Below are 288358 nucleotides of genomic sequence, written 5' to 3' on the forward strand. Positions count from 1 at the left end.
TCCGAGGACCACGGAGTTCATCTGCTCCAGCGCCAGCTGAGCCGCCTCCGGCATCTCGTATTCCACGAAGGCAAAACCCTGCAGAGACAAGCTGCTGATGTCACACCTGAGGACCAATCAGAAGTCAGCAGTTTGGACCAATCAGAAGTCAGCAGTTTGGACCAATCAGAAGTCAGCACCTTATGCTTCATGGTGACTGAGTCCCAGGACATGTCGATGCTTTTGATTGGTCCAAATGGGGCGAAGGCCTGTCTGATGGTGTCCTCGCCCAGCTCGTAGTAGATGGATCCGACGTAGACCCGACACATGATGGCGAGCGCTCTCTGCCGCTGAGCCGCCACCTGAACCGGATCACATGACCACATTGAAGGCGATCACACGGCCGCGGCCAGGAAACACAGGCAGCCATACTCACCGACTGCAGAGGAGACAGAGCGTCTCCCAACCCCATCGTCAGGGACGCCATCTGAGACGGAGACAGGAAACGCTGGATGACATCACCAGGATCAAAGCAGAGACTCACCTGAGCGACGCTACCTGCAGGCCGCCGAAGGTCTGCTGCTGCGCCAGGGTCTGCTTCACCAGGACGCTCCGGATGCTCTGCTCCATGGCGTACTTCTTCGCCTGCCGACAGGGGACAGTGGCAGAACCGCTCCCGGACCGGGTCCCGAGCTGCGCTCCCGGACCCGGTCCCGAGCTGCGCTCCCGGACCGGGTCCCGAGCTGCGCTCCCGGACCGGGTCCCGAGCTGCGCTCCCGGACCGGGTCCCGAGCTGCGCTCCCGGACCGGGTCCCGAGCTGCGCTCCCGGACCGGGTCCCGAGCTGCGCTCCCGGACCGGGTCCCGAGCTGCGCTCCCGGACCGGGTCCCGAGCTGCGCTCCCGGACCGGGTCCCGAGCTGCGCTCCCGGACCGGGTCCCGAGCAGCTTGCTTGGCGCGTGCCTTACCCTCTGCAGCGCCTCCTGCTGGTGGGGGGTCAGCGGCGGCAGCCCCAGTTTGGTGGGGGTCTGTCCGTTCTCCATGGTGAGGACCGGCCCTCCCTGTGGACAAAACAAACGCACCTCCTGTCTGGTGATCAATAACTCCCACAGGCTGGCTGATCAATCACACTGATCTAACAGCGTGACGTCACAGGACGGGATCAGTAAAGTCCACATGCAGCCCCTGGGAACCAATCTGAATCTGATCAGTATTGATCACCCCCCCCCCCCCCCGCACCGTTAGCTGGAACATGCTAACTGATCAACCTCGGCGTTGATCAACCTGCAGTTCGATCCGAACCAGAAAACCCGTTCAGTCCCGATCCTCCGATCAGTTTGATCGATTACCTCTAGCTGACCGTGCTGGGGTGGGGAAACTGGTTTCTGACAGAAAACCAGTTCCAGGCCTGAATGGTTCCAGCTGTTAGCATGAGCTTAGCAAGTTTCCTCCAGGACGGTTCGTACCGCAGAAACAGCCGCCGCCATGCAGCTCCTGCCCGGCGCTCCCGCTCCTCGTCCCGGGTGTCCGCCGGGTCTCTCCCCGCAGTCTGGCTCCGGGAACCCGGTGCTTCAGTCCCACTGCAGACCGGAAGCGTTAAGCGCTCGCTCTGACGTCACTTCCCCTCGATTGCACGTCAAATTAAAGAACCAAGAAAAAAGAAAATGAACTAGAAAAGCGCTTTTCTTGCAATAGAGCAAATGTGAATGTCCTTTTATGCTGATTGAAATGCAATTGCATAACCATTTGGAGAACCAGCAAAACTATCCAACTTTATGGGAATGCATCAGGATTTAAACCCATGAACATCTGAACAGGAGCCCAATTGTGCAATGTGGAATCGGCAAAAGAGTTTAAGATTTAAATGTGTAAAGTAGCACACAAGATCTATTAAATATAGATCAGAAAAAGGAGAAGTAGTACAACCATCTGATATGATTTATGAAGATCCAGCACCTGAATTTGAACTCATGACCTTCAGAATGAGAGGCAATTCACTTTACCACTATCGCACTACAGTTTTTTCACACCCCTGGCAGGAGCGCTAATATTTTTTTTTTTGCCATTGGTATGGGATTGCCTTTGCCACCAGTGTGTCATCAGCAGAATTGCAAATGGATGTGAAAGGTTGAACTGCTGTCAAGAAGCCAAAGATTATTTTAAATAGTTTGTAAATACAACTAAAATTCTGAAGACAGTAGTTAAACTACATCAATCATTGCAGAAAACCATTAAGAACTGCTTGTGTAATCAGTTAAAGACTTTGTTTTCAACGTGTGTGGTAGAGTGGTAAGGCCTTAACAAAAATAACTGAACAACAAAAGGTAAAATGAGAAAGTTAACTTTTATTTAATACTAATGCCGGACAACGCCACCTGGGGCACAGGGCTCCAGGAAATAAATGCAGGGTCGCTCCTGTTGAAATAAGAAGAGACGTGGGGAGTTTAAACTATTAAACCAAAAAATTTAAGGCTAAAATTAGTTGGCTATGAAAGCCACTGTTAAAACCAGTTAAAAGCAAATAACTATATAAACTAAAGAAACCAGGCCAGCTGGGACCACCAGTGGAGGGCAGCCGACAGGGAAGGAGTGTCCCGGTGTGTTGCCACCTCTTACCTAATGAATGCAATCACACTTCACTGCAAACTATAACTGTGGAGCCCTCATATGCCCAGTGCATCAAACCAAACCAAATGTGAGGGTCCCCAACCAGAGTGCCTAGCCCCATCCACCAAATGGTTCCCAGCTGCCTAAAGGAAACAATTCAAACAAAAGAAAAGTCAACTTACAAAACTAAAGCAAAAGAAGCAAACAGAACTGATAAAAAAAAAATCACTACAATAAATTATGCCAATAAAAACAGCAGCAGGTGGATCTATAATCCTGGATCCTGTTTCTACTCACCACCAAGCCAGGAGGAGTACAGAAGGCAGCCAGTCACCACCACCAACACACAATCAGCCAGCAGACAAAAGAAGATCAGCAGGTGTCTTTTATAGGTACCTGCTGATTAGCAGGTACCTATAAAATGGAGACCGGGACCGAGACGAACCAGACACTGTAAACCGGTGCAGAGCTCCGAGCCCCCGATGAAGCTGTTTTCAGCTCATTATGCAAAAACCGACCAATCGCCGAGCTGAACTTTTTCAATGTCCAATCCAGATTTGGTTTGAAGGACTTTCATCCAATCACAAGGCTGAATTTATTTTTACAAAATGCTAAATATCTCAAAAACTACAAAGATCTGAAACGACAAAAGTCGTAGCACACATCTCCGGAGGATCTGCAGGGTTTGAGATGTGAACGGTTGAAGTGACTTGAATGGTGACCTATGGGCATTCACATTAATGCCAAGATATAAAGAACAGGATCTCAATAATGTGAATGCCCCATGGGCAATCTACATTAATAATAATAATAATAATAAGATATAAAGAACCGGATCTCAATTACTGTAAATTCCCAATGGGCCCATGGGCATTCAAAATGATTAAAAATGTGAACGCAGCCAGATCTGGGTCAAGGACTAGGACCAGTCCCAGTTCTAGGAACAGGACCACAACCAAGATCAGGATTCAATTCAATTCAACTTTATTTATATAGCGTCAAATCACGGCAATACCATCTCAAGACGCTTTACAGACAGAGGGGAAAACATAATGAAGGCCAATTCAGAACAGCCTATAAAAGGAAACCAACAGATTGAGGTGAGTCCAACTCAATCTCCCATCCTGAGCAAGCACACACAGGAGAAGGATTTTAAATTCTATTCTAGTGTCGTGGAATTTATCCGATGAGAAATAAATCTATAAATCAACGGTTTTCTGTTCAATTTATTGACCATGTACAGATGTTGCGGGCGAGAGGTCTTGAGAGCTCTGCCTCTGCTCAGAGTGCTACAGTGTTCTTTAAGCAGACACAAACAACCCTTGCAGGCAGCACTAGTCAGAACAACTGCTAGCTTGGAGATAACAACAGTCAAAGCTGAAACAGGCCTTGAACAGAACATTTAGTTTTATGCATGAATCTACTAAAGCAAGTTTACTGAACTACTCTAAACTATGCAGAATATATATCTGGTACTACTTTAAAGAAGCTTAATAAATGAGTAACATATTAAAACTACACTATATGCATAATTCCACCACATCTAGATTCAACAGGCAGCCAATGAAGAGAGGCTAAAACTGGAGAAATATGATCTGTCCTGCTGGTTCTGGTCAGGACTCTGGCTGCAGAATTCTGGATCAGCTGAAGGCTTTTCAGGGCATATTTAGGACAGCCCAGTAATAGAGAGTTACAGTAATCTAGTCTCGAAGTAACAAAAGCGTGAACCAGTTTTTCTGCATCACTCTGAGACAGAATGTCCCTAATTTTGGCTATATTACGTAAATGAAAGAAGGCTGTTTTAGTAACCTGCTTAATATGTGGGCCAAAGGACAGGTCAGGGTCAAATATTACTCCAAGGTTTCTCACTGTAGCACTGGAAGCTAAAGTAATGCCATCCAGGTTCATTACAAAACCGGAAAATTTAGCTCTGAGTTTTTCAGATCCAACGAGAATTACTTCAGTCTTATCTGAGTTTAAGAGGAGAAAATTTCTAGACATCCAAGTCTTTATGTCTATGAGACAATTTTGTAGCCTATTGGGCTGATTTGTTTCATCTGGTTTAAAGGATAAGTATAGTTGAGTATCATCTGCATAACAATGAAAGTTTATTCCATGCTGTCTAATAATTTTGCCTAAAGGGAGCATATATAGCGTGAAGAGTACTGGTCCAAGTACAGAACCTTGAGGAACTCCATGACTTACTGTAGTTTGGGAGGAGGACTTGTCATTTACATGAACGAACTGAAGTCTATCAGATAAATATGATTTAAACCAGCTTAACGCTGTACCTGTAATTCCAATCACCTGTTCTAGTCTCTGTAACAGAATGTTATGATCGACTGTATCAAATGCAGCACTAAGATCAAGCAAGATAAGTACGGACACAAGTCCTTTGTCTGAGGCCATAAGAAGGTCATTAGTAACTTTCACCAATGCTGTCTCAGTGCTATGATGAGCTCTAAATCCTGACTGAAACTCCTCGCATAAATTATTTCTGCTCAGGTGGGCATGTAGCTGAGCTGAAACTATTTTCTCCAGAATTTTGGACATAAACGGGAGGTTAGATATAGGTCTATAATTTGCTATCACCTCTGGATCCAGAGATTGCTTTTTAAGTAAAGGCTTGTTTACAGCAGTTTTAAATGATTGTGGTACATATCCTGTCACTAAAGACATATTGATAAGATTTAGTAGTGATGTATTAATTAAAGGGAAAATGTCCTTAAAGAGGCTCGTTGGGAGAGGGTCTAAGATACAGGTGGATGGTTTAGATGAAGCTATTATTTTAGTTAATTCAGAGGGTTGGACAGGACAGAAACTATTTAGACACAAGTCAGATCCTGGTTCTAAGGATGCTTCGGAGACCACAACAGGCTCAACATTATAGGTAGAAGGAAGAGTATTGTGGATTTGATCTCTAATAGTGTCAATTTTATTCCTGAAAAAATACATGAAATCATCACAGCTAAGTGAGAAAGGAATACATGGCTCCACAGCGCTCCGGCTCCTAGTAAGCCTAGCTACAGTGCTGAAAAGAAACCGAGGATTGTTTTTGTTTTCCTCTATCAATGATGAATAATAAGCTGTTCTTGCCGTACGTAAGGCTTTTTTGTATACGATTAAACTTTCTTTCCAGGTTAAGTGAGACTCCTCTAGTCCTGATGAACGCCATCTGTTTTCCAAACGCCTTGATGCCTGTTTTAGAGCTCGAAGCTGGGAATTAAACCAGGGAGCCTTCATAATCTTACCTAATTTCTTCTTCTTTAGGGGAGCAACATTATCCAAGGTTGTACGCATTGAAGCTGTTATAGTATCAGCATGTTGATCAATCTGAGCAGGAGTAAGGCTTAAAGGGGGACTCTCAGTCATGCTAACACATGGTAGAGGGGAAAAAATTGATTCAATTGATTGTTTAAATTTTGTAATATTATTGTCTGATAAACATCTACTATAGTAGAATTTATTTTTGGTCAGTGAGTAATCAAATAAAGTGAATTCAAAGGTTAATAAGAAGTGATCGGACAAGACAGGGTTTTGAGGAAAAACTTTGAGCTTATCAGTCTCAATACCAGATGTTAGAACCAGATCAAGAGTATGACCATGAGAGTGAGTGGCTCCATTGACATTTTGTGAAAACCCAATTGAGTTTAGAATAGAACTAAAGGAAATGTTTAAACTATCATTTTCATGGTCAACATGAATATTAAAATCACCTAGTACAATGACTTTATCAGTAGTCAGCACTAACTCAGACAAGAGATCAGAGAATTCGGTCAGAAACTCGGAGTAAGGTCCAGGTGGGCGATACACTAATGCTAAAAGGAGCGGTTTCTCTGAATTCCATTTTGGATGAGATAAATTTAATGTCAGGAATTCAAAGGATTTATAGTTAGTTTTGTGCTTAGGACTAATTAATAATTCTGACTGAAAAATAGCTGCAACACCTCCTCCTCTGCCTGTAGTTCTAGGAATGTGAAAGTTTAAATAGTTAGCTGGCGTAGCTTCATTAATACTAACATAATCCTCTTGCTGTCACCAGGTTTCCGTAAGACAGAATAAATCAATGTGGTGATCACCTATCAAGTCATTGACTAATAAAGACTTATTTGGGAGGGATCTAATATTCAGTAGGCCACACTTTATTGTCTTATTTTCAGATTTTATTAGATCCATTGTTTTTATTTTTATGAGGTTTTCACGATTAACCCCAGAAGTGTTTTTGTGTTGTTTAATTCTTACTGCTGGGGAGTTGTATAAGGTCGGAATGGGGTTTTGGGTGGGCGGCGGCAGGTGGGAAGCTGCAGAAAAGTGTGTAGGACTACAATTCTGCCTCCTGGTCCCAACCCTGAGTTGTCAATTTAGCTGACTAATAAAAGAGTCCATATTGCTAGATAAGAGAGCGGCTCCATCCAACGTGGGATGGATGCCATCTCTCCTAATAAGACCAGGCTTTCCCCAAAAAGCGCTCCAATTATCTATAAAACCCACGTTGTTATCGGGACACCACCTAGACAACCAGCGGTTGAAGGATGACATGCGGCTAAACATGTCATCGCTGATTAAATTTGGCAAGGGACCAGAGAAAACTACGGAGTCCGACATGCTCTTGGCAAAGTTACACACCGAAGCAACATTAATTTTAGTAACCTCCGATTGGCGTAACCGGGTGTCGTTACCGCCGACGTGAATTACAATCTTACGGTATTTACGTTTAGCCTTAGTCAGCAGTTTCAAATACGATTCGACGTGGCCCGCTCTGGCCCCAGGAATGCATCTGACTATGGTCCCCGGTGTCTCTAGTGCCACGTTTCTGACTATGGAACTACCTATAATCAGGGTTTCTGCCTCAGCGGGTGTGTCACCGAGCGGGGAAAATCTGTTAGAAACGTGAACAGGTCGGTGGTGGCCAGTGGGTTTTGGTTTGGGGCTACGCTTCCGCCTGGCCGTCGTCCAGCCCGCCTCGGCTCCCGGCTGCGCGGGAACTGCTGAGGGACCGCTAGGTGGGCTAGCTGCCCTGGCTGGTAGCTCCGCACTGGCTAATGGGGGCTTGCTGACTAACTGCTTCCCTAACTGAGTGTGGAGCTGGGATTCTAACTGGGATCAGGATCAGTTCCAGGGCAGGACCACAACCAAGACCAGGATCAGTTCCCGGACAGGACCACAACCAAGACCAGGATCAGTTCCAGGACCACAACCAAGACCAGGACTGGCAGCGGGACCAGCACGGAAATCAAGAACAGGTTGAGGAACATGATCAAAAACAGGATCAAGACCGGGACGGGAACCAAGACTAGGACCAGAACCAGGATCAGTTCTAGTTCTGGGACCAGAACCAGGATTAGTTCCAGTTCCGGGACCAGGACCAGGACCCTTCTTGGTTAGTTGGGGAGCCAAAGGCTGAATAGTTCAGTAAATGGTTTTGAAGCTGACTTGGTCTGTCGTGTACCGGGCTCTGCTGGACCGGGCTCTTCATCAATCATCCTGTTGCTCATAGCAACCATAGGAGTTCTGAAAGACGGATCCCGAGAACCGCATCTCTGTCAGTTTATCCGTTTACCTTCCATGTTTCCTCCATGTTCTACTTCTCATGTTCTCCACACGTTCTTCGAGTTCTATCTGAAAAAGAACCTGTTTGAGTTTTAAAAGGCTCCAGTCTGACAGGTTTTGATCAGCTTTATTAAAACACCGTAACACATATACACGTTTCCATGGAGACGAAGCATCAGCAAGACAACCGGAAACGGTGGTCCCGTTGCCATGGCGAGTGATGGTGATGATGGCGCTCCAACGGAACCTCAATATCAAACAGAACTTAGTCATAAATACACATTTATAGTAATTGCAGTGGGCTCCGCTGGTTCTGCACAGGAGAACAGAACCGCATCCACATCTGGGACCTTAGAGTTCTACAAGCACAAATGTTCTGGTTCTGCATATCTGAAGCACGTTAGGAACCCTGTGTTGGAACCAGGTCGTCGTAGAATCAACTTTCTTTGCTGAGAAATCAGATTGGGTTCTGCTTAAAAAGCTTTCCTGTGGAACAAAAGAGCAGTTCTGGTTCTCTTTAGGTTCTATGGAGGATCTAAAAGCCTTGCTCGGCCTGGAAGTGGGATCTGTTCTAAGCATTAAGATCCAGAACATTGCAGATTAGCAACATAAATGTTCTAAAGGGTTTCACAGTTCTCATGTTTGGACTGGATTCTGGGTTCGCAAAGATCAGATGGTTCTGTGGAATAAAGCTGAGGAGGTCTTTGGGTTCTCTCCCATAAAGATACTGAAGAACTTCAGATGAAAAATGTTCTGGGTTTGTGTGAGCTGAAAACAGTGGTAGAACCCAGAATCCACCGGAACATCTGGTACGGAACACAAAGGAAGGTTCCAGAAACTGAACACTGGTGAGAAGGTTCCTTCATGTCTGTCTGCAGGAGTGACTGTGTCAGAGAACGTTGGCGGTTCTAGAAGGGCATTCCTCCGGAGATCTGACGGGCCACCTGTTCTTCCTGGCTCTCCTCCTTGTCCTTCCTGTCCTGGTTCCAGTCCTTCAGGCCTTCCGGCAGGGACGTGTCCTCATCCTCGCCTCCGGTTCCCTCCACAAACTCCTCGTACGTCGACTTCTCTGCGAACGGCCGCTTGCCCAGAAGTTCCACCATGTCATTCTTATCCAGAACCTCTTTTTCCAGCAGCCGCTGAGCCACCTGGAGAATCCCACAAGAGGACACGGATCAGAACCACAACTCAGATCCAAACACATAACTGAAGTTCTGGTTCCACCATCTGACAATAAACTTGGTAGAACACAGTGCTACTTGCTGGTTCTAAAGGAGAACACAACCTGATGAACATCAGCTGGAGAGAGTTCTATGTTCTGGTTTGAGAGTGGAGAACTCAGAACCCAAACCCAATCAGGGTTCTCCACAATGTTCTCCAGGTAATGTTTTACAGTCAACAGAGCATATGTTCTGCAGGGAACCACAGAGAGGACACTAACCAATTTGATGAATGAACCAGAACAGCCGGGCTGAACCCACATCTGGGAACCAGAACCGGATCTAGGTACCTTCTCCACCTCAGCCTTCTTGTCCTTCAGCAGGTCCTGGGTTCTCCGGTAGGCCTCGCTGATCAGGGTTCTGACCTCGGTGTCGATGAGGCGGGCTGTAGCCTCGCTGTACGGCTTCTCCAGAACCATCTCCCCTTGCCGGGGCAGGTCGAAGGACACCTGTCCCACCTTCGGGTTCATCCCGAACTGGACGATCTGCAGGAGGATATGGAGTCCCCATAAGAACCCACCGAACCAACCAGAACCGGTCTCGTTTTCCTCACCTGAGCATAGGCGCTCTGCGTGACCTTTCTCAGGTCGTCCTGAGCTCCAGTGGTGATCCGTCCGAAGAAGATCTCCTCGGAGACCCGACCCCCCAGGGTCATGCACATCCGGTCCAGAAGCTGCTCTTTGGTGTACAGGTATTGTTCTTTGGGCAGGTACTGGGCGTAACCCAGACCCTTCCCCCTGGGGATGATGGACACCTGGACAGGCAACCAGGACACACGTCAGCACAGACAACTCGCTGCTTCTGAGAGAACCGGGTTCCATTGGAACCAGGCTCTGTAAGAACTGGTTTCGTTAAGAACCAGGTGCTGTGAGAACCAGTTTTGGCAAAACCCGGTTCCATGCAAAATGGGTTCTGTGAGATTCTGTTTGTCAGAACAGAGTTCAATGTGAACCAGGCTCAGAAAGAACTGGATTCTGTCAGATTCAGATACCGTGAGAACCCCTTTCTGTAAGGACCGGGTTCTGTTGAACAGTAAGGCTTTAGACCAGAAGATGTTCTGGTGAGGTCCAATCCCAACTGGTCCAAGCAGACATATGGCCCTTCTGCTGGACTCTGGGGGTCATGTGACCCTCCTTGGCCCATGAAAGGAGTTGGGATCGGACCTCAGGCAGACCTTCAGTAACGGGTCGGCGTGCTCCAGGAACCATCCAGCGACAGCATGACCAGCCTCGTGATACGCCACTGTCTTCTTCTCCTCCGGCTGCAAAACCTGAGTCTTCTTCTCTAGACCTGAACACACAGCACAGGAGATCACACAAACCAGTCCCGATGGGTCTGGGTCTGGTTCTGGTGTCTCACCTCCGATGACCCTCTCTATGGCCTGTTCAAAGTGTTTCTGGCTGATGGCGTCTGACAGGTGTCGGGCGGCAATCAGTGCAGCTTCGTTACAGACGTTGGCGATGTCTGCACCTGGAAGACAAAAAGGAGGGACAAATAACTCAGGTGGGACAGGTAGGCAGGCCATGTGGACAGACAGGTGGGACAGGTAGGTAGGCCATGTGGACAGACAGGTGGGACAGGTAGGTAGGCCATGTGGACAGACAGGCAGGCCATGTGGACAGACAGGCAGGCCTTTTGGACAGACAGGTAGGTAGGCCATGTGGACAGACAGGCAGGCCTTTTGGACAGACAGGTAGGACAGGTAGGTAGGCCATGTGGGACAGACAGGCAGGCCTTTTGGACAGACAGGTGGGACAGGTAGGCAGGCCTTTTGGACAGACAGGTGGGACAGGTAGGCAGGCCTTTTGGACAGACAGGTGGGACAGGTAGGCAGGCCTTTTGGACAGACAGGTGGGACAGGTAGGCAGGCCTTTTGGACAGACAGGTGGGACAGGTAGGGAGGCCTTTTGGACAGACAGGTGGGACAGGTAGGCAGGCCTTTTGGACAGACAGGTGGGACAGGTAGGCAGGCCTTTTGGACAGACAGGTGGGACAGGTAGGCAGGCCTTTTGGACAGACAGGTGAGACAGGTAGGGAGGCCTTTTGGACAGACAGGTGGGACAGGAAGGCAGGCCTTTTGGACAGACAGGTGGGACAGGTAGGGAGGCCTTTTGGACAGACAGGTGGGACAGGTAGGCAGGCCTTTTGGACAGACAGGTGGGACAGGTAGGCAGGCCGTGTGGACAGACAGGCAGGCCATGTGGACAGACAGGTGGGACAGGTAGGGAGGCCTTTTGGACAGACAGGTGGGACAGGTAGGGAGGCCTTTTGGACAGACAGGTGGGACAGGTAGGCAGGCCTTTTGGACAGACAGGTGGGACAGGTAGGCAGGCCGTGTGGACAGACAGGCAGGCCATGTGGACAGACAGGTGGGACAGGTAGGGAGGCCTTTTGGACAGACAGGTGGGACAGGTAGGGAGGCCTTTTGGACAGACAGGTGGGACAGGTAGGGAGGCCTTTTGGACAGACAGGTGGGACAGGTAGGGAGGCCTTTTGGACAGACAGGTGGGACAGGTAGGCAGGCCGTGTGGACAGACAGGCAGGCCATGTGGACAGACAGGTGGGACAGGTAGGGAGGCCTTTTGGACAGACAGGTGGGACAGGCATGGTTCTTGAACGCATGAAACAAGAACTTAACGTCAGGTTCTCGGAGTTAAAAATGGGACGTGAACTTTATGCGAAGGAGATCTTAGCCGAAGGTGATGCTTTGGAGGAAATGTTACCTGAGAACCCCGGTGTGAGGGCAGCCATCTTCCTTGCCAGACCATCTTTGTCCATGTCTGTCTCCAACCTCAGCGGACGCAGGTGGACTTTAAAAATGGACGCCCGTCCTTTGATGTCTGGAGGACCTAAGGACAGGACACTGATAAAGGACACTAGAACCTGCTGTGGTCACCTGGACCCTAGAACTTACCGTAGTCACCTGAACCCTAGAACCTGCTGTGGTCACCTGGACCCTAGAACTTACCGTAGTCACCTGAACCCTAGAACCTGCTGTGGTCACCTGGATCCTCAAACCGATGTCCCCTGAACTCTACAACCTGCTGTGGTCACCTGGACCCTAGAACCCGCTGTGGTCACCTGGACTCTAGATCCTCCTGTGGTCACCTGGACCCTAAACCCTCCTGTGGTCACCTTGACGTTAGACCCTACTGTGGTCACCTGGACCCTAGACCCTACTGTGGTCACTTGGATCCTAGAAGATCCTCTGGTAACCTGAATCCTAGAACCTACTGTGGTCACATAGATCCTAGGACTTACTGTGGCCATCTGGATCCTAGAAGATCCTCTGGTAACCTGGATCCTAGAACCTACTGTGGTCACATAGATCCTAGGACTTACTGTGGCCATCTGGATCCTAGAAGATCCTCTGGTAACCTGGATCCTGGAACCTACTTTGGTCACATAGATCCTAGGACTTACTGTGGTCACCTGGATCCTAGAAGATCCTCTGGTCACCTGGATCCTAGAACCTACTGTGGTCACAAAGATCCTAGGACTTACTGTGGTCACCTGGATCCTAGAAGATCCTCTGGTCACCTGGATCCTAAAACCTACTGTGGTCACCTGGATACTAGAACCTACTGTAGTCACCTGGATCCCAGAAACCCAATGTGGTCACCTGGATCCCAGAAACCCACTGTGGTCACCTGGATACCAAAACCTACTGTAGTCACCTGGATACCAAAACCTACTGTCGTCACCTGGATCCCAGAAACCCAATGTGGTCACTTGGATCAAAGAGTCTACTATGGTCAACTGGATCCTAGGACTCGACTGGGTCCACTAGATCCTCAAAATCAATGTGGTAACTGGATTCAAGAACCTATTGTGGTCAATTGGACCCTAAAACCCGATGGGGTCAACTGAATCCTAGGACCCAATGTGGTAACTGGATTCTAGAATGTACTGTAGTCAACTGGACCTAAGAACCTGCTGTGGTCAAGGGTTCGTAGAACCTGCAGTGGTCACCTGGACCCCATACCCTACTGTGGTCAACTGGTTTCGAAAAGCCAATGTGGTCACCTTGATCCTAAAACCTGCTGTGGTCACTTGGATCCGAGAGACCCAATGTGGTAAATGGATTCTAGAACGTACTGTGGTCAGCTGGATTCTCGGACCCAATTGGGTCAACTGGATCCTCAAACTTATTGTGGTAACTGGATTCTAGAACCTACTGTGGTCAACTGGATCCTAGAACCCAATGTGGTAACTGGATTCTAGAACCTACTGTGGTCAACTGGATCCTAGAACCCGATGGGGTCAACTAAATCCTATAACCCAATGTGGTAACTGGATTCTAGAATGTATTGTGGTCAGCTGGATTCTCGGACCCGATTGGGTCAACTGGGTCCTCAAACTCATTGTGGTAACTGGATATTAGAACGTACTGTGGTCAGCTGGATCCTACAACCAAATGGGGTAACTGGATTCTAGAACCTACTGTGGTCAACTGGACCCTAGGACCTGACAGGGTCAACTGGATCCTATAACCTGATGGGGTCAACTAAATCCTACAACCCAATGTGGTAACTGGATTCGAGAACATACTGTGGTCAGCTGGATTCTCGGACCCGATTGGGTCAACTGAATCCTACAACCCAATGTGGTTACTGGATCCTAGAGCCTACTGTGGTCACCTGGACCTTGAACCTACTGTGGTCACCTGGATCCTGCAACCTGGTTTAGTTACGAGAGCTTCTCCACTTCAAACTTACCAATATAGATCTGTCTGTCAAAGCGTCCAGGTCTCATCAGAGCCGGATCCAGGATGTCTGGTCTGTTGGTCCCTGCTAGAACCACCACATTGGTAGCAGTGTTGAAACCTGGAACATTGAGAAGTAGAACGTCATGATCTGTTATCCAGAAACAACAAGAGCTAGCAAGAGTCTACTGCCGGTCAAGAACCTTTGCCATGAAGGTCATGAATTTGGAGACCAACCAGACCACCTAAAAATTCCATGTTTAAAAAACGGAACCAGTTCTTTAAACCAGTTTAGACTGTAGCAGAAATTTGTGGAAGGTTCTGTTAAGCCCACAGACAGCAGAACCCATAAACTCTGGGGAACCCACACAACCTATACAACCCTGAACTCTACATAACCATTTAAAACCAGAATTTGCAGGACTTTCACGGCCTCCTGCTGTTCCCCTCCCTCTACTGCGTTGGTATGAGGTAGTTAAAATGCTCCCAACTTTCCCTCAGATCAGCAGAGATCCATGTTTCACAGCACCACCCTGCTGCTTCCTGCCATGATGACTTGTTGTTGGGATGTTTTTATTCTAACAGACCTGTTTTTGTTTGTTTGGTTTTTACACACACAGACAAAAATGTTGGTTCCTTTCGGTCAATGAAAGAAAAAAATCACAATGGTCACAGAAACAACTTAAATATGACAAAAGTAAAAAAATAAAAATTCTATGAAAAGTAACCAATGAAAGTCAGACATTGCTTTTCAACCAGGCTTCAACAGAATTATATGAAAAAATAAACTAATAAAACAGGTCTGAATAAAAATGATGGTATTCCTTGAAAAGAGTGAAAATAATGTGAACAGAGGGACATGTTAGTCCAAGGTGTGTCCACTAATCAGCATCACAGGTGTCTACAGTCCTGTCATCAGTCAGTGGGCCTGTATATAGAACTGCAGGTAGTCACTGTGCTGTTTGCTGACATGTTGTGTACCACACTCAGCATGGACCAGAGGAAGTTAAGAGTTGTCTCAGGAGATCAGAAAGAAAACTGTAGACCAGCATGTTGGAGCTAAAGGCTGGAAGAGCATCTCCAGTTAGGGTGATGTTTCTCTGACTACAGCTGCACATTCAGCTCCCTGGACCTGGTCGCAGTCCGACTTCCCTGGACCTGGTCGCAGTCCGACCTCCCTGGACCTGGTCGCAGTCCGCCCTCCCTGGACCTGGTCGCAGTCCGCCCTCCCTGGACCTGGTCGCAGTCCGCCCTCCCTGGACCTGGTCGCAGTCCGCCCTCCCTGGACCTGGTCGCAGTCCGCCCTCCCTGGACCTGGTCGCAGTCCGCCCTCCCTGGACCTGGTCGCAGTCCGCCCTCCCTAGACGCGGCCGCAGTCCCTCCCATTGTTCCATCCATGCCATTACACTCCACACACCTGAGCCCATCCAGCCCCCAATCTCAACTACAACTGACTGACCTACCGACCAACCGACTCACTTACAGACCAACCCACTGACCTACTACCGACCAACTGACGGACCCATTACCCATTACCTTCCTACGGACCGGCCAGATACCTAGTCACCAACTGGACTACCTACTGACTGACCAACTGGACTACCTACTGACTGACCAACTGAACTCCCAACTGACTGACCAACTGAACAACCGACTGACTGACCAACTGAACTCCCTACTGACTGACCAACTGAACTCCCTACTGACTGACCAACTGAACTACCTACTGACTGACCAACTGAACTCCCTACTGACCGGCCCATCTACCTAGAGACCAACTGAACTACAGACTGACTGACCAACTGAACTACAGACTGACTGACCAACTGAACTACAGACTGACTGACCAACTGAACTCCCTACTGACTGACCAACTGAACTCCCTACTGACTGACCAACTGAACTCCCTACTGACTGACCAACTGAACTCCCAACTGACTGACCAACTGAACTCCCAACTGACTGACCAACTGAACTCCCTACTGACTGACCAACTGAACTCCCTACTGACTGACCAACTGAACTCCCAACTGACTGACCAACTGACTGACCAACTGAACTCCCTACTGACTGACCAACTGAACTCCCAACTGACTGACCAACTGAACTCCCAACTGACTGACCAACTGAACTCCCTACTGACTGACCAACTGAACTCCCAACTGACTGACCAACTGACATACCTACTGACTGACCAACTGAACTCCCAACTGACTGACCAACTGAACTCCCAACTGACTGACCAACTGAACTCCCTACTGACTGACCAACTGAACTCCCTACTGACTGACCAACTGACATACCTACTGACTGACCAACTGAACTCCCAACTGACTGACCAACTGACTGACCAACTGAACTCCCTACTGACTGACCAACTGAACTCCCAACTGACTGACCAACTGAACTCCCAACTGACTGACCAACTGAACTCCCTACTGACTGACCAACTGACTGACCAACTGAACTCCCTACTGACTGACCAACTGAACTCCCAACTGACTGACCAACTGACATACCTACTGACTGACCAACTGAACTCCCAACTGACTGACCAACTGAACTCCCAACTGACTGACCAACTGAACTCCCTACTGACTGACCAACTGAACTCCCTACTGACTGACCAACTGACATACCTACTGACTGACCAACTGACATACCTACTGACTGACCAACTGAACTCCCAACTGACTGACCAACTGACTGACCAACTGAACTCCCAACTGACTGACCAACTGAACTCCCTACTGACTGACCAACTGACACACCTACTGACTGACCAACTGAACTCCCAACTGACTGACCAACTGAACTCCCTACTGACTGACCAACTGAACTCCCAACTGACTGACCAACTGACATACCTACTGATTGACCAACTGAACTCCCAACTGACTGACCAACTGAACTCCCAACTGACTGACCAACTGAACTCCCAACTGACTGACCAACTGACATACCTACTGATTGACCAACTGAACTCCCAACTGACTGACCAACTGAACTCCCAACTGACTGACCAACTGAACTCCCTACTGACTGACCAACTGAACTCCCTACTGACTGACCAACTGACATACCTACTGACTGACCAAACCACCTACCTACCTACTGACTAGCCCACCTACCTACCTACGGACCAACTGACCTACCTAGTGACCGACCTCCTAGAACGTAGGAACACTCACCATCCATCTCCACAAGGAGCTGGTTCAGAGTGTTCTCCTGCTCGCTCTGACCTCCAAAGTTTCCTCTTCCTCTTTTCCGGCCAACAGCATCTATCTCGTCGATAAAGAGGATGCACGGTGCATTCTTTCTTGCCATCACAAACAGGTCTCGAACCTGGACACAAATCAGGATCATGATTTGTTGTTCCCAGAGACCTTCCTCCTGACCCTTCACCTGTCCCTCTTCAACCTCTCTTCCTCACCCTGGCGGGACCCACGCCTACGAACATCTCCAGGAATTCTGATCCATTGACGGTGATAAAGGGAACATTAGCTTCTCCAGCAGTCGCTTTGGCCAGCAGAGTTTTTCCAGTTCCCGGTGGTCCGGTCAGGATGGCTCCCTATAGAACCATAGATAGAACACAATATGAGCCATGTTATCACAAACCACGTCACATTCAGACCTCACCACCCTCAACTTCCAGATATACACAACCCTACTGTCAGGTCTTACTATGCCGACCTCCAGGAAAAACCACCCTTACTTCCAGGGATAACTACCTCATACCTCCATAAATAACTACCTTTTACCTCCAGGAATAACTACATCCTACTTCCAGAAATAACTACCTTCTACCTCCAGGAATAACTACCTTCTACCTCCAGGAATAACTACATCCTACTTCCAGAAATAACTACTTTCTACCTCCAGGAATAACTACATCCTACTTCCAGAAATAACTACCTTCTACCTCCAGGAATAACTACATCCTACTTCCAGAAATAACTACTTTCTACCGCCAGGAATAACTACCTTCTACCTCCAGGAATAACTACCTTCTACCTCCAGGAATAACTACATCCTACTTCCAGAAATAACTACTTTCTACCACCAGGAATAACTACCTTCTACCTCCAGGAATAACTACATCCTACTTCCAGAAATAACTACTTTCTACCGCCAGGAATAACTACCTTCTACCTCCAGGAATAACTACCTTCTACCTCCAGGAATAACTACATCCTACTTCCAGAAATAACTACTTTCTACCACCAGGAATAACTACCTTCTACCTCCAGGAATAACTACCTTCTACCTCCAGGAATAACTACATCCTACTTCCAGAAATAACTACATCCTACTTCCAGAAATAACTACCTTCTACCTCCAGGAATAACTACATCCTACTTCCAGAAATAACTACTTTCTACCGCCAGGAATAACTACCTTCTACCTCCAGGAATAACTACATCCTACTTCCAGAAATAACTACTTTCTACCGCCAGGAATAACTACCTTCTACCTCCAGAAATAACTACTTTCTACCTCCAGGAATAACTACATCCTACTTCCAGAAATAACTACCTTCTACCTCCAGGAATAACTACATCCTACTTCCAGAAATAACTACCTTCTACCTCCAGGAATAACTACATCCTACTTCCAGAAATAACTACTTTCTACCGCCAGGAATAACTACCTTCTACCTCCAGAAATAACTACTTTCTACCTCCAGGAATAACTACATCCTACTTCCAGAAATAACTACCTTCTACCTCCAGGAATAACTACATCCTACTTCCAGAAATAACTACCTTCTACCTCCAGGAATAACTACATCCTACTTCCAGAAATAACTACCTTCTACCTCCAGGAATAACTACATCCTACTTCCAGAAATAACTACTTTCTACCTCCAGGAATAACTACATCCTACTTCCAGAAATAACTACCTTCTACCTCCAGGAATAACTACATCCTACTTCCAGAAATAACTACTTTTTACCTCCAGGAATAACTACATCCTACTTCCAGAAATAACTACCTTCTACCTCCAGGAATAACTACATCCTACTTCCAGAAATAACTACTTTCTACCGCCAGGAATAACTACCTTCTACCTCCAGGAATAACTACCTTCTACCTCCAGGAATAACTACATCCTACTTCCAGAAATAACTACTTTCTACCACCAGGAATAACTACCTTCTACCTCCAGGAATAACTACCTTCTACCTCCAGGAATAACTACCTTCTACCTCCAGGAATAACTACATCCTACTTCCAGAAATAACTACCTTCTACCTCCAGGAATAACTACATCCTACTTCCAGAAATAACTACTTTCTACCGCCAGGAATAACTACCTTCTACCTCCAGGAATAACTACATCCTACTTCCAGAAATAACTACTTTCTACCGCCAGGAATAACTACCTTCTACCTCCAGAAATATCTACTTTCTACCTCCAGGAATAACTACATCCTACTTCCAGAAATAACTACCTTCTACCTCCAGGAATAACTACATCCTACTTCCAGAAATAACTACCTTCTACCTCCAGGAATAACTACATCCTACTTCCAGAAATAACTACTTTCTACCGCCAGGAATAACTACCTTCTACCTCCAGAAATAACTACTTTCTACCTCCAGGAATAACTACATCCTACTTCCAGAAATAACTACCTTCTACCTCCAGGAATAACTACATCCTACTTCCAGAAATAACTACCTTCTACCTCCAGGAATAACTACATCCTACTTCCAGAAATAACTACCTTCTACCTCCAGGAATAACTACATCCTACTTCCAGAAATAACTACCTTCTACCTCCAGGAATAACTACATCCTACTTCCAGAAATAACTACCTTCTACCTCCAGGAATAACTACATCCTACTTCCAGAAATAACTACTTTCTACCTCCAGGAATAACTACATCCTACTTCCAGAAATAACTACATCCTACTTCCAGAAATAACTACCTTCTACCTCCAGGAATAACTACATCCTACTTCCAGAAATAACTACATCCTACTTCCAGAAATAACTACCTTCTACCTCCAGGAATAACTACATCCTACTTCCAGAAATAACTACATCCTACTTCCAGAAATAACTACCTTCTACCTCCAGGAATAACTACATCCTACTTCCAGAAATAACTACCTTCTACCTCCAGGAATAACTACATCCTACTTCCAGAAATAACTACCTTCTACCGCCAGGAATAACTACATCCTACTTCCAGAAATAACTACCTTCTACCTCCAGGAATAACTACATCCTACTTCCAGAAATAACTACCTTCTACCTCCAGGAATAACTACATCCTACTTCCAGAAATAACTACCTTCTACCTCCAGGAATAACTACATCCTACTTCCAGAAATAACTACCTTCTACCGCCAGGAATAACTACCTTCTACCGCCAGGAATAACTACCTTCTACCTCCAGGAATAACTACCTTCTACCTCAAGGAATAACTACATCCTACTTCCAGAAATAACTACTTTCTACCGCCAGGAATAACTACCTTCTACCTCCAGGAATAACTACATCCTACTTCCAGAAATAACTACTTTCTACCGCCAGGAATAACTACCTTCTACCTCCAGAAATATCTACTTTCTACCTCCAGGAATAACTACATCCTACTTCCATAAATAACTACCTTTTACCTCCAGGAATAACTACATCCTACTTCCATAAATAACTACTTTCTACCTCCAGGAATAACTACATCCTACTTCCAGAAATAACTACCTTCTACCGCCAGGAATAACTACCTTCTACCGCCAGGAATAACTACCTTCTACCTCCAGGAATAACTACCTTCTACCTCCAGGAATAACTACATCCTACTTCCAGAAATAACTACTTTCTACCGCCAGGAATAACTACCTTCTACCTCCAGGAATAACTACATCCTACTTCCAGAAATAACTACTTTCTACCGCCAGGAATAACTACCTTCTACCTCCAGAAATATCTACTTTCTACCTCCAGGAATAAGTACATCCTACTTCCAGAAATAACTACCTTCTACCTCCAGGAATAACTACATCCTACTTCCAGAAATAACTACCTTCTACCTCCAGGAATAACTACATCCTACTTCCAGAAATAACTACTTTCTACCGCCAGGAATAACTACCTTCTACCTCCAGAAATAACTACTTTCTACCTCCAGGAATAACTACATCCTACTTCCAGAAATAACTACCTTCTACCTCCAGGAATAACTACATCCTACTTCCAGAAATAACTACCTTCTACCTCCAGGAATAACTACATCCTACTTCCAGAAATAACTACCTTCTACCTCCAGGAATAACTACATCCTACTTCCAGAAATAACTACCTTCTACCTCCAGGAATAACTACATCCTACTTCCAGAAATAACTACCTTCTACCTCCAGGAATAACTACATCCTACTTCCAGAAATAACTACTTTCTACCTCCAGGAATAACTACATCCTACTTCCAGAAATAACTACCTTCTACCTCCAGGAATAACTACATCCTACTTCCAGAAATAACTACCTTCTACCTCCAGGAATAACTACATCCTACTTCCAGAAATAACTACCTTCTACCTCCAGGAATAACTACATCCTACTTCCAGAAATAACTACATCCTACTTCCAGAAATAACTACCTTCTACCTCCAGGAATAACTACATCCTACTTCCAGAAATAACTACATCCTACTTCCAGAAATAACTACTTTCTACCTCCAGGAATAACTACATCCTACTTCCAGAAATAACTACCTTCTACCTCCAGGAATAACTACATCCTACTTCCAGAAATAACTACATCCTACTTCCAGAAATAACTACCTTCTACCTCCAGGAATAACTACATCCTACTTCCAGAAATAACTACATCCTACTTCCAGAAATAACTACCTTCTACCTCCAGGAATAACTACATCCTACTTCCAGAAATAACTACATCCTACTTCCATAAATAACTACCTTTTACCTCCAGGAATAACTACATCCTACTTCCAGAAATAACTACCTTCTACCGCCAGGAATAACTACATCCTACTTCCAGAAATAACTACCTTCTACCGCCAGGAATAACTACCTTCTACCTCCAGGAATAACTACATCCTACTTCCAGAAATAACTACTTTCTACCGCCAGGAATAACTACCTTCTACCTCCAGAAATATCTACTTTCTACCTCCAGGAATAACTACATCCTACTTCCAGAAATAACTACCTTCTACCGCCAGGAATAACTACCTTCTACCTCCAGGAATAACTACCTTCTACCTCCAGGAATAACTACATCCTACTTCCAGAAATAACTACTTTCTACCTCCAGGAATAACTACATCCTACTTCCATAAATAACTACCTTTTACCTCCAGGAATAACTACATCCTACTTCCAGAAATAACTACCTTCTACCGCCAGGAATAACTACCTTCTACCTCCAGGAATAACTACCTTCTACCTCCAGGAATAACTACATCCTACTTCCATAAATAACTACCTTTTACCTCCAGGAATAACTACATCCTACTTCCATAAATAACTACCTTTTACCTCCAGGAATAACTACATCCTACTTCCAGAAATAACTACTTTCTACCTCCAGGAATAACTACATCCTACTTCCATAAATAACTACCTTTTACCTCCAGGAATAACTACATCCTACTTCCATAAATAACTACCTTCTACCGCCAGGAATAACTACCTTCTACCGCCAGGAATAACTACCTTCTACCGCCAGGAATAACTACCTTCTACCTCCAGGAATAACTACCTTCTACCTCCAGGAATAACTACATCCTACTTCCATAAATAACTACCTTTTACCTCCAGGAATAACTACATCCTACTTCCAGAAATAACTACCTTCTACCGCCAGGAATAACTACCTTCTACCTCCAGGAATAACTGTCCCTTACTTCCAGGAATAACTGCCTCCTACTTCCAGGAATAACTGTCACTCCTTCGAGAAATAACTGCCTCCTACTTCCAGGAGTAACTGCCTCCTACTTCCAGGAATAACTGTCCCTTACTTCCAGGAATAACTGCCTCCTACTTCCAGGAATAACTAGCTTTTACCTCCAAGAATAACTGTCCCTTACTTCCAGGAATAAATGCCTCCTACTTCCAGGAATAACTACATCCTTCCTCCAGGAATAACTGTCTCTTACTTCTCGGAAAAACTCTGTTATACTTCCAGTGATAACTGTCTCTTAAGTCCAGGAATAACTACCTACTACCTCCAGGAATAACTACCTCCTACCAAAGGGAATAACTACCTCGTAGCTCCAGGAAAAACTGCCTCCTATGTCCACAAAAAACTGCCTCCTACTTCCAGGAATAACTGTCCCTTACTTCCAGGAATAACTGCCTCATACCCCCAGGAATAACTACATCCTACCTACAGGAACAACTGCACTTCTAAACGTTTAAAAGAATTACATTTCTAAAATCGATCAAAATAAAAACAGATATAAAATGTCAACTTATCATTTAGTAGATGATAAGTTGACATCCAGCTTACAAATGTGTCTTCAGCAAAAATTTAAAAACAGATACAGAGGCGGCCTGTCTGATATATAAAGGCATCTCATTGTGCCACGGCAAAGGCCCGGTCCCGCTGAACTTCCCTTTAGTCCTGGTACTGACAGAAGTAGTTGGTCGGCCGACCTGAGGGACCGACAGGCTGTGTAGGGACGGAAAAGCTCAGAAGAAGAGAGGCGGATGACTACCTTTGGGATCTTGGCACCCAGGTCCTGGTACTGTTTGGGGTTCTTCAGAAAGTTGACAAACTCCATGATCTCCAGCTTGGCCTCCTCGCAACCGGCTACATCTTTAAACTTAACATCAATTTCGTCCTTGAGGATTTTAGCTGTTGTCTCACTGACACTGAACAGACCCCCCATGCCCCTTCCGGGCCTCCCCGCCCCCGCCGGACCACGGCGCAGCATGAAGAGCAGGAAGCCGATGATGAGCACTGTCGGGAGCATGCTCAGTAGGAATGTTCTGCAGCAGAGACATCGACACTAGGATTAGCGGTGGGTACAGACCTGAAGCATGCCTGTCCAGCTCAGCGCTCCTTACCCGTCACTTTCGGTGGAGTAGACCACCGGCAGGCGATTCTCCCCCTCGATGCCCAGCTCATACTGCGCTGTCTCCAGGTTCCTCTCGAATGTGTCCACGCTGCCAATGTTGAACCAGACATACTGCTGTAGGACGCAGAGGAGAGGCGGTGTCATTCCCCAGTACAGGTACCAGGACCCAGTACGGGTACCAGGACCGGGTACGGGTACCAGGACCGGGTACCAGGACCGGGTACGGGTCCCAGGACCCGGTACGGGTACCAGGACCGGGTACGGGTACCAGGACCGGGTACGGGTACCAGGACCGGGTACCAGGACCGGGTACGGGTACCAGGACCCGGTACGGGTACCAGGACCGGGTACGGGTACCAGGACCGGGTACCAGGACCGGGTACGGGTACCAGGACCGGGTACGGGTACCAGGACCGGGTACGGGTCCCAGGACCCGGTACGGGTACCAGGACCGGGTACGGGTACCAGGACCGGGTACCAGGACCGGGTACGGGTACCAGGACCGGGTACGGGTACCAGGACCGGGTACCGGTACCAGGACCGGGTACGGGTCCCAGGACCCGGTACGGGTACCAGGACCGGGTACGGGTACCAGGACCGGGTACGGGTACCAGGACCGGGTACCAGGACCCGGTACGGGTACCAGGACCATGTACGGGTACCAGGACCCGGTACGGGTACCAGGACCATGTACGGGTACCAGGACCATGTACGGGTACCAGGACCGGGTACGGGTACCAGGACCCGGTACGGGTACCAGGACCGGGTACGGGTACCAGGACCCGGTACGGGTACCAGGACCCGGTACGGGTACCAGGACCCAGTCCTTAACCAGAAACAGAACCCGTTAAAGGAAACGATCGTGTTGACAACACACCCCGTCCACCGGCGTCTTCCCCGGAGCGAAGACCACCTTGACGTAACGCTTGTTGACAACCTCTAATCGATCCACCTGACAGACGATACAGAGACGCCTTCACAGCTGCAGCCAATCAGAAAACACCACAAGATGTTCGTATTGCTGTGTCCAGGTGTGTCCTCACCACGCCTTTGGACAGGTAATTATTGACAAAGTCCTTCCAGGTCACCTCCCGTCCTCCGTCCCTCAAAAAGAAATAGTAAGTGACGGTGGCCCAGAAGGCCACGCCCCCCAGGAATAACATCCGGAACTCCTTATCATCCCAGGGAACGTCCCCCTGGAACAGAGACCAGGTAGTTGACACCTGTCTGCAGGTAATCCTCACCGGACTGGACCAGATCAGGAACTGACCTTCTGCAGGCGGCTGTACCAGTGTGAGTCCTCCTTACGTCCTCCTCGTTTCCCACCTCCTCCTCCTGCTCCTCCTCCTGCTCCTCCACCGCCGGACCTCCCAGCTGCTCTCTGAGTGCTGGCCGGTTCTGTTGGGAAGGAACGGTCCAAAACAGGAAGTATGAATAACGGGCCCAGAACCCGGATCAGAACCAGATCCAGGCCAATATGTAGAATTCGGTCGGCGATGTCTACCTTTGGCTGCAGCTTCGGAGTTCTTCGCAGGTTTCTGACCATCTGGGAAATATTTCTCAAAACCTGAAAACAGAAACCAAAGAGCGAGCATGACCCGACCTGGTTCTGTTGTTCTGGACCAGAACCACGGGGACATCAGCTGCTGGGTCAGCTGGACCTCAGAGACGATTCTGTCAGGTAAAGAAGTCTGTCCCACCGGGGGACACCAGTCTGTCCCACCGGGGGACACCAGTCTGTCCCACCGGGGGACACCAGTCTGTCCAACCGGGGGACACCAGTCTGTCCCACCAGAGGACACCAGTCTGTCCCACCGGGGGACACCAGTCTGTCCAACCGGGGGACACCAGTCTGTCCCACCAGAGGACACCAGTCTGTCCCACCGGGGGACACCAGTCTGTCCCACCAGAGAACACCAGTCTGTCCCACCGGGGGACACCAGTCTGTCCCACCAGAGGACACCAGTCTGTCCAACCGGGGGACACCAGTCTGTCCCACCGGGGGACACCAGTCTGTCCCACCAGAGGACACCAGTCTGTCCAACCGGGGGACACCAGTCTGTCCCACCGGGGGACACCAGTCTGTCCCACCAGAGGACACCAGTCTGTCCCACCAGAGAACACCAGTCTGTCCCACCGGGGGACACCAGTCTGTCCCACCGGGGGACACCAGTCTGTCCCACCAGAGGACACCAGTCTGTCCCACCGGGAGACACCAGTCTGTCCCACCAGAGGACACCAGTCTGTCCCACCAGAGAACACCAGTCTGTCCCACCAGAGAACACCAGTCTGTCCCACCGGGGGACACCAGTCTGTCCCACCAGAGGACACCAGTCTGTCCCACCGGGGGACACCAGTCTGTCCCACCAGAGAACACCAGTCTGTCCCACCGGGGGACACCAGTCTGTCCCACCAGAGGACACCAGTCTGTCCAACCGGGGGACACCAGTCTGTCCCACCGGGGGACACCAGTCTGTCCCACCAGAGGACACCAGTCTGTCCAACCGGGGGACACCAGTCTGTCCCACCGGGGGACACCAGTCTGTCCCACCAGAGAACACCAGTCTGTCCCACCGGGGGACACCAGTCTGTCCCACCGGGGGACACCAGTCTGTCCCACCAGAGGACACCAGTCTGTCCCACCGGGAGACACCAGTCTGTCCCACCAGAGGACACCAGTCTGTCCCACCAGAGAACACCAGTCTGTCCCACCGGGGGACACCAGTCTGTCCCACCAGAGGACACCAGTCTGTCCCACCGGGAGACACCAGTCTGTCCCACCAGAGGACACCAGTCTGTCCAACCAGAGGACACCAGTCTGTCCCACCAGAGGACACCAGTCTGTCCAACCAGAGGACACCAGTCTGTCCCACCAGAGGACACCAGTCTGTCCCACCAGAGAACACCAGTCTGTCCCACCAGAGGACACCAGTCTGTCCAACCAGAGGACACCAGTCTGTCCCACCAGAGGACACCAGTCTGTCCCACCAGAGAACACCAGTCTGTCCCACCGGGAGACACCAGTCTGTCCCACCAGAGGACACCAGTCTGTCCCACCAGAGGACACCAGTCTGTCCCACCAGAGAACACCAGTCTGTCCCACCGGGGGACACCAGTCTGTCCCACCAGAGGACACCAGTCTGTCCAACCAGAGGACACCAGTCTGTCCCAGCAGAGGACACCAGTCTGTCCCAGCAGAGGACACCAGTTCTACCTGTCCCGTCTCACCTTTAGGGGGTCTGGAGCTCAGCATCCTGGAAGCCCCCAGCAGGTCGCTCAGCAGTCTCCGCCCACTGTCCACCTGTCCAGAGCCAGGTGGTGGCAGGGTCTGAGGAGGACAAGCAGGGACCACAGGTGAGACCATGGAAAGTAAACCTTATGACGTCATTTCCGCCCCACCCAGCTGGATTACAACCAGCGTGAAATGTAACCGCTCCACCTGTGGACAGGTCAAGTCAGAAAAGTTATGGTCCACCTACCGACCTGTCCTCCACCTACCGGCCTGTCCTCCGCCTACCGACCTGTCCTCCACCTACCGGCCTGTCCTCCGCCTACCAACCTGTCCTCCACCTACCGGCCTGTCCTCCGCCTACCGGCCTGTCCTCCACCTACCGACCTGTCCTCCACCTACCGGCCTGTCCTCCGCCTACCAACCTGTCCTCCACCTACCGGCCTGTCCTCCGCCTACCGACCTGTCCTCCGCCTACCGGCCTGTCCTCCACCTACCGGCCTGTCCTCCGCCTACCGGCCTGTCCTCCGCCTACCGACCTGTCCTCCGCCTACCGGCCTGTCCTCCGCCTACCGACCTGTCCTCCGCCTACCGACCTGTCCTCCGCCTACCGACCTGTCCTCCGCCTACCGGCCTGTCCTCCGCCTACCGACCTGTCCTCCGCCTACCGACCTGTCCTCCGCCTACCAACCTGTCCTCCGCCTACCAACCTGTCCTCCGCCTACCGGCCTGTCCTCCGCCTACCGACCTGTCCTCCGCCTACCGACCTGTCCTCCGCCTACCGACCTGTCCTCCGCCTACCAACCTGTCCTCCGCCTACCGGCCTGTCCTCCACCTACCGACCTGTCCTCCGCCTACCGGCCTGTCCTCCGCCTACCGGCCTGTCCTCCGCCTACCAACCTGTCCTCCGCCTACCGGCCTGTCCTCCGCCTACCAACCTGTCCTCCACCTACCGACCTGTCCTCCACCTACCGACCTGTCCTCCGCCTACCGACCTGTCCTCCGCCTACCAACCTGTCCTCCGCCTACCGGCCTGTCCTCCACCTACCGACCTGTCCTCCACCTACCGACCTGTCCTCCGCCTACCAACCTGTCCTCCACCTACCGGCCTGTCCTCCGCCTACCAACCTGTCCTCCACCTACCGACCTGTCCTCCACCTACCAGCCCGGCCGGAGCTCCGTAGCGCAGCAGCCGGCTGACCAGGCTCCTCCAGCCGGCAGCGAGCTGCAGGAAGCGGGGAGACATCCTGAATTAAACACGGAGCGAGTTTTCTGGAGCTGTTCCGTAATCACACCACGCCGCCATGTTGTTTCCACACTTCTTCTTCTTCTGCTGTTTACAAGTCTGATGGTCCACTGCGCCACCTGTAGACCTGGTCCCCTACTACCATACCAGGATCCGGTCTACCACCGGACCTGGTCCCCTACTACCACACCAGGATCCGGTCTACCACCGGACCTGGTCCCCTACTACCACACCCGGATCCGGTCTACCACTGGACCTGGTCCCCTACTACCACACCAGGATCCGGTCTACCACCGGACCTGGTCCCCTACTACCACACCAGGATCCGGTCTACCACCGGACCTGGTCCCGTACTTCCACACCGGGATCCGGTCCCTTACTACCACACCAGGATCCGGTCTACCACCGGACCTGGTCCCCTACTTCCACACCGGGATCCGGTCCCTTACTACCACACCAGGATCCGATCTACCACCAGACCTGGTCCCCTACTACCACACCAGGATCCGGTCTACCACCAGACTGTAGACCAGACTTGGTCCCCTACTACTATACCAGGATCCGGTCTACCTGTCCAGGATCCGGTCTACCACTGGACCTGGTCCCCTACTACCACACCAGGATCCGGTCTACCACCAGACTGTAAACCAGATCTGGTCCCCTACTACCATACCGGGATCCGGTCTACCATCGGACCTGGTCCCCTACTACCACACCAGGATCCGGTCTACCACCAGACTGTAAACCAGATCTGGTCCCCTACTACCATACCGGGATCCGGTCTACCATCGGACCTGGTCCCCTACTACCATACCGGGATCCGGTCTACCATCGGACCTGGTCCCCTACTACCATACCGGGATCTGGTTTACCATCGGACCTGGTCCCCTACTACCATACCGGGATCCGGTCTACCATCGGACCTGGTCCCCTACTACCATACCGGGATCCGGTCTACCACCAGACTGTAAACCAGATCTGGTCCCCTACTACCATACCGGGATCCGGTCTACCATCGGACCTGGTCCCCTACTACCATACCGGGATCCGGTCTACCATCGGACCTGGTCCCCTACTACCATACCGGGATCCGGTTTACCATCGGACCTGGTCCCCTACTACCATGCCGGGATCCGGTTTACCATCGGACCTGGTCCCCTACTGCCATACCGGGATCTGGTCTACCACCAGACGGTAGACCAGACTTGGTCCCCTACTACTATACCAGGATCCGGTCTACCTGTCCAGGATCCGGTCTACCACTGGACCTGGTCCCCTACTACCACACCAGGATCCGGTCTACCACCAGACTGTAAACCAGATCTGGTCCCCTACTACCATACCGGGATCCGGTCTACCATCGGACCTGGTCCCCTACTACCATACCGGGATCCGGTCTACCATCGGACCTGGTCCCCTACTACCATACCGGGATCCGGTTTACCATCGGACCTGGTCCCCTACTACCATACCGGGATCCGGTTTACCATCGGACCTGGTCCCCTATTACCATACCGGGATCTGGTCTACCACCAGACTGTAGACCAGACCTGGTCCCCTACTACCACACCAGGATCCAGTCTACCACCGGACCTGGTCCCCTACTACCATACCGGGATCTGGGCTACCACCACACCTGGTCCCCTACTACCATACCTGGATCCGGTCTACCACCGGACCTGGTCCCCTACTACCACACCAGGATCCGGTCTACCAACAGACTGTAGACCAGACCTGGTCCCCTACTACCATACCAGGATCCTGTCTACCACCGGACCTGGTCCTCCTGACACCAGGATCCGGTCTACCACCAGACTGTAAACCAGATCTGGTCCCCTACTACCATACCGGGATCCGGTCTACCATCGGACCTGGTCCCCTACTACCATACCGGGATCCGGTCTACCATCGGACCTGGTCCCCTACTACCATACCGGGATCCGGACTACCATCAGACCTGTTCCCCTATTACCATACCGGGATCTGGTCTACCACCAGACTGTAGACCAGACCTGGTCCCCTACTACCACACCAGGATCCAGTCTACCACCGGACCTGGTCCCCTACTACCATACCGGGATCCGGTTTACCATCGGACCTGGTCCCCTACTACCATGCCGGGATCCGGACTACCATCAGACCTGTTCCCCTATTACCATACCGGGATCTGGTCTACCACCAGACTGTAGACCAGACCTGGTCCCCTACTACCACACCAGGATCCAGTCTACCACCGGACCTGGTCCCCTACTACCATACCTGGATCCGGTCTACCACCGGACCTGGTCCCCTACTACCACACCAGGATCTGGTCTACCAACAGACTGTAGACCAGACCTGGTCCCCTACTATCATACCAGGATCCGGTCTACCACCGGACCTGGTCCTCCTGACACCAGGATCCGGTCTACCACCAGACTGTAGACCAGACCTGGTCCCCTACTACCACACCAGGATCCGGTCTACCACCAGACTGTAGACCAGACCTGGTCCCCTACTACCATACCAGGATCCAGTCTACCACCAGACCTGGTCCTCCTGACACCAGGATCCGGTCTACCACCAGACCTGGTCCTCCTGACAGCAGGATCCGGTCTACCAACAGACCTGGTCCTCCTGACACCAGGATCCGGTCTACCACCAGACCTGGTCCTCCTGACACCAGGATCCGGTCTACCACCAGACCTGGTCCTCCTGACACCAGGATCCGGTCTACCAACAGACCTGGTCCTCCTGACACCAGGATCCGGTCTACCACCAAACAGGTGATAATCCAGGTTGGTGCAGTGAGTGTTGGTCCCCGGAGACCCGCCAGGTGTCGCTGTTTGAGCGGCCGCGCTGCTCCAGGTGCATGCCGGGTACACCAGGATGGCGGACTGTGTGGAGGAATGAAGCGGCTGACCGCTGACTGTCTCCCCGCTGAACACCAACTTCCTGCGGCATGAGGTGTTTCCCAGAAAACAGCTGCCGACTTCACCGAGCAATGAGGTAACCTTGGCAAAACTTTCAGGCGCGTGACAGGTTCGGAGGGTGCGTTAGGTCGGGTTACTGCCCGGCGAGCAGCCCGGTGATCGGCTCGCTCTGCGGGGAGAAGGGCAGCGAGCAGCCCGGTGATCGGCTCGCTCTGCGGGGAGAAGGGCAGCGAGCAGCCCGGTGATCGGCTCGCTCTGCGGGGAGAAGGGCAGGATGAAGGCTGCTGACTGGCTTAGCTCACTGCTGTCAGGTAGCGTGTTAGCTTCACTGTGAAACGTCATTTTTTACCTGACGTCACCTTGTCCACATGACGTCAGCGGCGACGTAACTGCGTCAGCGCTGACGCCACAGACTGAAGTTTTAACGGGCCAATCAGTGCTCGCTAACATTAGCCTGTGGACCGGGGTGACCTGACAGGTGAGGGGTCAGCGCTGATGGTAAGCTCCCAGCCGGATCACTGCCCCCCTCCCGGAGTTTTAGTCTCCAACAGAAGGCTCCATGTGGACATTATAGGACAGGTGTCCCTGCCACCCCCCCTCGGTCTGATCAGCTGACTGTGATGTCATCAGGAAGGTGACATCAGTGTCTCCGCTAAGGCAAGAGGTGAAGCTGGTATAAACTGTTTTTTAAGATCATCAGTGACTGTGCTTTACACGGACAGGATGCTGTTGTCATGGTTACCACCTCTGGAATGTCAGCCTCGTCTCAGACATGAAGACTGAGAGCCGAACTGGTCTGATTGGCTGCCTGGACAGTAACGTAGCGTTCCGTTTGTATCGTAGTTTCCATTCCCACCAGTACGAGAACTGGTCTGGGTCAGGTCTTAAAACCAGTTCTCCCTGGGTCTAGGCTTAAACACTTTTCAGTTCATTCCCTGGTTAATGTGTGCACTTTTGGACCCTCCAGAACTTCACTGGTTCTGACATGTCCACCCCCCCCCCCACAGGACTGGAGTGACTGCAGGAGGCCTGGATCTTGGACTATGCTGTGTTGGTCTCCTGGGTGGCGCTTCCTGAGCCGAGCCCCACCCCCCCACCTCAGCACTCAGTCCATCACCATGTACACCACCCGCATCTACAGCGCCGCGGGGGGAGGAGGGGGAGGAGGTGGGGTTAAACAGGGGCGAAGGGCGGGGCTGGCTGTGCTGGACGGCCCCCACCTCCCCCACCACTCGGCGCCACCTCCCCCTACCTACCACCAGTACCAAGGCCGCCCCGACGCCCACCGAGGATCATATTTCCACCATCACTACCACCACCATCCACCGCCCCACCACATGGCCCCGCCCCCCCTGACCCAGAACTACCACACCTCTCTCCCCACCTATGGAAGCGGAGCTCCGGCTGGAGCGCCACCCAGCAGCAGCAAGAAGAAAACGTGGAACTTCATCCATGAGAAGATGAGCTACGACACGTTCTTCACCATGAAGCGTCTGATTGAGCGCTCGCGGCAGCCGGACGAGGTTCTGCGCTGGGTCACCCAGAACCCTGCCAAGATCTCCCACAACCACTACCCCGTCGCCCTCCAGAAGATCGGACAGCTGCTGCAAACCGCGCCCCCAACGCCCCCCGGGGACGACGGCAAAGCGTCCGCAGACAGGGCGTCACCAGGAGACGGGCGTCAGATCCTGGAGCATCAGGATTTCCAGACGCTCTGCGGCGCCATCGTTAGCGACTGCGCTAAGTTTGACAACTTCAGCATCGTCAACTGTCTGTACGCCGTTGCAGCGCTGGGTGAGTCTCTGCACGCCATCCACAAACACGGCCGGTCTGACATCACTCATCAGAGTCTTCCTCATGCTCAGGTCTTCCTAGCGACTCCCAGGTGGTCCAGGTCCTGGAGGCCGAGTCCCAGTCCAGACTGAACCAGTTCAACCAGAAGGATGTTTCCATGGTGTTCAGTTCCAGCATGAAGCTCCACCCCGGCAGCCAGCACCCGCTGACGGAGGCATGCCTGGCGGGTCTGGAGAAGAACCTGGAGAGAGAACGCCACCCACAGACCCTCTTCCTGCTGCTGTCCTACTACCGGCTCAAGTGGCGTTCGCTGCAGAAACCAGAACCATCTGCAGGAACCGAAACCACGTCTCCCAACCCGGAACAGCTGCTTGCTAACAGGTAGGGATAGATACCACCTGACCATGTCTCAGACCGGGGTTCTACCTGTCTCAGACCGGGTTTGTACCTGTCTCAGACCGGGGTTCTACCTGTCTCAGACCTGGGTTCTACCTGTCTCAGACCGGGGTTCTACCTGTCTCAGATCGGGGTTCTACCTGTCTCAGATCGGGGTTCTATCTGTCTCAGATCGGGGTTCTACCTGTCTCAGACCTGGGTTCTACCTGTCTCAGACCGGGGTTCTACCTGTCTCAGACCGGGGTTCTACCTGTCTCAGACCGGGGTTCTACCTGTCTCAGACCGGGGTTCTACCTGTCTCAGACCGGGGTTCTACCTGTCTCAGATCGGGGTTCTACCTGTCTCAGATCGGGGTTCTATCTGTCTCAGATCGGGGTTCTACCTGTCTCAGACCTGGGTTCTACCTGTCTCAGACCGGGGTTCTACCTGTCTCAGACCGGGGTTCTACCTGTCTCAGACCTGGGTTCTACCTGTCTCAGACCGGGGTTCTATCTGTCTCAGATCGGGGTTCTACCTGTCTCAGACCGGGGTTCTACCTGTCTCAGACCGGGGTTCTACCTGTCTCAGATCGGGGTTCTACCTGTCTCAGATCGGGGTTCTATCTGTCTCAGATCGGGGTTCTACCTGTCTCAGATCGGGGTTCTACCTGTCTCAGACCGGGGTTCTACCTGTCTCAGACCGGGGTTCTACCTGTCTCAGACCGGGGTTCTACCTGTCTCAGACCTGGGTTCTACCTGTCTCAGACCGGGGTTCTACCTGTCTCAGACCGGGGTTCTATCTGTCTCAGACCGGGGTTCTACCTGTCTCAGACCGGGGTTCTACCTGTCTCAGACCGGGGTTCTACCTGTCTCAGACCGGGGTTCTACCTGTCTCAGATCGGAGTTCTACCTGTCTCAGATCGGAGTTCTACCTGTCTCAGACCTGGGTTCTACCTGTCTCAGACCTGGGTTCTACCTGTCTCAGATCGGGGTTCTACCTGTCTCAGACCGGGGTTCTACCTGTCTCAGACCGGGGTTCTACCTGTCTCAGACCGGGGTTCTACCTGTCTCAGACCGGGGTTCTATCTGTCTCAGACCTGGGTTCTACCTGTCTCAGACCGGGGTTCTACCTGTCTCAGACTTGGGTTCTACCTGTCTCAGACTTGGGTTCTACCTGTCTCAGACCTGGGTTCTACCTGTCTCAGACCTGGGTTCTACCTGTCTCAGACCGGGGTTCTACCTGTCTCAGACCGGGGTTCTACCTGTCTCAGACCGGGGTTCTACCTGTCTCAGACCTGGGTTCTACCTGTCTCAGACCGGGGTTCTACCTGTCTCAGACCGGGGTTCTACCTGTCTCAGACCGGGGTTCTACCTGTCTCAGACCGGGGTTCTACCTGTCTCAGACCGGGGTTCTACCTGTCTCAGATCGGGGTTCTACCTGTCTCAGATCGGAGTTCTACCTGTCTCAGACCTGGGTTCTACCTGTCTCAGACCTGGGTTCTACCTGTCTCAGATCGGGGTTCTACCTGTCTCAGACCGGGGTTCTACCTGTCTCAGACCGGGGTTCTACCTGTCTCAGACCGGGGTTCTATCTGTCTCAGACCTGGGTTCTACCTGTCTCAGACCGGGGTTCTACCTGTCTCAGACTTGGGTTCTACCTGTCTCAGACTTGGGTTCTACCTGTCTCAGACCTGGGTTCTACCTGTCTCAGACCTGGGTTCTACCTGTCTCAGATCGGGGTTCTACCTGTCTCAGATCGGGGTCTTATCTGTCTCAGATCGGGGTTCTACCTGTTTCAGACCGGGGTTCTACCTGTCTCAGACCGGGGTTCTACCTGTCTCAGACCGGGGTTCTACCTGTCTCAGATCGGGGTTCTACCTGTTTCAGATCGGGGTTCTACCTGTCTCAGACATGGGTTCTACCTGTCTCAGACCTGGGTTCTACCTGTCTCAGATCGGGGTTCTACCTGTCTCAGATCGGGGTTCTATCTGTCTCAGATCGGGGTTCTACCTGTCTCAGATCGGGGTTCTACCTGTCTCAGACCTGGGTTCTACCTGTCTCAGATCGGGGTTCTACCTGTCTCAGATCGGGGTTCTACCTGTCCCAGATCGGGGTTCTACCTGTCCCAGATCGGGGTTCTACCTGTCCCAGACCTGGGTTCTACCTGTCTCAGATCGGGGTTCTACCTGTCTCAGACCGGGGTTCTACCTGTCTCAGACCGGGGTTCTATCTGTCTCAGACCGGGGTTCTACCTGTCTCAGACCGGGGTTCTACCTGTCTCAGACCGGGGTTCTACCTGTCTCAGACCGGGGTTCTATCTGTCTAAGATCGGGGTTCTACCTGTCTCAGACATGGGTTCTACCTGTCTCAGACCTGGGTTCTACCTGTCTCAGATCGGGGTTCTATCTGTCTCAGATCGGGGTTCTACCTGTCTCAGATCGGGGTTCTACCTGTCTCAGATCGGGGTTCTACCTGTCTCAGCTACTTGTCGGAGCTGGAGGTTCTACTTGTTGGAGCTGGAGGTTCTACCTATGTTAGATGGGGTTCTACGTGTCTCCTGTCTTCAGGAAGATCCTTCGTCTGGTCAAACACACCCTGTCCAGCGTGAGCGGTGTCCGGGACCAGGAGATGGCGCTGCTGGACGAGATGCTAGCGGCGTGCGTCCAGGAGGCAAGCAACAAGAGTTTGGAGCTGATCTTCAGTTCTCACTTGTTCTACCAGAACCGACAGGAGAGGTTCATCAGCAGCCTGGCAGGTGATCCAGCCTGCACCTGTACATCTCCCGCAGTCCAGGTGTGTCACTGTCTCATGTCTGCTGTCCCTGTCTTTTCAGAGGAGTTGCCGAAAAAAGTGGACAGCATCACGCCGTACACCATGGCTCTGATTGCCAAGTATGTCGCCCGCCATCGACTGCGAGAGAGGCGCCTGCTGGACGCCATCGCTGACTTCCTGGTGAAGAAGGCAGAGTTCCTGGACAGTAAGGTGAGCAGCGCTCATCTCGGCCATGTCTCTGAAATGCACCTGTCTGCAGGTGTGTGCTGTGTGTCCTCAGGTGATCCAGAAGCTGGTGTTCCCGTTCAGCAGGATGAGCTACCGTCCGTCCAACGAGCAGCAATTCTTCTCTCGGTTGGAGGAGGTGGTGGAGCTGAAGGCGCTCAGCTCTCCGCTCGCCACCGTCAACATCCTCATGTCCCTGTTCCAGCTGGGTCATTTCCCTGGTCTGGTTCTGCACCGAGTCTTCTCCCCGGCCTTCATCAGCAATGTCACCAGTAGGTACACTGGTTTGATACCACAATAACCAGTTTAACACCGGTGTAATCTGTACGACCAGTTAAACACCAGTATAACGAGGTTTAAGACAAGTATGACCAGTTTAGTACCAGTAACCAGTTTTAACACCAGCTGTCCACAGACAGCCCCTACGCTCTGATCGTTAGACGGTACCTGTCTCTGCTGGACGCCGCCGTAGAACTGGAGTACCGGGACTACACTGGTCCCCGTCTCCAGGACGCCCACAAGGTGCTGATGTTTGACCACGCCCTCACCGCCGATGAGGTCAACCGCAAATACAGGTAACACCGGCATCTGTTCCCTGGCATGACCTGTATATGTTCTGGATGCTGCCAGCACGGTTCTGACTGCTTCTGACTGGAACTAACTGGATGTGACTGGAACTAACTGGATCTGACTGGAACTAACTGGATCTGACTGGTTCTGACTGGAACTAACTGGATCTGACTGGTTCTGACTGGAACTAACTGGATCTGACTGGAACTAACTGGATCTGACTGGAACTAACTGGTTCTGACTGGAACTAACTGGATCTGACTGGAACTAACTGGATCAGACTGGATCAGACTGGTTCTGACTGGAACTAACTGGATCAGACTGGTTCTGACTGGAACTAACTGGATCTGACTGGAACTAACTGGATCTGACTGGAACTAACTGGTTCTGACTGGAACTAACTGGATCTGACTGGATCTGACTGGAACTAACTGGATCTGACTGGAGCTAACTGGATCTGACTGGTTCTGACTGGATCTGACTGGTTCTGACTGGATCTGACTGGTTCTGACTGGAACTAACTGGTTCTGACTGGAACTAACTGGATCTGACTGGTTCTGACTGGAACTAACTGGATCTGACTGGAACTAACTGGTACTGACTGGTTCTAACTGGATCTGACTGGTTCTGACTGGAACTAACTGGATCTGACTGGAACTAACTGGGACTGACTGGAACTAACTGGAACTAACTGGATCTGACTGGTTCTGACTGGTTCTGACTGGATCTGACTGGAACTAACTGGATCTGACTGGAACTAACTGGATCTGACTGGTTCTGACTGGAACTAACTGGATCTGACTGGAACAAAATTGGATCTGACTGGTTCTGACTGGAACTAACTGGATCTGACTGGAACTAACTGGTTCTGACTGGAACTAACTGGATCTGACTGGTTCTGACTGGAACTAACTGGATCTGACTGGTTCTGACTGGAACTAACTGGATCTGACTGGTTCTGACTGGAACTAACTGGATCTGACTGGAACTAACTGGATCTGACTGGTTCTAACTGGATCTGACTGGTTCTGACTGGAACTAACTGGATCTGACTGGTTCTGACTGGATCTGACTGGAACTAACTGGATCTGACTGGTTCTGACTGGAACTAACTGGATCTGACTGGAACTAACTGGATCTGACTGGATCTGACTGGAACTAACTGGATCTGACTGGTTCTGACTGGAACTAACTGGAACTGACTGGATCTGACTGGTTCTGACTGGAACTAACTGGTTCTGACTGGAACTAACTGGATCTGACTGGAACTAACTGGATCTGACTGGAACTAACTGGTACTGACTGGTACTGACTGGTTCTAACTGGAACTGACCGGATCTGACTGGAACTAACTGGATCTGACTGGAACTAACTGGGACTGACTGGTTCTAACTGGATCTGACTGGTTCTGACTGGAACTAACTGGATCTTACTGGTTCTAACTGGAACTAACTGGATCTGACTGGAACTAACTGGGACTGACTGGTTCTAACTGGAACTAACTGGATCTGACTGGTTCTGACTGGATCTGACTGGTTCTGACTGGAACTAACTGGATCTGACTGGTTCTGACTGGAACTAACTGGATCTGACTGGTTCTGACTGGAACTAACTGGATCTGACTGGAACTAACTGGATCTGACTGGTTCTAACTGGATCTGACTGGTTCTGACTGGAACTAACTGGATCTGACTGGTTCTGACTGGATCTGACTGGAACTAACTGGATCTGACTGGTTCTGACTGGAACTAACTGGATCTGACTGGAACTAACTGGATCTGACTGGTTCTGACTGGAACTAACTGGATCTGACTGGTTCTGACTGGAACTAACTGGAACTAACTGGATCTGACTGGAACTGACTGGATCTGACTGGTTCTGACTGGAACTAACTGGTTCTGACTGGAACTAACTGGATCTGACTGGAACTAACTGGATCTGACTGGAACTAACTGGTACTGACTGGTTCTAACTGGAACTGACCGGATCTGACTGGAACTAACTGGATCTGACTGGAACTAACTGGTACTGACTGGTACTGACTGGTTCTAACTGGAACTGACCGGATCTGACTGGAACTAACTGGATCTGACTGGAACTAACTGGGACTGACTGGTTCTAACTGGATCTGACTGGTTCTGACTGGATCTGACTGGAACTAACTGGATCTGACGGGTTCTGACTGGAACTAACTGGATCTGACTGGAACTAACTGGGACTGACTGGTTCTAACTGGAACTAACTGGATCTGACTGGATCTGACTGGAACTAACTGGATCTGACGGGTTCTGACTGGAACTAACTGGATCTGACTGGAACTAACTGGATCTGACTGGAACTAACTGGATCTGACTGGTTCTGACTGGATCTGACTGGTTCTGACTGGATCTGACTGGAACTAACTGGATCTGACTGGAACTAATTGGATCTGACTGGTTCTGACTGGAACTAACTGGATCTGACTGGAACTAACTGGATCTGACTGGAACTAACTGGTTCTGACTGGAACTAACTGGATCTGACTGGAACTAACTGGATCTGACTGGTTCTGACTGGTTCTGACTGGAACTAACTGGATCTGACTGGATCTGACTGGAACTAACTGGATCTGACTGGAGCTAACTGGATCTGACTGGTTCTGACTGGATCTGACTGGTTCTGACTGGAACTAACTGGTTCTGACTGGAACTAACTGGATCTGACTGGAACTAACTGGTTCTGACTGGAACTAACTGGATCTGACTGGTACTGACTGGATCTGACTGGAACTACCTGGATCTGACTGGAACTAACTGGATCTGACTGGTTCTGACTGGAACTAACTGGATCTGACTGGTTCTGACTGGAACTAACTGGTTCTGACTGGAACTAACTGGATCTGACTGGAACTAACTGGATCTGACTGGAACTAACTGGATCTGACTGGAACTAACTGGGACTGACTGGTTCTAACTGGAACTAACTGGATCTGACTGGATCTGACTGGTTCTGACTGGTTCTGACTGGAACTAACTGGTTCTGACTGGAACTAACTGGATCTGACTGGTTCTGACTGGAACTAACTGGATCTGACTGGAACTGACTGGATCTGACTGGTTCTGACTGGAACTAACTGGATCTGACTGGTTCTGACTGGATCTGACTGGAACTAACTGGATCTGACTGGAACTAATTGGATCTGACTGGTTCTGACTGGAACTAACTGAATCTGACTGGAACTAACTGGTACTGACTGGTTCTAACTGGAACTAACTGGATCTGACTGGTTCTGACTGGAACTAACTGGATCTGACTGGAACTAACTGGGACTGACTGGTTCTAACTGGAACTAACTGGATCTGACTGGTTCTGACTGGATCTGACTGGAACTAACTGGATCTGACTGGTTCTGACTGGAACTAACTGGTTCTGACTGGATCTAACTGGATCTAACTGGATCTGACTGGAACTAACTGGATCTGACTGGTTCTGACTGGCACTAACTGGATCTGACTGGATCTGACTGGAACTAACTGGATCTGACTGGTTCTGACTGGAACTAACTGGATCTGACTGGTTCTGACTGGAACTAACTGGAACTAACTGGTTCTGACTGGAACTAACTGGATCTGACTGGTACTGACTGGAACTAACTGGATCTGACTGGTTCTGACTGGAACTAACTGGATCTGACTGGAACTAACTGGTTCTGACTGGAACTAACTGGATCTGACTGGAACTAACTGGAACTGACTGGATCTGACTGGAACTAACTGGTACTGACTGGTTCTAACTGGAACTACATGGATCTGACTGGTTCTGACTGGAACTAACTGGGACTGACTGGTTCTAACTGGATCTGACTGGTTCTGACTGGAACTAACTGGATCTGACTGGTTCTGACTGGAACTAACTGGATCTGACTGGAACTAACTGGAACTAACTGGATCTGACTGGAACTAACTGGATCTGACTGGAACTAACTGGATCTGACTGGAACTAACTGGTTCTAACTGGAACTGACTGGATCTGACTGGAACTACCTGGATCTGACTGGAACTAACTGGATCTGACTGGTTCTGACTGGAACTAACTGGATCTGACTGGAACTAACTGGATCTGACTGGTTCTGACTGGTTCTGACTGGAACTAACTGGATCTGACTGGTTCTGATTGGAACTGACTGGAACTAACTGGTTCTGACTGGAACTAACTGGATCTGACTGGTTCTGACTGGTTCTGACTGGAACTAACTGGATCTGACTGGAACTAACTGGGACTGACTGGTTCTAACTGGAACTAACTGGATCTGACTGGATCTGACTGGAACTAACTGGATCTGACGGGTTCTGACTGGAACTAACTGGATCTGACTGGAACTAACTGGATCTGACTGGAACTAACTGGATCTGACTGGTTCTGACTGGATCTGACTGGTTCTGACTGGATCTGACTGGAACTAACTGGATCTGACTGGAACTAATTGGATCTGACTGGTTCTGACTGGAACTAACTGGATCTGACTGGAACTAACTGGATCTGACTGGAACTAACTGGTTCTGACTGGAACTTACTGGATCTTACTGGAACTAACTGGATCTGACTGGTTCTGACTGGTTCTGACTGGAACTAACTGGATCTGACTGGATCTGACTGGAACTAACTGGATCTGACTGGAGCTAACTGGATCTGACTGGTTCTGACTGGATCTGACTGGTTCTGACTGGAACTAACTGGTTCTGACTGGAACTAACTGGATCTGACTGGAACTAACTGGTTCTGACTGGAACTAACTGGATCTGACTGGTACTGACTGGATCTGACTGGAACTACCTGGATCTGACTGGAACTAACTGGATCTGACTGGTTCTGACTGGAACTAACTGGATCTGACTGGTTCTGACTGGAACTAACTGGTTCTGACTGGAACTAACTGGATCTGACTGGAACTAACTGGATCTGACTGGAACTAACTGGATCTGACTGGAACTAACTGGGACTGACTGGTTCTAACTGGAACTAACTGGATCTGACTGGATCTGACTGGTTCTGACTGGTTCTGACTGGAACTAACTGGTTCTGACTGGAACTAACTGGATCTGACTGGTTCTGACTGGAACTAACTGGATCTGACTGGAACTGACTGGATCTGACTGGATCTGACTGGTTCTGACTGGATCTGACTGGAACTAACTGGATCTGACTGGAACTAATTGGATCTGACTGGTTCTGACTGGAACTAACTGAATCTGACTGGAACTAACTGGTACTGACTGGTTCTAACTGGAACTAACTGGATCTGACTGGTTCTGACTGGAACTAACTGGATCTGACTGGAACTAACTGGGACTGACTGGTTCTAACTGGAACTAACTGGATCTGACTGGTTCTGACTGGATCTGACTGGAACTAACTGGATCTGACTGGTTCTGACTGGAACTAACTGGTTCTGACTGGATCTAACTGGATCTAACTGGATCTGACTGGAACTAACTGGATCTGACTGGTTCTGACTGGCACTAACTGGATCTGACTGGATCTGACTGGAACTAACTGGATCTGACTGGTTCTGACTGGAACTAACTGGATCTGACTGGTTCTGACTGGAACTAACTGGAACTAACTGGTTCTGACTGGAACTAACTGGATCTGACTGGTACTGACTGGAACTAACTGGATCTGACTGGTTCTGACTGGAACTAACTGGATCTGACTGGATCTGACTGGAACTAACTGGTTCTGACTGGAACTAACTGGATCTGACTGGAACTAACTGGAACTGACTGGATCTGACTGGAACTAACTGGTACTGACTGGTTCTAACTGGAACTACATGGATCTGACTGGTTCTGACTGGAACTAACTGGGACTGACTGGTTCTAACTGGATCTGACTGGTTCTGACTGGAACTAACTGGATCTGACTGGTTCTGACTGGAACTAACTGGATCTGACTGGAACTAACTGGAACTAACTGGATCTGACTGGAACTAACTGGTACTGACTGGTACTGACTGGTTCTAACTGGAACTGACTGGATCTGACTGGAACTAACTGGATCTGACTGGAACTAACTGGATCTGACTGGTTCTGACTGGTTCTGACTGGAACTAACTGGATCTGACTGGATCTGACTGGAACTAACTGGATCTGAATGGAGCTAACTGGTTCTGACTGGATCTGACTGGTTCTGACTGGAACTAACTGGTTCTGACTGGAACTAACTGGATCTGACTGGAACTAACTGGATCTGACTGGAACTAACTGGTTCTAACTGGAACTGACTGGATCTGACTGGAACTACCTGGATCTGACTGGAACTAACTGGATCTGACTGGTTCTGACTGGAACTAACTGGATCTGACTGGAACTAACTGGATCTGACTGGTTCTGACTGGTTCTGACTGGAACTAACTGGATCTGACTGGTTCTGATTGGAACTGACTGGAACTAACTGGTTCTGACTGGAACTAACTGGATCTGACTGGTTCTGACTGGTTCTGACTGGAACTAACTGGATCTGACTGGAACTAACTGGGACTGACTGGTTCTAACTGGAACTAACTGGATCTGACTGGATCTGACTGGAACTAACTGGATCTGACGGGTTCTGACTGGAACTAACTGGATCTGACTGGAACTAACTGGATCTGACTGGTTCTGACTGGATCTGACTGGTTCTGACTGGATCTGACTGGAACTAACTGGATCTGACTGGAACTAATTGGATCTGACTGGTTCTGACTGGAACTAACTGGATCTGACTGGAACTAACTGGATCTGACTGGAACTAACTGGTTCTGACTGGAACTAACTGGATCTGACTGGTTCTGACTGGTTCTGACTGGAACTAACTGGATCTGACTGGAACTAACTGGATCTGACTGGAGCTAACTGGATCTGACTGGTTCTGACTGGATCTGACTGGTTCTGACTGGAACTAACTGGTTCTGACTGGAACTAACTGGATCTGACTGGAACTAATTGGATCTGACTGGTTCTGACTGGAACTAACTGGATCTGACTGGAACTAACTGGATCTGACTGGAACTAACTGGTTCTGACTGGAACTTACTGGATCTTACTGGAACTAACTGGATCTGACTGGTTCTGACTGGTTCTGACTGGAACTAACTGGATCTGACTGGATCTGACTGGAACTAACTGGATCTGACTGGAGCTAACTGGATCTGACTGGTTCTGACTGGATCTGACTGGTTCTGACTGGAACTAACTGGTTCTGACTGGAACTAACTGGATCTGACTGGAACTAACTGGTTCTGACTGGAACTAACTGGATCTGACTGGTACTGACTGGATCTGACTGGAACTACCTGGATCTGACTGGAACTAACTGGATCTGACTGGTTCTGACTGGAACTAACTGGATCTGACTGGTTCTGACTGGAACTAACTGGTTCTGACTGGAACTAACTGGATCTGACTGGAACTAACTGGATCTGACTGGAACTAACTGGATCTGACTGGAACTAACTGGGACTGACTGGTTCTAACTGGAACTAACTGGATCTGACTGGATCTGACTGGTTCTGACTGGTTCTGACTGGAACTAACTGGTTCTGACTGGAACTAACTGGATCTGACTGGTTCTGACTGGAACTAACTGGATCTGACTGGAACTGACTGGATCTGACTGGATCTGACTGGTTCTGACTGGATCTGACTGGAACTAACTGGATCTGACTGGAACTAATTGGATCTGACTGGTTCTGACTGGAACTAACTGAATCTGACTGGAACTAACTGGTACTGACTGGTTCTAACTGGAACTAACTGGATCTGACTGGTTCTGACTGGAACTAACTGGATCTGACTGGAACTAACTGGGACTGACTGGTTCTAACTGGAACTAACTGGATCTGACTGGTTCTGACTGGATTTGACTGGAACTAACTGGATCTGACTGGTTCTGACTGGAACTAACTGGTTCTGACTGGATCTAACTGGATCTAACTGGATCTGACTGGAACTAACTGGATCTGACTGGTTCTGACTGGCACTAACTGGATCTGACTGGATCTGACTGGAACTAACTGGATCTGACTGGTTCTGACTGGAACTAACTGGATCTGACTGGTTCTGACTGGAACTAACTGGAACTAACTGGTTCTGACTGGAACTAACTGGATCTGACTGGTACTGACTGGAACTAACTGGATCTGACTGGTTCTGACTGGAACTAACTGGATCTGACTGGATCTGACTGGAACTAACTGGTTCTGACTGGAACTAACTGGATCTGACTGGAACTAACTGGAACTGACTGGATCTGACTGGAACTAACTGGTACTGACTGGTTCTAACTGGAACTACATGGATCTGACTGGTTCTGACTGGAACTAACTGGGACTGACTGGTTCTAACTGGATCTGACTGGTTCTGACTGGAACTAACTGGATCTGACTGGTTCTGACTGGAACTAACTGGATCTGACTGGAACTAACTGGAACTAACTGGATCTGACTGGAACTAACTGGTACTGACTGGTACTGACTGGTTCTAACTGGAACTGACTGGATCTGACTGGAACTAACTGGATCTGACTGGAACTAACTGGATCTGACTGGTTCTGACTGGTTCTGACTGGAACTAACTGGATCTGACTGGATCTGACTGGAACTAACTGGATCTGAATGGAGCTAACTGGTTCTGACTGGATCTGACTGGTTCTGACTGGAACTAACTGGTTCTGACTGGAACTAACTGGATCTGACTGGAACTAACTGGATCTGACTGGAACTAACTGGTTCTAACTGGAACTGACTGGATCTGACTGGAACTACCTGGATCTGACTGGAACTAACTGGATCTGACTGGTTCTGACTGGAACTAACTGGATCTGACTGGAACTAACTGGATCTGACTGGTTCTGACTGGTTCTGACTGGAACTAACTGGATCTGACTGGTTCTGATTGGAACTGACTGGAACTAACTGGTTCTGACTGGAACTAACTGGATCTGACTGGTTCTGACTGGTTCTGACTGGAACTAACTGGATCTGACTGGAACTAACTGGGACTGACTGGTTCTAACTGGAACTAACTGGATCTGACTGGATCTGACTGGAACTAACTGGATCTGACGGGTTCTGACTGGAACTAACTGGATCTGACTGGAACTAACTGGATCTGACTGGTTCTGACTGGATCTGACTGGTTCTGACTGGATCTGACTGGAACTAACTGGATCTGACTGGAACTAATTGGATCTGACTGGTTCTGACTGGAACTAACTGGATCTGACTGGAACTAACTGGATCTGACTGGAACTAACTGGTTCTGACTGGAACTAACTGGATCTGACTGGTTCTGACTGGTTCTGACTGGAACTAACTGGATCTGACTGGAACTAACTGGATCTGACTGGAGCTAACTGGATCTGACTGGTTCTGACTGGATCTGACTGGTTCTGACTGGAACTAACTGGATCTGACTGGTTCTGATTGGAACTGACTGGAACTAACTGGTTCTGACTGGAACTAACTGGATCTGACTGGTTCTGACTGGTTCTGACTGGAACTAACTGGATCTGACTGGAACTAACTGGGACTGACTGGTTCTAACTGGAACTAACTGGATCTGACTGGATCTGACTGGAACTAACTGGATCTGACGGGTTCTGACTGGAACTAACTGGATCTGACTGGAACTAACTGGATCTGACTGGTTCTGACTGGATCTGACTGGTTCTGACTGGATCTGACTGGAACTAACTGGATCTGACTGGAACTAATTGGATCTGACTGGTTCTGACTGGAACTAACTGGATCTGACTGGAACTAACTGGATCTGACTGGAACTAACTGGTTCTGACTGGAACTAACTGGATCTGACTGGTTCTGACTGGTTCTGACTGGAACTAACTGGATCTGACTGGAACTAACTGGATCTGACTGGAGCTAACTGGATCTGACTGGTTCTGACTGGATCTGACTGGTTCTGACTGGAACTAACTGGTTCTGACTGGAACTAACTGGATCTGACTGGAACTAACTGGTTCTGACTGGAACTAACTGGATCTGACTGGTACTGACTGGATCTGACTGGAACTACCTGGATCTGACTGGAACTAACTGGATCTGACTGGTTCTGACTGGATCTGACTGGTTCTGACTGGAACTAACTGGATCTGACTGGAACTAACTGGATCTGACTGGAACTAACTGGGACTGACTGGTTCTAACTGGAACTAACTGGATCTGACTGGATCTGAGTGGTTCTGACTGGTTCTGACTGGAACTAACTGGTTCTGACTGGAACTAACTGGATCTGACTGGTTCTGACTGGAACTAACTGGATCTGACTGGAACTAACTGGATCTGACTGGAACTGACTGGATCTGACTGGTTCTGACTGGAACTAACTGGATCTGACTGGTTCTGACTGGATCTGACTGGAACTAACTGGATCTGACTGGAACTAATTGGATCTGACTGGATCTGACTGGAACTAACTGGTACTGACTGGTTCTAACTGGAACTAACTGGATCTGACTGGTTCTGACTGGAACTAACTGGATCTGACTGGAACTAACTGGGACTGACTGGTTCTAACTGGAACTAACTGGATCTGACTGGTTCTGACTGGATCTGACTGGAACTAACTGGATCTGACTGGTTCTGACTGGATCTAACTGGATCTAACTGGATCTGACTGGAACTAACTGGATCTGACTGGTTCTGACTGGAACTAACTGGATTTGACTGGAACTAACTGGTTCTGACTGGAACTAACTGGATCTGACTGGAACTAACTGGATCTGACTGGTTCTGACTGGAACTAACTGGATCTGACTGGTTCTGACTGGAACTAACTGGATCTGACTGGATCTGACTGGTTCTGACTGGAACTAACTGGTTCTAACTGGAACTAACTGGATCTGACTGGATCTGACTGGAACTAACTGGGACTGACTGGTTCTAACTGGAACTAACTGGAACTGACTGGATCTGACTGGAACTAACTGGAACTAACTGGATCTGACTGGATCTGACTGGATCTGACTGGAACTGACTGGATCTGACTGGTTCTAACTGGAACTAACTGAATCTTACTGGTTCTGACTGGAACTAACTGGATCTGACTGGTTCTGACTGGAACTAACTGGATCTGACTGGTTCTGACTGGAACTAACTGGATCTGACTGGTTCTGACTGGAACTAACTGATCTGACTGGAACTAACTGGATCTGACTGGAACTAACTGGTTCTGACTGGTTCTAACTGGAACTAACTGGATCTGACTGGTTCTGACTGGATCTGACTGGAACTAACTGGAACTAACTGGATCTGACTGGTTCTAACTGGATCTGACTGGAACTAACTGGGACTGACTGGTTCTAACTGGAACTAACTGGATCTGACTGGTTCTGACTGGAACTAACTGGATCTGACTGGAACTGACTGGAACAAACTGGTTCTGACTGGAACTAACTGGATCTGACTGGTTCTGACTGGAACTAACTGGATCTGACTGGAACTAACTGGGACTGACTGGTTCTAACTGGAACTAACTGGAACTAACTGGATCTGACTGGAACTGACTGGATCTGACTGGAACAAACTGGTTCTGACTGGAACTAACTGGATCTGACTGGAACTAACTGGATCTGACTGGAACTAACTGGGACTGACTGGTTCTAACTGGAACTAACTGGATCTGACTGGTTCTGACTGGAACTAACTGGATCTGACTGGAACTAACTGGAACTAACTGGATCTGACTGGTTCTGACTGGAACTGACTGGATCTGACTGGTTCTGACTGGATCTGACTGGTTCTGACTGGATCTGACTGGAACTAACTGGTTCTGACTGGAACTAACTGGATCTGACTGGTTCTGACTGGAACTAACTGGATCTGACTGGTTCTAACTGGAACTAACTGGATCTTACTGGTTCTGACTGGAACTAACTGGATCTGACTGGTTCTGACTGGAACTAACTGGATCTGACTGGTTCTGACTGGAACTAACTGGTTCTGACTGGAACTAACTGGATCTGACTGGTTCTGACTGGAACTAACTGGAACTAACTGGTTCTGACTGGAACTAACTGGATCTGACTGGAACTAACTGGATCTGACTGGAACTAACTGGGACTAACTGGATCTGACTGGATCTGACTGGTTCTGACTGGTTCTAACTGGAACTAACTGGATCTGACTGGTTCTGACTGGAACTAACTGGATTTGACTGGATCTGACTGGATCTGACTGGAACAAACTGGTTCTGACTGGAACTAACTGGATCTGACTGGTTCTGACTGGAACTAACTGGATCTGACTGGTACTGACTGGTTCTAACTGGAACTGACTGGAACTAACTGGATCTAATTGGAACTAACTGGGACTGACTGGTTCTAACTGGAACTAACTGGATCTGACTGGTTCTGACTGGATCTGACTGGAACTAACTGGATCTGACTGGTTCTGACTGGAACTAACTGGATCTGACTGGTTCTGACTGGAACTAACTGGATCTGACTGGTTCTGACTGGAACTAACTTGATCTGACTGGAACTAACTGGATCTGACTGGTTCTGACTGGAACTAACTGGATCTGACTGGTTCTGACTGGAACTAACTGGATCTGACTGGAACTAACTGGATCTGACTGGTTCTGACTGGAACTAACTGGATCTGACTGGTTCTGACTGGAACTAACTGGATCTGACTGGTTCTGACTGGAACTAACTGGATCTGACTGGAACTAACTGGATCTGACTGGTTCTGACTGGAACTAACTGGATCTGACTGGTTCTGACTGGAACTAACTGGGACTGACTGGTTCTAACTGGAACTAACCGGATCTGACTGGTTCTGACTGGATCTGACTGGAACTAACTGGATCTGACTGGTTCTGACTGGAAGTAACTGGATCTGACTGGTTCTAACTGGAACTAACTGGATCTGACTGGTTCTGACTGGATCTGACTGGTTCTGACTGGAACTAACTGGTTCTGACTGGAACTAACTGGATCTGACTGGTTCTGATTGGAACTAACTGGAACTAACTGGATCTGACTGGTTCTGACTGGAACTAACTGGGACTGACTGGTTCTAACTGGAACTAACCGGATCTGACTGGTTCTGACTGGATCTGACTGGTTCTAACTGGATCTGACTGGTTCTGACTGGATCTGACTGGTTCTGACTGGATCTGACTGGTTCTGACTGGAACTAACTGGATCTGACTGGAACTAACTGGATCTGACTGGAACTAACTGGATCTGACTGGTTCTGACTGGAACTAACTGGATCTGACTGGAACTAACTGGATCTGACTGGAACTAACTGGATCTGACTGGTTCTAACTGGAACTGACTGGATCTGACTGGAACTAACTGGAACTAACTGGATCTGACTGGTTCTGACTGGAACTAACTGGAACTAACTGGTTCTGACTGGAACTAACTGGATCTGACTGGTACTGACTGGAACTAACTGGATCTGACTGGTTCTGACTGGAACTAACTGGATCTGACTGGATCTGACTGGAAGTAACTGGTTCTGACTGGAACTAACTGGATCTGACTGGAACTAACTGGAACTGACTGGAACTAACTGGTACTGACTGGTTCTAACTGGAAGTACATGGATCTGACTGGTTCTGACTGGAACTAACTGGGACTGACTGGTTCTAACTGGATCTGACTGGTTCTGACTGGAACTAACTGGATCTGACTGGTTCTGACTGGAACTAACTGGATCTGACTGGAACTAACTGGATCTGACTGGAACTAACTGGTACTGACTGGTACTGACTGGTTCTAACTGGAACTGACTGGATTTGACTGGAACTAACTGGATCTGACTGGAACTAACTGGGACTGACTGGTTCTAACTGGAACTAACTGGATCTGATTGGTTCTGACTGGAACTAACTGGATCTGACTGGTTCTGACTGGAACTAACTGGATCTGACTGGTTCTGACTGGATCTGACTGGTTCTGACTGGAACTAACTGGATCTGACTGGAACTAACTGGATCTGACTGGAACTAACTGGTTCTGACTGGAACTAACTGGATCTGACTGGAACTAACTGGATCTGACTGGTTCTGACTGGTTCTGACTGGAACTAACTGGATCTGACTGGATCTGACTGGAACTAACTGGATCTGAATGGAGCTAACTGGTTCTGACTGGATCTGACTGGTTCTGACTGGATCTGACTGGTTCTGACTGGAACTAACTGGATCTGACTGGAACTAACTGGTTCTGACTGGAACTAACTGGATCTGACTGGAACTAACTGGATCTGACTGGTTCTGACTGGTTCTGACTGGAACTAACTGGATCTGACTGGATCTGACTGGAACTAACTGGATCTGACTGGAGCTAACTGGATCTGACTGGTTCTGACTGGATCTGACTGGTTCTGACTGGAACTAACTGGTTCTGACTGGAACTAACTGGATCTGACTGGAACTAACTGGTTCTGACTGGAACTAACTGGATCTGACTGGTACTGACTGGATCTGACTGGAACTACCTGGATCTGACTGGAACTAACTGGATCTGACTGGTTCTGACTGGAACTAACTGGATCTGACTGGAACTAACTGGATCTGACTGGAACTGACTGGATCTGACTGGTTCTGACTGGAACTAACTGGATCTGACTGGTTCTGACTGGATCTGACTGGAACTAACTGGATCTGACTGGAACTAATTGGATCTGACTGGTTCTGACTGGAACTAACTGAATCTGACTGGAACTAACTGGTACTGACTGGTTCTAACTGGAACTAACTGGATCTGACTGGTTCTGACTGGAACTAACTGGATCTGACTGGAACTAACTGGGACTGACTGGTTCTAACTGGAACTAACTGGATCTGACTGGTTCTGACTGGATCTGACTGGAACTAACTGGATCTGACTGGATCTGACTGGAACTAACTGGATCTGACTGGTTCTGACTGGAACTAACTGGATTTGACTGGAACTAACTGGTTCTGACTGGAACTAACTGGATCTGACTGGAACTAACTGGATCTGACTGGTTCTGACTGGAACTAACTGGATCTGACTGGTTCTGACTGGAACTAACTGGATCTGACTGGATCTGACTGGTTCTGACTGGAACTAACTGGTTCTGACTGGATCTGACTGGAACTAACTGGGACTGACTGGTTCTAACTGGAACTAACTGGAACTGACTGGATCTGACTGGAACTAACTGGAACTAACTGGATCTGACTGGATCTGACTGGATCTGACTGGAACTGACTGGATCTGACTGGTTCTAACTGGAACTAACTGGATCTTACTGGTTCTGACTGGAACTAACTGGATCTGACTGGTTCTGACTGGAACTAACTGGATCTGACTGGTTCTGACTGGAACTAACTGGATCTGACTGGTTCTGACTGGAACTAACTGGATCTGACTGGTTCTGACTGGAACTAACTGGATCTGACTGGTTCTAACTGGAACTAACTGGATCTGACTGGTTCTGACTGGATCTGACTGGAACTAACTGGAACTAACTGGATCTGACTGGTTCTAACTGGATCTGACTGGAACTAACTGGGACTGACTGGTTCTAACTGGAACTAACTGGATCTGACTGGTTCTGACTGGAACTAACTGGATCTGACTGGAACTGACTGGAACAAACTGGTTCTGACTGGAACTAACTGGATCTGACTGGTTCTGACTGGAACTAACTGGATCTGACTGGAACTAACTGGGACTGACTGGTTCTAACTGGAACTAACTGGAACTAACTGGATCTGACTGGAACTGACTGGATCTGACTGGAACAAACTGGTTCTGACTGGAACTAACTGGATCTGACTGGTTCTGACTGGAACTAACTGGATCTGACTGGAACTAACTGGGACTGACTGGTTCTAACTGGAACTAACTGGATCTGACTGGTTCTGACTGGAACTAACTGGATCTGACTGGAACTAACTGGAACTAACTGGATCTGACTGGTTCTGACTGGTTCTGACTGGAACTGACTGGTTCTGACTGGATCTGACTGGTTCTGACTGGATCTGACTGGAACTAACTGGTTCTGACTGGAACTAACTGGTACTGACTGGTACTGACTGGTTCTAACTGGAACTACCTGGATCTGACTGGAACTAACTGGGACTGACTGGTTCTAACTGGAACTAACTGGATCTGACTGGTTCTGACTGGAACTAACTGGATCTGACTGGTTCTAACTGGAACTAACTGGATCTTACTGGTTCTGACTGGAACTAACTGGATCTGACTGGTTCTGACTGGAACTAACTGGATCTGACTGGTTCTGACTGGAACTAACTGGTTCTGACTGGAACTAACTGGATCTGACTGGTTCTGACTGGTTCTGACTGGAACTAACTGGATCTGACTGGTTCTGACTGGAACTAACTGGATCTGACTGGAACTAACTGGGACTAACTGGATCTGACTGGTTCTGACTGGTTCTAACTGGAACTAACTGGATCTGACTGGTTCTGACTGGAACTAACTGGATCTGACTGGATCTGACTGGATCTGACTGGAACAAACTGGTTCTGACTGGAACTAACTGGATCTGACTGGTTCTGACTGGAACTAACTGGATCTGACTGGAACTAACTGGTACTGACTGGTACTGACTGGTTCTAACTGGAACTGACTGGAACTAACTGGATCTAATTGGAACTAACTGGGACTGACTGGTTCTAACTGGAAGTAACTGGATCTGACTGGTTCTGACTGGATCTGACTGGAACTAACTGGATCTGACTGGTTCTGACTGGAACTAACTGGATCTGACTGGTTCTGACTGGAACTAACTGGATCTGACTGGTTCTGACTGGAACTAACTTGATCTGACTGGAACTAACTGGATCTGACTGGTTCTGACTGGAACTAACTGGATCTGACTGGTTCTGACTGGAACTAACTGGTTCTGACTGGAACTAACTGGATCTGACTGGAACTAACTGGATCTGACTGGTTCTGACTGGAACTAACTGGATCTGACTGGTTCTGACTGGAACTAACTGGATCTGACTGGTTCTGACTGGAACTAACTGGATCTGACTGGTTCTGACTGGAACTAACTGGATCTGACTGGTTCTGACTGGAACTAACTGGATCTGACTGGTTCTGATTGGAACTAACTGGTTCTGACTGGAACTAACTGGATCTGACTGGATCTGACTGGAACTAACTGGGACTGACTGGTTCTAACTGGAACTAACCGGATCTGACTGGTTCTGACTGGATCTGACTGGAACTAACTGGATCTGACTGGTTCTGACTGGAAGTAACTGGAACTAACTGGATCTGACTGGTTCTGACTGGAACTAACTGGATCTGACTGGTTCTGATTGGAACTAACTGGTTCTGACTGGAACTAACTGGATCTGACTGGTTCTGACTGGAACTAACTGGGACTGACTGGTTCTAACTGGAACTAACCGGATCTGACTGGTTCTGACTGGATCTGACTGGTTCTAACTGGATCTGACTGGTTCTGACTGGATCTGACTGGTTCTGACTGGAACTAACTGGATCTGACTGGAACTAACTGGATCTGACTGGATCTGACTGGAACTAACTGGTTCTAACTGGATCTGACTGGAACTAACTGGAACTAACTGGATCTGACTGGTTCTGACTGGAACTAACTGGAACTAACTGGTTCTGACTGGAACTAACTGGATCTGACTGGTACTGACTGGAACTAACTGGATCTGACTGGTTCTGACTGGAACTAACTGGATCTGACTGGAACTAACTGGTTCTGACTGGAACTAACTGGATCTGACTGGAACTAACTGGATCTGACTGGATCTGACTGGATCTGACTGGAACAAACTGGTTCTGACTGGAACTAACTGGATCTGACTGGTTCTGACTGGAACTAACTGGATCTGACTGGAACTAACTGGTACTGACTGGTACTGACTGGTTCTAACTGGAACTGACTGGAACTAACTGGATCTAATTGGAACTAACTGGGACTGACTGGTTCTAACTGGAAGTAACTGGATCTGACTGGTTCTGACTGGATCTGACTGGAACTAACTGGATCTGACTGGTTCTGACTGGAACTAACTGGATCTGACTGGTTCTGACTGGAACTAACTGGATCTGACTGGTTCTGACTGGAACTAACTTGATCTGACTGGAACTAACTGGATCTGACTGGTTCTGACTGGAACTAACTGGATCTGACTGGTTCTGACTGGAACTAACTGGTTCTGACTGGAACTAACTGGATCTGACTGGAACTAACTGGATCTGACTGGTTCTGACTGGAACTAACTGGATCTGACTGGTTCTGACTGGAACTAACTGGATCTGACTGGTTCTGACTGGAACTAACTGGATCTGACTGGTTCTGACTGGAACTAACTGGATCTGACTGGTTCTGACTGGAACTAACTGGATCTGACTGGTTCTGATTGGAACTAACTGGTTCTGACTGGAACTAACTGGATCTGACTGGATCTGACTGGAACTAACTGGGACTGACTGGTTCTAACTGGAACTAACCGGATCTGACTGGTTCTGACTGGATCTGACTGGAACTAACTGGATCTGACTGGTTCTGACTGGAAGTAACTGGAACTAACTGGATCTGACTGGTTCTGACTGGAACTAACTGGATCTGACTGGTTCTGATTGGAACTAACTGGTTCTGACTGGAACTAACTGGATCTGACTGGTTCTGACTGGAACTAACTGGGACTGACTGGTTCTAACTGGAACTAACCGGATCTGACTGGTTCTGACTGGATCTGACTGGTTCTAACTGGATCTGACTGGTTCTGACTGGATCTGACTGGTTCTGACTGGAACTAACTGGATCTGACTGGAACTAACTGGATCTGACTGGATCTGACTGGAACTAACTGGTTCTAACTGGATCTGACTGGAACTAACTGGAACTAACTGGATCTGACTGGTTCTGACTGGAACTAACTGGAACTAACTGGTTCTGACTGGAACTAACTGGATCTGACTGGTACTGACTGGAACTAACTGGATCTGACTGGTTCTGACTGGAACTAACTGGATCTGACTGGAACTAACTGGTTCTGACTGGAACTAACTGGATCTGACTGGAACTAACTGGAACTGACTGGATCTGACTGGAACTAACTGGTACTGACTGGTTCTAACTGGAACTACATGGATCTGACTGGTTCTGACTGGAACTAACTGGGACTGACTGGTTCTAACTGGATCTGACTGGTTCTGACTGGAACTAACTGGATCTGACTGGTTCTGACTGGAACTAACTGGATCTGACTGGAACTAACTGGTACTGACTGGTACTGACTGGTTCTAACTGGAACTGACTGGATCTGACTGGAACTAACTGGATCTGACTGGAACTAACTGGGACTGACTGGTTCTAACTGGAACTAACTGGATCTGATTGGTTCTGACTGGAACTAACTGGATCTGACTGGTTCTGACTGGAACTAACTGGATCTGACTGGTTCTGACTGGAACTAACTGGTTCTGACTGGAACTAACTGGATCTGACTGGAACTAACTGGATCTGACTGGAACTAACTGGATCTGACTGGAACTAACTGGTTCTGACTGGAACTAACTGGATCTGACTGGAACTAACTGGATCTGACTGGTTCTGACTGGTTCTGACTGGAACTAACTGGATCTGACTGGATCTGACTGGAACTAACTGGATCTGAATGGAGCTAACTGGTTCTGACTGGATCTGACTGGTTCTGACTGGATCTGACTGGTTCTGACTGGAACTGACTGGTTCTGACTGGAACTAACTGGATCTGACTGGAACTGACTGGATCTGACTGGAACTAACTGGTTCTAACTGGAACTGACTGGATCTGACTGGAACTACCTGGATCTGACTGGAACTAACTGGATCTGACTGGTTCTGACTGGAACTAACTGGATCTGACTGGATCTGACTGGAACTAACTGGATCTGACTGGTTCTGACTGGTTCTGACTGGAACTAACTGGATCTGACTGGTTCTGATTGGAACTGACTGGAACTAACTGGTTCTGACTGGAACTAACTGGATCTGACTGGAACTAACTTGGACTGACTGGTTCTAACTGGAACTAACCGGATCTGACTGGAACTAACTGGATCTGACTGGTTCTGACTGGAACTAACTGGATCTGACTGGTTCTAACTGGAACTAACTGGATCTGACTGGTTCTGACTGGAACTAACTGGGACTGACTGGTTCTAACTGGAACTAACTGGATCTGACTGGATCTGACTGGAACTAACTGGATCTGACGGGTTCTGACTGGAACTAACTGGATCTGACTGGAACTAACTGGATCTGACTGGTTCTGACTGGATCTGACTGGAACTAATTGGATCTGACTGGTTCTGACTGGAACTAACTGGATCTGACTGGAACTAACTGGATCTGACTGGAACTAACTGGATCTGACTGGAACTAACTGGATCTGACTGGAACTAACTGGATCTGACTGGTTCTAACTGGTTCTGACTGGAACTAACTGGATCTGACTGGATCTGACTGGAACTAACTGGATCTGACTGGAGCTAACTGGATCTGACTGGATCTGACTGGTTCTGACTGGTACTGACTGGATCTGACTGGAACTAACTGGATCTGACTGGAACTAACTGGTTCTGACTGGAACTAACTGGATCTGACTGGTACTGACTGGATCTGACTGGTTCTGACTGGAACTAACTGGTTCTGACTGGAACTAACTGGATCTGACTGGAACTAACTGGATCTGACTGGAACTAACTGGATCTGACTGGTTCTGATTGGAACTAACTGGAACTAACTGGTTCTGACTGGAACTAACTGGATCTGACTGGAACTAACTGGGACTGACTGGTTCTAACTGGAACTAACCGGATCTGACTGGTTCTGACTGGATCTGACTGGAACTAACTGGATCTGACTGGTTCTAACTGGAACTAACTGGATCTGACTGGTTCTGACTGGTTCTGACTGGAACTAACTGGATCTGACTGGAACTAACTGGGACTGACTGGTTCTAACTGGAACTAACTGGATCAGACTGGATCTGACTGGTTCTGACTGGAACTAACTGGATCTGACTGGTTCTGACTGGAACTAACTGGTTCTGACTGGAACTAACTGGATCTGACTGGATCTGACTGGAACTAACTGGATCTGACTGGAACTAACTGGATCTGACTGGTTCTGACTGGAACTAACTGGATCTGACTGGTTCTGACTGGATCTGACTGGAACTAACTGGATCTGACTGGAACTAACTGGATCTGACTGGTTCTAACTGGAACTAACTGGATCTGACTGGTTCTGACTGGTTCTGACTGGAACTAACTGGGACTGACTGGATCTGACTGGATCTGACTGGAACTAACTGGATCTGACGGGTTCTGACTGGAACTAACTGGATCTGACTGGAACTAACTGGATCTGACTGGTTCTGACTGGATCTGACTGGTTCTGACTGGATCTGACTGGAACTAATTGGATCTGACTGGTTCTGACTGGAACTAACTGGATCTGACTGGAACTAACTGGATCTGACTGGAACTAACTGGATCTGACTGGAACTAACTGGATCTGACTGGAACTAACTGGATCTGACTGGTTCTAACTGGTTCTGACTGGAACTAACTGGATCTGACTGGATCTGACTGGAACTAACTGGATCTGACTGGATCTGACTGGTTCTGACTGGTACTGACTGGATCTGACTGGAACTAACTGGATCTGACTGGAACTAACTGGTTCTGACTGGAACTAACTGGATCTGACTGGTACTGACTGGATCTGACTGGAACTAACTGGATCTGACTGGTTCTGACTGGTTCTGACTGGAACTAACTGGTTCTGACTGGAACTAACTGGATCTGACTGGAACTAACTGGATCTGACTGGAACTAACTGGATCTGACTGGTTCTGATTAGAACTAACTGGAACTAACTGGTTCTGACTGGAACTAACTGGATCTGACTGGAACTAACTGGGACTGACTGGTTCTAACTGGAACTAACCGGATCTGACTGGTTCTGACTGGATCTGACTGGAACTAACTGGATCTGACTGGTTCTAACTGGAACTAACTGGATCTGACTGGTTCTGACTGGTTCTGACTGGAACTAACTGGATCTGACTGGAACTAACTGGGACTGACTGGTTCTAACTGGAACTAACTGGATCTGACTGGATCTGACTGGTTCTGACTGGAACTAACTGGATCTGACTGGTTCTGACTGGAACTAACTGGTTCTGACTGGAACTAACTGGATCTGACTGGTTCTGACTGGAACTAACTGGATCTGACTGGAACTAACTGGATCTGACTGGAACTAACTGGATCTGACTGGTTCTGACTGGTTCTGACTGGATCTGACTGGAACTAACTGGATCTGACTGGAACTAATTGGATCTGACTGGTTCTGACTGGAACTAACTGAATCTGACTGGAACTAACTGGTACTGACTGGTTCTAACTGGAACTAACTGGATCTGACTGGTTCTGACTGGAACTAACTGGATCTGACTGGAACTAACTGGGACTGACTGGTTCTAACTGGAACTAACTGGATCTGACTGGATCTGACTGGTTCTGACTGGAACTGACTGGATCTGACTGGAACTACCTGGATCTGACTGGAACTAACTGGATCTGACTGGTTCTGACTGGAACTAACTGGATCTGACTGGATCTGACTGGAACTAACTGGATCTGACTGGTTCTGACTGGTTCTGACTGGAACTAACTGGATCTGACTGGTTCTGATTGGAACTGACTGGAACTAACTGGTTCTGACTGGAACTAACTGGATCTGACTGGAACTAACTGGGACTGACTGGTTCTAACTGGAACTAACTGGATCTGACTGGTTCTGACTGGAACTAACTGGATCTGACTGGTTCTAACTGGAACTAACTGGATCTGACTGGTTCTGACTGGTTCTGACTGGAACTAACTGGGACTGACTGGTTCTAACTGGAACTAACTGGATCTGACTGGATCTGACTGGAACTAACTGGATCTGACGGGTTCTGACTGGAACTAACTGGATCTGACTGGAACTAACTGGATCTGACTGGTTCTGACTGGATCTGACTGGTTCTGACTGGATCTGACTGGAACTAATTGGATCTGACTGGTTCTGACTGGAACTAACTGGATCTGACTGGAACTAACTGGATCTGACTGGAACTAACTGGATCTGACTGGAACTAACTGGATCTGACTGGTTCTAACTGGTTCTGACTGGAACTAACTGGATCTGACTGGATCTGACTGGAACTAACTGGATCTGACTGGAGCTAACTGGATCTGACTGGATCTGACTGGTTCTGACTGGTACTGACTGGATCTGACTGGAACTAACTGGTTCTGACTGGAACTAACTGGATCTGACTGGTACTGACTGGATCTGACTGGAACTAACTGGATCTGACTGGTTCTGACTGGTTCTGACTGGAACTAACTGGTTCTGACTGGAACTAACTGGATCTGACTGGAACTAACTGGATCTGACTGGAACTAACTGGATCTGACTGGTTCTGATTGGAACTAACTGGAACTAACTGGTTCTGACTGGAACTAACTGGATCTGACTGGAACTAACTGGGACTGACTGGTTCTAACTGGAACTAACCGGATCTGACTGGTTCTGACTGGATCTGACTGGAACTAACTGGATCTGACTGGTTCTAACTGGAACTAACTGGATCTGACTGGTTCTGACTGGTTCTGACTGGAACTAACTGGATCTGACTGGAACTAACTGGGACTGACTGGTTCTAACTGGAACTAACTGGATCTGACTGGATCTGACTGGTTCTGACTGGAACTAACTGGATCTGACTGGTTCTGACTGGAACTAACTGGTTCTGACTGGAACTAACTGGATCTGACTGGTTCTGACTGGAACTAACTGGATCTGACTGGAACTAACTGGATCTGACTGGTTCTGACTGGAACTAACTGGATCTGACTGGTTCTGACTGGATCTGACTGGAACTAACTGGATCTGACTGGAACTAATTGGATCTGACTGGTTCTGACTGGAACTAACTGAATCTGACTGGAACTAACTGGTACTGACTGGTTCTAACTGGAACTAACTGGATCTGACTGGTTCTGACTGGAACTAACTGGATCTGACTGGAACTAACTGGGACTGACTGGATCTGACTGGTTCTGACTGGAACTAACTGGTTCTGACTGGATCTAACTGGATCTAACTGGATCTGACTGGAACTAACTGGATCTGACTGGTTCTGACTGGAACTAACTGGATTTGACTGGAACTAACTGGTTCTGACTGGAACTAACTGGATCTGACTGGAACTAACTGGATCTGACTGGAACTAACTGGATCTGACTGGTTCTGACTGGAACTAACTGGATCTGACTGGATCTGACTGGAACTAACTGGATCTGACTGGAGCTAACTGGATCTGACTGGTTCTGACTGGATCTGACTGGTTCTGACTGGAACTAACTGGTTCTGACTGGAACTAACTGGATCTGACTGGAACTAACTGGTTCTGACTGGAACTAACTGGATCTGACTGGTACTGACTGGATCTGACTGGAACTACCTGGATCTGACTGGAACTAACTGGATCTGACTGGTTCTGACTGGAACTAACTGGATCTGACTGGTTCTGACTGGAACTAACTGGATCTGACTGGAACTAACTGGATCTGACTGGTTCTGACTGGATCTGACTGGAACTAACTGGATCTGACTGGTTCTGACTGGAACTAACTGGATCTGACTGGTTCTGATTGGAACTAACTGGTTCTGACTGGAACTAACTGGATCTGACTGGAACTAACTGGGACTGACTGGTTCTAACTGGAACTAACCGGATCTGACTGGATCTGACTGGAACTAACTGGATCTGACTGGTTCTAACTGGAACTAACTGGATCTGACTGGTTCTGACTGGAACTAACTGGATCTGACTGGAACTAACTGGGACTGACTGGTTCTAACTGGAACTAACTGGATCTGACTGGTTCTGACTGGAACTAACTGGTTCTGACTGGAACTAACTGGATCTGACTGGTTCTGACTGGAACTAACTGGATCTGACTGGAACTAACTGGATCTGACTGGAACTGACTGGATCTGACTGGTTCTGACTGGAACTAACTGGATCTGACTGGTTCTGACTGGATCTGACTGGAACTAACTGGATCTGACTGGAACTAATTGGATCTGACTGGTTCTGACTGGAACTAACTGAATCTGACTGGAACTAACTGGTACTGACTGGTTCTAACTGGAACTAACTGGATCTGACTGGTTCTGACTGGAACTAACTGGATCTGACTGGAACTAACTGGGACTGACTGGTTCTAACTGGAACTAACTGGATCTGACTGGTTCTGACTGGATCTGACTGGAACTAACTGGATCTGACTGGATCTGACTGGAACTAACTGGATTTGACTGGAACTAACTGGTTCTGACTGGAACTAACTGGATCTGACTGGAACTAACTGGATCTGACTGGTTCTGACTGGAACTAACTGGATCTGACTGGTTCTGACTGGAACTAACTGGATCTGACTGGATCTGACTGGTTCTGACTGGAACTAACTGGTTCTGACTGGATCTGACTGGAACTAACTGGGACTGACTGGTTCTAACTGGAACTAACTGGAACTGACTGGATCTGACTGGAACTAACTGGAACTAACTGGATCTGACTGGATCTGACTGGATCTGACTGGATCTGACTGGAACTGACTGGATCTGACTGGTTCTAACTGGAACTAACTGGATCTTACTGGTTCTGACTGGAACTAACTGGATCTGACTGGTTCTGACTGGAACTAACTGGATCTGACTGGTTCTGACTGGAACTAACTGGATCTGACTGGTTCTGACTGGAACTAACTGGATCTGACTGGTTCTGACTGGAACTAACTGGATCTGACTGGTTCTAACTGGAACTAACTGGATCTGACTGGTTCTGACTGGATCTGACTGGAACTAACTGGAACTAACTGGATCTGACTGGTTCTAACTGGATCTGACTGGAACTAACTGGGTCTGACTGGTTCTAACTGGAACTAACTGGATCTGACTGGTTCTGACTGGAACTAACTGGATCTGACTGGAACTGACTGGAACAAACTGGTTCTGACTGGAACTAACTGGATCTGACTGGTTCTGACTGGAACTAACTGGATCTGACTGGAACTAACTGGGACTGACTGGTTCTAACTGGAACTAACTGGAACTAACTGGATCTGACTGGAACTGACTGGATCTGACTGGAACAAACTGGTTCTGACTGGAACTAACTGGATCTGACTGGTTCTGACTGGAACTAACTGGATCTGACTGGGACTGACTGGTTCTAACTGGAACTAACTGGATCTGACTGGTTCTGACTGGAACTAACTGGATCTGACTGGAACTAACTGGAACTAACTGGATCTGACTGGTTCTGACTGGAACTGACTGGATCTGACTGGTTCTGACTGGATCTGACTGGTTCTGACTGGATCTGACTGGAACTAACTGGTTCTGACTGGAACTAACTGGTACTGACTGGTACTGACTGGTTCTAACTGGAACTACCTGGATCTGACTGGAACTAACTGGGACTGACTGGTTCTAACTGGAACTAACTGGATCTGACTGGTTCTGACTGGAACTAACTGGATCTGACTGGTTCTAACTGGAACTAACTGGATCTTACTGGTTCTGACTGGAACTAACTGGATCTGACTGGTTCTGACTGGAACTAACTGGATCTGACTGGTTCTGACTGGAACTAACTGGATCTGACTGGTTCTGACTGGTTCTGACTGGAACTAACTGGATCTGACTGGTTCTGACTGGAACTAACTGGATCTGACTGGAACTAACTGGGACTAACTGGATCTGACTGGTTCTGACTGGTTCTAACTGGAACTAACTGGATCTGACTGGTTCTGACTGGAACTAACTGGATCTGACTGGTTCTGACTGGAACTAACTGGATCTGACTGGTTCTGACTGGAACTAACTGGATCTGACTGGAACTAACTGGTACTGACTGGTACTGACTGGTTCTAACTGGAACTGACTGGAACTAACTGGATCTAATTGGAACTAACTGGGACTGACTGGTTCTAACTGGAACTAACTGGATCTGACTGGTTCTGACTGGATCTGACTGGAACTAACTGGATCTGACTGGTTCTGACTGGAACTAACTGGATCTGACTGGTTCTGACTGGAACTAACTGGATCTGACTGGTTCTGACTGGAACTAACTTGATCTGACTGGAACTAACTGGATCTGACTGGTTCTGACTGGAACTAACTGGATCTGACTGGTTCTGACTGGAACTAACTGGTTCTGACTGGAACTAACTGGATCTGACTGGAACTAACTGGATCTGACTGGTTCTGACTGGAACTAACTGGATCTGACTGGTTCTGACTGGAACTAACTGGATCTGACTGGAACTGACTGGAACTAACTGGATCTGACTGGTTCTGACTGGAACTAACTGGATCTGACTGGTTCTGATTGGAACTAACTGGTTCTGACTGGAACTAACTGGATCTGACTGGATCTGACTGGGACTAACTGGGACTGACTGGTTCTAACTGGAACTAACCGGATCTGACTGGTTCTGACTGGATCTGACTGGAACTAACTGGATCTGACTGGTTCTGACTGGAAGTAACTGGAACTAACTGGATCTGACTGGTTCTGACTGGAACTAACTGGATCTGACTGGTTCTGATTGGAACTAACTGGTTCTGACTGGAACTAACTGGATCTGACTGGTTCTGACTGGAACTAACTGGGACTGACTGGTTCTAACTGGAACTAACCGGATCTGACTGGTTCTGACTGGAACTAACTGGATCTGACTGGAACTAACTGGGACTGACTGGTTCTAACTGGAACTAACTGGATCTGACTGGATCTGACTGGTTCTGACTGGAACTAACTGGATCTGACTGGTTCTGACTGGAACTAACTGGTTCTGACTGGAACTAACTGGATCTGACTGGTTCTGACTGGAACTAACTGGATCTGACTGGAACTAACTGGATCTGACTGGAACTAACTGGATCTGACTGGTTCTGACTGGAACTAACTGGATCTGACTGGTTCTGACTGGATCTGACTGGAACTAACTGGATCTGACTGGAACTAACTGGATCTGACTGGTTCTAACTGGAACTAACTGGATCTGACTGGTTCTGACTGGTTCTGACTGGAACTAACTGGGACTGACTGGTTCTAACTGGAACTAACTGGATCTGACTGGATCTGACTGGAACTAACTGGATCTGACGGGTTCTGACTGGAACTAACTGGATCTGACTGGAACTAACTGGATCTGACTGGTTCTGACTGGATCTGACTGGTTCTGACTGGATCTGACTGGAACTAATTGGATCTGACTGGTTCTGACTGGAACTAACTGGATCTGACTGGAACTAACTGGATCTGACTGGAACTAACTGGATCTGACTGGAACTAACTGGATCTGACTGGAACTAACTGGATCTGACTGGTTCTAACTGGTTCTGACTGGAACTAACTGGATCTGACTGGATCTGACTGGAACTAACTGGATCTGACTGGAGCTAACTGGATCTGACTGGATCTGACTGGTTCTGACTGGTACTGACTGGATCTGACTGGAACTAACTGGATCTGACTGGAACTAACTGGTTCTGACTGGAACTAACTGGATCTGACTGGTACTGACTGGATCTGACTGGAACTAACTGGATCTGACTGGTTCTGACTGGTTCTGACTGGAACTAACTGGTTCTGACTGGAACTAACTGGATCTGACTGGAACTAACTGGATCTGACTGGAACTAACTGGATCTGACTGGTTCTGATTGGAACTAACTGGAACTAACTGGTTCTGACTGGAACTAACTGGATCTGACTGGAACTAACTGGGACTGACTGGTTCTAACTGGAACTAACCGGATCTGACTGGTTCTGACTGGATCTGACTGGAACTAACTGGATCTGACTGGTTCTAACTGGAACTAACTGGATCTGACTGGATCTGACTGGAACTAACTGGGACTGACTGGTTCTAACTGGAACTAACTGGATCTGACTGGATCTGACTGGTTCTGACTGGAACTAACTGGATCTGACTGGTTCTGACTGGAACTAACTGGTTCTGACTGGAACTAACTGGATCTGACTGGTTCTGACTGGAACTAACTGGATCTGACTGGAACTAACTGGATCTGACTGGAACTAACTGGATCTGACTGGTTCTGACTGGAACTAACTGGATCTGACTGGTTCTGACTGGATCTGACTGGAACTAACTGGATCTGACTGGAACTAATTGGATCTGACTGGTTCTGACTGGAACTAACTGAATCTGACTGGAACTAACTGGTACTGACTGGTTCTAACTGGAACTAACTGGATCTGACTGGTTCTGACTGGAACTAACTGGATCTGACTGGAACTAACTGGGACTGACTGGTTCTAACTGGAACTAACTGGATCTGACTGGATCTGACTGGTTCTGACTGGAACTGACTGGATCTGACTGGAACTACCTGGATCTGACTGGAACTAACTGGATCTGACTGGTTCTGACTGGATCTGACTGGATCTGACTGGAACTAACTGGATCTGACTGGTTCTGACTGGTTCTGACTGGAACTAACTGGATCTGACTGGTTCTGATTGGAACTGACTGGAACTAACTGGTTCTGACTGGAACTAACTGGATCTGACTGGAACTAACTGGGACTGACTGGTTCTAACTGGAACTAACCGGATCTGACTGGAACTAACTGGATCTGACTGGTTCTGACTGGAACTAACTGGATCTGACTGGTTCTAACTGGAACTAACTGGATCTGACTGGTTCTGACTGGTTCTGACTGGAACTAACTGGGACTGACTGGATCTGACTGGATCTGACTGGAACTAACTGGATCTGACGGGTTCTGACTGGAACTAACTGGATCTGACTGGAACTAACTGGATCTGACTGGTTCTGACTGGATCTGACTGGTTCTGACTGGATCTGACTGGAACTAATTGGATCTGACTGGTTCTGACTGGAACTAACTGGATCTGACTGGAACTAACTGGATCTGACTGGAACTAACTGGATCTGACTGGAACTAACTGGATCTGACTGGAACTAACTGGATCTAACTGGTTCTGACTGGAACTAACTGGATCTGACTGGATCTGACTGGAACTAACTGGATCTGACTGGAACTAACTGGATCTGACTGGTTCTGACTGGTACTGACTGGATCTGACTGGAACTAACTGGATCTGACTGGAACTAACTGGTTCTGACTGGAACTAACTGGATCTGACTGGTACTGACTGGATCTGACTGGAACTAACTGGATCTGACTGGTTCTGACTGGTTCTGACTGGAACTAACTGGTTCTGACTGGAACTAACTGGATCTGACTGGAACTAACTGGATCTGACTGGAACTAACTGGATCTGACTGGTTCTGATTGGAACTAACTGGAACTAACTGGTTCTGACTGGAACTAACTGGATCTGACTGGAACTAACTGGGACTGACTGGTTCTAACTGGAACTAACCGGATCTGACTGGTTCTGACTGGATCTGACTGGAACTAACTGGATCTGACTGGTTCTAACTGGAACTAACTGGATCTGACTGGTTCTGACTGGTTCTGACTGGAACTGACTGGTTCTAACTGGAACTAACTGGATCTGACTGGATCTGACTGGTTCTGACTGGAACTAACTGGATCTGACTGGTTCTGACTGGAACTAACTGGTTCTGACTGGAACTAACTGGATCTGACTGGTTCTGACTGGAACTAACTGGATCTGACTGGAACTAACTGGATCTGACTGGAACTAACTGGATCTGACTGGTTCTGACTGGAACTAACTGGATCTGACTGGTTCTGACTGGATCTGACTGGAACTAACTGGATCTGACTGGAACTAATTGGATCTGACTGGTTCTGACTGGAACTAACTGAATCTGACTGGAACTAACTGGTACTGACTGGTTCTAACTGGAACTAACTGGATCTGACTGGATCTGACTGGAACTAACTGGGACTGACTGGTTCTAACTGGAACTAACTGGATCTGACTGGATCTGACTGGTTCTGACTGGAACTAACTGGTTCTGACTGGATCTAACTGGATCTAACTGGATCTGACTGGAACTAACTGGATCTGACTGGTTCTGACTGGAACTAACTGGATTTGACTGGAACTAACTGGTTCTGACTGGAACTAACTGGATCTGACTGGAACTAACTGGATCTGACTGGAACTAACTGGATCTGACTGGTTCTGACTGGTTCTGACTGGAACTAACTGGATCTGACTGGATCTGACTGGAGCTAACTGGATCTGACTAGTTCTGACTGGATCTGACTGGTTCTGACTGGAACTAACTGGTTCTGACTGGAACTAACTGGATCTGACTGGAACTAACTGGTTCTGACTGGAACTAACTGGATCTGACTGGTACTGACTGGATCTGACTGGAACTACCTGGATCTGACTGGAACTAACTGGATCTGACTGGTTCTGACTGGAACTAACTGGATCTGACTGGTTCTGACTGGAACTAACTGGATCTGACTGGAACTAACTGGATCTGACTGGTTCTGACTGGATCTGACTGGAACTAACTGGATCTGACTGGTTCTGACTGGAACTAACTGGATCTGACTGGTTCTGATTGGAACTAACTGGTTCTGACTGGAACTAACTGGATCTGACTGGAACTAACTGGGACTGACTGGTTCTAACTGGAACTAACCGGATCTGACTGGATCTGACTGGAACTAACTGGATCTGACTGGTTCTAACTGGAACTAACTGGATCTGACTGGTTCTGACTGGTTCTGACTGGAACTAACTGGATCTGACTGGAACTAACTGGGACTGACTGGTTCTAACTGGAACTAACTGGATCTGACTGGTTCTGACTGGAACTAACTGGTTCTGACTGGAACTAACTGGATCTGACTGGTTCTGACTGGAACTAACTGGATCTGACTGGAACTGACTGGATCTGACTGGTTCTGACTGGAACTAACTGGATCTGACTGGTTCTGACTGGATCTGACTGGAACTAACTGGATCTGACTGGAACTAATTGGATCTGACTGGTTCTGACTGGAACTAACTGAATCTGACTGGAACTAACTGGTACTGACTGGTTCTAACTGGAACTAACTGGATCTGACTGGTTCTGACTGGAACTAACTGGATCTGACTGGAACTAACTGGGACTGACTGGTTCTAACTGGAACTAACTGGATCTGACTGGTTCTGACTGGATCTGACTGGAACTAACTGGATCTGACTGGATCTGACTGGAACTAACTGGATTTGACTGGAACTAACTGGTTCTGACTGGAACTAACTGGATCTGACTGGAACTAACTGGATCTGACTGGTTCTGACTGGAACTAACTGGATCTGACTGGTTCTGACTGGAACTAACTGGATCTGACTGGATCTGACTGGTTCTGACTGGAACTAACTGGTTCTGACTGGATCTGACTGGAACTAACTGGGACTGACTGGTTCTAACTGGAACTAACTGGAACTGACTGGATCTGACTGGAACTAACTGGATCTGACTGGATCTGACTGGATCTGACTGGAACTGACTGGATCTGACTGGTTCTAACTGGAACTAACTGGATCTTACTGGTTCTGACTGGAACTAACTGGATCTGACTGGTTCTGACTGGAACTAACTGGATCTGACTGGTTCTGACTGGAACTAACTGGATCTGACTGGTTCTGACTGGAACTAACTGGATCTGACTGGTTCTGACTGGAACTAACTGGATCTGACTGGTTCTAACTGGAACTAACTGGATCTGACTGGTTCTGACTGGATCTGACTGGAACTAACTGGAACTAACTGGATCTGACTGGTTCTAACTGGATCTGACTGGAACTAACTGGGACTGACTGGTTCTAACTGGAACTAACTGGATCTGACTGGTTCTGACTGGAACTAACTGGATCTGACTGGAACTGACTGGAACAAACTGGTTCTGACTGGAACTAACTGGATCTGACTGGTTCTGACTGGAACTAACTGGATCTGACTGGAACTAACTGGGACTGACTGGTTCTAACTGGAACTAACTGGAACTAACTGGATCTGACTGGAACTGACTGGATCTGACTGGAACAAACTGGTTCTGACTGGAACTAACTGGATCTGACTGGTTCTGACTGGAACTAACTGGATCTGACTGGAACTAACTGGGACTGACTGGTTCTAACTGGAACTAACTGGATCTGACTGGATCTGACTGGAACTAACTGGAACTAACTGGATCTGACTGGTTCTGACTGGAACTGACTGGATCTGACTGGTTCTGACTGGATCTGACTGGTTCTGACTGGATCTGACTGGAACTAACTGGTTCTGACTGGAACTAACTGGTACTGACTGGTACTGACTGGTTCTAACTGGAACTACCTGGATCTGACTGGAACTAACTGGGACTGACTGGTTCTAACTGGAACTAACTGGATCTGACTGGTTCTGACTGGAACTAACTGGATCTGACTGGTTCTAACTGGAACTAACTGGATCTTACTGGTTCTGACTGGAACTAACTGGATCTGACTGGTTCTGACTGGAACTAACTGGATCTGACTGGTTCTGACTGGAACTAACTGGTTCTGACTGGAACTAACTGGATCTGACTGGTTCTGACTGGTTCTGACTGGATCTGACTGGTTCTGACTGGAACTAACTGGATCTGACTGGAACTAACTGGGACTAACTGGATCTGACTGGTTCTGACTGGTTCTAACTGGAACTAACTGGATCTGACTGGTTCTGACTGGAACTAACTGGATCTGACTGGTTCTGACTGGAACTAACTGGATCTGACTGGTTCTGACTGGAACTAACTGGATCTGACTGGAACTAACTGGTACTGACTGGTACTGACTGGTTCTAACTGGAACTGACTGGAACTAACTGGATCTAATTGGAACTAACTGGGACTGACTGGTTCTAACTGGAACTAACTGGATCTGACTGGTTCTGACTGGATCTGACTGGAACTAACTGGATCTGACTGGTTCTGACTGGAACTAACTGGATCTGACTGGTTCTGACTGGAACTAACTGGATCTGACTGGTTCTGACTGGAACTAACTTGATCTGACTGGAACTAACTGGATCTGACTGGTTCTGACTGGAACTAACTGGATCTGACTGGTTCTGACTGGAACTAACTGGTTCTGACTGGAACTAACTGGATCTGACTGGAACTAACTGGATCTGACTGGTTCTGACTGGAACTAACTGGATCTGACTGGTTCTGACTGGAACTAACTGGATCTGACTGGTTCTGACTGGAACTAACTGGATCTGACTGGTTCTGACTGGAACTAACTGGATCTGACTGGTTCTGATTGGAACTAACTGGTTCTGACTGGAACTAACTGGATCTGACTGGATCTGACTGGAACTAACTGGGACTGACTGGTTCTAACTGGAACTAACCGGATCTGACTGGATCTGACTGGAACTAACTGGATCTGACTGGTTCTGACTGGAAGTAACTGGAACTAACTGGATCTGACTGGTTCTGACTGGAACTAACTGGATCTGACTGGTTCTGATTGGAACTAACTGGTTCTGACTGGAACTAACTGGATCTGACTGGTTCTGACTGGAACTAACTGGGACTGACTGGTTCTAACTGGAACTAACCGGATCTGACTGGTTCTGACTGGATCTGACTGGTTCTAACTGGATCTGACTGGTTCTGACTGGATCTGACTGGTTCTGACTGGAACTAACTGGATCTGACTGGAACTAACTGGATCTGACTGGAACTAACTGGATCTGACTGGATCTGACTGGAACTAACTGGATCTGACTGGTTCTAACTGGATCTGACTGGAACTAACTGGATCTGACTGGTTCTGACTGGAACTAACTGGAACTAACTGGTTCTGACTGGAACTAACTGGATCTGACTGGTACTGACTGGAACTAACTGGATCTGACTGGTTCTGACTGGAACTAACTGGATCTGACTGGAACTAACTGGTTCTGACTGGAACTAACTGGATCTGACTGGAACTAACTGGAACTGACTGGATCTGACTGGAACTAACTGGTACTGACTGGTTCTAACTGGAACTACATGGATCTGACTGGTTCTGACTGGAACTAACTGGGACTGACTGGTTCTAACTGGATCTGACTGGTTCTGACTGGAACTAACTGGATCTGACTGGTTCTGACTGGAACTAACTGGATCTGACTGGTACTGACTGGTACTGACTGGTTCTAACTGGAACTGACTGGATCTGACTGGAACTAACTGGATCTGACTGGAACTAACTGGGACTGACTGGTTCTAACTGGAACTAACTGGATCTGATTGGTTCTGACTGGAACTAACTGGATCTGACTGGTTCTGACTGGAACTAACTGGATCTGACTGGTTCTGACTGGAACTAACTGGTTCTGACTGGAACTAACTGGATCTGACTGGAACTAACTGGATCTGACTGGAACTAACTGGATCTGACTGGAACTAACTGGATCTGACTGGTTCTGACTGGTTCTGACTGGATCTGACTGGAACTAACTGGATCTGAATGGAGCTAACTGGTTCTGACTGGATCTGACTGGTTCTGACTGGAACTGACTGGTTCTGACTGGAACTAACTGGATCTGACTGGAACTGACTGGATCTGACTGGAACTAACTGGTTCTAACTGGAACTGACTGGATCTGACTGGAACTACCTGGATCTGACTGGAACTAACTGGATCTGACTGGATCTGACTGGAACTAACTGGATCTGACTGGTTCTGACTGGTTCTGACTGGAACTAACTGGATCTGACTGGTTCTGATTGGAACTGACTGGAACTAACTGGTTCTGACTGGAACTAACTGGATCTGACTGGAACTAACTGGGACTGACTGGTTCTAACTGGAACTAACCGGATCTGACTGGAACTAACTGGATCTGACTGGTTCTGACTGGAACTAACTGGATCTGACTGGTTCTAACTGGAACTAACTGGATCTGACTGGTTCTGACTGGTTCTGACTGGAACTAACTGGGACTGACTGGTTCTAACTGGAACTAACTGGATCTGACTGGATCTGACTGGAACTAACTGGATCTGACGGGTTCTGACTGGAACTAACTGGATCTGACTGGAACTAACTGGATCTGACTGGTTCTGACTGGATCTGACTGGTTCTGACTGGATCTGACTGGAACTAATTGGATCTGACTGGTTCTGACTGGAACTAACTGGATCTGACTGGAACTAACTGGATCTGACTGGAACTAACTGGATCTGACTGGAACTAACTGGATCTGACTGGTTCTAACTGGTTCTGATTGGAACTAACTGGATCTGACTGGATCTGACTGGAGCTAACTGGATCTGACTGGATCTGACTGGATCTGACTGGAACTAACTGGATCTGACTGGAACTAACTGGTTCTGACTGGAACTAACTGGATCTGACTGGTACTGACTGGATCTGACTGGAACTAACTGGATCTGACTGGTTCTGACTGGTTCTGACTGGAACTAACTGGTTCTGACTGGAACTAACTGGATCTGACTGGAACTAACTGGATCCGACTGGAACTAACTGGATCTGACTGGTTCTGATTGGAACTAACTGGTTCTGACTGGAACTAACTGGATCTGACTGGAACTAACTGGGACTGACTGGTTCTAACTGGAACTAACCGGATCTGACTGGTTCTGACTGGATCTGACTGGAACTAACTGGATCTGACTGGTTCTAACTGGAACTAACTGGATCTGACTGGTTCTGACTGGTTCTGACTGGAACTAACTGGATCTGACTGGAACTAACTGGGACTGACTGGTTCTAACTGGAACTGACTGGTTCTGACTGGAACTAACTGGTTCTGACTGGAACTAACTGGATCTGACTGGTTCTGACTGGAACTAACTGGATCTGACTGGAACTAACTGGATCTGACTGGAACTAACTGGATCTGACTGGTTCTGACTGGAACTAACTGGATCTGACTGGTTCTGACTGGATCTGACTGGAACTAACTGGATCTGACTGGAACTAATTGGATCTGACTGGTTCTGACTGGAACTAACTGAATCTGACTGGAACTAACTGGTACTGACTGGTTCTAACTGGAACTAACTGGATCTGACTGGTTCTGACTGGAACTAACTGGATCTGACTGGAACTAACTGGGACTGACTGGATCTAACTGGAACTAACTGGATCTGACTGGATCTGACTGGTTCTGACTGGAACTAACTGGTTCTGACTGGATCTAACTGGATCTAACTGGATCTGACTGGAACTAACTGGATCTGACTGGTTCTGACTGGAACTAACTGGATTTGACTGGAACTAACTGGTTCTGACTGGAACTAACTGGATCTGACTGGAACTAACTGGATCTGACTGGTTCTGACTGGAACTAACTGGATCTGACTGGTTCTGACTGGAACTAACTGGATCTGACTGGATCTGACTGGTTCTGACTGGAACTAACTGGTTCTAACTGGAACTAACTGGATCTGACTGGATCTGACTGGAACTAACTGGGACTGACTGGAACTGACTGGATCTGACTGGAACTAACTGGATCTGACTGGATCTGACTGGATCTGACTGGATCTGACTGGAACTGACTGGATCTGACTGGTTCTAACTGGAACTAACTGGATCTTACTGGTTCTGACTGGAACTAACTGGATCTGACTGGTTCTGACTGGAACTAACTGGATCTGACTGGTTCTGACTGGAACTAACTGGATCTGACTGGTTCTGACTGGAACTAACTGGATCTGACTGGTTCTGACTGGAACTAACTGATCTGACTGGAACTAACTGGATCTGACTGGAACTAACTGGATCTGACTGGTTCTGACTGGAACTAACTGGATCTGACTGGTTCTAACTGGAACTAACTGGATCTGACTGGTTCTGACTGGATCTGACTGGAACTAACTGGAACTAACTGGATCTGACTGGTTCTAACTGGATCTGACTGGAACTAACTGGGACTGACTGGTTCTAACTGGAACTAACTGGATCTGACTGGTTCTGACTGGAACTAACTGGATCTGACTGGAACTGACTGGATCTGACTGGAACAAACTGGTTCTGACTGGTTCTGACTGGAACTAACTGGATCTGACTGGAACTAACTGGGACTGACTGGTTCTAACTGGAACTAACTGGAACTAACTGGATCTGACTGGAACTGACTGGATCTGACTGGTTCTGACTGGAACTAACTGGATCTGACTGGAACTAACTGGGACTGACTGGTTCTAACTGGAACTAACTGGATCTGACTGGAACTAACTGGATCTGACTGGAACTAACTGGAACTAACTGGATCTGACTGGTTCTGACTGGAACTAACTGGATCTGACTGGATCTGACTGGTTCTGACTGGATCTGACTGGAACTAACTGGATCTGACTGGAACTAACTGGTACTGACTGGTACTGACTGGTTCTAACTGGAACTGACTGGAACTACCTGGATCTGACTGGAACTAACTGGGACTGACTGGTTCTAACTGGAACTAACTGGATCTGACTGGTTCTGACTGGAACTAACTGGATCTGACTGGTTCTAACTGGAACTAACTGGATCTTACTGGTTCTGACTGGAACTAACTGGATCTGACTGGAACTAACTGGATCTGACTGGTTCTGACTGGAACTAACTGGATCTGATTGGAACTAACTGGTTCTGACTGGAACTAACTGGATCTGACTGGTTCTGACTGGAACTAACTGGATCTGACTGGTTCTGACTGGAACTAACTGGTTCTGACTGGAACTAACTGGATCTGACTGGTTCTGACTGGAACTAACTGGATCTGACTGGAACTAACTGGATCTGACTGGTTCTGACTGGTTCTAACTGGAACTAACTGGATCTGACTGGTTCTGACTGGAACTAACTGGATCTGACTGGATCTGACTGGAACAAACTGGTTCTGACTGGAACTAACTGGATCTGACTGGATCTGACTGGAACTAACTGGATCTGACTGGTTCTAACTGGTACTGACTGGTTCTAACTGGAACTGACTGGAACTAACTGGATCTAATTGGAACTAACTGGGACTGACTGGTTCTAACTGGAACTAACTGGATCTGACTGGTTCTGACTTGATCTGACTGGTTCTGACTGGAACTAACTGGATCTGACTGGTTCTGACTGGAACTAACTGGATCTGACTGGTTCTGACTGGAACTAACTTGATCTGACTGGAACTAACTGGATCTGACTGGTTCTGACTGGAACTAACTGGATCTGACTGGTTCTGACTGGAACTAACTGGTTCTGACTGGAACTAACTGGATCTGACTGGAACTAACTGGATCTGACTGGTTCTGACTGGAACTAACTGGATCTGACTGGTTCTGACTGGAACTAACTGGATCTGACTGGTTCTGACTGGAACTAACTGGATCTGACTGGTTCTGATTGGAACTAACTGGTTCTGACTGGAACTAACTGGATCTGACTGGTTCTGACTGGAACTAACTGGATCTGACTGGAACTAACTGGGACTGACTGGTTCTAACTGGAACTAACCGGATCTGACTGGTTCTGACTGGATCTGACTGGAACTAACTGGATCTGACTGGTTCTGACTGGAAGTAACTGGATCTGACTGGTTCTAACTGGAACTAACTGGATCTGACTGGTTCTGACTGGAACTAACTGGTTCTGACTGGAACTAACTGGATCTGACTGGTTCTGATTGGAACTAACTGGAACTAACTGGTTCTGACTGGAACTAACTGGGACTGACTGGTTCTAACTGGAACTAACCGGATCTGACTGGTTCTGACTGGATCTGACTGGTTCTGACTGGATCTGACTGGTTCTGACTGGAACTAACTGGATCTGACTGGAACTAACTGGATCTGACTGGTTCTGACTGGAACTAACTGGATCTGACTGGAACTAACTGGATCTGACTGGAACTAACTGGATCTGACTGGTTCTAACTGGAACTGACTGGATCTGACTGGAACTAACTGGAACTAACTGGATCTGACTGGATCTGACTGGATCTGACTGGATCTGACTGGTTCTAACTGGAACTAACTGGATCTTACTGGTTCTGACTGGAACTAACTGGATCTGACTGGAACTAACTGGATCTGACTGGTTCTGACTGGAACTAACTGGATCTGACTGGATCTGACTGGAACTAACTGGATCTGACTGGTTCTGACTGGTTCTAACTGGAACTAACTGGATCTGACTGGTTCTGACTGGATCTGACTGGAACTAACTGGAACTAACTGGATCTGACTGGTTCTAACTGGATCTGACTGGAACTAACTGGGACTGACTGGTTCTAACTGGAACTAACTGGATCTGACTGGTTCTGACTGGAACTGACTGGATCTGACTGGAACAAACTGGTTCTGACTGGAACTAACTGGATCTGACTGGTTCTGACTGGAACTAACTGGATCTGACTGGAACTAACTGGGACTGACTGGTTCTAACTGGAACTAACTGGATCTGACTGGAACAAACTGGTTCTGACTGGAACTAACTGGTTCTGACTGGAACTAACTGGATCTGACTGGAACTAACTGGGACTGACTGGTTCTAACTGGAACTAACTGGATCTGACTGGTTCTGACTGGAACTAACTGGATCTGACTGGAACTAACTGGAACTAACTGGATCTGACTGGAACTAACTGGATCTGACTGGTTCTGACTGGAACTGACTGGATCTGACTGGTTCTGACTGGAACTAACTGGTTCTGACTGGAACTAACTGGATCTGACTGGAACTAACTGGTACTGACTGGTACTGACTGGTTCTAACTGGAACTGACTGGATCTGACTGGAACTACCTGGATCTGACTGGAACTAACTGGGACTGACTGGATCTGACTGGTTCTGACTGGAACTAACTGGATCTGACTGGTTCTAACTGGTTCTGACTGGAACTAACTGGATCTGACTGGTTCTGACTGGAACTAACTGGATCTGACTGGTTCTGACTGGAACTAACTGGATCTGATTGGAACTAACTGGTTCTGACTGGTTCTGACTGGAACTAACTGGTACTGACTGGTTCTGACTGGAACTAACTGGATCTGACTGGTTCTGACTGGAACTAACTGGATCTGACTGGAACTAACTGGATCTGACTGGATCTGACTGGATCTGACTGGAACAAACTGGTTCTGACTGGAACTAACTGGATCTGACTGGAACTAACTGGATCTGACTGGAACTAACTGGTACTGACTGGTTCTGACTGGAACTAACTGGATCTGATTGGAACTAACTGGGACTGACTGGTTCTGACTGGATCTGACTGGAACTAACTGGATCTGACTGGAACTAACTGGATCTGACTGGTTCTGACTGGAACTAACTGGATCTGACTGGAACTAACTGGAACTAACTGGTTCTGACTGGAACTAACTGGATCTGACTGGTTCTGATTGGAACTAACTGGTTCTGACTGGAACTAACTGGATCTGACTGGTTCTGACTGGAACTAACTGGATCTGACTGGAACTAACTGGGACTGACTGGTTCTAACTGGAACTAACCGGATCTGACTGGTTCTGACTGGATCTGACTGGAACTAACTGGATCTGACTGGTTCTAACTGGAACTAACTGGATCTTACTGGTTCTGACTGGAACTAACTGGATCTGACTGGTTCTGACTGGAACTAACTGGATCTGACTGGAACTAACTGGTTCTGACTGGAACTAACTGGATCTGACTGGTTCTGACTGGAACTAACTGGATCTGACTGGTTCTGACTGGAACTAACTGGATCTGACTGGAACTAACTGGATCTGACTGGTTCTGACTGGAACTAACTGGATCTGACTGGTTCTAACTGGAACTAACTGGATCTGACTGGTTCTGACTGGATCTGACTGGAACTAACTGGAACTAACTGGATCTGACTGGTTCTAACTGGATCTGACTGGAACTAACTGGGACTAACTGGAACTGACTGGAACTGACTGGATCTGACTGGAACAAACTGGTTCTGACTGGAACTAACTGGATCTGACTGGTTCTGACTGGAACTAACTGGATCTGACTGGAACTAACTGGGACTGACTGGTTCTAACTGGAACTAACTGGATCTGACTGGAACTGACTGGATCTGACTGGAACAAACTGGTTCTGACTGGAACTGACTGGATCTGACTGGAACTAACTGGGACTGACTGGTTCTAACTGGAACTAACTGGATCTGACTGGTTCTGACTGGAACTAACTGGATCTGACTGGAACTAACTGGAACTAACTGGATCTGACTGGATCTGACTGGAACTAACTGGTTCTGACTGGAACTAACTGGTTCTGACTGGAACTAACTGGATCTGACTGGAACTAACTGGTACTGACTGGTACTGACTGGTTCTAACTGGAACTGACTGGATCTGACTGGAACTAACTGGAACTAACTGGATCTGACTGGTTCTGACTGGAACTAACTGGATCTGACTGGTTCTGACTGGAACTGACTGGAACTAACTGGATCTGACTGGTTCTGACTGGTTCTGACTGGATCTGACTGGAACTAACTGGATCTGACTGGAGCTAACTGGATCTGACTGGTTCTGACTGGATCTGACTGGTTCTGACTGGATCTGACTGGTTCTGACTGGATCTGACTGGTTCTGACTGGAACTAACTGGTTCTGACTGGAACTAACTGGATCTGACTGGAACTAACTGGTTCTGACTGGAACTAACTGGATCTGACTGGTTCTGACTGGATCTGACTGGTTCTGACTGGAACTAACTGGATCTGACTGGTTCTGATTGGAACTAACTGGAACTAACTGGTTCTGACTGGAACTAACTGGATCTGACTGGAACTAACTGGGACTGACTGGTTCTAACTGGAACTAACCGGATCTGACTGGTTCTGACTGGATCTGACTGGAACTAACTGGATCTGACTGGTTCTGACTGGAACTAACTGGATCTGACTGGTTCTAACTGGAACTAACTGGATCTGACTGGTTCTGACTGGTTCTGACTGGAACTAACTGGGACTGACTGGTTCTAACTGGATCTGACTGGATCTGACTGGATCTGACTGGTTCTGACTGGAACTAACTGGATCTGACTGGTTCTGACTGGAACTAACTGGATCTGACTGGTTCTGACTGGAACTAACTGGATCTGACTGGAACCAACTGGTTCTGACTGGTTCTGACTGGATCTAACTGGATCTGACTGGTTCTGACTGGATCTGACTGGAACTAACTGGATCTGACTGGAACTAATTGGATCTGACTGGTTCTGACTGGAACTAACTGAATCTGACTGGAACTAACTGGTACTGACTGGTTCTAACTGGAACTAACTGGATCTTACTGGTTCTGACTGGAACTAACTGGATCTGACTGGTTCTGACTGGAACTAACTGGATCTGACTGGTTCTGACTGGAACTAACTGGATCTGATTGGAACTAACTGGTTCTGACTGGAACTAACTGGATCTGACTGGTACTGACTGGTTCTGACTGGAACTAACTGGATCTGACTGGTTCTGACTGGAACTAACTGGTTCTGACTGGTTCTAACTGGAACTAACTGGATCTGACTGGTTCTGACTGGAACTAACTGGATCTGACTGGATTTGACTGGATCTGACTGGATCTGACTGGAACTAACTGGATCTGACTGGTTCTGACTGGAACTAACTGGATCTGACTGGAACTAACTGGAACTGACTGGTTCTGACTGGAACTAACTGGGACTGACTGGTTCTGACTGGATCTGACTGGAACTAACTGGATCTGACTGGTTCTGACTGGAACTAACTGGATCTGACTGGAACTAACTGGTTCTGACTGGAACTAACTGGATCTGACTGGTTCTGACTGGAACTAACTGGTTCTGACTGGAACTAACTGGATCTGACTGGTTCTAACTGGAACTAACTGGATCTGACTGGTTCTGACTGGATCTGACTGGAACTAACTGGAACTAACTGGATCTGACTGGTTCTAACTGGATCTGACTGGAACTAACTGGGACTGACTGGTTCTAACTGGAACTAACTGGATCTGACTGGTTCTGACTGGAACTAACTGGATCTGACTGGAACAAACTGGTTCTGACTGGAACTAACTGGATCTGACTGGATCTGACTGGAACTAACTGGGACTGACTGGTTCTAACTGGAACTAACTGGATCTGACTGGAACTGACTGGATCTGACTGGAACAAACTGGTTCTGACTGGAACTAACTGGATCTGACTGGAACTAACTGGGACTGACTGGTTCTAACTGGAACTAACTGGATCTGACTGGTTCTGACTGGAACTAACTGGATCTGACTGGAACTAACTGGAACTAACTGGAACTAACTGGATCTGACTGGATCTGACTGGAACTAACTGGATCTGACTGGTTCTGACTGGAACTAACTGGATCTGACTGGTTCTGACTGGAACTAACTGGATCTGACTGGAACTAACTGGTTCTGACTGGAACTGACTGGTTCTGACTGGAACTAACTGGATCTGACTGGAACTAACTGGAACTAACTGGATCTGACTGGTTCTGACTGGAACTAACTGGATCTGACTGGATCTGACTGGATCTGACTGGATCTGACTGGTTCTGACTGGAACTAACTGGTTCTGACTGGAACTAACTGGATCTGACTGGAACTAACTGGTACTGACTGGTACTGACTGGATCTGACTGGAACTAACTGGATCTGACTGGTTCTGACTGGAACTAACTGGATCTGACTGGTTCTGACTGGAACTAACTGGATCTGACTGGAACTAACTGGATCTGACTGGAACTAACTGGATCTGACTGGTTCTGACTGGATCTGACTGGAACTAACTGGATCTGACTGGTTCTGACTGGAACTGACTGGAACTAACTGGTTCTGACTGGAACTAACTGGATCTGACTGGAACTAACTGGGACTGACTGGTTCTAACTGGAACTAACCGGATCTGACTGGTTCTGACTGGATCTGACTGGAACTAACTGGATCTGACTGGTTCTGACTGGAACTAACTGGATCTGACTGGTTCTAACTGGAACTAACTGGATCTGACTGGTTCTGACTGGTTCTGACTGGAACTAACTGGATCTGACTGGAACTAACTGGGACTGACTGGTTCTAACTGGAACTAACTGGATCTGACTGGATCTGCTGGTTCTGACTGGTTCTGACTGGAACTAACTGGATCTGACTGGTTCTGACTGGAACTAACTGGATCTGACTGGTTCTGACTGGAACTAACTGGATCTGACTGGAACTAACTGGATCTGACTGGATCTGACTGGTTCTGACTGGATCTGACTGGAACTAACTGGATCTGACTGGAACTAATTGGATCTGACTGGTTCTGACTGGAACTAACTGAATCTGACTGGAACTAACTGGTACTGACTGGTTCTAACTGGAACTAACTGGATCTGACTGGTTCTGACTGGAACTAACTGGATCTGACTGGAACTAACTGGGACTGACTGGTTCTAACTGGAACTAACTGGATCTGACTGGTTCTGACTGGATCTGACTGGAACTAACTGGATCTGACTGGTTCTGACTGGATCTAACTGGATCTGACTGGTTCTGACTGGAACTAACTGGATTTGACTGGAACTAACTGGTTCTGACTGGAACTAACTGGATCTGACTGGAACTAACTGGATCTGACTGGTTCTGACTGGAACTAACTGGTTCTAACTGGAACTAACTGGAACTAACTGGATCTGACTGGAACTAACTGGAACTAACTGGATCTGACTGGTTCTGACTGGAACTAACTGGTTCTGACTGGAACTAACTGGATCTGACTGGAACTAACTGGGACTGACTGGTTCTAACTGGAACTAACTGGAACTGACTGGATCTGACTGGAACTAACTGGATCTGACTGGATCTGACTGGAACTGACTGGTTCTAACTGGAACTAACTGGATCTTACTGGTTCTGACTGGAACTAACTGGATCTGACTGGTTCTGACTGGAACTAACTGGATCTGACTGGTTCTGACTGGAACTAACTGGTTCTGACTGGAACTAACTGGATCTGACTGGTTCTGACTGGAACTAACTGGATCTGACTGGTTCTGACTGGAACTAACTGATCTGACTGGAACTAACTGGAACTAACTGGAACTAACTGGATCTGACTGGTTCTGACTGGAACTAACTGGTTCTAACTGGAACTAACTGGATCTGACTGGTTCTGACTGGAACTAACTGGATCTGACTGGAACTAACTGGGACTGACTGGTTCTAACTGGAACTAACTGGAACTGACTGGATCTGACTGGAACTAACTGGAACTAACTGGATCTGACTGGAACTGACTGGATCTGACTGGTTCTAACTGGAACTAACTGGATCTTACTGGTTCTGACTGGAACTAACTGGATCTGACTGGTTCTGACTGGAACTAACTGGATCTGACTGGTTCTGACTGGAACTAACTGGTTCTGACTGGAACTAACTGGATCTGACTGGTTCTGACTGGAACTAACTGATCTGACTGGAACTAACTGGTTCTGACTGGAACTAACTGGATCTGACTGGAACTAACTGGATCTGACTGGATCTGACTGGTTCTAACTGGAACTAACTGGATCTGACTGGTTCTGACTGGATCTGACTGGAACTAACTGGAACTAACTGGATCTGACTGGTTCTAACTGGATCTGACTGGAACTAACTGGGACTGACTGGTTCTAACTGGAACTAACTGGATCTGACTGGTTCTGACTGGAACTAACTGGATCTGACTGGAACTGACTGGATCTGACTGGAACAAACTGGTTCTGACTGGAACTAACTGGATCTTACTGGTTCTGACTGGAACTAACTGGATCTGACTGGAACTAACTGGGACTGACTGGTTCTAACTGGAACTAACTGGATCTGACTGGAACTGACTGGATCTGACTGGAACAAACTGGTTCTGACTGGAACTAACTGGATCTGACTGGTTCTGACTGGAACTAACTGGATCTGACTGGAACTAACTGGGACTGACTGGTTCTAACTGGAACTAACTGGATCTGACTGGTTCTGACTGGAACTAACTGGATCTGACTGGAACTAACTGGAACTAACTGGAACTAACTGGATCTGACTGGTTCTGACTGGAACTAACTGGATCTGACTGGTTCTGACTGGAACTAACTGGATCTGACTGGAACTGACTGGATCTGACTGGTTCTGACTGGATCTGACTGGTTCTGACTGGATCTGACTGGAACTAACTGGTACTGACTGGTTCTAACTGGAACTGACTGGATCTGACTGGAATCTAACTGGGACTGACTGGTTCTAACTGGATCTGACTGGTTCTGACTGGAACTAACTGGATCTGACTGGTTCTAACTGGAACTAACTGGATCTTACTGGTTCTGACTGGAACTAACTGGATCTGACTGGTTCTGACTGGAACTAACTGGATCTGACTGGTTCTGACTGGAACTAACTGGATCTGACTGGATCTGACTGGTTCTGACTAGAACTAACTGGATCTGACTGGTTCTGACTGGAACTAACTGGATCTGACCTGAACTAACTGGGACTAACTGGATCTGACTGGAACTAACTGGATCTGACTGGTTCTGACTGGAACAAACTGGTTCTGACTGGAACTAACTGGTACTGACTGGTACTGACTGGTTCTAACTGGAACTGACTGGAACTAACTGGATCTAATTGGAACTAACTGGGACTGACTGGTTCTAACTGGAACTAACTGGATCTGACTGGTTCTGACTGGATCTGACTGGTTCTGACTGGAACTAACTGGATCTGACTGGTTCTGACTGGTTCTGACTGGAACTAACTTGATCTGACTGGAACTAACTGGATCTGACTGGTTCTGACTGGAACTAACTGGATCTGACTGGAACTAACTGGATCTGACTGGATCTGACTGGTTCTGACTGGAACTAACTGGATCTGACTGGTTCTGATTGGAACTAACTGGTTCTGACTGGAACTAACTGGATCTGACTGGTTCTGATTGGAACTAACTGGAACTAACTGGATCTGACTGGTTCTGACTGGAACTAACTGGATCTGACTGGAACTAACTGGGACTGACTGGTTCTAACTGGAACTAACCGGATCTGACTGGTTCTGACTGGATCTGACTGGTTCTAACTGGAACTAACTGGATCTGACTGGTTCTGACTGGATCTGACTGGTTCTGACTGGAACTAACTGGATCTGACTGGAACTAACTGGATCTGACTGGAACTAACTGGATCTGACTGGTTCTGACTGGAACTAACTGGATCTGACTGGAACTGACTGGTTCTGACTGGATCTGACTGGAACTAACTGGAACTAACTGGATCTGACTGGATCTGACTGGAACTGACTGGATCTGACTGGTTCTAACTGGAACTAACTGGATCTTACTGGTTCTGACTGGAACTAACTGGATCTGACTGGAACTAACTGGTTCTGACTGGAACTAACTGGATCTGACTGGTTCTGACTGGAACTAACTGGATCTGACTGGTTCTGACTGGAACTAACTGGATCTGACTGGAACTAACTGGATCTGACTGGTTCTGACTGGTTCTAACTGGAACTAACTGGATCTGACTGGTTCTGACTGGTTCTGACTGGATCTGACTGGTTCTGACTGGAACTAACTGGGACTGACTGGTTCTAACTGGAACTAACTGGATCTGACTGGTTCTGACTGGAACTAACTGGATCTGACTGGATCTGACTGGAACAAACTGGTTCTGACTGGAACTAACTGGATCTGACTGGTTCTGACTGGAACTAACTGGATCTGACTGGAACTAACTGGGACTGACTGGTTCTAACTGGAACTAACTGGATCTGACTGGAACTAACTGGATCTGACTGGATCTGACTGGATCTAACTGGATCTGACTGGAACTGACTGGTTCTGACTGGAACTAACTGGATCTGACTGGTTCTGACTGGAACTGACTGGATCTGACTGGTTCTGACTGGAACTAACTGGTTCTGACTGGAACTAACTGGATCTGACTGGAACTAACTGGTACTGACTGGTACTGACTGGTTCTAACTGGAACTGACTGGATCTGACTGGAACTACCTGGATCTGACTGGAACTAACTGGGACTGACTGGTTCTGACTGGAACTAACTGGATCTGACTGGTTCTAACTGGAACTAACTGGATCTGACTGGTTCTGACTGGAACTAACTGGATCTGACTGGTTCTGACTGGAACTAACTGGATCTGACTGGTTCTGACTGGAACTAACTGGATCTGACTGGTTCTGACTGGAACTAACTGGATCTGACTGGTTCTGACTGGAACTAACTGGATCTGACTGGAACTAACTGGTTCTGACTGGAACTGACTGGTTCTGACTGGAACTAACTGGATCTGACTGGAACTAACTGGAACTAACTGGATCTGACTGGTTCTGACTGGAACTAACTGGATCTGACTGGATCTGACTGGATCTGACTGGATCTGACTGGTTCTGACTGGAACTAACTGGTTCTGACTGGAACTAACTGGATCTGACTGGAACTAACTGGTACTGACTGGTACTGACTGGTTCTAACTGGAACTGACTGGATCTGACTGGAACTAACTGGATCTGACTGGTTCTGACTGGAACTAACTGGATCTGACTGGTTCTGACTGGAACTAACTGGATCTGACTGGAACTAACTGGATCTGACTGGAACTAACTGGATCTGACTGGTTCTGACTGGATCTGACTGGAACTAACTGGATCTGACTGGTTCTGACTGGAACTGACTGGAACTAACTGGTTCTGACTGGAACTAACTGGATCTGACTGGAACTAACTGGGACTGACTGGTTCTAACTGGAACTAACCGGATCTGACTGGTTCTGACTGGATCTGACTGGAACTAACTGGATCTGACTGGTTCTGACTGGAACTAACTGGATCTGACTGGTTCTAACTGGAACTAACTGGATCTGACTGGTTCTGACTGGTTCTGACTGGAACTAACTGGATCTGACTGGAACTAACTGGGACTGACTGGTTCTAACTGGAACTAACTGGATCTGACTGGATCTGCTGGTTCTGACTGGTTCTGACTGGAACTAACTGGATCTGACTGGTTCTGACTGGAACTAACTGGATCTGACTGGTTCTGACTGGAACTAACTGGATCTGACTGGAACTAACTGGATCTGACTGGATCTGACTGGTTCTGACTGGATCTGACTGGAACTAACTGGATCTGACTGGAACTAATTGGATCTGACTGGTTCTGACTGGAACTAACTGAATCTGACTGGAACTAACTGGTACTGACTGGTTCTAACTGGAACTAACTGGATCTGACTGGTTCTGACTGGAACTAACTGGATCTGACTGGAACTAACTGGGACTGACTGGTTCTAACTGGAACTAACTGGATCTGACTGGTTCTGACTGGATCTGACTGGAACTAACTGGATCTGACTGGTTCTGACTGGATCTAACTGGATCTGACTGGTTCTGACTGGAACTAACTGGATTTGACTGGAACTAACTGGTTCTGACTGGAACTAACTGGATCTGACTGGAACTAACTGGATCTGACTGGTTCTGACTGGAACTAACTGGTTCTAACTGGAACTAACTGGAACTAACTGGATCTGACTGGAACTAACTGGAACTAACTGGATCTGACTGGTTCTGACTGGAACTAACTGGATCTGACTGGTTCTGACTGGAACTAACTGGATCTGACTGGAACTAACTGGGACTGACTGGTTCTAACTGGAACTAACTGGAACTGACTGGATCTGACTGGAACTAACTGGATCTGACTGGATCTGACTGGAACTGACTGGTTCTAACTGGAACTAACTGGATCTTACTGGTTCTGACTGGAACTAACTGGATCTGACTGGTTCTGACTGGAACTAACTGGATCTGACTGGTTCTGACTGGAACTAACTGGATCTTACTGGTTCTGACTGGAACTAACTGGATCTGACTGGTTCTGACTGGAACTAACTGGATCTGACTGGTTCTGACTGGAACTAACTGGATCTGACTGGTTCTGACTGGAACTAACTGATCTGACTGGAACTAACTGGAACTAACTGGAACTAACTGGATCTGACTGGTTCTGACTGGAACTAACTGGTTCTAACTGGAACTAACTGGATCTGACTGGTTCTGACTGGAACTAACTGGATCTGACTGGAACTAACTGGGACTGACTGGTTCTAACTGGAACTAACTGGAACTGACTGGATCTGACTGGAACTAACTGGAACTAACTGGATCTGACTGGAACTGACTGGATCTGACTGGTTCTAACTGGAACTAACTGGATCTTACTGGTTCTGACTGGAACTAACTGGATCTGACTGGTTCTGACTGGAACTAACTGGATCTGACTGGTTCTGACTGGAACTAACTGGTTCTGACTGGAACTAACTGGATCTGACTGGTTCTGACTGGAACTAACTGGATCTGACTGGTTCTGACTGGAACTAACTGATCTGACTGGAACTAACTGGTTCTGACTGGAACTAACTGGATCTGACTGGAACTAACTGGATCTGACTGGATCTGACTGGTTCTAACTGGAACTAACTGGATCTGACTGGTTCTGACTGGATCTGACTGGAACTAACTGGAACTAACTGGATCTGACTGGTTCTAACTGGATCTGACTGGAACTAACTGGGACTGACTGGTTCTAACTGGAACTAACTGGATCTGACTGGTTCTGACTGGAACTAACTGGATCTGACTGGAACTGACTGGATCTGACTGGAACAAACTGGTTCTGACTGGAACTAACTGGATCTGACTGGTTCTGACTGGAACTAACTGGATCTGACTGGAACTAACTGGGACTGACTGGTTCTAACTGGAACTGACTGGATCTGACTGGAACAAACTGGTTCTGACTGGAACTAACTGGATCTGACTGGTTCTGACTGGAACTAACTGGATCTGACTGGAACTAACTGGGACTGACTGGTTCTAACTGGAACTAACTGGATCTGACTGGTTCTGACTGGAACTAACTGGATCTGACTGGAACTAACTGGAACTAACTGGAACTAACTGGATCTGACTGGTTCTGACTGGAACTAACTGGATCTGACTGGTTCTGACTGGAACTAACTGGATCTGACTGGAACTGACTGGATCTGACTGGTTCTGACTGGATCTGACTGGTTCTGACTGGATCTGACTGGAACTAACTGGTACTGACTGGTTCTAACTGGAACTGACTGGATCTGACTGGAATCTAACTGGGACTGACTGGTTCTAACTGGATCTGACTGGTTCTGACTGGAACTAACTGGATCTGACTGGTTCTAACTGGATCTTACTGGTTCTGACTGGAACTAACTGGATCTGACTGGTTCTGACTGGAACTAACTGGATCTGACTGGTTCTGACTGGAACTAACTGGATCTGACTGGATCTGACTGGTTCTGACTAGAACTAACTGGATCTGACTGGTTCTGACTGGAACTAACTGGATCTGACCTGAACTAACTGGGACTAACTGGATCTGACTGGAACTAACTGGATCTGACTGGTTCTGACTGGAACAAACTGGTTCTGACTGGAACTAACTGGTACTGACTGGTACTGACTGGTTCTAACTGGAACTGACTGGAACTAACTGGATCTAATTGGAACTAACTGGGACTGACTGGTTCTAACTGGAACTAACTGGATCTGACTGGTTCTGACTGGATCTGACTGGTTCTGACTGGAACTAACTGGATCTGACTGGTTCTGACTGGTTCTGACTGGAACTAACTTGATCTGACTGGAACTAACTGGATCTGACTGGTTCTGACTGGAACTAACTGGATCTGACTGGAACTAACTGGATCTGACTGGATCTGACTGGTTCTGACTGGAACTAACTGGATCTGACTGGTTCTGACTGGAACTAACTGGATCTGACTGGTTCTGATTGGAACTAACTGGATCTGACTGGAACTAACTGGTTCTGACTGGAACTAACTGGATCTGACTGGTTCTGATTGGAACTAACTGGAACTAACTGGATCTGACTGGTTCTGACTGGAACTAACTGGATCTGACTGGAACTAACTGGGACTGACTGGTTCTAACTGGAACTAACCGGATCTGACTGGTTCTGACTGGATCTGACTGGTTCTAACTGGAACTAACTGGATCTGACTGGTTCTGACTGGATCTGACTGGTTCTGACTGGAACTAACTGGATCTGACTGGAACTAACTGGATCTGACTGGAACTAACTGGATCTGACTGGTTCTGACTGGAACTAACTGGATCTGACTGGAACTGACTGGTTCTGACTGGATCTGACTGGAACTAACTGGAACTAACTGGATCTGACTGGATCTGACTGGAACTGACTGGATCTGACTGGTTCTAACTGGAACTAACTGGATCTTACTGGTTCTGACTGGAACTAACTGGATCTGACTGGAACTAACTGGTTCTGACTGGAACTAACTGGATCTGACTGGTTCTGACTGGAACTAACTGGATCTGACTGGTTCTGACTGGAACTAACTGGATCTGACTGGAACTAACTGGATCTGACTGGTTCTGACTGGTTCTAACTGGAACTAACTGGATCTGACTGGTTCTGACTGGTTCTGACTGGATCTGACTGGTTCTGACTGGAACTAACTGGGACTGACTGGTTCTAACTGGAACTAACTGGATCTGACTGGTTCTGACTGGAACTAACTGGATCTGACTGGATCTGACTGGAACAAACTGGTTCTGACTGGAACTAACTGGATCTGACTGGTTCTGACTGGAACTAACTGGATCTGACTGGAACTAACTGGGACTGACTGGTTCTAACTGGAACTAACTGGATCTGACTGGAACTAACTGGATCTGACTGGATCTGACTGGATCTAACTGGATCTGACTGGAACTGACTGGTTCTGACTGGAACTAACTGGATCTGACTGGTTCTGACTGGAACTGACTGGATCTGACTGGTTCTGACTGGAACTAACTGGTTCTGACTGGAACTAACTGGATCTGACTGGAACTAACTGGTACTGACTGGTACTGACTGGTTCTAACTGGAACTGACTGGATCTGACTGGAACTACCTGGATCTGACTGGAACTAACTGGGACTGACTGGTTCTGACTGGAACTAACTGGATCTGACTGGTTCTAACTGGAACTAACTGGATCTGACTGGTTCTGACTGGAACTAACTGGATCTGACTGGTTCTGACTGGAACTAACTGGATCTGACTGGTTCTGACTGGAACTAACTGGATCTGACTGGTTCTGACTGGAACTAACTGGATCTGATTGGAACTAACTGGTTCTGACTGGAACTAACTGGTACTGACTGGTTCTGACTGGAACTAACTGGATCCGACTGGTTCTGACTGGAACTAACTGGATCTGACTGGAACTAACTGGGACTAACTGGATCTGACTGGAACTAACTGGATCTGACTGGTTCTGACTGGTTCTAACTGGAACTAACTGGATCTGACTGTTTCTGACTGGATCTGACTGGATTTGACTGGATTTGACTGGATCTGACTGGAACTAACTGGATCTGACTGGTTCTGACTGGAACTAACTGGATCTGACTGGAACTAACTGGTACTGACTGGTTCTAACTGGAACTGACTGGTTCTGACTGGATCTGATTGGAACTAACTGGGACTGACTGGTTCTAACTGGAACTAACTGGATCTGACTGGTTCTGACTGGATCTGACTGGAACTAACTGGATCTGACTGGAACTAACTGGATCTGACTGGTTCTGACTGGAACTAACTGGTTCTGACTGGAACTAACTGGATCTTACTGGTTCTGACTGGAACTAACTGGTTCTGACTGGTTCTGACTGGAACTAACTGGATCTGACTGGTTCTGACTGGATCTGACTGGTTCTGACTGGAACTAACTGGATCTGACTGGTTCTGACTGGAACTAACTGATCTGACTGGAACTAACTGGTTCTGACTGGAACTAACTGGATCTGACTGGTTCTGACTGGAACTAACTGGATCTGACTGGTTCTAACTGGAACTAACTGGATCTGACTGGTTCTGACTGGATCTGACTGGAACTAACTGGATCTGACTGGTTCTAACTGGATCTGACTGGAACTAACTGGGACTGACTGGATCTGACTGGTTCTGACTGGAACTAACTGGATCTGACTGGAACTGACTGGATCTGACTGGAACTAACTGGATCTGACTGGTTCTGACTGGAACTAACTGGATCTGACTGGAACTAACTGGGACTGACTGGTTCTAACTGGAACTAACTGGAACTGACTGGATCTGACTGGAACAAACTGGTTCTGACTGGAACTAACTGGAACTAACTGGATCTGACTGGAACTAACTGGGACTGACTGGTTCTAACTGGAACTAACTGGATCTGACTGGTTCTGACTGGATCTGACTGGAACTAACTGGAACTAACTGGAACTAACTGGATCTGACTGGTTCTGACTGGAACTAACTGGATCTGACTGGTTCTGACTGGAACTAACTGGATCTGACTGGAACTGACTGGTTCTGACTGGATCTGACTGGTTCTAACTGGATCTGACTGGAACTAACTGGGACTGACTGGTTCTAACTGGAACTAACTGGATCTGACTGGTTCTGACTGGAACTAACTGGATCTGACTGGAACTGACTGGATCTGACTGGAACAAACTGGTTCTGACTGGAACTAACTGGATCTGACTGGTTCTGACTGGAACTAACTGGATCTGACTGGAACTAACTGGGACTGACTGGTTCTAACTGGAACTAACTGGAACTGACTGGATCTGACTGGAACAAACTGGTTCTGACTGGAACTAACTGGATCTGACTGGTTCTGACTGGATCTGACTGGAACTAACTGGGACTGACTGGTTCTAACTGGAACTAACTGGATCTGACTGGTTCTGACTGGATCTGACTGGAACTAACTGGAACTAACTGGATCTGACTGGTTCTGACTGGAACTAACTGGATCTGACTGGTTCTGACTGGAACTGACTGGTTCTGACTGGATCTGACTGGAACTAACTGGTACTGACTGGTTCTAACTGGAACTGACTGGATCTGACTGGAATCTAACTGGGACTGACTGGTTCTAACTGGATCTGACTGGTTCTGACTGGAACTAACTGGATCTGACTGGTTCTAACTGGAACTAACTGGATCTTACTGGTTCTGACTGGAACTAACTGGAACTAACTGGATCTGACTGGTTCTGATTGGAACTAACTGGTTCTGACTGGAACTAACTGGATCTGACTGGTTCTGACTGGAACTAACTGGATCTGACTGGTTCTGACTAGAACTAACTGGATCTGACTGGTTCTGACTGGAACTAACTGGATCTGACCTGAACTAACTGGGACTAACTGGATCTGACTGGTTCTGACTGGAACAAACTGGATCTGACTGGATCTGACTGGAACTAACTGGTACTGACTGGTACTGACTGGAACTAACTGGATCTAATTGGAACTAACTGGGACTGACTGGTTCTAACTGGAACTAACTGGATCTGACTGGTTCTGACTGGATCTGACTGGTTCTGACTGGAACTAACTGGATCTGACTGGTTCTGACTGGAACTAACTGGATCTGACTGGTTCTGACTGGAACTAACTTGATCTGACTGGAACTAACTGGATCTGACTGGTTCTGACTGGAACTAACTGGATCTGACTGGAACTAACTGGATCTGACTGGTTCTGACTGGAACTAACTGGATCTGACTGGTTCTGACTGGTTCTAACTGGATCTGACTGGTTCTAACTGGATCTGACTGGTTCTGATTGGAACTAACTGGAACTAACTGGTTCTGACTGGAACTAACTGGATCTGACTGGTTCTGACTGGAACTAACTGGATCTGACTGGAACTAACTGGGACTGACTGGTTCTAACTGGAACTAACCGGATCTGACTGGTTCTGACTGGATCTGACTGGAACTAACTGGATCTGACTGGTTCTAACTGGAACTAACTGGATCTGACTGGTTCTGACTGGATCTGACTGGTTCTGACTGGAACTAACTGGATCTGACTGGAACTAACTGGTTCTGACTGGAACTAACTGGATCTGACTGGTTCTGATTGGAACTAACTGGAACTAACTGGTTCTGACTGGAACTAACTGGATCTGACTGGTTCTGACTGGAACTAACTGGATCTGACTGGAACTAACTGGGACTGACTGGTTCTAACTGGAACTAACCGGATCTGACTGGTTCTGACTGGATCTGACTGGTTCTAACTGGAACTGACTGGTTCTGACTGGATCTGACTGGAACTAACTGGATCTGACTGGAACTAACTGGATCTGACTGGAACTGACTGGTTCTGACTGGATCTGACTGGAACTAACTGGAACTAACTGGATCTGACTGGAACTGACTGGATCTGACTGGTTCTAACTGGAACTAACTGGATCTTACTGGTTCTGACTGGAACTGACTGGAACTAACTGGTTCTGACTGGAACTAACTGGATCTGACTGGAACTAACTGGATCTGACTGGTTCTGACTGGAACTAACTGGATCTGACTGGAACTAACTGGATCTGACTGGTTCTAACTGGAACTAACTGGATCTGACTGTTTCTGACTGGATCTGACTGGATTTGACTGGATCTGACTGGATCTGACTGGAACTAACTGGATCTGACTGGTTCTGACTGGAACTAACTGGATCTGACTGGAACTAACTGGTACTGACTGGTTCTAACTGGAACTGACTGGTTCTGACTGGATCTGATTGGAACTAACTGGGACTGACTGGTTCTAACTGGAACTAACTGGATCTGACTGGTTCTGACTGGATCTGATTGGAACTAACTGGGACTGACTGGTTCTAACTGGAACTAACTGGATCTGACTGGTTCTGACTGGATCTGACTGGAACTGACTGGATCTGACTGGAACTAACTGGATCTGACTGGTTCTGACTGGAACTAACTGGATCTGACTGGTTCTGACTGGAACTAACTGGATCTGACTGGTTCTGACTGGAACTAACTGGATCTGACTGGTTCTGACTGGAACTAACTGGATCTGACTGGTTCTGACTGGAACTAACTGGTTCTGACTGGAACTAACTGGATCTGACTGGTTCTGACTGGAACTAACTGGATCTGACTGGTTCTGACTGGAACTAACTGGATCTGACTGGTTCTGACTGGAACTAACTGATCTGACTGGAACTAACTGGTTCTGACTGGAACTAACTGGATCTGACTGGTTCTGACTGGAACTAACTGGATCTGACTGGTTCTAACTGGAACTAACTGGATCTGACTGGAACTAACTGGATCTGACTGGAACTAACTGGGACTGACTGGTTCTAACTGGAACTAACTGGATCTGACTGGATCTGACTGGAACTGACTGGATCTGACTGGAACAAACTGGTTCTGACTGGAACTAACTGGATCTGACTGGTTCTGACTGGAACTAACTGGATCTGACTGGAACTAACTGGGACTGACTGGTTCTAACTGGAACTAACTGGATCTGACTGGAACTGACTGGATCTGACTGGAACTAACTGGTTCTGACTGGAACTAACTGGATCTGACTGGTTCTGACTGGAACTAACTGGATCTGACTGGAACTAACTGGGACTGACTGGTTCTAACTGGAACTAACTGGATCTGACTGGTTCTGACTGGAACTAACTGGATCTGACTGGATCTGACTGGTTCTGACTGGAACTAACTGGATCTGACTGGAACTAACTGGTACTGACTGGTTCTAACTGGAACTGACTGGTTCTGACTGGATCTGATTGGAACTAACTGGGACTGACTGGTTCTAACTGGAACTAACTGGATCTGACTGGTTCTGACTGGATCTGACTGGAACTAACTGGATCTGACTGGAACTAACTGGATCTGACTGGTTCTGACTGGAACTAACTGGATCTGACTGGTTCTGACTGGAACTAACTGGATCTGACTGGTTCTGACTGGAACTAACTGGATCTGACTGGTTCTGACTGGAACTAACTGGATCTGACTGGTTCTGACTGGAACTAACTGGTTCTGACTGGAACTAACTGGATCTGACTGGTTCTGACTGGAACTAACTGGATCTGACTGGTTCTGACTGGAACTAACTGGATCTGACTGGTTCTGACTGGAACTAACTGGTTCTGACTGGAACTAACTGGATCTGACTGGAACTAACTGGATCTGACTGGATCTGACTGGTTCTAACTGGAACTAACTGGATCTGACTGGAACTAACTGGATCTGACTGGTTCTAACTGGATCTGACTGGAACTAACTGGGACTGACTGGTTCTAACTGGAACTAACTGGATCTGACTGGATCTGACTGGAACTGACTGGATCTGACTGGAACAAACTGGTTCTGACTGGAACTAACTGGATCTGACTGGTTCTGACTGGAACTAACTGGATCTGACTGGAACTAACTGGGACTGACTGGTTCTAACTGGAACTAACTGGATCTGACTGGAACTGACTGGATCTGACTGGAACTAACTGGTTCTGACTGGAACTAACTGGATCTGACTGGTTCTGACTGGAACTAACTGGATCTGACTGGAACTAACTGGGACTGACTGGTTCTAACTGGAACTAACTGGATCTGACTGGTTCTGACTGGAACTAACTGGATCTGACTGGAACTAACTGGAACTAACTGGAACTAACTGGATCTGACTGGTTCTGACTGGAACTAACTGGATCTGACTGGTTCTGACTGGAACTAACTGGATCTGACTGGAACTGACTGGATCTGACTGGTTCTGACTGGATCTGACTGGTTCTGACTGGATCTGACTGGAACTAACTGGTACTGACTGGTTCTAACTGGAACTGACTGGATCTGAATGGAACTACCTGGATCTGACTGGAATCTAACTGGGACTGACTGGTTCTAACTGGATCTGACTGGTTCTGACTGGAACTAACTGGATCTGACTGGTTCTAACTGGAACTAACTGGATCTTACTGGTTCTGACTGGAACTAACTGGAACTAACTGGATCTGACTGGTTCTGATTGGAACTAACTGGATCTGACTGGTTCTGACTGGAACTAACTGGATCTGACTGGATCTGACTGGTTCTGACTAGAACTAACTGGATCTGACTGGTTCTGACTGGAACTAACTGGATCTGACCTGAACTAACTGGGACTAACTGGATCTGACTGGAACTAACTGGATCTGACTGGTTCTGACTGGAACAAACTGGTTCTGACTGGAACAAACTGGATCTGACTGGTTCTGACTGGAACTAACTGGATCTGACTGGAACTAACTGGTACTGACTGGTACTGACTGGTTCTAACTGGAACTGACTGGAACTAACTGGATCTAATTGGAACTAACTGGGACTGACTGGTTCTAACTGGAACTAACTGGATCTGACTGGTTCTGACTGGATCTGACTGGTTCTGACTGGAACTAACTGGATCTGACTGGTTCTGACTGGAACTAACTGGATCTGACTGGTTCTGACTGGAACTAACTTGATCTGACTGGAACTAACTGGATCTGACTGGTTCTGACTGGAACTAACTGGATCTGACTGGATCTGACTGGTTCTGACTGGAACTAACTGGATCTGACTGGTTCTAACTGGATCTGACTGGTTCTGATTGGAACTAACTGGTTCTGACTGGAACTAACTGGATCTGACTGGTTCTGACTGGAACTAACTGGATCTGACTGGAACTAACTGGGACTGACTGGTTCTAACTGGAACTAACCGGATCTGACTGGATCTGACTGGAACTAACTGGATCTGACTGGTTCTAACTGGAACTAACTGGATCTGACTGGTTCTGACTGGATCTGACTGGTTCTGACTGGAACTAACTGGATCTGACTGGAACTAACTGGTTCTGACTGGAACTAACTGGATCTGACTGGTTCTGATTGGAACTAACTGGAACTAACTGGTTCTGACTGGAACTAACTGGATCTGACTGGTTCTGACTGGAACTAACTGGATCTGACTGGAACTAACTGGGACTGACTGGATCTGACTGGTTCTGACTGGAACTAACTGGTTCTGACTGGTTCTGACTGGATCTGACTGGTTCTGACTGGAACTAACTGGATCTGACTGGAACTAACTGGATCTGACTGGTTCTGACTGGAACTAACTGGATCTGACTGGAACTGACTGGTTCTGACTGGATCTGACTGGATCTGACTGGATCTGACTGGTTCTAACTGGAACTAACTGGATCTTACTGGTTCTGACTGGAACTGACTGGAACTAACTGGTTCTGACTGGAACTAACTGGATCTGACTGGTTCTGACTGGAACTAACTGGATCTGACTGGTTCTGACTGGAACTAACTGGATCTGACTGGAACTAACTGGATCTGACTGGTTCTGACTGGTTCTAACTGGAACTAACTGGATCTGACTGGTTCTGACTGGATCTGACTGGATCTGACTGGTTCTAACTGGATCTGACTGGAACTAACTGGGACTGACTGGTTCTAACTGGAACTAACTGGATCTGACTGGTTCTGACTGGAACTAACTGGATCTGACTGGAACTGACTGGATCTGACTGGAACAAACTGGTTCTGACTGGAACTAACTGGATCTGACTGGTTCTGACTGGAACTAACTGGATCTGACTGGAACTAACTGGGACTGACTGGTTCTAACTGGAACTAACTGGATCTGACTGGAACTGACTGGATCTGACTGGAACAAACTGGTTCTGACTGGAACTAACTGGATCTGACTGGTTCTGACTGGAACTAACTGGATCTGACTGGAACTAACTGGGACTGACTGGTTCTAACTGGAACTAACTGGATCTAACTGGATCTGACTGGAACTGACTGGTTCTGACTGGAACTAACTGGATCTGACTGGTTCTGACTGGAACTGACTGGATCTGACTGGTTCTGACTGGAACTAACTGGATCTGACTGGAACTAACTGGTACTGACTGGTTCTAACTGGAACTGACTGGATCTGACTGGAACTACCTGGATCTGACTGGAACTAACTGGGACTGACTGGTTCTGACTGGAACTAACTGGATCTGACTGGAACTAACTGGATCTGACTGGTTCTAACTGGATCTGACTGGTTCTGACTGGAACTAACTGGATCTGACTGGTTCTGACTGGAACTAACTGGATCTGACTGGTTCTGACTGGAACTAACTGGATCTGACTGGAACTAACTGATACTGACTGGTTCTGACTGGAACTAACTGGATCCGACTGGTTCTGACTGGAACTAACTGGATCTGACTGGAACTAACTGGGACTAACTGGATCTGACTGGAACTAACTGGATCTGACTGGTTCTGACTGGTTCTAACTGGAACTAACTGGATCTGACTGTTTCTGACTGGATCTGACTGGATTTGACTGGATCTGACTGGATCTGACTGGAACTAACTGGATCTGACTGGTTCTGACTGGAACTAACTGGATCTGACTGGAACTAACTGGTACTGACTGGTTCTAACTGGAACTGACTGGTTCTGACTGGATCTGATTGGAACTAACTGGGACTGACTGGTTCTAACTGGAACTAACTGGATCTGACTGGTTCTGACTGGATCTGACTGGAACTAACTGGACCTGACTGGTTCTGACTGGAACTAACTGGTTCTGACTGGAACTAACTGGATCTGACTGGAACTAACTGGATCTGACTGGTTCTGACTGGAACTAACTGGATCTGACTGGTTCTGACTGGATCTGACTGGTTCTGACTGGAACTAACTGGATCTGACTGGTTCTGATTGGAACTAACTGGATCTGACTGGTTCTGACTGGAACTAACTGGATCTGACTGGAACTAACTGGGACTGACTGGTTCTAACTGGAACTAACCGGATCTGACTGGTTCTGACTGGATCTGACTGGAACTAACTGGAACTAACTGGATCTTACTGGTTCTGACTGGAACTAACTGGATCTGACTGGTTCTGACTGGAACTAACTGGTTCTGACTGGAACTAACTGGATCTGACTGGTTCTGACTGGAACTAACTGGATCTGACTGGAACTAACTGGATCTGACTGGTTCTGACTGGAACTAACTGGATCTGACTGGATCTGACTGGTTCTGACTGGATCTGACTGGAACTAACTGGAACTAACTGGATCTGACTGGTTCTAACTGGATCTGACTGGAACTAACTGGGACTGACTGGTTCTAACTGGAACTAACTGGATCTGACTGGTTCTGACTGGAACTAACTGGATCTGACTGGAACTGACTGGTTCTGACTGGAACTAACTGGATCTGACTGGTTCTGACTGGAACTAACTGGATCTGACTGGAACTAACTGGGACTGACTGGTTCTAACTGGAACTGACTGGAACAAACTGGTTCTGACTGGAACTAACTGGATCTGACTGGTTCTGACTGGAACTAACTGGATCTGACTGGAACTAACTGGGACTGACTGGTTCTAACTGGAACTAACTGGATCTGACTGGTTCTGACTGGAACTAACTGGATCTGACTGGAACTAACTGGATCTGACTGGAACTAACTGGTACTGACTGGTACTGACTGGTTCTAACTGGAACTGACTGGATCTGACTGGAACTAACTGGTACTGACTGGTACTGACTGGTTCTAACTGGAACTACCTGGATCTGACTGGAACTAACTGGGACTGACTGGTTCTAACTGGAACTAACTGGATCTGACTGGTTCTGACTGGAACTAACTGGATCTGACTGGTTCTAACTGGAACTAACTGGATCTTACTGGTTCTGACTGGTTCTGACTGGAACTAACTGGATCTGACTGGTTCTGACTGGAACTAACTGGATCTGATTGGAACTAACTGGTTCTGACTGGAACTAACTGGATCTGACTGGTACTGACTGGTTCTGACTGGAACTAACTGGATCTGACTGGAACTAACTGGGACTAACTGGATCTGACTGGAACTAACTGGATCTGACTGGTTCTGACTGGTTCTAACTGGAACTAACTGGATCTGACTGGTTCTGACTGGAACTGACTGGATTTGACTGGATCTGACTGGATCTGACTGGAACAAACTGGATCTGACTGGAACTAACTGGATCTGACTGGTTCTGACTGGAACTAACTGGATCTGACTGGTTCTGACTGGAACTAACTTGATCTGACTGGAACTAACTGGATCTGACTGGTTCTGACTGGAACTAACTGGATCTGACTGGTTCTGACTGGAACTAACTGGTTCTGACTGGAACTAACTGGATCTGACTGGTTCTGACTGGATCTGACTGGAACTAACTGGATCTGACTGGTTCTGACTGGAACTAACTGGATCTGACTGGTTCTGATTGGAACTAACTGGAACTAACTGGTTCTGACTGGAACTAACTGGATCTGACTGGTTCTGACTGGAACTAACTGGATCTGACTGGAACTAACTGGGACTGACTGGTTCTAACTGGAACTAACCGGATCTGACTGGATCTGACTGGAACTAACTGGATCTGACTGGTTCTGACTGGAACTAACTGGATCTGACTGGTTCTGACTGGAACTAACTGGATCTGACTGGTTCTGACTGGAACTAACTTGATCTGACTGGTTCTGACTGGAACTAACTGGATCTGACTGGTTCTGACTGGAACTAACTGGTTCTGACTGGAACTAACTGGATCTGACTGGAACTAACTGGATCTGACTGGTTCTGACTGGAACTAACTGGATCTGACTGGTTCTGACTGGAACTAACTGGATCTGACTGGTTCTGACTGGAACTAACTGGATCTGACTGGTTCTGACTGGAACTAACTGGATCTGACTGGTTCTGATTGGAACTAACTGGTTCTGACTGGAACTAACTGGATCTGACTGGATCTGACTGGAACTAACTGGGACTGACTGGTTCTAACTGGAACTGACTGGTTCTGACTGGATCTGACTGGAACTAACTGGATCTGACTGGTTCTGACTGGAACTAACTGGATCTGACTGGTTCTGACTGGATCTGACTGGTTCTGACTGGAACTAACTGGATCTGACTGGAACTAACTGGTTCTGACTGGAACTAACTGGATCTGACTGGTTCTGATTGGAACTAACTGGAACTAACTGGTTCTGACTGGAACTAACTGGATCTGACTGGAACTAACTGGAACTAACTGGGACTGACTGGTTCTAACTGGAACTAACCGGATCTGACTGGTTCTGACTGGATCTGACTGGTTCTAACTGGAACTGACTGGTTCTGACTGGATCTGACTGGATCTGACTGGAACTAACTGGATCTGACTGGAACTAACTGGATCTGACTGGAACTAACTGGATCTGACTGGTTCTGACTGGATCTGACTGGAACTAACTGGATTTGACTGGAACTAACTGGATCTGACTGGTTCTGACTGGAACTAACTGGATCTGACTGGTTCTGACTGGAACTAACTGGATCTGACTGGTTCTGACTGGAACTAACTGGATCTGACTGGTTCTGACTGGAACTAACTAGATCTGACTGGAACTAACTGGATCTGACTGGTTCTGACTGGAACTAACTGGATCTGACTGGTTCTGACTGGAACTAACTAGATCTGACTGGAACTAACTGGATCTGACTGGTTCTGACTGGAACTAACTGGATCTGACTGGTTCTGACTGGAACTAACTGGATCTGACTGGTTTCGACTGGAACTAACTGGATCTGACTGGAACTAACTGGATCTGACTGGTTTCGACTGGAACTAACTGGATCTGACTGGAACTAACTGGATCTGACTGGTTCCGACTGGAACTAACTGGATCTGACTGGAACTAACTGGATCTGACTGGAACTAACTGGATCTGACTGGTTCTGACTGGAACTGACTGGATCTGACTGGTTCTGATTGGTTGTGTCTCTGGTGTCAGCTATAAAGGTTTGGTAGCAGAAGCTCTGCGGCAGCTGGTTGGAGAACAAAATTACCGACGGGACGAGGTGCTGGCCCCGGGGTACTACACAGGTACTACACTGTACTATGTAGGTACTATACTGTAGTACACTCTATTACTGCTACTACAGTGCACTGCACAGGTATTGTACTAAACCCTACTACATGTATGACTTAGGTACTACAGTCAGTACTATAGGGAGTATGGTGCTGTACTAACCTGAGTATCTTGTCTCTGTAGACTTTGTCCTCAGGATAGATGATGCTGGTCGGGTTCTACCCATCAGGTCTGGATCTGGTCTTACTGGAAATGTTCCTCCATCCGCCGTCCCTATAGCAACCAAGCCATCTGAGGATGCGGTTGTCACGGTGACGTCAGACCTGAATAAGTTCTCTCCGTTCACGGCTTTGGAGGATGGCGCCGAGCAGCCATGTGAGGCGATTGAAGGAGTGGGCGGAACCGTGGAAACCCGGTCCTTCTTGCCCCACCAAATCTGTAGCGCTGCAGGGACTTCTGGGGTCTCGGGCCCCCCGCGGCCCGGGGCCAACAGTGTGCCCCTGGACTACGACCCCTACTACATCCCCGCAGCAGAGTACTATTCCAGCCTGGCTACGGAGCAGTCTGTGGAGAGCCAGGACAGCTCCACGCTGAGCAGCCCCCCCTCTGACAGCCTGGCCCCACCAGGGACCCAGGGACCCGCAGGGACCCCCGCGCCACACTCCCTCCTGCAGTTCTCCATCGGCAAGATTCTGGAGGAAGAGGGGGCAATGGGGGCCACAGGGGCCCAGGGACCAGACTGTGAACTGACTGGTTTCTACGAAGGAGTGACCTACTGCGAGGGGTCCAGGGCCAACAGAGGGCTCCCGTCCGCTCAACAGCTCCACCCTGCAGACCGACCAGAACCAGAACATCTGGCCACGGACCAGAGGCCGATCCGGAGGTGAGTCCCGCTCCAAATCCGAGCAGCAGTCCAGACAGGACCAGGTCTAACCAACCATCTCTGGTTCCTGCAGGGTCATCATGTCTGTCAATGACAAGTGGCACTACTGCCACAACTCGGAGGTTCTGGTCGGGTCCAGGGCCATGAGGGACCGGCATCTCAGGCTGCTGGGATACATCATCCTTCAGGTGGGTCCAGAACCGGAACCATCTGAGAGGGCTGGGCTGCCAGAGATCTGAGACCTGGAAGAACTGGGTCATTCTGAAGGTCTGAAACTTAACCAGCCTGAGCCGGTTCTGGTTCTAAGACAGTGATGTTAATCTGAAGCTCCAGAACAGGAAAGGATGTGTTCAGAGTCCGTAGAAGTTCCTATTACCTTCAGGTAAGAGTAAAGCAGTGCTCAACGGAGTGGTCTCCCAAGGATCAGACTGTGAGGTGGGGACATGATAGACCGGTTCTAACGAGCCAGTTACCTGGAGGCGTGGTGGTGTACCCGTTACCTGGAGGCGTGGTGGTGTACCCGTTACCTGGAGGCGTGGTGGTGTACCCGTTTCCTGGAGGCGTGGTGGTGTACCCGTTTCCTGGAGGCGTGGTGGTGTACCCGTTACCTGGAGGCGTGGTGGTGTACCCGTTACCTGGAGGCGTGGTGGTGTACCCGTTTCCTGGAGGCGTGGTGGTGTACCCGTTACCTGGAGGCGTGGTGGTGTACCCGTTTCCTGGAGGCGTGGTGGTGTACCCGTTTCCTGGAGGCGTGGTGGTGTACCCGTTTCCTGGAGGCGTGGTGGTGTACCCGTTTCCTGGAGGCGTGGTGGTGTACCCGTTACCTGGAGGCGTGGTGGTGTACCCGTTACCTGGAGGCGTGGTGGTGTACCCGTTACCTGGAGGCGTGGTGGTGTACCCGTTTCCTGGAGGCGTGGTGGTGTACCCGTTACCTGGAGGCGTGGTGGTGTACCCGTTTCCTGGAGGCGTGGTGGTGTACCCGTTACCTGGAGGCGTGGTGGTGTACCCGTTACCTGGAGGCGTGGTGGTGTACCCGTTACCTGGAGGCGTGGTGGTGTACCCGTTACCTGGAGGCGTGGTGGTGTACCCGTTTCCTGGAGGCGTGGTGGTGTACCCGTTACCTGGAGGCGTGGTGCTGTACCCGTTTCCTGGAGGCGTGGTGGTGTACCCGTTACCTGGAAGCGTGGTGGTGTACCCGTTTCCTGGAGGCGTGGTGGTGTACCAGTTACCTGGAGGCGTGGTGGTGTACCCGTTTCCTGGAGGCGTGGTGGTGTACCCGTTACCTGCAGAGACTGGAGACCGGACCTGGACTCGCGGTTCGAGACCTGTGAATAATAAAGTTCTGCTCGGGTCCAGTTGCAACAAACCGCACCCACATTTCTCCAGTCTGAATGACATTCCGATGTCCCTGCTTTAGATCCTGATGGTGTGGATCGGTGAGTCGATGTCCCGCTCACTCTTGGCGTACAGCTTGATGTCACCCATGTACAGGAGGTGGCAGATTGTGGTTCCATTCCTGAGTCGGTCTTGTTGATTAGCTGGCTGAGGGGGTCCATGTCTATACTGAACAGCAGCGGGGAGAGGACATCTCCCTGATATATGCCACATTTGATGGAGACTTGGGGCTTGAAGTTGGCCTCCAGGGTGGTCTGCCACAGCATCATTGAGTTTGCATCGAAGGCCCTCATGCTGCCATTGATCTTGTACAGCTTCAGACATTCCAGGATCCATGTGTGTGGCATTGATGCGTAGGCTTTCCGGTAGTCAATCCAGGCGGTGCACAGGTTTGTCTGTCTGGATTTACAGTCTCAGGCGACTGTTCTGTCAACCAGCAGCTGGTGTTTGGTTCCTCTGGTTCTTCTGCCAATGTCTTTCTGTGTCTCCGCCATGTATTGATCCATGTGCCCACTTACCTTAGATGATGTCTGACAGGAGCTTCCATGTCGTGGAGAGGCAGGTTATTTTACTGTATATACACATGTATGTAGCTGACGAATCGGGTCTGGTGACGGGTCAGAACAAGTGTTCCAGTGAAGGCAGACCCGTTCTGGTCATGTGACATCCCGTCTCTTTTGTCTCTTCTCAGCTGCCATACCATGAACTGGAGAAGCTAAACGGCATCGAGGAGGTAAAGCAGTATCTGCACCAGAAGCTGCTGGAGGTCCCACGGTGACTGGGCGGGTCCGGGGGGTGAAGGTCTGCCGGGGGTGGAGGGGGGAGATAGCAGGACCTGAACAGCAGCTGGACTCGTTCTCTCATCAGGCTGTGCAGCTGGGAAAGGAGCATTCTGCTGGTTTTGCTACACGTCCACCAGACTGTTAGTTCCTCCTTCTGGAGTGTCCATGTGCATCCGCGGGCGTGTCCTTCAGTCGCTTGATGCACTGAACCCGTTTTTGTAGAGAGGAAGACTGTTGTTTTATGAAGTGTGGTAACCATAGTAACGAGCCTGCATGTGGGACTGTTTTGTAAAAAGTGCCAAAGTCTAGAAGGCTGACCACTGGGGTCAGAGGTCAGATTATTTATTTGTGTATCAGGTGACAGACAGAAGTTTGTTTATATTCTATAAATCTATAAAACATAATAAAGAGACTTCCTGTGTCTTTGTTTACTCCGACACTCGCCTCTGACGTCACTGTGATGAACACAGACACAAGAAAAAGTGCATTCATTTATTTAGTCATCTTTTCTGCAGCTGTGTGAAGACTCAGGCCCTGCCCCCTGCAGCAGGCAGCCAACAGGCTCCGCCCCCTGCAGGTCACACCCTCATGAGGAAAAGCAGGAAGTCGTTGTCAGCTGATCGACAAGAACCAACAAACACTGGTCAAAAAAAAAACAAACATCGGTAACAAAAAGCTCCGCCCACTTCTCCCAACACTGCCTCTCATTGGCCAGACTGACGGGTATGAGGATGCGTGGCCTGCACAGCCTGTCCTCTTCAAAGAGGGGGTGGAGCTAGTCTGAGTCCGAGTCACTGGATTCCTCAGAGGACGTCTGATCTTCATCGTCATCTTCATCATTCTAAGGAGACAAACAGAAAGTAAACATCACCTGACTGGAGGGGGAGGAGCATCCAGACCTCAGGTATACCGGGACAGACCCAGACCCCATTACTTTAACTCAACTATTACCTTTTAACGCAAACCAAGCAGTCGCTCGGATAAAAATAGTCCGACTTGCTGAACGTTGATCAGCTGATATTGGTTATTAATCAAACACATCTACATGTCAAACCTTTTATAAGTAAAATTATGATTAAAGAATTTGGATGCTGGATGCTAGCCTTGAAGCTAGCCTAGATGCTAGTCTGGATGCTAGCCTTGAAGCTAGTCTGGATTCTAGCCTGGATGCTAGTCTGGATTCTAGCCTGGATGTTAGTCTGGATGCTAGCCTTGATGCTAGCCTTGAAGCTAGTCTGGATGCTAGTCTGGATTCTAGCCTGGATGCTAGCCTTGAAGCTAGCCTAGATGCTAGCCTTGAAGCTAGTCTGGATTCTAGCCTGGATGCTAGTCTGGATTCTAGCCTGGATGTTAGTCTGGATGCTAGCCTTGAAGCTAGTCTGGATGCTAGTCTGGATTCTAGCCTGGATGTTAGTCTGGATGCTGGCCTTGAAGCTATTCTGCATTCTAGCCTTGATGCTAGCCTTGACGCTAGTCTGGATGCTAGTCTGGATTCTAGTCTGGATTCTAGCCTGGATGCTAGTCTGGATGCTAGCCTTGAAGCTATTCTGGATTCTAGCCTTGAAGTTAGTCTGGATGCTAGCCTTGAAGCTATTCTGGATTCTAGCCTTGATGCTAGCCTTGAAGCTAGTCTGGATGCTAGTCTGGATTCTAGCCTGGATGCTAGTCTGGATTCTAGTCTGGATGCTAGTCTAGATTCTAGCCTGGATGTTAGTCTGGATGCTAGCCTTGAAGCTAATCTGGATTCTAGCCTTGATGCTAGCCTTGAAGCTAGTCTAGATTCTAGCCTGGATGTTAGTCTGGATGCTAGCCTTGAAGCTATTATGGATTCTAGCCTTGATGCTAGCCTTGAAGCTAGTCTGGATTCTAGCCTGGATGCTAGTCTGGATTCTAGTCTGGATGCTAGTCTGGATTCTAGCCTGGATGCTAGTCTGGATGCTAGCCTTGAAGCTATTCTGGATGCTAGTCTGGATTCTAGCCTGGATGCTAGTCTGGATGCAGGACACTGGCCTTCGAGGACCAGGATTGAGTGTATCCCTGGCATACATGCTAAGGTTAGAACGATTTCCAGAACTTTGGGGGACATGAAACGCTGCTGTGTTCAGGTGACTAAAGGCTAAGAAAGATTTCCTGATTTTTATGAACGTTTTTCTTGGAGAAGTCAGAAACCATGTCAGAGTTCCAGATGATCTTTCAGAACTAATTTTGTCTGGTTCAGCAGGGAAGGGTCAGAACTTTCTGGTCTCAGAGGAATATGGACCAATCAGCGGCTTAGTCTGGAGATTGGGGGCGGAGTCTGTGTGCAGCAGCTGTCTACCGGTCTGGGTCCAGATCCCGGTCTGGGTCTAGATCCAAGCCTGGGTCCGGATCCCGGCCTGGGTCTAGATCCAAGCCTGGGTCCGGATCCCGGCCTGGGTCTAGATCCAAGCCTGGGTCCAGATCCCGGCCTGGGTCCGGATCCTGGCCTGGGTCCGGATCCCGGCCTGGGTCCGGATCCCGGCCTGGGTCCGGATCCCGGCCTGGGTCTGGATCTTGGCCTGGGTCTGGATCCCGGCCTGGGTCTGGATCTTGGCCTGGGTCCGGATCCCGGCCTGGGTCTGGATCTTGGCCTGGGTCCGGATCCCGGCCTGGGTCTAGATCCAAGCCTGGGTCCGGATCCCGGCCTGGGTCTAGATCCAAGCCTGGGTCCGGATCCCGGCCTGGGTCCGGATCCCGGCCTGGGTCTGGATCTTGGCCTGGGTCTGGATCCCGGCCTGGGTCCGGATCCCGGCCTGGGTCCGGATCCCGGCCTGGGTCTAGATCCCGGTCTGGGTCCAGATCCCGGCCTGGGTCCAGATCCCGGCCTGGGTCCAGATCCCAGTCTGGGTCCAGATCCCAGTCTGGGTCCAGGGGGGGGAAAACCCTGAAACAAGCATCATCATCATCCTCACCTCATCTTCGTCCTCGCTGTCGGTGCTTCCTGACGTCTCGTCGTCCTCGTCTGAGTCCGATGAGCCGCTTTTCTCGTCCTCCTCATCCGAGTCAGAAACGTCCTGCTGGGAGACAGACAGATGGACATTTTTACAGCAAGCGGCCGGATGGATGGTGGCCGGGGTTTGACGTTGCCATGGTTACCTTGGCGCGGTACGCCATGGAGCGTTTTCCGACGCTGACGGTGGGAACGGAGGCCCTGGATCCGCCCACCTTGGCTTTCGCCGTCACTCGGACTTTGGCCACTGGGCTGCTGCGGACTTTGGCTGAGCTGCGGCGTTTCTGGAAAGGAACGACAGACACGTTGACCACTGACCCGGGACCCCCCAGGAACCAGGTCTGGACCCGGACGGACTCACCGAGGAGGAGAACTCCTTGTAGGCGGCTCGGGCCTGCGGCGACAGGGCCTGAGGAAGAGGAGGGAGAACCATCAACGGAGCACTTGACAGCAGAGCAGTGGTTGCCATGGCAACGGGTCTTACCTTGACCCAGGCCTCCAGCTCGGCCTTGTACTCCACCTGCTGCTCCTCCACCAGCTTCTTGTACTTGTCCTTCTGACTCTGGCTGAGCTTCTGCCAGCGCTTCCCGATCTCCACCATCCGCTCCTTCAGGCTGAAGTGGTTCAGCTCCCCGTTGGTCAGGAGCTCCTGGGAGAACATCTGGTAGCCACTCCTACAGGAGCAGGAGGAGGAGGAGGTCACACCTTCATCTGGTCATACGTTCCACTCATTCATCTGTTCAGGAAAACTCACACGGGAGGTTTCTTCGGTTCGCCATCAAACTTTGGCTTCCTCTGAGCCGACAGCGGCGTCCTCATGTCCAGGAGCTCCCTCTGCAGGGGGAGGAGTCACAGGTCAGTGGGAGGAGCCACACGTCAGGGGCGGAGTTACAGGCCTGTGGGAGGAGCCACGCTTCAGGGGAGGAGCCACATGTCAGGGGCGGGGTCACAACTCAGTGGGAGGGGCTATTTGTCAGGGGAGGAGTCACAGGTCAGTGGGAGGAGCCAAATGTCAGGGGCGGGGTCGAATGTCAGTGGGAGGTTCTACGCTTCGTGGGAGGAGCCACACTTCAGGGGCGGGTCACAGGTTGGTGGGAGGAGCCACGCATCAGAGGAGGAGCCCCATGTCAGGGACGGGGTCACAACTCAGTGGGATGAGTCATATGTCAATGGGAGGGGCTATTTGTCAGGGGAGGAGTCACAGGTCAGTGGGAGGGGCCAAATGTCAGGGGCGGGGTCGAATGTCAGTGGGAGGTTCTACGCTTCATGGGAGGAGCCACACTTCAGGGGAGGGTCACAGGTTGGTGGGAGGAGCCACGCATCAGAGGAGGAGCCCCATGTCAGGGACGGGGTCACAACTCAGTGGGATGAGTCATATGTCAATGGGAGGGGCTATTTGTCAGGGGAGGAGTCACAGGTCAGTGGGAGGTGCTACACTTAGTGGGAGGAGCCACACATCAGGGGCGGGTCACAGGTCGGTGGGAGGAGCCACGTATCAGAGGAGGAGCCCCAGAGGTCAGAGTTCAGGAGGAGGGATAAGGCGTAATGGGGGAGGAGTCACGGAGTGATCTACTGGTCTACCTGGACCTCCATCCCAACCTCTCTGAAAAGTGAGTGTGTTATTGATTGACAGATGATGGGTGGGGTCTGTGTGGGGGGCGTGGCTCACTGACCACAGGTCGGTACTGAACCTCGTAACGCTTCTGGTCCTCTGCTGCCTTCTTGATCCAGGGGATCTTCTCCTTCTTCTCCATGGACTTCCAGGCTGCCTCCATCGCCGCCTGCGCCTTCCTGCGGTCGCTCTGCGGGTCACATGACCAGAACTGGATCAGCCAGGAAACCAACTGGACCGCTTGCCAGCCGATGTTTCAGGCTTACTCTGTATTTAGCCAGATATTCTCCCATCACGTTGTGCTGCCACATCTCTTCTGCCGTCTTTGGCGTTTCTGGAAGCTTCGCCGTCTTCTTGCCATCCCGCTTCTGCAATCCGGCAGGAACCCAGGCTTCAGACTCCGCCTCCCGGCAGCGGTCCTGACATCACAACAAACCGCAGACTAATCAGGACCACCTGGACCAGAAACACCTGACCCTGGAGGTCCAACTTCCTGCTTTATCTGGATCCACATTAGACAGGAAGACCCAGTCAGCTAACTGGTCAGCTGACCAATCAGGTTAGGGAGATCAATCATTTGACCAGTTATGTGACAGATCAGCTGACCAGCGGGACGAGGCCTACGACAGTGGACACAGAAGCAGAGACGGGAGGATGGACAGGGCGACGGAGAACCAGGGCGACAGACCTTTACAGACGGAGACTTGGCTCTGTGAGGGCTGGCGGTCACACCTAGTTTGGCCCCGCCCATCTTCTCCTCTGACAGGACGCGGTCTCGTTCCTCCTCAGGAAGACTCTGGAAGCAGACCAACCAGCACGTTAGGTTAGGGTTTCATCTCTGGATGTGTCTGCTTCTGGTTCTGGTCTCACCTCCAGGAAGCGCTGCAGGTCCAGATCGTACTGCTTCTTTTTCTGGAGCGACACAGAACAGTGAGAGCGCGGACTTCCCTGAGAACACGCATCGTAGCGTGTTCCGCTACTCACCTGCTCGCAGCGCTTCTGGAACATGTCCTTTTCTTTCTGCGTCATCATCTTCCACTGTTTGCTGCAGAGAACCATCCGCTCCGTACTCGGGACGTCTTTCATGTTGACCATCAGCTCCGCACAGTACAGGGAATATCCGTTGCTGTGGAAACGCAACTCAAGTCTGATAGCGTGTTCTGGTAGTATGTTCTAGTAGCGTGTTCTGGTAGTATGTTCTAGTAGCGTGTTCTGGTAGTATGTTCTAGTAGCGTGTTCTGGTAGTATGTTCTAGTAGCGTGTTCTGGTAGTATGTTCTAGTAGCGTGTTCTGGTAGTATGTTCTAGTAGCATGTTCTGGTAGTATGTTCTAGTAGCGTGTTCTGGTAGTATGTTCTAGTAGCGTGTTCTGGTAGCATGTTCTGGTAGGAATGAGTGGTTTTTTTTTTGCCATTCTAGATTGCGCCGTCTGATGGCAGCAGATTTTAGTAGCTCTGACTTGCTATCTTGATTTTTTTTTAAAGTACAAAGTCTTCTCACATAGATATGACCTCAAATGAGGTCTTTTTTCCTGAGGATTTCATGCCGGTTCGGAGGGTGTGCTGCAAGGAAGATTTTTCTGCATATTTTTGCTCTTTCAAGGCTTGTTATGATGAGTCTCCATGGCAACAAAAGACTTCTTTACAATCGGGGTCAACTGATTAATCTCTCCCAAATCAGGATTATCAGCGAAACAACACATTAAATCCTGATGGAGTTGAAAAGAAAGAGAAGAGGATGCAGAGCGGGAGTGAGACAGAGGAGAAAGCGATGGAGATTTAAACCATTTCTCCCGACCGTCGTCATGGGTAATGTGAGATCGCTAGCTAACAAAACGGACGAGCACGAGATGCTAACAAGGTCTCAGAAAGAATACAGAGAGTGCAGTATTATGTGCTTCACCGAGACATGGCTGCATGAACACATCCCTGACTGTAATGTGTCTGTACCGGGCTTTAAAACGGTCCGTGCAGACCGCAGTAGACAACACAGCGGAAAGCTAAAGGGTGGTGGAGTTGCAGTGCTGGTTAACCAGCGTTGGTGTCATCCTGGACATGTTACTGTCAAGGAGAAGATATGCACAAGGGACATGGAACTGTTAGCTGTGAGCTTCCGTTCATATTATTTACCCAGAGAGTTTACCTGTGTTATTCTGGTAGCGGTTTATATAATACCTGGTACCGCACCAGACACAGCCTGTGACGTCATCAGCTCCGTCGTTGCTCGGCTACAAACACAGCATCCAAACTCATTCATGGTGATCTCCGGAGACTTCAACAACGTCTCCCTCTCTGCAACTCTACCAACATTCCAGCAGTTTGTCAGCTGCTCCACCAGAGAAAATAAGATGTTGGACTTATTTCATGCAAATATGAAAAATGGATCCAGTTGTTCTGCCCTGCCTCCTTTAGGAAGATCTGACCATAATCTGGTTCTTCTCACCTCCACCTACAAGCCCATCGTTCAGCAGCAACCAGTCATCACAAAGACTATCAAAGTCTGGTCTGCTGAAGCTGAAGATGCTCTTAGAGGAGGCTTTGAGGCTACAGACTGGAACGTCCTCTGTGAACCTCATGGAGACGACATCAACGCCATGACTGAGTGTGTGACAGATTACATAAACTTCTGTGTGGACAGCATCGTCCCAACAAGAACAGTGAGGTGCTTCCCCAATAACAAACCCTGGATCACCAGTGACCTGAAAAAGCTGCTGAACATCAAAAAGAAAGCCTTCAGGGATGGAGACAGGGAGTTATTGATGGCAACACAAAAACAACTTAAAACACAAACTAAGAAGTGCAAGGAGGACTACAGGAAGAAGTTAGAAAGTCAGCTCCAGCAGAATAACCTGAGGGATGTGTGGTCTGGAATGAAGAAGATCACCGGCTTCAAGTTAAAGGGGGACCAGCCTGATGGAGGTCTGGACAGAGCTAATGAGCTGAACATATTCTTCACCAGGTTCAGTTCACCCCCTACCTCCAGCCCAACAGACCACACACCCTCCATAAGCCCACTGCTTTCCTGTCACGCCTCCAATCTGTCACCCTGCAGCTCAGTCATGGACCAGAACACAGCTTCATCTCCCTCCACATCAGGACATCCTGAGACCTCCACCTTGTTTGTCTCCTGCAATCAGGTTAAGAAGCAACTTGAGAAACTGAACCAGAACAAGGCTGCAGGTCCAGATGGTGTCAGTCCCAGAGTTCTCAAGACCTGCTCAGAACAACTATGTCCGATTCTCCAGCACCTTTTCAACACCAGTCTGAGACTAAATAGAGTCCCGGTGCTGTGGAAAACCTCCTGCCTTGTTCCAGTGCCTAAAAAAACACAACCAGCTGAACCAAGTGACTACAGACCAGTTGTCCTGACATCTCACATCATGAAAGTCCTGGAGAGACTCTTACTGGCTCACCTCAACAAGCAAGTAAACACCTTTCAGGACCCATTCCAGTTTGCATATCGTAATGGACTTGGGGTTGAAGATGCCATCATATACCTGCTCCAGAGAGCACACTCTCATCTGGACCATTCAGGCAGCACTCTGAGGGTCATGTTCTTTCATTTCTCAGTGCTTTTAATACCATTCAGCCTGCTTTGTTATGTGAGAAGCTCCATAAATTCCAGGTGGAAACCTCCACAACCACCTGGATCTATGACTACCTCACAAACAGACCCCAGTTTGTGAGACTGAAAGGTTGTGTCTGAGATGGAGGTCAGCAGCACTGGTGCACCACAAGGAACTGTACTCTCACCATTCCTCTTCACTCTGTACACCTCAGACTTCCAGTACAACTCTGAGTCCTGTCATCTGCAGAAATACTCTGATGACTCTGCAGTTGTGGGGTGTATCAGGGATGGACAAGAAGCAGAGTACAGAGAACTGGTCAGTCAGTTTGTTAAATGGTGCGGTGACAATCATCTCATATTAAATAGCAGCAAAACAAAAGAGATGATTGTTGACTTCAGGAGGAAGAAGAATAAACAAAGCACTGTTTCCATCCTGGGAGAGGAGGTGGAGGTGGTGGAGGAATACAAGTATCTTGGAGTTCAGCTGGACAACAAACTGGACTGGAAATGCAACACTGACTACATCTACAAGAAAGGTCAGAGCAGACTGTACTTCTTAAGGAAGCTGAGATGGTTTAACGTCTGCACCAAGATGTTGCATATCTTCTATAAGTCTGTTGTGGAGAGTGCAGTCAGCTTTGCAGCATCTGCTGGGGTAGTAGCATCAGAACCAGAGACTTGAAGAGAATCAACAAACTGATCCAGAAAGCTGCTTCTGTGCTTGGAGTAACTCTGGAGCCGCTGGAGCTGATTGTCCAAAGAAGAATGCTGCACAAGCTGGTGAAGATGATGGAGGATTCTTCACACCCTCTCCACAACACAGTGATGAAACAACAAAGTGTGTTCAGTGAGAGGCTTCTTCAGGTCCGATGTAAGACTGAAAGATACAGAAGATCATTCCTGCCAGCAGCCATCAGCCTCCGGAACAAGACCTCCTCTAGTTATTATTATTATATACTACAATATTTCCCTTTGGGGATTAATAAAGTATTTTTCATTTCATTCATTTACTTTTTCCTGTGCCTGCTACTTCACACATGTTGGATCCAGGATCAGACCTAGAACCTGACCATCAACCAGACAATCCAGAACATCTCTGGTTGATAAATCAGCTGTGACATCACAGATGATGTCAGCGGGGGTGCATGTCCATAGAACATGATGGCGAACAGGTTTTGAGTTTTAGGGATGTAGATAAATCAGTTACAAACCCAGGAAGTTTAACTAGTTAATTTCTGTGCCATTAACCCATTAATGTCTCGTGTGCAGATTATTTTACGTTTCCAGGTGACCTGCTGACCCCTGGTCTACATTAAGTCCATTTTAGCAGAAGACTAGTTATGTTCTGGTTCTGTGGTGGAAACTCACGGTGGAGGTTTAGTCGGCCTCCCATCAAACTTGTCCTTCAGCTGTCTCTCAGCCTTGGTGAGGACGGAGCGGATATGATCGTCGGAGTTGACGTCTGGATGAGCTTCATGGTACGCCCTCATACTGTCCTACAACACAGAGTCCAATAGTCAAAGCCTGGACGCTTATCTGAAAACAGCAGCTTCGCCTCCAAAGAAGTCTTCACAAGATTTTTCATGATGGTGGAGGGACACGTAGAGCACAAAGACAGATTGGATCAGATCTGGTACCTCATAGTCTTTCTGCAGCTCCAGGGCCTTGCTGATCCACTTGAGTCTCCTCTTGTCAGACAGCTGGGACCACTGTCTTCTCAGAACCTCCTTCAGCTCCTTCTGACTCACCTGCAGACAGACGGGGTTTGCTTTTTGTTCAGACTCGTGTAACAGTTTGTTTACTCAGTGTTGCTTTATGTCCTGCATCTTCGTACCTCTGGGTGCAGCTTCATGTACGTCTTCTTCTCATGGTTGTACCACAGCTGTTGAGGGGTTTTGGGTTTTTCTGGCAGGTCTGACTTCTTCCTCTCCTCTATCAGCTCCGGATGCTCCTCCCTGCACCAGAGCCAACGTTAACTCTGCAACTCCGTCCCAACCTAATTCCACACAAGCCTGACGGGGTCGGTCGTTACCGGGTAACAGTCTGACTGGGTCGGCCGTTACCGGGTAACAGCATGAAGGGGTCGGTCGTTACCGGGTAACAGCCTGACGGAGTCGGCCGTTACCGGGTAACAGCATGAAGGGGTCGGTCGTTACCGGGTAACAGCCTGATGGGGTCGTTACTGGGTAATAGTCTGACGGGGTCGTTACCGGGTAACAGTCTGACGGGGTCGGTCGTTACCGGGTAACAGTCTGACGGGGTCGGTCGTTACCGGGTAACAGTCTGACGGGGTCGGTCGTTACCGGGTAACAGCCTGAAGGGGTCGTTACCGGGTAACAGTCTGACGGGGTCGGTCGTTACCGGGTAACAGTCTGACGGGGTCGTTACCGGGTAACAGTCTGACGGGGTCGTTACCGGGTAACAGTCTGACGGGGTCGTTACCGGGTAACAGTCTGACGGGGTCGGTCGTTACCGGGTAACAGTCTGACGGGGTCGGTCGTTACCGGGTAACAGTCTGACGGGGTCGGTCGTTACCGGGTAACAGTCTGACGGGGTCGGTCGTTACCGGGTCACAGCCTGACGGGGTCGGTCGTTACCGGGTCACAGCCTGACGGGGTCGGTCGTTACCGGGTCACAGCCTGAAGGGGTCGTTACTGGGTAACAGCCTGACGGGATCGTTACTGGGTAACAGTCTGACGGGGTCGGTCGTTACCGGGTAACAGTCTGACGGGGTCGGTCGTTACCGGGTAACAGTCTGACGGGGTCGGTCGTTACCGGGTAACAGTCTGACGGGGTCGGTCGTTACCGGGTAACAGTCTGACGGGGTCGTTACCGGGTAACAGTCTGACGGGGTCGGTCGTTACTGGGTAACAGCCTGATGGGGTCGTTACTGGGTAACAGTCTGACGGGATCGTTACTGGGTAACAGCCTGACGGGGTCGTTACTGGGTAACAGCCTGACGGGGTCGTTACTGGGTAACAGTCTGACGGGATCGTTACTGGGTAACAGTCTGACGGGGTCGTTACCGGGTAACAGTCTGACGGGGTCGGTCGTTACCGGGTAACAGTCTGACGGGGTCGGTCGTTACCGGGTAACAGTCTGACGGGGTCGTTACCGGGTAACAGTCTGACGGGGTCGTTACCGGGTAACAGTCTGACGGGGTCGGTCGTTACTGGGTAACAGCCTGATGGGGTCGTTACTGGGTAACAGTCTGACGGGGTCGGTCGTTACCGGGTAACAGTCTGACGGGGTCGTTACCAGGTAATAGTCTGACGGGGTCGTTACCGGGTAACAGTCTGACGGGGTCGGTCGTTACCGGGTAACAGTCTGACGGGGTCGTTACCGGGTAACAGTCTGACGGGGTCGGTCGTTACCGGGTAACAGCCTGAAGGGGTCGTTACCGGGTAACAGCCTGACGGGGTCGTTACCGGGTAACAGTCTGACGGGATCGTTACCGGGTAACAGCCTGACGGGGTCGGTCGTTACCGGGTAACAGCCTGACGGGGTCGGTCGTTACCGGGTAACAGCCTGACGGGGTCGGTCGTTACCGGGTAACAGTCTGACGGGGTCGGTCGTTACCGGGTAACAGTCTGACGGGGTCGGTCGTTACCGGGTAACAGTCTGACGGGGTCGGTCGTTACCGGGTAACAGCCTGACGGGGTCGGTCGTTACCGGGTAACAGCCTGACGGGGTCGGTCGTTACCGGGTAACAGCCTGACGGGGTCGGTCGTTACCGGGTAACAGCCTGACGGGGTCGGTCGTTACCGGGTAACAGCCTGACGGGGTCGGTCGTTACCGGGTAACAGCCTGACGGGGTCGGTCGTTACCGGGTAACAGCCTGACGGGGTCGGTCGTTACCGGGTAACAGCCTGACGGGGTCGGTCGTTACCGGGTAACAGTCTGACGGGGTCGGTCGTTACCGGGTAACAGTCTGACGGGGTCGTTACCGGGTAACAGTCTGACGGGGTCGGTCGTTACCGGGTAACAGTCTGACGGGGTCGTTACCGGGTAACAGTCTGACGGGGTCGGTCGTTACTGGGTAACAGCCTGATGGGGTCGTTACTGGGTAACAGTCTGACGGGATCGTTACTGGGTAACAGCCTGACGGGGTCGTTACTGGGTAACAGCCTGATGGGGTCGTTACTGGGTAACAGTCTGACGGGATCGTTACTGGGTAACAGTCTGACGGGGTCGTTACCGGGTAACAGTCTGACGGGGTCGGTCGTTACCGGGTAACAGTCTGACGGGGTCGGTCGTTACCGGGTAACAGTCTGACGGGGTCATTACCGGGTAACAGTCTGACGGGGTCGTTACCGGGTAACAGTCTGACGGGGTCGGTCGTTACCGGGTAACAGTCTGACGGGGTCGGTCGTTACTGGGTAACAGCCTGATGGGGTCGTTACTGGGTAACAGTCTGACGGGATCGTTACCAGGTAATAGTCTGACGGGGTCGGTCGTTACCGGGTAACAGTCTGACGGGGTCGTTACCAGGTAATAGTCTGACGGGGTCGTTACCGGGTAACAGTCTGACGGGGTCGGTCGTTACCGGGTAACAGTCTGACGGGGTCGTTACCGGGTAACAGTCTGACGGGGTCGGTCGTTACCGGGTAACAGCCTGAAGGGGTCGTTACCGGGTAACAGCCTGACGGGGTTGTTACCGGGTAACAGTCTGACGGGATCGTTACTGGGTAACAGCCTGACGGGGTCGGTCGTTACCGGGTAACAGCCTGACGGGGTCGGTCGTTACCGGGTAACAGCCTGACGGGGTCGGTCGTTACCGGGTAACAGCCTGACGGGGTCGGTCGTTACCGGGTAACAGCCTGACGGGGTCGGTCGTTACCGGGTAACAGCCTGACGGGGTCGGTCGTTACCGGGTAACAGCCTGACGGGGTCGGTCGTTACCGGGTAACAGCCTGACGGGGTCGGTCGTTACCGGGTAACAGTCTGACGGGGTCGGTCGTTACCGGGTAACAGTCTGACGGGGTCGTTCGTTACCGGGTAACAGTCTGACGGGGTCGGTCGTTACCGGGTAACAGTCTGACGGGGTCGGTCGTTACCGGGTAACAGTCTGACGGGGTCGGTCGTTACCGGGTAACAGTCTGACGGGGTCGGTCGTTACCGGGTAACAGTCTGACGGGGTCGGTCGTTACCGGGTAACAGTCTGACGGGGTCGTTACCGGGTAACAGTCTGACGGGGTCGGTCGTTACCGGGTAACAGTCTGACGGGGTCGGTCGTTACCGGGTAACAGTCTGACGGGGTCGGTCGTTACCGGGTAACAGCCTGACGGGGTCGGTCGTTACCGGGTCACAGCCTGAAGGGGTCGTTACTGGGTAACAGCCTGATGGGGTCGTTACTGGGTAACAGTCTGACGGGATCGTTACTGGGTAACAGTCTGACGGGATCGTTACTGGGTAACAGTCTGACGGGGTCGGTCGTTACCGGGTAACAGTCTGACGGGGTCGGTCGTTACCGGGTAACAGTCTGACGGGGTCGTTACCGGGTAACAGTCTGACGGGGTCGGTCGTTACCGGGTAACAGCCTGAAGGGGTCGTTACCGGGTAACAGCCTGAAGGGGTCGTTACCGGGTAACAGCCTGACGGGGTCGTTACCGGGTAACAGTCTGACGGGATCGTTACTGGGTAACAGCCTGACGGGGTCGGTCGTTACCGGGTAACAGCCTGACGGGGTCGGTCGTTACCGGGTAACAGCCTGACGGGGTCGGTCGTTACCGGGTAACAGCCTGACGGGGTCGGTCGTTACCGGGTAACAGCCTGACGGGGTCGGTCGTTACCGGGTAACAGCCTGACGGGGTCGGTCGTTACCGGGTAACAGTCTGACGGGGTCGGTCGTTACCGGGTAACAGCCTGACGGGGTCGGTCGTTACCGGGTAACAGCCTGACGGGGTCGGTCGTTACCGGGTAACAGCCTGACGGGGTCGGTCGTTACCGGGTAACAGCCTGACGGGGTCGGTCGTTACCGGGTAACAGCCTGACGGGGTCGGTCGTTACCGGGTAACAGCCTGACGGGGTCGGTCGTTACCGGGTAACAGCCTGACGGGGTCGGTCGTTACCGGGTAACAGCCTGACGGGGTCGGTCGTTACCGGGTAACAGTCTGACGGGGTCGTTCGTTACCGGGTAACAGTCTGACGGGGTCGGTCGTTACCGGGTAACAGTCTGACGGGGTCGGTCGTTACCGGGTAACAGTCTGACGGGGTCGGTCGTTACCGGGTAACAGTCTGACGGGGTCGGTCGTTACCGGGTAACAGTCTGACGGGGTCGGTCGTTACCGGGTAACAGTCTGACGGGGTCGTTACCGGGTAACAGTCTGACGGGGTCGGTCGTTACCGGGTAACAGTCTGACGGGGTCGGTCGTTACCGGGTAACAGTCTGACGGGGTCGGTCGTTACCGGGTAACAGCCTGACGGGGTCGGTCGTTACCGGGTCACAGCCTGAAGGGGTCGTTACTGGGTAACAGCCTGATGGGGTCGTTACTGGGTAACAGTCTGACGGGATCGTTACTGGGTAACAGTCTGACGGGATCGTTACTGGGTAACAGTCTGACGGGGTCGGTCGTTACCGGGTAACAGTCTGACGGGGTCGGTCGTTACCGGGTAACAGTCTGACGGGGTCGTTACCGGGTAACAGTCTGACGGGGTCGTTACCGGGTAACAGTCTGACGGGGTCGTTACCGGGTAACAGTCTGACGGGGTCGGTCGTTACTGGGTAACAGCCTGATGGGGTCGTTACTGGGTAACAGTCTGACGGGATCGTTACCAGGTAATAGTCTGACGGGGTCGGTCGTTACCGGGTAACAGTCTGACGGGGTCGTTACCAGGTAATAGTCTGACGGGGTCGTTACCGGGTAACAGTCTGACGGGGTCGGTCGTTACCGGGTAACAGTCTGACGGGGTCGTTACCGGGTAACAGTCTGACGGGGTCGGTCGTTACCGGGTAACAGCCTGAAGGGGTCGTTACTGGGTAACAGCCTGATGGGGTCGTTACCGGGTAACAGCCTGACGGGGTCGGTCGTTACCGGGTAACAGCCTGACGGGGTCGGTCGTTACCGGGTAACAGCCTGACGGGGTCGGTCGTTACCGGGTAACAGCCTGACGGGGTCGGTCGTTATCGGGTAACAGACTGACTGTCTCAAGAACTGTCTTCAATCGTATCTAAGATATGAAAACAACATTGTTTTCTTCTCGGGGCCTCGAGAACAAGGAACAAGTCAATGGATTTGTCAGTCATTACCAGGTTATTAACTTATTACAGGTAAGTGCTTGTTGTCAGAACCTAAACCTACTTAAAACGGGTCATGTTCTTCTCAAACTCCTCTTTCTCTCGCTGGAACTCTGTGATGTATTTTTGCTGCAGGAAAAGAAACGGAACATATTGTCAGACGTTGATGTGAGCTTGGGAAGTTCTGGTTCTGGATCTGGTCCACACCTTCTTCTTGTCTGGCAGTTCCTTGTACTTCTTGGACAGGATCTTGGTTAAGTCCAGGTTGCTCATCTCTGGGTGGATTTTGGCATATTTGGCTCGTTTCTCCATAAAAAAGCGAAAGTATGGAGTCAGAGGCTTCTTTGGGAAGTCTGGATGAGTCTAGACATGACAGAGATCAGAGGTCTATGTTTGGTTTAAAACATGTCTTTGGAACCAAGTAAGACCGTATTAATTCATCAATAAATTTTGTCATATATAAATATCCCAAAATGTAGATTTACCCTGAAATAAACAATAGAAAACATTTTCTTATTAAAACTGATCTCAGTCTCGGTCTGATCCTGTGAAAGCAGTTTTACAGTCTGTTGTGCTGAAAATCTCCTGAGAACTGGATCAGCACATTGCCTACATCTATTTCCCAGGTTGGTCGGATCGAGGACCCACAGGTCTGGTCTCGGACTCTCACCTTCAGCTTTTTTCCTTTGTACGGGTTCTTCACAAACTCGATGGCATCGACGATGAGCTCCGTCATCGTTCTGTACTTCCGGATCTGAAAGGCAGAAAAGTAAGATGGGGGTCAAACACCATCAGAACCTGGGTCAGACTCGGCAGAGATCTGGCTTGAGTGAAACTTCAACTGTTTTCACAAAAAACCAGGACGCTGCTGGTGCTGCTACCAAAAAGGACCAGTTTTCCGTCGTCATCATGTTACGTGTCATCATGCGACGTGTCATCATGCGACGTGTCATGCGACTCGTCATCATTCGACGTGTCATGCGACTCGTCATCATTCGACGTGTCATGTGACTCGTCATCATGCGACATGTCAACATGTGACTCATCATTTGACGTGTCATGTGAGTCGTTATCATACGTGTCGTCATGCAACGTGTCATGACTTATCATGCGACGTGTCATGCGACTCATGTGACTCGTCATCATTCGACGTGTCATGTGACTCATCATTCGACGTGTCGTGACTCGTCATGCGACATCATGCGACATATGCGACGTTTTAAATGACTCATCATGCAACGTGTCATATGAATCGTCACGCGACGTGTCATATGACTCATCATTCGACGTGTCATGTGACGTGTTATCATGCGACGTGTCATCATGCAACGTGTCATGACTTGTCATGTGACTCGTCATCATGTGACTTGTCATCAAGCGACATGTCATGTGACTCATCATGCGACGTGTCATGTGACTCGTCATGCGACATCATGCGACATGTCATCATGCGATGTGTCATGCGACATGTCATATGACTCGTTATCATGCAAGGTGTCATATGACTCATGCAACGTGACATCATGCGAATTGTTATATGACTCGTCATCATGTGACGTGTTATATGACTCGCTATCATACGACGTGTCATCATGCAACGTGTCATGACTCATCATGCGACGTGTCATATGTCTTGTCATCATGCGATGTGTCATGCAATGTTTTATGACTCGTCATGCGACGTGTCATGACTTGTCATGCAACGTGTCATCATGCAATGTGTCATATGAATTGTCATGCAACGTGTCATAATGCAACGTGTCATGTGATGTGTCATCATGCGACGTGTCATCATGCAACGTGTCATAAATCGTTATCATACGACGTGTCATCATGCAACGTGTCACGACTTGTTATCATGCGACTTGTCATGCAACTCATCATCATGTGACTCGTCATCATTCAACGTGTCACGTGACTCATCATGCGACATGTCATGTGACTTTTCCTTCGACGTGTCATGTGACTCGTCATGCAACATCATGCGACGTGTTATCATGCGACACGTCATATGACTTATCATGCAACGTGTCATATGACTCATCATGCAACGTGACATCATGCGACATGTTATGACTTGTCATGCGACGTGTCATGATTCGTCATGCGACGTGTCAAAATGCGACGTTACATATGGCTCATCATGCGACGTGTCATATGACTTATCATACGACGTGTCATCATGCAACGAGTCATATGACTTGTCATCATGCGAAGTGTCATATGACTCGTCATCATGCGACGTGTCATATGACTCGTTATCATAAGACGTGTCATCATGCAACGTGTCATGCGACTCGTCATCATGCAACATTATGAGAGGTGTCATCATGCGACGTGTTATATTACTCATCACGCAATGTGTCATGCGACGTGTTATATGACTCGTCATGCGACGTGTTGACTCGTCGTGCGACGTGTCATGCGACGCGTCATCATGCAATGTGTCATATGACTCGTCATGCGACGTTATAATGCGACGTGTCATGATTTGTCATGCAACGTGTTATAATGCGACGTGGCATATGACTCATGCGACGTTATAATGCGACGTGTCATATGATTTGTCACACAACGTATTATAATGCGACGTGTCATATGACTCGTCATGAGATGTTATAATGCGACGTGTCACATGACTCGTCATGCGTTGTGTTATAATGCGACATGTCATATCACTTGTCATGCGACGTGTTATAATGCGACGTGTCATATGACTCGTCATGCGACGTGTTATAAAGCGACGTGTCATATGACTCGTCATGTGACGTGTTATAATGCGACGTATCATGACTCGTCATGAGACATAATGCGACGTGTCATATGATTTGTCATGCAACGTGTTATAATGCGACGTGTCATATGACTCGTCATGAGATGTTATAATGCGACGTGTCACATGACTCGTCATCCGTTGTGTTATAATGCGACGTGTCATATGACTTGTCATGCGACGTGTTATAATGCGACGTGTCATATGATTCGTCATGAGACGTTATAATGCAACGTGTCATATGATTCGTCATGCGACGTGTTATAATGCGAAGTGTCATATGATTTGTCATGCGACGTGTTATAATGCGACGTGTCATATGACTTGTCATGCGACGTGTTAAATGCGACGTATCATATGACTCATGCGACGTATCATATGACTCATCATGCGACGATATAATGCGACGTATCATGATTTGTCATGCAACGTGTTATAATGCGACGTGTCATATGACTCGTCATGCGACGTGTCATAAGACTCGTCATGTGACGTGTTATAATGCGACGTATTATATGACTCGTCATGAGACGTTATAATGCGACGTGTCATATGACTCGTCATGCGACGTGTTATAATGCGACGCGTCATATGATTTGTCATGCAACGAGTTATAATGCGACGTGTCACATAACTCGTCATGCGTTGTGTTATAATGCAACATGTCATATGACTCGTCATGCGACGATATAATGCGACGTATCATATGATTTGTCATGCAACGTGTTATAATGCGACGTGTCATATGACTCGTCATGCGACGTGTCATAAGACTCGTCATGTGACGTGTTATAATGCGACGTATTATATGACTCGTCATGAGACGTTATAATGCGACGTATCATATGACTCGTCATGCGACGTGTTATAATGCAACATGTCATATGACTCGTCATGCATTGTGTTATAATGCGACGTATCATATGACTCGTCATGCGACGTGTTATAATGCGACGTGTCATATGACTCATCATGCGACGATATAATGCGACGTATCATATGATTTGTCATGCAACGTGTTATAATGCGACGTGTCATATGACTCGTCATGCGACGTGTCATAAGACTCGTCATGTGACGTGTTATAATGCGACGTATTATATGACTCGTCATGAGACGTTATAATGCGACGTGTCATATGACTCGTCATGCGACGTGTTATAATGCGACGTGTCATATGATTTGTCATGCAACGAGTTATAATGCGACGTGTCACATAACTCGTCATGCGTTGTGTTATAATGCAACATGTCATATGACTCGTCATGCATTGTGTTATAATGCGACGTATCATATGACTCGTCATGTGACGTGTTATAATGCGACGTATTATATGACTCGTCATGAGACGTTATAATGCGACGTGTCATATGACTCGTCATGCGACGTGTTATAATGCGACGTGTCATATGATTTGTCATGCAACGAGTTATAATGCGACGTGTCACATAACTCGTCATGCGTTGTGTTATAATGCAACATGTCATATGACTCGTCATGCATTGTGTTATAATGCGACGTATCATATGACTCGTCATGCGACGTGTTATAATGCGACGTGTCATATGACTCATCATGCGACGATATAATGCGACGTATCATATGATTTGTCATGCAACGTGTTATAATGCGACGTGTCATATGACTCGTCATGCGACGTGTCATAAGACTCGTCATGTGACGTGTTATAATGCGACGTATTATATGACTCGTCATGAGACGTTATAATGCGACGTGTCATATGACTCGTCATGCGACGTGTTATAATGCGACGTGTCATATGATTTGTCATGCAACGAGTTATAATGCGACGTGTCACATAACTCGTCATGCGTTGTGTTATAATGCAACATGTCATATGACTCGTCATGCATTGTGTTATAATGCGACGTATCATATGACTCGTCATGCGACGTGTTATAATGCGACGTGTCATATGACTCGTCATGCGACGTGTTATATGCGGCGTGTCATATGACTCGTCATGCGACGTTATAATGTAACGTATCATATGACTCATCATGCGACGATATAATGCGACGTATCATATGATTTGTCATGCAACGTGTTATAATGCGACGTGTCATATGACTCGTCATGAGACGTTATAATGCGACGTGTCATATGACTCGTCATGCGACGTGTTATAATGCGACGTGTCATATGATTTGTCATGCAACGAGTTATAATGCGACGTGTCACATAACTCGTCATGCGTTGTGTTATAATGCAACGTCATATGACTCGTCATGCATTGTTATAATGCGACGTGTCATATGATTTGTCATGCAACGAGTTATAATGCGACGTGTCACATAACTCGTCATGCGTTGTTATAATGCAACGTCATATGACTCGTCATGCATTGTTATTATGCGACGTATCATATGACTCGTCGAGACGTGTTATATGCGACGTATCATATGACTCGTCATGCGACGTTATAATGTAACGTATCATATGACTCATCATGCGACGATATAATGCGACGTATCATATGATTTGTCATGCAACGTGTTATAATGCGACGTGTCATATGACTCGTCATGAGACGTTATAATGCGACGTGTCATATGACTCGTCATGCGACATGTTATAATGCGACGTGTCATATGATTTGTCATGCAACGAGTTATAATGCGACGTGTCACATAACTCGTCATGCGTTGTTATAATGCAACGTCATATGACTCGTCATGCATTGTGTTATAATGCGACGTATCATATGACTCGTCGAGACGTGTTATATGCGACGTGTCATATGACTCGTCATGCGACGTTATAATGCGACGTGTCATATGACTCGTCATGCGACGTTATAATGCGACGTGTCATATGACTCGTCATGCGACGTTATAATGCGACGTGTCATATGATTCGTCATGCGACGTGTTATAATGCGACGTGTCATAAGACTCGTCATGTGACGTGTTATAATGCGACGTGTCATAAGACTCGTCATGTGACGTGTTATAATGCGACGTGTCATAAGACTCGTCATGTGATGTGTTATACTCGTCATGCGACGTGTTATAATGCAACGTGTCATGACTTGTCATGCGACGTGTCATATGACTCGTCATGCAACGTGTTATAATGCGGCGTGTCATATGACTCGTCATGCGACATAATGTAACGTATCATATGACTCATCATGCGACGATATAATGCGACGTATCATATGATTTGTCATGCAACGTGTTATAATGCGACGTGTCATATGACTCGTCATGCGACGTGTTATAATGCGACGTGTCATATGACTCGTCATGCGACGTGTTATATGCGACGTGTCATATGACTCGTCATGCGACGTTATAATGCGACGTGTCATAAGACTCGTCATGTGACGTGTTATAATGCGACGTATCATGACTCGTCATGAGACATAATGCGACGTGTCATATGATTTCTCATGCAACGTGTTATAATGCGATGTGTCACATGACTCGTCATGCGCTGTGTTATACTCGTCACGCGACGTGTTATAATGCAACGTGTCATGACTTGTCATGCAACGTGTCATGACTCGTCATGAGACGTTATAATGTAACGTATCATATGACTCATGCGACGATATAATGCGACGTATCATGATTTGTCATGCAACATGTTATAATGCGACGTGTCATGACTCGTCATGAGACGTTATAATGCGACGTGTCATATGACTCGTCATGCGACGTGTTATAATGCGACGTGTCATATGATTTGTCATGCAACGAGTTATAATGCGACGTGTCACATAACTCGTCATGCATTGTTATAATGCGACGTATCATATGACTCGTCGAGACGTGTTATATGCGACGTATCATATGACTCGTCATGTGACGTGTTATAATGCGACGTGTCATATGACTCGTCATGCGACGTTATAATGCGACGTGTCATATGACTCGTCATGCGACGTGTTATAATGCGACGTGTCATATGATTTGTCATGCAACGTGTTATAATGCGACGTGTCATATGACTCGTCATGTGACGTGTTATACTCGTCATGCGACGTTATAATGCGACGTGTCATATGACTCGTCATGCGACGTTATAATGCGACGTGTCATAAGACTCGTCATGTGACGTGTTATAATGCGACGTGTCATAACACTCGTCATGTGACGTGTTATAATGCGACGTGTCATATGACTCGTCATGCGACGTTATAATGCGACGTGTCATGACTCGTCATGCGACGTTATAATGCCACGTGTCATATGATTCGTCATGCGACGTGTTATAATGCGACGTGTCATAAGACTCGTCATGTGACGTGTTATAATGCGACGTGTCATAACACTCATCATGTGACGTGTTATAATGCGACGTGTCATATGACTCGTCATGCGACGTTATAATGCGACGTGTCATATGACTCGTCATGCGACGTTATAATGCGACGTGTCATATGATTCGTCATGCGACGTGTTATAATGCGACGTGTCATAAGACTCGTCATTTGACGTGTTATAATGCGACGTGTCATAAGACTCGTCATGTGACGTGTTATAATGCGACGTGTCATTTGACTCGTCATGCGATGTGTTATACTCGTCATGCGACGTGTTATAATGCAACGTGTCATGACTTGTCATGCGACGTGTTATATGCGACGTATCATATGACTCATGCGACGTTATAATGCGACGTGTCATATGACTCGTCATGCGACGTTATAATGCGACGTGTCATATGACTCGTCATGCGACGTTATAATGCAACGTGTCATATGACTCGTCATGCGACGTGTTATAATGCGACGTATCATATGACTCATGTGACGTTATAATGCGACGTGTCATATGACTCGTCATGCGACGTGTTATAATGCGACGTATCATGACTCGTCAAGAGACATAATGCGACGTGTCATATGATTTCTCATGCAACGTGTTATAATGCGATGTGTCACATGACTCGTCATGAGACGTTATAATGCGACGTGTCATATGACTCGTCATGCGACGTGTTATAATGCGACGTGTCATATGACTCATCATGCGACGATATAATGCGACGTATCATATGATTTGTCATGCAACGTGTTATAATGCAACATGTCATATGACTCGTCATGTGACGTGTTATAATGCGACGTGTCATATGACTCGTCATGCGGCGTGTTATAATGCGACGTATCATATGACACATGCGACGTTATAATGCGACGTGTCATATGACTCGTCATGAGACGTTATAATGCGACGTGTCATATGACTCGTCATGCGACGTGTTATAATGCGACGTGTCATATGATTTGTCATGCAACGAGTTATAATGCGACGTGTCACATAACTCGTCATGCGTTGTTATAATGCAACGTCATATGACTCGTCATGCATTGTGTTATAATGCGACGTATCATATGACTCGTCATGCGACGTGTTATAATGCGACGTGTCATATGACTCATCATGCGACGATATAATGCGACGTATCATATGATTTGTCATGCAACGTGTTATAATGCAACATGTCATATGACTCGTCATGTGACGTGTTATAATGCGACGTGTCATATGACTCGTCATGCGGCGTGTTATAATGCGACGTATCATATGACACATGCGACGTTATAATGCGACGTGTCATATGACTCGTCATGAGACGTTATAATGCGACGTGTCATATGACTCGTCATGCGACGTGTTATAATGCGACGTGTCATATGATTTGTCATGCAACGAGTTATAATGCGACGTGTCACATAACTCGTCATGCGTTGTTATAATGCAACGTCATATGACTCGTCATGCATTGTGTTATAATGCGACGTATCATATGACTCGAGACGTGTTATATGCGACGTGTCATATGACTCGTCATGCGACGTTATAATGCGACGTGTCATATGACTCGTCATGCGACGTTATAATGCGACGTGTCATATGACTCGTCATGCGACGTTATAATGCGACGTGTCATATGATTCGTCATGCGATGTGTTATAATGCGACGTGTCATAAGACTCGTCATGTGACGTGTTATAATGCGACGTGTCAGACTCGTCATGTGACGTGTTATAATGCGACGTGTCATAAGACTCGTCATGTGATGTGTTATACTCGTCATGCGACGTGTTATAATGCAACGTGTCATGACTTGTCATGCGACGTGTCATATGACTCGTCATGCAACGTGTTATAATGCGGCGTGTCATATGACTCGTCATGCGACGTTATAATGTAACGTATCATATGACTCATCATGCGACGATATAATGCGACGTATCATATGATTTGTCATGCAACGTGTTATAATGCGACGTGTCATATGACTCGTCATGCGACGTGTTATAATGCGACGTGTCATATGACTCGTCATGCGACGTGTTATATGCGACGTGTCATATGACTCGTCATGCGACGTTATAATGCGACGTGTCATAAGACTCGTCATGTGACGTGTTATAATGCGACGTATCATGACTCGTAATGAGACATAATGCGACGTGTCATATGATTTCTCATGCAACGTGTTATAATGCGATGTGTCACATGACTCGTCATGCGCTGTGTTATACTCGTCACGCGACGTGTTATAATGCAACGTGTCATGACTTGTCATGCAACGTGTCATGACTCGTCATGAGACGTTATAATGTAACGTATCATATGACTCATGCGACGATATAATGCGACGTATCATGATTTGTCATGCAACATGTTATAATGCGACGTGTCATGACTCGTCATGAGACGTTATAATGCGACGTGTCATATGACTCGTCATGCGACGTGTTATAATGCGACGTGTCATATGATTTGTCATGCAACGAGTTATAATGCGACGTGTCACATAACTCGTCATGCATTGTTATAATGCGACGTATCATATGACTCGTCGAGACGTGTTATATGCGACGTATCATATGACTCGTCATGTGACGTGTTATAATGCGACGTGTCATATGACTCGTCATGCGACGTTATAATGCGACGTGTCATATGACTCGTCATGCGACGTGTTATAATGCGACGTGTCATATGATTTGTCATGCAACGTGTTATAATGCGACGTGTCATATGACTCGTCATGTGACGTGTTATAATGCGACGTGTCATAAGACTCGTCATGCGATGTGTTATACTCGTCATGCGACGTTATAATGCGACGTGTCATATGACTCGTCATGCGACGTTATAATGCGACGTGTCATATGATTCGTCATGGGACGTGTTATAATGCGACGTGTCATAAGACTCGTCATGTGACGTGTTATAATGCGACGTGTCATATGACTCGTCATGCGACGTTATAATGCGACGTGTCATATGACTCGTCATGCGACGTTATAATGCGACGTGTCATATGATTCGTCATGCGACGTGTTATAATGCGACGTGTCATAAGACTCGTCATGTGACGTGTTATAATGCGACGTGTCATAACACTCGTCATGTGACGTGTTATAATGCGACGTGTCATATGACTCGTCATGCGACGTTATAATGCGACGTGTCATATGACTCGTCATGCGACGTTATGCCACGTGTCATATGATTCGTCATGCGACGTGTTATAATGCGACGTGTCATAAGACTCGTCATGTGACGTGTTATAATGCGACGTGTCATAACACTCATCATGTGACGTGTTATAATGCGACGTGTCATATGACTCGTCATGCGACGTTATAATGCGACGTGTCATATGACTCGTCATGCGACGTTATAATGCGACGTGTCATATGATTCGTCATGCGACGTGTTATAATGCGACGTGTCATATGACTCGTCATGCGACGTTATAATGCGACGTGTCATATGACTCGTCATGCGACGTTATAATGCCACGTGTCATATGATTCGTCATGCGACGTGTTATAATGCGACGTGTCATAAGACTCGTCGTGACGTGTTATAATGCGACGTGTCATAACTCATCATGTGACGTGTTATAATGCGACGTGTCATATGACTCGTCATGCGACGTTATAATGCGACGTGTCATATGACTCGTCATGCGACGTTATAATGCGACGTGTCATGATTCGTCATGCGACGTGTTATAATGCGACGTGTCATAAGACTCGTCATGTGACGTGTTATAATGCGACGTGTCATAACACTCATCATGTGACGTGTTATAATGCGACGTGTCATATGACTCGTCATGCGACGTTATAATGCGACGTGTCATATGATTCGTCATGCGACGTGTTATAATGCGACGTGTCATAAGACTCGTCATTTGACGTGTTATAATGCGACGTGTCATAAGACTCGTCATGTGACGTGTTATAATGCGACGTGTCATTTGACTCGTCATGCGATGTGTTATATGCGACGTATCATATGACTCATGCGACGTTATAATGCGACGTGTCATATGACTCGTCATGCGACGTTATAATGCAACGTGTCATATGACTCGTCATGCGACGTGTTATAATGCGACGTATCATATGACTCATGTGACGTTATAATGCGACGTGTCATATGACTCGTCATGCGACGTGTTATAATGCGACGTATCATGACTCGTCAAGAGACATAATGCGACGTGTCATATGATTTCTCATGCAACGTGTTATAATGCGATGTGTCACATGACTCGTCATGAGATGTTATAATGCGACGTGTCATGACTTGTCATGCGACGTGTCATATGACTCGTCATGCAACGTGTTATAATGCGGCGTGTCATATGACTCGTCATGCGACGTTATAATGTAACGTATCATATGACTCATCATGCGACGATATAATGCGACGTATCATATGATTTGTCATGCAACGTGTTATAATGCGACGTGTCATATGACTCGTCATGCGACGTGTTATAATGCGACGTGTCATATGACTCGTCATGCGACGTTATATGCGACGTGTCATATGACTCGTCATGCGACGTTATAATGCGACGTGTCATAAGACTCGTCATGTGACGTGTTATAATGCGACGTATCATGACTCGTAATGAGACATAATGCGACGTGTCATATGATTTCTCATGCAACGTGTTATAATGCGATGTGTCACATGACTCGTCATGCGCTGTGTTATACTCGTCACGCGACGTGTTATAATGCAACGTGTCATGACTTGTCATGCAACGTGTCATGACTCGTCATGAGACGTTATAATGTAACGTATCATATGACTCATGCGACGATATAATGCGACGTATCATGATTTGTCATGCAACATGTTATAATGCGACGTGTCATGACTCGTCATGAGACGTTATAATGCGACGTGTCATATGACTCGTCATGCGACGTGTTATAATGCGACGTGTCATATGATTTGTCATGCAACGAGTTATAATGCGACGTGTCACATAACTCGTCATGCATTGTTATAATGCGACGTATCATATGACTCGTCGAGACGTGTTATATGCGACGTATCATATGACTCGTCATGTGACGTGTTATAATGCGACGTGTCATATGACTCGTCATGCGACGTTATAATGCGACGTGTCATATGACTCGTCATGCGACGTGTTATAATGCGACGTGTCATATGATTTGTCATGCAACGTGTTATAATGCGACGTGTCATATGACTCGTCATGTGACGTGTTATAATGCGACGTGTCATAAGACTCGTCATGCGATGTGTTATACTCGTCATGCGACGTTATAATGCGACGTGTCATATGACTCGTCATGCGACGTTATAATGCGACGTGTCATATGATTCGTCATGGGACGTGTTATAATGCGACGTGTCATAAGACTCGTCATGTGACGTGTTATAATGCGACGTGTCATATGACTCGTCATGCGACGTTATAATGCGACGTGTCATATGACTCGTCATGCGACGTTATAATGCGACGTGTCATATGATTCGTCATGCGACGTGTTATAATGCGACGTGTCATAAGACTCGTCATGTGACGTGTTATAATGCGACGTGTCATAACACTCGTCATGTGACGTGTTATAATGCGACGTGTCATATGACTCGTCATGCGACGTTATAATGCGACGTGTCATATGACTCGTCATGCGACGTTATGCCACGTGTCATATGATTCGTCATGCGACGTGTTATAATGCGACGTGTCATAAGACTCGTCATGTGACGTGTTATAATGCGACGTGTCATAACACTCATCATGTGACGTGTTATAATGCGACGTGTCATATGACTCGTCATGCGACGTTATAATGCGACGTGTCATATGACTCGTCATGCGACGTTATAATGCGACGTGTCATATGATTCGTCATGCGACGTGTTATAATGCGACGTGTCATATGACTCGTCATGCGACGTTATAATGCGACGTGTCATATGACTCGTCATGCGACGTTATAATGCCACGTGTCATATGATTCGTCATGCGACGTGTTATAATGCGACGTGTCATAAGACTCGTCGTGACGTGTTATAATGCGACGTGTCATAACTCATCATGTGACGTGTTATAATGCGACGTGTCATATGACTCGTCATGCGACGTTATAATGCGACGTGTCATATGACTCGTCATGCGACGTTATAATGCGACGTGTCATGATTCGTCATGCGACGTGTTATAATGCGACGTGTCATAAGACTCGTCATGTGACGTGTTATAATGCGACGTGTCATAACACTCATCATGTGACGTGTTATAATGCGACGTGTCATATGACTCGTCATGCGACGTTATAATGCGACGTGTCATATGATTCGTCATGCGACGTGTTATAATGCGACGTGTCATAAGACTCGTCATTTGACGTGTTATAATGCGACGTGTCATAAGACTCGTCATGTGACGTGTTATAATGCGACGTGTCATTTGACTCGTCATGCGATGTGTTATATGCGACGTATCATATGACTCATGCGACGTTATAATGCGACGTGTCATATGACTCGTCATGCGACGTTATAATGCAACGTGTCATATGACTCGTCATGCGACGTGTTATAATGCGACGTATCATATGACTCATGTGACGTTATAATGCGACGTGTCATATGACTCGTCATGCGACGTGTTATAATGCGACGTATCATGACTCGTCAAGAGACATAATGCGACGTGTCATATGATTTCTCATGCAACGTGTTATAATGCGATGTGTCACATGACTCGTCATGAGATGTTATAATGCGACGTGTCATATGACTCGTCATGCGGCGTGTTATAATGCGACGTGTCATGACTTGTCATGCGACGTGTTATATGCGACGTATCATATGACTCATGCGACGTTATAATGCGACGTGTCATATGACTCGTCATGCGACGTGTTATAATGCGACGTATCATGACTCGTCATGAGACATAATGCGACGTGTCATATGATTTCTCATGCAACGTGTTAATGCGATGTGTCACATGACTCGTCATGCGCTGTGTTATAATGCAACATGTCATATGACTCGTCATGCGATGTGTTATAATGCGACGTGTCATATGACTCGTCATGCGGCGTGTTATAATGCGACGTATCATATGACTCATGCGACGTTATAATGCGACGTGTCATATGACTCGTCATGCGACGTTATAATGCGACGTGTCATATGACTCGTCATGCGACGTGTTATAATGCGACGTGTCATATGACTCGTCATGAGACATAATGCGACGTGTCATAAGACTCATCATGTGACGTGTCATAATACGATGTGTCATATGACTCATCATGCGACGTTATAATGCGACGTATCATATGATTCGTCATGCGACGTGTTATAATGCAATGTGTCATATGACTCGTCATGCGACGTGTTATAATGCGACGTGTCATATGACTCATCATGCGACGTGTTATAATGCGACGTGTCAAGACTCGTCATGTGACGTGTTATAATGCGACGTGTCATATGACTCGTCATGCGACGTTATAATGCGACGTGTCATATGACTCGTCATGCGACGTTATAATGCGACGTGTCATATGACTCGTCATGCGACGTTATAATGCGACGTGTCATATGATTCGTCATGCGACGTGTTATAATGCGACGTGTCATATGACTCGTCATGCGATGTGTTATAATGCAACATGTCATGACTTGTCATGCGACGTGTCATAAGACTCGTCATGCGACGTTATAATGCGACGTGTCATATGACTCATCATGCGACGTGTTATAATGCAACGTGTCATAAGACTCGTCATGTGACGTGTTATAATGCGACGTGTCATATGACTCATCATGCGACGTGTTATAATGCAACGTGTCATAAGACTCGTCATGTGACGTGTTATAATGCGACGTGTCATATGACTCGTCATGCGACGTGTCATAAGACTCGTCATGTGACGTGTTATAATGCGACGTATTATATGACTCGTCATGAGACGTTATAATGCGACGTGTCATATGACTCGTCATGCGACGTGTTATAATGCGACGTGTCATATGATTTGTCATGCAACGAGTTATTATGCGACGTGTCACATAACTCGTCATGCGTTGTGTTAATGCAACATGTCATATGACTCGTCATGCATTGTGTTATAATGCGACGTATCATATGACTCGTCATGCGACGTGTTATAATGCGACGTGTCATATGACTCATCATGCGACGATATAATGCGACGTATCATATGATTTGTCATGCAACGTGTTATAATGCAACATGTCATATGACTCGTCATGTGACGTGTTATAATGCGACGTGTCATATGACTCGTCATGCGGCGTGTTATAATGCGACGTGTCATTTGACTCGTCATGCGATGTGTTATACTCGTCATGCGACGTGTTATAATGCAACGTGTCATGACTTGTCATGCGACGTGTTATATGCGACGTATCATATGACTCGTCATGCGATGTGTTATACTCGTCATGCGACGTGTTATAATGCAACGTGTCATGACTTGTCATGCGACGTGTTATATGCGACGTATCATATGACTCATGCGACGTTATAATGCGACGTGTCATATGACTCGTCATGCGACGTTATAATGCGACGTCATATGACTCGTCATGCGACGTTATAATGCAACGTGTCATGACTCGTCAAGAGACATAATGCGACGTGTCATATGATTTCCCATGCAACGTGTTATAATGCGATGTGTCACATGACTCGTCATGAGACGTTATAATGCGACGTGTCATATGACTCGTCATGCGGCGTGTTATAATGCAACGTGTCATAAGACTCGTCATGTGACGTGTTATAATGCGACGTGTCATATGACTCGTCATGCGAAGTGTCATAAGACTCGTCATGTGACGTGTTATAATGTGACGTATTATATGACTCGTCATGAGACGTTATAATGCGACGTGTCATATGACTCGTCATGCGACGTGTTATAATGCGACGTGTCATATGATTTGTCATGCAACGAGTTATTATGCGACGTGTCACATAACTCGTCATGCGTTGTGTTAATGCAACATGTCATATGACTCGTCATGCATTGTGTTATAATGCGACGTATCATATGACTCGTCATGCGACGTGTTATAATGCGACGTGTCATATGACTCATCATGCGACGATATAATGCGACGTATCATATGATTTGTCATGCAACGTGTTATAATGCAACATGTCATATGACTCGTCATGTGACGTGTTATAATGCGACGTGTCATATGACTCGTCATGCGGCGTGTTATAATGCGACGTATCATATGACACATGCGACGTTATAATGCGACGTGTCATATGACTCGTCATGAGACGTTATAATGCGACGTGTCATATGACTCGTCATGCGACGTGTTATAATGCGACGTGTCATATGATTTGTCATGCAACGAGTTATAATGCGACGTGTCACATAACTCGTCATGCGTTGTTATAATGCAACGTCATATGACTCGTCATGCATTGTGTTATAATGCGACGTATCATATGACTCGTCATGCGACGTGTTATAATGCGACGTGTCATATGACTCATCATGCGACGATATAATGCGACGTATCATATGATTTGTCATGCAACGTGTTATAATGCAACATGTCATATGACTCGTCATGTGACGTGTTATAATGCGACGTGTCATATGACTCGTCATGCGGCGTGTTATAATGCGACGTATCATATGACACATGCGACGTTATAATGCGACGTGTCATATGACTCGTCATGAGACGTTATAATGCGACGTGTCATATGACTCGTCATGCGACGTGTTATAATGCGACGTGTCATATGATTTGTCATGCAACGAGTTATAATGCGACGTGTCACATAACTCGTCATGCGTTGTTATAATGCAACGTCATATGACTCGTCATGCATTGTGTTATAATGCGACGTATCATATGACTCGTCGAGACGTGTTATATGCGACGTGTCATATGACTCGTCATGCGACGTTATAATGCGACGTGTCATATGACTCGTCATGCGACGTTATAATGCGACGTGTCATATGACTCGTCATGCGACGTTATAATGCGACGTGTCATATGATTCGTCATGCGATGTGTTATAATGCGACGTGTCATAAGACTCGTCATGTGACGTGTTATAATGCGACGTGTCATAAGACTCGTCATGTGACGTGTTATAATGCGACGTGTCATAAGACTCGTCATGTGATGTGTTATACTCGTCATGCGACGTGTTATAATGCAACGTGTCATGACTTGTCATGCGACGTGTCATATGACTCGTCATGCAACGTGTTATAATGCGGCGTGTCATATGACTCGTCATGCGACGTTATAATGTAACGTATCATATGACTCATCATGCGACGATATAATGCGACGTATCATATGATTTGTCATGCAACGTGTTATAATGCGACGTGTCATATGACTCGTCATGCGACGTGTTATAATGCGACGTGTCATATGACTCGTCATGCGACGTGTTATATGCGACGTGTCATATGACTCGTCATGCGACGTTATAATGCGACGTGTCATAAGACTCGTCATGTGACGTGTTATAATGCGACGTATCATGACTCGTAATGAGACATAATGCGACGTGTCATATGATTTCTCATGCAACGTGTTATAATGCGATGTGTCACATGACTCGTCATGCGCTGTGTTATACTCGTCACGCGACGTGTTATAATGCAACGTGTCATGACTTGTCATGCAACGTGTCATGACTCGTCATGAGACGTTATAATGTAACGTATCATATGACTCATGCGACGATATAATGCGACGTATCATGATTTGTCATGCAACATGTTATAATGCGACGTGTCATGACTCGTCATGAGACGTTATAATGCGACGTGTCATATGACTCGTCATGCGACGTGTTATAATGCGACGTGTCATATGATTTGTCATGCAACGAGTTATAATGCGACGTGTCACATAACTCGTCATGCATTGTTATAATGCGACGTATCATATGACTCGTCGAGACGTGTTATATGCGACGTATCATATGACTCGTCATGTGACGTGTTATAATGCGACGTGTCATATGACTCGTCATGCGACGTTATAATGCGACGTGTCATATGACTCGTCATGCGACGTGTTATAATGCGACGTGTCATATGATTTGTCATGCAACGTGTTATAATGCGACGTGTCATATGACTCGTCATGTGACGTGTTATAATGCGACGTGTCATAAGACTCGTCATGCGATGTGTTATACTCGTCATGCGACGTTATAATGCGACGTGTCATATGACTCGTCATGCGACGTTATAATGCGACGTGTCATATGATTCGTCATGGGACGTGTTATAATGCGACGTGTCATAAGACTCGTCATGTGACGTGTTATAATGCGACGTGTCATATGACTCGTCATGCGACGTTATAATGCGACGTGTCATATGACTCGTCATGCGACGTTATAATGCGACGTGTCATATGATTCGTCATGCGACGTGTTATAATGCGACGTGTCATAAGACTCGTCATGTGACGTGTTATAATGCGACGTGTCATAACACTCATCATGTGACGTGTTATAATGCGACGTGTCATATGACTCGTCATGCGACGTTATAATGCGACGTGTCATATGACTCGTCATGCGACGTTATAATGCGACGTGTCATATGATTCGTCATGCGACGTGTTATAATGCGACGTGTCATATGACTCGTCATGCGACGTTATAATGCGACGTGTCATATGACTCGTCATGCGACGTTATAATGCCACGTGTCATATGATTCGTCATGCGACGTGTTATAATGCGACGTGTCATAAGACTCGTCGTGACGTGTTATAATGCGACGTGTCATAACACTCATCATGTGACGTGTTATAATGCGACGTGTCATATGACTCGTCATGCGACGTTATAATGCGACGTGTCATATGACTCGTCATGTGACGTGTTATAATGCGACGTGTCATAACACTCATCATGTGACGTGTTATAATGCGACGTGTCATATGACTCGTCATGCGACGTTATAATGCGACGTGTCATATGATTCGTCATGCGACGTGTTATAATGCGACGTGTCATAAGACTCATCATTTGACGTGTTATAATGCGACGTGTCATAAGACTCGTCATGTGACGTGTTATAATGCGACGTGTCATTTGACTCGTCATGCGATGTGTTATATGCGACGTATCATATGACTCATGCGACGTTATAATGCGACGTGTCATATGACTCGTCATGCGACGTTATAATGCAACGTGTCATATGACTCGTCATGCGACGTGTTATAATGCGACGTATCATATGACTCATGTGACGTTATAATGCGACGTGTCATATGACTCGTCATGCGACGTGTTATAATGCGACGTATCATGACTCGTCAAGAGACATAATGCGACGTGTCATATGATTTCTCATGCAACGTGTTATAATGCGATGTGTCACATGACTCGTCATGAGATGTTATAATGCGACGTGTCATATGACTCGTCATGCGGCGTGTTATAATGCGACGTGTCATGACTTGTCATGCGACGTGTTATATGCGACGTATCATATGACTCATGCGACGTTATAATGCGACGTGTCATATGACTCGTCATGCGACGTGTTATAATGCGACGTATCATGACTCGTCATGAGACATAATGCGACGTGTCATATGATTTCTCATGCAACGTGTTATAATGCGATGTGTCACATGACTCGTCATGCGCTGTGTTATAATGCAACATGTCATATGACTCGTCATGCGATGTGTTATAATGCGACGTGTCATATGACTCGTCATGCGGCGTGTTATAATGCGACGTATCATATGACTCATGCGACGTTATAATGCGACGTGTCATATGACTCGTCATGCGACGTTATAATGCGACGTGTCATATGACTCGTCATGCGACGTGTTATAATGCGACGTGTCATATGACTCGTCATGAGACATAATGCGACGTGTCATAAGACTCATCATGTGACGTGTCATAATACGATGTGTCATATGACTCATCATGCGACGTTATAATGCGACGTATCATATGATTCGTCATGCGACGTGTTATAATGCGACGTGTCATAAGACTCGTCATGTGACGTGTTATAATGCGACGTGTCATAACACTCATCATGTGACGTGTTATAATGCGACGTGTCATATGACTCGTCATGCGACGTTATAATGCGACGTGTCATATGATTCGTCATGCGACGTGTTATAATGCGACGTGTCATAAGACTCGTCATTTGACGTGTTATAATGCGACGTGTCATAAGACTCGTCATGTGACGTGTTATAATGCGACGTGTCATTTGACTCGTCATGCGATGTGTCATATGCGACGTATCATATGACTCATGCGACGTTATAATGCGACGTGTCATATGACTCGTCATGCGACGTTATAATGCAACGTGTCATATGACTCGTCATGCGACGTGTTATAATGCGACGTATCATATGACTCATGTGACGTTATAATGCGACGTGTCATATGACTCGTCATGCGACGTGTTATAATGCGACGTATCATGACTCGTCAAGAGACATAATGCGACGTGTCATATGATTTCTCATGCAACGTGTTATAATGCGATGTGTCACATGACTCGTCATGAGATGTTATAATGCGACGTGTCATATGACTCGTCATGCGGCGTGTTATAATGCGACGTGTCATGACTTGTCATGCGACGTGTTATATGCGACGTATCATATGACTCATGCGACGTTATAATGCGACGTGTCATATGACTCGTCATGCGACGTGTTATAATGCGACGTATCATGACTCGTCATGAGACATAATGCGACGTGTCATATGATTTCTCATGCAACGTGTTATAATGCGATGTGTCACATGACTCGTCATGCGCTGTGTTATAATGCAACATGTCATATGACTCGTCATGCGATGTGTTATAATGCGACGTGTCATATGACTCGTCATGCGGCGTGTTATAATGCGACGTATCATATGACTCATGCGACGTTATAATGCGACGTGTCATATGACTCGTCATGCGACGTTATAATGCGACGTGTCATATGACTCGTCATGCGACGTGTTATAATGCGACGTGTCATATGACTCGTCATGAGACATAATGCGACGTGTCATAAGACTCATCATGTGACGTGTCATAATACGATGTGTCATATGACTCATCATGCGACGTTATAATGCGACGTATCATATGATTCGTCATGCGACGTGTTATAATGCAATGTGTCATATGACTCGTCATGCGACGTGTTATAATGCGACGTGTCATATGACTCATCATGCGACGTGTTATAATGCAACGTGTCATAAGACTCGTCATGTGACGTGTTATAATGCGACGTGTCATATGACTCATGCGACGTGTTATAATGCAACGTGTCATAAGACTCGTCATGTGACGTGTTATAATGCGACGTGTCATATGACTCGTCATGCGACGTTATAATGCGACGTGTCATATGACTCGTCATGCGACGTTATAATGCGACGTGTCATATGACTCGTCATGCGACGTTATAATGCGACGTGTCATATGATTCGTCATGCGACGTGTTATAATGCGACGTGTCATATGACTCGTCATGCGATGTGTTATAATGCAACATGTCATGACTTGTCATGCGACGTGTCATAAGACTCGTCATGCGACGTTATAATGCGACGTGTCATATGACTCATCATGCGACGTGTTATAATGCAACGTGTCATAAGACTCGTCATGTGACGTGTTATAATGCGACGTGTCATATGACTCATCATGCGACGTGTTATAATGCAACGTGTCATAAGACTCGTCATGTGACGTGTTATAATGCGACGTGTCATATGACTCGTCATGCGACGTGTCATAAGACTCGTCATGTGACGTGTTATAATGCGACGTATTATATGACTCGTCATGAGACGTTATAATGCGACGTGTCATATGACTCGTCATGCGACGTGTTATAATGCGACGTGTCATATGATTTGTCATGCAACGAGTTATTATGCGACGTGTCACATAACTCGTCATGCGTTGTGTTAATGCAACATGTCATATGACTCGTCATGCATTGTGTTATAATGCGACGTATCATATGACTCGTCATGCGACGTGTTATAATGCGACGTGTCATATGACTCATCATGCGACGATATAATGCGACGTATCATATGATTTGTCATGCAACGTGTTATAATGCAACATGTCATATGACTCGTCATGTGACGTGTTATAATGCGACGTGTCATATGACTCGTCATGCGGCGTGTTATAATGCGACGTGTCATTTGACTCGTCATGCGATGTGTTATACTCGTCATGCGACGTGTTATAATGCAACGTGTCATGACTTGTCATGCGACGTGTTATATGCGACGTATCATATGACTCGTCATGCGATGTGTTATACTCGTCATGCGACGTGTTATAATGCAACGTGTCATGACTTGTCATGCGACGTGTTATATGCGACGTATCATATGACTCATGCGACGTTATAATGCGACGTGTCATATGACTCGTCATGCGACGTTATAATGCGACGTCATATGACTCGTCATGCGACGTTATAATGCAACGTGTCATGACTCGTCAAGAGACATAATGCGACGTGTCATATGATTTCCCATGCAACGTGTTATAATGCGATGTGTCACATGACTCGTCATGAGACGTTATAATGCGACGTGTCATATGACTCGTCATGCGGCGTGTTATAATGCGACGTGTCATGACTTGTCATGCGACGTGTTATATGCGACGTATCATATGACTCATGCGACGTTATAATGCGACGTGTCATATGACTCGTCATGCGACGTGTTATAATGCGACGTATCATGACTCGTCATGAGACATAATGCGACGTGTCATATGATTTCTCATGCAACGTGTTATAATGCGATGTGTCACATGACTCGTCATGCGCTGTGTTATAATGCAACATGTCATATGACTCGTCATGCGATGTGTTATAATGCGACGTGTCATATGACTCGTCATGCGGCGTGTTATAATGCGACGTATCATATGACTCATGCGACGTTATAATGCGACGTGTCATATGACTCATCATGCGACGTGTTATAATGCAACGTGTCATAAGACTCGTCATGTGACGTGTTATAATGCGACGTGTCATATGACTCGTCATGCGACGTTATAATGCGACGTGTCATATGACTCGTCATGCGACGTTATAATGCGACGTGTCATATGACTCGTCATGCGACGTTATAATGCGACGTGTCATATGATTCGTCATGCGACGTGTTATAATGCGACGTGTCATATGACTCGTCATGCGATGTGTTATAATGCAACATGTCATGACTTGTCATGCGACGTGTCATAAGACTCGTCATGCGACGTTATAATGCGACGTGTCATATGACTCATCATGCGACGTGTTATAATGCAACGTGTCATAAGACTCGTCATGTGACGTGTTATAATGCGACGTGTCATATGACTCATCATGCGACGTGTTATAATGCAACGTGTCATAAGACTCGTCATGTGACGTGTTATAATGCGACGTGTCATATGACTCGTCATGCGACGTGTCATAAGACTCGTCATGTGACGTGTTATAATGCGACGTATTATATGACTCGTCATGAGACGTTATAATGCGACGTGTCATATGACTCGTCATGCGACGTGTTATAATGCGACGTGTCATATGATTTGTCATGCAACGAGTTATTATGCGACGTGTCACATAACTCGTCATGCGTTGTGTTAATGCAACATGTCATATGACTCGTCATGCATTGTGTTATAATGCGACGTATCATATGACTCGTCATGCGACGTGTTATAATGCGACGTGTCATATGACTCATCATGCGACGATATAATGCGACGTATCATATGATTTGTCATGCAACGTGTTATAATGCAACATGTCATATGACTCGTCATGTGACGTGTTATAATGCGACGTGTCATATGACTCGTCATGCGGCGTGTTATAATGCGACGTGTCATTTGACTCGTCATGCGATGTGTTATACTCGTCATGCGACGTGTTATAATGCAACGTGTCATGACTTGTCATGCGACGTGTTATATGCGACGTATCATATGACTCGTCATGCGATGTGTTATACTCGTCATGCGACGTGTTATAATGCAACGTGTCATGACTTGTCATGCGACGTGTTATATGCGACGTATCATATGACTCATGCGACGTTATAATGCGACGTGTCATATGACTCGTCATGCGACGTTATAATGCGACGTCATATGACTCGTCATGCGACGTTATAATGCAACGTGTCATGACTCGTCAAGAGACATAATGCGACGTGTCATATGATTTCCCATGCAACGTGTTATAATGCGATGTGTCACATGACTCGTCATGAGACGTTATAATGCGACGTGTCATATGACTCGTCATGCGGCGTGTTATAATGCGACGTGTCATGACTTGTCATGCGACGTGTTATATGCGACGTATCATATGACTCATGCGACGTTATAATGCGACGTGTCATATGACTCGTCATGCGACGTGTTATAATGCGACGTATCATGACTCGTCATGAGACATAATGCGACGTGTCATATGATTTCTCATGCAACGTGTTATAATGCGATGTGTCACATGACTCGTCATGCGCTGTGTTATAATGCAACATGTCATATGACTCGTCATGCGATGTGTTATAATGCGACGTGTCATATGACTCGTCATGCGGCGTGTTATAATGCGACGTATCATATGACTCATGCGACGTTATAATGCGACGTGTCATATGACTCGTCATGCGACGTTATAATGCGACGTGTCATATGACTCGTCATGCGACGTGTTATAATGCGACGTGTCATATGACTCGTCATGAGACATAATGCGACGTGTCATAAGACTCATCATGTGACGTGTCATAATACGATGTGTCATATGACTCATCATGCGACGTTATAATGCGACGTATCATATGATTCGTCATGCGACGTGTTATAATGCAATGTGTCATATGACTCGTCATGCGACGTGTTATAATGCGACGTGTCATATGACTCATCATGCGACGTGTTATAATGCGACGTGTCAAGACTCGTCATGTGACGTGTTATAATGCGACGTGTCATATGACTCGTCATGCGACGTTATAATGCGACGTGTCATATGACTCGTCATGCGACGTTATAATGCGACGTGTCATATGACTCGTCATGCGACGTTATAATGCGACGTGTCATATGATTCGTCATGCGACGTGTTATAATGCGACGTGTCATATGACTCGTCATGCGACGTGTTATAATGCGACGTATCATGACTCGTCATGAGACATAATGCGACGTGTCATATGATTTCTCATGCAACGTGTTATAATGCGATGTGTCACATGACTCGTCATGCGCTGTGTTATAATGCAACATGTCATATGACTCGTCATGCGATGTGTTATAATGCGACGTGTCATATGACTCGTCATGCGGCGTGTTATAATGCGACGTATCATATGACTCATGCGACGTTATAATGCGACGTGTCATATGACTCATCATGCGACGTGTTATAATGCAACGTGTCATAAGACTCGTCATGTGACGTGTTATAATGCGACGTGTCATATGACTCGTCATGCGACGTTATAATGCGACGTGTCATATGACTCGTCATGCGACGTTATAATGCGACGTGTCATATGACTCGTCATGCGACGTTATAATGCGACGTGTCATATGATTCGTCATGCGACGTGTTATAATGCGACGTGTCATATGACTCGTCATGCGATGTGTTATAATGCAACATGTCATGACTTGTCATGCGACGTGTCATAAGACTCGTCATGCGACGTTATAATGCGACGTGTCATATGACTCATCATGCGACGTGTTATAATGCAACGTGTCATAAGACTCGTCATGTGACGTGTTATAATGCGACGTGTCATATGACTCATCATGCGACGTGTTATAATGCAACGTGTCATAAGACTCGTCATGTGACGTGTTATAATGCGACGTGTCATATGACTCGTCATGCGACGTGTCATAAGACTCGTCATGTGACGTGTTATAATGCGACGTATTATATGACTCGTCATGAGACGTTATAATGCGACGTGTCATATGACTCGTCATGCGACGTGTTATAATGCGACGTGTCATATGATTTGTCATGCAACGAGTTATTATGCGACGTGTCACATAACTCGTCATGCGTTGTGTTAATGCAACATGTCATATGACTCGTCATGCATTGTGTTATAATGCGACGTATCATATGACTCGTCATGCGACGTGTTATAATGCGACGTGTCATATGACTCATCATGCGACGATATAATGCGACGTATCATATGATTTGTCATGCAACGTGTTATAATGCAACATGTCATATGACTCGTCATGTGACGTGTTATAATGCGACGTGTCATATGACTCGTCATGCGGCGTGTTATAATGCGACGTGTCATTTGACTCGTCATGCGATGTGTTATACTCGTCATGCGACGTGTTATAATGCAACGTGTCATGACTTGTCATGCGACGTGTTATATGCGACGTATCATATGACTCGTCATGCGATGTGTTATACTCGTCATGCGACGTGTTATAATGCAACGTGTCATGACTTGTCATGCGACGTGTTATATGCGACGTATCATATGACTCATGCGACGTTATAATGCGACGTGTCATATGACTCGTCATGCGACGTTATAATGCGACGTCATATGACTCGTCATGCGACGTTATAATGCAACGTGTCATGACTCGTCAAGAGACATAATGCGACGTGTCATATGATTTCCCATGCAACGTGTTATAATGCGATGTGTCACATGACTCGTCATGAGACGTTATAATGCGACGTGTCATATGACTCGTCATGCGGCGTGTTATAATGCGACGTGTCATGACTTGTCATGCGACGTGTTATATGCGACGTATCATATGACTCATGCGACGTTATAATGCGACGTGTCATATGACTCGTCATGCGACGTGTTATAATGCGACGTATCATGACTCGTCATGAGACATAATGCGACGTGTCATATGATTTCTCATGCAACGTGTTATAATGCGATGTGTCACATGACTCGTCATGCGCTGTGTTATAATGCAACATGTCATATGACTCGTCATGCGATGTGTTATAATGCGACGTGTCATATGACTCGTCATGCGGCGTGTTATAATGCGACGTATCATATGACTCATGCGACGTTATAATGCGACGTGTCATATGACTCGTCATGCGACGTTATAATGCGACGTGTCATATGACTCGTCATGCGACGTGTTATAATGCGACGTGTCATATGACTCGTCATGAGACATAATGCGACGTGTCAAGACTCATCATGTGACGTGTCATAATACGATGTGTCATATGACTCATCATGCGACGTTATAATGCGACGTATCATATGATTCGTCATGCGACGTGTTATAATGCAATGTGTCATATGACTCGTCATGCGACGTGTTATAATGCGACGTGTCATATGACTCATCATGCGACGTGTTATAATGCGACGTGTCAAGACTCGTCATGTGACGTGTTATAATGCGACGTGTCATATGACTCGTCATGCGACGTTATAATGCGACGTGTCATATGACTCGTCATGCGACGTTATAATGCGACGTGTCATATGACTCGTCATGCGACGTTATAATGCGACGTGTCATATGATTCGTCATGCGACGTGTTATAATGCGACGTGTCATATGACTCGTCATGCGATGTGTTATAATGCAACATGTCATGACTTGTCATGCGACGTGTCATAAGACTCGTCATGCGACGTTATAATGCGACGTGTCATATGACTCATCATGCGACGTGTTATAATGCAACGTGTCATAACTCGTCATGTGACGTGTTATAATGCGACGTGTCATATGACTCATCATGCGACGTGTTATAATGCAACGTGTCATAAGACTCGTCATGTGACGTGTTATAATGCGACGTGTCATATGACTCGTCATGCGACGTGTCATAAGACTCGTCATGTGACGTGTTATAATGCGACGTATTATATGACTCGTCATGAGACGTTATAATGCGACGTGTCATATGACTCGTCATGCGACGTGTTATAATGCGACGTGTCATATGATTTGTCATGCAACGAGTTATTATGCGACGTGTCACATAACTCGTCATGCGTTGTGTTAATGCAACATGTCATATGACTCGTCATGCATTGTGTTATAATGCGACGTATCATATGACTCGTCATGCGACGTGTTATAATGCGACGTGTCATATGACTCGTCATGCGACGTGTTATAATGCGACGTGTCATATGACTCGTCATGAGACATAATGCGACGTGTCATATGATTTGTCATGCAACGTGTTATAATGCAACATGTCATATGACTCGTCATGTGACGTGTTATAATGTGACGTGTCATATGACTCATGCGACGTTATAATGCGACGTGTCATATGACTCGTCATGAGACATAATGCGACGTGTCATGATTTGTCATGCAACGTGTTATAATGCGACGTGTCATATGATTCGTCATGCGACGTGTTATAATGTGACGTGTCATATGACTCGTCATGAGACATAATGCGACATAATGCGACGTGTCATGATTTGTCATGCAACGTGTTATAATGCGACGTGTCATATGACTTGTCATGCGACGTGTTATAATGCAACGTGTCATAAGACTCGTCATGTGACGTGTCATAATACGATGTGTCATATGACTCATCATGCGACGTTATAATGCGACGTATCATATGATTCGTCATGCGACGTGTTATAATGCAATGTGTCATATGACTCGTCATGCGACGTGTTATAATGCGACGTGTCATATGACTCATCATGCGACGTGTTATGATGCGACGTGTCATAAGACTCATCATGCGACGTGTTATGATGCGACGTGTCATAAGACTCGTCATGTGACGTGTTATAATGCGACGTGTCATATGACTCGTCATGCGACGTGTTATAATGCAACGTGTCATAAGACTCGTCATGTGACGTGTTATGATGCGACGTGTCATAAGACTCGTCATGCGACGTTATAATGCGACGTGTCATATGACTCGTCATGCGACGTTATAATGCGACGTGTCATATGATTCGTCATGCGACGTGTTATAATGCGACGTGTCATATGACTCATCATGCGACGTGTTATAATGCAACGTGTCATAAGACTCGTCATGTGACGTGTTATAATGCGACGTGTCATATGACTCATCATGCGACGTGTTATAATGCAACGTGTCATAAGACTCGTCATGTGACGTGTTATAATGCGACGTGTCATATGATTTGTCATGCAACGTGTTATAATGCAACATGTCATATGACTCGTCATGTGACGTGTTATAATGCGACGTATCATGACTCGTCATGAGACATAATGTGACGTGTCATATGACTCGTCATGCGATGTGTTATAATGCGACGTGTCATATGACTCGTCATGCGGCGTGTTATAATGCGACGTATCATATCACTCATGCGACGTTATAATGCGACGTGTCATATGACTCGTCATGAGACATAATGCGACGTGTCATATGATTTGTCATGCAACGTGTTATAATGCGACGTGTCATATGATTCGTCATGCGACGTGTTATAATGTGACGTGTCATATGACTCGTCATGAGACATAATGCGACATAATGCGACGTGTCATGATTTGTCATGCAACGTGTTATAATGCGACGTGTCATATGACTTGTCATGCGACGTGTTATAATGCAACGTGTCATAAGACTCGTCATGTGACGTGTCATAATACGATGTGTCATATGACTCATCATGCGACGTTATAATGCGACGTATCATATGATTCGTCATGCGACGTGTTATAATGCAATGTGTCATATGACTCGTCATGCGACGTGTTATAATGCGACGTGTCATATGACTCATCATGCGACGTGTTATGATGCGACGTGTCATAAGACTCATCATGCGACGTGTTACGATGCGACGTGTCATAAGACTCGTCATGTGACGTGTTATAATGCGACGTGTCATATGACTCGTCATGCGACGTGTTATAATGCAACGTGTCATAAGACTCGTCATGTGACGTGTTATGATGCGACGTGTCATAAGACTCGTCATGCGACGTTATAATGCGACGTGTCATATGACTCGTCATGCGACGTTATAATGCGACGTGTCATATGATTCGTCATGCGACGTGTTATAATGCGACGTGTCATATGACTCATGCGACGTGTTATAATGCAACGTGTCATAAGACTCGTCATGTGACGTGTTATAATGCGACGTGTCATATGACTCATGCGACGTGTTATAATGCAATGTGTCATAAGACTCGTCATGTGACGTGTTATAATGCGACGTGTCATAAGACTCGTCATGCGACGTTATAATGCGACGTGTCATGACTCGTCATGCGACGTTATAATGCGACGTGTCATATGATACGTCATGCGACGTGTTATAATGCGACGTGTCATATGACTCATCATGCGACGTGTTATAATGCAACGTGTCATAAGACTCGTCATGTGACGTGTTATAATGCGACGTGTCATATGACTCATCATGCGACGTGTTATGATGCAACGTGTCATAAGACTCGTCATGTGACGTGTTATAATGCGACGTGTCATATGACTCGTCATGCGATGTGTTATAATGCGACGTGTCATATGATTTCTCATGCAACGTGTTATAATGCGATGTGTCACATGACTCGTCATGCGCTGTTATAATGCAACATGTCATATGACTCGTCATGTGACGTGTTATAATGCGACGTATCATGACTCGTCATGAGACATAATGCGACGTGTCATATGACTCGTCATGCGATGTGTTATAATGCGACGTGTCATATGACTCGTCATGCGGCGTGTTATAATGCGACGTATCATATGACTCATGCGACGTTATAATGCGACGTGTCATATGACTCGTCATGCGACGTTATAATGCGACGTGTCATATGACTCGTCATGCGACGTGTTATGATGTGACGTGTCATATGACTCGTCATGAGACATAATGCGACATAATGCGACGTGTCATATGATTTGTCATGCAACGTGTTATAATGCGACGTATCATGACTCGTCATGAGACATAATGCGACGTGTCATATGACTCGTCATGCGATGTGTTATAATGCGACGTGTCATATGACTCGTCATGCGGCGTGTTATAATGCGACGTATCATATGACTCATGCGACGTTATAATGCGACGTGTCATATGACTCGTCATGCGACGTTATAATGCGACGTGTCATATGACTCGTCATGCGACGTGTTATGATGTGACGTGTCATATGACTCGTCATGAGACATAATGCGACAATGCGACGTGTCATATGATTTGTCATGCAACGTGTTATAATGCGACGTGTCATAAGACTCGTCATGTGACATGTTATGATGCGACGTGTCATATGATTTGTCATGCAACGTGTTATAATGCGACGTATTATATGACTCGTCATGAGACGTTATAATGTGACGTGTCATAAGACTCGTCATGTGACGTGTTATAATGCGACGTGTCATATGACTCGTCATGCAACGTGTTATAATGCGACGTGTCATATGACTCGTCATGCGACGTTATAATGCGACGTGTCATATGATTCGTCATGCGACGTGTTATACTCGTCATGCGACGTGTTATAATGCAACGTGTCATGACTTGTCATGCGACGTGTTATATGCGACGTATCATATGACTCGTCATGAGACGTTATAATGCGACGTCATATGACTCGTCATGCGGCGTGTTATAATGCGACGTGTCATATGACTTGTCATGCGACGTGTTATATGCGACATATCATATGACTCATGCGACGTTATAATGCGACGTGTCATATGACTCGTCATGCGACGTTATAATGCGACGTGTCATATGACACGTCATGTGACGTGTTATAATGCGACGTATCATGACTCGTCATGAGACATAATGCGACGTGTCATATGATTTGTCATGCAACGTGTTATAATGCGATGTGTCACATGACTCGTCATGCGCTGTGTTATAATGCAACATGTCATATGACTCGTCATGTGACGTGTTATAATGCGACGTATCATGACTCGTCATGAGACATAATGCGACGTGTCATGATTTGTCATGCAACGAGTTATAATGCGATGTGTCACATGACTCGTCATGCGTTGTTATAATGCAACATGTCATATGACTCGTCATGCATTGTGTTATAATGCGACGTATCATATGACTCGTCATGAGACGTTATAATGCGACGTCATATGACTCGTCATGCGGCGTGTTATAATGCGACGTGTCATATGACTTGTCATGCGACGTGTTATATGCGACATATCATATGACTCATGCGACGTTATAATGCGACGTGTCATATGACTCGTCATGCGACGTTATAATGCGACGTGTCATATGACACGTCATGTGACGTGTTATAATGCGACGTATCATGACTCGTCATGAGACATAATGCGACGTGTCATATGATTTGTCATGCAACGTGTTATAATGCGATGTGTCACATGACTCGTCATGCGCTGTGTTATAATGCAACATGTCATATGACTCGTCATGTGACGTGTTATAATGCGACGTATCATGACTCGTCATGAGACATAATGCGACGTGTCATGATTTGTCATGCAACGAGTTATAATGCGATGTGTCACATGACTCGTCATGCGTTGTTATAATGCAACATGTCATATGACTCGTCATGCATTGTGTTATAATGCGACGTATCATATGACTCGTCATGAGACGTTATAATGCGACGTGTCATATGACTCGTCATGCGACGTGTTATAATGCAATGTCATAAGACTCGTCATGTGACGTGTCATAATACGACGTGTCATGACTCATGCGACGTTATAATGCGACGTATCATATGACTCGTCATGCGACGTGTTATAATGCAATGTGTCATATGACTCGTCATGCGACGTGTTATAATGCGACGTGTCATAAGACTCGTCATGTGACGTGTTATAATGCGACGTGTCATATGACTCGTCATGCGATGTGTTATACTCGTCATGCGACGTGTTATAATGCAACGTGTCATGACTCGTCATGCGACGTGTTATAATGCAACGTGTCATGACTTGTCATGCGACGTGTCATATGACTTGTCATGCGACGTGTTATATGCGACGTATCATATGACTCATGCGACGTTATAATGCGACGTGTCATATGACTCGTCATGCGACGTTATAATGCGACTTGTCATATGACTCGTCATGCGACGTGTTATAATGCGACGTATCATGACTCGTCATGAGACAATGCGACGTGTCATATGATTTCTCATGCAACGTGTTATAATGCGATGTGTCACATGACTCGTCATGCGCTGTGTTATAATGCAACATGTCATATGACTCGTCATGTGACGTGTTATAATGCGACGTATCATGACTCGTCATGAGACATAATGCGACGTGTCATATAACTCGTCATGCGATGTGTTATAATGCGACGTGTCATATGACTCGTCATGCGGCGTGTTATAATGCGACGTGTCATATGACTTGTCATGCGACGTGTTATATGCGACGTATCATATGACTCATGCGACGTTATAATGCGACGTGTCATATGACTCGTCATGCGGCGTGTTATAATGCGACGTGTCATATGACTTGTCATGCGACGTGTTATATGCGACGTATCATATGACTCATGCGACGTTATAATGCGACGTGTCATATGACTCGTCATGCGACGTTATAATGCGACGTGTCATATGATTTGTCATGCAACGTGTTATAATGCGACGTGTCATGATTCGTCATGCGACGTGTTATAATGTGACGTGTCATATGACTCGTCATGAGACATAATGCGACATAATGCGACGTGTCATATGATTTGTCATGCAACGTGTTATAATGCGACGTGTCATATGACTCGTCATGTGACGTGTTATGATGCGACGTGTCATAAGACTCGTCATGCGACGTTATAATGCGACGTGTCATATGACTCGTCATGCGACGTTATAATGCGACGTGTCATATGATTCGTCATGCGACGTGTTATAATGCGACGTGTCATAAGACTCGTCATGCGACGTTATAATGCGACGTATTATATGACTCGTCATGAGACGTTATAATGCGACGTGTCATATGACTCGTCATGCGACGTGTTATAATGCGACGTGTCATATGATTTGTCATGCAACGAGTTATAATGCGACGTGTGACATAACTCGTCATGCGTTGTGTTATAATGCAACATGTCATATGACTCGTCATGCATTGTGTTATAATGCGACGTGTCATATGACTCGTCATGCGACGTTATAATGCGACGTGTCATAAGACTCGTCATGTGACGTGTTATAATGCGACGTATTATATGACTCGTCATGAGACGTTATAATGCGACGTGTCATAAGACTCGTCATGTGACGTGTTATAATGCGACGTGTCATATGATTTGTCATGCAACGAGTTATAATGCGACGTGTAATATGACTTGTCATGCGACGTGTTATATGCGACGTATCATATGACTCGTCATGAGACGTTATAATGCGACGTGTCATATGACTCGTCATGAGACGTTATAATGCAACGTGTCATATGACTCGTCATGCGATCTGTTATAATGCGACGTGTCATATGACTCGTCATGCGACGTGTTATAATGCAACGTGTCATAAGACTCGTCATGTGACATGTTATGATGCGACGTGTCATAAGACTCGTCATGTGACGTGTTATAATGTGATGTGTCATATGACTCGTCATGCGACGTTATAATGCGACGTGTCATATGATTCGTCATGCGACGTGTTATAATGCAACGTGTCATATGATTCGTCATGCGACGTGTTATAATGCGACGTGTCATATGACTCATCATGCGACGTGTTATATGACTCGTCATGCGACGTGTTATATGACTCGTCATGCGACGTGTTATAATGCGACGTGTCATATGATTCGTCATGCGACGTGTTATAATGCGACGTGTCATATGACTCGTCATGCGACGTGTTATAATGCGACGTGTCATATGACTCATCATGCGACGTGTTATAATGCGACGTGTCATATGACTCATCATGCGACGTGTCATATGACTCGTCATCATGTGACCTACCTCTGTGGAGACTTTTTGCCACTTCTGTCTGCACATATCTCCAGTGAAGCCGCTGAAGCCAACCTTCTCCCAGTCGAAGTGGGACTCCGTGGTCTTGTACTTCATGGCGTCTCCGTCCGGCAGCATGCCGCGGATTCTCTCCAGCAGAGTCAGACATTCCTCCTTCGTCCAGTCATCTACAGCAAAAGACATTGGTCAGGACGCCGTAGCCGCTGCCCCCTCCCCTGGGACTTCCTAGATTTACCTGCTTCCGTCTTGATCCTGGCGCTCTGAGCTGCGGTGACGCCACTACTGCTGCCGTTCATCCTGACGGAGCAGACTCCGCCCCCGACCACTGAACAGACAGGAAAAGTTGTTTACATGTGTTTGTGGGCGGGGCCAGACCTCTAACCCCCCAATCCCTGGAAATTCAGCCCCATGGTAACCACGGTAACCACCTGATTAGCTGATCTGGGACCCGTGGTAAACTTAGCTTCATCTGTCTCCTGAAGAAGAGGAACAGCTTCGGAGCGGCATCCTGGTGGAGGAACGTCATCACCATGGCAACAGAAAAGATGCTGGGCGTGGGAGGACGGAGACGTTCGACGTCCACGTTTACCTCTGTCCCGCTCCGAGGACACGCGTCCTCCGTCTGTCTTTGGTCCCGATCCCGTTTAGTCTCTACATGTTTCCTGCAGAACCTCTGAAAACCACCAGCTTCTGGTCCCGGTCTCCTGGTCCGGGTCTCCTGCTTCGGGTCTGTTGGTCCGGGTCTCCTGCTTCGGGTCTGTTGGTCCCGGTCTCCTGGTCCGGGTCTCCTGCTTCGGGTCTGTTGGTCCCGGTCTCCTGGTCCGGGTCTCCTGCTTCGGGTCTGTTGGTCCCGGTCTCCTGCTTCGGGTCTGTTGGTCCCGGTCTCCTGCTTCGGGTCTGCTGGTCCCAGTCTCCTGGTCCCGGTGTCCCGGTCCGGGTCTGCTGGTCCCGGTCTCCTGGTCCAGGTCTGCTGGTCTGGGTCTCCTGGTCCCGGTCTCCTGGTCCGGGTCTGCTGGTCTCGGTCCCGGTCTCCTGGTCCCGGTCTCCTGGTCCGGGTCTCCTGGTCCGGGTCTGCTGGTCCCCGTCTCCTGGTTCGGGTCTCCTGGTCCCGGTCTCCTGGTCCGGGTCTCCTGGTCTGGGTCTGCTGGTCCCGGTCTCCTGGTCCGGGTCTGCTGGTCCCGGTCTCCTGGTCCGGGTCTCCTGGTCTGGGTCTGCTGGTCCCGATCTCCTGGTCTGGGTCTGCTGGTCCCGGTCCGGGTCTGCTGGTCCCGGTCTCCTGGTCCCGGTCCCCTGGTCTGGGTCTGCTGGTCCCGGTCTCCTGGTCTGGGTCTGCTGGTCCCGATCTCCTGGTCCGGGTCTGCTGGTCCGGGTCTCCTGGTCCCGGTCTCCTGCTTCGGGTCTGTTGGTCCCGGTCTTCTGGTTCGGGTTTCCTGGTCCCGGTCTGCTGGTTCCGGTCCCCTGGTCTGGGTCTGCTGGTCCCGGTCTGCTGGTTCCCGTCTCCTGGTCCAGGTCTCCTGGTCCCGGTCTGCTGGTTCCCATCTCCTGGTCCGGGTCTGCTGGTTCCGGTCTGCTGGTTCCCATCTCCTGGTCCGGGTCTGCTGGTCCCGGTCTCCTGCTTCGGGTCTGCTGGTCCCGGTCTCCTGGTTCGGGTTTCCTGGTCCCGGTCTCCTGGTCCCGGTCTCCTGCTTCGGGTCTGCTGGTCCCGGTCTCCTGGTTCGGGTTTCCTGGTCTGGGTCTCCTGGTCCCGGTCTGCTGGTTCCGGTCCCCTGGTCTGGGTCTGCTGGTCCCGGTCTGCTGGTTCCCGTCTCCTGGTCCAGGTCTCCTGGTCCCGGTCTGCTGGTTCCCATCTCCTGGTCCGGGTCTGCTGGTCCCGGTCCGGGTCTCCTGGTCCCGGTCTCCTGGTCCGGGTCTGCTGGTCCCGGTCTCGGTCCCGGTCTGCTGGTCCCGGTCTCCTGGTCCCAGTCTCCTGGTCTGGGTCTGCTGGTCCTGATCTCCTGGTCCGGGTCTGCTGGTCCCGGTCTCCTGGTCCCGGTCTCCTGCTTCGGGTCTGTTGGTCCCGGTCTCCTGGTCCCAGTCTCCTGGTCTGGGTCTGCTGGTCCTGATCTCCTGGTCCGGGTCTGCTGGTCCCGGTCTCCTGGTCCCGGTCTCCTGCTTCGGGTCTGTTGGTCCCGGTCTCCTGGTCCGGGTCTCCTGCTTCGGGTCTGCTGGTTCCCGTCTCCTGGTCCCGGTCTGCTGGTTCCCATCTCCTGGTCCGGGTCTGCTGGTCCCGGTCCGGGTCTCCTGGTCCCGGTCTCCTGGTCCGGGTCTGCTGGTCCGGGTCTCCTGGTCTGGGTCTGCTGGTCCCGATCTCCTGGTCCGGGTCTCCTGGTCCCGGTCTGCTGGTTCCCGTCTCCTGGTCCGGATCTCCTGGTCCCGGTCTGCTGGTCCCGATCTCCTGGTCCGGGTCTCCTGGTCCCGGTCTGCTGGTTCCGGTCTGCTGGTTCCGGTCTGAACCAGAAGGGGGCAGACAGCAGTTCGGGCTGCAGCGGCTCAGAATCTTTACCTCTAACGGAACCAGAACCGTACCGTTTGGGGATGAATCCGGACATCAGGGCGGTTTTGTTTTGGACCAGTTCGGTTCGGTTCGGTCCTGGAGGCCGCGGGAACGCGCCGCGGGATCACCAGCAGGTTCGGGGACTCCGGCGAGCCGTCAGGCTCCGGCTGCCCTGGCAATGGCGTCCGTCCTCCGGCAGGAGTCAGCACGCAGCTTCCGCTGCGGGCGCAGCGCGACTCGGACGTTTTATCGGGAAGTTTGACGGACAGAAGGAAGGAAACGTCGGACCGACCCGCGGCACCGAACCGCCGCGAGCTCCGACACGTGGAGCCGATAATCGCATTATTCCACCAAACTCCTGAAACGAGGAGAAACCGTCGATAAACGCGTTTACATTTCCACGAATATCTACAGGAAATTCGCATTTGCACGTTTCTGCGCAGAATTTGAGCGACTCGCCGCAGATTGCGGTGATTTGGCTGCAGAGCGGCGCGACGAGCAGCAGCTGCTGCCCCACAAGCCTTCACCGCCAAGCCGCCATGAAGGATTGGACGACTCGGGGACAAACGATCAGAAAAACACAGAAAATGGATGGAAATGAGAACTGAACGCTCACCTGCTGGTTCGGATAGAAACCCCGGTCGTTCCTGAACAGCACCGAACTGGTTTGGCTTATTTGGGGACTTTGGAAGTGTGTCTTTTTCAGCTGTAAACCCCGGGGAGTCAGCTCGAAACGGATCCGACAAAAGGAGCGTCTAGTCCGGTATGAAACTCCGCCCAGCGCCGCAGGGGGAGGAACTCCGGGGGAAAACATGAGGACAAAGGCGGAGGATGAAACCAGAGACAGCGGCCAGAGCATCAGCCGCAGCCGCAGGAAAGCAACATTTTGTCTGTTTAACAGACATTTTCTCCTTTTCTCTGCATTTTAACTGGAGCGCGCTTTTCCCGGATCAACGCGCTGGTTTTCACCGGTCCAAGTCCAGATGCTACACCGGCGGGGTGCTGGATGACCGGGAACCCGGCGGAGGAGGGCGATGGGCTGGCTGTTCCGAGACCGAGATAAACCGACCAAAGTCGGGAGAAAGTGGGGAGGTGTGGTGGGAGCCTTGTGGGCGGCTTGGAGACGGCAAAGGAACCCGGATCCTCCAGGACCAAGGTCCGCGTCCACATGGCATCCTGCCCGCTGACAGCGCACCGGGCCCGGGTCTGAGGACCGGCAGCAGCCGCGAGGATCGATCCAGGATCTGATCACTATGCCATCAGTCCGCAGGTGGCGCGTGCGTGCGCGCGTGCCCGCGGGGAAAGTTTCTCACTTGTTTGTTTTTAATAAAATATTTTTCTCTGAAATTTGTTTTTGGTTTTTTATTTTTTTATCATTTGGTGGAAAACCTGCCGCGAGACGCGTCCTGGTCCCGGTCCAGACCGCTCCGGTACAGTTTCGGGAGACCTAATCAGATCCTCGACAGTCGGAACCTCGGGGCCACAACACCGCCCCCTGCTGGTCTGGAGCTGCAGGGTCCAGAGTCCATGTTAGTACTCCTGGCAGGTCTGGGTCTGTCCGGGTCTGTCCTGGCAGATCCGGGTCTGTCCTGGCACGTCCGGGTCTGGAACGTGGTCTCTGAGGGAGATGATTGGTGAGATTAAGCTGACTGGATCCTCGCAGGATCCTCATCCATACAGGTCTAGAGACATCCATACAGGTCTAGAGACATCTGTACAGGTCTAAGGACATGTATTATGTGTCCTGTGCGTCCCATTGGTGGACTGGTGGTCTTACATGATGAAGGTACTGCAGGTTTTCAGAGTCTTGTAGCAGGATGGAACTGGGACCAGAAGGTCTGGAAGAGTTTCAGAGCTAAAACTGAGCTGGACCAGAACAGAAGAGGATCTGGACGTGGTATGAACCAGATGGAACTTCCAACTCCGGCCAGCAGGGGGGCAGTGTGACGTCCGCAGCGTCTCGTGACGTCAGCAGCGTAGAAAAAGACGGCAGCAGGAAGTGTCGGTCCGGTTCGGACCTGGAGGCGTGACGGGTCTGAAATGAGGTTTCTGCTGTGAGAGGTGAGTCCAGGTCCTGCTGCGTCCTCCAGAGACTCTCTGGTCCCGGTCCAGTCCGCGGGTCTGCGCAGCCGCAGTAAGGTGTTAGCATGTAGCCTAGCTGTTCCAGTGAGCTTTAAACCCGTCCGGAGGTTCCGGTCCAGCAGCCGGACCCACGGAGCAGGTCTGCGGAGTCCCGCCTGTCACGTGACGCAGAAACCAGGTGGACCAGGTCCTGGAGGTCCAGGTCCTGGAGAAACCAGGTCCTGGAGGTCCAGGAGCCTCATGTCTCACCCTGCAGCACCAAATCCTGCGTAGACCAGTCCCAGTCCACTTCTGGGATTTCTAAAACCAGGACATGGCGGTCAAACGTCCCGACCTCCACGCCAACACGGCGTCCAACATGTGGAGAAACGGGAACCGGCGACACCAAAGGCAGTAAAATGTTCTGAAACCAGCAGTTCTACATGTTAGAAAAGCCACATCACACAGTTAATAAGTCGTACAGAAGCTGCCGTACTAATAAAGCTCTACATGAAGACCTGCAGGTAGAAGGAGGCGGTCGCCATGACAACAGCCCATCATCAGGCTTGAGTCCTGACATGGCGACCTGCTGCTGGTTTTGGGGAGGGGGTGTTGTCCATATTAAGCCCCGCCTCCTTTTTGCAGGTGTGTTGCTGTTGGCGATGGCTTTGATAGAAGGCGTTGGAGATGAGGTGACGTTGCTTTTTGGCTCTCTGCTGATGATAGCGGTGCTGCTGCTCGCCTGGATCTCCACCCGAACCTCGGACCCCCGCGAGCCCCTGTTCAGCACTTCCCCCGGCCCCACACAGACCACTGACTCCGTCCAAAACCAGACCGTTTTCCCGACCAACAGCACGCCAGCGCCCGCCGCTCCATCATCATCATCATCAGCCACCAGCTCTGTGAGTGACAGCTCCCTGTCAGACGCTCCGCTCGCGTCCAGTCGGGGAGACGAGGAGACGGGGGGAGGCGATGGCGTGAGGAGCAGAGCAGGAGGAGCAGAACCAGAACCACCGCCGTCTCAGAGGAACATGGTGGTCCGGTTAAAGTTCCTGAATGACACGGAGAGAATGGCTCAGGTGAAACCGCAGGACACCATTGGATACATCAAACGGTAACTAGCAACAGTTAACAGGGTTAACTACTAGTTACTGTCGTAGACTACTAGTTACTGTCATTTATTACTTATGTTTTCTACTAGTTACTGTCGTCGACTACTAGTTACTGTCATTTACTACTTGTTATGTTTTCTACTAGTTACTGTCGTAGACTACTAGTTACTGTAATTTACTTCTAGTTATGTTTTCTACTAGTTACTGTCGTAGACTACTAGTTACTGTAATTTACTATTATGTTTTCTACTAGTTACTGTCGTAGACTACTAGTTACTGTCATTTACTTCTAGTTATGTTTTCTACTAGTTACTGTCGTAGACTACTAGTTACTGCCATTTACTTCTAGTTATGTTTTCTACTAGTTACAGTCGTAGACTACTAGTTACTGTCATTTACTTCTAGTTATGTTTTCTACTAGTTACTGTCATAGACTACTAGTTACTGTCATTTACTTCTAGTTATGTGTTCTACTAGTTACTGTTGTAGACTACTAGTTACTGTCATTTACTACTTGTTATGTTTTCTACTAGTCACTGTCGTAGACTACTAGTTACTGTCATTTACTTCTAGTTATGTGTTCTACTAGTTACTGTCGTAGACTACTAGTTACTGTCATTTACTACTTATGTTTTCTACTAGTTACTGTCATTTACTAATGTTTTCTACTAGTTACTGTCGTAGACTACTAGTTACTGTCATTTACTACTTGTTATGTTTTCTACTAGTTACTGCTCTAGACTCCTAGTTACTGTCATTTACTAATGTTTTCTACTAGTTACTGTCGTAGACTACTAGTTACTGCCATTTACTACTTATGTTTTCTACTAGTTACTGTCATTTACTTCTAGTTATGTGTTCTACTAGTTACTGTCGTAGACTACTAGTTACTGTCATTTACTAGTTTTCTACTAGTTACTGTTATTTACTAATGTTTTCTACTAGTTACTGTCGTAGACTACTAGTTACTGTCATTTACTACTTGTTGTTTTCTACTAGTTACTGCTGTAGACTACTAGTTACTGTCATTTACTAATGTTTTCTACTAGTTACTGTCGTAGACTACTAGTTACTGTCATTTACTTCTAGTTATGTGTTCTACTAGTTACTGTCGTAGACTGGTTACTGTCATTTACTACTTATGTTTTCTACTGGTTACTGTAATTTACTAATGTTTTCTACTAGTTACTGCTGTAGACTACTAGTTACTGTCATTTACTTTATGTTTTCTACTAGTTACCGTCGTAGACTACTAGTTACTGTCATATACTAATGTTTTCTACTAGTTACTGTCATTTACTAGTTATATTTTCTACTAATCACTGTCGTAGACTACTAGTTACTGTCATTTACTTCTAGTTATGTGTTCTACTAGTTACTGTCATAGACTACTAGTTACTGTCATTTACTACTTATGTTTTCTACTAGTTACTGTCGTAGACTACTAGTTACTGTCATTTACTACTTTTTATGTTTTCTACTAGTTGCTGTTGTAGACTACTAGTTACTGTCATTTACTTCTAGTTATGTGTTCTACTAGTTACTGTCGTAGACTACTAGTTACTGTCATTTACTACTTGTTATGTGTTCTACTAGTTACTGTCATTTACTACTTGTTTTCTACTAGTTACTGTCGTAGACTACTAGTTACTGTCATTTACTACTTATGTTTTCTACTAGTTACTGCTGTAGACTACTAGTTACTGTCATTTACTACTTATGTTTTCTACTAGTTACTGTCATTTACTACTTGTTATATTTTCTACTAGTTACTTTTGTAGACTACTAGTTACTGTCATTTACTTTTAGTTATGTTTTCTACTAGTGACTGTCATAGACTACTAGTTACTGTCATTTACTACTTGTGCTTTCTACTAGTTACTGTCGTAGAATACTAGTTAGTCATTTACTAATGTTTTCTACTAGTTACTGTCCTTTACTACTTATGTTTTCTACTAGTCACTGTCATAGACTACTAGTTACTGTCATTTACTTCTAGTTATGTGTTCTACTAGTTACTGTCGTAGACTACTAGTTACTGTCATTTACTACTTATGTTTTCTACTAATTACTGTCGTAGACTACTAGTTACTGTCATTTACTACTTGTGCTTTCTACTAGTTACTGTCGTAGAATACTAGTTAGTCATTTACTAATGTTTTCTACTAGTTACTGTCCTTTACTACTTATGTTTTCTACTAGTCACTGTCGTAGACTACTAGTTACTGTCATTTACTTCTAGTTATGTGTTCTACTAGTTACTGTCGTAGACTACTAGTTACTGTCCTTTACTACTTATGTTTTCTACTAGTCAGTCGTAGACTACTAGTTACTGTCATTTACTTCTAGTTATGTTTTCTACTAGTTACTGTCATAGACTACTAGTTACTGTCATTTACTTCTAGTTTTCTACTAGTCACTGTCGTAGACTACTAGTTACTGCCATTTACTTCTAGTTATGTTTTCTACTAGTTAGTCGTAGACTACTAGTTACTGTCATTTACTTCTAGTTATGTTTTCTACTAGTCACTGTCGTAGACTACTAGTTACTGTCATTTACTTCTAGTTGTGTTCTACTAGTTACTGTCATAGACTACTAGTTAGTCATTTACTACTTATGTTTTCTACTAGTTACTGTCGTAGACTACTAGTTACTGCCATTTACTTCTAGTTATGTTTTCTACTAGTCACTGTCGTAGACTACTAGTTACTGTCATTTACTTCTAGTTATGCGTTCTACTAGTTACTGTCGTAGACTACTAGTTACTGTCATTTACTACTTATGTTTTCTACTAGTTACTGCTGTAGACTACTAGTTACTGTCATTTACTACTTATGTTTTCCACTAGTTACTGTCATTTACTACTTGTTATATTTTCTACTAGTCACTGTCGTAGACTACTAGTTACTGTCATTTACTACTTATATTTTCTACTAGTTACTTTTGTAGACTACTAGTTACTGTCATTTACTTTTAGTTATGTTTTCTACTAGTGACTGTCATAGACTACTAGTTACTGTCATTTACTACTTGTGCTTTCTACTAGTTACTGTCGTAGAATACTAGTTAGTCATTTACTAATGTTTTCTACTAGTTACTGTCCTTTACTACTTATGTTTTCTACTAGTCAGTCGTAGACTACTAGTTACTGTCATTTACTTCTAGTTATGTGTTCTACTAGTTACTGTCGTAGACTACTAGTTACTGTCATTTACTACTTATGTTTTCTACTAATTACTGTCGTAGACTACTAGTTACTGTCATTTACTACTTGTGCTTTCTACTAGTTACTGTCGTAGAATACTAGTTAGTCATTTACTAATGTTTTCTACTAGTTACTGTCCTTTACTACTTATGTTTTCTACTAGTCACTGTCGTAGACTACTAGTTACTGTCATTTACTTCTAGTTATGTGTTCTACTAGTTACTGTCGTAGACTACTAGTTACTGTCCTTTACTACTTATGTTTTCTACTAGTCAGTCGTAGACTACTAGTTACTGTCATTTACTTCTAGTTATGTTTTCTACTAGTTACTGTCATAGACTACTAGTTACTGTCATTTACTTCTAGTTTTCTACTAGTCACTGTCGTAGACTACTAGTTACTGCCATTTACTTCTAGTTATGTTTTCTACTAGTTACAGTCGTAGACTACTAGTTAGTTATTTACTTCTAGTTATGTTTTCTACTAGTTACTGTCGTAGACTAGTAGTTACTGTCATTTACTACTTGTTATGTTTTCTACTAGTTACTGTCGTAGACTACTAGTTATTGTCATTTACTTCTAGTTATGTTTTCTACTAGTTAGTTGTAGACTACTAGTTACTGTCATTTACTTCTAGTTATGTTTTCTACTAGTTACTGTCATAGACTACTAGTTACTGTCATTTACTACTTATGTTTTCTACTAGTCACTGTCGTAGACTACTTGTTACTGTCATTTACTTCTAGTTATGTGTTCTACTAGTTACTGTCGTAGACTACTAGTTACTGTCATTTACTACTTATGTTTTCTACTAGTTACTGTCATTTACTAATGTTTTCTACTAGTTACTGTCGTAGACTACTAGTTACTGTCATTTACTACTTATTTTTTCTACTAGTTACTGTCATTTACTACTTGTTATATTTTCTACTAGTCACTGTCGTAGACTACTAGTTACTGTCATTTACTTTTAGTTATGTGTTCTACTAGTTACTGTCGTAGACTACTAGTTACTGTCATTTACTACTTATGTTTTCTACTAGTTACTGTTGTAGACTACTAGTTACTGTCATATACTTCTAGTTATGTTTCCTACTAGTTATGTTTCCTACGAGTTACTGTGGTTTACTACTAGTTATGTTTACTATTAGTTATGTTTTCTACTAGTTACTGTCATTTACTACTTGTTATGTTTCCTACGAGTTACTGTCGTTTACTACTAGTTATGTTTACTATTAGTTATGTTTCCTACTAGTTGTCATTTACTACTTGTTATGTTTACTACTAGTTACTGCTGTTTACTATGTATGAATCAACAGCAGTTGTAAAGTACACAATGGGCGCGGTTCGGCGCGGCCCGTCCTGCCGTGGCTCAGCGGTTCAGGTCTGACCCGGTTCTGTTGGTGTCTTTTAGGACTTACTTTGCGGGACAGGAGCAGCAGGTCCGGCTCATCTACCAGGGCCAGCTACTGCAGGATGATGCTCAGACCCTGGCCTCCCTCAACCTGGTTCACAACTGTGTCCTACATTGTCACATCTCCCAGCATGCAGTGCGAGGTCCGGGGGGGGGGCCGCGGCCCGCCGACCAGGTTCAGGTGGCGCTGAATGTAGGTAGCCTGATGGTCCCCGTCCTGGTCCTGATGCTGTCTGTGCTGTGGTACTGTCAGATCCAGTACCGGCAGTTCTTCACGGCCCCTGCCACCGCCTCGCTAGTCGGCATCACCATCTTCCTCAGCCTGGTGGCCTTTGGAGTCTACCGCCGCTAACTGCTCTCTGATTGGCTGCTGAGCCAGATGGAGGCTGCTGATGTTGCCGTGGAGATCTGAGTTTAGACAAGAACTTTTTTATTCGTATTAGATCATGTTTCACATCAATGTGCCTCTGTGATCCGAGTTTCTGTGGACTGAAGGAGACCCAGACCTGGTCCAGACCTGACATTTAGTTCAGACCAGACACCTGGTCTAGACCCGAGAACTTGTCCACATCTGGTTCTGAAGACCAGGAGCGGATGTGAGTTTCAGCTTTGGGAGAACGTCTATTAAAAGCTTTATTTATGATCCTGGTTCTGTGTCTGATCTTTCCGGGTCCTTGAGGCATCCGCCTTTTGGCTTCCAGTCCGAGTCCGTTTAGAAAGTCCGCTCTGTTTGGCGAGACGTCAAGGTGCCAAACTGCCTCTGATGGGGACGTGTGTTTGTGTCAGACCTGCTGTGTCGTGTCTCTGCAGAAGGACATCTGATGAACAACATTTGAAGGGAACGTCTGAAATAATCCCTTTTAAGATCAATTCTAAGAGGTTTAAAAAGCTGCGTATCTGGATCAAACACGCGATCAGAAGGACCTACATGACGCCAACCGTTCTGGGACGTAACCTGCTGATTGGCTACCCCTTTGGGAAGACGTGTTAATTCCATCTACATATCCCCAAGCTTCCCCCTTCTCCTTTTAAAATCTTTCCTTTCAGGTTTTAATGGACAGATGTCCTGTTTTATACGTCCCTTCCTAACTTTATGTCCTATCACCGGGCAGCTTGTCCCGGGGCGGGGGGGGCAAATGCAGGAATCCGAGCCAGAGATGCAGAATATCTCGTCGTTTTAATGAACTGAAACGAAGGGAAGCGAACACGGGAGACAAACCAAGCAGTGGAGAAGCAAACAAGACCAGGTGGATCCAATGAACAGGAAGGCGAAACAAGAACCAAGGGAACACCAGGAAGACCAGAACTAACGGTAGAAAACACATCAGGACACAGCTAACAGTGGGGGGGTGTTGTACCGGGCAGGGTGACGGGGGGGAGATCTGTCGCGGGGCAACTGGAGAAAAGCTCAGCCATGTCCAGTCCACCCTGACCCCTGACCCTAACCCTGACCCCTTCCAGCGGATGTTGTCTTGGCCTCCTGGGGTGGACATCCTCACCACGCCGGGGAGTTGAACCCTTCCCCACCGCCTGGCGGATGTCATCCCACATCACCATCAACACCGCTTGAGTTTCCCACACATAGCTGTGTTTCTTTTTTTTTTTTTTAATTATTTTTCCTCCAAAATAAAATCCTTTCTTCTTTTCTCCTCCTCATTGTCGGGTGCTTTAGTCCCCAGCGGTCTCTGCTGGGTCTTTCTGGGGGGGGCATCTTCTGCCATGACAGGGAGTCAAACCTCTCCCGCCTGCGTGGCCGGCTGATGCCCACCCCATCTTGCCAACAACATTGTTGATTTAGCAGCCTTTGTATCGGTCTTTATTTCCCTCCCAACTCCCCCCCAGATAGATCTTTTTTTCCTCACACACCCAGCTTGCCAAATGGATCTTGTCATAACCATCTTTCCACCTCTTTCATTTCCAGAACCAGGTTCTTCACATCTGTTCGTAACTCACAATAACCTCCAAGTCAGTAGGCCAGCGCAAAAAACCATCATCATGGTAACCCTAACCCCCAACCTTAACCCCTAACCCCCAACCCCCAACCTCAACCCCAGACCCCAACCTTAACCCCAGACCCCAACCTTAACCCCAACCCCCAACCTTAACCCCCAACCTTAACCCCTAACCCCCAACCTTAACCCCAGACCCCAACCTTAACCCCTAACCCCCAACCCCCAACCTTAACCCCAGACCCCAACCTTAACCCCTAACCCCCAACCTTAACCCCAGACCCCAACCTTAACCCCAACCCCCAACCTTAACCCCAGACCCCAACCTTAACCCCTAACCCCCAACCTTAACCCCTAACCCCCAACCTTAACCCCAACCTTAACCCCTAACCCCAACCCCCAACCTTAACCCCAGACCCCAACTTTAACCCCAACCCCCAACCTTAACCCCCAACCCCCAACCTTAACCCCAGACCCCAACCTTAACCTCAACCCCCAACCTTAACCCCTAACCCCCAACCTTAACCCCAACCCCCAACCTTAACCCCCAACCCCCAACCTTAACCCCTAACCCCCAACCTTAACCCCTAACCCCCAACCTTAACCCCTAACCCCCAACCTTAACCCCAGACCCCAACCTTAACCCCAGACCCCAACCTTAACCCCTAACCCCCAACCTTAACCCCCAACCCCCAACCTTAACCCCAGACCCCAACCTTAACCCCTAACCCCCAACCTTAACCCCAGACCCCAACCTTAACCCCAACCCCCAACCTTAACCCCAGACCCCAACCTTAACCCCTAACCCCCAACCCCCAACCTTAACCCCAACCCCCAACCTTAACCCCTAACCCCAACCCCCAACCTTAACCCCAGACCCCAACTTTAACCCCAACCCCCAACCTTAACCCCCAACCTCCAACCTTATCCCCAGACCCCAACCTTAACCCCTAACCCCCAACCTTAACCCCAACCCCCAACCTTAACCCCAGACCCCAACCTTAACCCCAACCCCCAACCTTAACCCCAGACCCCAACCTTAACCCCTAACCCCAACCCCCAACCTTAACCCCAACCCCCAACCTTAACCCCAGACCCCAACCTTAACCCCTAACCCCAACCCCCAACCTTAACCCCAACCTTAACCCCAACCTTAACCCCAGACCCCAACCTTAACCCCTAACCCCAACCCCCAACCTTAACCCCAGACCCCAACCTTAACCCCAACCCCCAACCTTAACCCCAGACCCCAACCTTAACCCCTAACCCCCAACCCCCAACCTTAACCCCTAACCCCAACCCCCAACCTTAACCCCTAACCCCAACCCCCAACCTTAACCCCAGACCCCAACTTTAACCCCAACCCCCAACCTTAACCCCCAACCCCCAACCTTAACCCCAGACCCCAACCTTAACCCCAACCCCCAACCTTAACCCCTAACCCCCAACCTTAACCCCAGACCCCAACCTTAACCCCTAACCCCCAACCTTAACCCCTAACCCCCAACCTTAACCCCAACCCCCAACCTTAACCCCAACCCCCAACCTTAACCCCTAACCCCCAACCTTAACCCCTAACCCCCAACCTTAACCCCAGACCCCAACCTTAACCCCAACCCCCAACCTTAACCCCCAACCTTAACCCCAGACCCCAACCTTAACCCCAGACCCCAACCTTAACCCCAACCCCCAACCTTAACCCCTAACCCCCAACCTTAACCCCAACCCCCAACCTTAACCCCTAACCCCCAACCTTAACCCCAACCCCCAACCTTAACCCCAACCCCCAACCTTAACCCCTAACCCCCAACCTTAACCCCAGACCCCAACCTTAACCCCTAACCCCCAACCTTAACCCCTAACCCCCAACCCCCAACCTTAACCCCAGACCCCAACCTTAACCCCTAACCCCCAACCTTAACCCCAGACCCCAACCTTAACCCCAACCCCCAACCTTAACCCCAGACCCCAACCTTAACCCCTAACCCCCAACCCCCAACCTTAACCCCAACCCCCAACCTTAACCCCTAACCCCAACCCCCAACCTTAACCCCAGACCCCAACTTTAACCCCAACCCCCAACCTTAACCCCCAACCTCCAACCTTATCCCCAGACCCCAACCTTAACCCCAGACCCCAACCTTAACCCCAACCCCCAACCTTAACCCCTAACCCCCAACCTTAACCCCAACCCCCAACCTTAACCCCAGACCCCAACCTTAACCCCAACCCCCAACCTTAACCCCAGACCCCAACCTTAACCCCTAACCCCAACCCCCAACCTTAACCCCAGACCCCAACCTTAACCCCAACCCCCAACCTTAACCCCAGACCCCAACCTTAACCCCTAACCCCAACCCCCAACCTTAACCCCAACCTTAACCCCAGACCCCAACCTTAACCCCTAACCCCAACCCCCAACCTTAACCCCAGACCCCAACCTTAACCCCAACCCCCAACCTTAACCCCAGACCCCAACCTTAACCCCTAACCCCCAACCCCCAACCTTAACCCCAACCCCCAACCTTAACCCCTAACCCCAACCCCCAACCTTAACCCCTAACCCCAACCCCCAACCTTAACCCCAGACCCCAACTTTAACCCCAACCCCCAACCTTAACCCCCAACCTTAACCCCAGACCCCAACCTTAACCCCAACCCCCAACCTTAACCCCTAACCCCCAACCTTAACCCCAGACCCCAACCTTAACCCCAACCCCCAACCTTAACCCCTAACCCCCAACCTTAACCCCTAACCCCCAACCTTAACCCCAACCCCCAACCTTAACCCCAACCCCCAACCTTAACCCCTAACCCCCAACCTTAACCCCAGACCCCCAACCTTAACCCCAGACCCCAACCTTAACCCCAACCCCCAACCTTAACCCCCAACCTTAACCCCAGACCCCAACCTTAACCCCAACCCCCAACCTTAACCCCAACCCCCAACCTTAACCCCAACCCCCAACCTTAACCCCTAACCTCCAACCTTAACCCCTAACCTCCAACCTTAACCCCTAACCCCCAAACCCCAACCTTAACCCCAACCCTCAACCTTAACCCCAACCCCCAACCTTAACCCCCAACCCCCAACCTTAACCCCAACCCCCAACCTTAACCCCAGACCCCAACCTTAACCCCTAACCCCCAACCTTAACCCCCAACCCTCAACCTTAACCCCAACCCTCAACCTTAACCCCAACCCCCAACCTTAACCCCTAACCCTAACCCTAACCCTTATCCCCTGAGGAAGCAATACTACTTGCGAAACGTCGGGATTCACTTTCTGGCGCGTAAGTCCTACTTTTTAATTGTTCTTAAACCCTTTTTAAACGGGTTTTTAAAAGGAATTATTTTTTAGACTCTTTTTAGAATCCTTTTCTTTTTTTTTTTGTTTTGCTTTTTACTTCCTTTCGTTGAGAAAGTGATTCTCCATTTGGAGTTTTTTTTCTTGTGTGTTTTATTATGGTGGAGGGCCCCACAGGCCCTGAGGGGGGCTAACACCTGCCCCCCTCCCTCTTTAAGGGAAATTATCCAAAACCCTGGCTCCTTTTCTTAAACAATAACACTAACTGATTTCCTTCCCCCTTGGAACTCAATTTACTGAGCAACGCCACCTGGACCAAGTGAATCCACCATCCTTGAAAGCCTCCATAATCGTGGCATTAAGGACTGAACAGCCTACCTTGATACGGATTGCTTCCGGGACCCTGGTTCAAGCCTCCTCGACGACCAGCTCCTGCATTTATAAACATCACCATCAACCACCAGGTGAGGGTTCTCCACCATGGCCCAAACACACATAGTAGGCCTTATGCACCAGACAGATTTTGAACATGGTCATTCTAACATTTCAACTTCAGTACATTCTACACATAGGACTTCTTCTTCATTTACTCACCCTCTGGACTCAGAAACCAGATACAAATGCAAACAGTACTTTAAGCTAATACAGGCAATACATCATAAAAATGTTATGGACAAGGCAGCTACTTCAAACACATTTCCACCTGGCATGTTGCGCCAAGCCACCAAACTAACGGATTTCATTAAACCATCCACTCCTACAATAGATACACGCAACAAGATTCATACCAACACTATACAGTGGATGTCTAACACAATCACCATTCTTCAACAACACTACTCTCAAACAATAACCACTCATCCTGTCCCCAACAGACCCATACAGCTTGCCCCCCTACGGACTTGAGCGGGCACCAGCTTACCCCACAGGGCAAAATTCTGTCCAAAAAGGAGTCGGCTGTGACGAACTCAGGGCTCACAAAGGTCGAACCTGACCGTGATACAACCCTATCCGAGCCCTCCACAGATACAACCCTGGGGTTTGCTCTGCCCGCTCCTGTCCCTGGGGAAGTTAGCTTTCCACAAACACCTATACCACCAGCAAGAACTTCATCTCAAACTCTGACCACAACCTTAACCTCATCCCCCATCTTGGAGGAGAGTCAGACTAAACTACTCACACTTTCTCCATCGCCCCCCACCTCTCCGCATCCTAAACCTTCTGCTCTACATTCACCTGACCTGCAAACGCCTATTCCCCCATCCTGTCCACAACCTCCACCCACAATAACTCCCAACAGTGCTCTCGCTCCCCTTCCTCAGCCTCCTCCACCTCACACAAAAACTCACACCCTCTACAAACCCTGCTATCATATTGCACGTCCCAGCCGCAAGATTCAGGACTGGTTCTTCAAACCCAGAAAGCCAGTCCTGATTCTTGGAGACTCTAACATTAACCGGATCCCACCACATCCCTACTCACACATTCAGCTGGACAGCTACCCCGGGGCCAACGCTTATCATTTCCTGAAGGTGTGTGAAAAAACAAGGAGTTGCCCAGAAGTCAAAATCGTAATATTCTCTATTGGACTCAACAACATGGACCAGGACCCCAAGCAGACCACAACTAAACAACTTAAAGCTCTATTCCGCTTGAGTAAGTCGACCTTCCCCAACGCAGATATATACTTCCCGGTCATTAACATTTCACCAAATCTCAGCACCACCCAACGCAATAATCTGAGACTCATTAACAACACCATGGTCACCCTTTTCCCCTTTCTCGGGACCAATTCACTACAGAAAGAGATAACATTCACTGGACTACCGCAACGGCACAACAGATTTTCAGTAACTGGCTACAACAACTAAATTTACAATAACCCCTCAGACCTATTCGGTATCACACCTTCCAACTTCTCCCCTACAACAGCCCCGAGACCTGGGCTGGGAGTCTGATTCCACAATTCTGAACCTCTCCACACTTTTCACACCCTCCCCTGCTCAACTCCAACTACTAGAAAAAGGCCTTTCATTCGTCCCACGTCCCACCCACCTAGATCAGGAGGAACTTCAGAGGGACCTCCACTTGTACCACAGACGGATCAAACTCATAGATCACTTTCACCCTACCAATAATTATCATCGCACCCCCTTCACATACCCTTCCAATTGGGAGCCGACAGATTCTAGTCTACATCCACTTACTCACCAACTAATACGTTCAGACCTACAATCCTTACATCACTTCCGTTTACAACAAACCCTCCCGGACAATCTTTCGAGGGCTGAACGCAAAGCCCTCACGGAACTTCGCCAACACCCCAATATTATCATTAAACCAGCTGATAAAGGTGCTAAAACTATAATCATGGATAAACAACAATATTTATTGGAAGCAAACAGACAACTCAACAATAACAAATACTATAAACAGATTGATAATCCTCTTCAACCCACTACCCAAATTCAACTAAGGAACATTATTCAATCTCTTTATACCCAAAAATACATCACAGCTAAACAACGTGACTACCTTTTTGGACCAGATCAACCTAGACCCCGCTATTTCTATCTACTCCCTAAAATCCACAAGGACCCACACACTTGGACCATTCCCTCTGAGGTCCCTCCTGGCAGACCCATCGTTTCAGATTGTAACAGTACCACATATCACGTTTCACAATACATTGATTACTTCCTGGGGCCCCTTTCCACACGTCACTTCAGTTACATAAAAGACACATATCATTTTCTTTCTATCATTCGACCCATGGCTGTCCCTCTATCCAGCTACCTGTTTACCATTGATATAGACAGTCTCTATACTAATATCAACACACAACTCGGACTAAACACCTTAAAAAATATCTTCAAAAATAACCCAGACCCTTCCAGACCAGATAAAGAACTTCTGCAGCTCATTGAACTATGCTTGATGAACAATGACTTCCTTTTCAATGACCAATACTTTCTTCAAATTCATGGGACAGCCATGGGTCAAAGATTTGCTCCCTCCTATGCGAACCTGTACATGAGCGAGTGGGAGCGGGAAGCCCTGGAGAAATGCCCATTTAAACCGCTACTGTTTTTGAGGTACTTGGATGATATCTTTGGTATCTGGCCTCACTCCTTGGACCAGTTTTCAGTATTCATCAACACCCTCAACAGTCATCACTCATCCATCAAAATCAAGCATACCATAGATTCCAAACAAATCCAATTCCTGGACACCATAATCTTTTTTGAGGCCCCCAACAACACGCACAAGACCATACAATCTAAAGTCTTTTTCAAACCCACAGATACTCATGCTCTACTACATAAATCCAGTCATCACCCTAAACACACTTTCGAAGGCATCATTAAATCACAGCTAATACGTTTCCATCGCATATGTTCCACTATCTCAGATTTTCATAACGCCACCAGCACCCTGTTTAAGAGTCTCCGTACCAGAGGTTACTCTAAACGTTTTCTCAGAAACATTAAAAACTCTACCATGGCTTCCCTTGCTCCCACTTGCTCTCTCTCTTCCCCTTGCCACACCTCCCCTGTGGATAACCCCCCTACCAAGACACTCACACAAAAACTACTCTGCCCACCTCCAGTATCCTTCAAACCCCCCCCTGTCTGGACCTCTTATCCCAACCACCACCAAGACAATACTACATCCAACCCCAATGTCATTTTCCCCTCAGCTCCTATCCCTAACCCTTCCTTCACCCCCCCTGGACCCTCCCCTCCCTCATTTCCTGATTCCAACCCAGCCCCTAACCCTAACCTGAACCTGAACTCTTCTTTATCCCCTAACCCTAACCCCCCGTTTGACCCTACATCTACACTCTGCCCAATTTCTGTTTCTAACCCTAACCACTCCTTGACTAATCCATCCTCCACCCTCAACCAGACTCACCCCATCTCCCACCAGGACAACATTACATCCAACCCTTGCCTCGATTCCCTCCCAACTCCTAACCTTAACCCCTCCCTCACCCCCCCTAACCCCCCATTGTTTGACCCTACATCCACACCCTGCCCAGCTTCTGTTCCTAACCCTAACCACTCCCTGACTAACCCCTCCTTCACACCCCCCAGACCCTCCCCTTCCCCATTTCACCCCCCCTCTACCCAACCCAGCCCCTAACCCTAACCTGAATCTTTCCCAATCCCCTAATCCACCACAGGTTGACCTTACATCTACCCCCTGTCGAGTTTCTGTTCCTAACCCTAACCATTCCACGACTAACCTTTCCTCCATCTCCAACCAGACTCACCCTAACCCTAACCCTATATCCCCTACCCTCATTCCTCTTCCTTATCTCAGCCCCTACATGTCTCCCACTACTGACCCTTTAGACTTCACCATTCACATCACATCTGCTTCCCAAGACTCAGATTACCTTCCCCAGACAGATCTTTCGCTTCACATTCCCTCTTCTACACCACCCCCTCCTCCCCCCTCCTGATACCACTGATTTCAACATTCTCTCATTCCATAACAAACCTTCACAGCACCATTAAACTTAACTTCAATAAAATTCAGACTCTCCACCCAGCTTTACAGAATCACAAAATCATATCTGCTTACCGTAAACATAAGAATCTTCATTCCATGCTCGTTAGATCCAAATTTTCAGACAATAGACCGCATCATGATTTAACACATACCCACCATTACAAAGCCAGAAAGATTGTCCAGAATTCACACACCAGAAAAAGTTACCCCATTCTTGTTACTTTATCCATTTCCACCACCAATGTTGTTTATGTAATAACATGCACTCTCTGCAATAAACTCTACATAGGAGAAACTCAACATTCCATTCACACGCGCCTGTCACAACACCTGTACAATATTGGGAAAGGTCGACTTACTACCCATTTAGTTCAACATTTCCAATCTCATCCCATTACTCATCTCTTAATTTCAGGTCTGGATCACAATGATCGATGGACCATGGGGCAGAGGAGGAGGGCAGAGAGAATTTGGATCCACAGATTGGGGACCACTGCACCGGGCGGCCTCAATAACCCTTAACTCTTTGGACACTCAATATTGCTACCGCCCCTCTGTGGTCCCCCCTGTGGATCCTACGTTTTCTCCTTGCCCCCCAATTTTTTTTTTTTTTTTTTCTCTCTCTCCAGGGTACTAAACTCATGGTTCATTGCATGTTTTAGTCGGTTCGTTTTAATCTATTTCTTACAGCACTTATGGCTTGATTTTTATTATTGCATGTTTTTACTGGCATCTATCTGGTGCCTTTTACTATTGATTTTAGCACTTCAGTTTGTCAAATAGCACTTATTTTTTTCGTTTTAATATTTTTATTACTATCCTTATGTGTTCCATGAGTTTTCCCTCCCTCCTCCCCTTTTAAAGTATATACTCAAAAATTTGTTTTTTTTTGTTGTTGTTTTTTTTCTTTTTTGTTTTTTTTCCCCAGACCTAAATAGGGAGAGCTCTGTGCAGAGCCCCCCATTTTCCTGGTCTATGGCCAGTGGGCTCGGTCTGGGATTTGAACCAGCTCTTCCCGGCCTGATTGCCTGCCACTGGACTATCGTCCTTTATGGTGTATGTCTCTGGTCCAGGCCCTTATCAATTCCGTCATGAACTCTTCTTAATTTTTTTTTTTTTTTTTTTTTTTTTTTCCAAAACATCTCTCACCCTCCGGCTGCTTCTCCTCTGCCTCAGTCTTGCTCTGCTTGGGAGTCGAACCCTGGTCTCCCACTTTACAGGTTTTAACCCATCCATTACACCAACCCACGGATCAGTAGGCCTGTGCAAATAAGTTTTAATTGAATAACCCAAACCCCAACCCCAATCCTAACCCCCAACCTTAACCCCAGACCCCAACCTTAACCCCTAACCCCCAACCTTAACCCCAGACCCCAACCTTAACCCCAACCCCCAACCTTAACCCCCAACCTTAACCCCCAACCTTAACCCCAGACCCCAACCTTAACCCCTAACCCCCAACCCCCAACCTTAACCCCAGACCCCAACCTTAACCCCTAACCCCCAACCTTAACCCCAGACCCCAACCTTAACCCCAACCCCCAACCTTAACCCCCAACCTTAACCCCAGACCCCAACCCCCAACCTTAACCCCAACCCCCAACCTTAACCCCTAACCCCCAACCCCCAACCTTAACCCCAGACCCCAACCTTAACCCCAGACCCCAACCTTAACCCCAACCCCCAACCTTAACCCCAACCCCCAACCTTAACCCCAACCCCCAACCTTAACCCCAGACCCCAACCTTAACCCCAACCCCCAACCTTAACCCCAACCCCCAACCTTAACCCCAGACCCCAACCTTAACCCCAACCCCCAACCTTAACCCCCAACCTTAACCCCTAACCCCCAACCTTAACCCCTAACCCCCAACCTTAACCCCAGACCCCAACCTTAACCCCTAACCCCCAACCTTAACCCCAGACCCCAACCTTAACCCCTAACCCCCAACCCCCAACCTTAACCCCAACCCCCAACCTTAACCCCTAACCCCCAACCCCCAACCTTAACCCCAGACCCCAACCTTAACCCCAACCCCCAACCTTAACCCCCAACCCCCAACCTTAACCCCCAACCTTAACCCCAGACCCCAACCTTAACCCCAACCCCCAACCTTAACCCCCAACCTTAACCCCAGACCCCAACCTTAACCCCCAACCCCCAACCTTAACCCCCAACCTTAACCCCAACCCCCAACCTTAACCCCCAACCTTAACCCCAGACCCCAACCTTAACCCCAACCCCCAACCTTAACCCCCAACCCCCAACCTTAACCCCCAACCTTAACCCCAGACCCCAACCTTAACCCCAACCCCCAACCTTAACCCCCAACCTTAACCCCAGACCCCAACCTTAACCCCAGACCCCAACCTTAACCCCTAACCCCCAACCTTAACCCCTAACCCCCAACCTTAACCCCAACCCCCAACCTTAACCCCCAACCTTAACCCCCAACCTTAACCCCAGACCCCAACCTTAACCCCAGACCCCAACCTTAACCCCAACCCCCAACCTTAACCCCTAACCCCCAACCTTAACCCCAACCCCCAACCTTAACCCCAACCTTAACCCCCAACCTTAACCCCAACCCCCAACCTTAACCCCAACCCCCAACTTTAACCCCCAACCTTAACCCCCAACCTTAACCCCAGACCCCAACCTTAACCCCTAACCCCCAACCTTAACCCCAGACCCCAACCTTAACCCCTAACCCCCAACCCCCAACCTTAACCCCAACCCCCAACCTTAACCCCAGACCCCAACCTTAACCCCAACCCCCAACCTTAACCCCCAACCCCCAACCTTAACCCCAGACCCCAACCTTAACCCCAACCCCCAACCTTAACCCCAACCCCCAACCTTAACCCCAGACCCCAACCTTAACCCCAACCCCCAACCTTAACCCCCAACCTTAACCCCAGACCCCAACCTTAACCCCAGACCCCAACCTTAACCCCAACCCCCAACCTTAACCCCAGACCCCAACCTTAACCCCCAACCCCCAACCTTAACCCCCAACCTTAACCCCAGACCCCAACCTTAACCCCAACCCCCAACCTTAACCCCTAACCCCCAACCTTAACCCCAACCCCCAACCTTAACCCCAACCTTAACCCCCAACCTTAACCCCTAACCCCCAACCTTAACCCCAACCCCCAACCTTAACCCCGGACCCCAACCTTAACCCCGGACCCTAACCCCCAACCTTAACCCCGGACCCCAACCTTAACCCCAACCAAGCCCAGCCTCCCATGCACCTCTAACACACACCACTGACCCATCTCCACCCCCCCCTCCAAACCCCATCTGAACATATAAACCCAGAGACATAACACCTGGATCGCTCCTCCGGATACGCCCAATACCCTACCAACACAACCCAATGGCGAAGTGTCACGGTGGGATGCCCTGCCACACTTTAAACATACAAACACACACAGTGGCCATGGAGGCATGCAGGATGTCGAGTTGACCGTTCACACCTCGTCACAACGCTGGCACACAGAATCCTCCGGGAGCTGTTTGATAAGGCATGGTAGAGAGTTACCATCACGCAACCTAACCTAGCCAAATCCTCGGTCTTCACATGACCCGCAGATGGACGGGTTGACTTATAAAGCCATAAAACTAACCCTTCCGACACCGAGACACACACAACGAAACAAAACATCCCACACTCACTGTCACACAGACAGCAAGGGGGATCTGCAGACCAGTGACGTAGTCTGAGTGGACGCCTCCCACCGAGCATTGAGCTGGTCGCTGCTCCGCCACAGCACATCATCTGACACCTGCAGGTCCATTCTGGACTGTCCCCCTCCCCTCTTCCACCCCCTTCCCTTCCTCTTCTCCCCCTCCCCTAACCAGAACTCACCCCTCTAACCCCTCCTCCCCCCTCTTCTCTAGTGATCCAGACACTCCCTCCAACCCCCCCTTCCCTTTATCTGCTTCTAACTGTAAACCTGTTCCTAAAACACTCTTTTACACCAACATCTGACCAATCCTTTAACACAGTTTCCACTCAAAATCTGCTTTTTACTGGACAAAAGCTAATTCCACAGTCTGGGAGGTCCTCGTGTTTACCTGGAAGCTCAGTACCTTGGACAGCTACTGGGCTGGAAGGGTACTACGGCCTGCAGCACAGAATGAGAATCCAAGCAACATTATTATTGTTCAACATTCAGACCCTGGAGCAGGACTGGCACTGAGGGGACCACCCTGGAGACATGCCACGGTGCCTGGATCTCATTACACAATGACAAGTCACCCCAACAAGGACAGACTACCTACCCGAACACTGAGACATCACTCATGGTTCTGTACGACATCACTGCTTAGCCACACCCCCAAAACACAACAAAGATCACAGCAAGTAGAATTAGTCCATGGGCCAGACCAGATATTGGTACCACTCAAGGTGACGAAACTTACTTATGATTTTTAAAAAGCTCCATGTCTGTAGATGATATTTTGGTATGATAACCCTTTCTAACTGGCAGCTGTATCATTATTACCAGCTCATGAAGTTACCCGACCCCCATTAGAAAATTACATGTAAACTCTGGTGCATATCCTGGTTACACTTTGGTATCGGACACCTGTCAATGTTTAACAATATTGTCTTTGGTATCATTCTAAAGGGGTTTTTTCAGTTTTCATTCAAGCTAAGATGTGAATCTCTCGGACCAACATAGAGGCCACTGTAGTCCTTTAAACAATAGACAACACTCATTTTTACACAGTTTTCGCCTAAATTATATTTTATCTTTAAGCACTGTTTCATCTGAGAAAAACAGGGAAACAAAATATAATATCTGGAATACTCCCAGGGCCACAAGGATTCAGAAAATGTATAATATGCTTATATTCTTATAATGCCAGAGGTGATTATTAACATTAAACTTGAAGAACATTTTCAGATTATTAGATTCAAATGGAGTAGAATGAGAAAAGATGGAAAGAACATGACATTTTTTTTATCTGTGCTCTAGTGAAATTGCTGTCATCAAACAACGTAATATACAATCGTATTTTCAAATAAAATGTCATACAATTTTTAAAAATATGACTGTAGACACTATATGATGTTCAGTTAAAAATATTTCACATTGCTAAGGCCTGAGATTAGCACAGTTTAGAAGAATCTTTGTAGTTTGTTTTTGGCAAGACAACTTTTCAATTATAAGCCATGTGAGTGGTTGTAGTCTCAAAACAAATATTTCAAATTGAAAGTAAATTATTAATTTCTTTAAATTTATTGTCAAAAAATTAGTCCTTTACCATATTCCATAAAGGATATATCCAACAGTTGTACTTCTTGCAAACCGATGCTGACTTGACTGATGAATTAGTCAATTCAGTCTAAAATATTCTTGTGTTTTGCTTTATGTTTTACATTTTATATAAAAAAAAAAAACAGGGTGAAAACCAGTGGGGGGTTGTGAGTATGGGGTGAATAATTGACACCTATCAAACTCCCAGCTACCTTTGGCTAAGAGCTAACCAAGCTAACCTAGGATAGCTAATAGGAGCTACAGGTGCACTGTTAGCCAGCTGAAAAACACAGTTGTGCTACTGACAAGTTTTTGTTTTCATTTATTTACAATGTAATGAAATCCAATAAACCTGATTCTCTCTGGAAAACCCTCTTAATCACATGCATGATCACACAATAGAATTGTTTTTAACATATCTCTAAACACATCTCATATCGTTTTTAGTCATACATGCAAGTACATTAGTACGTTTTAAATGAGATTCCACCTTACATGTTTTTCTAAACCATAGACTGTATATAGAGATGGGCGGAGCCTCCGTGACGTCACCCGTAGGTTTCTGAAGAGCTGAATTGAAGCTTGGTGGGCGGTTCCTACCATCACCATCTTGGCAGCGTCATGTGTGTCGTCTCACCCAGAAAATACAAATATGGGCAAAGAGGTGGAGCTGAGAGGGGGGCTGTGTGCGTCATGGTGGATGATTGACATCGAGCGAACTCTGAGCTTTCCGTAGCTAAGAGCTAACCGAGCTAACAGGAGCTAACCAGCTAACAGAGGTAAGTGGGCTAAAGCTAAGTCACGTTGTTAACCGGCTAAAACCCGCGGTTGTTCCACGTTCTTCTGACTTGAAGCAGGAGATTGGGTACCTGTCAATCAAAAGGACACGCCCCTAAATATGCCGAACTTCGAGATTAAATTACTTTTAAACGGGCGAGTTAGAAAAAAATTCACTCCCCCCACAGTTGTCATGAAGGTAAACCTGACCTATTAAACCTAAAATGGATTATTGTACGAGGCTGTAAACGTGTTTATTCCTGCTGTAAACATGTTTATTCCTGCTGTAAACATGTTTATTCCTGCTGTAAACATGTTTATTCCTGCTGTAAACATGTTTATTCCTGCTGTAAACGTGATTATTTCTGCTGTAAACATGTTTATTCCTGCTGTAAACATGTTTATTCCTGCTGTAAACATGATTATTTCTGCTGTAAACATGTTTATTCCTACTGTAAACATGTTTATTCCTGCTGTAAACATGTTTATTCCTGCTGTAAACATGTTTATTCCTGCTGTAAACATGTTTATTCCTACTGTAAACATGTTTATTCCTGCTGTAAACGTGTTTATTTCTGCTGTAAACGTGATTATTTCTGCTGTAAACATGTTTATTCCTGCTGTAAACATGATTATTTCTGCTGTAAACATGTTTATTCCTGCTGTAAACATGTTTATTCCTGCTGTAAACATGTTTATTTCTGCTGTAAACATGTTTATTCTTACTGTAAACATGTTTATTCCTGCTGTAAACATGTTTATTTCTGCTATAAACGTGATTATTTCTGCTGTAAACATGTTTATTCCTGCTGTAAACATGTTTATTCCTACTGTAAACATGTTTATTCCTGCTGTAAACATGATTATTTCTGCTGTAAACATGTTTATTCCTGCTGTAAACATGTTTATTTCTGCTGTAAACATGTTTATTTCTGCTGTAAACATGATTATTTCTGCTGTAAACATGTTTATTCCTGCTGTAAACATGTTTATTCCTGCTGTAAACATGTTTATTTCGGCCGTGAAGTTGGTCTTTTTAACATGCACTAAGACCCGGGCAAGGGGGCACAGCATCAATCAGTGGAGAACTTTTCTGTGCAGTCCATCCAATAAGACTAGTCTCGTCAAGTTGCTAGTGGAAGAGTGGAAAGTCCCACAATACAGAGAAATGTCCTGAAGAAAGTGAAGAAGGACATTTCCTAACAAAAAACTTTCAGTGAACTTGGGCAATCATGGGATCTGAGTGAGGAACTGTTCCAAAGAACTGAGGAGTTCACATCACATGTATGATGGTAACAGAAGCACTGGTGAGGTGAACCAACTACGCTACCAGCTCTTCTGTTCTAAAAGGGGTAATATTGAGTGTAGCCTACTGCCACCATGTAGGGACTGTCTCTTCCTGCATGTTGAATGAGCAACTTATCAGGCAGCCATCTGGAGGAGCAGTATGCAGGCTAACCCTGTGGTCCCAAATCCTATAGAACATGGATGGAGAGAAGATGAGGGAAAGTTAACCATTTACTGGATGTACTCTGCACCTGCACCATATGTAGTCTTGGAGCTGCTAACATGCAAAGCTGCACATGCTTATCAAATGGACTGGCATGCACAAGCATGTGCAAGTTGCAGACTTGCAGCAACCAAAAACTGCAGGATGATCCAAAACCTGTCATAGAACTTGAGTCAGATGAAGCGATTGAGCAGTTTGAGTGATAATATGTGGTGATTCTGAAGTTAATTTTGTTCACCATATTGTTACATAAATATGGTAAATAAATAGGTTCAGTGTTTGTTATTAAACCCAGCTGGCTTCTTATCTTTTTGTGATGTCATTCATGTCCTACAGTTGCATAATAAAGAACGTTTGTGACATTAGCTTAATGGCTGTATAGTTACAGTTTATGAACTTCCAAAAGTAGATCATCTGGTTTAATGTTAATAATCACCTCTGGCATTATAAGAATATTAGCATATTATACATTTTCTGAATCCTTGTGGCCCTGGGAGTATTCCAGATATTATATTTTGTTTCCCTGTTTTTCTCAGATGAAACAGTGCTTAAAGATAAAATATAATTTAGGCGAAAACTGTGTAAAAATGAGTGTTGTCTATTGTTTAAAGGACTACAGTGGCCTCTATGTTGGTCCGAGAGATTCACATCTTAGCTTGAATGAAAACTGAAAAAACCCCTTTAGAATGATACCAAAGACAATATTGTTAAACATTGACAGGTGTCCGATACCAAAGTGTAACCAGGATATGCACCAGAGTTTACATGTAATTTTCTAATGGGGGTCGGGTAACTTCATGAGCTGGTAATAATGATACAGCTGCCAGTTAGAAAGGGTTTTCATACCAAAATATCATCTACAGACATGGAGCTTTTTAAAAATCATAAGTAAGTTTCGTCACCTTGAGTGGTACCAATATCTGGTCTGGCCCATGGACTAAATAGAAACCTGCCAGTTAACGACACCCAAGCACCACAAACTCTGTTGTAAGAAGCGACACCAGAAAAGGAACATTTTAAAACAATAAAACTCTGAAGTATCTTGAAAAAAAACATTCCCTCTGCTTGTCTTCCTGACTTTGGACCAATCAGGGACCTCCAACATGGGAAACCACGCCCACAGCACCACCAGATTCTTACAACCATGACACAGACACACTGGAGAAACAAGCACACCTCCTAGCAAACACATTTTGATTCCTTCATCCTAATCCTGCCATTTATTTATTATTTTAAAATGTTTTATGTAAACAGTCCTGATTTTTAATTCTTTAACTGTGGAGTGTCAGAATACATTCTCATCAAGTGGCGCCATCTCAAGAACTTTTGAAAACGGTTAAATAGAAAATAAACTCATTTCCCCACATCTGGCCACATCCATGAAATTCAGCGACAGTTGTCACCAATAAATGCCATGGTTTTGCCTCTTAATCAACACTTCGTACAATCATCGCCATCCTTTTCTGCTCCAGTCTGTAACGCTGGCCCACCATGCACACCAGTTTCATCCAGTGGTGTTAGCTTCTCTTTCAATTCAATTCAATTAAATTCAACTTTATTTATATAGCGTCAAATCACGGCAATGCCATCTCAAGACGCTTTACAGACAGAGAAGAAAACATAATGAAGGCCAGTTCATAACTGCCTATATAAGGAAACCAACAGATTGAGGTGAGTCCAACTCAATCTCCCATCCTGAGCAAGCACACTGGCAACAGTGGGAAGGAAAAAACTCCCTTTTAACAGGAAGGAAACCTCCGGCAGAACCCGGCTCAGGACAGGCAGCCATCTGCCTCTGCTGTGTGGGGGGAAGAGGACAGAAAGACAACAGACAACAGGAACTGCTACTCCCGGCCAGGGAGACCTGCTGAGACAGGAGACATACATGTTAATGATGCTACACTGTTATGGGGGGGGATAAAAGAGAGAGATAAAGAGAAAGAAGCTCAGTGTATCAGGAAATGTCCCTCAGCAGTCTAAACCTATAGCAGCATAACTAAGGGATGCTAACCATCCCTAGTTATAGGACTTATCAAAAAGATAAGTCTTCAGCCTAGTCTTAAAGGTGGGGAGGGTGTCTGCTTCCCTAACACTAACTGGGAGCTTATTCCATAAGAGAGGGGCCTGATAACCAAAGGCTCTGCCTCCTGCTCGGCTCTTTGAGACTCTAGGAACCACAAGTAAGCCTGCAGTCTGCGAACGAAGTACTCTGCTTGGTATATAAGGAACTATGAGGTCTTTGATATATAGTGGTGCCTGGTTGTGGAGGGCTTTATATGTAAGGAGAAGGATTTTAAATTCTATTCTAGATTCAACAGGCAGCCAATGAAGAGAGGCTAAAACTGGAGAAATATGATCTCTCCTGCTGGTTCTGGTCAGGACTCTGGCTGCAGAATTCTGGATCAGCTGAAGGCTTTTCAGGGCATATTTAGGACAGCCCAGTAATAGAGAGTTACAGTAATCTAGTCTCGAAGTAACAAAAGCGTGAACCAGTTTTTCTGCATCACTCTGAGACAGAATGTCCCTAATTTTGGCTATATTACGTAAATGAAAGAAGGCTGTTTTAGTAACCTGCTTAATATGTGGGCCAAAGGACAGGTCAGGGTCAAATATTACTCCAAGGTTTCTCACTGTAGCACTGGAAGCTAAAGTAATGCCATCCAGGTTCATTACAAAACCGGAAAATTTAGCTCTGAGTTTTTCAGATCCAACGAGAATTACTTCAGTCTTATCTGAGTTTAAGAGGAGAAAATTTCTAGACATCCAAGTCTTTATGTCTATGAGACAATTTTGTAGCCTATTGGGCTGATTTGTTTCATCTGGTTTAAAGGATAAGTATAGTTGAGTATCATCTGCATAACAATGAAAGTTTATTCCATGCTGTCTAATAATTTTGCCGAAAGGGAGCATATCAAATCAAATCAAACTTTATTTGTATATGTTACGACCCTCAATGGAGTTTGTCCAGGGGTAAACGGGGGTGGCAACATTAACAAAAGAATACCACGAAAATGTACAAATGAAGGCTTTATTTTTGGACCCACTCGTCCCTAAACACATCAAAGGTCAGAAAACAACCAAAGAAACCCAATAACAAAAGTGTCCACCAAAGCTGGCACCAACCCAGCGGTAATCACAAAAGCGTCAATGCAAACACCAAACAGTCAAACTCCTTCGCAGTCACTGAAGGAGTGGCAAGCTGTGGCACCAGGCTCAACCAGAACACAGCTGCCAGGAACAGCTGCCAGCCTTTATTCTGGTGCTCTGTAGAAGGTCCGACCAATCAAGGGTAGGTGGCGACCAATCAGCATCCAGCACACATCAGCCTGAGGGCAGCTCCAGGAAGAAAGCCAGGTGTATCAGATCCCCAGGTGATGCTTGTTGAAATGATGAGCTAGATGACAGGCCATGGGCCGTAACAGTATAGCACTTCTTGTGCTTAAAAACAATACAAAGTGCTTTACATTATAAAACAAGTTACACTAACACACATACACATCCCCTTTCACCCACCCACAGCCACCCTCACCCATGCCCTATTTGCCCTATAACAGTTAAGAGAAGATGAATGGCCAGGTGCATTTGCACCAGATGTGCACCAGATAAGGAAACGATATTCTCAGTGAGCCTCTACACAAAGGGCTGCCCCCAACCAAGACCACCCAGGCCATCACCATGGGGGCCACCCGGGTCCGGGCAGACAGGACCCACGCCACAACTGTAAGGCTGCAGCGCCGGATCCCGACCCACCAGACAGAGACAGCCCCAACAGCAACACCCATGCAGTCAGAGCAGGGGCAGCCCTCGGTGAAGAGCACCCCAATGAGGAGAGAACTGGAGTGATGACTAAAAAAAAATAAAATCCATTTAAAAAATAATAAAATAATAAAATCTATACTAATATGTAAATAAATATATAAAATAAATAAATCAAATTAACTAAAAAGATGTAAATCAATATATAAAATATATAAATCAAATTAACTAAAAAGAAGAATAAATATGGGTTAATATAAGAATGTTAAAACTTAGTTAAAAGCTAAACTAAAAAGGTCTTGAGCGGTTTTTTTTTTTAAAGACATCAACAGTCTCTGCAGCCCTGAGGCCCTCAGGCAGGCTGTTCCATAGGCGAGGCCCGTAATACTGAGATGTGGCCTCGCCATATGTTTTGCTACAAACTTTAGGAAGAACTAAAAGGCCGGTACCTGAGGACCTCAGGGTCCGCGAGGGTTCATACTTTAAAAACAGATCAGATAAATAAGAAGGCCCAGGACCATTAAGACATTTATAAACCACTAAAAGAACCTTAAAATCAATCCTGAAATGCACGGGGAGCCAATGCAGCGACTTTAAAACTGGTGTAATGTGTTCCCGCATCCTGGTCCTTGTCAGAACTCGTGCCGCCGAGTTCTGCAGTCGTTGTAAACTAGAAATACTCTTTTTGGGAAGACCAGCGCGTGGGGCATTACAGTCGTCTAGTCTACTAGAAATAAAAGTATGCATTAGTACCTCCGTGCTGGCAAGAGAGAGAAATGGGCGGACTCTGGCGATGTTTTTAAGATGATAAAATCCTGTCTTTGTAACATTTCTGATATGTGGAATAAAATTCAGCTCAGAGTCAAAAATAACACCCAGATTTCGTACACACTGAGAGGATTTAAAACTCTGCAGTTTGCATGACATGATCTTGCTCTTGTCTTCAGGACCAATGATTAAAACTTCAGTCTTGTCCTGGTTGAGCTGTAAGAAGTTCTCTGCCATCCATGACTTTACATCTAAAATACAGTTTAAAAGGGTGTTGACTGGCTCCAGGTCATCAGGAGACACGGCGATGTAAAGCTGTGTATCATCAGCATAGCTGTGGAAATCAATGCCGTGTCTCCTGATGATGTCCCCAAGTGGCAACTCATACAGGTTAAAAAGTAATGGGCCTAAAATTGATCCTTGGGGAACCCCACATTTTATTTTATGGGTCTTTGAGGAGCATGTGTCCATATTTATAAAAAACTGTTGATCTGTGAAATAGGAGTAAAACCATTTTAAAACAGTACCTAAGAGGCCCACCAGACATCTGAGTCTGTTTAATAGAATCTGGTGGTCTACTGCATCGAAAGCGGCACTGAGATCCAGCAGCACCAGGACAGAAAGTTTTTGTGCATCCAGATTGCCTCTTAGATCATTCACAATCTTTAAAAGGGCCGTCTCAGTACTGTGGTCTCTCCTAAAACCAGACTGACACTTTTCTAAGATATTATTCCTGTTTAAAAACTCATTTAGCTGAATAAAAACAACTTTTTCTATCATTTTACTAAGAAAGGTCAAGTTGGATACAGGTCTGTAGTGATCAAGAATGTTGGGATCCAGATTACTGTTCTTCAGAAGGGGCTTCACCACCGCTGTTTTAAAGGCGGTGGGGAAGACACCCGTCTAAAGAGAGGAATTTATTATCAGTAAAAACTCACTCAAAGAAGCCATAAAATGTCTCGAACAGTGATGTGGAAATGGGGTCTAAAAGGCAGGTTGTTGGCTTCAGCTGGGAGAAAACTCGACCAAGCATCTTCGTATCAACCAGAACAAAACTCTCCAGCTTCTCCTCGGGTAAAAACAATGCTTCAGATCTGTTAAAATCAACACTGCATTTAGATAAAAGACCAGATCTGATAGCATTGATCTTACTTCTGAAGTGGTCTGCAAAGTCCTCACATGCTGTTTGTGATGGTTGCATGGAGGACTAATTGAAACCAGTGTTTATTAAAGTATCAATGGTGTTAAAAAGGAACTTTGGATTACTTTTGTTGACAGTTATGAGTTTTGAGAAGTGATCAGTTCTTGCCTGTTTTATTGAGTTATTATAGATTCTTAGGTGATCACACAGGATTTCATAGTGCACTACAAGTTTAGTTTTTCTCCATCTTCTTTCTGCTCTCCTGCAGTTTTGTTTCAGATCTTTTGTTTCTTCAGTTCTCCACGGTGGCTTCAATTTGGTTTTTACGGTTTTTAATACAAGTGGAGCTGCTGTATCAATTGCTGTTTTTAATCTATTATTAAACTGATTAACAACTGAATCGCAGGAAGCAGGTACGATCTGAGAAGGTGTTTGGTTTAAAATTTCAATAAAATTCTCATCCACTTCAGAAGTAATATATCGTTTCCTTACAGTTCTCCCTGGGGCATATATAGCATGAAGTGTACTGGTCCAAGTACAGAACCTTGAGGAACTCCATGACTTACTGTAGTTTGGGACGAGGACTTGTCATTTACATGAACAAACTGAAGTCTATCAGATAAATATGATTTAAACCAGCTTAACGCTGTACCTGTAATTCCAACCACCTGTTCTAGTCTCTGTAACAGAATGTTATGATCGACTGTATCAAATGCAGCACTAAGATCAAGCAAGATAAGTACGGACACAAGTCCTTTGTCTGAGGCCATAAGAAGGTCATTAGTAACTTTCACCAATGCCGTCTCAGTGCTATGATGAGCTCTAAATCCTGACTGAAACTCCTCGCATAAATTATTTCTGCTCAGGTGGGCATGTAGCTGAGCTGAAACTATTTTCTCCAGAATTTTGGACATAAACGGGAGGTTAGATATAGGTCTATAATTTGCTATCACCTCTGGATCCAGAGATTGCTTTTTAAGTAAAGGCTTGATTCCAGCAGTTTTAAATGATTGTGGTACATATCCTGTCACTAAAGACATATTGATAAGACTTAGTAGTGATGTATTAATTAAAGGGAAAATGTCCTTAAAGAGGCTCGTTGGGAGAGGGTCTAAGATACAGGTGGATGGTTTAGATGAAGCTATTATTTTAGTTAATTCAGAGGGTTGGACAGGACAGAAACTATTTAGACACAAGTCAGATCCTGGTTCTAAGGATGCTTCGGAGACCACAACAGGCTCAACATTATAGGTAGAAGGAAGAGTATTGTGAATTTGATCTCTAATAGTGTCAATTTTATTCCTGAAAAAATACATGAAATCATCACAGCTAAGTGAGAAAGGAATACATGGCTCCACAGCGCTCCGGCTCCTAGTAAGCCTAGCTACAGTGCTGAAAAGAAACCGAGGGTTGTTTTTGTTTTCCTCTATCAATGATGAATAATAAGCTGTTCTTGCCATACGTAAGGCTTTTTTGTATACGATTAAACTTTCTTTCCAGGTTAAGTGAGACTCCTCTAGTCCTGATGAACGCCATCTGTTTTCCAAACGCCTTGATGCCTGTTTTAGAGCTCGAAGCTGGGAATTAAACCAGGGAGCCTTCATAATCTTACCTAATTTCTTCTTCTTTAGGGGAGCAACATTATCCAAGGTTGTACGCATTGAAGCCGTTATAGTATCAGCATGTTGATCAATCTGAGCAGGAGTAAGGCTTAAAGGGGGACTCTCAGTCATGCTAACACATGGTAGAGGGGAAAAAATTGATTCAATTGATTGTTTAAATTTTGTAATATTATTGTCTGATAAACATCTACTATAGTAGAATTTATTTTTGGTCAGTGAGTAATCAAATAAAGTGAATTCAAAGGTTAATAAGAAGTGATCGGACAAGACAGGGTTTTGAGGAAATACTTTGAGCTTATCAGTCTCAATACCAGATGTTAGAACCAGATCAAGAGTATGACCATGAGAGTGAGTGGCTCCATTGACATTTTGTGAAAACCCAATTGAGTTTAGAATAGAGCTAAAGGAAATGTTTAAACTATCATTTTCATGGTCAACATGAATATTAAAATCACCTAGTACAATGACCTTATCAGTAGTCAGCACTAACTCAGACAAGAGATCAGAGAATTCGGTCAGAAACTCGGAGTAAGGTCCAGGTGGGCGATACACTAATGCTAAAAGGAGCGGTTTCTCTCAATTCCATTTTGGATGAGATAAATATAATGTCAGGAATTCAAAGGATTTATAGTTAGTTTTGTGCTTAGGATTAATTAAAAATTCTGACTGAAAAATAGCTGCAACCCCTCCTCCTCTGCCTGTAGTTCTAGGAATGTGAAAGTTTAAATAGTTAGCTGGCGTAGCTTCATTAATACTAACATAATCCTCTTGCTGTAACCAGGTTTCTGTGAGACAGAATAAATCAATGTGGTGATCACCTATCAAGTCATTGACTAATAAAGACTTATTTGGGAGGGATCTGATATTCAGTAGGCCACACTTTATTGTCTTATTTTCAGATTTAATAGAGCCATTGTTTTTATTTTTATGAGGTTTTCACGATTAACCCCAGAAGTGTTTTTGTGTTGTTTAATTCTTACTGCTGGGGAGTTGTATAAGGTCGGAATGGGGTTTTGGGTGGGCGGCGGCAGGTGGGAAGCTGCAGAAAAGTGTGTAGGACTACAATTCTGCCTCCTGGTCCCAACCCTGAGTTGTCAATTTAGCTGACTAATAAAAGAGTCCATATTGCTAGATAAGAGAGCGGCTCCATCCAACGTGGGATGGATGCCATCTCTCCTAATAAGACCAGGCTTTCCCCAAAAAGCGCTCCAATTATCTATAAAACCCACGTTGTTATCGGGACACCACCTAGACAACCAGCGGTTGAAGGATGACATGCGGCTAAACATGTCATCGCTGATTAAATTTGGCAAGGGACCAGAGAAAACTACGGAGTCCGACATGCTCTTGGCAAAGTTACACACCGAAGCAACATTAATTTTAGTGACCTCCGTCTGGACGCGCTGACGTTGCGGTAACGTATTGTGTCATTTCCTGTTTCCCCAGCGTGTATCACAGCGGATTGCTACGAGCCGTTGGCTCCTTTAACTTCTTTCTAACTTCTATCTATTGTTAACCAACCACTCACTTTAGCGCACAATATCTTCCCAAGCCACTGTTCTATATATTGCATTTATTTTTGGGATCTTAGGCTTTCTGTTTACTGACTTAAACAGCTCAAGCACTCGGTTTTAGCATGGCTGCTAGCTCTCTTCCCACACCCCGGTCCCCTGCCTTTTCTTGCTCGGTGAGTCTGATGTTTAGCTACTCCTCCGCCTCCTTTAGTGATAACGGTAGGTGTATTAAGTGTAGCAGCTTGGCAGCTTTGGAGGCGAGGCTCTGTGAGTTAGAAGCCCAGCTCCGCACTCAGTTAGGGAAGCAGTTAGTCAGCAAGCCCCCATTAGCCAGTGCGGAGCTACCAGCCAGGGCAGCTAGCCCACCTAGCGGTCCCTCAGCAGTTCCCGCGCAGCACATATCTTTACAACCTGTTACCATCTCTGAAGCTTTGGAAGAACTGATGAAGCTGGACTTAAATCTGCTGGTTCCGATGGGTTGGGTCCCGTATTTTTAAAGATAGCAGCTCACATTGTTGCGGCCCGTCACATACTTATTTGTCTGTTTGTTTTTCCTTTGGACTGGAAATCTGCATCGATCCTCTATTTCAAGGAGGTTCTGGTTCTGACCCAAACTGTTCCAGACCTATATCCATCCAGCCTTGTCTGACCAAAGTGCTTCACAGACAGTTAACTGATTTCCTTGACTCCAATCATATCCTGCCAGATGTGTAGTCTGGTTTACCTAACATAGCAACTTCATTTACATACGAGGTGTTCTGGTCTCATCAGGTAAAGCTAAAGGAGGTTCCACAGCTCTTCCTTCTCCTCCCACCAACATTCCCCACCACCAGAGTCTCTTCTTTCCCTTCACTATTATTCACAATAACTTCATAACCAGAAATATAAAATGAGCTCCTGAGAGGAAAACTGTAAAATTTAGAGAACATTAAGTTTTTCTTTGTATCCAAAACGTCAGATGGAAACTCTGACATGAAACAGAACTTAATGTTTAGTTGTCTGGATTGTGTACATGACACGTTATTTACAGACGTGTCATGTACTGAATCTCCTGATGGTCTGGATGATGTTCCCAGAGAGGTGTTTCAGAAAACAAAGAAAAGTTCAGTTTATTCTGAAAACTTGAAGCAATTCGCAACTAGGCTGCACTTCTACTCTCCAAAGGCCGATGACCATGTCAGAGAACTGTCCTCTGGCTTCAGTGCATCCTCAGATGCTACAGTAGTGTCTCTGCAGGTCCTGCTTTTACCGTTGCTTCGTTTATAGCCTGAAAAAGTCATGTTGTTGAAGAAGGAAGGAAAAGAAACGGTTTGTTCTTTGTTAGATGTACATTCATTAGTAAACTGGGTTTGATGGGCACAAGATTCCCGGCTGCTGTCATCCGCAAAAAGCAGAGACCCAATCCTGAGGCCACCAAGCCGGATCCCCTCAACACCTCGGCTGCACCTAGAAATTCTGTCCATATAAGTTATGAACAGAATCGGAGATAAAGGGCAGCCTTGGCGGAGTCCAACCCTCACCGGAAAGGAATCCGACTTACTACCGGCAATGCGGACCAAGCTCTGACAACTGTCGTACAGGGACCGGACAGCTCGCACAAGGGGGTCCGGTACCCCATACTCCCGGAGTACCCCCCACAGGAGCCCCCGGGGGACACGGTCGAACGCCTTCTCCAGGTCCACAAAGCACATGTAGACTGGTTGGGCAAACTCCCATGCCCCCTCCAGGACCCCAAGAGGGTATAGAGCTGGTCCACTGTTCCGCGACCAGGACGAAAACCACACTGCTCCTCCTCAATCCGGGATTCGACTATCCGGCGGACCCTCCTCTCCAGGACCCCTGAATAGACCTTACCAGGGAGGCTGAGGAGTGTGATTCCCCTGTAATTGGAACACACCCTCCGGTCCCCCTTCTTAAAAAGGGGGACCACCACCCCAGTCTGCCAATCCAGCGGTACTGCCCCCGATGTCCACGCGATGCTGCAGAGGCGTGTCAGCCAGGACAGCCCCACAGCATCCAGAGCCTTAAGGAACTCCGGGCGGATCTCATCCACCCCCGGGGCCTTGCTGCCAAGGAGCTTTTTGACCACCTCAGCGACTTCAGCCCCAGAGATAGGAGAGTCCACCCCTGAGTCCCCCAGCTCTGCTCCCTCATCGGAAGACGTGTTGGTAGGATTGAGGAGGTCTTCGAAGTATTCCTTCCACCGACCCACAACGTCCCGAGTTGAGGTCAGCAGCTCCCCACCTCCACTGTACACAGTGTCTACGGGGAGCTGCTTCATGATCCCACTCAGCCTGCTGATAGCCATCAGCTGCCTCCACAGTCCTAAAGGCCATAAAGCCTGGTGGGACTCCTGTTCAGCTGCTGTTGATGTTGTTGTTTTATTGTTATTGTTAACAACAATAACTGTATTGTTTTGTTAAAGCTGGCCGCCTCAGCAATAGAGGCACAGAACACAGTCCATTTGGACTCAATGTCCCCCGCCTCACTCGGGACATGTTCGAAGCTCTGCTGAAGGTGGGAGTTGAAGCTCGCTCTGACGGGGGACTCAGCCAGACGTTCCCAGCAGACCCTCACAACACGTTTGGGCCTGCCAGATCTGACCGGCTCCCCCCCCCCCACCATCTGAGCCAACTCACCACCAGGTGGTGATCAGTTGAAGCTCCGCCCCCTCTTCACCCGAGTGTCCAAGGCATGTGGCCGCAGGTCCGATGATACGACTACAAAATCCATCATGGAACTGCGGCCCAGGGAATCCTGATACCAGGTGTACATATGGAGACTCTTATGTTGGAACATGGTGTTCGTTATGGACAATCCATGACGAGCACATAAGTCCAATAACAAAACACCATTTGGGTTCAGAGGGGGGGGACCATGCCTCCCAATCACTCCCCTCCAGGTCTCACTGTCATTGCCCACGTGAGCATTGAAGTCCCCCAGCAGAACAATGGAGTCCCCAGAAGGAGCACCCTCCAGCACTCCCTCCAAGGACTCCAGAAAGGGTGGGTACTCTGAACTGCTGTTCGGCGCATAAGCACAGACAACAGTCAGGACCCGTCCCCCCACCCGGAGGCGGAGGGAAACTACCCTTTCATCCACCGGGGTAAACCCCAACGTGCAGGCACCAAGCTGGGGGCTGATGAGAATGCCCACACCTCCTCAGCGCCTCTCACCATGAGCAACTCCAGAGTGGAAGAAGGTCCAGCCCCTCTCGAGGGTTCTGGTTCCAGAGCCCAAGCCATGCGTCGAGGTGAGTCCAACTATATCTAGTCGGAACCGCTCAACCTCGCGCACAAGCTCAGGCTCCTTCCCCACCAGAGAGGTGACGTTCCACGTCCCTAGAACCAGCTTCTGCAGCCGGGGATCGGACCGCCAGGGTCCCCGCCCCTTGCTGCCGCCCAGCTCACACTGCACTCTTTTTCTTGATACATGTATTATTTCTTGCTTACAATGGAAATGTTCTGCATCCTTGTATGGGACTGCAGGAAGAAATGCTGCAACTGATGGTGATCCAGTAAAACCAGAAATGTAGTGGTCGATAAAACAGCCACAGACTCATAACACACACACTGTATGACAGATTGTACAGCTGACTAATTTTACTGTTGTATTTTTATTCTTATTTCATATTTTTGCCTCGTACCTTTGAATCTTGTGTGCCTTATTTGCCTTATTTCATATTTTGTAAAGCTGCTGGAAATTGAATGAGTCAGTGAGAAATACACAGTTTAAATGAAAACAATCTAGAACACATAAAACAGAAATACACTGAGGACACGTCCACATCCGCCTTTCTGAATCCCAGTCAGTTTGATTGGAAAGTCGCTTCGTTTGGGGAAATGTGAACGCACCAAACGAATTCTGATCCGATGATCAGATGTTCTGATGATTTGAGACGTCTCTGGGTCCATCAGGACGTCCTCAGGATGTTGGTCTCCATCAGCACTGGACCAGAGACATGGACACACAGGGAGACATGTCAGCAATGTCTGCGACCTGTCGGCGACCTGTCTGCGACCTGTCTGCGACCTGTCTGCGACCTGTCGGCGACCTGTCGGCGACCTGTCGGCGACCTGTCTGCGACCTGTCTGCGACCTGTCGGCGACCTGTCGGCGACCTGTCTGCGACCTGTCTGCGACCTGTCTGCGACCTGTCGGCGACCTGTCTGCGACCTGTCGGCGACCTGTCGGCGACCTGTCGGCGACCTGTCTGCGACCTGTCTGCGACCTGTCGGCGACCTGTCGGCGACCTGTCTGCGACCTGTCTGCGACCTGTCTGCGACCTGTCGGCGACCTGTCGGCGACCTGTCTGCCACCTGTCTGCGACCTGTCGGCGACCTGTCTGCGACCTGTCTGCGACCTGTCGGCGACCTGTCGGCGACCTGTCTGCGACCTGTCTGCGACCTGTCTGCGACCTGTCTGCGACCTGTCTGCGACCTGTCTGCGACCTGTCGGCGACCTGTCTGCGACCTGTCGGCGACCTGTCTGCGACCTGTCTGCGACCTGTCTGCGACCTGTCTGCCACCTGTCTGCCACCTGTCTGCCACCTGTCGGCGACCTGTCTGCGACCTGTCTGCGACCTGTCGGCGACCTGTCTGCCACCTGTCTGCGACCTGTCGGCGACCTGTCTGCCACCTGTCTGCCACCTGTCTGCGACCTGTCGGCGACCTGTCTGCGACCTGTCTGCGACCTGTCTGCCACCTGTCTGCGACCTGTCGGCGACCTGTCGGCGACCTGTCTGCCACCTGTCTGCGACCTGTCGGCGACCTGTCTGCGACCTGTCTGCGACCTGTCGGCGACCTGTCGGCGACCTGTCGGCGACCTGTCTGCGACCTGTCTGCCACCTGTCTGCGACCTGTCTGCGACCTGTCGGCGACCTGTCTGCCACCTGTCTGCGACCTGTCGGCGACCTGTCTGCGACCTGTCTGCGACCTGTCTGCGACCTGTCGGCGACCTGTCTGCGACCTGTCTGCGACCTGTCGGCGACCTGTCGGCGACCTGTCTGCGACCTGTCGGCGACCTGTCTGCGACCTGTCTGCCACCTGTCGGCCACCTGTCGGCCACCTGTCTGCCACCTGTCTGCCACCTGTCTGCGACCTGTCGGCGACCTGTCGGCGACCTGTCTGCGACCTGTCGGCGACCTGTCGGCGACCTGTCGGCGACCTGTCGGCGACCTGTCTGCGACCTGTCGGCGACCTGTCGGCCACCTGTCGGCGACCTGTCGGCGACCTGTCGGCGACCTGTCGGCGACCTGTCTGCGACCTGTCTGCGACCTGTCGGCGACCTGTCGGCGACCTGTCGGCGACCGGTCTGCGACCTGTCTGCGACCTGTCGGCGACCGGTCGGCGACCTGTCGGCGACCGGTCGGCGACCTGTCGGCGACCTGTCTGCGACCTGTCTGCGACCTGTCTGCGACCTGTCGGCGACCTGTCGGCGACCTGTCTGCGACCTGTCGGCGACCTGTCGGCGACCTGTCTGCCACCTGTCGGCCACCTGTCGGCCACCTGTCGGCCACCTGTCTGCCACCTGTCTGCGACCTGTCGGCGACCTGTCGGCGACCTGTCGGCGACCTGTCGGCGACCTGTCGGCGACCTGTCGGCGACCTGTCGGCGACCTGTCTGCGACCTGTCGGCGACCTGTCGGCCACCTGTCGGCGACCTGTCGGCGACCTGTCGGCGACCTGTCTGCGACCTGTCTGCGACCTGTCGGCGACCTGTCGGCGACCTGTCGGCGACCTGTCTGCGACCTGTCTGCGACCTGTCGGCGACCTGTCGGCGACCTGTCGGCGACCTGTCTGCGACCTGTCGGCGACCTGTCTGCGACCTGTCTGCGACCTGTCTGCGACCTGTCGGCGACCTGTCGGCGACCTGTCTGCGACCTGTCTGCCACCTGTCTGCGACCTGTCTGCGACCTGTCGGCGACCTGTCTGCCACCTGTCTGCGACCTGTCGGCGACCTGTCTGCGACCTGTCTGCGACCTGTCGGCGACCTGTCTGCGACCTGTCTGCGACCTGTCGGCGACCTGTCGGCGACCTGTCGGCGACCTGTCTGCGACCTGTCTGCCACCTGTCGGCCACCTGTCGGCCACCTGTCTGCCACCTGTCTGCCACCTGTCTGCGACCTGTCGGCGACCTGTCGGCGACCTGTCTGCGACCTGTCGGCGACCTGTCGGCGACCTGTCGGCGACCTGTCGGCGACCTGTCGGCGACCTGTCGGCGACCTGTCGGCCACCTGTCGGCGACCTGTCGGCGACCTGTCGGCGACCTGTCGGCGACCTGTCTGCGACCTGTCGGCGACCTGTCGGCGACCTGTCGGCGACCTGTCGGCGACCTGTCTGCGACCTGTCTGCGACCTGTCGGCGACCTGTCGGCGACCTGTCTGCGACCTGTCTGCGACCTGTCGGCGACCTGTCTGCGACCTGTCTGCGACCTGTCTGCGACCTGTCGGCGACCTGTCGGCGACCTGTCGGCGACCGGTCTGCGACCTGTCTGCGACCTGTCGGCGACCGGTCGGCGACCTGTCGGCGACCGGTCGGCGACCTGTCGGCGACCTGTCTGCGACCTGTCTGCGACCTGTCTGCGACCTGTCGGCGACCTGTCGGCGACCTGTCTGCGACCTGTCGGCGACCTGTCGGCGACCTGTCTGCCACCTGTCGGCCACCTGTCTGCCACCTGTCTGCCACCTGTCTGCGACCTGTCGGCGACCTGTCGGCGACCTGTCGGCGACCTGTCTGCGACCTGTCGGCGACCTGTCGGCGACCTGTCGGCGACCTGTCTGCGACCTGTCGGCGACCTGTCGGCCACCTGTCGGCGACCTGTCGGCGACCTGTCGGCGACCTGTCTGCGACCTGTCTGCGACCTGTCGGCGACCTGTCGGCGACCTGTCGGCGACCTGTCTGCGACCTGTCTGCGACCTGTCGGCGACCTGTCGGCGACCTGTCTGCGACCTGTCGGCGACCTGTCTGCGACCTGTCTGCGACCTGTCTGCGACCTGTCGGCGACCTGTCGGCGACCTGTCGGCGACCGGTCTGCGACCTGTCTGCGACCTGTCGGCGACCGGTCGGCGACCTGTCGGCGACCGGTCGGCGACCTGTCGGCGACCTGTCGGCGACCTGTCTGCGACCTGTCTGCGACCTGTCGGCGACCTGTCGGCGACCTGTCTGCGACCTGTCGGCGACCTGTCTGCGACCTGTCTGCGACCTGTCTGCGACCTGTCTGCCACCTGTCTGCCACCTGTCTGCGACCTGTCGGCGACCTGTCTGCGACCTGTCGGCGACCTGTCTGCCACCTGTCTGCGACCTGTCGGCGACCTGTCTGCCACCTGTCTGCCACCTGTCTGCGACCTGTCGGCGACCTGTCTGCGACCTGTCTGCGACCTGTCTGCCACCTGTCTGCGACCTGTCGGCGACCTGTCTGCCACCTGTCTGCGACCTGTCTGCGACCTGTCGGCGACCTGTCGGCGACCTGTCTGCCACCTGTCTGCGACCTGTCGGCGACCTGTCTGCGACCTGTCTGCGACCTGTCTGCGACCTGTCGGCGACCTGTCGGCGACCTGTCTGCGACCTGTCTGCCACCTGTCTGCGACCTGTCTGCGACCTGTCTGCGACCTGTCGGCGACCTGTCGGCGACCTGTCTGCCACCTGTCTGCGACCTGTCGGCGACCTGTCTGCGACCTGTCTGCGACCTGTCTGCGACCTGTCGGCGACCTGTCTGCGACCTGTCGGCGACCTGTCGGCGACCTGTCTGCGACCTGTCTGCCACCTGTCGGCCACCTGTCGGCCACCTGTCTGCCACCTGTCTGCGACCTGTCGGCGACCTGTCGGCGACCTGTCGGCGACCTGTCGGCGACCTGTCGGCGACCTGTCGGCGACCTGTCGGCGACCTGTCGGCGACCTGTCGGCGACCTGTCTGCGACCTGTCTGCGACCTGTCGGCGACCTGTCGGCGACCTGTCGGCGACCTGTCTGCGACCTGTCTGCGACCTGTCTGCGACCTGTCGGCGACCTGTCGGCGACCTGTCGGCGACCTGTCTGCGACCTGTCGGCGACCTGTCGGCGACCTGTCTGCGACCTGTCGGCGACCTGTCGGCGACCTGTCGGCGACCTGTCTGCGACCTGTCTGCGACCTGTCGGCGACCTGTCGGCGACCTGTCGGCGACCGGTCTGCGACCTGTCTGCGACCGGTCGGCGACCTGTCGGCGACCTGTCGGCGACCTGTCTGCGACCTGTCTGCGACCTGTCTGCGACCTGTCTGCGACCTGTCTGCCACCTGTCGGCCACCTGTCTGCCACCTGTCTGCCACCTGTCTGCGACCTGTCGGCGACCTGTCGGCGACCTGTCGGCGACCTGTCGGCGACCTGTCGGCCACCTGTCGGCGACCTGTCGGCGACCTGTCGGCGACCTGTCTGCGACCTGTCGGCGACCTGTCGGCGACCTGTCGGCGACCTGTCGGCGACCTGTCTGCGACCTGTCTGCGACCTGTCGGCGACCTGTCGGCGACCTGTCTGCGACCTGTCTGCGACCTGTCGGCGACCTGTCTGCGACCTGTCTGCGACCTGTCTGCGACCTGTCGGCGACCTGTCGGCGACCTGTCGGCGACCTGTCTGCGACCTGTCTGCGACCTGTCGGCGACCTGTCGGCGACCTGTCGGCGACCGGTCTGCGACCTGTCTGCGACCTGTCGGCGACCGGTCGGCGACCTGTCGGCGACCGGTCGGCGACCTGTCGGCGACCTGTCGGCGACCTGTCGGCGACCTGTCGGCGACCTGCTAGGAACATAAAGGCAACATCAGGTCAGGTACATGTCCGTTTTGAGTATTCCTGTGCCAGCACTGCAACGGAAAATGCCGGAAACGACCAGGAATTATTTAAGCCCTGTGGAGTGCATGATTGTGATTGGTTATTTGCAGTTGGCTCCACCCTTCTGATTTTACCTGCAGTCAGAACAGCTGAGCAGATAACCAGGACAGGTTCTATCATACATGACCTGTACGAGTTCTGAACCCAATAGTTAATAAGAACTGTCAGGGGGGGGTCTGTCCAACATATCAGATAAGTGGCAGGTCCACCTGGACAGGTAACCAGTCCGTCACACAGATGAACAACTCTGTTCATCTGACCACTCATTTGGTAAGAACCTAATTGCTGACCTGACCAGATAGACCGATGATCTATGCCGTGCTACCACAGATGGACACATCTGGAGCTGACCAGTGAGGTTTAGCAGTGTTAGTTAGGAGTGTTGTGAGGATGATGTCACTACCTGCAGCTGTGCCGCCAGGTGTTCAGGAAGCTCCCCCGCAGCAGATTCCAGCAGCAAAATAATGTCCGTCACCGAGGAAGTGGATGATGAGGACTCTTCATCGTCAGTGGCACGCTGCTGGCTCAAATGCAGACTGAAAAAAAGGTTTATAGGTGGACAGGTTTACAGGTGTATACTTTTACAGGAGGACAGGTTTACAGGAGGACAGGTTTACAGGTGGACAGGTTTATAGGTGGACAGGTTTACAGGTGTATACTTTTACAGGTGGACAGGTTTACAGGTGGACAGGTTTACAGGTGGACAGGTTTACAGGTGGACAGGTTTATAGGTGTATACTTTTACAGGTGGACAGGTTTACAGGTGGACAGGTTTATAGGTGGACAGGTTTATAGGTGGACAGGTTTACAGGTGGACAGGTTTATAGGTGGACAGGTTTATAGGTGGACAGGTTTATAGGTGGACAGGTTTACAGGTGGACAGGTTTATAGGTGGACAGGTTTACAGGTGTATACTTTTACAGGTGGACAGGTTTACAGGTGGACAGGTTTATAGGTGGACAGGTTTATAGGTGGACAGGTTTACAGGTGGACAGGTTTACAGGTGGACAGGTTTACAGGTGGACAGGTTTATAGGTGTATACTTTTACAGGTGGACAGGTTTATAGGTGGACAGGTTTATAGGTATATACTTTTACAGGTGGACAGGTTTATAGGTGGACAGGTTTATAGGTGGACAGGTTTACAGGTGGACAGGTTTACAGGTGGACAGGTTTATAGGTGGACAGGTTTATAGGTGGACAGGTTTACAGGTGGACAGGTTTATAGGTGGACAGGTTTACAGGTGGACAGGTTTACAGGTGGACAGGTTTATAGGTGGACAGGTTTATAGGTGTATACTTTTACAGGTGGACAGGTTTACAGGTGGACAGGTTTATAGGTGGACAGGTTTATAGGTGTATACTTTTACAGGTGGACAGGTTTATAGGTGGACAGGTTTACAGGTGGACAGGTTTATAGGTGGACAGGTTTATAGGTGTATACTTTTACAGGTGGACAGGTTTACAGGTGGACAGGTTTATAGGTGGACAGGTTTATAGGTGGACAGGTTTACAGGTGGACAGGTTTACAGGTGGACAGGTTTATAGGTGGACAGGTTTACAGGTGTATACTTTTACAGGTGGACAGGTTTACAGGTGGACAGGTTTATAGGTGGACAGGTTTATAGGTGGACAGGTTTACAGGTGGACAGGTTTACAGGTGGACAGGTTTACAGGTGGACAGGTTTATAGGTGTATACTTTTACAGGTGGACAGGTTTACAGGTGGACAGGTTTACAGGTGGACAGGTTTATAGGTGTACAGGTTTACAGGTGTACAGGTTTACAGGTGGACAGGTTTACAGGTGGACAGGTTTATAGGTGGACAGGTTTATAGGTGTATACTTTTACAGGTGGACAGGTTTATAGGTGGACAGGTTTACAGGTGGACAGGTTTACAGGTGGACAGGTTTATAGGTGGACAGGTTTATAGGTATATACTTTTACAGGTGGACAGGTTTATAGGTGGACAGGTTTATAGGTGGACAGGTTTACAGGTGGACAGGTTTATAGGTGGACAGGTTTACAGGTGGACAGGTTTACAGGTGGACAGGTTTATAGGTGTATACTTTTACAGGTGGACAGGTTTATAGGTGGACAGGTTTATAGGTGTATACTTTTACAGGTGGACAGGTTTATAGGTGGACAGGTTTATAGGTGGACAGGTTTACAGGTGGACAGGTTTACAGGTGGACAGGTTTACAGGTGGACAGGTTTATAGGTGGACAGGTTTATAGGTGGACAGGTTTATAGGTGGACAGGTTTATAGGTGGACAGGTTTACAGGTGGACAGGTTTATAGGTGGACAGGTTTATAGGTATATACTTTTACAGGTGGACAGGTTTATAGGTGGACAGGTTTATAGGTGGACAGGTTTACAGGTGGACAGGTTTATAGGTGGACAGGTTTACAGGTGGACAGGTTTACAGGTGGACAGGTTTATAGGTGGACAGGTTTACAGGTGGACAGGTTTATAGGTGGACAGGTTTACAGGTGGACAGGTTTACAGGTGGACAGGTTTATAGGTGTATACTTTTACAGGTGGACAGGTTTATAGGTGGACAGGTTTATAGGTGTATACTTTTACAGGTGGACAGGTTTACAGGTGGACAGGTTTATAGGTGTATACTTTTACAGGTGGACAGGTTTACAGGTGGACAGGTTTACAGGTGGACAGGTTTATAGGTGTATACTTTTACAGGTGGACAGGTTTACAGGTGGACAGGTTTACAGGTGGACAGGTTTATAGGTGTATACTTTTACAGGTGGACAGGTTTACAGGTGGACAGGTTTATAGGTGGACAGGTTTACAGGTGGACAGGTTTATAGGTGTATACTTTTACAGGTGGACAGGTTTATAGGTGGACAGGTTTATAGGTATATACTTTTACAGGTGGACAGGTTTACAGGTGGACAGGTTTATAGGTGGACAGGTTTACAGGTGGACAGGTTTACAGGTGGACAGGTTTATAGGTGTATACTTTTACAGGTGGACAGGTTTATAGGTGGACAGGTTTACAGGTGGACAGGTTTATAGGTGGACAGGTTTACAGGTGGACAGGTTTATAGGTGTATAGTTTTTCAGGCCTGCAGCAGCAGATTTGGAAACAAACTGGGTCGCTGGTCTCAAGTGAGTTTACCTGTTGCTGACCGATTCCAGCAGGTAGTCGGTGTACATCTGTCTCCAGGTGTAGGCGATGGACATCAAGGCTGTTTTAAAAGGTGTCAGGTCCACCCGCAGCCAGCCATGCAGGACGATGACATCATCCAGCTGAGTTACCTCTGAGGTCAGCGCCCTGACAGACTCAGTCTGAAACAGAATATGACTCACCTGTCTCTAGGGGTGTCACTAAATGCTCAACTCATCATACAACCTATCAAAAATTAATCTGTAGTTATGTTACGTTCAGGACTTTGTTCAGTAGTGGCTGTCAGAAAGTGCTTTGTAAATAAAGTTGGCTTGGCTTGGTTGGCGTTTGGAGGACCAGCAGGGATTAGAACACCACCGAATCTCTGGAATGAGTTCAGATGGACTTTCAACTTTTTCATGACTGAGTGTTCGGTCCCGAGCTGCTCTCCCGTCTTCCTGGTCCTGCAAACCGCCATGGAAACTTTAACTGGGACCAGTAACTAACTGGGACCAGTAACTCTAACTGGGACCAGTAAGTCTAACTGGGACCAGTAACTCTAACTGGGAACAGTAACTAACTGGGAACAGTAACTCTAACTGGGACCAGTAACTAACTGGGACCAGTAACTCTAACTGGGACCAGTAACTCTAACTGGGACTAGTAACTAACTGGGACCAGTAACTATGACTGGGACCAGTAACTAAATGGGACCAGTAATTCTAACTGGGACCAGTAATTAACTGGGACCAGTAACTAACTGGGACCAGTAACTATGACTGAGACCAGTAACTAAATGGGACCAGTAATTCTAACAGGGACCAGTAATTAACTGGGACCAGTAACTAAATGGGACCAGTAATTCTAACTGGGGCCAGTAAATCTAACTGGGACCAGTAACTCTAACTGGGACTAATAACTAACTGGGACCGGTAACTAACTGGGACCAGTAACTAAGTGGGACCAGTAGTTATGACTGGGACCAGTAACTAACTGGGACCAGTAACTAACTGGGACCAGTACCTAACTGTGACCAGTAACTAACTGGGACCAGTAACTAACTGGGACCAGTAACTCTAACTGGGACCAGTAACTAACTGGGACCAGTAACTAACTGGGACCAGTAACTAACTCGGACCAGTAACTAACTGGGACCAGTAACTCTAACTGGGACCAATAACTAAATGGGACCAATAACTAACCGGGACCAGTAACTAACTGGGACCAAAAACTAACTGGGACCAGTAACTCTAACTGGGACCAGTGACTAACTGGGACCAGTAACTAACTGGGACCAGTGACTAACTGGGACCAGTGACTAACTGGGACCAGTAACTCTAACTGGGACCAGTAACTAACTGGGACCAGTAACTCTAACTGAGACCAGTAACTGACTGGGACCAGTAACTAACTGGGACCAGTAACTCTAACTGGGACCAGTAACTAACTGGGACCAGTAACTCTAACTGGGACCAGTAACTAACTGGGACCAATAACTAACTGGGACCAGTAACTAAGTGGGACCAGTAGTTATGACTGGGACCAGTAACTAACTGCGACCAGTAACTAACTGGGATCAGTAACCAACTGGGACCAGTAGCTATGACTGGGACCAGTAACTCTAACTGGGACCAGTAACTAACTGGGACCAATAACTAACTGGGACCAGTAACTAAGTGGGACCAGTAGTTATGACTGGGACCAGTAACTAACTGGGACCAGTAACTAACTGGGACCAGTAACCAACTGGGACCAGTAGCTATGACTGGGACCAGTAACTAACTGGGGCCAGTAACTCTAACTGGGACCGGTAACTAACTGGGACCAGTAACTAACTGGGACCAGTAACTCTAACTGGGACCAGTAACTAACTGGGACTAATAACTAACTGGGATTAATAACTGGGACCAGTAACTCTAACTGGGACCAGTAACTCTAACTGGGACTAGTAGCTCTGACTGGGACCAGTAACTAACTGGGACCAGTAACTAACTGGGGCCAGTAATTCTAACTGGGGCCAGTAAATCTAACTGGGACCAGTAACTCTAACTGGGACCAGTAACTAACTGGGACCAGTAACTCTAACTAGGACCAGTAACTCTAACTGGGACCAGTAACTCTAACTGGGACCAGTAACTAACTGGGACCAGTAACTAACTGGAACTAGTAACTAACTGGGACCAGTAACTAACTGGGACCAGTAACTCTAACTGGGACCAGTAACTAACTGGGACCAGTAACTCTAACTGGGACCAGTAGCTCTGACTGGGACCAGTCTCTAACTGGGACCAGTAACAAACTGGGACCAGTAACTAACTGGGACCAGTAACTCTAACTGGGACCAGGAACTAATTGGGACCAATAACTAACTGGGACCAGTAACTAACTGGGACCAGTAACTAACTGGGACCAGTAACTAACTGGGACCAGTAACTCTAACTGGGACCAGTAACTGACTGGGACCAGTAACTAACTGGGACCAATAACTGACTGGGACCAGTAACTAACTGGGACCAGTAACTCTAACTCGGACCAGTAACTAACTGGGACCAGTAACTCTAACTGGGACCAGTAACTCTAACTGGGACCAATAACTAAATGGGACCAGTAACTAACTGGGACCGAAAACTAACTGGGACCAGTAACTCTAACTGGGACCAGTAACTCTAACTGGGACCAGTGACTAATTGGGACCAGTAACTCTAACTGGGACCAGTAACTCTAACTGGGACCAGTAACTAACTGGGACCAGTAACTCTAACTGGGACCAGTAACTAACTGGGACCAGTAACTCTAACTGAGACCAGTAACTGACTGGGACCAGTAACTAATTGGGACCAGTAACTCTAACTGGGACCAGTAACTAACTGGGACCAGTAACTCTAACTGGGACCAATAACTAACTGGGGCCAGTAACTCTAACGGGGACCGGTAACTAACTGGGACCAGTAACTAAGTGGGACCAGTAGTTATGACTGGGACCAGTAACTAACTGGGACCAATAACTCTAACTGGGTCCAGTAACTCTAACTGGGATCAGTAACTGACTGGGACCAGTAACTAACTGGGACCAATAACTGACTGGGACCAGTAACTAACTGGGACCAGTAACTCTAACTCGGACCAGTAACTAACTGGGACCAGTAACTCTAACTGGGACCAGTAACTCTAACTGGGACCAATAACTAAATGGGACCAGTAACTAACTGGGACCGAAAACTAACTGGGACCAGTAACTCTAACTGGGACCAGTAACTCTAACTGGGACCAGTGACTAATTGGGACCAGTAACTCTAACTGGGACCAGTAACTCTAACTGGGACCAGTAACTAACTGGGACCAGTAACTCTAACTGGGACCAGTAACTAACTGGGACCAGTAACTCTAACTGAGACCAGTAACTGACTGGGACCAGTAACTAATTGGGACCAGTAACTCTAACTGGGACCAGTAACTAACTGGGACCAGTAACTCTAACTGGGACCAATAACTAACTGGGGCCAGTAACTCTAACGGGGACCGGTAACTAACTGGGACCAGTAACTAAGTGGGACCAGTAGTTATGACTGGGACCAGTAACTAACTGGGACCAATAACTCTAACTGGGACCAGAAACTCTAACTGGGACCAGTAACTAACTGGGACCAGTAGCTCTGACTGGGACCAGTAACTAACTGGGACCAGTACCTAACTGGGACCAGTAACTCTAACTGGGACCAGTAACTAACTGGGACCAATAACTAACTGGGACCAGAAACTCTAACTGGGACCAGTAAATAACTGGGACCAGTAACTAACTGGGACCAGTAACTCTAACTCGGACCAGTAACTAACTGGGACCAGTAACTCTAACTGGGACCAATAACTAAATGGGACCAGTAACTAACTGGGACCAAAAACTAACTGGGACCAGTAAGTCTAACTGGGACCAGTGACTAACTGGGACCAGTAACTCTAACTGGGACCAGTAACTAACTGGGACCAGTGACTAACTGGGACCAGTAACTCTAACTGGGACCAGTAACTCTAACTGAGACCAGTAGCTGACTGGGACCAGTAACTAACTGGGACCAGTAACTCTAACTGGGACCAATAACTAACTGGGACCAGTAACTCTAACTGGGACCAGAAACTCTAACTGGGACCAGTAAATAACTGGGACCAGTAACTAACTGGGACCAGTAACTCTAACTCGGACCATTAACTAACTGGGACCAGTAACTCTAACTGGGACCAATAACTAAATGGGACCAGTAACTAACCGGGACCAGTAACTAACTGGGACCAAAAACTAACTGGGACCAGTAAGTCTAACTGGGACCAGTAACTAACTGGGACCAGTAACTAACTGGGACCAGTGACTAACTGGGACCAGTAACTCTAACTGGGACCAGTAACTCTAACTGGGACCAGTAACTCTAACTGAGACCAGTAGCTGACTGGGACCAGTAACTAACTGGGACCAGTAACTAACTGGGACCAGTAACTCTAACTGGGACCAGTAACTAACTGGGACCAGTAACTCTAACTGGGACCAGTAACTAACTGGGACCAATAACTAACTGGGGCCAGTAATTCTAACGGGGACCAATAACTAACTGGGGCCAGTAACTCTAACTGGGACCAGTAACTAAGTGGGACCAGTAGTTATGACTGGGACCAGTAACTAACTGGGACCAGTAACTAACTGGGATCAGTAACTAACTGGGACCAGTAACTCTAACTGGGACCAGTAACTAACTGGGACCAATAACTAACTGCGATTAATAACTGGGACCAGTAACTCTAACTGGGACCAGTAACTAACTGGGACCAATAACTAACTGGGATTAATAACTGGGACCAGTAACTAACTGGGACCAGTAACTAACTGGGACCAGTAACTCTAACTAGGACCAGTAACTCTAACTGGGACCAGTAACTCTAACTGGGACTAGTAACTAACTGGGACCAGTAACTAACTGGAACTAGTAACTAACTGGGACCAGTAACTAACTGGGACTAGTAACTCTAACTGGGACCAGTAACTCTAACTGGGACCAGTAACTCTAACTGGGACTAGTAACTAACTGGGACCAGTAACTCTAACTGGGACTAGTAACTAACTGGGACCAGTAACTGACTGGGACCAGTAAGTCTAACTGGGACCAGTAACTAACTGGGACTGCTAACTCTAACTGGGTCCAGTAACTCTAACTGGGATCAGTAACTAACTAGGACCAGTAACTCTAACTGGGACCAGTAACTAACTGGGGCCAGTAATTCTAAATGGGTCCAGTAACTCGAACAAGGACCAGTAACTCTAACTGGGACCAGTAACTCTAACTGGGACTAGTAACTAACTGGGACCAGTAACTGACTGGGACCAGTAAGTCTAACTGGGACCAGTAACTAACTGGGACTGCTAACTCTAACTGGGTCCAGTAACTCTAACTGGGATCAGTAACTAACTAGGACCAGTAACTCTAACTGGGACCAGTAACTAACTGGGGCCAGTAATTCTAAATGGGTCCAGTAACTCGAACAAGGACCAGTAACTCTAACTGGGACCAGTAACTCTAACTGGGACTAGTAACTAACTGGGACCAGAAAGTAACTGGAACTAGTAACTAACTGGGACCAGTAACTAACTGGGACCAGTAACTAACTGGGACCAGTAACTCTGACTGGGACCAGTAAACAACTGGGACCAGTAGCTCTGACTGGGACCAGTAACTCTAACTGGGACCAGTAACTAACTGGGACCAGTAACTCTAACTGGGACTAGTAACTAACTGGGACCAGTAACTCTGACTGGGACCAGTAAACAACTGGGACCAGTAGCTCTGACTGGGACCAATAACTAACTGGGACCAATAACTCTAACTGGGACCAGTAACTCTGACTGGGACCAGTAAGTCTAACTGGGACCAGTAAGTAACTGGGACTGCTAACTCTAACTGGGTCCAGTAACTCTAACTGGGATCAGTAACTAACTGGGACGAGTAACTCTAACTGGGACCAGTAGCTCTGACTGGTAACAGTAACTGACTGGGACCAGTAACTCTAACTGGGACCAGTAACTAACTGGGACCACTAACTAACTGGGACCAGTAACTCTAACTGGGACCAAGAACTAACTGGGACCAGTAACTCTAACTGAGACCAGTAGCTGACTGGGACCAGTAACTAACTGGGACCAGTAACTAACTGGGACCAGTAAGTAACTGGGACCAGTAACTCTAACTGGGACCAGTAGCTCTGGCTGGGACTAGTAACTAACTGGGACCAGTGACTAACTGGGACCACTAACTAACTGGGACCAGTGACTAACTGGGACCACTAACTAACTGGGACCAGTAAATCTAACTGGGACAAGGAACTAACTGGGACCAGTAACTCTGACTTGGACCAGTAAGTAACTGGGACCAGTAACTCTAACTGGGACCAGTAGCTCTGACTGGGACTAGTAACTAACTGGGACCAATAACTCTAACTGGGACCAGAAACTCTAACTGGGACCAGTAACTAACTGGGACCACTAACTAACTGGGACCAGTAACTAACTTGGGCCAGTAACTCTAACTGGGACCAGTAACTAACTGGGACCAGTACCTAACCGGGACCAGTAACTAACTGGGTCCAGTAACTCTAACTGGGACCGGTAACTAACTGGGACCAGTAACTAACTGGGACCAGTAGTTATGACTGGGACCAGTAACTAACTGGGACCAGTAAGTAACTGGGACCAGTAACTCTAACTGGGACCAGTACCTAACCGGGACCAGTAACTAACTGGGACCAGTAACTCTAACTGGGACCAGTAGCTATGACTGGGACCAGTAACTCACTGGGACCAGTAACTCTAACTGGGACCAGTAGCTATGACTGGGACCAGTAACTCACTGGGACCAGTAACTCTAACTGGGACCAGTAGCTCTGACTGGGAACAGTAACTCACTGGGACCAGTAACTCTAACTGGGACCAGTAACTAACTGGGATTAATGACTTGGACCAGTAACTCTAACTGGGACCAGTAACTAACTGGGACCAGTAACTCTAACTGGGACCAGTAACTAACTGGGATTAATGACTGGGACCAGTAACTCTAACTGGGACCGGTAACTAACTGGGACCAGTAACTAACTCGGATTAATGACTGGGACCAGTAACTCTAACTGGGACCAGTAGCTAACGGCGACCAGTAACTCTAACTGGGACCAGTGACTAACTGGGACCAGTAACTAACTGGGACCAGTAACTCTAACTGGGACCAGTAACTCTAACTGGGACTAGTAGCTCTGACTGGGATCAGTAACTCTAACTGGGATCAGTAACTCTAACTGGGACCAGTAACTAACTGGGGCCAGTAATTCTAACTGGGGCCAGTAAATCTAACTGGGACCAGTAACTAACGGCGACCAGTAACTCTAACTGGGACCAGTGACTAACTGGGACAAGTAACTAACTGGGACAAGAAACTCTAACTGGGACCAGGAACTAACTGGGACCAGTAACTCTAACTGGGACCAGTAACTCTAACTGGGACCAGTAGCTCTGACTGGGACTAGTAACTAACTGGGACCAGTGACTAACTGGGACCACTAACTAACTGGGACCAGTAACTCTAACTGGGACCAGAAACTCTAACTGGGACCAGTAACTCTGACTGGGACCAGTAAGTCTAACTGGGACCAGTAACTCTAACTGGGACCAGTAGCTATGACTGGGACCAGTAACTCTAACTGGGACCAGTAGCTATGACTGGGAACAGTAACTCACTGGGACCAGTAACTCACTGGGACCGGTAACTAACTGGGACCACTAACTAACTGGGATTAATAACTGGGACCAGTAACTCTAACTGGGACCAGTAACTAACGGCGACCAGTAACTCTAACTGGGACCAGTGACTAACTGGGACCAGTAACTCTAACTGGGACTAGTAGCTCTGACTGGGATCAGTAACTCTAACTGGGACCAGTAACTAACTGGGACCAGTAACTAACTGGGGCCAGTAATTCTAACTGGGCCCAGTAAATCTAACTGGGACCAGTAACTCTAACTGGGACCAGTAACTAACTGGGACCAGTAACTCTAACTGGGACCAGTAACTCTAACTGGGACCAGTAACTAACTGGGACCAGTAACTGGGACGAGTAACTCTAACTGGGACCAGTAACCCTAACTGGGACCAGTAACTAACTGGGACCAGTAAGTCTAACTGGGACCAGTAACTCTAACTGGGACTAGTAACTAACTGGGACCAGTAACTCTGACTAGGACCAGTAACTAACTGGGACCAGTAACTAACTGGGACCAGTAACTCTGACTGGGACCAGTAAGTCTAACTGGGACCAGTAACTAACTGGGACTGCTAACTCTAACTGGGACTGCTAACTCTAACTGGGACCAGTAAGTCTAACTGGGACCAGTAAGTCTAACTGGGACCAGTAACTAACTGGGACTGCTAACTCTAACTGGGACCAGTAACTCTAACTGGGATCAGTAACTAACTGGGACCAGTAACTCTAACTGGGACCAATAGCTCTGACTGGCAACAGTAACTCACTGGGACCAGTAACTCTAACTGGGATCAGTAACTCACTGGGACCAGTAACTCTAACTGGGATCAGTAACTAACTGGGACCAGTAACTCTGACTGGGACCAGTAAGTCTAACTGGGACCAGTAACTAACTGGGACTGCTAACTCTAACTGGGTCCAGTAACTCTAACTGGGACAGGTAGCTATGACTGGGACCAGTAACTCACTGGGACCAGTAACTCTAACTGGGACCAGTAACTAACTGGGACCAGTAACTCACTGGGACCAGTAACTCTAACTGGGACCAGTAACTAACTGGGACCAGTAACTCTAACTGGGACCAGGAACTAACTGGGACCAGTAACTCTAACTTGGACCAGTAAGTAACTGGGACCAGTAACTCTAACTGGGACCAGTAGCTCTGACTGGGACTAGTAACTAACTGGGACCAGTGACTAACTGGGACCACTAACTAACTGGGACCAGTAACTCTAACTGGGACCAGTAACTCTAACTGGGACCAGAAACTCTAACTGGGACCAGTGAGTAACTGGGACCACTAACTAACTGGGACCAGTAACTCTAACTGGGACCAGGAACTAACTGGGACCAGTAACTCTAACTGGGACCAGTAAGTAACTGGGACCAGTAACTAACTGGGACCAGAAGCTCTGACTGGGACCAGTAACTCTAACTAGGACCAGTAACTAACTGGGACCAGTAACTAACTGGGATTAATGACTGGGACCAGTAACTCTAACTGGGACCAGTAACTAACTGGGACCAGTAACTAACTGGGACCAGTAACTAACTGGGATTAATGACTGGGACCAGTAACTCTAACTGGGACCGGAAACTAACTGGGACCAGTAACTAACTCGGATTAATGACTGGGACCAGTAACTCTAACTGGGACCAGTAGCTAACGGCGACCAGTAACTCTAACTGGGACCAGTGACTAACTGGGACCAGTAACTAACTGGGACCAGTAACTCTAACTGGGACCAGTAACTAACTGGGACTAGTAGCTCTGACTGGGATCAGTAACTCTAACTGGGATCAGTAACTCTAACTGGGACCAGTAACTAACTGGGGCCAGTAATTCTAACTGGGGCCAGTAAATCTAACTGGGACCAGTAACTAACGGCGACCAGTAACTCTAACTGGGACCAGTGACTAACTGGGACAAGTAACTAACTGGGACCAGAAACTCTAACTGGGACCAGGAACTAACTGGGACCAGTAACTCTAACTGGGACCAGTAACTCTAACTGGGACCAGTAACTCTAACTGGGACCAGTAACTAACTGGGACCAGGAACTAACTGGGACCAGTAACTCTAACTGGGACCAGAAACTCTAACTGGGACCAGAAACTCTAACTGGGACCAGTAACTCTGACTGGGACCAGTAACTCTAACTGGGACCAGTGAGTAACTGGGACCACTAACTAACTGGGACCAGTAACTCTAACTGGGACCAGGAACTAACTGGGACCAGTAACTCTAACTGGGACCAGTAGCTATGACTGGGACCAGTAACTCTAACTGGGACCAGTAGCTATGACTGGGAACAGTAACTCACTGGGACCAGTAACTCACTGGGACCAGTAACTCACTGGGACCGGTAACTAACTGGGACCACTAACTAACTGGGATTAATAACTGGGACCAGTAACTCTAACTGGGACCAGTAACTAACGGCGACCAGTAACTCTAACTGGGACCAGTGACTAACTGGGACCAGTAACTCTAACTGGGACTAGTAGCTCTGACTGGGATCAGTAACTCTAACTGGGACCAGTAACTAACTGGGGCCAGTAATTCTAACTGGGGCCAGTAAATCTAACTGGGACCAGTAACTAACTGGGACCAGTAACTAACTGGGACCAGTAACTCTAACTGGGACCAGTAACTCTAACTGGGACCAGTAACTAACTGGGACCAGTAACTGGGACGAGTAACTCTAACTGGGACCAGTAACCCTAACTGGGACCAGTAACTAACTGGGACCAGTAAGTCTAACTGGGACCAGTAACTAACTGGGACCAGTAACTCTAACTGGGACCAGTAACTCTAACTGGGACTAGTAACTAACTGGGAACAGTAACTCTGACTAGGACCAGTAACTAACTGGGACCAGTAACTCTAACTGGGACCAGTAACTCTGACTGGGACCAGTAAGTCTAACTGGGACCAGTAACTAACTGGGACTGCTAACTCTAACTGGGACTGCTAACTCTAACTGGGACCAGTAAGTCTAACTGGGACCAGTAAGTCTAACTGGGACCAGTAACTAACTGGGACTGCTAACTCTAACTGGGACCAGTAACTCTAACTGGGATCAGTAACTAACTGGGACCAGTAACTCTAACTGGGACCAATAGCTCTGACTGGCAACAGTAACTCACTGGGACCAGTAACTAACTGGGACTGCTAACTCTAACTGGGTCCAGTAACTCTAACTGGGATCAGTTACTAACTGGGACCAGTAACTCTAACTGGGACAGGTAGCTATGACTGGGACCAGTAACTCACTGGGACCAGTAACTCTAACTGGGACCAGTAACTAACTGGGACCAGTAACTCACTGGGACCAGTAACTCTAACTGGGACCAGTAACTAACTGGGACCAGTAACTCTAACTGGGACCAGGAACTAACTGGGACCAGTAACTCTAACTTGGACCAGTAAGTAACTGGGACCAGTAACTCTAACTGGGACCAGTAGCTCTGACTGGGACTAGTAACTAACTGGGACCAGTGACTAACTGGGACCACTAACTAACTGGGACCAGTAACTCTAACTGGGACCAGTAACTCTAACTGGGACCAGAAACTCTAACTGGGACCAGTGAGTAACTGGGACCACTAACTAACTGGGACCAGTAACTCTAACTGGGACCAGGAACTAACTGGGACCAGTAACTCTAACTGGGACCAGTAAGTAACTGGGACCAGTAACTAACTGGGACCAGAAGCTCTGACTGGGACTAGTAACTCTAACTGGGACCAGTGACTAACTGGGACCAGTAACTCTAACTGGGACCAGTAAGTCTAACTGGGACCAGTAACTAACTGGGACTGCTAACTCTAACTGGGTTCAGTAACTCTAACTGGGATCAGTAACTAACTGGGATCACTAACTCTAACTGGGACCAGTAGCTATGACTGGGACCAGAAACTCTAACTGGGACCAGTAACTCTAACTGGGACCAGTAGCTCTGACTGGGAACAGTAACTGACTGGGACCAGTAACTCTAACTGGGACCAGTAACTAACTGGGACCAGTAACTCTAACTGGGACCAGTAAGTAACTGGGACCAGTAAGTCTAACTGGGACCAGTAGCTCTGACTGGGACAAGTAACTAACTGGGACCAGTGACTAACTGGGACCACTAACTAACTGGGACCAGTAACTCTAACTGGGACCAGTAACTCTAACTGGGACCAGAAACTCTAACTGGGACCAGTAACTAACTGGGACCACTAACTAACTGGGACCAGTAACTCTAACTGGGACCAGTAACTAACTGGGACCAGTAACTCTAACTGGGACCAGTAACTAACTGGGATTAATGACTGGGACCAGTAACTCTAACTGGGACCGGTAACTAACTGGGACCAGTAACTAACTGGGATTAATGACTGGGACCAGTAACTCTAACTGGGACCAGTAGCTAACGGCGACCAGTAACTCTAACTGGGACCAGTGACTAACTGGGACCAGTAACTAACTGGGACCAGTAACTAACTGGGACCAGTAACTCTAACTGGGACTAGTAGCTCTGACTGGGATCAGTAACTCTAACTGGGATCAGTAACTCTAACTGGGACCAGTGACTAACTGGGACAAGTAACTAACTGGGACCAGAAACTCTAACTGGGACCAGTAACTCTAACTCGGACCAGTAACTCTAACTGGGACCAGTAACTCTAACTGGGACTAGTAACTAACTGGGACCAGTGACTAACTGGGACCACTAACTAACTGGGACCAGTAACTCTAACTGGGACCAGTAACTCTAACTGGGACCAGAAACTCTAACTGGGACCAGTAACTAACTGGTACCAGTGACTAACTGGGACTACTAACTAACTGGGACCAGTAAGTCTAACTGGGACCAGTAACTCTAACTGGGACCAGAAACTCTAACTGGGATCAGTAACTAACTGGGACCAGTAACTCTAACTGGGACCAGTAACTCTGACTGGGACCAGTAAGTCTAACTGGGACCAGTAACTCTAACTGGGATCAGTAACTAACTGGGACCAGTAACTCTAACTGGGACCAGTAGCTATGACTGGGACCAGTAACTCTAACTGGGACCAGTGGCTATGACTGGGAACAGTAACTCACTGGGACCAGTAACTCACTGGGACCAGTAACTCACTGGGACCACTAACTAACTGGGATTAATAACTGGGACCAGTAACTCTAACTGGGACCAGTAACTAACGGCGACCAGTAACTCTAACTGGGACCAGTGACTAACTGGGACCAGTAACTAACTGGGATCAGTAACTCTAACTGGGACCAGTAACTCTAACTGGGACCAGTAACTCTAACTGGGACTAGTAGCTCTGACTGGGATCAGTAACTCTAACTGGGACCAGTAACTAACTGGGGCCAGTAATTCTAACTGGGGCCAGTAAATCTAACTGGGACCAGTAACTCTAACTGGGACCAGTAACTAACTGGGACCAGTAACTCTAACTGGGACCAGTAACTCTAACTGGGACCAGTAACTAACTGGGACCAGTAACTGGGACGAGTAACTCTAACTGGGACCAGTAACCCTAACTGGGACTAGTAACTAACTGGGACCAGTAACTAACTGGGACCAGTAAGTCTAACTGGGACCAGTAACTAACTGGGACCAGTAACTCTAACTGGGACCAGTAACTCTAACTGGGACTAGTAACTAACTGGGACCAGTAACCCTAACTGGGACTAGTAACTAACTGGGACCAGTAACTAACTGGGACCAGTAAGTCTAACTGGGACCAGTAACTAACTGGGACCAGTAACTCTAACTGGGACCAGTAACTCTAACTGGGACTAGTAACTAACTGGGACCAGTAAGTCTGACTAGGACCAGTAACTAACTGGGACCAGTAACTCTAACTGGGACCAGTAACTCTGACTGGGACCAGTAAGTCTAACTGGGACCAGTAACTAACTGGGACTGCTAACTCTAACTGGGACCAGTAAGTCTAACTGGGACCAGTAAGTCTAACTGGGACCAGTAACTAACTGGGACTGCTAACTAACTGGGACCAGTAACTCTAACTGGGATCAGTAACTAACTGGGACCAGTAACTCTAACTGGGACCAATAGCTCTGACTGGCAACAGTAACTCACTGGGACCAGTAACTAACTGGGACCAGTAACTCTAACTGGGACCAGTAACTCTGACTGGGACCAGTAAGTCTAACTGGGACCAGTAACTAACTGGGACTGCTAACTCTAACTGGGACCAGTAACTCTAACTGGGATCAGTTACTAACTGGGACCAGTAACTCTAACTGGGACAGGTAGCTATGACTGGGACCAGTAACTCACTGGGACCAGTAACTCTAACTGGGACCAGTAACTAACTGGGACCAGTAACTCACTGGGACCAGTAACTCTAACTGGGACCAGTAACTAACTGGGACCAGTAAATCTAACTGGGACCAGGAACTAACTGGGACCAGTAACTCTAACTTGGACCAGTAAGTAACTGGGACCAGTAACTCTAACTGGGACCAGTAGCTCTGACTGGGACTAGTAACTAACTGGGACCAGTGACTAACTGGGACCACTAACTAACTGGGACCAGTAACTCTAACTGGGACCAGTAACTCTAACTGGGACCAGAAACTCTAACTGGGACCAGTGAGTAACTGGGACCACTAACTAACTGGGACCAGTAACTCTAACTGGGACCAGGAACTAACTGGGACCAGTAACTCTAACTGGGACCAGTAAGTAACTGGTACCAGTAACTAACTGGGACCAGAAGCTCTGACTGGGACCAGTGACTAACTGGGACCAGTAACTCTAACTGGGACCAGAAACTCTAACTGGGACCAGTAACTAACTGGTACCAGTGACTAACTGGGACCACTAACTAACTGGGACCAGTAACTCTAACTGGGACCAGAAACTCTAACTGGGACCAGTAACTCTGACTGGGACCAGTAAGTCTAACTGGGACCAGTAACTAACTGGGATCAGTAACTCTAACTGGGACCAGTAGCTATGACTGGGACCAGTAACTCACTGGGACCAGTAACTCTAACTGGGACCAGTAGCTCTGACTGGGAACAGTAACTGACTGGGACCAGTAACTCTAACTGGGACCAGTAACTAACTGGGACCAGTAACTCTAACTGGGACCAGTAAGTAACTGGGACCAGTAAGTCTAACTGGGACCAGTAGCTCTGACTGGGACTAGTAACTAACTGGGACCAGTGACTAACTGGGACCACTAACTAACTGGGACCAGTAACTCTAACTGGGACCAGTAACTCTAACTGGGACCAGAAACTCTAACTGGGACCAGTGACTAACTGGGACCAGTAACTCTAACTGGGACCAGTAACTCTTAACTGGGACCAGTAACTCTAACTAGGACCAGTAACTCTAACTGGGTTCAGTAACTCTAACTGGGATCAGTAACTAACTGGGATCAGTAACTCTAACTGGGACCAGTAGCTATGACTGGGACCAGTAACTCACTGGGACCAGTAACTCTAACTGGGACCAGTAGCTCTGACTGGGAACAGTAACTGACTGGGACCAGTAACTCTGACTGGGACCAGTAACTCTAACTGGGACCAGAAACTCTAACTGGGACCAGTAACTAACTGGGACCAGTAACTGGGACGAGTAACTCTAACTGGGACCAGTAACCCTAACTGGGACCAGTAACTAACTGGGACCAGTAAGTCTAACTGGGACCAGTAACTAACTGGGACCAGTAACTCTAACTGGGACCAGTAACTCTAACTGGGACTAGTAACTAACTGGGAACAGTAACTCTGACTAGGACCAGTAACTCAAACTGGGACCAGTAACTCAAACTGGGACCAGTAACTCTGACTGGGACCAGTAAGTCTAACTGGGACCAGTAACTAACTGGGACTGCAAACTCTAACTGGGACTGCTAACTCTAACTGGGACCAGTAAGTCTAACTGGGACCAGTAAGTCTAACTGGGACCAGTAACTAACTGGGACTGCTAACTCTAACTGGGACCAGTAACTCTAACTGGGATCAGTAACTAACTGGGACCAGTAACTCTAACTGGGACCAATAGCTCTGACTGGCAACAGTAACTCACTGGGACCAGTAACTAACTGGGACTGCTAACTCTAACTGGGTCCAGTAACTCTAACTGGGATCAGTTACTAACTGGGACCAGTAACTCTAACTGGGACAGGTAGCTATGACTGGGACCAGTAACTCACTGGGACCAGTAACTCTAACTGGGACCAGTAACTAACTGGGACCAGTAACTCACTGGGACCAGTAACTCTAACTGGGACCAGTAACTAACTGGGACCAGTAACTCTAACTGGGACCAGGAACTAACTGGGACCAGTAACTCTAACTTGGACCAGTAAGTAACTGGGACCAGTAACTCTAACTGGGACCAGTAGCTCTGACTGGGACTAGTAACTAACTGGGACCAGTGACTAACTGGGACCACTAACTAACTGGGACCAGTAACTCTAACTGGGACCAGTAACTCTAACTGGGACCAGAAACTCTAACTGGGACCAGTGAGTAACTGGGACCACTAACTAACTGGGACCAGTAACTCTAACTGGGACCAGGAACTAACTGGGACCAGTAACTCTAACTGGGACCAGTAAGTAACTGGGACCAGTAACTAACTGGGACCAGAAGCTCTGACTGGGACTAGTAACTCTAACTGGGACCAGTGACTAACTGGGACCAGTAACTCTAACTGGGACCAGAAACTCTAACTGGGACCAGTAACTAACTGGTACCAGTGACTAACTGGGACCACTAACTAACTGGGACCAGTAACTCTAACTGGGACCAGAAACTCTAACTGGGATCAGTAACTAACTGGGACCAGTAACTCTGACTGGGACCAGTAAGTCTAACTGGGACCAGTGACTAACTGGGACTGCTAACTCTAACTGGGTTCAGTAACTCTAACTGGGACCAGTAAATCTAACTGGGACCAGGAACTAACTGGGACCAGTAACTCTAACTTGGACCAGTAAGTAACTGGGACCAGTAACTCTAACTGGGACCAGTAGCTCTGACTGGGACTAGTAACTAACTGGGACCAGTGACTAACTGGGACCACTAACTAACTGGGACCAGTAACTCTAACTGGGACCAGTAACTCTAACTGGGACCAGAAACTCTAACTGGGACCAGTGAGTAACTGGGACCACTAACTAACTGGGACCAGTAACTCTAACTGGGACCAGGAACTAACTGGGACCAGTAACTCTAACTGGGACCAGTAAGTAACTGGTACCAGTAACTAACTGGGACCAGAAGCTCTGACTGGGACCAGTGACTAACTGGGACCAGTAACTCTAACTGGGACCAGAAACTCTAACTGGGACCAGTAACTAACTGGTACCAGTGACTAACTGGGACCACTAACTAACTGGGACCAGTAACTCTAACTGGGACCAGAAACTCTAACTGGGACCAGTAACTCTGACTGGGACCAGTAAGTCTAACTGGGACCAGTAACTAACTGGGATCAGTAACTCTAACTGGGACCAGTAGCTATGACTGGGACCAGTAACTCACTGGGACCAGTAACTCTAACTGGGACCAGTAGCTCTGACTGGGAACAGTAACTGACTGGGACCAGTAACTCTAACTGGGACCAGTAACTAACTGGGACCAGTAACTCTAACTGGGACCAGTAAGTAACTGGGACCAGTAAGTCTAACTGGGACCAGTAGCTCTGACTGGGACTAGTAACTAACTGGGACCAGTGACTAACTGGGACCACTAACTAACTGGGACCAGTAACTCTAACTGGGACCAGTAACTCTAACTGGGACCAGAAACTCTAACTGGGACCAGTGACTAACTGGGACCAGTAACTCTAACTGGGACCAGTAACTCTTAACTGGGACCAGTAACTCTAACTAGGACCAGTAACTCTAACTGGGTTCAGTAACTCTAACTGGGATCAGTAACTAACTGGGATCAGTAACTCTAACTGGGACCAGTAGCTATGACTGGGACCAGTAACTCACTGGGACCAGTAACTCTAACTGGGACCAGTAGCTCTGACTGGGAACAGTAACTGACTGGGACCAGTAACTCTGACTGGGACCAGTAACTCTAACTGGGACCAGAAACTCTAACTGGGACCAGTAACTAACTGGGACCAGTAACTGGGACGAGTAACTCTAACTGGGACCAGTAACCCTAACTGGGACCAGTAACTAACTGGGACCAGTAAGTCTAACTGGGACCAGTAACTAACTGGGACCAGTAACTCTAACTGGGACCAGTAACTCTAACTGGGACTAGTAACTAACTGGGAACAGTAACTCTGACTAGGACCAGTAACTCAAACTGGGACCAGTAACTCAAACTGGGACCAGTAACTCTGACTGGGACCAGTAAGTCTAACTGGGACCAGTAACTAACTGGGACTGCAAACTCTAACTGGGACTGCTAACTCTAACTGGGACCAGTAAGTCTAACTGGGACCAGTAAGTCTAACTGGGACCAGTAACTAACTGGGACTGCTAACTCTAACTGGGACCAGTAACTCTAACTGGGATCAGTAACTAACTGGGACCAGTAACTCTAACTGGGACCAATAGCTCTGACTGGCAACAGTAACTCACTGGGACCAGTAACTAACTGGGACTGCTAACTCTAACTGGGTCCAGTAACTCTAACTGGGATCAGTTACTAACTGGGACCAGTAACTCTAACTGGGACAGGTAGCTATGACTGGGACCAGTAACTCACTGGGACCAGTAACTCTAACTGGGACCAGTAACTAACTGGGACCAGTAACTCACTGGGACCAGTAACTCTAACTGGGACCAGTAACTAACTGGGACCAGTAACTCTAACTGGGACCAGGAACTAACTGGGACCAGTAACTCTAACTTGGACCAGTAAGTAACTGGGACCAGTAACTCTAACTGGGACCAGTAGCTCTGACTGGGACTAGTAACTAACTGGGACCAGTGACTAACTGGGACCACTAACTAACTGGGACCAGTAACTCTAACTGGGACCAGTAACTCTAACTGGGACCAGAAACTCTAACTGGGACCAGTGAGTAACTGGGACCACTAACTAACTGGGACCAGTAACTCTAACTGGGACCAGGAACTAACTGGGACCAGTAACTCTAACTGGGACCAGTAAGTAACTGGGACCAGTAACTAACTGGGACCAGAAGCTCTGACTGGGACTAGTAACTCTAACTGGGACCAGTGACTAACTGGGACCAGTAACTCTAACTGGGACCAGAAACTCTAACTGGGACCAGTAACTAACTGGTACCAGTGACTAACTGGGACCACTAACTAACTGGGACCAGTAACTCTAACTGGGACCAGAAACTCTAACTGGGATCAGTAACTAACTGGGACCAGTAACTCTGACTGGGACCAGTAAGTCTAACTGGGACCAGTGACTAACTGGGACTGCTAACTCTAACTGGGTTCAGTAACTCTAACTGGGATCAGTAACTAACTGGGATCACTAACTCTAACTGGGACCAGTAGCTATGACTGGGACCAGAAACTCTAACTGGGACCAGTAGCTCTGACTGGGAACAGTAACTGACTGGGACCAGTAACTAACTGGGACCAGTAACTCTAACTGGGACCAGTAAGTAACTGGGACCAGTAAGTCTAACTGGGACCAGTAGCTCTGACTGGGACTAGTAACTAACTGGGACCAGTGACTAACTGGGACCACTAACTAACTGGGACCAGTAACTCTAACTGGGACCAGTAACTCTAACTGGGACCAGAAACTCTAACTGGGACCAGTAACTAACTGGGACCACTAACTAACTGGGACCAGTAACTCTAACTGGGACCAGTAACTAACTGGGACCATTAACTCTAACTGGGACCAGTAACTAACTGGGATTAATGACCTGGACCAGTAACTCTAACTGGGACCGGTAACTAACTGGGACCAGTAACTAACTGGGATTAATGACTGGGACCAGTAACTCTAACTGGGACCAGTAGCTAACGGCGACCAGTAACTCTAACTGGGACCAGTGACTAACTGGGACCAGTAACTAACTGGGACCAGTAACTCTAACTGGGACCAGAAACTCTAACTGGGACCACTAACTAACTGGGACTGCTAACTCTAACTGGGTCCAGTAACTCTAACTGGGATCAGGGACCAGTAACTCTAACTGGGACAGGTAGCTATGACTGGGACCAGTAACTCACTGGGACCAGTAACTCTAACTGGGACCAGTAACTAACTGGGACCAGTAACTCACTGGGACCAGTAACTCTAACTGGGACCAGTAACTAACTGGGACCAGTAACTCTAACTGGGACCAGGAACTAACTGGGACCAGTAACTCTAACTTGGACCAGTAAGTAACTGGGACCAGTAACTCTAACTGGGACTAGTAGCTCTGACTGGGATCAGTAACTCTAACTGGGACCAGTGACTAACTGGGACAAGTAACTAACTGGGACCAGAAACTCTAACTGGGACCAGTAACTCTAACTGGGACCAGAAACTCTAACTGGGACCAGTGAGTAACTGGGACCACTAACTAACTGGGACCAGTAACTCTAACTGGGACCAGTAAGTAACTGGGACCAGTAAGTCTAACTGGGACCAGTAGCTCTGACTGGGACTAGTAACTAACTGGGACCAGTGACTAACTGGGACCACTAACTAACTGGGACCAGTAACTCTAACTGGGACCAGTAACTCTAACTGGGACCAGAAACTCTAACTGGGACCAGTAACTAACTGGGACCACTAACTAACTGGGACCAGTAACTCTAACTGGGACCAGTAACTAACTGGGACCAGTAACTCTAACTGGGACCAGTAACTAACTGGGATTAATGACCTGGACCAGTAACTCTAACTGGGACCGGTAACTAACTGGGACCAGTAACTAACTGGGATTAATGACTGGGACCAGTAACTCTAACTGGGACCAGTAGCTAACGGCGACCAGTAACTCTAACTGGGACCAGTGACTAACTGGGACCAGTAACTAACTGGGACCAGTAACTCTAACTGGGACCAGAAACTCTAACTGGGACCACTAACTAACTGGGACTGCTAACTCTAACTGGGTCCAGTAACTCTAACTGGGATCAGGGACCAGTAACTCTAACTGGGACAGGTAGCTATGACTGGGACCAGTAACTCACTGGGACCAGTAACTCTAACTGGGACCAGTAACTAACTGGGACCAGTAACTCACTGGGACCAGTAACTCTAACTGGGACCAGTAACTAACTGGGACCAGTAACTCTAACTGGGACCAGGAACTAACTGGGACCAGTAACTCTAACTTGGACCAGTAAGTAACTGGGACCAGTAACTCTAACTGGGACTAGTAGCTCTGACTGGGATCAGTAACTCTAACTGGGACCAGTGACTAACTGGGACAAGTAACTAACTGGGACCAGAAACTCTAACTGGGACCAGTAACTCTAACTGGGACCAGTAACTCTAACTGGGACTAGTAACTAACTGGGACCAGTGACTAACTGGGACCACTAACTAACTGGGACCAGTAACTCTAACTGGGACCAGTAACTCTAACTGGGACCAGAAACTCTAACTGGGACCAGTAACTAACTGGTACCAGTGACTAACTGGGACTACTAACTAACTGGGACCAGTAAGTCTAACTGGGACCAGTAACTCTAACTGGGACCAGAAACTCTAACTGGGATCAGTAACTAACTGGGACCAGTAACTCTGACTGGGACCAGTAAGTCTAACTGGGACCAGTAACTCTAACTGGGATCAGTAACTAACTGGGACCAGTAACTCTAACTGGGACCAGTAGCTATGACTGGGACCAGTAACTCTAACTGGGACCAGTGGCTATGACTGGGAACAGTAACTCACTGGGACCAGTAACTCACTGGGACCACTAACTAACTGGGATTAATAACTGGGACCAGTAACTCTAACTGGGACCAGTAACTAACGGCGACCAGTAACTCTAACTGGGACCAGTGACTAACTGGGACCAGTAACTAACTGGGACCAGTAACTCTAACTGGGACCAGTAACTCTAACTGGGACTAGTAGCTCTGACTGGGATCAGTAACTCTAACTGGGACCAGTAACTCTAACTGGGACCAGAAACTCTAACTGGGACCAGTAACTAACTGGGACCAGTAACTGGGACGAGTAACTCTAACTGGGACCAGTAACCCTAACTGGGACCAGTAACTAACTGGGACCAGTAAGTCTAACTGGGACCAGTAACTAACTGGGACCAGTAACTCTAACTGGGACCAGTAACTCTAACTGGGACTAGTAACTAACTGGGAACAGTAACTCTGACTAGGACCAGTAACTAACTGGGACCAGTAACTCAAACTGGGACCAGTAACTCTGACTGGGACCAGTAAGTCTAACTGGGACCAGTAACTAACTGGGACTGCTAACTCTAACTGGGACTGCTAACTCTAACTGGGACCAGTAAGTCTAACTGGGACCAGTAAGTCTAACTGGGACCAGTAACTAACTGGGACTGCTAACTCTAACTGGGACCAGTAACTCTAACTGGGATCAGTAACTAACTGGGACCAGTAACTCTAACTGGGACCAATAGCTCTGACTGGCAACAGTAACTCACTGGGACCAGTAACTAACTGGGACTGCTAACTCTAACTGGGTCCAGTAACTCTAACTGGGATCAGTTACTAACTGGGACCAGTAACTCTAACTGGGACAGGTAGCTATGACTGGGACCAGTAACTCACTGGGACCAGTAACTCTAACTGGGACCAGTAACTAACTGGGACCAGTAACTCACTGGGACCAGTAACTCTAACTGGGACCAGTAACTAACTGGGACCAGTAACTCTAACTGGGACCAGGAACTAACTGGGACCAGTAACTCTAACTTGGACCAGTAAGTAACTGGGACCAGTAACTCTAACTGGGACCAGTAGCTCTGACTGGGACTAGTAACTAACTGGGACCAGTGACTAACTGGGACCACTAACTAACTGGGACCAGTAACTCTAACTGGGACCAGTAACTCTAACTGGGACCAGAAACTCTAACTGGGACCAGTGAGTAACTGGGACCACTAACTAACTGGGACCAGTAACTCTAACTGGGACCAGGAACTAACTGGGACCAGTAACTCTAACTGGGACCAGTAAGTAACTGGGACCAGTAACTAACTGGGACCAGAAGCTCTGACTGGGACTAGTAACTCTAACTGGGACCAGTGACTAACTGGGACCAGTAACTCTAACTGGGACCAGAAACTCTAACTGGGACCAGTAACTAACTGGTACCAGTGACTAACTGGGACCACTAACTAACTGGGACCAGTAACTCTAACTGGGACCAGAAACTCTAACTGGGATCAGTAACTAACTGGGACCAGTAACTCTGACTGGGACCAGTAAGTCTAACTGGGACCAGTAACTAACTGGGACTGCTAACTCTAACTGGGTTCAGTAACTCTAACTGGGATCAGTAACTAACTGGGATCACTAACTCTAACTGGGACCAGTAGCTATGACTGGGACCAGAAACTGACTGGGACCAGTAACTCTAACTGGGACCAGTAACTAACTGGGACCAGTAACTCTAACTGGGACCAGTAAGTAACTGGGACCAGTAAGTCTAACTGGGACCAGTAGCTCTGACTGGGACTAGTAACTAACTGGGACCAGTGACTAACTGGGACCACTAACTGGGACCAGTAACTCTAACTGGGACCAGTAACTCTAACTGGGACCAGAAACTCTAACTGGGACCAGTAACTAACTGGGACCACTAACTAACTGGGACCAGTAACTCTAACTGGGACCAGTAACTAACTGGGACCAGTAACTCTAACTGGGACCAGTAACTAACTGGGATTAATGACCTGGACCAGTAACTCTAACTGGGACCGGTAACTAACTGGGACCAGTAACTAACTGGGATTAATGACTGGGACCAGTAACTCTAACTGGGACCTGTAGCTAACGGCGACCAGTAACTCTAACTGGGACCAGTGACTAACTGGGACCAGTAACTAACTGGGACCAGTAACTCTAACTGGGACCAGTAACTCTAACTGGGACTAGTAGCTCTGACTGGGATCAGTAACTCTAACTGGGACCAGTGACTAACTGGGACAAGTAACTAACTGGGACCAGAAACTCTAACTGGGACCAGTAACTCTAACTGGGACCAGTAACTCTAACTGGGACTAGTAACTAACTGGGACCAGTGACTAACTGGGACCACTAACTAACTGGGACCAGTAACTCTAACTGGGACCAGTAACTCTAACTGGGACCAGAAACTCTAACTGGGACCAGTAACTAACTGGTACCAGTGACTAACTGGGACTACTAACTAACTGGGACCAGTAAGTCTAACTGGGACCAGTAACTCTAACTGGGACCAGAAACTCTAACTGGGATCAGTAACTAACTGGGACCAGTAACTCTAACTGGGACCAGTAACTCTGACTGGGACCAGTAAGTCTAACTGGGACCAGTAACTCTAACTGGGATCAGTAACTAACTGGGACCAGTAACTCTAACTGGGACCAGTAGCTATGACTGGGACCAGTAACTCTAACTGGGACCAGTAACTCACTGGGACCAGTAACTCACTGGGACCACTAACTAACTGGGATTAATAACTGGGACCAGTAACTCTAACTGGGACCAGTAACTAACGGCGACCAGTAACTCTAACTGGGACCAGTGACTAACTGGGACCAGTAACTAACTGGGATCAGTAACTCTAACTGGGACCAGTAACTCTAACTGGGACCAGTAACTCTAACTGGGACTAGTAGCTCTGACTGGGATCAGTAACTCTAACTGGGACCAGTAACTAACTGGGGCCAGTAATTCTAACTGGGGCCAGTAACTCTAACTGGGACCAGTAACTCTAACTGGGACCAGTAACTAACTGGGACCAGTAACTAACTGGGACCAGTAACTGGGACGAGTAACTCTAACTGGGACCAGTAACCCTAACTGGGACTAGTAACTAACTGGGACCAGTAACTAACTGGGACCAGTAAGTCTAACTGGGACCAGTAACTAACTGGGACCAGTAACTCTAACTGGGCCAGTAACTCTAACTGGGACTAGTAACTAACTGGGACCAGTAACCCTAACTAGGACTAGTAACTAACTGGGACCAGTAACTAACTGGGACCAGTAAGTCTAACTGGGACCAGTAACTAACTGGGACCAGTAACTCTAACTGGGACCAGTAACTCTAACTGGGACTAGTAACTAACTGGGACCAGTAACTCTGACTAGGACCAGTAACTAACTGGGACCAGTAACTCTAACTGGGACCAGTAACTCTGACTGGGACCAGTAAGTCTAACTGGGACCAGTAACTAACTGGGACTGCTAACTCTAACTGGGACCAGTAAGTCTAACTGGGACCAGTGAGTCTAACTGGGACCAGTAACTAACTGGGACTGCTAACTCTAACTGGGACCAGTAACTCTAACTGGGATCAGTAACTAACTGGGACCAGTAACTCTAACTGGGACCAGAAACTGTAACTGGGACCAGTAACTAACTGGGACCAGTAACTCTAACTGGGACCAGTAACTAACTGGGACCAGTAACTCTAACTGGGACCAGAAACTCTAACTGGGACCAGTAACTCTAACTGGGATCAGTAACTAACTGGGACCAGTAACTCTAACTGGGACCAGTAGCTATGACTGGGACCAGTAACTCTAACTGTGACCAGTAGCTATGACTGGGAACAGTAACTCACTGGGACCAGTAACTCACTGGGACCAGTAACTCACTGGGACCGGTAACTAACTGGGACCACTAACTCTAACTGGGACCAGTAACTCTAACTGGGACTAGTAACTCTAACTGGGACTAGTAGCTCTGACTGGGATCAGTAACTCTAACTGGGACCAGTGACTAACTGGGACAAGTAACTAACTGGGACCAGAAACTCTAACTGGGACCAGTAACTCTAACTGGGACCAGTAACTAACTGGGACCAGTAACCCTAACTGGGACTAGTAACTAACTGGGACCAGTAACTAACTGGGACCAGTAAGTCTAACTGGGACCAGTAACTGGGACCAGTAACCCTAACTGGGACTAGTAACTAACTGGGACCAGTAACTAACTGGGACCAGTAAGTCTAACTGGGACCAGTAACTAACTGGGACCAGTAACTCTAACTGGGACCAGTAACTCTAACTGGGACTAGTAACTAACTGGGACCAGTAACCCTAACTGGGACTAGTAACTAACTGGGACCAGTAACTAACTGGGACCAGTAACTCTAACTGGGACCAGTAACTCTAACTGGGACCAGTAACTAACTGGGACCAGTAACTCTAACTGGGACCAGTAACTCTAACTGGGACCAGTAACTAACTGGGACCAGTAACTAACTGGGACGAGTAACTCTAACTGGGACCAGTAACCCTAACTGGGACTAGTAACTAACTGGGACCAGTAACTAACTGGGACCAGTAAGTCTAACTGGGACCAGTAACTAACTGGGACCAGTAACTCTAACTGGGCCAGTAACTCTAACTGGGACTAGTAACTAACTGGGACAAGTAACCCTAACTGGGACTAGTAACTAACTGGGACCAGTAACTAACTGGGACCAGTAACTAACTGGGACCAGTAACTCTAACTGGGACCAGTAACTCTAACTGGGACTAGTAACTAACTGGGACCAGTAACTCTGACTAGGACCAGTAACTAACTGGGACCAGTAACTCTAACTGGGACCAGTAACTCTGACTGGGACCAGTAAGTCTAACTGGGACCAGTAACTAACTGGGACTGCTAACTCTAACTGGGACTGCTAACTCTAACTGGGACCAGTAAGTCTAACTGGGACCAGTAAGTCTAACTGGGACCAGTAACTAACTGGGACTGCTAACTCTAACTGGGACCAGTAACTCTAACTGGGATCAGTAACTAACTGGGACCAGTAACTCTAACTGGGACCAATAGCTCTGACTGGCAACAGTAACTCACTGGGACCAGTAACTCACTGGGACCAGTAACTAACTGGGACCAGTAACTCTGACTGGGACCAGTAAGTCTAACTGGGACCAGTAACTAACTGGGACTGCTAACGCTAACTGGGACCAGTAACTAACTGGGATCAGTTACTAACTGGGACCAGTAACTCTAACTGGGACAGGTAGCTATGACTGGGACCAGTAACTCACTGGGACCAGTAACTCTAACTGGGACCAGTAACTAACTGGGACCAGTAACTCACTGGGACCAGTAACTCTAACTGGGACCAGTAACTAACTGGGACCAGTAACTCTAACTGGGACCAGGAACTAACTGGGACCAGTAACTCTAACTTGGACCAGTAAGTAACTGGGACCAGTAACTCTAACTGGGACCAGTAGCTCTGACTGGGACTAGTAACTAACTGGGACCAGTGACTAACTGGGACCACTAACTAACTGGGACCAGTAACTCTAACTGGGACCAGTAACTCTAACTGGGACCAGAAACTCTAACTGGGACCAGTGAGTAACTGGGACCACTAACTAACTGGGACCAGTAACTCTAACTGGGACCAGGAACTAACTGGGACCAGTAACTCTAACTGGGACCAGTAAGTAACTGGGACCAGTAACTAACTGGGACCAGAAGCTCTGACTGGGACCAGTGACTAACTGGGACCAGTAACTCTAACTGGGACCAGAAACTCTAACTGGGACCAGTAACTAACTGGGACCACTAACTAACTGGGACCAGTAACTCTAACTGGGACCAGAAACTCTAACTGGGATCAGTAACTAACTGGGACCAGTAACTCTGACTGGGACCAGTAACTCTGACTGGGACCAGTAAGTCTAACTGGGACCAGTAACTAACTGGGATCAGTAACTCTAACTGGGACCAGTAGCTATGACTGGGACCAGTAACTCACTGGGACCAGTAACTCTAACTGGGACAAGTAGCTCTGACTGGGAACAGTAACTGACAAGGACCAGTAACTCTAACTGGGACCAGTAACTAACTGGGACCAGTAACTCTAACTGGGACCAGTAAGTAACTGGGACCAGTAAGTCTAACTGGGACCAGTAGCTCTGACTGGGACTAGTAACTAACTGGGACCAGTGACTAACTGGGACCACTAACTAACTGGGACCAGTAACTCTAACTGGGACCAGTAACTCTAACTGGGACCAGAAACTCTAACTGGGACCAGTGACTAACTGGGACCAGTAACTAACTGGGACCACTAACTAACTGGGACCAGTAACTCTAACTGGGACCAGTAACTCTTAACTGGGACCAGGAACTAACTGGGACCAGTAACTCTAACTAGGACCAGTAACTCTAACTGGGTTCAGTAACTCTAACTGGGATCAGTAACTAACTGGGTTCAGTAACTCTAACTGGGACCAGTAGCTATGACTGGGACCAGTAACTCACTGGGACCAGTAACTCTAACTGGGACCAGTAGCTCTGACTGGGAAAAGTAACTGACTGGGACCAGTAACTCTGACTGGGACCAGTAACTCTAACTGGGACCAGAAACTCTAACTGGGACCAGTAACTAACTGGGACCAGTAACTGGGACGAGTAACTCTAACTGGGACCAGTAACCCTAACTGGGACCAGTAACTAACTGGGACCAGTAAGTCTAACTGGGACCAGTAACTAACTGGGACCAGTAACTCTAACTGGGACCAGTAACTCTAACTGGGACTAGTAACTAACTGGGAACAGTAACTCTGACTAGGACCAGTAACTAACTGGGACCAGTAAGTCTAACTGGGACCAGTAACTAACTGGGACTGCTAACTCTAACTGGGACCAGTAACTCTAACTGGGATCAGTAACTAACTGGGACCAGTAACTCTAACTGGGACCAATAGCTCTGACTGGCAACAGTAACTCACTGGGACCAGTAACTAACTGGGACTGCTAACTCTAACTGGGTCCAGTAACTCTAACTGGGATCAGTTACTAACTGGGACCAGTAACTCTAACTGGGACAGGTAGCTATGACTGGGACCAGTAACTCACTGGGACCAGTGACTAACTGGGACCAGTAACTAACTGGGACCAGTAACTCACTGGGACCAGTAACTCTAACTGGGACCAGTAACTAACTGGGACCAGTAACTCTAACTGGGACCAGGAACTAACTGGGACCAGTAACTCTAACTTGGACCAGTAAGTAACTGGGACCAGTAACTCTAACTGGGACCAGTAGCTCTGACTGGGACTAGTAACTAACTGGGACCAGTGACTAACTGGGACCACTAACTAACTGGGACCAGTAACTCTAACTGGGACCAGTAACTCTAACTGGGACCAGTGAGTAACTGGGACCACTAACTAACTGGGACCAGTAACTCTAACTGGGACCAGGAACTAACTGGGACCAGTAACTCTAACTGGGACCAGTAAGTAACTGGGACCAGTAACTAACTGGGACCAGAAGCTCTGACTGGGACTAGTAACTCTAACTGGGACCAGTGACTAACTGGGACCAGTAACTCTAACTGGGACCAGAAACTCTAACTGGGACCAGTAACTAACTGGTACCAGTGACTAACTGGGACCACTAACTAACTGGGACCAGTAACTCTAACTGGGACCAGAAACTCTAACTGGGATCAGTAACTAACTGGGACCAGTAACTCTGACTGGGACCAGTAAGTCTAACTGGGACAAGTAACTAACTGGGACTGCTAACTCTAACTGGGTTCAGTAACTCTAACTGGGATCAGTAACTAACTGGGACCAGTAACTCTAACTGGGACCAGTAGCTCTGACTGGGAACAGTAACTGACTGGGACCAGTAACTCTAACTGGGACCAGTAACTAACTGGGACCAGTAACTCTAACTGGGACCAGTAAGTAACTGGGACCAGTAAGTCTAACTGGGACCAGTAGCTCTGACTGGGACTAGTAACTAACTGGGACCAGTGACTAACTGGGACCACTAACTAACTGGGACCAGTAACTCTAACTGGGACCAGTAACTCTAACTGGGACCAGAAACTCTAACTGGGACCAGTAACTAACTGGGACCACTAACTAACTGGGACCAGTAACTCTAACTGGGACCAGTAACTAACTGGGACCAGTAACTCTAACTGGGACCAGTAACTAACTGGGATTAATGACTGGGACCAGTAACTCTAACTGGGACCGGTAACTAACTGGGACCAGTAACTAACTGGGATTAATGACTGGGACCAGTAACTCTAACTGGGACCAGTAGCTAACGGCGACCAGTAACTCTAACTGGGACCAGTGACTAACTGGGACCAGTAACTAACTGGGACCAGTAACTCTAACTGGGACCAGTAACTCTAACTGGGACTAGTAGCTCTGACTGGGATCAGTAACTCTAACTGGGACCAGTGACTAACTGGGACAAGTAACTAACTGGGACCAGAAACTCTAACTGGGACCAGTAACTCTAACTGGGACCAGTAACTCTAACTGGGACCAGTAACTCTAACTGGGACTAGTAACTAACTGGGACCAGTGACTAACTGGGACCACTAACTAACTGGGACCAGTAACTCTAACTGGGACCAGAAACTCTAACTGGGACCAGTAACTAACTGGTACCAGTGACTAACTGGGACTACTAACTAACTGGGACCAGTAAGTCTAACTGGGACCAGTAACTCTAACTGGGACCAGAAACTCTAACTGGGATCAGTAACTAACTGGGACCAGTAACTCTAACTGGGACCAGTAACTCTGACTGGGACCAGTAAGTCTAACTGGGACCAGTAACTCTAACTGGGATCAGTAACTAACTGGGACCAGTAACTCTAACTGGGACCAGTAGCTATGACTGGGACCAGTAACTCTAACTGGGACCAGTGGCTATGACTGGGAACAGTAACTCACTGGGACCAGTAACTCACTGGGACCAGTAACTCACTGGGACCACTAACTAACTGGGATTAATAACTGGGACCAGTAACTCTAACTGGGACCAGTAACTAACGGCGACCAGTAACTCTAACTGGGACCAGTGACTAACTGGGACCAGTAACTAACTGGGATCAGTAACTCTAACTGGGACCAGTAACTCTAACTGGGACCAGTAACTCTAACTGGGACTAGTAGCTCTGACTGGGATCAGTAACTCTAACTGGGACCAGTAACTAACTGGGGCCAGTAATTCTAACTGGGGCCAGTAAATCTAACTGGGACCAGTAACTCTAACTGGGACCAGTAACTCTAACTGGGACCAGTAACTAACTGGGACCAGTAACTCTAACTGGGACCAGTAACTCTAACTGGGACCAGTAACTAACTGGGACCAGTAACTAACTGGGACGAGTAACTCTAACTGGGACCAGTAACCCTAACTGGGACTAGTAACTAACTGGGACCAGTAACTAACTGGGACCAGTAAGTCTAACTGGGACCAGTAACTAACTGGGACCAGTAACTCTAACTGGGCCAGTAACTCTAACTGGGACTAGTAACTAACTGGGACAAGTAACCCTAACTGGGACTAGTAACTAACTGGGACCAGTAACTAACTGGGACCAGTAACTAACTGGGACCAGTAACTCTAACTGGGACCAGTAACTCTAACTGGGACTAGTAACTAACTGGGACCAGTAACTCTGACTAGGACCAGTAACTCTGACTAGGACCAGTAACTCTAACTGGGACCAGTAACTCTGACTGGGACCAGTAAGTCTAACTGGGACCAGTAACTAACTGGGACTGCTAACTCTAACTGGGACCAGTAACTCTAACTGGGATCAGTTACTAACTGGGACCAGTAACTCTAACTGGGACAGGTAGCTATGACTGGGACCAGTAACTCACTGGGACAAGTAACTCTAACTGGGACCAGTAACTAACTGGGACCAGTAACTCTAACTGGGACCAGTAACTCTGACTGGGACCAGTAAGTCTAACTGGGACCAGTAACTAACTGGGACTGCTAACTCTAACTGGGACCAGTAACTCTAACTGGGATCAGTTACTAACTGGGACCAGTAACTCTAACTGGGACAGGTAGCTATGACTGGGACCAGTAACTCACTGGGACAAGTAACTCTAACTGGGACCAGTAACTAACTGGGACCAGTAACTCACTGGGACCAGTAACTCTAACTGGGACCAGTAACTAACTGGGACCAGTAACTCTAACTGGGACCAGGAACTAACTGGGACCAGTAACTCTAACTTGGACCAGTAAGTAACTGGGACCAGTAACTCTAACTGGGACCAGTAGCTCTGACTGGGACTAGTAACTAACTGGGACCAGTGACTAACTGGGACCACTAACTAACTGGGACCAGTAACTCTAACTGGGACCAGTAACTCTAACTGGGACCAGTGAGTAACTGGGACCACTAACTAACTGGGACCAGTAACTCTAACTGGGACCAGGAACTAACTGGGACCAGTAACTCTAACTGGGACCAGTAAGTAACTGGGACCAGTAACTAACTGGGACCAGAAGCTCTGACTGGGACCAGTGACTAACTGGGACCAGTAACTCTAACTGGGACCAGAAACTCTAACTGGGACCAGTAACTAACTGGTACCAGTGACTAACTGGGACCACTAACTAACTGGGACCAGTAACTCTAACTGGGACCAGAAACTCTAACTGGGATCAGTAACTAACTGGGACCAGTAACTCTGACTGGGACCAGTAACTCTGACTGGGACCAGTAAGTCTAACTGGGACCAGTAACTAACTGGGATCAGTAACTCTAACTGGGACCAGTAGCTATGACTGGGACCAGTAACTCACTGGGACCAGTAACTCTAACTGGGACCAGTAGCTCTGACTGGGAACAGTAACTGACTGGGACCAGTAACTCTAACTGGGACCAGTAACTAACTGGGACCAGTAACTCTAACTGGGACCAGTGACTAACTGGGACCAGTAACTAACTGGGACCACTAACTAACTGGGACCAGTAACTCTAACTGGGACCAGTAACTCTTAACTGGGACCAGGAACTAACTGGGACCAGTAACTCTAACTAGGACCAGTAACTCTAACTGGGATCAGTAACTAACTGGGATCAGTAACTCTAACTGGGACCAGTAGCTATGACTGGGACCAGTAACTCACTGGGACCAGTAACTCTAACTGGGACCAGTAGCTCTGACTGGGAACAGTAACTGACTGGGACCAGTAACTCTGACTGGGACCAGTAACTCTAACTGGGACCAGAAACTCTAACTGGGACCAGTAACTAACTGGGACCAGTAACTCTGACTGGGACCAGTAACTAACTGGGACCAGTAACTAACTGGGACCAGTGACTAACTGGGACCAGTAACTAACTGGGACCAGTAACTCTAACTGGGACCAGAAACTCTAACTGGGACCAGTAACTAACTGGGACCAGTAACTCTAACTGGGACCAGTAACTCTAACTGGGACCAGAAACTCTAACTGGGACCAGTAACTCTAACTGGGATCAGTAACTAACTGGGACCAGTAACTCTAACTGGGACCAGTAGCTATGACTGGGACCAGTAACTCTAACTGGGACCAGTAGCTATGACTGGGAACAGTAACTCACTGGGACCAGTAACTCACTGGGACCAGTAACTCACTGGGACCGGTAACTAACTGGGACCACTAACTAACTGGGATTAATAACTGGGACCAGTAACTCTAACTGGGACCAGTAACTAACGGCGACCAGTAACTCTAACTGGGACCAGTGACTAACTGGGACCAGTAACTCTAACTGGGACTAGTAGCTCTGACTGGGATCAGTAACTCTAACTGGGACCAGTAACTCTAACTGGGACCAGTAACTAACTGGGGCCAGTAATTCTAACTGGGGCCAGTAAATCTAACTGGGACCAGTAACTAACTGGGACCAGTAACTAACTGGGACCAGTAACTCTAACTGGGACCAGTAACTCTAACTGGGACCAGTAACTAACTGGGACCAGTAACTGGGACGAGTAACTCTAACTGGGACCAGTAACCCTAACTGGGACCAGTAACTCTAACTGGGACTAGTAACTAACTGGGAACAGTAACTCTGACTAGGACCAGTAACTAACTGGGACCAGTAACTCTAACTGGGACCAGTAACTCTGACTGGGACCAGTAAGTCTAACTGGGACCAGTAACTAACTGGGACTGCTAACTCTAACTGGGACTGCTAACTCTAACTGGGACCAGTAAGTCTAACTGGGACCAGTAAGTCTAACTGGGACCAGTAACTAACTGGGACTGCTAACTCTAACTGGGACCAGTAACTCTAACTGGGATCAGTAACTAACTGGGACCAGTAACTCTAACTGGGACCAATAGCTCTGACTGGCAACAATAACTCACTGGGACCAGTAACTAACTGGGACTGCTAACTCTAACTGGGTCCAGTAACTCTAACTGGGATCAGTTACTAACTGGGACCAGTAACTCTAACTGGGACAGGTAGCTATGACTGGGACCAGTAACTCACTGGGACCAGTAACTCTAACTGGGACCAGTAACTAACTGGGACCAGTAACTCACTGGGACCAGTAACTCTAACTGGGACCAGTAACTAACTGGGACCAGTAACTCTAACTGGGACCAGGAACTAACTGGGACCAGTAACTCTAACTTGGACCAGTAAGTAACTGGGACCAGTAACTCTAACTGGGACCAGTAGCTCTGACTGGGACTAGTAACTAACTGGGACCAGTGACTAACTGGGACCACTAACTAACTGGGACCAGTAACTAACGGCGACCAGTAACTCTAACTGGGACTGCTAACTCTAACTGGGACCAGTAAGTCTAACTGGGACCAGAAACTCTAACTGGGACCAGTGAGTAACTGGGACCACTAACTAACTGGGACCAGTAACTCTAACTGGGACCAGGAACTAACTGGGACCAGTAACTCTAACTGGGACCAGTAAGTAACTGGGACCAGTAACTAACTGGGACCAGAAGCTCTGACTGGGACTAGTAACTCTAACTGGGACCAGTGACTAACTGGGACCAGTAAGTCTAACTGGGACCAGTAACTAACTGGGACTGCTAACTCTAACTGGGACCAGTAACTCTAACTGGGATCAGTAACTAACTGGGACCAGTAACTCTAACTGGGACCAGTAACTAACTGGTACCAGTGACTAACTGGGACCACTAACTAACTGGGACCAGTAACTCTAACTGGGACCAGAAACTCTAACTGGGATCAGTAACTAACTGGGACCAGTAACTCTGACTGGGACCAGTAAGTCTAACTGGGACCAGTAACTAACTGGGACTGCTAACTCTAACTGGGTTCAGTAACTCTAACTGGGATCAGTAACTAACTGGGATCACTAACTCTAACTGGGACCAGTAGCTATGACTGGGACCAGAAACTCTAACTGGGACCAGTAACTCTAACTGGGACCAGTAGCTCTGACTGGGAACAGTAACTGACTGGGACCAGTAACTCTAACTGGGACCAGTAACTAACTGGGACCAGTAACTCTAACTGGGACCAGTAAGTAACTGGGACCAGTAAGTCTAACTGGGACCAGTAGCTCTGACTGGGACTAGTAACTAACTGGGACCAGTGACTAACTGGGACCACTAACTAACTGGGACCAGTAACTCTAACTGGGACCAGTAACTCTAACTGGGACCAGAAACTCTAACTGGGACCAGTGACTAACTGGGACCAGTAACTAACTGGGACCACTAACTAACTGGGACCAGTAACTCTAACTGGGACCAGTAACTAACTGGGACCAGTAACTAACTGGGATTAATGACTGGGACCAGTAACTCTAACTGGGACCAGTAGCTAACGGCGACCAGTAACTCTAACTGGGACCAGTGACTAACTGGGACCAGTAACTAACTGGGACCAGTAACTCTAACTGGGACCAGTAACTCTAACTGGGACTAGTAGCTCTGACTGGGATCAGTAACTCTAACTGGGACCAGTAACTAACTGGGGCCAGTAATTCTAACTGGGGCCAGTAAATCTAACTGGGACCAGTAAATCTAACTGGGACCAGTAACTAACTGGGACCAGTAACTAACTGGGACCAGAAACTCTAACTGGGACCAGTAACTCTAACTGGGACCAGTGACTAACTGGGACCAGTGACTAACTGGGACCAGTGACTAACTGGGACCACTAACTAACTGGGACCAGTAACTCTAACTGGGACCAGTAACTCTAACTAGGACCAGTAACTCTAACTGGGACCAGTAACTCTAACTGGGATCAGTAACTAACTGGGATCAGTAACTAACTGGGATCAGTAACTCTAACTGGGACCAGTAGCTTTGACTGGGACCAGTAACTCACTGGGACCAGTAACTCTAACTGGGACCAGTAGCTCTGACTGGGAACAGTAACTGACTGGGACCAGTAACTCTGACTGGGACCAGTAACTCTAACTGGGACCAGAAACTCTAACTGGGACCAGTAACTAACTGGGACCAGTAACTCTGACTGGGACCAGTAACTAACTGGGACCAGAAACTCTAACTGGGACCAGTAACTAACTGGGACCAGTGACTAACTGGGACCAGAAACTCTAACTGGGACCAGTAACTAACTGGGACCAGTAGCTATGACTGGGACCAGTAACTCTAACTGGGACCAGAAAGTCTAACTGGGACCAGAAACTCTAACTGGGACCAGTAACTCTAACTGGGACCAGAAAGTCTAACTGGGACCAGTAACTCTAACTGGGACCAGAAACTCTAACTGGGACCAGTAACTAACTGGGACCAGAAACTCTAACTGGGACCAGTAACTAACTGGGACCAGTAACTCTAACTGGGACCAGTAACTAACTGGGACCAGTAACTCTAACTGGGACCAGTAACTAACTGGGACCAGTAACTAACTGGGACCAGTAACTCTAACTGGGACCAGTAACTCTAACTGGGACCAGTAACTAACTGGGACCAGTAACTAACTGGGACCAGTAACTCTAACTGGGACCAGTAACTAACTGGGACCAGTAACTAACTGGGACCAGTAACTCTAACTGGGACCAGTAACTCTAACTGGGACCAGTAACTAACTGGGACCAGTAACTCTAACTGGGACCAGTAACTCTAACTGGGACCAGTAACTAACTGGGACCAGTAACTAACTGGGACCAGTAACTCTAACTGGGACCAGTAACTAACTGGGACCAGTAACTAACTGGGACCAGTAACTCTAACTGGGACCAGTAACTCTAACTGGGACCAGTAACTAACTGGGACCAGTAACTCTAACTGGGACCAGTAACTAACTGGGACCAGTAACTCTAACTGGGACCAGTAACTCTCCCGGCTTCAGAGGAAGTGTGAGCTGCGGCAGCAGGGTGAGAGCCCCTTCCTGTTCTTGCAACATTAACGTTCTGCAACCTTAGATATTATTTAGTCATTAATGAAACCCCCACCACACACACACACACACACACACACACACACACACACACACACAGAGACAGCAGGTGAGGACAGGTGACTAACCTCCCTGAGAAAGTCGTTCAGGGTGGGGGGAGTCTGGACTGCCTCCAGCTCATCCGGTGCCAGCTGCCGGCCGTAGGTCAGGAACTCCTGGAACACGGCCGTCCGGTCGCTCTGCCACAGGTGAGAGAACCGTTCTAGTCCGGCTCTCAGGTGTTCTGCCTCCTCCCTCACCTGCAGCAGCCCGCGCATCACTTCCTGTTCCAGGGAACAGAGGACTGGGTTCTGCTGCAGCAGCACCTGCACACAGATGAGCAGCAGAAGGTGAAGCTGAGCCACAACGTCTCCATCATGTCAGGACGAGGCTCACCTGGTAGTTGCCATGGCGCCTCCTGGAGATCCTGGGCAGGACGGCGGCCGCGGCGTGAAGCTTCCTGATGGTCGTCTTCAGGAAGTCTGACAGACCGCCGTCCAGCCGAGGAGCAAACACACTTCCTGTTTCCTGCAGCTGCAGACGGACCTCCAGCAGGGGGGGGCCGCAGGTCTGCACACACACACACACACGCACGCGCACACACACATTCAAGCACACACAGATAGACACGCACACACAGATACACACTCACACACACACACACACACACACGCACACTACAGTGCGGGTCTACCTGTGGGTTTATAGACTACAGTGCAGGTCTACCTGTGGGTTTATAGACTACAGTGCAGGTCTACCTGTGGGTTTATAGACTACAGTGCAGGTCTACCTGTGGGTTTATAGACTACAGTGCGGGTCTACCTGTGGGTTTATAGACTACAGTGCAGGTCTACCTGTGGGTTTATAGACTACAGTGCGGGTCTACCTGTGGGTTTATAGACTACAGTGCAGGTCTACCTGTGGGTTTATAGACTACAGTGCAGGTCTACCTGTGGGTTTATAGACTACAGTGCAGGTCTACCTGTGGGTTTATAGACTACAGTGCGGGTCTACCTGTGGGTTTATAGACTACAGTGCGGGTCTACCTGTGGGTTTATAGACTACAGTGCGGGTCTACCTGTGGGTTTATAGACTACAGTGCGGGTCTACCTGTGGGTTTATAGACTACAGTGCGGGTCTACCTGTGGGTTTATAGACTACAGTGCGGGTCTACCTGTGGGTTTATAGACTACAGTGCAGGTCTACCTGTGGGTTTATAGACTACAGTGCGGGTCTACCTGTGGGTTTATAGACTACAGTGCGGGTCTACCTGTGGGTTTATAGACTACAGTGCGGGTCTACCTGTGGGTTTATAGACTACAGTGCGGGTCTACCTGTGGGTTTATAGACTACAGTGCGGGTCTACCTGTGGGTTTATAGACTACAGTGCGGGTCTACCTGTGGGTTTATAGACTACAGTGCGGGTCTACCTGTGGGTTTATAGACTACAGTGCGGGTCTACCTGTGGGTTTATAGACTACAGTGCAGGTCTACCTGTGGGTTTATAGACTACAGTGCAGGTCTACCTGTGGGTTTATAGACTACAGTGCGGGTCTACCTGTGGGTTTATAGACTACAGTGCGGGTCTACCTGTGGGTTTATAGACTACAGTGCAGGTCTACCTGTGGGTTTATAGACTACAGTGCGGGTCTACCTGTGGGTTTATAGACTACAGTGCGGGTCTACCTGTGGGTTTATAGACTACAGTGCAGGTCTACCTGTGGGTTTATAGACTACAGTGCGGGTCTACCTGTGGGTTTATAGACTACAGTGCGGGTCTACCTGTGGGTTTATAGACTACAGTGCGGGTCTACCTGTGGGTTTATAGACTACAGTGCGGGTCTACCTGTGGGTTTATAGACTACAGTGCAGGTCTACCTGTGGGTTTATAGACTACAGTGCGGGTCTACCTGTGGGTTTATAGACTACAGTGCGGGTCTACCTGTGGGTTTATAGACTACAGTGCGGGTCTACCTGTGGGTTTATAGACTACAGTGCGGGTCTACCTGTGGGTTTATAGACTACAGTGCAGGTCTACCTGTGGGTTTATAGACTACAGTGCGGGTCTACCTGTGGGTTTATAGACTACAGTGCGGGTCTACCTGTGGGTTTATAGACTACAGTGCGGGTCTACCTGTGGGTTTATAGACTACAGTGCGGGTCTACCTGTGGGTTTATAGACTACAGTGCGGGTCTACCTGTGGGTTTATAGACTACAGTGCAGGTCTACCTGTGGGTTTATAGACTACAGTGCGGGTCTACCTGTGGGTTTATAGACTACAGTGCGGGTCTACCTGTGGGTTTATAGACTACAGTGCGGGTCTACCTGTGGGTTTATAGACTACAGTGCGGGTCTACCTGTGGGTTTATAGACTACAGTGCGGGTCTACCTGTGGGTTTATAGACTACAGTGCGGGTCTACCTGTGGGTTTATAGACTACAGTGCGGGTCTACCTGTGGGTTTATAGACTACAGTGCAGGTCTACCTGTGGGTTTATAGACTACAGTGCGGGTCTACCTGTGGGTTTATAGACTACAGTGCGGGTCTACCTGTGGGTTTATAGACTACAGTGCGGGTCTACCTGTGGGTTTATAGACTACAGTGCGGGTCTACCTGTGGGTTTATAGACTACAGTGCGGGTCTACCTGTGGGTTTATAGACTACAGTGCGGGTCTACCTGTGGGTTTATAGACTACAGTGCGGGTCTACCTGTGGGTTTATAGACTACAGTGCGGGTCTACCTGTGGGTTTATAGACTACAGTGCGGGTCTACCTGTGGGTTTATAGACTACAGTGCGGGTCTACCTGTGGGTTTATAGACTACAGTGCGGGTCTACCTGTGGGTTTATAGACTACAGTGCAGGTCTACCTGTGGGTTTATAGACTACAGTGCAGGTCTACCTGTGGGTTTATAGACTACAGTGCAGGTCTACCTGTGGGTTTATAGACTACAGTGCGGGTCTACCTGTGGGTTTATAGACTACAGTGCGGGTCTACCTGTGGGTTTATAGACTACAGTGCGGGTCTACCTGTGGGTTTATAGACTACAGTGCAGGTCTACCTGTGGGTTTATAGACTACAGTGCAGGTCTACCTGTGGGTTTATAGACTACAGTGCAGGTCTACCTGTGGGTTTATAGACTACAGTGCAGGTCTACCTGTGGGTTTATAGACTACAGTGCAGGTCTACCTGTGGGTTTATAGACTACAGTGCGGGTCTACCTGTGGGTTTATAGACTACAGTGCGGGTCTACCTGTGGGTTTATAGACTACAGTGCAGGTCTACCTGTGGGTTTATAGACTACAGTGCAGGTCTACCTGTGGGTTTATAGACTACAGTGCGGGTCTACCTGTGGGTTTATAGACTACAGTGCAGGTCTACCTGTGGGTTTATAGACTACAGTGCAGGTCTACCTGTGGGTTTATAGACTACAGTGCAGGTCTACCTGTGGGTTTATAGACTACAGTGCGGGTCTACCTGTGGGTTTATAGACTACAGTGCGGGTCTACCTGTGGGTTTATAGACTACAGTGCAGGTCTACCTGTGGGTTTATAGACTACAGTGCGGGTCTACCTGTGGGTTTATAGACTACAGTGCAGGTCTACCTGTGGGTTTATAGACTACAGTGCGGGTCTACCTGTGGGTTTATAGACTACAGTGCAGGTCTACCTGTGGGTTTATAGACTACAGTGCAGGTCTACCTGTGGGTTCATGCTGTCAGACAGGAAGTGAAGCGCTCTGTGCAGTAGCTGGAACAGTCCATCTTGGACGTGATTATCTATGTGGTCCAGATACTGATTCCAATCCTCAGAGGACTCCTCGGCTTCGTACAGACTCCTGTTTACCTGCGACCAGGTGAGAAGTGAGTTCAGCATGAGGACACCATTCTACTGATGCCCTGCAGGTGTGTCGGTGTTACCTGAATCAGCATCAGCAGCTGTTGCCCCCCCTCCCTGATCTGACTGCGGGTGTGCTCTGGAACTCCGCCCTCCAGAAGATAGTCATGTGACCGCTGTAGCAGGTCAAGCTCCGCCCATTCCTGCACAGACAGCAGTACACCTGAGCTTCTGAGCAATCCTTTTTTTTTTTGTCTTGTCCAGCATTTAAGAAGGCAAAATGGATTTTCTGGATGCTGTGTTCTGCTGGACAAATTTACTTTGTCAAGGGAAGCATCATAGATATAATGCTCCCCTTGATATTCTGGATTTTAATTTTATTTTTCTATTTATTTTGCAGAATTGTTTGCATAACAAAGTTTGTACTGCTGGACCGGACTGGAGAGGACAGAAGAGGGACAGAAAGAGAATCAAAAAGAAGAGAAAACAGAAAACAACTTGTAGAGCGAAAGGAAAAATAAGGATTGAAAAAGAGAACAACCTACATACACACATCCATACACCTATACACACTAGAGTCATGTTCCCCCTGCGGGAGGACGAAGCCATCAACTATCAGGAAAACCCAGAGCTCACAAGCTAGATCAGACACACAGGAAGAAAACCAGCTGCTGTTAGTAAATTAACCTGCAGGCGACTCAGTGACTGTAACATGCAGAACATACAGAGTGGAACGTGTTCAGAGAAGAGTGATCATGCCAATGTGACCCCTCCCACACAATGTGACCCCCTCCCACACAATGTGACCCCCTCCCACACAATGTGACCCCTCCCACACAATGTGACCCCCTCCCACACAATGTGACCCCCTCCCACACAATGTGACCCCTCCCACACAATGTGACCCCCTCCCACACAATGTGACCCCTCCCACACATAGGAAAGAGGAAGGCCCGGAGAACCCCGAGGCTCGAGCAGCTGGCGGCCCAAGCTGGTACCGTCTGTCGACCACCTGGTAGTCTATGTAGTCTGTAGACCTGGTAGTCTATGTAGTCTGTAGACCTGGTAGTCTATGTAGTCTGTAGACCTGGTAGTCTATGTAGTCTGTAGACCTGGTAGTCTATGTAGTCTGTAGACCTGGTAGTCTATGTAGTCTGTAGACCACCTGGTAGTCTATGTAGTCTGTAGACCTGGTAGTCTATGTAGTCTATAGACCACCTGGTAGTCTATGTAGTCTGTAAGTCTGTAGGCCACCTGGTAGTCTATGTAGTCTGTAGACCTGGTAGTCTATGTAGTCTGTAGACCTGGTAGTCTATGTAGTCTGTAGACCTGGTAGTCTATGTAGTCTGTAGACCACCTGGTAGTCTATGTAGTCTGTAGACCTGGTAGTCTATGTAGTCTATAGACCACCTGGTAGTCTATGTAGTCTGTAAGTCTGTAGGCCACCTGGTAGTCTATGTAGTCTGTAGACCACCTGGTAGTCTATGTAGTCTGTAGACCACCTGGTAGTCTATGTAGTCTGTAGACCACCTGGTAGTCTATGTAGTCTGTAGACCTGGTAGTCTATGTAGTCTATAGACCACCTGGTAGTCTATGTAGTCTGTAAGTCTGTAGGCCACCTGGTAGTCTATGTAGTCTATAGACCTGGTAGTCTATGTAGTCTATAGACCACCTGGTAGTCTATGTAGTCTGTAGACCACCTGGTAGTCTATGTAGTCTGTAGACCACCTGGTAGTCTATGTAGTCTGTAGACCACCTGGTAGTCTATGTAGTATGTAGACCTGGTAGTCTATGTAGTCTATAGACCACCTGGTAGTCTATGTAGTCTGTAGACCTGGTAGTCTATGTGGTCTATAGACCACCTGGTAGTCTATGTAGTCTGTAGACCTGGTAGTCTATGGACCACCTGGTAGTCTATGTAGTCTGTAAGTCTGTAGGCCACCTGGTAGTCTATGTAGTCTGTAGACCTGGTAGTCTATGTAGTCTATAGACCACCTGGTAGTCTATGTAGTCTGTAGACCTGGTAGTCTATGTAGTCTGTAGACCACCTGGTAGTCTATGTAGTCTGTAGACCTGGTAGTCTATGTAGTCTGTAGACCACCTGGTAGTCTATGTAGTCTGTAGACCTGGTAGTCTATGTAGTCTATAGACCACCTGGTAGTCTATGTAGTCTGTAAGTCTGTAGGCCACCTGGTAGTCTATGTAGTCTGTAGACCACCTGGTAGTCTATGTAGTCTGTAGACCACCTGGTCGTCTATGTAGTCTGTAGACCACCTGGTAGTCTATGTAGTCTGTAGACCTGGTAGTCTATGTAGTCTATAGACCACCTGGTAGTCTATGTAGTTTTTAGACCTGGTGGTCTATGTAGTCTGTAGACCTGGTAGTCTATGTAGTCTGTAGACCTGGTAGTCTATGTAGTCTGTAGACCACCTGGTAGTCTATGTAGTATGTAGACCTGGTAGTCTATGTAGTCTATAGACCACCTGGTAGTCTATGTAGTTTTTAGACCTGGTGGTCTATGTAGTCTGTAGACCTGGTAGTCTATGTAGTCTGTAGGCCACCTGGTAGTCTATGTAGTCTGTAGACCTGGTAGTCTATGTAGTCTATAGACCACCTGGTAGTCTATGTAGTCTGTAAGTCTGTAGGCCACCTGGTAGTCTATGTAGTCTGTAGACCACCTGGTAGTCTATGTAGTCTGTAGACCACCTGGTAGTCTATGTAGTCTGTAGACCACCTGGTAGTCTATGTAGTCTGTAGACCTGGTAGTCTATGTAGTCTATAGACCACCTGGTAGTCTATGTAGTCTGTAAGTCTGTAGGCCACCTGGTAGTCTATGTAGTCTGTAGACCTGGTAGTCTATGTAGTCTATAGACCACCTGGTAGTCTATGTAGTCTGTAGACCACCTGGTAGTCTATGTAGTCTGTAGACCACCTGGTAGTCTATGTAGTCTGTAGACCACCTGGTAGTCTATGTAGTATGTAGACCTGGTAGTCTATGTGGTCTATAGACCACCTGGTAGTCTATGTAGTCTGTAGACCTGGTAGTCTATGGACCACCTGGTAGTCTATGTAGTCTGTAGACCACCTGGTAGTCTATGTAGTCTGTAGACCTGGTAGTCTATGTAGTCTATAGACCACCTGGTAGTCTATGTAGTCTGTAAGTCTGTAGGCCACCTGGTAGTCTATGTAGTCTGTAGACCTGGTAGTCTATGTAGTCTATAGACCACCTGGTAGTCTATGTAGTCTGTAGACCACCTGGTAGTCTATGTAGTCTGTAGACCACCTGGTAGTCTATGTAGTCTGTAGACCACCTGGTAGTCTATGTAGTATGTAGACCTGGTAGTCTATGTAGTCTATAGACCACCTGGTAGTCTATGTAGTCTGTAGACCTGGTAGTCTATGTGGTCTATAGACCACCTGGTAGTCTATGTAGTCTGTAGACCTGGTAGTCTATGGACCACCTGGTAGTCTATGTAGTCTGTAAGTCTGTAGGCCACCTGGTAGTCTATGTAGTCTGTAGACCTGGTAGTCTATGTAGTCTATAGACCACCTGGTAGTCTATGTAGTCTGTAGACCTGGTAGTCTATGTAGTCTGTAGACCACCTGGTAGTCTATGTAGTCTGTAGACCTGGTAGTCTATGTAGTCTGTAGACCACCTGGTAGTCTATGTAGTCTGTAGACCTGGTAGTCTATGTAGTCTATAGACCACCTGGTAGTCTATGTAGTCTGTAAGTCTGTAGGCCACCTGGTAGTCTATGTAGTCTGTAGACCACCTGGTAGTCTATGTAGTCTGTAGACCACCTGGTCGTCTATGTAGTCTGTAGACCACCTGGTAGTCTATGTAGTCTGTAGACCTGGTAGTCTATGTAGTCTATAGACCACCTGGTAGTCTATGTAGTTTTTAGACCTGGTGGTCTATGTAGTCTGTAGACCTGGTAGTCTATGTAGTCTGTAGACCTGGTAGTCTATGTAGTCTGTAGACCACCTGGTAGTCTATGTAGTATGTAGACCTGGTAGTCTATGTAGTCTATAGACCACCTGGTAGTCTATGTAGTTTTTAGACCTGGTGGTCTATGTAGTCTGTAGACCTGGTAGTCTATGTAGTCTGTAGGCCACCTGGTAGTCTATGTAGTCTGTAGACCTGGTAGTCTATGTAGTCTATAGACCACCTGGTAGTCTATGTAGTCTGTAAGTCTGTAGGCCACCTGGTAGTCTATGTAGTCTGTAGACCACCTGGTAGTCTATGTAGTCTGTAGACCACCTGGTAGTCTATGTAGTCTGTAGACCACCTGGTAGTCTATGTAGTCTGTAGACCTGGTAGTCTATGTAGTCTATAGACCACCTGGTAGTCTATGTAGTCTGTAAGTCTGTAGGCCACCTGGTAGTCTATGTAGTCTGTAGACCTGGTAGTCTATGTAGTCTATAGACCACCTGGTAGTCTATGTAGTCTGTAGACCACCTGGTAGTCTATGTAGTCTGTAGACCACCTGGTAGTCTATGTAGTCTGTAGACCACCTGGTAGTCTATGTAGTATGTAGACCTGGTAGTCTATGTGGTCTATAGACCACCTGGTAGTCTATGTAGTCTGTAGACCTGGTAGTCTATGGACCACCTGGTAGTCTATGTAGTCTGTAGACCTGGTAGTCTATGTGGTCTATAGACCACCTGGTAGTCTATGTAGTCTGTAGACCTGGTAGTCTATGGACCACCTGGTAGTCTATGTAGTCTGTAAGTCTGTAGGCCACCTGGTAGTCTATGTAGTCTGTAGACCTGGTAGTCTATGTAGTCTATAGACCACCTGGTAGTCTATGTAGTCTGTAGACCTGGTAGTCTATGTAGTCTGTAGACCACCTGGTAGTCTATGTAGTCTGTAGACCTGGTAGTCTATGTAGTCTGTAGACCACCTGGTAGTCTATGTAGTCTGTAGACCTGGTAGTCTATGTAGTCTATAGACCACCTGGTAGTCTATGTAGTCTGTAAGTCTGTAGGCCACCTGGTAGTCTATGTAGTCTGTAGACCACCTGGTAGTCTATGTAGTCTGTAGACCACCTGGTCGTCTATGTAGTCTGTAGACCACCTGGTAGTCTATGTAGTATGTAGACCTGGTAGTCTATGTAGTCTATAGACCACCTGGTAGTCTATGTAGTTTTTAGACCTGGTGGTCTATGTAGTCTGTAGACCTGGTAGTCTATGTAGTCTGTAGGCCACCTGGTAGTCTATGTAGTCTGTAGACCACATGGTAATCTATGTAGTCTGTAGACCACCTGGTAGTCTATATAGTCTGTAGACCTGGTAGTCTATGTAGTCTATAGACCACCTGGTAGTCTATGTAGTCTGTAGACCACCTGGTAGTCTATGTAGTTTTTAGACCTGGTAGTCTATGTAGTCTGTAGACCACCTTGTAGTCTATGTAGTCTGTAGACCTGGTAGTCTATGTAGTCTGTAGACCACCTGGTAGTCTATGTAGTCTGTAGACCTGGTAGTCTATGTAGTCTGTAGACCACCTGGTAGTCTATGTAGTCTGTAGACCTGGTAGTCTATGTAGTCTATAGACCACCTGGTAGTCTATGTAGTCTGTAGACCTGGTAGTCTATGTAGTCTACTGACCACCTGGTAGTCTATGTAGTCTATAGAACACCTGGTAGTCTATGTAGTCTGTAGACCACCTGGTAGTCTATGTAGTCTGTAGACCACCTGGTAGTCTATGTAGTCTGTAGACCACCTGGTAGTCTATGTAGTCTGTAGACCTGGTAGTCTATGTAGTCTGTAGAACACCTGGTAGTCTATGTAGTCTGTAGACCTGGTAGTCTATGTAGTCTGTAGAACACCTGGTAGTCTATGTAGTCTGTAGACCTGGTAGTCTATGTAGTCTATAGACCACCTGGTAGTCTATGTAGTCTGTTGACCTGGTAGTCTATGTAGGCCACCTGGTAGTCTATGTAGTCTGTAGACCTGGTAGTCTATGTAGTCTGTAGGCCACCTGGTAGTCTATGTAGTCTGTAGAACACCTGGTAGTCTATGTAGGCCACCTGGTAGTCTATGTAGTCTGTAGACCTGGTAGTCTATGTAGTCTGTAGAACACCTGGTAGTCTATGTAGTCTGTTGACCTGGTAGTCTATGTAGTCTGTAGGCCACCTGGTAGTCTATGTAGTCTGTAGACCTGGTAGTCTATGTAGTCTGTTGACCTGGTAGTCTATGTAGTCTGTAGGCCACCTGGTAGTCTATGTAGTCTGTAGACCTGGTAGTCTATGTAGTCTGTAGAACACCTGGTAGTCTATGTAGGCCACCTGGTAGTCTTTGTAGTCTGTAGACCAACTGGTAGTCTATGTAGTCTGTAGGCCACCTGGTAGTCTATGTAGTCTGTTGACCTGGTAGTCTATGTAGTCTGTAGACCAACTGGTAGTCTATGTAGTCTGTAGGCCACCTGGTAGTCTATGTAGTCTGTTGACCTGGTAGTCTATGTAGTCTGTAGGCCACCTGGTAGTCTATGTAGTCTGTAGGCCACCTGGTAGTCTATATAGTCTGTTGACCTGGTAGTCTATGTAGTCTGTAGAACACCTGGTAGTCTATGTAGTCTGTAGACCTGGTAGTCTATGTAGTCTGTAGAACACCTGGTAGTCTATGTAGTCTGTAGACCTGGTAGTCTATGTAGTCTATAGACCACCTGGTAGTCTATGTAGTCTGTTGACCTGGTAGTCTATGTAGGCCACCTGGTAGTCTATGTAGTCTGTAGACCTGGTAGTCTATGTAGTCTGTAGGCCACCTGGTAGTCTATGTAGTCTGTAGAACACCTGGTAGTCTATGTAGGCCACCTGGTAGTCTATGTAGTCTGTAGACCTGGTAGTCTATGTAGTCTGTAGAACACCTGGTAGTCTATGTAGTCTGTTGACCTGGTAGTCTATGTAGTCTGTAGGCCACCTGGTAGTCTATGTAGTCTGTAGGCCACCTGGTAGTCTATATAGTCTGTTGACCTGGTAGTCTATGTAGTCTGTAGGCCACCTGGTAGTCTATGTAGTCTGTAGACCACCTGGTAGTCTATGTAGTCTGTAGGCCACCTGGTAGTCTATGTAGTCTGTAGACCTGGTAGTCTATGTAGTCTGTAGGCCACCTGGTGGTCTATGTAGTCTGTAGACCACCTGGTAGTCTATGTAGTCTGTAGACCACCTGGTAGTCTATGTAGTCTGTAGGCCACCTGGTAGTCTATGTAGTCTGTTGACCTGGTAGTCTATGTAGTCTGTAGACCTGGTAGTCTATGTAGTCTGTAGAACACCTGGTAGTCTATGTAGGCCACCTGGTAGTCTATGTAGTCTGTAGACCTGGTAGTCTATGTAGTCTGTAGGCCACCTGGTAGTCTATGTAGTCTGTAGGCCACCTGGTAGTCTATGTAGTCTATAGACCACCTGGTAGTCTATGTAGTCTGTAGGCCACCTGGTAGTCTATGTAGTCTATAGACCACCTGGTAGTCTATGTAGTCTGTAGACCAACTGGTAGTCTATGTAGTCTGTACGCCACCTGGTAGTCTATGTAGTATGTAGGCCACCTGGTAGTCTATGTAGTCTGTAGGCCACCTGGTAGTCTATGTAGTGTGTAGGCCACCTGGTAGTCTATGTAGTCTGTAGGCCACCTGGTAGTCTATGTAGTGTGTAGACCACATGGTAGTCTATGTAGTCTGTAGGCCACATGGTAGTCTATGTAGTCTGTAGACCTGGAGGTGTGCAGAACTTGAACTGGGACAGAGCCCTTGACTGGCAGAGGGGTGGGGCTTAACTTACCTGAGTAATTGTTGTCATGGCATCCATGTGGGTTCTCGTCTGTCTAAGAGTGCAGCAGAAAATCAAGACCGTGTCGATCTGTAGCTGATCCACACCTGGACAGGTAGACAGGTATATAAATAAGTATAAAAGATAAGGTATAAGATCTAGACCAGGATCAGACTGAGACTAAAGTAGACCGAGACCAGAGTGGCACCAGACCAGACCAGGATCAGAGGGCAGGGACCTCCTGGTTTTACTGGAGGCTCTATGTGGTGCTGTTATGTTAGTGAACCACTCCAGAACCAGGTCTGAGGGAAATGAAACCAAGTCAACCTTCAGTTCCTGGTGAAGACCTGGCCAGGTCCCTCTGTCAGACTATTCACTCATTCCAGACCAAACGACGGTTTGATGTAAGGTGACATGCTTTCACGTGATGTCAAGTGACGTTACAGGTGATGAGTTACATTCAGAGCTCCAGGTTTTCTTCTGCAGCTGGTTCAGGGTCTGGTTCAGGTCCTGCAGCTGGTCCTGGATCAGAGGACGCTCAACCGGCAGAATGTCTCTGAACACCTGCAGGAAGACCACTTAGGACATGACCCTCACCTGGACCTGGATCAGCTTCAGGATTGGTGTGAGAGGACACACCTGGTTGTAGCAGGACACCATGTGACTCAGTCTCAGGTAAATCTGGGTGATGTCATCTCTGTGGGGGAGGAGCTTAGCGATGTTGGGGCAGAGCTCTGCTTTTCCTTTCCTGGCCACATACCTAAGTCCTTTTAGCACTGACTCCACCTACAGACCAGGAGGTCCAAGAGGACAAGAAACAACTCATCGTTCTTCGCGTGGTACCTGGCAGGTTACTGATGCTGACCGAAAGTTTTACCAGATAACATCCAAATGGAAACCTGTCAGCTGATAAATGACTGGCTCAATGGAGTAGTAACCTGCTGGCTCAGTTTTACACCATCACTTTCCCTATGTTGCAGGTGCCAGGTGGCTGCGTCTACTGGTGATGGGTGGGTGGAGCCTATATGTGATGGGTGGGCGGAGTCTGCAGAGTCTGTTACCCACCCTGTGACTGCAGCTAACCTCCAGCAGTCCCGAACCCGTGGTTCGGATCAGAGGAAGTTTCTCCATAAACCTGCAGTCAGTGTCCAGCTGAGACCTCCAGTCGGACTTCACTCTGTCTCTGAAGTCCAGCAGAAGAACCACGATCTGTCTGAACCTGACTAAGACCAGCTGGGCCTCGGCCAAGTCAAGGTACCTAAAACACATACAAAGTCCAGCAGCCTATTCTGTCTGGTCCGTGGTGTCAGTGTGTGCAGGTCTTACAAGTTCTGGAAAGTCTGGTAGTTATTCAGAGCGGCTCCGGTTCTCTGGAGGAGCTGTTGAATCCACCAGAGGCCAACTGCAGCTGACGAACGAAACCGGCAAAACATTTCTAAGTTGTCTTTCTGACTGTAGAACTGCAGCTCAACTTGATCCAGTTCTATCTGGATCTTCCTAACCAGTCGGTTCAGGTGAGGGTGCAACTGATTCTGGATCAGAGGTCGGTCCAGGATGAACCCAAACATCTGCAAAAGCTTGAAAACAGCGGGTCAAACCAGTTTAGAGGGGATCTGTGCAAATCTGGACCAGTACCAGACCAGTACCTTGGCTGCAGATGAAGCCTCGCAGCAATCCTCCAGGGCCCTGCTCAGCACCGACACCAGCCTGGTCTCTAGGCCCAACACCTGGGCCAGGAACTGATTCAAGTTCTCCTTAAAGTTCTGAGGGGAAGAAGAGCAGCTCATAGACCAGAGACAGTTCACACATCAGCTGATCTTACCTGCTGGTCTCACCTGGTCTTCAAGGTCTGTCGGGTCACAGCTACAGGCAGAAAGCTGCCTCACGTGAAGCAGAAAGTCCTGATGGACCTTGTGGACTGCATCCGTCCACATGGTGCTCCTGACACCACAGAGAACCGTCTGATCCAGCTGGTACACCTGGAGACAGAAAGACAGTACCTCCTGCAGGAGGGGACGGGGTTAGGGTAGGGTCTTCTGGGTTCAGGTTCAGGGTTGACGTGGGATACCTCAATTCTGTGCAGTCTTATCAGGAAGCGGTCCAGCTGGAAGAAGACCAGATGCGATGGGACGTCCCAGCTCTGTGGACACAGGAACGACAGTCCCAACAGGGTATAGAGGACTAACAGGAACTACAGAACCAACAGGGTCTAGAGGACTAACAGGAACTACAGAACCAACAGGGTCTAGAGGAATAATTGGAACTACAGTCCAAACATGGTATAGAGGACTAAGAGGAACTACAGAACCAACAGAGTCTAGAGGACTAACAGGAACTACAGAACCAACAGGGTCTAGAGGACTAACAGGAACTACAGAACCAACAAGGTCTAGAGGAATAATTGGAACTACAGTCCAAACATGGTATAGAGGACTAAGAGGAACTACAGAACCAACAGAGTCTAGAGGAGTAACTGGAACTACAGAACCAAAATGGTATGGAGGACTAACAGGACCTACGGAACCAACAGGGTATAGAGGACTAACTGGAACTACAGTCCCAACAGGGTATAGAGGACTAACAGGAACTAAAGAACAAACAGGGTATATAGGACTAACAGGAACTAAAGAACCAACAGGGTCTAGGGGACTAATAGGAACTACAGAACCAAAAGGGTCTAGAGGACTAACAGGAACTACAGAACCAACAGGGTATAGAGGACTAACAGGAACTACAGAACCAACATGGTATAGAGGACTAACAGGAACTACAGAACCAAGATGGTATAGAGGACTAACAGGAACTACAGAACCAACAGGGTATAGAGGACTAAGAGGAACTACAGAACCAACAGAGTCTAGAGGAGTAACTGGAACTACAGAACCAACAAGGTCTAGAGGACTAACAGGAACTACAGAACCAACATGGTATAGAGGACGAACAGGAACTACAGAACCAACATGGTCTAGAGGACTAACAGGAACTACAGAACCAACAAGGTCTAGAGGACTAACAGGAACTACAGAACCAACAGGGTCTAGAGGAGTAACTGGAACTACAGAACCAACAAGGTCTAGAGGACTAACAGGAACTACAGAACCAACATGGTATAGAGGACGAACAGGAACTACAGAACCAACATGGTCTAGAGGACTAACAGGAACTACAGAACCAACAAGGTCTAGAGGACTAACAGGAACTACAGAACCAACAGGGTCTAGAGGACTAACAGGAACTACAGAACCAACAAGGTCTAGAGGACTAACAGGAACTACAGAACCAACAGGGTATAGAGGACTAACAGGAACTACAGAACCAACAGGGTCTAGAGGACTAACAGGAACTACAGAACCAACATGGTATAGAGGACGAACAGGAACTACAGAACCAACAGGGTCTAGAGGACTAAAAGGAACTACAGAACCAAAAGGGTCTAGAGGACTAACAGGAACTACAGAACCAACATGGTATAGAGGACTAACAGGACCTACGGAACCAACAGGGTATAGAGGACTAAGAGGAACTACAGAACCAACAGGGTCCAAATGACTAACAGTAACTACAGTCCCAAATGGGTATAGAGGACTGCAAGGAACTACAGAACCAACAGGGTCTAGAGGACTAACTGGAACTACAGAACCAACAGGGTATAGAGGACTAATAGGAACTACAGAACCAACAGGGTCTAGAGGACTAACAGGAACTAAAGAACCAACAGGGTATAGAGGACGAACAGGAACTACAGAACCAAAAGGGTCTAGAGGACTAACAGGAACTACAGAACCAACATGGTATAGAGGACTAACAGGACCTACGGAACCAACAGGGTATAGAGGACTAACTGGAACTACAGTCCCAACAGGGTATAGAGGACTGCAAGGAACTAAAGAACCAACAGGGTATATAGGACTAACAGGAACTAAAGAACCAACAGGATATATAGGACTAACAGGAACTAAAGAACCAACAGGGTATAGAGGACTAACTGGAACTACAGAACCAACAAGGTCTAGAGGACTAACAGGAAGTACAGAACCAACAGGGTCTAGAGGACTAACAGGAACTACAGAACCAACATGGTATAGAGGACGAACAGGAACTACAGAACCAACAGGGTCTAGAGGACTAAAAGGAACTACAGAACCAAAAGGGTCTAGAGGACTAACAGGAGCTACAGAACCAAAAGGGTATAGAGGACTAACAGGAACTACAGAACCAACATGGTATAGAGGACTAACAGGAACTACAGAACCAACAGGGTATAGAGGACTAACAGGAACTACAGAACCAACAGGGTCTAGAGGACGAACAGGAACTACAGAACCAACAGGGTCTAGAGGACTAAAAGGAACTACAGAACCAAAAGGGTCTAGAGGACTAACAGGAACTACAGAACCAACATGGTATAGAGGACTAAAAGGAGCTACGGAACCAACAGGGTATAGAGGACTAACTGGAACTACAGTCCTAACAGGGTATGGAGGACTAAGAGGAACTACAGAACCAACAGGGTCTAGAGGACTAACAGGATCTACAGAACCATCAGGGTCTAGAGGACTAAAAGGAACTACAGAACCAAAAGGGTCTAGACGACTAACAGGAACTACAGAACCAACAGTGTATAGAGGACTAACAGGAACTACAGAACCAAAAGGGTCTAGAGGACTAACAGGAACTACAGAACCAACAGGGTATAGAGGACTAACAGGAACTACAGAACCAACATGGTATAGAGGACTAACAGGAACTACAGAACCAACATGGTATAGAGGACTAACAGGAACTACAGAACCAACAGGGAATAGAGGACTAAGAGGAACTACAGAACCAACAGGGTCTAGAGGACTAAGAGGAACTACAGAACCAACAGAGTCTAGAGGACTAACAGGAACTACAGAACCAACATGGTATAGAGGACTAAAAGGAGCTACGGAACCAACAGGGTATAGAGGACTAACTGGAACTACAGTCCTAACAGGGTATGGAGGACTAAGAGGAACTACAGAACCAACAGGGTCTAGAGGACTAAAAGGAACTACAGAACCAAAAGGGTCTAGAGGACTAACAGGAACTACAGAACCAACATGGTATAGAGGACTAACAGGAACTACAGAACCAACAGGGAATAGAGGACTAAGAGGAACTACAGAACCAACAGAGTCTAGAGGACTAACAGGAACTACAGAACCAACAAGGTCTAGAGGACTAACAGGAACTACAGAACCAACAGTGTATAGAGGACTAACAGGAACTACAGAACCAAAAGGGTCTAGAGGACTAACAGGAACTGCAGAACCAACAGGGTATAGAGGACGAAAAGAAACTACAGAACCAACAGGGTCTAGAGGAGTAACTGGAACTACAGAACCAACAGGGTCTAGAGGACTAACAGGAACTACAGAACCAACAAGGTCTAGAGGACTAACAGGAACTACAGAACCAACATGGTATAGAGGACTAACAGGAACTACAGAACCAACAGGGTATAGAGGACTAACAGGAACTACAGAACCAACAGGGTCTAGAGGACTAACAGGAACTACAGAACCAACAGTGTCTAGAGGACTAACAGGAACTACAGAACCAACATGGTATAGAAGGCTAACAGGAACTACAGAACCAACAGGGTCTAGAGGACTAACAGGAACTACAGAACCAACAGGGTATAGAGGACTAACAGGAACTACAGAACTAACAGGGTATAGAGGACTAAGAGGAACTACAGAACTAACAGGGTATAGAGGACTAAGGAGCTACAGAACCAACAGGGTCTAGAGGACTAACAGGAACTACAGAACCAACAGGGTATAGAGGACTAACTGGAACTACAGAACCAACAGGGTATAGAGGACTAACAGGAACTACAGAACCAACATGGTATAGAGGACGAACAGGAACTACAGAACCAAAAGGGTCTAGAGGACTAACAGGAACTACAGAACCAACATGGTATAGAGGACTAACAGGACCTACGGAACCAACAGGGTATAGAGGACTAACTGGAACTACAGTCCCAACAGGGTATAGAGGACTAAGAGGAACTAAAGAACCAACAGGGTCCAAATGACTAACAGTAACTACAGTCCCAACAGGGTATAGAGGACTGCAAGGAACTACAGAACCAACAGGGTCTAGAGGACTAATAGGAACTACAGAACCAACAGGGTATTGAGGACTAATAGGAACTACAGAACCAACAGGGTCTAGAGGACTAACAGGAACTACAGAACCAACAGGGTATATAGGACTAACAGGAACTAAAGAACCAACAGGGTATAGAGGACTAATAGGAACTACAGAACCAACAGGGTATAGAGGACTAATAGGAACTACAGAACCAACAGGGTCTAGAGGACTAACAGGAACTAAAGAACCAACAGGGTATATAGGACTAACAGGAACTAAAGAACCAACAGGGTATAGAGGACTAATAGGAACTACAGAACCAACAGGGTCTAGAGGACTAAAAGGAAGTACAGAACCAACAGGGTCTAGAGGACTAACAGGAACTACAGAACCAACATGGTATAGAGGACGAACAGGAACAACAGAACCAACAGGGTCTAGAGGACTAAAAGGAACTACAGAACCAAAAGGGTCTAGAGGACTAACAGGAGCTACAGAACCAAAAGGGTATAGAGGACTAACAGGAACTACAGAACCAACATGGTATAGAGGACTAACAGGAACTACAGAACCAACAGGGTATAGAGGACTAACAGGAACTACAGAACCAACAGGGTCTAGAGGACGAACAGGAACTACAGAACCAACAGGGTCTAGAGGACTAAAAGGAACTACAGAACCAAAAGGGTCAAGAGGACTAACAGGAACTACAGAACCAACATGGTATAGAGGACTAAAAGGACCTACGGAACCAACAGGGTATAGAGGACTAACTGGAACTACAGTCCTAACAGGGTATGGAGGACTAAGAGGAACTACAGAACCAACAGGGTCTAGAGGACTAACAGGATCTACAGAACCATCAGGGTCTAGAGGACTAAAAGGAACTACAGAACCAAAAGGGTCTAGAGGACTAACAGGAACTACAGAACCAACAGGGTCTAGAGGACTAATAGGAACTACAGAACCAACAGGGTATAGAGGACTAATAGGAACTACAGAACCAACAGGGTCTAGAGGACTAACAGGAACTAAAGAACCAACAGGGTATATAGGACTAACAGGAACTAAAGAACCAACAGGGTATAGAGGACTAATAGGAACTACAGAACCAACAGGGTCTAGAGGACTAACAGGAAGTACAGAACCAACAGGGTCTAGAGGACTAACAGGAACTACAGAACCAACATGGTATAGAGGACGAACAGGAACTACAGAACCAACAGGGTCTAGAGGACTAAAAGGAACTACAGAACCAACATGGTATAGAGGACAAACAGGAACTACAGAACCAACAGGGTCTAGAGGACTAACAGGAACTACAGAACCAAAAGGGTCTAGAGGACTAACAGGAACTACAGAACCAACAGGGTCTAGAGGAATAACTGGAACTACAGTCCAAACATGGTATAGAGGACTAAGAGGAACTACAGAACCAACAGAGTCTAGAGGACTAACATGAACTACAGAACCAACAGGGTCTAGAGGACTAAAAGGAACTACAGAACCAAAAGGGTCTAGAGGACTAACAGGAACTACAGAACCAACATGGTATAGAGGACTAAAAGGACCTACGGAACCAACAGGGTATAGAGGACTAACTGGAACTACAGTCCTAACAGGGTATGGAGGACTAAGAGGAACTACAGAACCAACAGGGTCTAGAGGACTAACAGGATCTACAGAACCATCAGGGTCTAGAGGACTAAAAGGAACTACAGAACCAAAAGGGTCTAGAGGACTAACAGGAACTACAGAACCAACAGGGTCTAGAGGACTAATAGGAACTACAGAACCAACAGGGTATAGAGGACTAATAGGAACTACAGAACCAACAGGGTCTAGAGGACTAACAGGAACTAAAGAACCAACAGGGTATATAGGACTAACAGGAACTAAAGAACCAACAGGGTATAGAGGACTAATAGGAACTACAGAACCAACAGGGTCTAGAGGACTAACAGGAAGTACAGAACCAACAGGGTCTAGAGGACTAACAGGAACTACAGAACCAACATGGTATAGAGGACGAACAGGAACTACAGAACCAACAGGGTCTAGAGGACTAAAAGGAACTACAGAACCAACATGGTATAGAGGACAAACAGGAACTACAGAACCAACAGGGTCTAGAGGACTAACAGGAACTACAGAACCAAAAGGGTCTAGAGGACTAACAGGAACTACAGAACCAACAGGGTCTAGAGGAATAAGAGGAACTACAGTCCAAACATGGTATAGAGGACTAAGAGGAACTACAGAACCAACAGAGTCTAGAGGACTAACATGAACTACAGAACCAACAGGGTCTAGAGGACTAAAAGGAACTACAGAACCAACAGGGTCTAGAGGACTAACAGGAACTACAGAACCAACAGGGTCTAGAGGACTAACAGGAACTACAGAACCAACAGGGTCTAGAGGACTAACAGGAACTACAGAACCAACAGGGTATAGAGGACTAAGAGGAACTACAGAACTAACAGGGTATAAAGGACTAAGAGGAGCTACAGAACCAACAGGGTATAGAGGACTAACTGGAACTAAGGAACCAACAGGGTATAGAGGACTAACAGGAACTACAGAACCAACATGGTATAGAGGACGAACAGGAACTACAGAACCAAAAGGGTCTAGAGGACTAACAGGAACTACAGAACCAACATGGTATAGAGGACTAACAGGAACCTACGGAACCAACAGGGTATAGAGGACTAACTGGAACTACAGTCCCAACAGGGTATAGAGGACTAAGAGGAACTAAAGAACCAACAGGGTCTAGAGGACTAAAAGGAACTACAGAACCAAAAGGGTCTAGAGGACTAACAGGAACTACAGAACCAACATGGTATAGAGGACTAAAAGGAGCTACGGAACCAACAGGGTATAGAGGACTAACTGGAACTACAGTCCTAACAGGGTATGGAGGACTAAGAGGAACTACAGAACCAACAGGGTATAGAGGACTAAGAGGAACTACAGAACCATCAGGGTCTAGAGGACTAAAAGGAACTACAGAACCAAAAGGGTCTAGACGACTAACAGGAACTACAGAACCAACATGGTATAGAGGACTAACAGGAACTACAGAACCAACATGGTATAGAGGACTAAGAGGAACTACAGAACCAACAGGGAATAGAGGACTAAGAGGAACTACAGAACCAACAGTCTAGAGGAGTAACAGGAACTACAGAACCAACAGTGTGTAGAGGACTAACAGGAACTACAGAACCAAAAGGGTCTAGAGGACTAACAGGAACTACAGAACCAACAGGGTATAGAGGACTAACAGGAACTACAGAACCAACATGGTATAGAGGACTAACAGGAACTACAGAACCAACATGGTATAGAGGACGAACAGGAACTACAGAACCAACAGGGTCTAGAGGACTAAAAGGAACTACAGAACCAACATGGTATAGAGGACAAACAGGAACTACAGAACCAACAGGGTCTAGAGGACTAACAGGATCTACAGAACCATCAGGGTCTAGAGGACTAAAAGGAACTACAGAACCAAAAGGGTCTAGAGGACTAACAGGAACTACAGAACCAACAGGGTCTAGAGGACTAATAGGAACTACAGAACCAACAGGGTATAGAGGACTAATAGGAACTACAGAACCAACAGGGTCTAGAGGACTAACAGGAACTAAAGAACCAACAGGGTATATAGGACTAACAGGAACTAAAGAACCAACAGGGTATAGAGGACTAATAGGAACTACAGAACCAACAGGGTCTAGAGGACTAACAGGAAGTACAGAACCAACAGGGTCTAGAGGACTAACAGGAACTACAGAACCAACATGGTATAGAGGACGAACAGGAACTACAGAACCAACAGGGTCTAGAGGACTAAAAGGAACTACAGAACCAACATGGTATAGAGGACAAACAGGAACTACAGAACCAACAGGGTCTAGAGGACTAACAGGAACTACAGAACCAAAAGGGTCTAGAGGACTAACAGGAACTACAGAACCAACAGGGTCTAGAGGAATAACTGGAACTACAGTCCAAACATGGTATAGAGGACTAAGAGGAACTACAGAACCAACAGAGTCTAGAGGACTAACATGAACTACAGAACCAACAGGGTCTAGAGGACTAAAAGGAACTACAGAACCAACAGGGTCTAGAGGACTAACAGGAACTACAGAACCAACAGGGTCTAGAGGACTAACAGGAACTACAGAACCAACAGGGTCTAGAGGACTAACAGGAACTACAGAACCAACAGGGTATAGAGGACTAAGAGGAACTACAGAACTAACAGGGTATAAAGGACTAAGAGGAGCTACAGAACCAACAGGGTATAGAGGACTAACAGGAACTACAGAACCAACAGGGTATAGAGGACTAACTGGAACTACAGAACCAACAGGGTATAGAGGACTAACAGGAACTACAGAACCAAAAGGGTCTAGAGGACTAACAGGAACTACAGAACCAACATGGTATAGAGGACTAACAGGAACCTACGGAACCAACAGGGTATAGAGGACTAACTGGAACTACAGTCCCAACAGGGTATAGAGGACTAAGAGGAACTAAAGAACCAACAGGGTCTAGAGGACTAAAAGGAACTACAGAACCAAAAGGGTATATAGGACTAACAGGAACTAAAGAACCAACAGGGTATAGAGGACTAATAGGAACTACAGAACCAACAGGGTCTAGAGGACTAAAAGGAAGTACAGAACCAACAGGGTCTAGAGGACTAACAGGAACTACAGAACCAACATGGTATAGAGGACGAACAGGAACAACAGAACCAACAGGGTCTAGAGGACTAAAAGGAACTACAGAACCAAAAGGGTCTAGAGGACTAAGAGGAACTACAGAACCAACATGGTATAGAAGGCTAACAGGAACTACAGAACCAACAGGGTCTAGAGGACTAACAGGAACTACAGAACCAACATGGTATAGAAGGCTAACAGGAACTACAGAACCAACAGGGTCTAGAGGACTAACAGGAACTACAGAACCAACATGGTATAGAGGACGAACAGGAACTACAGAACCAACAGGGTCTAGAGGACTAAAAGGAACTACAGAACCAACATGGTATAGAGGACAAACAGGAACTACAGAACCAACAGGGTCTAGAGGACTAACAGGAACTACAGAACCAAAAGGGTCTAGAGGACTAACAGGAACTACAGAACCAACAGGGTCTAGAGGAATAACTGGAACTACAGTCCAAACATGGTATAGAGGACTAAGAGGAACTACAGAACCAACAGAGTCTAGAGGACTAACATGAACTACAGAACCAACAGGGTCTAGAGGACTAAAAGGAACTACAGAACCAACAGGGTCTAGAGGACTAACAGGAACTACAGAACCAACAGGGTCTAGAGGACAAACAGGAACTACAGAACCAACAGGGTCTAGAGGACTAACAGGAACTACAGAACCAACAGGGTATAGAGGACTAAGAGGAACTACAGAACTAACAGGGTATAAAGGACTAAGAGGAGCTACAGAACCAACAGGGTATAGAGGACTAACAGGAACTACAGAACCAACAGGGTATAGAGGACTAACTGGAACTACAGAACCAACAGGGTATAGAGGACTAACAGGAACTACAGAACCAACATGGTATAGAGGACGAACAGGAACTACAGAACCAAAAGGGTCTAGAGGACTAACAGGAACTACAGAACCAACATGGTATAGAGGACTAACAGGAACCTACGGAACCAACAGGGTATAGAGGACTAACTGGAACTACAGTCCCAACAGGGTATAGAGGACTAAGAGGAACTAAAGAACCAACAGGGTCTAGAGGACTAAAAGGAACTACAGAACCAAAAGGGTCAAGAGGACTAACAGGAACTACAGAACCAACATGGTATAGAGGACTAAAAGGAGCTACGGAACCAACAGGGTATAGAGGACTAACTGGAACTACAGTCCTAACAGGGTATGGAGGACTAAGAGGAACTACAGAACCAACAGGGTATAGAGGACTAAGAGGAACTACAGAACCATCAGGGTCTAGAGGACTAAAAGGAACTACAGAACCAAAAGGGTCTAGACGACTAACAGGAACTACAGAACCAACATGGTATAGAGGACTAACAGGAACTACAGAACCAACATGGTATAGAGGACTAAGAGGAATTACAGAACCAACAGGGAATAGAGGACTAAGAGGAACTACAGAACCAACAGAGTCTAGAGGACTAACAGGAACTACAGAACCAACAAGGTCTAGAGGACTAACAGGAACTACAGAACCAACAGTGTATAGAGGACTAACAGGAACTACAGAACCAAAAGGGTCTAGAGGACTAACAGGAACTACAGAACCAACAGGGTATAGAGGACGAAAAGAAACTACAGAACCAACAGGGTCTAGAGGAGTAACTGGAACTACAGAACCAACAGGGTCTAGAGGACTAACAGGAACTACAGAACCAACAAGGTCTAGAGGACTAACAGGAACTACAGAACCAACATGGTATAGAGGACTAACAGGAACTACAGAACCAACAGGGTATAGAGGACTAACAGGAACTACAGAACCAACAGGGTCTAGAGGACTAACAGGAACTACAGAACCAACATGGTATAGAAGGCTAACAGGAACTACAGAACCAACAGGGTCTAGAGGACTAACAGGAACTACAGAACCAACAGGGTATAGAGGACTAACAGGAACTACAGAACTAACAGGGTATAGAGGACTAAGAGGAACTACAGAACTAACAGGGTATAGAGGACTAAGGAGCTACAGAACCAACAGGGTATAGAGGACTAACAGGAACTACAGAACCAACAGGGTATAGAGGACTAACTGGAACTACAGAACCAACAGGGTATAGAGGACTAACAGGAACTACAGAACCAACATGGTATAGAGGACGAACAGGAACTACAGAACCAAAAGGGTCTAGAGGACTAACAGGAACTACAGAACCAACATGGTATAGAGGACTAACAGGACCTACGGAACCAACAGGGTATAGAGGACTAACTGGAACTACAGTCCCAACAGGGTATAGAGGACTAAGAGGAACTAAAGAACCAACAGGGTCCAAATGACTAACAGTAACTACAGTCCCAACAGGGTATAGAGGACTGCAAGGAACTACAGAACCAACAGGGTCTAGAGGACTAATAGGAACTACAGAACCAACAGGGTATTGAGGACTAATAGGAACTACAGAACCAACAGGGTCTAGAGGACTAACAGGAACTACAGAACCAACAGGGTATATAGGACTAACAGGAACTAAAGAACCAACAGGGTATAGAGGACTAATAGGAACTACAGAACCAACAGGGTATAGAGGACTAATAGGAACTACAGAACCAACAGGGTCTAGAGGACTAACAGGAAGTACAGAACCAACAGGGTCTAGAGGACTAACAGGAACTACAGAACCAACATGGTATAGAGGACGAACAGGAACAACAGAACCAACAGGGTCTAGAGGACTAAAAGGAACTACAGAACCAACAGGGTCTAGAGGACTAATAGGAACTACAGAACCAACAGGGTATAGAGGACTAAAAGGAAGTACAGAACCAACAGGGTCTAGAGGACTAACAGGAACTACAGAACCAACATGGTATAGAGGACGAACAGGAACAACAGAACCAACAGGGTCTAGAGGACTAAAAGGAACTACAGAACCAAAAGGGTCTAGAGGACTAAAAGGAACTACAGAACCAACATGGTATAGAGGACTAACAGGAACTACAGAACCAACAGGGTATAGAGGACTAACAGGAACTACAGAACCAACATGGTATAGAGGACGAACAGGAACTACAGAACCAACAGGGTCTAGAGGACTAACAGGAACTACAGAACCAACAGGGTCTAGAGGACTAACAGGAACTACAGAACCAACAGGTTCTAGAGGACTAACAGGAACTACAGAACCAACAGGGTCTAGAGGACTAACAGGAACTACAGAACCAACAGGGTCTAGAGGACTAACAGGAACTACAGAACCAACAGGTTCTAGAGGACTAACAGGAACTACAGAACCAACAGGTTCTAGAGGACTAACAGGAACTACAGAACCAACAGGGTCTAGAGGACTAACAGGAACTACAGAACCAACAGGTTCTAGAGGACTAACAGGATGTACAGGACCGTCCGTTTTCATGAGCATTTCCAGCTGTATCACATAGTACCTGGTTTTGGGTTTCGTCCTTTCGCAGTGTTGTGGTCTGACCGTACACCTGTTTCAGAGTCTTTAAGGTCTGAATAACCAGTCTGATGTCTTCCAAGACTGGACCAGGATCTGATACCAGAACATGCATCACTGCCTGTCCATGCAGGAACTTTCTGCTCTACCGAGGATGAAAGGACGAGAGGAATTTTAACATCAACAGCATTAACATCAACATTAACAATAACTATAAAACAACAATATCATTACCAACAGCAGCTGAACAGGAGTCCCACCAGGCTTTATGGCCTGTAGGACTGTGGAGGCAGCTGATGGCTATCAGCAGGCTGAGTGGGATCATGAAGCAGCTCCCCGTAGACACTGTGTACAGTGGAGATGGGGAGCTGCTGACCTCAACTCGGGACGTAGTGGGTCGGTGGAAGGAATACTTCTACCCACAGGTGTTTTTGCTTCCAGTTGTGAATGCACGCGACATGACACTGCTCGCCGGCCATGCATATTTTCATGACTTTTTGTTCTAACCATTGGCTTTTAACCTCATGAATCTGCTAAAATGAGGATTGTTCAGATCTGCTTGTTGCTGGTTGCTCTTTGGATCATATTGTCGTCCTACCTGCTGCGGCATGTATCCAGTCTCTTCCAGCACTCTGCTGAGGAGCTCCTGCGACTGCGTTCCTATCAGCTGGCTATTCTACCAGTACAACTTCGCCTCCATCTGGACATCAGTTGTTCTTCCTCGTGGAGATTTTTGCAGAGATACATTCACCGGGGTTTACGCCGCTCCTTCAACTGGCTAGACCCAAGCCCATAAAATCCTTCTGGTCCTCTTCCAGTTGTCCGCGCCTGAAGAGTCAACCACAGTGTGCTGGTCACGCCTCCCATGTAGGCTAGCATTCCTGCCAGCTCTGGTCTCATCTCTCTCAACTTCGATCTGTTAAACATCTGCTCTCTAACAAGTAAAGGTCATCTCATCCAGGATTTCCTCATTGCACGCATGTATGATTTCCTCTGTTAACCGAAACTTAACAGCATCTGAATGACTTCTCACGGCTCGACGCTGCCACGACCCCCGGGTTTGTTTACATCTCTCAACCTCATGGCTTTGGTAGGGGTAGTGGTCTCGCAGTAATTTATCACAAGAACTTAAACGTCCTATTAGTTTCTGTTCCCACTTTCAATACTTTTGAACCCCATGTCTGCAAAATTTCTGACTCTACTCGTTATAATTTCATTTGTTTATCACCCTCTTAAGTCTGATAGTCTTGATGGCAAGGCCCCGGGGGGGGACGAGATCCGCCCGGAGTTCCTTAAGGCTCTGGATGCTGTGGGGCTGTCCTGGCTGACACGCCTCTGCAGCATCGCGTGGACATCGGGGGCAGTACCGCTGGATTGGCAGACTGGGGTGGTGGTCCCCCTTTTTAAGAAGGGGGACCGGAGGGTGTGTTCCAATTACAGGGGAATCACACTCCTCAGCCTCCCTGGTAAGGTCTATTCAGGGGTCCTGGAGAGGAGGGTCCGCCGGATAGTCGAATCCCGGATTGAGGAGGAGCAGTGTGGTTTTCGTCCTGGTCGCGGAACAGTGGACCAGCTCTATACCCTCTCTGGGGTCCTGGGGGGGGGCATGGGAGTTTGCCCAACCAGTCTACATGTGCTTTGTGGACCTGGAGAAGGCGTTCGACCGTGTCCCCCGGGGGCTCCTGTGGGGGGTACTCCGGGAGTATGGGGTACCGGACCCCCTTGTACGAGCTGTCCGGTCCCTGTACGACAGGTGTCAGAGCTTGGTCCGCATTGCCGGTAGTAAGTCGGATTCGTTTCCGGTGAGGGTTGGACTCCGCCAAGGCTGCCCTTTATCACCGATTCTGTTCATAACTTATATGGACAGAATTTCTAGGTGCAGCCGAGGTGTTGAGGGGATCCGGCTTGGTGGCCTCAGGATTGGGTCCCTGCTTTTTGCAGATGACGTGGTCCTGTTGGCTTCATCTGGTCGTGATCTCCAGCTCTCACTTGAGCGATTCGCGGCCGAGTGTGAAGCGGCTGGGATGAGAATCAGCACCTCCAAATCTGAGACCATGGTCCTCAGCCGGAATAGGGTGGATTGCCCTCTCCGGGTCGGGAGTCAGGTCCTGCCTCAAGTGGAGGAGTTTAAATATCTCGGGGTCTTGTTCACGAGTGAGGGAAGGATGGAGCGTGAGATCGACAGACGGATCGGTGCGGCATCTGCAGTAATGCGGACTCTGCACCGGTCTGTCGTGGTGAAGAAGGAGCTGAGCCAGAAGGCAAAGCTCTCGATTTACCAGTCGATCTACGTTCCTACCCTCACCTATGGTCATGAGCTGTGGGTCGTGACCAAAAGAAGGAGATCTCGTATACAGGCGGCTGAAATGGGTTTCCTCCGCAGGGTGGCCGGGCTCTCCCTTAGAGATAGGGTGAGGAGCTCGGTCATCTGGGAGGAGATCAGAGTAGAGCCGCTGCTCCTCCGCATCGAGAGGAACCAGTTGAGGTGGCTCGGGCATCTGGTCAGGATGCCTCCTGGACCTCCCTGGTGAGGTGTTCCAGGCACGTCCCTCTGGGAGGAGACCCCGGGGAAGACCCAGGACACGCTGGAGGGATTACATCTCTCGGCTGGCCTGGGAACGCCTCGGGATCCCCCCGCAGAGTTGGCAAATGTGGCTGGGGAGAGGGAAGTCTGGGCTTCCCTGCTTAGGCTGCTGCCCCCGTGACCCGACCCCGGATAATCGGCAGAAGATTAATGGATAGATCATCAGTATAAACAATAGATCTACGATTTAAGTTTTTCTCCGTGAGAAAAAGCAGGTATCTGGGGCACTGGATAGAGAAAGAGAGAGTATGTGTGTGTGTGTCAGTACCAGGTCTATGAACAGGTTGCAGACTTCCTGCAGTAGAACCATTACCCTGTCGGGTCTACAGTAGAACCTGGAACGAGTCCACAACTGACGCACCTCCTCCATGATGGTCATGATGTTTCCCTTTTGCTGCCAATAGCAGACCGAATGCATCAGCCACTGATGATGTTACAACCAGCTATCTGCTGCTTGGTGACCAGTTGGACTTGTTTCGGTACCTGCTGGAAGTCCATCTGTAGAATGTCCTCTAGTTTCTGCAGGACAGGAGTCAGGTTGTCTGTGATATCCTGCGCCTCCTGGAGACCTGCAGGAACAGAGAGGTCGAGCTGCAGGTGTCTTTGTCCATATCCAGTAAACGTGTGGAAGTGCTGGGGTGTGCCGAGCTTTCCGCCCAGGTGTCCCATCAGCTGAGTTTCAGAGAAAAACGTCTGTGTTGCGGTTCAGATAAGAACTGCGTCATGATGCCATGGTTGGCGGAGGTCTACTTAAAATTATTTACAATGCTCTGTCTTTCTTTATAGTAGGGATGTGGGGGTCATAACAACAGGTAATGGCCAGACGTAATAAACAGTGTTCCAATGTGGACATGTAGTCAGATCCACTTTGGTTTTCATCGACCTGAACGATCGGCTCAGCTCTAAATTACTCCCTGGTTGAACTCTGGTTACCTGACCAAGACTGAAAGTCCAGTTGAAAAGTTCAGACGTAACAGGTCCCAGGTGTGCGGATTGGGACCCGGTCTCGGGAACAGGTACCAGGTGTGCGGATTGGGACCCGGATTCAGGAACAGGTCCCAGGTGTGCGGATTGGGACCCGGTCTCGGGAACAGGTACCAGGTGTGAGGATTGGAACCCGGTCTCGGGAACAGGTCCCAGGTGTGCGGATTGGGACCCGGTCTCGGAAACAGGTCCCAGGTGTGCGGATTGGGACCCGGTCTCGGAACAGGTCCCAGGTGTGCGGATTGGGACCCGGTCTCGGAAACAGGTCCCAGGTGTGCGGATTGGGACCCGGTCTCGGAAACAGGTCCCAGGTGTGCGGATTGGGACCCGGTCTCGGAAACAGGTCCCAGGTGTGCGGATTGGGACCCGGTCTCAGGAACAGGTCCCAGGTGTGCGGATTGGTACCCGGTCTCAGGAACAGGTACCAGGTGTGCGGATTGGGACCCGGTCTCAGGAACAGGTCCCAGGTGTGAGGATTGGTACCCGGTCTCGGGAACAGGTCCCAGGTGTGCCCAGCGGGACCCGGTCTCGGGAACAGGTCCCAGGTGTGCACAGCGGGACCCGGTCTCAGGAACAGGTCCCAGGTGTGAGGATTGGGACCCGGATTCAGGAACAGGTCCCAGGTGTGCGGATTGGGACCCGGTCTCGGGAACAGGTCCCAGGTGTGAGGATTGGGACCCGGTCTCGGGAACAGGTCCCAGGTGTGAGGATTGGGACCCGGTCTCAGGAACAGGTACCAGGTGTGCGGATTGGGACCCGGTCTCGGGAACAGGTCCCAGGTGTGCACAGCGGGATCCGGTCTCAGGAACCGGTCCCAGGTGTGCGGATTGGGACCCGGTCTCGGGAACAGGTCCCAGGTGTGCGGATTGGGACCCGGATTAAGGAACAGGTCCCAGGTGTGCAGATTGGGACCCGGTCTCGGAAACAGGTCCCAGGTGTGCAGATTGGGACCCGGTCTCGGAAACAGGTCCCAGGTGTGCGGATTGGGACCCGGATTAAGGAACAGGTCCCAGGTGTGCAGATTGGGACCCGGTCTCGGAAACAGGTCCCAGGTGTGCGGATTGGTACCCGGTCTCAGGAACAGGTACCAGGTGTGCGGATTGGGACCCGGTCTCAGGAACAGGTCCCAGGTGTGAGGACTGGTACCCGGTCTCGGGAACAGGTCCCAGGTGTGCACAGCGGGACCCGGTCTCAGGAACAGGTCCCAGGTGTGAGGATTGGGACCCGGATTCAGGAACAGGTCCCAGGTGTGCGGATTGGGACCCGGTCTCGGGAACAGGTCCCAGGTGTGAGGATTGGGACCCGGTCTCGGGAAAAGGTCCCAGGTGTGAGGATTGGGACCCGGTCTCAGGAACAGGTACCAGGTGTGCGGATTGGGACCCGGTCTCGGGAACAGGTCCCAGGTGTGCACAGCGGGACCCGGTCTCAGGAACCGGTCCCAGGTGTGCGGATTGGGACCCGGATTAAGGAACAGGTCCCAGGTGTGCGGATTGGTACCCGGTCTCAGGAACAGGTACCAGGTGTGCTGATTGGGACCCGGTCTCAGGAACAGGTCCCAGGTGTGCGGATTGGGACCCGGATTCAGGAACAGGTCCCAGGTGTGCGGATTGGGACCCGGTCTCGGGAACAGGTCCCAGGTGTGCGCAGCGGGACCCGGTCTCGGGAACAGGTCCCAGGTGTGCGGATTGGGACCCGGTCTCGGGAACAGGTCCCAGGTGTGCGGATTGGGACCCGGTCTCGGAAACAGGTCCCAGGTGTGCGGATTGGGACCCGGTCTCGGGAACAGGTCCCAGGTGTGCGCAGCGGGACCCGCTCTCGGGAACAGGTCCCAGGTGTGCGGATTGGGACCCGGTCTCGGAAACAGGTCCCAGGTGTGCGGATTGGGACCCGGTCTCGGGAACAGGTCCCAGGTGTGCGGATTGGGACCCGGTCTCGGGAACAGGTCCCAGGTGTGCGGATTGGGACCCGGTCTCGGAAACAGGTCCCAGGTGTGCCCAGCGGGACCCGGTCTCAGGAACAGGTCCCAGGTGTGCGGATTGGGACCCGGTCTCGGAAACAGGTCCCAGGTGTGCGGATTGGGACCCGGTCTCGGGAACAGGTCCCAGGTGTGCGGATTGGGACCCGGTCTCGGAAACAGGTCCCAGGTGTGCGGATTGGGACCCGGTCTCGGGAACAGGTCCCAGGTGTGCACATTGGTACCCGGTCTCAGGAACAGGTCCCAGGTGTGCCCAGCGGGACCCGGTCTCGGGAACAGGTCCCAGGTGTGCACAGCGGGACCCGGTCGCAGGAACAGGTCCCAGGTGTGAGGATTGGGACCCGGATTCAGGAACAGGTCCCAGGTGTGCGGATTGGGACCCGGTCTAGGGAACAGGTCCCAGGTGTGAGGATTGGGACCCGGTCTCAGGAACAGGTACCAGGTGTGCGGATTGGGACCCGGTCTCGGGAACAGGTCCCAGGTGTGCACAGCGGGACCCGGTCTCAGGAACCGGTCCCAGGTGTGCGGATTGGGACCCGGATTAAGGAACAGGTCCCAGGTGTGCGGATTGGGACCCGGTCTCGGGAACAGGTCCCAGGTGTGAGGATTGGGACCCGGTCTCGGGAACAGGTCCCAGGTGTGCCCAGCGGGACCCGGTCTCGGGAACAGGTCCCAGGTGTGCACAGCGGGACCCGGTCTCAGGAACAGGTCCCAGGTGTGAGGATTGGGACCCGGATTCAGGAACAGGTCCCAGGTGTGCGGATTGGGACCCGGTCTCGGGAACAGGTCCCAGGTGTGAGGATTGGGACCCGGTCTCAGGAACAGGTCCCAGGTGTGCGGATTGGGACCCGGTCTCGGGAACAGGTCCCTGGTGTGCGGATTGGGACCCGGATTCAGGAACAGGTCCCAGGTTTGCAGATTGGGACCCGGTCTCGGGAACAGGTCCCAGGTGTGCGGATTGGGACCCGGATTCAGGAACAGGTCCCAGGTGTGCGGATTGGGACCCGGTCTCGGGAACAGGTCCCAGGTGTGCGCAGCGGGACCCGGTCTCGGGAACAGGTCCCAGGTGTGCGGATTGGGACCCGGATTAAGGAACAGGTCCCAGGTGTGCAGATTGGGACCCGGTCTCGGGAACAGGTCCCAGGTGTGCGGATTGGGACCCGGATTCAGGAACAGGTCCCAGGTGTGAGGATTGGTACCCGGTCTCGGGAACAGGTCCCAGGTGTGAGGATTGGGACCCGGTCTCGGGAACAGGTCCCAGGTGTGAGGATTGGGACCCGGATTCAGGAAAAGGTCCCAGGTGTGCACATTGGTACCCGGTCTCAGGAACAGGTCCCAGGTGTGCCCAGCGGGACCCGGTCTCGGGAACAGGTCCCAGGTGTGCACAGCGGGACCCGGTCGCAGGAACAGGTCCCAGGTGTGAGGATTGGGACCCGGATTCAGGAACAGGTCCCAGGTGTGCGGATTGGGACCCGGTCTAGGGAACAGGTCCCAGGTGTGAGGATTGGGACCCGGTCTCAGGAACAGGTACCAGGTGTGCGGATTGGGACCCGGTCTCGGGAACAGGTCCCAGGTGTGCACAGCGGGACCCGGTCTCAGGAACCGGTCCCAGGTGTGCGGATTGGGACCCGGATTAAGGAACAGGTCCCAGGTGTGCGGATTGGGACCCGGTCTCGGGAACAGGTCCCAGGTGTGAGGATTGGGACCCGGTCTCGGGAACAGGTCCCAGGTGTGCCCAGCGGGACCCGGTCTCGGGAACAGGTCCCAGGTGTGCACAGCGGGACCCGGTCTCAGGAACAGGTCCCAGGTGTGAGGATTGGGACCCGGATTCAGGAACAGGTCCCAGGTGTGCGGATTGGGACCCGGTCTCGGGAACAGGTCCCAGGTGTGAGGATTGGGACCCGGTCTCAGGAACAGGTCCCAGGTGTGCGGATTGGGACCCGGTCTCGGGAACAGGTCCCTGGTGTGCGGATTGGGACCCGGATTCAGGAACAGGTCCCAGGTTTGCAGATTGGGACCCGGTCTCGGGAACAGGTCCCAGGTGTGCGGATTGGGACCCGGATTCAGGAACAGGTCCCAGGTGTGCGGATTGGGACCCGGTCTCGGGAACAGGTCCCAGGTGTGCGCAGCGGGACCCGGTCTCGGGAACAGGTCCCAGGTGTGCGGATTGGGACCCGGATTAAGGAACAGGTCCCAGGTGTGCAGATTGGGACCCGGTCTCGGGAACAGGTCCCAGGTGTGCGGATTGGGACCCGGATTCAGGAACAGGTCCCAGGTGTGAGGATTGGTACCCGGTCTCGGGAACAGGTCCCAGGTGTGAGGATTGGGACCCGGTCTCGGGAACAGGTCCCAGGTGTGAGGATTGGGACCCGGATTCAGGAAAAGGTCCCAGGTGTGAGGATTGGTACCCGGTCTCAGGAACAGGTACCAGGTGTGCGGATTGGGACCCGGTCTCGGGAACAGGTCCCAGGTGTGCACAGCGGGACCCGGTCTCAGGAACCGGTCCCAGGTGTGCGGATTGGGACCCGGATTAAGGAACAGGTCCCAGGTGTGCACAGCGGGACCCGGTCTCGGAAACAGGTCCCAGGTGTGAGGATTGGTACCCGGTCTCGGGAACAGGTCCCAGGTGTGCCCAGCGGGACCCGGTCTCGGGAACAGGTCCCAGGTGTGCACAGCGGGACCCGGTCGCAGGAACAGGTCCCAGGTGTGAGGATTGGGACCCGGATTCAGGAACAGGTCCCAGGTGTGCGGATTGGGACCCGGTCTCGGGAACAGGTCCCAGGTGTGAGGATTGGGACCCGGTCTCAGGAACAGGTACCAGGTGTGCGGATTGGGACCCGGTCTCGGGAACAGGTCCCAGGTGTGCACAGCGGGACCCGGTCTCAGGAACCGGTCCCAGGTGTGCGGATTGGGACCCGGATTAAGGAACAGGTCCCAGGTGTGCGGATTGGTACCCGGTCTCAGGAACAGGTACCAGGTGTGCTGATTGGGACCCGGTCTCAGGAACAGGTCCCAGGTGTGCGGATTGGGACCCGGATTCAGGAACAGGTCCCAGGTGTGCGGATTGGGACCCGGTCTCGGGAACAGGTCCCAGGTGTGCGCAGCGGGACCCGGTCTCGGGAACAGGTCCCAGGTGTGCGGATTGGGACCCGGTCTCGGGAACAGGTCCCAGGTGTGCGGATTGGGACCCGGTCTCGGGAACAGGTCCCAGGTGTGCGCAGCAGGACCCGGTCTCGGGAACAGGTCCCAGGTGTGCGGATTGGGACCCGGTCTCGGGAACAGGTACCAGGTGTGCGGATTGGGACGCGGTCTCGGAAACAGGTCCCAGGTGTGCGGATTGGGACCCGGTCTCGGGAACAGGTCCCAGGTGTGCGCAGCGGGACCCGGTCTCGGGAACAGGTCCCAGGTGTGCGGATTGGGACCCGGTCTCGGAAACAGGTCCCAGGTGTGCGGATTGGGACCCGGTCTCGGGAACAGGTCCCAGGTGTGCCCAGCGGGACCCGGTCTCAGGAACAGGTCCCAGGTGTGCGGATTGGGACCCGGTCTCGGAAACAGGTCCCAGGTGTGCGGATTGGGACCCGGTCTCGGGAACAGGTCCCAGGTGTGCGGATTGGGACCCGGTCTCGGAAACAGGTCCCAGGTGTGCGGATTGGGACCCGGTCTCGGGAACAGGTCCCAGGTGTGCGGATTGGTACCCGGTCTCAGGAACAGGTCCCAGGTGTGCCCAGCGGGACCCGGTCTCGGGAACAGGTCCCAGGTGTGCACAGCGGGACCCGGTCGCAGGAACAGGTCCCAGGTGTGAGGATTGGGACCCGGATTCAGGAACAGGTCCCAGGTGTGCGGATTGGGACCCGGTCTCGGGAACAGGTCCCAGGTGTGAGGATTGGGACCCGGATTCAGGAACAGGTCCCAGGTGTGAGGATTGGGACCCGGTCTCAGGAACAGGTACCAGGTGTGCGGATTGGGACCCGGTCTCGGGAACAGGTCCCAGGTGTGCCCAGCGGGACCCGGTCTCAGGAACAGGTCCCAGGTGTGCACAGCGGGACCCGGTCTCAGGAACAGGTCCCAGGTGTGAGGATTGGGACCCGGATTCAGGAACAGGTCCCAGGTGTGCGGATTGGGACCCGGTCTCGGGAACAGGTCCCAGGTGTGAGGATTGGGACCCGGTCTCAGGAACAGGTACCAGGTGTGCGGATTGGGACCCGGATTAAGGAACAGGTCCCAGGTGTGCAGATTGGGACCCGGTCTCGGGAACAGGTCCCAGGTGTGCGCAGCGGGACCCGGTCTCGGGAACAGGTCCCAGGTTTGCGGATTGGGACCCGGTCTCGGAAACAGGTCCCAGGTGTGAGGATTGGTACCCGGTCTCGGGAACAGGTCCCAGGTGTGAGGATTGGGACCCGGTCTCGGGAACAGGTCCCAGGTGTGAGGATTGGGACCCGGTCTCGGGAACAGGTCCCTGGTGTGAGGATTGGGACCCGGATTCAGGAACAGGTCCCAGGTGTGAGGATTGGTACCCGGTCTCAGGAACAGGTACCAGGTGTGCGGATTGGGACCCGGTCTCGGGAACAGGTCCCAGGTGTGCACAGCGGGACCCGGTCTCAGGAACCGGTCCCAGGTGTGCGGATTGGGACCCGGATTAAGGAACAGGTCCCAGGTGTGCACAGCGGGACCCGGTCTCGGAAACAGGTCCCAGGTGTGAGGATTGGTACCCGGTCTCGGGAACAGGTCCCAGGTGTGCCCAGCGGGACCCGGTCTCGGGAACAGGTCCCAGGTGTGCACAGCGGGACCCGGTCGCAGGAACAGGTCCCAGGTGTGAGGATTGGGACCAGGATTCAGGAACAGGTCCCAGGTGTGAGGATTGGGACCCGGTCTCGGGAACAGGTCCCAGGTGTGAGGATTGGGACCCGGTCTCGGGAACAGGTCCCAGGTGTGCGCAGCGGGACCCGGTCTCGGGAACAGTACCCAGGTGTGCGGTTTGGGACCCGGTCTCGGAAACAGGTCCCAGGTGTGAGGATTGGTACCCGGTCTCGGGAACAGGTCCCAGGTGTGAGGATTGGGACCCGGTCTCGGGAACAGGTCCCAGGTGTGAGGATTGGTACCCGGTCTCAGGAACAGGTACCAGGTGTGCGGATTGGGACCCGGTCTCGGGAACAGGTCCCAGGTGTGCACAGCGGGACCCGGTCTCAGGAACCGGTCCCAGGTGTGCGGATTGGGACCCGGATTAAGGAACAGGTCCCAGGTGTGCACAGCGGGACCCGGTCTCGGAAACAGGTCCCAGGTGTGCAAAGCGGGACCCGGTCGCAGGAACAGGTCCCAGGTGTGAGGATTGGGACCCGGATTCAGGAACAGGTCCCAGGTGTGAGGATTGGGACCCGGTCTCGGGAACAGGTCCCAGGTGTGAGGATTGGGACCCGGTCTCGGGAACAGGTCCCAGGTGTGAGGATTGGGACCCGGTCTCGGGAACAGGTCCCAGGTGTGCGGATTGGGACCCGGATTAAGGAACAGGTCCCAGGTGTGAGGATTGGGACCCGGTCTCGGGAACAGGTCCCAGGTGTGCGGATTGGGACCCGGTCTCGGGAACAGGTCCCAGGTGTGCGGATTGGGACCCGGATTCAGGAACAGGTCCCAGGTGTGTGGATTGGGACCCGGTCTCGGGAACAGGTCCCAGGTGTGCGCAGCGGGACCCGGTCTCGGGAACAGGTCCCAGGTGTGCGGATTGGGACCCGGTCTCGGAAACAGGTCCCAGGTGTGAGGATTGGTACCCGGTCTCGGGAACAGGTCCCAGGTGTGCGGATTGGTACCCGGTCTCGGGAACAGGTCCCAGGTGTGCACAGCGGGACCCGGTCTCGGGAACAGGTCCCAGGTGTGCGGATTGGGACCCGGTCTCGGAAACAGGTCCCAGGTGTGCGGATTGGTACCCGGTCTCGGGAACAGGTCCCAGGTGTGCGCAGCGGGACCCGGTCTCGGGAACAGGTCCCAGGTGTGCGGATTGGGACCCGGTCTCGGAAACAGGTCCCAGGTGTGAGGATTGGTACCCGGTCTCGGGAACAGGTCCCAGGTGTGCGGATTGGTACCCGGTCTCGGGAACAGGTCCCAGGTGTGCGCAGCGGGACCCGGTCTCGGGAACAGGTCCCAGGTGTGCGGATTGGGACCCGGTCTCGGAAACAGGTCCCAGGTGTGCGGATTGGGACCCGGTCTCGGGAACAGGTCCCAGGTGTGAGGATTGGGACCCGGTCTCGGGAACAGGTCCCAGGTGTGAGGATTGGGACCCGGTCTCAGGAACAGGTACCAGGTGTGCGGATTGGGACCCGGTCTCGGGAACAGGTCCCAGGTGTGCACAGCGGGACCCGGTCTCAGGAACCGGTCCCAGGTGTGCGGATTGGGACCCGGATTAAGGAACAGGTCCCAGGTGTGCGGATTGGGACCCGGTCTCGGGAACAGGTCCCAGGTGTGAGGATTGGGACCCGGTCTCGGGAACAGGTCCCAGGTGTGCCCAGCGGGACCCGGTCTCGGGAACAGGTCCCAGGTGTGCACAGCGGGACCCGGTCTCAGGAACAGGTCCCAGGTGTGAGGATTGGGACCCGGATTCAGGAACAGGTCCCAGGTGTGCGGATTGGGACCCGGTCTCGGGAACAGGTCCCAGGTGTGAGGATTGGGACCCGGTCTCGGGAACAGGTCCCAGGTGTGAGGATTGGGACCCGGTCTCAGGAACAGGTACCAGGTGTGCGGATTGGGACCCGGATTAAGGAACAGGTCCCAGGTGTGCAGATTGGGACCCGGTCTCGGGAACAGGTCCCAGGTGTGCGGATTGGGACCCGGTCTCGGGAACAGGTCCCAGGTGTGCGGATTGGGACCCGGTCTCGGAAACAGGTCCCAGGTGTGAGGATTGGTACCCGGTCTCGGGAACAGGTCCCAGGTGTGAGGATTGGGACCCGGTCTCGGGAACAGGTCCCTGGTGTGAGGATTGGGACCCGGATTCAGGAACAGGTCCCAGGTGTGAGGATTGGTACCCGGTCTCAGGAACAGGTACCAGGTGTGCGGATTGGGACCCGGTCTCGGGAACAGGTCCCAGGTGTGCACAGCGGGACCCGGTCTCAGGAACCGGTCCCAGGTGTGCGGATTGGGACCCGGATTAAGGAACAGGTCCCAGGTGTGCACAGCGGGACCCGGTCTCGGGAACAGGTCCCAGGTGTGAGGATTGGTACCCGGTCTCGGGAACAGGTCCCAGGTGTGCACAGCGGGACCCGGTCTCGGAAACAGGTCCCAGGTGTGAGGATTGGTACCCGGTCTCGGGAACAGGTCCCAGGTGTGCCCAGCGGGACCCGGTCTCGGGAACAGGTCCCAGGTGTGCACAGCGGGACCCGGTCGCAGGAACAGGTCCCAGGTGTGAGGATTGGGACCCGGATTCAGGAACAGGTCCCAGGTGTGAGGATTGGGACCCGGTCTCGGGAACAGGTCCCAGGTGTGAGGATTGGGACCCGGTCTCGGGAACAGGTCCCAGGTGTGCGCAGCGGGACCCGGTCTCGGGAACAGGTCCCAGGTGTGCGGATTGGGACCCGGTCTCGGAAACAGGTCCCAGGTGTGAGGATTGGTACCCGGTCTCGGGAACAGGTCCCAGGTGTGAGGATTGGGACCCGGTCTCGGGAACAGGTCCCTGGTGTGAGGATTGGGACCCGGATTCAGGAACAGGTCCCAGGTGTGAGGATTTGTACCCGGTCTCAGGAACAGGTACCAGGTGTGCGGATTGGGACCCGGTCTCGGGAACAGGTCCCAGGTGTGCACAGCGGGACCCGGTCTCAGGAACCGGTCCCAGGTGTGCGGATTGGGACCCGGATTAAGGAACAGGTCCCAGGTGTGCACAGCGGGACCCGGTCTCGGAAACAGGTCCCAGGTGTGAGGATTGGTACCCGGTCTCGGGAACAGGTCCCAGGTGTGCCCAGCGGGACCCGGTCTCGGGAACAGGTCCCAGGTGTGCACAGCGGGACCCGGTCGCAGGAACAGGTCCCAGGTGTGAGGATTGGGACCCGGATTCAGGAACAGGTCCCAGGTGTGAGGATTGGGACCCGGATTCAGGAACAGGTCCCAGGTGTGCGGATTGGGACCCGGTCTCGGGAACAGGTCCCAGGTGTGAGGATTGGTACCCGGTCTCGGGAACAGGTCCCAGGTGTGCACAGCGGGACCCGGTCTCGGAAACAGGTCCCAGGTGTGAGGATTGGGACCCGGTCTCGGGAACAGGTCCCAGGTGTGAGGATTGGTACCCGGTCTCGGGAACAGGTCCCAGGTGTGCACAGCGGGACCCGGTCTCGGAAACAGGTCCCAGGTGTGAGGATTGGTACCCGGTCTCGGGAACAGGTCCCAGGTGTGCCCAGCGGGACCCGGTCTCGGGAACAGGTCCCAGGTGTGCACAGCGGGACCCGGTCGCAGGAACAGGTCCCAGGTGTGAGGATTGGGACCCGGATTCAGGAACAGGTCCCAGGTGTGAGGATTGGGACCCGGTCTCGGGAACAGGTCCCAGGTGTGAGGATTGGGACCCGGTCTCGGGAACAGGTCCCAGGTGTGCGCAGCGGGACCCGGTCTCGGGAACAGGTCCCAGGTGTGCGGATTGGGACCCGGTCTCGGAAACAGGTCCCAGGTGTGAGGATTGGTACCCGGTCTCGGGAACAGGTCCCAGGTGTGAGGATTGGGACCCGGTCTCGGGAACAGGTCCCTGGTGTGAGGATTGGGACCCGGATTCAGGAACAGGTCCCAGGTGTGAGGATTGGTACCCGGTCTCGGGAACAGGTCCCAGGTGTGCGGATTGGTACCCGGTCTCGGGAACAGGTCCCAGGTGTGCACAGCGGGACCCGGTCTCGGGAACAGGTCCCAGGTGTGCGGATTGGGACCCGGTCTCGGAAACAGGTCCCAGGTGTGCGGATTGGTACCCGGTCTCGGGAACAGGTCCCAGGTGTGCGGATTGGGACCCGGTCTCGGAAACAGGTCCCAGGTGTGAGGATTGGTACCCGGTCTCGGGAACAGGTCCCAGGTGTGCGGATTGGTACCCGGTCTCGGGAACAGGTCCCAGGTGTGCGCAGCGGGACCCGGTCTCGGGAACAGGTCCCAGGTGTGCGGATTGGGACCCGGTCTCGGAAACAGGTCCCAGGTGTGCGGATTGGGACCCGGTCTCGGGAACAGGTCCCAGGTGTGAGGATTGGGACCCGGTCTCGGGAACAGGTCCCAGGTGTGAGGATTGGGACCCGGTCTCAGGAACAGGTACCAGGTGTGCGGATTGGGACCCGGTCTCGGGAACAGGTCCCAGGTGTGCGGATTGGGACCCGGTCTCGGGAACAGGTCCCAGGTGTGCGGATTGGGACCCGGTCTCGGGAACAGGTCCCAGGTGTGCGGATTGGGACCCGGTCTCGGAAACAGGTCCCAGGTGTGCGGATTGGGACCCGGTCTCGGGAACAGGTCCCAGGTGTGCGGATTGGGACCCGGTCTCGGAAACAGGTCCCAGGTGTGCGGATTGGGACCCGGTCTCGGGAACAGGTCCCAGGTGTGCGGATTGGGACCCGGTCTCGGGAACAGGTCCCAGGTGTGAGGATTGGGACCCGGTCTCAGGAACAGGTACCAGGTGTGCGGATTGGGACCCGGTCTCGGGAACAGGTCCCAGGTGTGCACAGCGGGACCCGGTCTCAGGAACCGGTCCCAGGTGTGCGGATTCGGACCCGGTCTCGGGAACAGGTCCCAGGTGTGAGGATTGGGACCCGGATTCAGGAACAGGTCCCAGGTGTGAGGATTGGGACCCGGTCTCAGGAACAGGTACCAGGTGTGCGGATTGGGACCCGGTCTCGGGAACAGGTCCCAGGTGTGCACAGCGGGACCCGGTCTCAGGAACCGGTCCCAGGTGTGCGGATTGGGACCCGGATTAAGGAACAGGTCCCAGGTGTGCAGATTGGGACCCGGTCTCGGGAACAGGTCCCAGGTGTGCGGATTGGGACCCGGATTCAGGAACAGGTCCCAGGTGTGCGGATTGGGACCCGGTCTCGGGAACAGGTCCCAGGTGTGCGCAGCGGGACCCGGTCTCGGGAACAGGTCCCAGGTGTGCGGATTGGGACCCGGTCTCGGAAACAGGTCCCAGGTGTGCGCAGCGGGACCCGGTCTCGGGAACAGGTCCCAGGTGTGCGCAGCGGGACCCGGTCTCGGGAACAGGTCCCAGGTGTGCGCAAGGGGACCCGGTCTCGGGAACAGGTCCCAGGTGTGCACAGCGGGACCCGGTCTCGGGAACAGGTCCCAGGTGTGCGGATTGGGACCCGGTCTCGGGAACAGGTCCCAGGTGTGCGGATTGGGACCCGGTCTCGGGAACAGGTCCCAGGTGTGCGGATTGGGACCCGGTCTCGGGAACAGGTCCCAGGTGTGCGGACATACCTTCCTGGATGTCTCTGTAAATGTTTCTCAGGGCGGACCAGTAGATGCTGTCTGCTGATTGGACGATGGACGCCACCTGCTGAGCTCTGGGACTCATCAGCTGATCACACAACCAATCACAACAATAAGCTGGAGATGACATCATCAGCCTGCGTAATAGTGACATCATCATCACCTGCTTGTGCAGGAGGACCAGGTTCTCTCGCCGGTTCTTCCAGAAGGTAAACTCCTCTGCAGGAAGTGGATGGTGTCTGTCCAGGACTGATCTAGACCAGTCCTGCTGCAGGTACTGGGACACTAGCTCCGCCCACTCGACCACTGTCCTTTGGCAGACATGAAGCAGCCCCTCCTCCGACAGCTTCCTGTGCGGGGACAGAAGACGAGACATAACGCCTGATGGACAGTTTCACTCTGTCAGGAGACAACTGTATGTCTCAGAAAGTCTTTTATTCAGGCTCAGGTGAGACAGGTGGGACAAATGACAGGAGACATGGAGGACAGGTAAGATGCATGCTCGGAAACCTCTCTACAAACGGGTCTTACATTTCTCCGGACTCCACATAGAGACTGTTGTCACGGTGACTGTTGTCATGACGGTCACTGAGGTAATCTATATGATTGAGATGGTGGTCATTGTTGTCGTCACAACGACCGTCACTGAGATGGCTGTCATCCTGGTTGCCATGGTGACGAACCACATTGGGTTGAGGCAGAAAGGTATGTCCACCCACCAGGGCCTTCATCACCTGCATGGTGGTCTTCTGCCTCTCCAGGGACCCCAGAGCGCTGTCGGCAACGCCACCACCCCACTTGCCTCTGGTTGCAGTGTTGCTAAGCAACAGACAGGTCACCTATGGGCAATGGGAATAAACCTGTAAGGCTGATGTTACTGACCTGATCCAATGAGGTAGATTGCAGGTATCTTTATACCTGCATTATGTGTTCTAATTAGCAGAAACAGTCAGCATTTTGTGTTCTAATTAGCAGAAACAGCATTATGTGTTCTAATTAGCAGAAACAGTCATCATTATGTGTTCTAATTAGCAGTAACAGTTAGCATTATGTGTCCTAATTAGCAGAAACAGTCAGCATTATGTGTTCTAATTAGCAGAAACAGCATTATGTGTTCTAATTAGCAGAAACAGTCAGCATTATGTGTTCTAATTAGCAGTAACAGTTAGCATTATGTGTCCTAATTAGCAGTAACAGTTAGCATTATGTGTCCTAATTAACAGTAACAGTTAGCATTATGTGTCCTAATTAGCAGTAACAGTTAGCATCATGTGTTCTAATTCGCAATAACAGTTAGCATTATGTGTTCTAATTCGCAATAACAGTTAGCATTATGTGTTCTAATTATCATTAACAGTTAGCTTTGTGTTCTAATTATCATTAACAGTTAGCTTTGTGTTCTAATTAGCAGTAACAGTTAGCATTGTGTTCTAATTAGCAGTAACAGTTCTGCTGTAAACATGTTTATGTCTGCTGTAACGAGTTTATTTCTGCTGTAAACATGTTTATTTCCGTTGTAAACATGTTTATTTCTGCTGTAACGTGTTTATTTCTGCTGTAAACATGTTTATTTCTGCTGTAAACATTCTTATGTCTGCTGTGAACATGTTTATTTTTGCTGTAACATGTTTATTCCTGCTGTAAACATGTTTATTTCTGTTGTAACATGTTTATTCCTGCTGCAAACATGTTTATTTCTGCTGTAAACATGTTTATTCCTGCGGTAAACATGTTTGTCTTCTGTAAACATCTTTATGTCAACTGTAAACATGTTTATTTCTGCTGTAAACATGTTTATTTCTGTTGCAACATGTTTATTTCTGCTGTAAACATGTATATTTCTGCTGTAAACATGTGTTCTAACAGTTAGCATTATGTGTCCTAACAGTTAGCATTATGTGTGCTAACTGTTAGCATATGTGTGCTAACTGTTAGCATTATGTGTGCTAACAGTTAGCATATGTGTGCTAACAGTTAGCATTATGTGTTCTAACAGTTAGCATCATGTGTGCTAACATTTAGAATTATGTGTCCTAACAGTTAGCATATGTGTGCTAATAGTTAGTATTATGTGTTCTAACAGTTAGCATTATGTTTCCAAACGGTTAGCATTATGTGTGCTAACTGTTAGCATTTTGTGTGCTAACAGTTAGCATCATGTGTGCTAACATTTAGAATTGTGTCCTAACAGTTAGCATATGTGTGCTAATCGTTAGTATTATGTGTTCTAACAGTTAGCATTATGTTTCCAAACGGTTAGCATTATGTGTCCTAACAGTTAGCATTATGTGTGCTAACAGTTAGCGTTATGTGTGCTAATAGTTAGCATATGTGTGCTAACATTTGGCATTATGTGTTCTAACAGTTAGCATCATGTGTGCTAACATTTAGAATTATGTGTCCTAACAGTTAGCATATGTGTGCTAATAGTTAGTATTATGTGTTCTAACAGTTAGCATTGTTTCCAAACGGTTAGTATTATGTGTCCTAACAGTTAGCATTATGTGTGCTAACTGTTAGCATATGTGTGCTAACAGTTAGCGTTATGTGTGCTAATAGTTAGCATATGTGTGCTAACATTTGGCATTATGTGTTCTAACAGTTAGCATCATGTGTGCTAACATTTAGAATTATGTGTCCTAACAGTTAGCATATGTGTGCTAATAGTTAGTATTATGTGTTCTAACAGTTAGCATTATGTTTCCAAACGGTTAGCATTTTGTGTGCTCACTGTTAGCATTAGCAGTCTTATTTTATTTCTTCATTTTCTGTCGTTAGGGTCACAGGAGAGCAGCAGCTGAGAGGCTGGTTTGTAAACATGTGAGGAACATGTGAGGAACGGGCCGTTACCATGGGAACGGGAGATGTGTTTTGGACCCGGCCGGTTTCAGCAGGTGCGTGTCTCACCTCCTCTGCGACCCCTATCACGTGGTTCAGCGGGTCTCGTTGACTCGTCTCCTGCATCTTCAGCGTCCTCCTGCAGTTCTCCTTAGTGACAGCTTCTCGGGTCGGTTTGGACACGCAGAGGACCTTGGTCCGGATTCCCAGGGGAAACCGGAATCCCACCCGGATTCCGGAGTCCGGGTGCAGGTGGAGGAACAGCCGGTCGTGATCCAGACTGCTGCAGAAGGTGTTGAGGGTCACAGAGTTCTCCTTGGACAGGAAGTCCTGCCAGCGGTCCGGGTCCAGCCTGAGTCCGGTCAGGGTGAAGGACCGGATCAGAGCCAGAGGTCCGTCCTGTTCGGCCTCCATCTTTCGGACGGTTCTGTCTCTGCTTCGGGTCACGAACCGAACCTGGTTTGATCCACCAAAGATGTGGAGTCAATAAACCAAACAAACCAAACTTCTGGAAAGCGTTTTATCTGTAAACGTCCACCAGTTGCCTTCACGGAGCCTGGGAGAAAACAACGTTTTAGCGCGAGAGGAAAGCGGCGGTTGGCTGTTACCATGGAAACCTGACACCTTCAAAGCTTTATATTATATTATATTATATTATATTATATTATATTATATTATATTATATTATATTATATTATATTATATTGTGATGAAATGAAAAATACTTTATTAATCCCCAAATGGAAATTCAATATTGTAGTATATAATAATAATAACTAGAGGAGGTCTTGTTCCGGAGGCTGATGGCTGCTGGCAGGAATGATCTTCTGTATCTTTCAGTCTTGCATCAGACCTGAAGAAGCCTCTCACTGAACACACTTTGTTGTTTCATCACTGTGTTGTGGAGAGGGTGTGAAGAATCCTCCATCATCTTCATCAGCTTGTGCAGCATTCTTCTTTGGACAATCAGCTCCAGCGGCTCCAGAGTTACTCCAAGCACAGAAGCAGCTTTCTGGATCAGTTTGTTGATTCTCTTCAAGTCTCTGGTTCTGATGCTACTACCCCAGCAGATGCTGCAAAGCTGACTGCACTCTCCACAACAGACTTCTAGAAGATATGCAACATCTTGGTGCAGACGTTAAACCATCTCAGCTTCCTTAAGAAGTACAGTCTGCTCTGACCTTTCTTGTAGATGTAGTCAGTGTTGCATTTCCAGTCCAGTTTGTTGTCCAGCTGAACTCCAAGGTACTTGTATTCCTCCACCACCTCCACCTCCTCTCCCAGGATGGAAACAGTGCTTTGTTTATTCTTCTTCCTCCT

The 288358-nt window shown here is 48.4% G+C and overlaps 5 protein-coding genes across 9 annotated transcripts in view; 2 read left to right on the forward strand and 3 right to left on the reverse strand.

Annotated features, from left to right (window-relative positions):
- puf60a (poly-U binding splicing factor a) overlaps positions 1 to 1562 on the reverse strand; it is a 6801-nt gene extending 5239 nt beyond the window's left edge. For both annotated transcript variants that reach the window (XM_079243592.1, XM_079243591.1), the window contains exons 1-6: positions 1445 to 1562; positions 947 to 1039; positions 538 to 624; positions 416 to 466; positions 180 to 341; positions 1 to 78 (exon numbers count right to left, since the gene is read on the reverse strand). The exon at positions 1 to 78 is cut by the window's left edge and continues 15 nt beyond it. In XM_079243592.1, the coding sequence (XP_079099718.1) occupies positions 1 to 78; positions 180 to 341; positions 416 to 466; positions 538 to 624; positions 947 to 1039; positions 1445 to 1465 (492 nt within the window). In that variant the 5' untranslated portion in view covers positions 1466 to 1562. The remainder of the gene's footprint in view (positions 79 to 179; positions 342 to 415; positions 467 to 537; positions 625 to 946; positions 1040 to 1444) is intronic.
- A 6690-nt stretch (positions 1563 to 8252) lies between these two features.
- On the reverse strand, positions 8253 to 28680 carry afg3l2 (AFG3-like AAA ATPase 2). The gene is made up of 17 exons (XM_079243249.1): positions 28518 to 28680; positions 27355 to 27454; positions 25631 to 25693; positions 25397 to 25524; positions 25170 to 25322; positions 25004 to 25078; positions 24116 to 24240; positions 23764 to 24037; positions 17494 to 17631; positions 17252 to 17405; positions 14074 to 14181; positions 12079 to 12204; positions 10715 to 10825; positions 10530 to 10645; positions 9909 to 10109; positions 9646 to 9840; positions 8253 to 9283 (listed from the first exon to the last, which is right to left on the reverse strand). Exons 1-17 carry the CDS (start codon positions 28599 to 28601, stop codon positions 9044 to 9046), a joined length of 2391 nt encoding a protein of 796 aa, XP_079099375.1. The 5' UTR covers positions 28602 to 28680; the 3' UTR covers positions 8253 to 9043.
- Positions 28681 to 31462: 2782 nt separating this feature from the next.
- fastk (Fas-activated serine/threonine kinase) lies at positions 31463 to 106270 on the forward strand. Its single transcript, XM_079243603.1, has 11 exons — positions 31463 to 31589; positions 32521 to 33307; positions 33379 to 33688; positions 36249 to 36436; positions 36515 to 36663; positions 36734 to 36950; positions 37094 to 37253; positions 103117 to 103208; positions 103378 to 104077; positions 104151 to 104265; positions 106164 to 106270. Exons 2-11 carry the CDS (start codon positions 32557 to 32559, stop codon positions 106248 to 106250), a joined length of 2769 nt encoding a protein of 922 aa, XP_079099729.1. The 5' UTR covers positions 31463 to 31589; positions 32521 to 32556; the 3' UTR covers positions 106251 to 106270.
- Positions 106271 to 106560: 290 nt separating this feature from the next.
- ubtfl (upstream binding transcription factor, like) lies at positions 106561 to 160582 on the reverse strand. Of its 4 annotated transcripts, none has more exons than XM_079243608.1 (20): positions 159945 to 160582; positions 157031 to 157120; positions 156787 to 156962; positions 122308 to 122391; positions 121845 to 122000; positions 121702 to 121766; positions 116235 to 116355; positions 116038 to 116148; positions 115769 to 115896; positions 111819 to 111960; positions 111705 to 111746; positions 111523 to 111630; positions 111101 to 111253; positions 110914 to 111024; positions 109977 to 110056; positions 109707 to 109896; positions 109584 to 109631; positions 109369 to 109506; positions 109185 to 109289; positions 106561 to 107095 (listed from the first exon to the last, which is right to left on the reverse strand). In XM_079243608.1, exons 2-20 carry the CDS (start codon positions 157089 to 157091, stop codon positions 107030 to 107032), a joined length of 2085 nt encoding a protein of 694 aa, XP_079099734.1. In that variant the 5' UTR covers positions 157092 to 157120; positions 159945 to 160582; the 3' UTR covers positions 106561 to 107029. The 4 variants fall into 4 exon arrangements, with proteins under 4 accessions (XP_079099734.1, XP_079099733.1, XP_079099732.1 ...); XM_079243607.1 differs by having other exon boundaries at positions 109185 to 109286; positions 110896 to 111024; XM_079243606.1 differs by having other exon boundaries at positions 110896 to 111024.
- Positions 160583 to 161289: 707 nt separating this feature from the next.
- tmub1 (transmembrane and ubiquitin-like domain containing 1) lies at positions 161290 to 167764 on the forward strand. The gene is made up of 3 exons (XM_079243299.1): positions 161290 to 161389; positions 162035 to 162503; positions 167122 to 167764. The coding sequence occupies exons 2-3, from the start codon at positions 162052 to 162054 to the stop codon at positions 167471 to 167473; spliced, it is 804 nt and encodes a 267-aa protein (XP_079099425.1). The 5' UTR covers positions 161290 to 161389; positions 162035 to 162051; the 3' UTR covers positions 167474 to 167764.
- The last annotated feature ends 120594 nt before the right edge of the window (positions 167765 to 288358 follow it).

This window comes from Telmatherina bonti, assembly GCF_933228915.1.
Source record: "Telmatherina bonti genome assembly, chromosome: 7".
In the NCBI taxonomy this organism is placed as follows: domain Eukaryota; kingdom Metazoa; phylum Chordata; class Actinopteri; order Atheriniformes; family Telmatherinidae; genus Telmatherina; species Telmatherina bonti.

Coding starts and splice junctions, on each gene's coding strand:
- afg3l2 (XM_079243249.1), bottom strand. CDS start 28,601: ATGTCTCCCCGCTTCCTGCAGCTCGCTGCCGGCTGGAGGAGCCTGGTC. Junction 17,632..23,763: donor TGGGTGCCAAGATCCCAAAG/GTAGTCATCCGC, acceptor ATGGTTCTATAG/GGAGCCATCCTGACCGGACC. Junction 9,284..9,645: donor AGAAGGCTGAGGTGGAGAAG/GTACCTAGATCC, acceptor GGGATTCTCCAG/GTGGCTCAGCGGCTGCTGGA.
- fastk (XM_079243603.1), top strand. CDS start 32,557: ATGCTGTGTTGGTCTCCTGGGTGGCGCTTCCTGAGCCGAGCCCCACCC. Junction 33,308..33,378: donor GTACGCCGTTGCAGCGCTGG/GTGAGTCTCTGC, acceptor CCTCATGCTCAG/GTCTTCCTAGCGACTCCCAG. Junction 36,437..36,514: donor GTTCATCAGCAGCCTGGCAG/GTGATCCAGCCT, acceptor CTGTCTTTTCAG/AGGAGTTGCCGAAAAAAGTG.
- tmub1 (XM_079243299.1), top strand. CDS start 162,052: ATGGCTTTGATAGAAGGCGTTGGAGATGAGGTGACGTTGCTTTTTGGC. Junction 162,504..167,121: donor ACCATTGGATACATCAAACG/GTAACTAGCAAC, acceptor GGTGTCTTTTAG/GACTTACTTTGCGGGACAGG.
- ubtfl (XM_079243605.1), bottom strand. CDS start 157,091: ATGAACGGCAGCAGTAGTGGCGTCACCGCAGCTCAGAGCGCCAGGATC. Junction 122,392..156,786: donor GGCAAAAAGTCTCCACAGAG/GTAGGTCACATG, acceptor TCTGCCTTTCAG/ATCCGGAAGTACAGAACGAT. Junction 107,096..109,184: donor ACAGCGAGGACGAAGATGAG/GTGAGGATGATG, acceptor TTGTCTCCTTAG/AATGATGAAGATGACGATGA.